Here is a 203,671-nt window from a genome sequence, read left to right as displayed (position 1 = left end):
AGTATGTCACCATTAACCCTTTGAGGGTCGACAGGCCCTCTCCGAAACTCGTTCTCAGGGTCGGCCAAATTTAAAAAAAAAAAAAAATTATTTTCTCTTATGAAAAGATAGAGAATCTTTTCCCGATCATAACGACACCAAAAGTTTGAAATTTGATAGAAAACTTACGGAATTATGCTCTCGCAAAGTTAGCGGTCTCGGCGATGTTTACGGATCGGCGATTTTGCCCACTTTGAGCCCCATTTTCGGCCAATTTCACTGTACTAGTCGACAAAAAACATGAATATTTCGCTAGAACTCCATTTTTTCTATCGAATGGGTGCAAGAAACCACCCATTTATAAATTCAACTATCCAGTACAGTGGTCAGAATTTAGCAATTTTGCCAATTTCACACAAATTTCAAAAGATGCCAATTTCGGAATAGGGTCCAGAATAAACAAGAAAGACATTCCTGGCACTAAAATGACATTTCCTCTAGTCATTAGTCACGTCTCAAGGCCCCTCTTATATTCTTTTGCTTTCCACTTTGAATTTTTATTCTCACAAAAAATATAAGATTTACTGTTATGCAGACTACTGCATTAGTGTAAAAAATGGTATAAATAATATTGGTGCACTTGTGAAAGAATATTAGACTCACCAGTTGACGTGTATTGCACGCTTGGCACGATTTGTTTACTTTTGAAGTTTGGTAAAAATCGAACATTTCTGCTACTTTGAGCTCAATTTCAAGGCACCTTTCATTGTAAAACCAGTCAAAATCATCTCAATTTCAGTAATATGTCTTCCATTCTATAAAATGAGACCAGGAAAACTAGAATACAACAATAAATACCATACGAAAATACACTGCAAAGTCGCTGATTTATTAAAAAAAAATGGAAAAAGTTTTTTTTTTCTCATTATGCACCGTGTGCTGCAGGATTTTTTTTAGACTGTGCACACTGACCACATAGACCCATTCTTTCATATGAAGGCCTACCAGCTTTCTCCCACTAGATTTGAGGTCGCTAGAATTTATGAGTACTAGTACGTCAAAAACCCCTACGCGTAAGACGTACTAGTACGACGAAAACCCTCAAAGGGTTAAAGACACAGCATCAACAACACGGCCACTTGATACTGGAGTTCCGCAGGGAAGCGTCCTTGGTCCCCTGCTCTTCCTCATATACATCAATGATCTACCAAAAGTATCTCAACACCTGAACCCCATTCTCTTTGCTGATGACACGACTTATGATATCTCTCACCCTAATCTTGCCACCCTCAACACCATTGTTAATGAGGAGCTGATCAAAATATCGACTTGGATGACAGCCAATAAACTTACGCTTAACTCTGACAAAACCTACTACATTATGTTTGGTAGCAGAGCAGAAGATGCGCAAATTAACATTAAGATCGACAACACTCTAATTGCCAGGCATAATGAGGGCAAATTCCTAGGCCTATACCTTGACAACAACCTGAACTTCAGCACCCATATCCAACACATAACCAAAAAAGTATCCAAAATGGTTGGGATCCTCTCCAAGATACGATACTACGTGCCGCAAACTGCCCTTCTCACACTATACCATTCACTTATATATCCATACCTCACCTATGCTATCTGTGCTTGGGGTTCAACTGCAGCAACACACCTAAAGCCAATAATAACCCAACAAAAAGCCGCAGTAAGAATAATCACTAAATCCCATCTCTGGCAACACACCCCCCCACTCTTCATAGATCTAAACTTACTCCCTGTTCGGTACACCCACACTTACTACTGTGCAATCTACATCTACAGGGCCTTAAATTCCAATATTAACGTTGACCTAAAACGCTTTCTTGATAGTTGTGACAGAACCCACAGGCACAACACCAGACACAAACATCTCTATGACATTCCTCGTGTCTGACTAAACCTTTACAAAAATTCAATGTATGTCAAAGGCCCTAAGATCTGGAACACCCTACCTGAAAATTCTAAAACTGCAGACACATTCATCACCTTCAAAACTACCATCAGAAAACATCTCATCTCCCTGATACACCCTGTCAACTAATTACACGAATACCACCTGGTGGTTCACACTTACACTCACTCACCCATTTGACCATAAACAGAAATATCAATCTCAATCTCAAAATAATGAATCTTAACTAGTCATAAGTTGGCCTGTGATACTCCAATACTGAAACTATGTATAGTGCCAAAACAAAAGCATTCACATTGCTAAACTCACAAACTAGTATTTAGTCACTTAGCCATAATACCCACTTACCTCATAATTTTGTAATATTTTAAACTTAAGATTTAATCTAAGTCTGCCTGAAATGCCTAGCCATGCTAGGTGTTCTAGTGGTACACTCTGTAATTATTATTTTACTACATGTAAACCACACAATAACCAAATTCTGTAAACTCAGCATTGTAATCCTTATAGAGAATAAACTTTGAATTTGAGATATAAGACCATGAAGTTGGCTCTGGATGCTTACCTGATGGCAACATCCAGTCCTGCCGCTTGCAGAAGTGTTGATGATTCACCTTTTTTCTCGTTTTTATTTTAATTTATACAATTTTTATGTTCTGATAATTAGAATTTATAATAGTTGTTGTGATTTCATAGCCAATCTTTGTTCTGACACTAATATTATGTACTGAAATAGTAGTCAAATTGTAAAAACCACACTGACAGGTGAACATTTTCACCAGCCCTGGTCATTTACTGTTGTCTAGAAATATATATAAAGTATTTATAGGTCCCAGGAATGTTTTAGACACGCTGGAGTATGAAACTCCTTGAATGGTGTTATGACAAGGGTCAGATAAGTGACATTTGATGAATGTGCCCTGCTGGAGGGAACCTTGTCTTTATGTTTTTACTTTTGCACACAAACATGTCTTTGTATGTCTGTCAGTCTATCTGTCTTCCTGACTGTCTGCCTGTCTATCTGTCTGTCTATCTGCACATCTATCTGTCTTTCTATCTGTACATCTACCAGTCTGTCTATCTGTACATCTATCTGTCTGTCTATCTGTCTGCCTAGCTCTGTTTATCTGTCTGTCTAGTTCAGCTTATCTGTCTTTCTGTCTTCTGTGTGTGCCTGGAGTATAATATGAACTCCTTGAATAATAGTGTTATGACAGGTGTCAGATAGCAAGTGGCATTTGATGAATGTGCACTGCTGGAGGGGGAACCTTGCCTATACATGTTTTTACTCTTGCACACAAACATGTCTCTGTATGTCTGTCTGTCTGTCTGTCTGTTGGTCTGTCTGTCTATCTGTACATCTATCTGTTTGTCTATCTGTATATCTATCTATCTGTACATCTTTCTGTCTATTTATCTATTTGTCTGCTTATCTGTCTAGTTCTGCTTATCTGTCTTTCTGTCTGCTTGTGTGTATCTGTCTTTCCATCTGCTTCACTCTCTCAGGGAGTGGCTAGTAAACCTGTTGGTTTGTGGTGTATGTGCTGCTCCCTGACTGCTGAGCAAGTGACACTGCTATTATTTGCGTCATGTTTATTTATGTCTTATATCTACAAACACTGTATAGCACTTGGCCTGGAATTTTTGGGTTATCCTAGGTAATTTACATTATGTATAATTGTATTTATGAATACATGTGAGAGACAGAGATATAGACAGAGATACAAATAGACAGTGATATAGACATAGACAGAGATATAGATAAAGACAGAAAGACAGAGATAAAGACAGACAGAGATGTAGACAGATAGAGATATAGACAGACAGATATAGAGAGATACAGGCAGAGGTGGCCAAAGCCAGCCAGCTAGCCAGCTGAATACATAAGAACATAAGAAAGAAGGAGCACTGCAGCAGGCTTACTGGCCCATGCAAAGCAGGTCCATGTCACCCCCCCAGCTTAGACCAATGACCCACCTAGTCAGGTCACATCCACTAAAAGAAGGAGCACAACATCTGACCCAGTAGCACAAGCTAGTCAGGTCCAACTCACACCCACCCACACCCACTCATGCATATATCTAACCTATTTTTACTTTCCTCTTAAAATGTGAGAGTTAATATGACATGACATCAGTGAATCACTGATGTTTGCCATGCTATTTGCTCTAGCTGGCGCTCAGTTGAACTGGTGCTCCCACAAGTACTAAGTGGTCCCTGATTTTTTTCATACTGCGCACACTGAGTGCACAGACCCATTCTTTCATGTCTAGGCGACTCAGGCCTATCGCACCAAATTTGAAGGAATGAAAAATAAAGCATTGATCTACGTTTGGAGCCCACCACATGTGAACATATATCTACGTGTGGACAGTTTAGCCCTCTGAGGGTCGGTCACGGACAAAAACGTCATTGCAGCCAGGGTCAGTCACGTACTTGTACGCCTAAATTCTAGTGCCTTCAAATCTTGTGTAAGAAAGCTGGCAGGCCTACATATGAAAGAATGGGTCTGTGTGGTCAGTGTGTGCAGTATAAAAAAATCCTGAAGCACGCTGTGCATAATGAGAAAAAAACTTTGATTGCGTTTTTGGTTTACAACAGTGACTTTCTAGTGAATTTTCATATGGCATTTATGGTTGTATTCTCGTTTCCTTGGTCTCATTTGATAGAGTGGAAGATATATTACAGAATTAGAGATGATTTTGATTGGTTTCACGATGACAAGTACCTTGAAATTGAGCTCAAAGTAGCAAAAATGATCGATTTTTGCCGATATTCAAGAGTAAACAAATCAAGTCACGCATCCAATACACATCAACTGGTGAGTCTAATATTCTTTCATAAGTGCGCTGATATCATTTATACCATTTTTACAATGATGCAGTAGTATACATAACAGAAAACTTTCTATTTTCTGTGAGAATAAAAATTCAAAATGGAAAGCAAAAGTAATGTAAGAGGGGCCTAGAGATGTGAATAATGAACAGATAAAATGTTATTTTAATGCCATGAATGTCTGTCTTGTTTATTCTGAACCCTATTTTGAAATTGGCATCTTTTGAAATTTGTGTGAAATTGCCCATATTTGCCAATTTCTGATCACTTTATTGGGTAGTTGAAATCGGTAGATGGGCGGATTCTTGTACTCAATCGATAGAACTAATGGAATTCTAGGGAAATAGCTAGATTTTAGTCAACTGCAACATTGGAATTGACCGAAAATAGGGCCCAAAGTGAGCGAAATCGCCAACTTTGAGACCGCTAACTTCGCAAGAGCATAATTCCATAAGTTTTTCATCAAATTTCATACTTCTGGTGTCATTTTGATCAGAAAAAGATTCTCTATCAATTCATAAGAAAAAATAATTTATTTCTTTTCAAAAAAATTTCGACCCTGAGAACGAGTTTGGGAGAGGGCCTCTCGACCCTCAAAAGGTTAAGGGTTAAATTTGTAAGCCGAGGTTCCACTGTAAGTATTAGGTTAAGTCTGCCCAAAATGCCTTGGCATGATAGTGGCTCTCTTTGCTCCAATCATACTATGATATGTAAACACACATTGTAACCTTAGCAAAGAAATATTTTATTTTATTTTATTTTTTTATTTTATTTATCATGTGATGAGTGGTGGTGGCCATTCCTGCTCCCTCTGTGACTATATCTTCCCATGCTCTTATTATAAGAGAAAGTGGAGTGTTTGTAAGGCTACCTGAACTAGATCACTAGCATAACGATGGCATCGCATAGCGATTTTTCCGCATAACGATTACTTTTATCGCAAAATTTTTGCCGCGCATACCGATTAAAAACCCGCATACCGATTTTCGTCCGAGACGCGTCCAATGTGCCCTCAGCCAGCCTCACATGTGCCGCTCCGTCCCATTGTTTACCAGCCAGCCTCCGCGGTAACATCCAAGCATACACTCGGAATATTTCGTATTATTACAGTATTTTCGGTGCTGTTTCTGGAAAATAAGTGACCATGGGCCCCAAGAAAGCTTCTAGTGCCAACCCTGTGGTAAAAAGGGTGAGAATTAGTATGGAAATTAAGAAAGATTTTGAAGGGTTTGGGGCTAACCCTGAGAAGCCTATGCCAGTTGTGGAATCCATTGTGCCTACTTCAAAGATTAAGGAAATGTGTGCAGAGTGGGTTGAACTGCAAACCTTTATAGATGAAAATCACCCTGACACAGCTGTTGCAAGCCGTGCTTGTGACTATTTTTTCATAAGGAAAACACTGAAACAATGTATTTATAAATAAGAAATACTATTATATAAAAACATAATAAAACATAATAGAGAATGTAAAGAAATAAACTGGTTTTATAAAGTGTACATACATATTTACCTTGGAGAAGAGATCCTGGCAGAGGTTGAGGGTGGAAAAGATAGGCAGAGCAGCGTATGCTGTCAGTGGCCCTATAAACAGCAACAACAACATTGGAGGAGTTTGTGTCATTTTGTCCTTTTTCTATCGTTTAATTGCTTAACTTACTTGCTATACTCTTAGCCCTTAAAGTGTGCAAACGTTCACTTGCGTAGCACTCTGAATATTTTGGAAAAACAAATTTTTTTTTTTTGTTTAAAATTAAGAGTGCATTTTCCCCGGCATCCCCGAATTTTGTCATACTGCTCACACTGAGTGCACAGACCCATTCTCTCATGTCTAGGCAACTCAGGCCCATCGTGCCAAGGTTGAAAGCATGTAAAATAAAATGTAAATCTACGTTCGGAGAGCTACGCACGTGAAAGTAGATCTACGTTTGGACAGTTTAAGGGTTAATGCTACACTTTATCACTGAACTTAATTGCTACAATTTGTTTTTATTTTTTTCACTTCACTTTTCACTGATTTTTGGCTTTTTCTCCAAGCTTTCCTCACTTTCATCTGCAGGGCCTCCTTTTCATCTGCAGGCTTGTTTCATCTTCCCTTTTAGAATGTTTCGGAAATGAGTTAGGCAAGGAGGAAATACCGTCACAGTATCTCCTGCAAAGTGTTTCCCTGTCAACCATCTTTTCATGGACAAAGGTCCGCAGCTTAGAAGTTATTGTAACACCCTTCACTGGCACTATAGCCTTTATCGACTCCTGCTTTAGTATCATACATATGGTAGTAGTACTACACTCATACTGCCCCACACACCTTACTTGTGTTTATCTATGATTGCATGCTTTAATTCCATGGACATCATCCTCTTTTTCTTCTCAGCACTTTCCTTACTTTCTTAGGACTCATGGTTAGAAAAAAGAAATTTGGCAAAATAACTGCACAAAATTCAAGCAAAACACAAGAGAAATGCTTCCACGGTGAGGTAAACACGTGCACTGATGAGAGATGTTGTGGCGTTCGCTGCACCAACTAGTGGCGGCATTCTGAAGCTCGCTCGTTATTATTATTATTATAATGGGGAAGCGCTAAACCCGTAGGATTATACAGTGCCTATGAGGGGGAGGGGATGAAAGGTATTCAGACTTAATTTAGGGAACTGGAACACAGATCCAATTCCCTAGATTGAGAGCCCCTCGCCAGCATCAAGGAACCTCCCTTGAGGGAAAAGCTCGCTCATCACTTGGATTTTGGCTCATAGCTCAGAGCAAAAAATCGACTGAGCGACGGCTTGTATCTTGAAAAGCTCGTATGTTGAGGCACTCTTAAGTCAAGGTTCCACTGTACGTATTAGTGTTTTGGCCATTTTTTTCATTTTTTCTTTTCAAAACATACATATATGATTAGTATATATATTTTAAGACCATATTTACTGGATAATGTTCAATAACAAATTATTTCTTACCTGAACCAAATTTTTACTGACAAATTATTCATTCTTGGTACTTTTTTTTTATTTTCTCGTATATTATATACATTGTACACACACTGTAACCTAACCCAACAATGAAGTAAACTGTTTTTACAATGCCTTGTGTGGTAGGGGAATTTTTGGTTGGTGTGCACACCTACAATGTAAGCTTACTTTATCCAGCATAGGCCTCACATTCCTATTCACAGCCACTTTGAGGGTGCTAGGATTTAAACTTTGATCTATGTGTGTGGCAGTATTCACATACCCAATGATAAGCATGTGTGTGGTAGTTTAAGGGTTAATTACTTTTTTATGGAAAATATCACTTCTGTGCAGATACATTCTCCTTTTATTCCTCTTGCTAGCTATTAAATAATAAATATTCAAGTCATACCACTGATAACTGCAAGCAAGCTACCTAATATACTGCATATGCAATGCCACATTTATGGCAATCATTCATTTTCAGTTTGGCAAGTTAAAGAAAACATTTGCTCTAGGAGCTTGACAGCTCCTGGAGCATAATGCTGTACAATAAAATGTCACATTAGTTGCACATGTCCTTTTACTTAATGCGGTCAGTAATTTTGCCTTCATTACTAAATTTTTTCTTCATTGCCAGCTGCCTTCCACTGGCTCCAGCAAATGATCTACAACAAGCTTTAGTTTTACACACTACATTAAATTAGCACCCCCCCCTACCCATTTTTTTAAGTGATTTCCCCAATGGACATTTGTAAACACAGTACTAAATATTCCTAATTGATATTAACAGAGACAATAATTATTATTAATTACCTGCTACCACAATACCCCCTCGATCACCACCTTCTGCATGTCTTATGAAACTAGTAACATGGATGGCAGACTTGGCTGAGGGTAAGACTGTTGTTAAAGCCAGAGATCGCAAGTGAAAGATTCCTGCTCGCGGTCCACCCCCACACACCTGTATGCACAACAAATGCTTAAAGTTAGAGAAACAAACAAATATAAATTATTCAGCATATGCATTCTTTATAGTATATGTCCAGACCATTATACACAGAAAATTATAATTACCACCAATAATTCATATACGTACAGCATATGACAAAAAAAAAAAATTTATATATTGATAAACAGTAATTTGATTTTTATTTCAACAAAAACTATAGTATATGACAACTATAATTCCTTAAAAAGATGAAATGCAAGCTAGTAAAGTAGCCAGCCTATAAAACAAGATATCTAGAATACTTTAATCAATAAGTTACTTGTAACACTTCTTAGACTAATAAAACTTAAAAATATGTATTAAAAAATTGCAAGCTTTAAATAACAAAAAAAGGCAAAATACCGTGACTGGAACGATACACAAATAACCCGCACATAGAAGAGAGGAGCTTACGACGACGTTTTGGTCCGACTTGGACCGGGTTATTTGTGTATTGCAAGCTTTTCAAGAATTTCACACAAACTTTTACACTATTCATGAGGAAGCACTAAACTCATAAGAGTTACACAGAGACAGAGAAAAGCATAACTAAATACTGTATGTATCTCCCACCATGCTAGGGTAATCCAAAAATGGGAATATATTCACCATCATTCATTCAACAGCTGTCTTGCCAGAAATGTGCAGACATCACAATTCAGATGACCCTCTGAACAACATCCCCACCACCCCTGTCTAGGGGCATAATTTTACAGGCAAACAGTCTCCTTCTCTTATTTACATACCTGAGCCTCACTTTCTGTATAAAAACTCCTTATTGATGTTAGGAACCCACTACTTATTCCATACAGATGCAACATCTGCCACACTGTCCCTACCTATCCACCATATCATATGTCTTTTCTAAATTCATATATGCAGCAAAGTACCTTTATCTAAGTACTGTTCATTCATGTGCTTCAAAGTAAACATATCCCATTCCCTTCCTTAATCCTAATTGTTCCCCTGCAATGCCACTTTCTGTATTATATCTAACTCCTTCAGTAACATTGTAAATTCTATTGCACACTTTACTTCGTAAAATCAACAGGCTTATTTCCCTATACAGTCGTAACCTGCCCTATATCATTAATTGGTTCCAAGAGCCATGCTGTAACCCGGTTTTTTGACGTAAACTGGACGTAATGACTTAAAAATGCCTTAAAATGATCACACTGTAAAACTAGCGTAAATAACTTGCGAAAGAATACAACTTTCTCTAAGCTTGAAAGAACACTAAAAGCATACTTTATTCATATTTTTTAAAGAATAAAGAAAACAATTAAAAAATTATGTTAACCTTTAAAAATGCCTTAAGTATGACGAAAAACACCTAAAGCAACCTTAGGGCACATGCTAATACAGACACTTTTCACCTTTTTCATACCTTTTAATCATATTTAACTCAACTCCCATCATAACCACATTACGTTTGGAATCACTACCGCTACCCTTCTTAGGACCCACGGCTAACACAGAGGAATAATCACAAAAGTACCACCGAAAGGCAAAACAGGCACACGATTGCAGGGGGCAAAAATGCATATGGCATCGCCCTTGTTTTGAATGAGAACCAGCAGTAACATTGCCATGCAACAAGATGGTGGCACTACATATCAACAGACACTTGCTTACAATTTTTTTATGTAAATATTTTATTGTATTATGCGAAAATCGCAGACAAGTGACACAGGATACAAAACAACTACAGGGGGAGTTGAATGATAGCTCTAGGCCTTTTGTATTGCAATCAACACATAAGGAGCTTGCAAAGTTACAGAAGAAATGAGTAAGTAATCTTAGCAAATTCGTTCCGAGGGACGCCTTGCTAAGACTGAGGAACACGAAAGGCCTAGAGCTATCATTCAACTCCCCCTGCGGTTATTTTGCATTTTATTGTATATGTATACATTTTTTATGTTTTTAATGTGTTTTATTATTAATTTTTATTGTTAATTTTTGTTTTATTTACTTTTAAATATACATGTATTTTTAAGGAAAATTTATGTATTTCACATCCTTTTATTATGACATAGGTGACGTTGCTGAGTGACGTAAAGTTGGACGTAATGATGTTCAATGAACTAAAATTTACTTCAGAAAAGTGGCGTAAAGGCAAATTTGACTTAAGCCGAAATGACATAAAGCAGGGTATGACTGTAACGTAATTCTTACTTACTTTCTTTTATCCCCTTCCCTTATACAGAAGAACGCCCATATCCATGGCAGATAGTAGCAAACCCTATATTTAAGTAATTTTTAATTTACATACAGACCTATGATAAAATTTAATTGATAAATTATGCACAATAAGTAGTTCTTAGTTTACATAAATATCTATGTTAAAGTTTAATTGATAAATTAATGCACAATAAGCCGAGAATTGACACTTTTTTATTGATGGGAAGCACTTCACAACTTTTCTTAGGCTTTGAAGAACTGTAAGTATCACTACTTTTGCACTTTGGTGTCATTATCAAGGAATATTAAGGATTATTTTTGGGCCAGAGTAAACAGTGGATAACTGAAATCAAAGAAACTGGACCTACAGATATATATATGGCGGCCCTACTGTACTAAGGAACTACGCATGCTCTCTGTCAACCCCTAGGTATTTTACCTTCTTTCCTGCATATTTTGAGTAGTATCCAAGGGTATGCACAAACCCAAAGCAAAAATATGGGAATACGTATGTAGTGTAAGCTACTAAATGCTGTAAAAAGTTTTTATGAGGATAGTGAAGTGAAGGTTAGGGTGTGTAGGAGAGAAGGAGATTTTTTTTTTTTTTCTCAACAAGTCGGCCGTCTCCCACCGAGGCAGGGTGACCCAAAAAAGAAAGAAAATCCCCAAAAAGAAAATACTTTCATCATCATTCAACACTTTCACCACACTCACACATTATCACTGTTTTTGCAGAGGTGCTCAGAATACAACAGTTTAGAAGCATACACATATAAAGATACACAACATATCCCTCCAAACTGCCAATATCTCAAGCCCCTCCTTTAAAGTGCAGGCATTGTACTTCCCATTTCCAGGACTCAAGTCCGACTATATGAAAATAACCGGTTTCCCTGAATCCCTTCACTAAATATTACCCTGCTCACACTCCAACAGATCGTCAGGTCCCAAGTACCATTCGTCTCCATTCACTCCTATCTAACACGCTCACGCACGCTTGCTGGAAGTCCAAGCCTCTTGCCCACAAAACCTCCTTTACCCCCTCTCTCCAACCCTTTCGAGGACGACCCCTACCCCGCCTTCCTTCCCCTATAGATTTATATGCTTTCCATGTCATTCTACTTTGATCCATTCTCTCTAAATGACCAAACCACCTCAACAACCCCTCTTCTGCCCTCTGACTAATACTTTTATTAACTCCACACCTTTTCCTAATTTCCACACTCTGAATTTTCTGCATAATATTTACACCACACATTTCCCTTAAACAGGACATCTCCACTGCCTCCAACCGTCTCCTCGCTGCTGCATTTACCACCCAAGCTTCACACCCATGTAAGAGTGTTCGTACTACTATACTTTCATACATTCCCTTCCTTGCCTCCATAGATAACGTTTTTTGACTCCACATATACCTCAACGCATCACTCACATTTTTTCCCTCATCAATTCTATGATTAACCTCATCCTTCATAAATCCATCCGCCGACACGTCAACTCCCAAGTATCTGAAAACATTCACTTCTTCCATACTCCTTCTCCCCAATTTGATATCCAATTTTTCTTTATCTAAATCATTTGACACCCTCATCACCTTACTCTTTTCTATGTTCACTTTCAACTTTCTATCTTTACACACATTCCCAAACTCATCCACTAACCTTTGCAATTTTTCTTTAGAATCTCCCATAAGCACAGTATCATCAGCAAAAAGTAACTGTGTCAATTCCCATTTTGAATTTGATTCTCCAAAATTTAATCCCACCCCTCTCCCGAACACCCTAGCATTTACTTCCTTTACAACCCCATCTATAAATATATTAAACAACCATGGTGACATTACACATCCCTGTCTAAGACCTACTTTTACCGGGAAGTAGTCTACCTCTCTTCTACACACCCTAACCTGAGCCTCACTATCCTCATAAAAACTCTTTACAGCATTTAATAACTTACCACCTATTCCATATACTTGCAACATCTGCCACATTGCTCCTCTATCCACTCTATCATATGCCTTTTCTAAATCCATAAATGCAATAAAAACTTCCCTACCTTTATCTAAATACTGTTCACATATATGCTTCAATGTAAACACTTGATCTACACATCCCCTACCCACTCTGAAGCCTCCCTGCTCATCCGCAATCCTACATTCTGTCTTACCTCTAATTCTTTCAATTATAACCCTACCATACACTTTTCCTGGTATACTCAGTAAACTTATTCCTCTATAATTTTTACAGTCTCTTTTGTCCCCTTTCCCTTTATATAAAGGGACTATACATGCTCTCCGCCAATCCCTAGGTACCTTCCCCTCTTTCATACATTTATTAAACAAAAGTACCAACCACTCCAACACTATATCCCCCCTGCTTTTAACATTTCTGTCATGATCCCATCAGTTCCAGCTGCTTTACCCCCTTTCATTTTATGTAATGCCTCACGTACCTCCCCCACACTTACATTCTGCTCTTCTTCACTCATAAAAGATGGTATACCTCCCTGACCAGTGCATGAAATTACTGCCTCTGTTTCTTCCTTAACATTTAAAAGTTCCTCAAAATATTCTCGCCATCTACCTAATACCTCCATCTCCCCATCTACTAACTCCCCTACTCTGTTTTTAACTGACAAATCCATACTTTCCCTAGGCTTTCTTAACTTGTTTAACTCACTCCAAAATTTTTTCTTATTTTCATTAAAATTTCTTGACAGTGCCTCTCCCACTCTATCATCTGCTCTCCTTTTGCACTCTCTCACCACTCTCTTTACCTTTCTTTTACTCTCCATATACTCTGCTCTTCTTATAACACTTCTGCTTTGTAAAAACCTCTCATAAGCTACCTTTTTCTCTTTTATCACACCCTTTACTTCATCATTCCACCAATCACTCCTCTTTCCTCCTGCCCCCACCCTCCTATAACCACAAACTTCTGCCCCACATTCTAATACTGCATTTTTAAAACTCATCCAACCCTCTTCAACCCCCCCACTACTCATCTTTGCACTAGCCCACCTTTCTGCCAATAGTCGCTTATATCTCACCCGATTACTTCCCAATAAAAGTAGGTCTTAGACAGGGATGTGTAATATCACCATGGTTGTTTAATATATTTATAGATGGGGTTGTAAAAGAAGTAAATGCTAGGGTGTTGGGGAGAGGGGTGGGATTAAATAATGGAGAATCAAATACAAAATGGGAGCTGTCACAGTTGCTCTTTGCTAATGATACTGTGCTTTATGGAGATTCTAAAGAAAAGTTACAAAGGTTAGTGGATGAGTTTGGGAGAGTGTGTAAAGGAAGAAAGTTGAAAGTGAATATAGATAAAGTTGAAAGTGAATATAGATAAGAGTAAGGTGATGAGGGTATCAAATGATTTAGATAAAGAAAAATTGGATAACACATTGGATGGAAAGAGTATGAAAGAGGTGAATGTACTCAGATATTTCGGGGTTGACTTGTCAGCAGATGGGTTTATGAAGGATGAGGTTAACCATAGAACTGCAGGAGAAAAGGCGAGTGGTGCTTTGAGGTATCTATGGAAACAAAAAACATTATACATGGAGGCAAAGAAGGGAATGTACAAGAGTATAGTGGTACCAACACTCTTATATAGGTGTGAAGCATGAGTTGTAAATGCTGCAGCAAGGAGGAGGAGGCTGGAGGCAGTGGTAAAGTCGTGTCTAAGGGCATTGTGTGGTGTAAATATTAAGCAGAGAATTCACAGTGTGGACATTAGGAGGTGTGGAGTTACTAAAAGTATTAATCAGAGGGCGCTGAAGGTGGGTTGTTGAGGTGGTTTGGTCATTTAGAGAGAATGGAACAAAGTAGAATGATTTGGAGAATGATAGATCTGTAGTGGAAGGAAGACAGGGTAGAGGTCATCCTAGGAAAGTTTGGAGGGAGGGGGTAAAGGAGGTTTTGTGGGCAAGGGGCTTGGACTTTCAGCAAGCGTGTGTGAGTGTGTTAGATAGGAGTGAATGGAGACAAATGGTTTTTGGGACCTGACAAGCTGTTGGAGTGTGAGCAGGGTAATATTTTGTGAAGGGATTCAGGAAAAGCGGTTAGCCAGACTTGAGTCCTGGAGGTGGGAAGTACAATGCCTGCACTTTAAAGGAAGGGTTTGGGATATTGGCTGTTTGGAGTGACCTCTAAACTGTCGTATCTGAGCACCTCTGCAAAGACAGTGATTATGTATGAGTGATGGTGAAAGTGTTGAACAATGATGAAAGTTTTTTCTTTCTTTTTGGGTTTTTCTTTCTTTTTGAGTCACTCTGCCTCAGTGGGAAACAGCCGATGTGTTAAAAAAATAATGTAGTGTATTTACAATTTGTTTTTAACCCTTTCAGTAGCCTTCACGTAGATCCATGTTATTGATGCCAGGGTCCCTCACACAGATCTACACTTGGAGCACAGCTCCCACAGATAAGCTGTGAGTCATAAATTTTGACCTGTGAGAGAATGGGTCTGTGTGGTGAGTGTGCACAGTAGAAAGAAAATCCTGCCCCAAGCTCCAGGCATTTTAGCCCACACCTATGATAAACGATGATTAAGGAGGAAAGTTTCTAACATGCTTTCCTACAAAGTATTAAAGGAAACACCACATACAAGAAAAAGAACTCTAAAGAATTTCAAAAGACTCAACTGAGTGTGCAATTAAAAATCTGCAAGATGAGAGCTATATTAACCCTTTCAGGGCCCAGAGGCAAAATTTCAATGGGTGCCCCAGTGTCCAAGAAATTTTGAAAAAAAAAAAAAACTTACAAAATTAACTATAATATTTTTGTGAAGGTAATAAAACAAAAAAAAATTCTGATCAGTACTTACCGAAATATAGAGGAGTGAAATTGACCCAAGATGACCGGGTGGAGGCAACATCAGCGACTTCCACAAAATCGCATTTCTTTATTTTACGTTTTTTATACTTTTTTCTTTTCTAATTTTTTTCTTTTTCTAGTAACATTTGTGGCCTGTGAGAACAATACTGTATATAATGTATATATATACACTCATTGTTTTGAACACAATAACTGCACTACAGTTATTATTATACTACAGTGGACCCCCGCATAGCGAACTTAATCCGTGCAAGAGGGCTGGTCGTTATGCGAAATGTTCGCTATGCGAATTAATTTTCCCCATAAGAAATAATGGAAATAAAATTAATCCGTGCAAGACACCCAAAAGTATGAAAAAAAAAATTTTTTACCACAAAAAAATGTTAATTTTAGTACACACAAACTGAAAAAGGCATGCACAATTACATGACACTTACTTTTATTGAAGATCTGGTGATGATTGATGGGATGGGAGGAGGGGAGAGCATTATCTTCTTACTGTTTAGAAGGGGAATCCCCTTCCATTAGGACTTGAGGTAGCAAGTCCTTTTCTGGGGTTACTTCCCTTCTTCTTTTAATGCCACTAGGACCAGCTTGAGAGTCACTGGACCTCTGTCGCACAACAAATCTGTCCATAGAGCTCTGTACCTCCCGTTCCTTCAAGACTTTCCTAAAATGGGCCATAACATTGTCATTGAAATAGTCACCAGCACGGCTTGCAACAGCTGTGTCAGGGTGATTTTCATCCATAAAGGTTTGCAGTTCAACCCACTGTGCACACATTTCCTTAATTTTTGAAGTAGGCACAATGGATTCCACAACTGGCATAGGCTTCTCAGGGTTAGCCCCAAACCCTTCAAAATCTTTCTTAATTTCCATACTAATTCTCACCCTTTTTACCACAGGGTTGGCACTAGAAGCTTTCTTGGGGCCCATGGTCACTTATTTTCCAGAAACAGCACCGAAAACACTGTAATAATACGAAATATTCCGAGTGTATGCTTGAATGTTACCGCGGAGGCTAGCTGGTAAACAATGGGACGGGCGGCACATGTGAGGCTGGCTGAGGGCCCACATTGGACGCGTCTCGGACGAAGTTCGCTGAGCGGGTTTTTGTCTACTATGCGGGGCAAAATTTCAGCGAACAAAGCGTTCGCTATGCGGATTGTTCGCTATGCAAGGCGTTCGCTATGCGGGGGTCCACTGTATTGTTTACCAGTATTGTTTACAACAATAAACATGCATAAATGTTGCATAATACTAATGTTCTATTATATATTTACATATATACAGTCACTGGACATGTTTCTAGAACTGCTGCAGCCTGTGGAAGGCCTTGAAACAAGGTATCATGCACAGAGGTACCTTACATTCCTCACACATAAACCGAGTGTCTTTGCGTCTTTGTTGCCATCGTTTTATTTATGCACAGACAACATATCTCTTCTGAGCCCATTTCTTCTTAGTTGCAGGAAGCTGTATTAGGAAGTGATCACCTTCCCTCCTCAAACACCTGGGTATTTCCTGAGGAGTTTGAGGATGGTTTTGTATAGCAGGTGTTGTTACCAGGTACATACTTCATTATGAGTTGTCTAACAACAGAGAAACAAAATTCACCATACGGTGATCTGTTGCCGGTCTTTATTTGGTACATATTATATGTATTAAGCATTGAAATGTTCATGAAATGGAAGAAAAGTTTCATGTACCACTTGTAACTCTTACGAACACAATCGACAAAGCCAATCTACATGCCACATTTGTCAACCAAATGCATGTTTTGTGTATAATCAAGCACTGTTACTGGTTTTTGAATATGTTCATTAGTCACTCTATCAACTTTGCCACTGTCTTTCATTTCGTTAGGGTGAATGGTTGCCAACAATGTGACATCTCGTTTGTCATGCCACCGTAATGCCATGATGTCATTGGCAGTAAAAACCTGCACCTCACCAGCACAAGTGCCTGTGTTGAACCTGGGTAAGTAAGTAAGTTTATTCAGGTATACACAAATACAGTTACATAGAATTATCATACATAGCAGCATATGTGTAGAGAACCTAGGATAACCCCAAAAAATCAGACAGAGTGACTTATTTCCATTGGGGTCCTTTTACCTTATTATAATATAAAGGTTATAATATTTTCTTATTATTCTACAATGAAGATAACATCTTATTATCATACTAAAAAGACTATCTACTACACGAAGGTCATTAAGACTATCTACAATACGAGGGTCATTACTAGGAATACGGTAAAATTTACACGTATGTTAGCTAAAAAATAGAAAATCATTCCCCTCCCTTTCTGTAGCTACATTCATCAGACACTTTTTGGCACTCTTCTTGAACTGGTTCATGCTATGACTGGCTTTGACATGTGCGGGTAGTCTGTTCCATTCCTTTATTGCTGTACAATAAAAGGTGTTTGAAGCCTGGCCACTGACTGTGGGTACTACAAAGTTGTGCTCTCTCCCCCTAGTACTATGATTGCTGCGGTTCCCAACCTTGACAAAATTGACAGCAAGATATTCTGGACATTGTCTGTGAGCAATTTTATAAACATGATTTAGCTTCAGTTGTTTTACTCTGTCTTCAACATTCAGCATATCCAACTGCTGTAATTCATCCTGGCCTACATGTTCTCTTGGTCCCAGCCCCAGGATGAATCTTACGATTTTGTTCTGGATGATTTGCAGTCTATCTTTCAGTTTTTTTGTCAAGGCAGAGTACCAAGAAGAGCAAGCGTAATCCATATGGCATTGTATAAGGGCTAGACATAGGGTCCTGCGAGCCTCAGTAGGTAGACACTGTGCTTGTCTATACAGGAACTTCAGTCTGGCATTCGCTTTCTTTACTACACTGTTCCCTATCAATTCTCCTGACATGCATGGGTCAAAGGGGATTCCCAAATATTTTGTTTACGATTAGAACACACTGTGCCACACACATCTGTCTTGTTCACTCGCAAGAAATCACTGAGTAAAGGTCTTGTGTACCAGTTATCAATATATATAATGTATGCCCCTTACCAAGATAAGGTGCCATCATGTTTCTCACTACATCACCTAAGATACTCAATAACATCCTGGTATCTTTCAATGTTTTACTTCCCGTGTATACAATAATATCCAATACCAGGCCACTGTCACAGTCACAGAGTACAAACAGTTTTATACCAAAGTGTTTCCTCTTGCTCAGTATATACTGCTTGAACGACAGTCTACCTTTGAACAAAATCAAAGACTGACCAATTACAAGAATCTTGAATGGATAAAAGTACATGTTGAACTTTTGTTTCAGATACATAAAAACATTTCTAATCTTGTATAACCTGTCACTTCTGTCAAGCCTGGTTTTGTCAGAGAAGTGCAACATACAGAACAGTAAGATAAACCTGTTCTCTGGGATGATTTCACTGAAGGCTGGGGTACAAATTAGCCGATCTGTGCAAAAAGCAAATACGTACATTTCAGCCACAGTTGTCTCTTTCCACCGGTGTAGTCTTTACTGTTGTGATATGATCGTATCTGCCATTGTGTACTCAAAATACTTGTTACTTTCCCTGACAATAATTTCCATCAAGGCTGGTCAAAGAATAGTTCAAAGATAAATAACAATACACAAATAACCCGCACATAAAAGAGAGAAGCTTATGACGACGTTTCGGTCTGACTTGGACCGAATAGTTCAAAGAATTCCAGTTCATTTGCACTGTTTCCAAGGGAACAAGCTGGTAGTATTCCACTTTGAGAGTCGTCAAACTGATGGGGAGTGGGAACAAAATTGGAATTTTGCTGCCAATCCCAAATGCGGTTTGCTGGTGGATACTGGACATCATAAGCTGGTTGTGGTTGTAGTTGTAGTTGTGGTGTGGTGGCAGATGACGCTCTGTTTTGTCCCTGATCTGACAAGTCAGCGGCGTGGGTCCCAGCCTGGGCTGGTGAGTCATGCATGGCCGTGTCACTACCACCACCACCACTATCACCACCTACTGATGCCAGTGGTCTATCCATGCCAAGTGTAGCCACATCATCCTCACTTTCACTGTCTATTCCTGGTGTAGGGTCACAGGATGCACTCCGGGATGCACTCCGGGATGCACTCCGGGATGTACTCCGGGATGTACTCCGTCCCCTGGACACTGCATAGGGAACACTACCCGAGCGCATGTGGCGGCGTATATACCGATGTTTCACTTGTGAATATGATTCATTGCTATCACTACTCAAATCATTATCAAGAGCAATAAAATCACAGTCCATATCACTATCATCATCATTATTGAAGTCTGAGGCCTGGCCACGCGAAAATATTAGTTTTCTCTTGCGACGAGGTACAACTGAACGTGACTGAGATGTGCCCACACCAGAGGTAGAAGGTTGAGGATCATCAGGATTTTCTGCATTATTTTTGATACCCTGGTCATTGCTTTAAGTCACTAATCAATGAAAGCCAAAGAATTCTTCTTCTTTTCCACTTCCATCAGAGTCAGAACTATCAGTTAGGAAGAGGAGAGTCCCATTTCGCCTCAGAGTGAGAGCTGCCTTGCTGCGAGGCATGGTGAACAAAGCTTACTGAGGCGGCGTTCCCACAATGCCATGCAGATGCCAAGAATTTTTGTTTATGGCGCACACACACCATGCAGACCCATTCTCTTAGATGTAGGCCTACCAGCCTTCTCGAGCTAAATTTGATGCCACTAGAATTTTGGCATAGTTCTACGGTTTGGACCCTCAACATAAAGCTGTAGATCTACTGCACAGACGCTGAAAGGGTTAAAGACATATGGAGAAGCTGCTGACACTGTACTACAACTGAGCAAAGACAAAAAAAATATATTTCACAGGAAGCACAATTTACATTATATTCTTACAAGCCAGTCATTGTAAAGATCAAGAGATGCAATAAATCTTCCAAGATGTGGTCTAGCCAACTGATCCTGGGTATAAGGTGCCAATTTGTGTCGTGGTTCTCTTCCTGCTCGAAGGTCCCACACAAACACCTGACCATCTTCACTGCTGCTAGCAACGAGGTTACCACTGGTAAGAGAAGATAAAAGAAAAATATACTTCTGCAATAATGCTAAGCTATCTGTATGTAATGGTTTGAGATACTGACAGTACTGCAAAAAGCAATAAATGCAGTTACAGTGGAACCTTGGCTTTCAAATTTAATTCATTCCAGGTGCTGATTCGACAACCAAAGCAATTTTTCCCATAAAGAATAGTGTAAATAGAATCCATTTCAGACCCCCAAATGATAATATAATAATATATTAATAATGTACCAACTACTATGTAAAACAATGTATAAAATTATACAGCACAGGGAAACTGTAACAATGAATACTAAATGAAAATTTAACGGAAATACTGTACAGAAAATGAAAATTTAACTGCCCCTTACCTATCAGAGGAGAGCTAATGTTGTTTCTCTTCTTTGTCTCTTTTTTACCTGGCTCACTGGTTCTGTCTCACTAAAAACACGTCCAGTGAGGTTTGTTTCAGGCTGAGACATTACACTGACACTTTAATTGTTAGACAGATGGATGGCCACTGCTGTGTCTAGATGGTACAGTGGAACCTCGGTTTTTCATGATTAATCCGTTCGAAAAAGTCTTACAAAAACCGAATAGTAAGAAAACTGAAGTAATATTTCCCATAAAAATTGAAATTCAATTAATCCGTTCCAGACACCCAAAAATATTAACAAAAATGCATTTCATAGAGAATAACTATAGTTTTACATACAGAAAACAATGAGGCATAGGGTTGTCAGGGTCAACCTCAAACCTTTACATACAGAAAACAACATGCATAAGGTTGTCAGGGTCAGCTTTAAACCCTTCAAAATCCTTCTCAAGGACACATTCTGGCCACAATTTTCTCCAAGCAGAGTTCACCGTCCTGGAAGTCACTCCCTGCCAAGCCTTATCTATAAGGCTTATGCAATTGAGGATACTGAAATGATTCCTCCAGAACTCTCTTGGGGTCAATTCAGTGTCCGAGGTCACTTCAAAGCACCTTTGAAACAGTGCTTTGGTGTAGATTTTTTTTAAGTTTGAAATGACGTGCTGGTCCATGGGCTGGATGAGAGGAGTGGTATTAGGTGGCAAGAACTTCACTGTGATGAAATTAAACTCCAACAATTGGTCTTCCAAACCTGGAGGATGAGCAGGAGCATTGTTCATTACCAGGAGGCACTTGAGTGGCAGCTGATTTTCCAGGAGGTATTTCTTCACAATTGGGCCAAACATATTTACCCTGTTCACATCAGCTTTCCTGATTTCTTTTTTCTACGCCAGGATGGAACTAATCATCGTTGCGGACTTCCCATACATCCTGGCAAGATCAGCCATGTGTATACCGCTTTCGTACTTTGCTACGAGTTCTTTCTTGAATTCTATCGTGTTTCTCGCCTTCTTTATCAAAGGGCTGGCACTTAGAACTTTCTTTGGACCCATGGTGGCTTGTTTAGCAGTCACACTTAATAAACAAGCACAAAAAACAATGGATTATTATGAAATGTTTCGGAAGAACGCGTAGGGTGAAGCTCACTCAACGAAAAAGAAAGGCAGACTGAGTCACGAACGCATGGGATGCTTTGAGTGGGTGCTCGTTTCTGGGAAATGAGTGGCAGGCAGACGAGTTTGGTACAGACTATTTTCAACTGTACAAAAACCGAGCGGATGTACGAAAACTGGAACAAAATTTTGAGGAAAAAAGTCTTCGAAAACCGAATCGTACAAAAACTAGGGCATACGAAAACTGAGGTTCCACTGTATATTAAATGTATTTGAATTTTTTTCTACTTAAACTGTGCTGTATATAGTGCAGTTAGGTACACAAAACTTGAATGACATGTTCACTTAACCCAGTTTTCTTGGTACAGTTCAGTTACCTTCATTGTTCAATATTTTGTTAAAATATTAGTCAAGAGCTGGGGAAGAAAATAAATTATTATTTGCATAAGCTAGCTATAGATTAAAACACCAAAATCAGCCACACCTGGTAACCACATCATGCACATAGTCATCATGGCCTTCCAGCGTGTGTGCACGTTTGCCGGTTTCCAGGTCATATACATGAGTGCGCCAGTCACCACACGCTGCATAAACAAGACCTCTCACTGAGTCATATGCTAAGCTGTTTACTTCTGGTGTCTGTAAGAAAGTCAAATTGTTAAGTAAATCCATGAAGCTGGCTTCTTTCACTTACTGTGCAGGTAGATTTTTTACAGTTATTAGCTCATTTACACCCTAAACAACTTCAAGTCTTTACCTGCTTGTTTTTCTTTAATATCCATCTAATAGCTCAACATACAATTCTGGCTTTAGTAAACATGGGGGGGGGGGGTGCATGCATGTGAGCATGACTGTGTGTATATTATATATGTATATACAGTAGGACCCCCATAGGGGATATGTTCCAAGGACCTGCCGTAGATACCGAAACCATGGATAGTAGCAAGCCCTATACAGTAGGGCCCCATTTATACGGCAGGTTACCGCCTTAAAGAGGAACGCCATTTTTTCCACTTAAAAATGCATATAAGTGCCAGACAACAAGTTTACACTAACTTATATTAAGTTAATGATAGAACTAGGCATTAAAAAAGTACAATAAAAAGTAAAATACATACATTCATTACTTATCTTAAAATATTTGTAGTCTTAATGCAAGACAACTAACTACATGATAACCACCTGGTGGTTCACAATTACACTCACTCACCCACTGACTATAAACCCAGAAATACTAATCTTAAAATAATAAATCCTAACTAGTCATAAGTTTGCCTATGATACTCCAATATAGACACCTTGTATTGTGCCAAAACAAAAGCATTCACATTGCTAAACTCACAAATTATGATGTAGTCACTTAGCCTTAATACCATAATCTGTAAGGATTTAATGTTAAGATTTAATCTAAGTCTGCTCGAAATGCCTAGCCATGCTAGGTGTCCTAGTGGCCCCCTCTGTAATTAGTATTTTATAACATGTAAACCACACAATACCCAAAACCTGTAAACCCCACATTGTAACCCTTATAGAGAATAAACTTGAATTGAATTGAATTGATGAGAGGTGAGTGGTATTTATTTGTAGGAAGTCAGGTGTAGGTAGCCAGTAGATGTAGCTATGTAGTCCAACGGCTACATAGCGGCACCTACCTACATAGCTATACAATATTTAACCCCTTGACTGTCGCAACCCCAAATCCTGAGGTGTCTCCTGGCGCCGCAAAATTTCCAAAAAAAAAATTGTTTTTTCTTATGAAATGATAGAGAATCTTTTCACGATTGTAATGACACCAAAAGAACAAAATTTGATGGAAAACTGATGGAATTACGCTCTCGCAAATTTAGAGACCGCACCGATATTTACAAATCGGCGATTTCGCCCACTTTGAGCCCTATTTTTGGCTAATTCCATTGTTCCAGCCGACCAAACTCATAGCTATTTCTTTAGAACTCCATTTTTTCTATCGATTGAGTACAAGAAACTGCCCATTTACCGATTTCAACCCCCCAATAACGTGGTCAGAAATTTGCAATTTGGCCAATTTCACGAAAATTAAAAAATGACAATTTCAAAATAAGGTCCAGAATGAACAATGCAGACATTCCTGGCTCTAAAATAAATAAGTCACATCTCCAGGCCCCTCTGACATTACTCTTGCTTTCTATTCTGAATTTTTATTCAAACAAAAAATAAAAGATTTACTGTTATGCAGACAACTGCAATATTGTAATAGTAATTGTATAAATAATGTCAACCCATTCATGACTGCATATTAGAATGGCCACTTGGACATTTATTGGAAAATGACATCATTTGTTTATTTTTGAACATCGGCAAAAATCAAACATTTCCCCTACTTTGAGCTCCATTTCAAGGTTCTTTTCATAGTAATACCAATCAAAATCACCTCTATTTCTATAATATGTTTTCCATTCTATCGAATGAGACCAAGAAAATGAGAATACAACCATAAATACTATACAAAAATAGACCACAAAATCGGCATTTTCATTAAAAAAATGGTCGTAGATTCCTTTTCTCATTATGCACTGCGTGCTGTAGGATTTTTTTTATATGGTGCACACTGATCACACAGACCCATTCTCTCACATGTGGGCCTACCAGCTTTCTCCTGCTTGATTTGAAGCCGCATGAATTTATGAGTATATATACGTCAAAAACGGTTGCTCATAAGACGTATATATACGACCAAAACAGTCAAAGGGTTAATGCAGCCCAGAGTTATATTATTACCGTCAACATACCTTGTTCACTGAGTTTAATCGTTTCTAACAACTACCTTTAGATGCCATCATAAACGAAGGGAGAAGTAACAAATAAAAATAAGACATTTAATGTGCCCAAGAGTGATTATTATTACATACTACAGTACATACTTCATCAGCCTTACATTAAAATAATTTGCAACTGAAAATTACAGGAAAAGTCTGTTGTACATTGTTTTCAATGTATTTAAAAGCGAATTTTTTATTTTTATTTTTTGTTGAAACGAGATAAACAATGATTAAAAATAGAAGTATGATGCGGTACGAGAGAATAGGGGCTGCTGGCACTACAAACTGCCATTGTACACCACATTTCACTTATTGCCAGAAACTTCAGAGCCCCACACATGCAACTATTCTCAACCATCCACTACACATCAACAACATTATACAACACTCACTACACATTAACACTACATGACAGGCTCTCTGCCCAGTATTCATACCTAAATAATATACACCTACCATCCGACTTACGACCGAGTTCGGTTCCGAGAAACCGGTCGTAAGTTGAAATGGTCGTAAGTCGAACTTTACTACTGAGTATCAATAAAACATTTTTGTAATGACTTTATTTTATTGTTTTATTTTGGTATTTCATGTTTTACTTTACTTTTTATGTTGTTAGTACTGTATTTTATACTGTAAGGTTTAGGATAAACACTGTGTACAACACAAATAGTTGTTTAATTCCCAGAAATTTGGCATAAAAAACACGGTCGTAAGTCGAGTGGTCGTAAGTCGAGCAGGTCGTAAGTCGGATGGTAGGTGTATATTAGAGCTGATTTTCTTCATTCTGCTTTAATGTCACCTTTGCACCATTTATAATATTTCTGGTATATATTTAAATGTTTATACAGTAGTGCACTGTATATCGTAATAATCAGAATAGAGGAAATGAGCTCTAATATATATTATTATGGTGTGAATACAGGGCAGAGAGTCCGTCATAAGTCCAAGGCATCGGTAAATGAGAACATCGCTAAATGAGGAGAGGCTGTATTATTTGTTTAAATAAGTCACAACGGGGCCTAACCAAAAAGATAATTGGTTACTCGGTACTCGGCTATTGAGAATATATCCCTGGGTGTTTTCTTAGGAAATTTTAATATTCAAGTGCATTCTTGACTATATAAAATAGTTGACTGACTACTGAGAATAAATCTCTGGGTGTTTTCTTAGTAAATTTTAATAATCAACAACTTTCACTTGATTATATAAAATAGTTCACTGGCTATTGAGAATACATCCCTGGGTGTTTTCTTAGTCAATTTTAATATTCAAGTGCTTTCTTGAGTATATAAAATAGTTGACTGACTACAGTGGAACCTCTACTTGCGAGTGTGTCCACGTGCGAGTTTTTCCAAATACGAGCAGTCGATGGGTCGATTTTTTGCTTCCATACACGAGCAAAATTTCCACAAGCGAGCAGACCTCAAGGCAGGTTCCTTGACACTGGTGAGGGGCTCTTGCTCTTGATCTCGGGAATTGTATCTCATTTGTTTGTTGGACTATCTTATTGAAACTTGGGCAATGTATGATGGAAAGATGCTTCTTAATGTACACCAAAAATGAAAGAAATCTAAGCATAAATAATGGAGTTCACTTCTCAGCAATTAGCCACCCCTTGGCGGTATTTTCGTATGGTTTTTATGGTCTCATTTGAACGAATGGAAGACATATTACAGAAATAGACATGATTTTGATTGCTTTCATGACGAAAAGTACCTTGAAATAGAGCTCAACCTAGGAGAAATGGTCCATTGCTTGGCTGTTTCAGAGTAAACAAATGACGTCACTGTCCATTCCAATATGCAGTCGTGAATGGGTTGACATTATTTATACAATTATTGCAATAAGGAATAACAGTAAAACTTATATTTTTTGTGTGAATAAAAATTACAAATTATTTATATAATAATAATAATAATATGTACAATAATAATACGTATAATAATAATAGTACAATAATATAATACAATAATAATCATCATAATAATATAATATGTATAATAATAATACATACATAATAATAATGTACTACATATAATAATTATAATAATAGACGGCTTCAAAAGGTTGTCACTAGATGGCAGTGTTTACCACAACAAAGGAGCGGTTGTGACCGCCTCCACCTGTTACATAATGACATATTTTATTCATTCTAGAGTATATATTATATTTCTTATTCATTCTAGAGTATATATTATATTTCTATGTTATTTATATTGTTTGTTATGTCATATTAGATGAACTGTGATAAATAAATAAGCCGTATAGATGATTTTAGCGAAATTATTCATGAAGTATTTTGCCCGGTCTCCAGACAAACTCTCGTCCACCGCCGGCACTGCCCGTACCACTACATGAATGACATATTTTATTTATTTTAGAGTATATACATGTATCAGGTTTCCATGTTATTTATATTGTTTATTATGTCATATTAGATGAAGTGAGATAGATAAATAAGCCATATAGATGATATTAGTGAAATTATTCATGAAGTATTTTGCCCGGTCTCCAGACACTCTCTCGTCCACCGCCAACACTGCCCGTACCACTACATGAATGACATATTTTTTTAATTTTAGAGTATATATCAGGTTTCTATGTTATTTATATTGTTTATTATGTCATATTAGATGAAGTGAGATAGATAAATAAGCCATAGAGTTGATATTAGCGAAATTATTGAAGTACAGAATTCCACTGGAACGGATTACAGTGGACCCCCGGTTCGCGGTCATCGGTATCCGATAAATCCGGTATCCGAAGCATTATATCGCAAAAAATTTGCCTCGGTTCCCGTTGCAAAACCCGGTATGTGATACGATTCGTACAAGACGTGTCCACGTGTGGCCTGAACTGCCCCGTGTGTGCCAGTGTTTAAAACTTAAAATTTCATGAGGTAAAAGCTTTAATTTTTTTTTTTTTATACTTTTGGGTGTCTTGCACGGATTAATTTGATTTCCATTATTTCTTATGGGGAAAATTGATTCGCTTTCTGATAATTTTTCTTTACAATGAGCTCTCAGGAACGGATTAATAACGTGAACTGGGGGTCCACTGTAATTGCATTTCAGTTAATTTAAATGAGGAAAATTGACTCTGCAAACAAGCAAATCCAGTTGCAAGCACGGTCATGGAATGGGTTAAACTCGCAAGTAGAGGTTCCACTGTACTGAGAATAAATCCCTAAATGAAGAGAAATTTTAATAATCAAAAACTTAATTATATAAAATAGTTGACTGACTATTGAGAATATATCAAAGGGTGTTTTCTCAGTAAATTTTAATATTCAAGAACTTTCCCTTGACTATATAAAATAGTTGACTGACTATTGAGAGTATATCCCTGGGTGTTTTCTCAGTAAATTTTAATAATCAAGAACTCTAACTTGACTATATAAAATAGTTGACTGACTACTGAGAATATATCTCTGGGTGTTTTCTCAGTAAATTTTAATATTCAAGAACTCTAAACTTGACTATATAAAATATGTAGTTGGCTGACTATTGAGAATATATCCCTGGGTGTTTTCTCAGTAAATTTTAATATTCAAGAACTTTCCCCTGACTATATAAAATAGTTGACTGACTATCGAGAGTATATCCCTGGGTGTTTTCTAAGCAAATCTATATATAAATCAGTCCACTGATTGGATAAGTTTGCGTGCTCTCTTTCATCGCGGCTGCTTCTTCCTCAAAGCCCGTCGCTTAAAGAATGGACTGGTTCAAGATACGCTCTCGCCGACTTCGGGAGAAATCTGTTGATTCCAAGTGGATTCTGGAAAATGAAAAGCACCTTAAAATTAAGGACCTCGGTTATGGAGGGTGTGGTAAGACCCAGCTCTGGAATCTTCCAGGACACGACACACCAGTGGTCCTCAAAAACACCTTCGATCCTAATACCCGAGAAACGGATTGTCTGCGCGAGGCCCAGATCTTGGAGAAGCTCAACGGTGCAGGTGGAGCTCCCAGACTTCTGGGTCTGTCTCCTGAGATAGGTTGTTACTTTATGTCTTTTTTGGGATTGGAGGACCTTGAAACACTCAGCCACAACCAGGAGATAGGTAGGGAAAAATTAGATGATCTGTTTTGGCTAAAAGCCATTGAAAGCATCATCAAGAATTTGATTAACATCCACAAAAAATGCATTGTTCATCTGGACCTTAAACAAAACAATGTAATGGTAGACAGAACCGACCCAAAATGCCCAAAAACCTCTATAATTGATTTTGGACTTTCAACCCGTCCAGGCCAACCTTGGGTCTATGGTGACTATGAAAAGAACCGCATCGACAAGTTTTTCGAGTTCAACCCCTGGACCTGTTATGAAGCTGCTATGGGCCAGCCTGTCACAACGAAAAGTGATGTGGTGGGAGTCGCCCTGCTCATCAAACAGGTTATTGGAATAATGGATCGTAAGCCCCACCAGCTGATGACCATGGCCCTGAAGGGCCTCAGCCGGGACCCAAAGGAGAGACCTGGCCTGAAGACGTACCTCCGAACAACACAAAAAATCATTAAATTCTTCACTGCCAAGTTTGGTTGAGCTCGGATTTTTTTTGTTTATTATTTGTTACATATTGCCAAATCTGGTTGACCTCGGATTTCTTTTGTTTATTATTTGCTACATATATTGTAAAAAAAAAAAAAAAAATGGCAAGTTCTGGGTACCTTGTGTAACTGAGAGTACTTGGACACTCATGTGTGACTGTTGCTACATGACCAGTCATGTGTGAGTGTGCAGTACACGATCAGTTACACAAAGTAGCTGAGAGCTGCTCACACTACAGTAGACCGTCATTTAGCACGAGTTTATTTGGCACGATTTGGGTATAGCACGACTGAAGAAATGCGGCACAATTTTATGTAACACATATTAAATTTAACACCGTTCAGTTTGCGGAAAGGAAAAAAAAATCGCTTTTCCTGAAGTGGCTGACTTGACTGAATGACTTATTGACTTGACTGAACAACTTGCTGACTTGACTGGATGACTTACTGACTTGACTGAATGAGTTACTGACTTGACTGAATGACTTACTGACTTGACTGAATGATTTACTGACTTGGCTGAATGACTTACTGACTTGACTGAATGACTTACTGACATGACTGAATGACTTACTGACTTGACTAAATGACTTACTGACTTGACTGAATGATTTACTGGCTTGACTGAATGATTTACTGACTTGACTGAATGACTTACTGACTTGACTGAATGACATACTGATCTGACTGAATGACTTACTGACTTGACTGAATGACTTGCTGACTTGACTGAATGACTTACTGACTTTACTGAATGTCTTACTGACTTGACTGAATGACTTACTGATTTGACTGAATGAGTTACTGACTTGACTGAATGACTTATTGACTTGACTGAATGACTTACTGACTTGACTAACTTACTGACTTGACTGAATGGCTTACTGAATTGACTGAATGACTTCCTGACCTGACTGAATGACTTACTGACTTGACTGAATGATTTACTGACTTGATTGAATGACTAACTGACTTGACTGAATGATTTACTGACTAGATTGAATGATTTACTGACTTCACTGAATTACTTATTGACTTGACTGAATGACTTACTGACTTGACTGAATGACTTACTGACTTCAATGAATGACTTACTGACTTGACTGAATGTCTTACTGACTTGACAGAATGACTTCCTGACTTGACTTAATGACTTACTTGACTGAATGACTTCCTGACTTGACTGAATGACTTACTGACTTGAATGAACGACTTACTGACTTGACTGAACGACTTCCTGACTTGACTGAATGACTTACTGACTTGAATGAATGACTTACTGGCTTGAATGACTTACTGACTTGACTGAATGCCTTACTAGCTTGACTGAAAGACTTATTGACTTGACTGAATGACTTATTGAGTTGACTGAATGACTGACTTGACTGAATGACTGGCTTGACAGAACAACTTACTGACTTGACTGATTTACTGACTTGGCAGAATGACTTAGTGACATGACTGACTTACTGACTTGACTGAATGACATACTGACTTGCCTGAACGACTTACTGATTTGACTGAATAACTTGACGGACTGAGTGATTTACTGACTTGACTGAGTGAATGACTTAAAAGTTAGACACTCCAGTACAACCATAAGTACCAGAACCTCTACCATCCACCTCAGCACAGTAGAGTTACAGCATAACTCTACACTCTCTTCACAATCATCCACAAACACCAGCACCCACAATTTAAGGTAAGAAATACTATTATTTCTGCTACATTTGCAGTCTTAACCAGTAAAAACAACATAATACAATGTACATCACAATAATGAACTAGTTCATTACACTATACATAAAATCATCTTGTTTTCTTTAAAATTAAATAATATTTGGGAAAGTTTTTCTTTTTCGGGCCACCCTGCCTTGGTGGGAATTGGCCAGTGTGTTAATAAAAAAATTAATAATAATAAATTAGTGTGTTTATATATAGCATACTGGAGTGTGCATAAATTCTGTAATGGATTTCTGGGCTATATTACCCTGCAATACATTATACAGCTGATGGTAAAGTATAAGCTGCTCTAGACACTGTTTCAGAGCACTGCTTCTAGTTTTGTCAGGGACCTCTTCAGTCAAAAAGTCTAACTTTAAGTCAGTAAGTCATTCAAATCAGTCAAGTCTGTAACTCCTTCAGTCAGTCACTAAGCCAGTCAATCAAGTCATTCAGTACATCAATCAAATCAGTATGTCACTCATGTCATTCAGTACATCAATCAAATCAGTATGTCAGTCAAGTCTATCAGTAAGTCATTTAAATAAGTCAGTCAGTTATTCATCACATAAACTCATATACAGACTCTCCTCACTTAACAACAGAGTTCTGTTCCTAAGACCACGTCGGTAAACGAATTCGTCGCTAAGTGAGGAGGATACTATAATGGTAGTGCAAGTGTGTCAACCATCTTTCATATTGTTTTAATGTCACCTTTGCACCATTTATAACAGTTCTGGTATATATTTAAATGTTTAAACAGAAGTGTACTGTGAAGTGTATTGTAATAAACAGAATAGAGGAAATCAGCTCTAATATACTACATTATTTAGTTATGAATACTGGGCAGAGAACCCATCATAAGTCCATGGCTTTGGTAAATGAGTACATTGCTAAGTGATGAGATGCTGCATTATTTGTTTAAATAAGTCACAATGGGGCCTAAGAGGGTTAGTGATAACAACCAACCAAAAAGATAATTGGTTGGGAAAAATCTGTTCGGTACTCGGACAGATCGGCACTTCAACAGTCTTCTGGGAAGAATTAAGTTCAAGTGCCGACGTTCCACTATACATCACCACTCTAAATCACGATACATAACTATACAATATTACACATCACTGCACAACATTACTACAAACATCACTACATATCAATGTCGCTACACACAAACATCACTACATATCAACATCACTATACACAAACATCACTACATAACGTCACTACAGACAAACATCACTACATATCAACAACACTACACACAAATATCACTACATATCAACATCACTACACACAAACATCACTACATATCAATGTCACTACACACAAAAATCACCACATATCAACATCACTACACACAAACATCACTACATCTCAACGTCACTACACACAAACATCACTACATATCAATGTCACTACACACAAACATCACTACATCAACATCACTACAAAGAAACATCACTATATCAACATCACTATATCAACATCACTATATCAACATCACTATATCAACCCCTATCTCACCTATGGAATTTGTGCATGGGGCTCAACAACAATTAACCATCTCAGACCACTAATTATCCAACAAAAGGCTGAAGTCAGAATGATAACAAATTCTCACTACAGACAGCACACTCCACCAATATTCAAAACACTCAACCTACTCACCATACAAAACATCCATACTTATTACTGCACCTATTACATGCATAGAACACTTAACTCTGACATTAACCCTCCCCTCAAACATCTGCTTGCCAACCTCAACAGAACACATGACCATAACACAAGGCACAGATCACTCTTTGATGTTCCTCGTGTCCATCTCACGCTATGCAAAAACTCAATGCACATAAAAGGCCCTAAAATCTGGAATTCATTACCTGTAAATATAAAAGAAACACTACCTGTTTATAAATTCAAGTCTCTTCTCAAAGATCACTTACTCACTCAAAACCAAATAAATACTGAATAACTGAACCTTATAAATTGTATATCCTATATGTTACTCACAATTATATCACACAAATGTTAAACCTAGGACCCAATCTAACCTTGTTATTTTTTTAAATACACTACCTAACAGAATACTCCATTCAACTGAATGTACGGCAATGCATGCAACCATATGACCTGTCTTTGTAATACTCATTCGTGCTTTATAGTTATCTGTTTACAATAATGTTTTATCACTGATTTCATCATTGCTTAGTTAATCTTAAGTTAATTTTAAGCCAGCCCGTAATGCTATGCATATAAGTGGCTTTGGCATACTGCTCTTACCTGTATTTTTTTGTACCTCTGTATGTATGCTAAAATTACTAAATAAATAAATAAATAAACTACACAAACATTACTACATATCAACATCACTACACACAAACACCACTACATATCAATGTCACTACATATCAACGTCACTACACACAAACGTCACTACATATCTATGTCACTACACACAAACAACACTACATATCAACATCACTACACACAAACATTACTACATATCAACGTCAATACAAACAAACATCACTACATATCAATGTCAATACACACAAACATCACTACATATCAATGTCATTACACACAAACATCACTACATATCAACGTCAATACACACAAACATCACTACATATCGTCACTACACACAAACATCACTACATATCAACGTCACTACAAACAAACATCACTACCTATGAACATCACTACACACAATCACTACATATCAACGTCACTACACACAAACATCACTACATATCATCAACACCAATACACATTTATATATCATTACACAACTATACACTTCAACACCATCACTAAACATCAACACCATTACTACACATCAACACCATCACTACACATCAACAACAATCACTACACACACAGTATACTACACATCAGGGCCAGGAGCTGTGACTCAACCCTTGCAACTACCCTTAGGTAAGTTCATCAGAAACTCTGTCACTATATATCAACAACACCATCACCATTACTCTTCTTCACAACAACTCATCCAAAAGAAATATTTGTCATTGCTTTTCACTATCGCAGATGTATGATTAATATTCAATAATTGTAACTTGACTATATAACTGTTTGACTGACTATTGAGAATATATCTCAGGGCATTTTCTCAGTAAATTTTAATATTCAAGTGCATTCCTGACTGTATAAATAGTTTACTGACTATTGAGAATATATCCCAGGGCATCTCTAATGAATCTCTAATGAATGAATGAATGAATGAAGTAAATTTTAATATTCAAGTGCATTCCTGACTATATAAATAGTTGAATGACTATTGAGAATATATATCTAGGCATTTTCTTAGTAAATTTTAACATTCAAGAACTTTCCCTTGACTATATAAAATAGTTGACTGACTAATGAGAACATATCACTGGGTGTTTTCTCAGTAAATTTTAATATTCAAGAACTTTCCCCTGACTATATAAAATAGTTGACTGACTATTGAGAGTATATCCCTGGGTGTTTTCTTAGCAAATCTATATATAAATCAGTCGACTGACTGGATAAGCTTGCGTGCTCTCTTTCACCGCGGATGCTTCTTCCTCAAAGTCCGTCACTTAAAGAATGGACTGGTTCAAGGTACGCTCTCGCCGACTTCGGGAGAAATCTGTTGATTCCAAGTGGATTCTGGAAAATGAAAAGCACCTTAAAATTAAGGACCTTGGTTATGGAGGGTGTGGCAAGACCCAGCTCTGGAATCTTCCAGGACATGACACACCAGTGGACCTCAAAAACATCTTCGATCCTAAAACCCGAGAAACGGATTGTCTGTGCGAGGCCCAGATCTTGGAGAAACTCAACGGTGCGGGTGGAGCTCCCAGACTTCTGGGTCTGTCTCCTGAGATAAGTTGTTACTTTATGTCTTTTTTGGGATTGGAGGACCTTGAAACACTCAGCCACAACCAGGAGATAGGTAGGGAAAAATTAGATGATTTGTTTTGGCTAAAAGCCATTGAAAGAATCATCAAGAATTTGATTAACATCCACAAAAAATTCATTGTGCATCTGGACCTTAAACAAAACAATGTAATGGTAGACAGAACCGACACAAAATGTCCAAAAACCTCTATAATTGATTTTGGACTTTCAACTCATCCAGGCCAACCTTGAGTTTATGGTGACTATGAAAAGAACTGCATCGACAAGTTTTTGGAGTTCAACCCCTGGACCTGTTAAGAAGCTGCTATGGGCCAGCCTGTCACAACGAAAAGTGATGTGGTGGGAGTCGCCCTGCTCATCAAACAGGTTATTGGAATAATGGATCGTAAGCCCCACCAGCTGATGACCATGGCCCTGAAGGGCCTAAGCCGGGACCCAAAGGAGAGACCTGGCCTGAAGACGTACCTCTGAACAACACTAAAAATCATTAAACTCTTCACTGCCAAATTTGGTTGAGTTTGGATTTCTTTTGTTTATTATTTGTTACATATTACCAAATTTGCTTGAGCTCGGATTTCTCTTGTTTATTATTTGTTACATATTGCCAAATTTGGTTGAGCTCGGATTTCTCTTGTTTATTATTTGTTCCATATATCGTAAACAGAAAAAAAAAAAGGAACTTGAAGAGCAGCCGCCTCCACGTGGCAAGTTCTGGGTACCTTGTGTAACTGAGAGTACTTGGACACTCATGTGTGACTGATGCTACATGACCAGTCATGTGGGAGTGCCGAGTACACGATCAGTTACACAAAGTAGCTGAGAGCTGCTCACACCATATAATGTCTGGATCTGGAGAATATGTTAAGATGGACAACATGTGTATTTCTGGACAATGTAGTGCCTATATACTAAGGTACCATCACCTGAGAACCATATATTGAGTTCGCTGGCAAGAGTTTCTCTGAGAGGCTTTACGAACAGGCAGAACAGACAAGGGGATGAGAGGGTGTCCCTTTTGCACCAGTTCATGAGTCAATTTCATGTTTCTCAAACATGAGTTTAGAAGTATCACTATAAGAGGGAGGGGGTAAAGGAGGTTTTGTGGGCAAGGGCTTGGACTTCCACCATATGTGCATGAGTGTTAGGAGTGAATGGAGATGAATGGTTTTTGGGACCTGACAAGCTGTTGGAGTGTGAACAGGGTAATATTTTGTGAAGGGATTCAGGCTCACCCGGTAAACTTTAGTTTACTTGTATTTGAAGGTTTGTTGTTTTTTTCACTATTTTATTTTTTCACATAACTTATGTGGCCTATGAGACCAAAGTAAGGTGCAATGTACATATATACACTCGTTGTATACAACACAATAAGCACACAAACATAATTATCAATATATTGTTTACAAAACTTGTTTACAAAAACAAACAATACAAAACATTGTTTATTATTATTGTTCTATAATATATATACCAATATACAGTCACTGAACATATTCCTATTAGTTCTGCAGCTTGTGGAACTCTGAAACATGGTGTCATACACAATGGTGTTTTATCTTTCTCCCTCATTCTATCTCTTTCAATCTGTCTCTCTCTTTCTATCTGTCTGTCTATCTCTGTCTCACAGGTACACATAAATACAAGTATACATAGTATAAATTACCTAGGATAACCCAAGAAATCCAGACAAAGTGCTATACTCTGCTTGAAGATGTGAGTAAAAGTGATGACACAGTCTTGTGGCTCTCTGAGACAGAGAGCTAGACGGATAGACAGATAGACAGGGAGCTTGACAGACAGACAAATAGACAGACAGAAATGTTAGTGTACCAGTACCAGTGTACTAGTGTTCCACCCTCCTCCTCCTCTTCTTCCTCTTCCTCCTCTTCCCCCTACTCTTCCTCATACTCTTCCTCTTCCTTTTCCTCCTACTCTTCCTCTTCCTCCTCCTCCTCTTCCTCCTCCTCCTCTTCTTCCTCCTCCTCCTACTCTTCCTCTTCCTCCTACTCTTCCTCCTCCTCCTCCTCCTCCTCCTCCTCCTCCTCCTCCTCTTCTTCCTCTTCCCCCTAATCTTCCTCCTACTATTCCTCTTCCTCCTCCTCTTCCTCTTATTCCTCTTCCTCCTACTCTTCCTCTTCCTCCTCCTCCTCTTCCTCCTCCTCCTCTTCTTCCTCTTCCCCCTACTCTTCCTCCTTCTCCTTCTCCTCCTCCTCCTCCATAGTGTAAATTACCAGGAGTCGGCAGCTGTCAAAATGACATATTGTCTCATTACTCACTCCCCCCTCCCGCCTGTCAAAACAATGGGGTCGGATGCTGCTTCCCTTCCTCCATTCTATCTAATTATCTTTCTCCCTCATTCTATCTGTCTTTTTATCTCTGTCTCACAGGTACACATAAATACAAGTATACATAGTATGAATTACCTAGGATAACCCAAGAAACCCAGACAAAGTGCTATACTCTGCTTGAAGATGTGAGTAAAAGTGATGACACAGTCTTGTGGCTCTCTGAGACAGAGAGCTAGACGGATAGACAGGGAGCTTGACAGACAGGCAAATAGACAGACAGAAATGTTAGTATACCAGCAAAAACAAAGGGAGGGAGATGTTTATCTCATCTTTTGGCATCAGCTCTACCCTCATTTACCCTCATCAAACGTCAGCACTTATCAGATGTTATCTCCCCTTATCTTGTTACTGTCATGGGTGAACATTTATTATTACCTATTATTATTATTATGTATTATTATTATGTATTATTATTATTATGTATTATTATTATTATGTATTATTGTTATCATTACGTATTCTTCTTCTTCCTCCTCCTCCTCTTCTTCTTCCTCCTCCTCTTCTTCTTCCTCCTCCTCCTCCTCCTCTTCTTCCTCCTCCTCCTCCTCCTCCTCTTCTTCTTCTTCTTCTTCCTCCTCCTCCTCCTCCTCTGCCTCCTCCTCCTCTTGCCTCCTCCTCCTCTTGCCTCCTCCTCCTCTGCCTCCTCCTCCTCTGCCTCCTCCTCCTCCTCCATTCTTGGAACAAGTTTGAAGAGCTTGTAGTTCATAATCACTATCACTATCATCACCAATGCTCACATCTGAGTCTGGGATTTTGGAAAATAGGAGTTTCCTCTTTGATTCTGGTACAACTGAACATGAACAAGATGGCCCAGCACCAGAGGTGGAAGGCTGTGGGTTGTCTGGGTTTTCCTCACTATTACCCATATTATGGTCATTAGTTTCGGTCAAAACCTCAACAGAACCTTGAAACTCATCTTCACTGTCACTTCCATCTGTATTAGAACTGTCACTGGGGAACAAAAGTGTCCCAATTCGCCGAGGAGTGAGGAACTTCTTACCACAGGGCATGGTGGAAATTGTGTACTATGATGGCATTCCCACAATGCACCACTGGGTCCCAGATTTTTTTCCTACTGCGCACACCCACCACACAGACCCATTCTCTCACATCTAGGCTTATCAGCCTTTTCCTGTGAGATTTGAGGCCGCTAGAATTTATGCGTACTAGTACGACAAAAACCCCTACGCATAAGACGTACTAGTACGACCAAAACCCTCAAAGGGTTAATTGAGCTATGTGTAGAAAGAAATTTGGTAATAAGTAATACATATTTTATGAAAAAGAGGATAAATAAATATACAAGGTATGATGTAGCACGTAATGAAAGTAGTTTATTAGATTATGTATTGGTGGATAAAAGATTGATGGGTAGGCTCCAGGATGTACATGTTTATAGAGAGGCAACTGATATATCGGATCATTATTTAGTTGTAGCTACAGTTAGAGTAAGAGGTAGATGGGAAAAGAGGAAGGTGGCAACAACAAGTAAGATGGAGGTGAAAGTGTATAAACTAAGGGAGGAGGAAGTTCGGGTGAGATATAAGCGACTATTGGCAGAAAGGTGGGCTAGTGCAAAGATGAGTAGTGGGGTGGTTGAAGAGGGTTGGAATAGTTTTAAAAATGCAGTATTAGAATGTGGGGCAGAAGTTTGTGGTTATAGGAGGGTGGGAGCAGGAGGAAAGAGGAGTGATTGGTGGAATGATGAAGTAAAGGGTGTGATAAAAGAGAAAAAGGTAGCTTATGCATAAGAGGTTTTTACAAAGCAGAAGTGTTATAAGAAGAGCAGAGTATATGGAGAGTAAAAGAAAGGTAAAGAGAGTGGTGAGAGAGTGCAAAAGGAGAGCAGATGATAGAGTGGGAGAGGCACTGTCAAGAAATTTTAATGAAAATAAGAAAAAATTTTGGAGTGAGTTAAACAAGTTAAGAAAGCCTAGGGAAAATATGGATTTGTCAGTTAAAAACAGAGTAGGGGAGTTAGTAGATGGGGAGATGGAGGTATTGGGTAGATGGCGAGAATATTTTGAGGAACTTTTAAATGTTAAGGAAGAAACAGAGGCAGTAATTTCATGCACTGGTCAGGGAGGTATACCATCTTTTAGGACTGAAGAAGAGCAGAATGTAAGTGTGGGGGAGGTACGTGAGGCATTACGTAAAATGAAAGGGGGTAAAGCAGCTGGAACTGATGGGATCATGACAGAAATGTTAAAAGCAGGGGGGGATATAGTGTTGGAGTGGTTGGTACTTTTGTTTAATAAATGTATGAAAGAGGGGAAGGTACCTAGGGATTGGCGGAGAGCATGTATAGTCCCTTTATATAAAGGGAAAGGGGACAAAAGAGACTGTAAAAATTATAGAGGAATAAGCTTACTGAGTATACCAGGAAAAGTGTACGGTAGGGTTATAATTGAAAGAATTAGAGGTAAGACAGAATGTAGGATTGCGGATGAGCAAGGAGGTTTCAGAGTGGGTAGGGGATGTGTAGATCAAGTGTTTACATTGAAGCATATATGTGAACAGTATTTAGATAAAGGTAGGGAAGTTTTTATTGCATTTATGGATTTAGAAAAGGCATATGATAGAGTGGATAGAGGAGCAATGTGGCAGATGTTGCAAGTATATGGAATAGGTGGTAAGTTATTAAATGCTGTAAAGAGTTTTTATGAGGATAGTGAGGCTCAGGTTAGGGTGTGTAGAAGAGAGGGAGACTACTTCCCGGTAAAAGTAGGTCTTAGACAGGGATGTGTAATGTCACCATGGTTGTTTAATATATTTATAGATGGGGTTGTAAAGGAAGTAAAAGCTTGGGTGTTCTGGAGAGGGGTGGGATTAAATTTTGGGGAATCAAATTCAAAATGGGAATTGACACAGTTACTTTTTGCTGACGATACTGTGCTTATGGGAGATTCTAAAGAAAAATTGCAAAGGTTAGTGGATGAGTTTGGGAATGTGTGTAAAGGTAGAAAGTTGAAAGTGAACATAGAAAAGAGTAAGGTGATGAGGGTGTCAAATGATTTAGATAAAGAAAAATTGGATATCAAATTGGGGAGGAGGAGTATGGAAGAAGTGAATGTTTTCAGATACTTGGGAGTTGATGTGTCAGCGGATGGATTTATGAAGGATGAGGTTAATCATAGAATTGATGAGGGAAAAAAGGTGAGTGGTGCGTTGAGGTATATGTGGAGTCAAAAAACGTTATCTATGGAGGCAAAGAAGGGAATGTATGAAAGTATAGTAGTACCAACACTCTTATATGGGTGTGAAGCTTGGGTGGTAAATGCAGCAGCGAGGAGACGGTTGGAGGCAGTGGAGATGTCCTGTTTAATGGCAATGTGTGGTGTAAATATTATGCAGAAAATTCGGAGTGTGGAAATTAGGAGAAGGTGTGGAGTTAATAAAAGTATTAGTCAGAGGGCAGAAGAGGGGTTGTTGAGGTGGTTTGGTCATTTAGAGAGAATGGATCAAAGTAGAATGACATGGAAAGCATATAAATCTATAGGGGAAGGAAGGCGGGGTAGGGGTCGTCCTCGAAAGGGTTGGAGAGAGGGGGTAAAGGAGGTTTTGTGGGTAAGGGGCTTGGACTTCCAGCAAGCGTGCGTGAGCGTGTTAGATAGGAGTGAATGGAGACGAATGGTACTTGGGACCTGACGATCTGTTGGAGTGTGAGCAGGGTAATATTTAGTGAAGGGATTCAGGGAAACCGGTTATTTTCATATAGTCGGACTTGAGTCCTGGAAATGGGAAGTACAATGCCTGCACTTTAAAGGAGGGGTTTGGGATATTGGCAGTTTGGAGGGATATGTTGTGTATCTTTATATGTTTATGCTTCTAGACTGTTGTATTCTGAGCACCTCTGCAAAAACAGTGATAATGTGCGAGTGTGGTGAAAGTGTTGAATGATGATGAAAGTATTTTCTTTTTGGGGATTTTCTTTCTTTTTTGGGTCACCCTGCCTCGGTGGGAGACGGCCGACTTGTTGAAAAAAAAAAAAAAAAAAAAAAAAAAAATTCAGGGAAACCGGTTATTTTCATATAGTCGGACTTGAGTCCTGGAAATGGGAAGTACAATGCCTGCACTTTAAAGGAGGGGTTTGGGATATTGGCAGTTTGGAGGGATATGTTGTGTATCTTTATATGTGTATGCTTCTAGACTGTTGTATTCTGAGCACCTCTGCAAAAACAGTGATAATGTGCGAGTGTGGTGAAAGTGTTGAATGATGATGAAAGTATTTTCTTTTTGGGGATTTTCTTTCTTTTTTTGGGTCACCCTGCCTCGGTGGGAGACGACCGACTTGTTGAAAAAAAAAAAAAAAAAAAAATTCAGGGAAACTGGTTAGTCAGACTTGAGTCCTGGAAGTGGGAAGTACAATGCCTGCACTTTAACAACAGAGTTCCGTTCCTAAGACCACGCCAGTAAACGAATTCGTTGTTAAGTGAGGAGCATACTATGATGGTAGTGGGTTTGTGTCAACCATCTTTGATATTGTTTTAATGTCACCTTTGCACCATTTATAATATTTCTGATGTATTTTTAAATGTTTATACAGTAGTGTACTGTGTATTCTAATAAACAGAATGGAGGAAGTCAACTCTATTATACATTATTTAGGTACTCATACTAGTCAGAGAGCCCATTGTAACTCTGAGGCCTTGGTAAACGAGTATGTCGCTAAGTGAGGAGACGGAGTATATATAGAAATATGTATATTTTTTAACACGGCTGTTTCCCACCAAGGCAGGGTGACCCAAAAAGAAAGAAAAAACTTTCATCATCATTCAACACTTTCACCATCACTCATACATAATCACTGTCTTTGCAGAGGTGCTCAGATATGACAATTTAAATGTCCCTCCAAACTGCCAATATCCCAAACTCCTCCTTTAACCCTTTGAGGGTTTTCGTCGTACTAGTACGTCTTACGCGTAGGGGTTTTTGACGTACTAGTACTCATAAATTCTAGCGACCTCAAATCTAGTGGGAGAAAGCTGGTAGGCCTTCATATGAAAGAATGGGTCTATGTGGTCAGTGTGCACAGTCTAAAAAAAATCCTGCAGCACACGGTGCATAATGAGAAAAAAAAAACTTTTTCCATTTTTTTTTAATAAATCAGCGACTTTGCAGTGTATTTTCGTATAGTATTTATTGTTGTATTCTAGTTTTCTTGGTCTCATTTTATAGAATGGAAGACATATTACTGAAATTGAGATGATTTTGACTGGTTTTACAATGAAAGGTGCCTTGAAATTGAGCTCAAAGTAGCAGAAATGTTCGATTTTTACCAAACTTCAAAAGTAAACAAATCGTGCCAAGCGTGCAATACACGTCAACTGGTGAGTCTAATATTCTTTCACAAGTGCACCAATAATATTTATACCATTTTTTACACTAATGCAGTAGTCTGCATAACAGTAAATCTTATATTTTTTGTGAGAATAAAAATTCAAAGTGGAAAGCAAAAGAATATAAGAGGGGCCTTGAGACGTGACTAATGACTAGAGGAAATGTCATTTTAGTGCCAGGAATGTCTTTCTTGTTTATTCTGGACCCTATTCCGAAATTGGCATCTTTTGAAATTTGTGTGAAATTGGCAAAATTGCTAAATTCTGACCACTGTACTGGATAGTTGAATTTATAAATGGGTGGTTTCTTGCACCCATTCGATAGAAAAAATGGAGTTCTAGCGAAATATTCATGTTTTTTGTCGACTAGTACAGTGAAATTGGCCGAAAATGGGGCTCAAAGTGGGCAAAATCGCCGATCCGTAAACATCGCCGAGACCGCTAACTTTGCGAGAGCATAATTCCGTAAGTTTTCTATCAAATTTCAAACTTTTGGTGTCGTTATGATCGGGAAAAGATTCTCTATCTTTTCATAAGAGAAAATAATTTTTTTTTTTTTTTAAATTTGGCCGACCCTGAGAACGAGTTTCGGAGAGGGCCTGTCGACCCTCAAAGGGTTAAGGAAAATAAGATGATTTTATTTAAAATGAAATATTAGTGTCTTTATGTATAGTGTATTACAATGTGTGTTATGAATGGTTTAAAAACCCGACAAGTTGAAGATTGAGACACTTATGCAACATATAGGAATCTTTATTCAGGAAGCAGAAAGGTGTAAGGAGAGGAGGATTTTGAGGTAATAAGTCCCTCAGCCTGGAGTCGATGTGCTCAGTCCATCAATCTTGTAGAATGTACAGCATAGGGCCGTAGACGTGGCTTATATACTGTAGTCAGGTGAGGCGAAGCAGGAATAGGTGAGGTCATAGTGGAACCATCCACCAGTCTAAGTAGGTCTTCGTCCAAAGGTTGGAAAAATGTTGAAGAATTCACTCGATGGACTGAACACATCGACTCCAGGCTGAGGGACTGATTACCTCAAACTCCTCCTTTCCTTACGCCTTTCTGCTTTGTATTGGACTGATGAAGCCACTGTGTGGCAAAACGTTTCCTGAATAAAGATTCCCATATGTTGCATAAGTGTCTCAACATTTTAATCTGTACAGCAATTAAAAACCTGTAAAATTTAGTTCAAGAAATTTGACTAGCTCTTGAGTGCTTTTTATTGAGGAGTCAGACATACAGTGCCACAAGACCCATCTTCACTTTATTTTTGTCACCATGGAACCACTTAAGCTCATGGATACGGCACATGTCCTCACTCTTAAAATTATACCACCAGAGGCGGCTCGTCCATAGGAGCTGCAGAGCAGTAATATCCCCAGATGCTCACTCCCATACGTACTACGTATTAGTATTACTATGGCATAAGACTAGAGAGACACTCTTAGTGATTTTGATGAGTACCTGCATGCCAACACAGTGTGTAAGTGTATTTAGGCACAGGTACACATAAGTACTGTTATCAGAGTACATATAAAATATGCAATAACTTTAACCCTTTCAGGGTCGGTGCCGTACTTGTACAGCTTCAGAGCCAGGGTCGGTGCCACACTTGAACGCGTAAATTCAAATCTAGCGAGAGAAAGCTGGTAGGCCTACATATGAAAGAATGGGTCTATGTGGTCAGTGTGAACAGTATAAAAAAAATCCTACAGTAAATAATGACAAAAAAAAAAAAACTCCAAACGTGTTTTTGGTTTAAAACAGTGAATTTGCAGTGTATTTTCATATGGTATTTATTGCTGTATTCTCGAGACATATTACAGAAATGGAGATGATTTTGATTGGTTTCATGATGAAAAAGTACCTTGAAAATGAGCTCAAAGCAGCGGAAATGTTCGATTTTTGTCGATGTTCAAGAGTAAACAAATTTCGCCAAGCGTCCAATACACGTCAACTGATAAGTCGAATATTCTTTCACAAGTGTGCTGATATTATTTATACCATTTTTTACAACAATGCAGTAGTCTGCATAACAGTAAATCTTCTATTTTTTGTGAGAATAAAAATTCAAAATGGAAAGCAAGAGAAATATAAGAGGGGCCTGGAGACATGACTAATGAACAGAGAAAATGTTATTTTAGTGCCAGGAATGTCTGTCTTGTTTATTCTCGACCCTATTTTGAAATTGACATCATTTGAAATTTGTGTGAAATTGGCCAAATTGCCAATTTCTGACCACTTTATTCAGTAGTTGAAATCAGTAAATGGGCAGTTTCTTTTACTCAAACAATAGACCAAATGGAGTTCTAACAAAATCATTATGATTTTAGTCAACTGGAACACTGGAATTGGCCCAAAATAGGGCTCAATTTGGGCAAAATTGCCTATGTGTATACATCGTCGAGACCGCTAACATTGCGAGAGCATAACTCCGTATGTTTTCCATCAAATTTCATACTTTTGGTGTCATCACCATCGGGAAAACATTCTCTATCATTTCATAAGAAAAAGTAATTTTTTTTTTTTTCGACCCTGAGAACAAGTTCAGGATCAGGGGTCTCGACCTTGACAGGGTTAAAACACTTGAAATTTTTGGAAAGTTGCCAAACATAATAGAGAGATGTGCTCACGGAGAATGCACACAAACTGGGTGGGGCGCGCCGTATTAGAAAGACAGCTGTATAGCGAGTTTTGGTCATAATTTGAAATCACCACATTAGTGGAACATCATAAGGTGAAATGCCATAAAGTGGGGCCCTAATGTATATGAGTCCTAGGCATACCTATTATAAGGTTTAATTGATAAATTATGCACAATAAGTGGAGAATTATCACTTTTTCACTGATGGGAAGCACTTCACACCTTCTCTTAGGGTTTGAAGAACCTGCCAGCTTTTCTACTTTTGTGCTTTAGGGCCACTATTTTGCAAAATTAAGAGGTATTTTTGGGCCACAGTAAACCATGGATAACTGAAACTGTAGATACCAAATTAATGGATAAAGGGGTTCTACTGTATTTCTTTAACACATTGGCCATCTCCCACCCAGGTAGGGTGACACAAAAAAAGAAACACTTTCACCATCATTCACACACAACTGCTGTCTTTCCAGAGGCACCCAGATACAACAGTTCAGATGTCACTCCAAACAGCCAATATCCCAAACTTCTCTTTAATGTGCAGGTATCGTACTTCCCACCTCCAGGACTCAAGTCTATTCTATCTAACCAGTTTCCCTGAATCCCTTCACAAAATATTACCCTGCTCACACTCCAACAGCTCATCAAATCCCAAAAATCATTCATCTCCATTCACTCAGATCTTACACACTCACGCATGCCTGCTGTATGTCCAACCCCCTTGCACACAAAACCTCCTTTACCCCCTCCATCCATCGTTTTTGAGGATGACCCCTTCCCCTCCTCCCCTCCACTACAGGTTTATACACTCTCCAAGTCATCCTATTATGCTCCATCTTCTCTAAATAACCAAACTACCTCAACAACCCCTCTTCAGCCCTCTGAATAATATTTTAGTTAACTTCACACCTCCTAATTTTTACAATATAAATTCTCTACATAGTATATATACACCACACATTGCCTACATACATACACATATGCTTGTAACCACTCCACAATGTCACTATTTCATTTTAACTAGAATACCTGCATAAAATTCAACTGAATACCTGCTAAATGTATTAGGCTCTGTTCTACCCTTTTTTCTGGCACACTGTTCTCAATCCTTTACTTTCAAATTTTATTTTTATACAGCAAAGAATGGGCATCTACTGTATTTATGACAAAATGTCAACAATCATCATCAAATAAAAGACTCACCTCATGAGTCTTTATTTTACATCTACAATATAAATACACAAGTTAACCTTTTGACTGTCACGGCCGTATATATATACGTCTTACGAGATACCGTGTTTGACGAATATATACTCATAAATTCTAGCGGCTTCAAATCAAGCAGGAGAAAGCTGGTAGGCCCACATGTGAGAGAATGGGTCTGTGTGGTCAGTGTGCACCATCTAAAAAAAATCCTGGAGCACACAGTGCATAATGAGAAAAAAAAACTGACCGTTTTTTTAATTAAAATGCCGACTTTGTGGTCTATTTTCGTATCGTATTTATGGTTGTATTCTCGTTTTCTTGGTCTCATTTGATAGAATGGAAAACATATTATAGAAATAGAGGTGATTTTGATTTATTTTACTATAAAAAGAACCTGGAAATGGAGCTCAAAGTAGGGGAAATGTTTGATTTTTGCCAATGTTCAAAAGTAAACAAATGATGTCATTGTCCAATAAATGTCCAACTAGCCATTCTAATATGCAGTCATGAATGGGTTGATGTTATTTATACAATTATTACAGTATTGCAGTAGTCTGCATAATAGTAAGTCTTCTATTTTTTGTTTGAATAAAAATTCAAAATAGAAAGCAAGAGTAATATCAGAGGGGCCTGGAGACATGACTGATGAACAAAGAAAATGTTATTTTAGAGCCAGGAATGTCTGCATTGTTCATTCTGGATCTTATTTTGAAATTGTCATATTTTTTAATTTTCATGAAATTGGCCAAATTGCAAATTTCTGACCACATTATTGGGTAGTTGAAATTGGTAAATGGGCAGTTTCTTGTACTCAATCGATAGAAAAAAATGGAGTTCTAAAGAAATAGCTATGAGTTTGGTCGACTGGAACAATGGAATTAGCCAAAAATAGGGCTCAAAGTGGGCAAAATCGCCGATTTGTAAATATCGCCGAGGTTGCTAACTTCGCGAGAGCATAATTCCGTCAGTTTTCCATCAAATTTCATTTTTTTGGTGTCATTACAATCAGGAAAAGATTCTCTATCATTTCATGAGAAAAAATTTTTTTTTCTTTTTTTTTTTTTAAATTTTGCGACACCAGGAGACACCTCAGGATTGGGGGTTGCGACAGTCAAGGGGTTAAGGTTTATATGTTGTAAAAACGACTTACCCCAAAATTGGCTTGATCACATTCCAGGGATATTGTCCATGCTGCCTGGGACTGTTGCTGTTTCAATTCACTCCAACGACGTCCCTATAGATAAAATGGGTATTGACTATGTTTTAGTGTAATACTGTATTGCACAGTATTTTACTTCAACTTACTGCCAGAGTTTTGGTACCAAACCCCAGCAACTTGTTGGTAATGACACTTAAATATCCCAAAGTACATTATTTTTATAGGGTATATACGTATTTATACAAATATGCATCAATATAGCATTTCTTAAAATATTTTAACAAGTAACTTTACAATATGCAGATAAAGTATCTGAAAACTGTTACTGATATAGTACTGAAGACAACTTTCTTCTTCCTTTCTAACCAAAATTACCTTACATCATAATTATTTCTTTGTAACAAACTATTACAGTACTGTAGCAAGGTAGCATATTACTGCAGGTAATATTTGAATTAAAAGCAAATTAAAAAGTGTTATGAGCATTATTATCAAGATTTTTTAACAGAACTATAATATTTTTTGTCGTAATGACTGAAAATAATCTATAGAGCAAATTTTAAAAACTGGCACTTTCATAGATCACCCTGAAGAGGTTAAGGTTTCAGAAGATGACACTCAGATCAATTATATCTAGCACTTTTTTTTCCCCCCACCAAGGTATATTACATTATTTGACAGCACACTGGAAGAAATAAGCATACTCAGAAACAAAGCCATGATTAGGATTCATGTTTAGGACATTCTTTAAGAGTCTACTTAGCAGGAAAAATTTAACTGAAAGATGATCAACAAGGCAGAGAGTTTCTTGTTGGTGTAGGATGAGCATTTCTTCTCTGTTCCATAAATCTGTCAAAAAAGTGGCCAGTTTAACCAGTACATATTAGAGAAGGCAATAAAACAAGAATCAGTGGAAGCAGTAGTAGTAGTACTTTTATATACAATATAACAGATTACTTGGACATGTAATATAGTTTATGGAAATAAAAGTACACCTTCTGACTTATCCAAGGTTGTCCCATTACACTGAAATTCATTTCATATTTACTAAAGCTTAGGTAGAGGATAAAAAAAATTCAGTGAAGGCATAGAATTTTTAGTTGTAAGCCAAATAATCCAGGTAAAGGGTTATCTAGAGAAAGTGTGCTATTAAGATTAAACACACAACAAATGCTAAAGGAATGGCAAAGATTTTACTAGAGATGTGAGATTAGGAGAGAAGAAAACATTTTAGCATAAGAGTAAGCTGAATTTATGAAAAGAGAACGATAGCCAAGATATGAGAATGATTTCCAAAGAAAAGAAACTTCAATCTCAAGAAACAAAATTACAAATGCAGAGGGAATGGAGGAAGAGAAACAATAGTTCAACTCTTAATAGTTTGTGTACTGTGGAAAAGTAATAAATACACATGCCACTGTATAAAGACTTGCAGTAAATAGAGAATGAAAATCTTATCAAAGAGAATGAATATGGACACAAGAAAAACAAGTAGGGAGTTCAATTCCATTTTGATTTGCAAGTTGTTAAGAGAAAGTGTTAAAAGAGACCAAAAGTCATTTAGCCGGAGTGTAAAGACACAGTGATAGATGTATTGTACACCAATAGTTGTTGAATTGGCTTTGATACACATCCTAAACATAAATCCCAGCCCTAGCTGTAATTCTGTAGATACTAGTTTCTTTCAACTTGATTGTAACTGTCTCCTCATCCAACACAGCCTCAAGCTTACTTGTTATTAAGGTAAACCATTTTCCTACTCAACTGAGTAGGAAACATCATTCAGTACAGTATTTACATATAATTTGAGGATTTATTGTGAACTGAACATGATTTTTCCTAAACAAAACTGAAGAGCTACTGGGCAAAAATGTCAGCATTAGATAAATACTGTAGCCTTACACTCAACCAAAAGAAAATATAATACAATAATACAGTATGAAGAAAATTTATCAAAAACAATTTACAATGTTATTAACTTACTGCAATCAAACCTGTAGTTCCAGATATACAAAAAGCATCTGTAGACACCATTGAATAGACTGCATCACTATGAGCACTGATCGTCTTGAAAGGTCCCCCAAGTCGTTCGCCAACACCCGTTTCTCGACTTGTGTTTACGCCTGATAAACTAAATACAGTATAGATAGTAATACAAATACTGTAGAAGGTAAATAAATACATAACTCATAACTAGAACAAGAAAATGCATCAGTGATGCCATTTTCCATTATTATAATTCTGCATTCATAATAACAATGTATTTTGACTGGTGTCTTGGGCCAGGATGATAATAACTTCGACATCCTTGAGTTTGTTTTCAGTTTATAAAGTAATCTTTCACTGTTTTTTATTTTCAAGAGTGAGCCTAACATCTGAAAAGTTTAACTTGTACCCTTGTGTTGCCATGCACTGGCCTACATGGCCCGTGGCCTGGTAGGCAAAACTCTCACCTCACACGCTGAGGGTCTGCGGTTCGATTTCTGGCAAGGGTGGAAACACTGGACATGCTTCCTTACACCTGTTGTCCCTGTTCACCCATCAGTAAAACAGGTACATGTGCCTGGGTGTTAGTCGACTGGTATGGGTCGCATCCAGGGACAAAAGACTTTCTATATACTAGTAGTACAGGTTGGCCATCACTAATCCGGCGATCAGTGATCTGGTTCCATCAGTAATCCGGCAATAATTATGGCTAGCATAATTTCAAATTTCCGGGGTCGCCACACCAACCTGCTGCTACTGTTTGGTGGCGCTAATTGCTGCATAAGTCATTCCAATTTCTTTTTTTCCATTTATTGCTATAACCTGCTCACTTTTAGCCCTAGCCATGGTTCCAACGAATAAAAGAAATGCTTCTCATTGTGTACAGCACATAAAACGTACATTTTCCATAAAAGATAAGTGGCTTTGAAGCCACTGTTGGTCACTATGAGCTCAGCTCACTAAGATAAGCTGTGACCAGTAAATTTGGGCCTACATATGACGTGCTGTTGGAGTGTGAGCAAAGTAACATTTATGAAGGGGTTCAGGGAAACCAGCAGGCCGGACTTGAGTCCTGGAGATGGGAAGTACAGTGCCTGCACTCTGAAGGATATGTTGCAGCTGTATTGTAAAGCACAAGACAGTGATGGAGTGAATGATGGTGAAAGTTTTTCTTTTTCGGGCCACCCTGCCTTGGTATCGGCCATATGAGAGAATAGGTCTGTGGTAATTGTGCACTATATAAAAAAAATCCTGCAGCACGCAGTGAATAATGAAAAAAAAACTGCAACCATGTTTATGGCTCAAACCTGACTTTGGGGTGTATTTTCATATGGTTTGTATGGTTGTATTCTCGTTTCTCTGGTCTCACTTCACAGAATGGAAGATATATTACAGAAATAGATATAATTTTGATTGGTTTCACACCAGACAGCACCTTAAAATTGAGCTCAAAGTAGTGGAAATGTTTGATTTTGCCAATGTTCAAGAGTAAAGAAATGACCCCAATGGAAATAAGTAAAGGAACCCTATGGAAATAAGACACTTTGATTTTTTGTGTTCTAGGTTCTCTACACATATGCTATGTATGATAATCTATGTAACTGTATATGTGTATACCTGAATAAGCTTGCTTACTTGCTGATGTCACCATCCAATACATGTCCAACTGGCCGGTCTAATATGCAGACATGAATGGGTTGACATTATTTATACAATTGCAGTGGAACTCTGGATTTTATAAGCAATGAATATCATACATTTCGGATTTAGACCACTTTTGGGTGAAATTTTGGTCTGGATTTCGTACCTCCATTCGGAAGTCATACGTATCAGATGCGTCCCGCCCGCCCAGGACGCCACCACTCTCATGTGTATGTGTCTCAGTCTGGCTCTGTCAATGATTGAGTGAGCATTCATCTGAAACATTTCGCAATTTTTGTGCTTGTTTATTGACTTTGACTGCAAAATAAGCCATCATGGGCCCAAAGAAAGTTTCTAATGCCAGCTCTTTGGTAAAGAAGGTGAGAAACATGACAGAATTCAAGAAAGAGATTGTAGAAAAATACGAAAGTGGAGTATGTTTAGCCGAGTTTGCCAGGATGTATGGAAAGTTGAAATTGGCAATCTGTTCCATCCTGGTAAAGAAAGTAGAAATCAAGAAAGCTAAAGTTGCAAAAGGGGTAAATATGCTAACAAAACAGAGATCACAAACAATCAAAGATGTGGAGTTGTTGTTGTTGGTGTGGATCAATGAAAAACAGTTGGCGGGAGATAGTGATGTGGAGTCAATCATTTGTGAAAAGGCAAGGCAGTTGCATGTGGACCTCATAAAGAAAATGCCTGGAATGAGTGCTGCTGTTAGTGAATTTAAGCCCAGCAGAAACTGGTAAAACAGATTCAAGAAGCGTAGTGGCATACACAGTGTTGTAAAGCATGGTGAGGCTGCAAGTTCGGACAAATGTGAGGCCAAAGAATTCGTTGATGAATTCAAGGAGTATGTAGAGGCTGCAGGATTCCTCCCCCAACAAGTGTTCAATTGTGACAAAACAGGCCTCTTTTGTTAGAAAATGCCAAGGAGGACCTACATCATGCAGGAGGAAAAGGCATTGCCAGGACACAAGCCTATGAAGAATAGGCTAACTCTTTTGTTCTGTGGTAACGCTAATGGGGATTTCAAAGTGACGCCTTTACTGGTGCATCACTCTGAAAATCCCAGAGTGTTCAAGAAAAACAATGTCATCAAGAGTAAATTGTGTGTGATGTGGAAAGCTAATAATAAGGCATGGGTCACAAGGCATATTTTCATTTTCATTGACTGGGTCCATGAAGTGTTTGGCCCGAGTGTGAAAAATACCTCCTGGAAAATAAATTGCCACTCAAGTGCCTCCTGGTAATGGACAATGCTCCTGCTCATCCTCCAGACTTGAAAGACCAATTGTTTAGGGACTTCAGTTTTATAACAGTGAAGTTCTTGCCTCCTAACACCACTCCTCTCATCCAGCCCATGGACCAACAGGTCATTTCTAACTTCAAAAAACTCTACACCAAAGCAATGTTTCTAAGGTGCTTTGAAGTAACCTCGGACACTGATTTGACCCTAAGAAAGCTCTGGAGGGATCACTTCAATATCCTCCATTTCGTAAGGGTTGGCAGGAAGTGACTTCCAGAACTTTGAACTCTGCTTGGAGAAAATTGTGGCCAGAATGTGTCCTCGACAAAGATTTTGAAAGGTTCATGGGGTTGGATGTGAGTGGCCAGGATGTGGAAGAGTTGGTGGAGGACCACAAGGAAGAGCTAACCACTGAAGAGCTGCAAGACTTTCATCTGGAACAGCAAGAGACCACAACTGAGAAAATTGCTTCAGAGGAGGAGGGAGAGAGAGGGGAGAAGGTGCCTTCTTCAGTGATTAAGGACATTTGTGCAAAGTGGAATGAGGTGCAAACTTTTGTTGAAAAATATCACCCTGAACAAGCTGATACAATTGAATACCTCGCCCCAATTTAGGCAATCTTAAAGAGACAGCAGAAACAGAGCTCTCTGGACAGATTTTCAGTGCAACAGAGGTCCAGTGCCAGTAAATAACAAAGAAGGAAAGTAACCCTAGAGAGGGTTTTGATACCTGAAGTCCTTATGGAAGGGGATTCCCCTTCCAAACACTAACCTCAACTCCCTCTCTCCTCCTCACTTTCTTCAATACACCAACAAGTCTTCAATAAAGGTATGTAATGTTCATTTATCATTAAAATTAGTCATTTATATTTAATTCTCATTGTTTTCTGTATGTAAAACTATAGTTATTCTTTAAAAAATGTATTTTCTGTTAATATTTTTGGGTGTCTGGAACGGATTAATTGTATTTACATTATTTCTTATGGGAAATATTACTTCGGTTTTTGCATGTTTCGGATTTAGACCAACCTTCTAGAACGAATTAAGTACGAAATCTGGGGTTCCAATGTGTTACAATAATGCACTAATCTGCATAACAGTAAATCTTCTATTTTTTTGTGAATAAAAATTAAAAATGGAAAGCAAGTGTAATATAAGAAGGGCCTGGATACATGACTAAATTTGGGCCTACATATGAGAGAATAGGTCTGTGTGGTAAGTGTGCACTATACAAAAAAAATCCTGCAGCACACAGTGCATGAGAAAAAAACTGCAACCATGTTTATGGAGCAAAATTGATTTTGCAGTGTATTTCTGTATGGTTTTTATGGTTGTATTCTCGTTCTTTTGGTCTCATATGATAGAATGGAAGATATACAGTATTACAGAAATAGATATGATTTGGATTGGTTTCATGACAGAAAGTATCTTGAAACTGAGCTCAAAGTGGAAATGTTCGATTTTCGACGATGTTCAAGAGTGAACAAATAATGTCACCGTTCAATACGTGTCCAACTGGCCAATCTAATACGCAGTCATGAATGGCTTGACATTACAGTGGACCCCCGCATAACGATGGCATCACATAGCGATTAATCCGCATACCGCTTACTTTAATCGCAAAAATTTTGCCGCGCATACCGATTAAAAACCCGCTCACCGATTTTCGTCCGAGACGCGTCCAATGTGCGCCCTCAGCCAGCCTCACATGTGCCGCCCGTGCCATTGTTTACCAGCCAGCCTCCGCGGTAACATCCAAGCATACACTCGGAATATTTCGTATTATTACAGTGTTTTCGGTGCTGTTTCTGGAAAATAAGTGACCATGGGCCCCAAGAAAGCTTCTGGTGCCAACCGTACACCAATAAGGGTGAGAATTCCCATTGAAATGAAGAAAGAGATCATTGATAAGTATGAAAGTGGAGTGCGTATCGCCGACCTAGTCAAGTTGTACAAGAAACCCCAATCAACCATCGCTACTATTGTGGGCACCAGAAAGACAATCAAGGAAGCTGTTCTTGCCAAAGGTTTAACTGTGTTTTCGAAACAAAGATCGCAAGTGATGGAAGATGTTGAGAGACTCTTATTGGTGTGGATAAATGAAAAACAGCTAGCAGGAGATAGCGTCTCTCAAGCGATCATATGTGAAAAGGCTAGGAAGTTGCATGAGGATTTAATTAAAAAAATGCCTGCAACTAGTGATGATGTGAGTGAATTTAAGGCCAGCAAAGGTTGGTTTGAGAGATTTAAGAAGCGTAGTGGCATCCACAGTGTGATAAGGCATGGTGAGGCTGCCAGTTCGAACCACAAAGCGGCTGAAAAATATGTGCAGGAATTCAAGGAGTACATAGACAGTGAAGGACTGAAACCTGAACAAGTGTTTAATTGTGATGAAACAGGCCTGTTCTGGAAGAAAATGCCAAGCAGAACCTACATTACTCAGGAGGAAAAGGCACTCCCAGGACATAAGCCTATGAAAGACAGGCTTACTTTGTTGATGTGTGCCAATGCTAGTGGTGATTGCAAAGTTAAGCCTTTATTAGTGTATCACTCTGAAACTCCCAGAGCGTTCAGGCAAAAGAATGTCCTCAAGGATAATTTGTGTGTGCTGTGGAGGGCAAACAGTAAGGCATGGGTCACTAGGGACTTTTTCTATAACTGGTTACACCATGCATTTGCCCCCAATGTGAAAGATTACCTAACTGAAAAGAAATTAGACCTTAAGTGCCTCCTGGTGTTAGACAATGCCCCTGGTCATCCTACAGACGTGGCAGAGCGACTTTATGGGGACATGAGCTTCATTAAGGTGAAGTTTTTGCCTCCTAATACCACTCCTCTCCTGCAGCCCATGGACCAGCAGGTTATTGCAAACTTCAAAAAACTGTACACAAAAGCTCTGTTTGAAAGGTGCTTTGTAGTGACCTCAGAAACTCAACTGACTCTAAGAGAGTTTTGGAGAGAGCACTTTAATATCCTCAATTGTGTAAACCTTATAGGTAAGGCTTGGGAGGGAGTGACTAAGAAGACCTTGAACTCTGCTTGGAAGAAACTGTGGCCAGAATGTGTAGACAAAAGGGATTTTGAAGGGTTTGAGGCTAACCCTGAGAATCCTGTGCCAGTTGAGGAATCCATTGTGGCATTGGGAAAGTCCTTGGGGTTGGAGGTTAGTGGGGAGGATGTGGAAGAGTTGGTGGAGGAGGACAATGAAGAACTAACCACTGATGAGCTGATAGATCAACTTCAAGAGCAAGAGGCCAGACCTGGGGAAACTGGTTCAGAGGAGGGGAGAGAGAAATTGAAGAAGTTGCCTACTACAAAGATAAAGGAAATCTGTGCAAAGTGGCTTGAAGTGCAAACCTTCATGGATGAAAATCACCCTCACACAGCTATTGCAAGCCGTGCTGGTGATTATTACACTGACAATGTTGTGAAACACTTTAGGCAAGTCATAAAGGAACGAGAGGTACAGGCCACTATGGACAGATATCTTGTGCGAAAGAAGTCCAGTGACTGAAGCTGGCCCTAGTGGCATTAAAAGAAGAAGGGAAGTAACCCCAGAAAAGGACTTGCTACCTCAAGTCCTAATGGAAGGGGATTCCCCTTCTAAACACTAACACTCTCTCTCCCCTCCTCCCATCCCATCAATCATCACCAGATCTTCAATAAAAGTAAGTGTCATGTAATTGTGCATGCCTTTTTCAGTTTGTGTGTATTAAAATTACATTTCATATATACTTTTGGGTGTCTTATTAAAATTAATGCACGATATTTCGTCTTGCACATAATACTGTACTTATATAATTATTAAAATAATGCAATAGTCTACATAATAGTAAATCTTCTATTTTTCCTGTGAATAAAAATTCAAAATGGAAAGCACGTGTAATATAAGAGGGACATAGAGAAGTGGGTAATGAACTGAGAAAAAGTTATTTTAGTGCCAACAATGTCTGCATTGCATATTCTGGACCCTGTTTTGAAACTGGCATCTCTTGAAATTTGTGTGAAATTGGCCAAATTACCGATTTCTGATCACTTCACTGGTTAGTTGAAATAGGTAAATGGGTGGTCCCTTGTACTCAGTCAAGAGAATAGAAGGAATACCAGTGAAATAGCTATGAGTTTGGCAGACTGGAACAATGGAATGGGTGAAAAATAGGATGTGAAGTGGGTGAAATCGTCTATGCGTAACTATTGCCATTGGGTTAAATGTACTCTAACCTAACCACTCTGTAATCTGGCAAAATCACTAATCCGGCACCCTACAGGTCCTGATGGTGCTGGATTAGTGATTGTCAACCTATACCACTATACTCTCGTATATTCCCTTCTTTGCCACCATGGGTAACGTTCTGTCTCCCCAGTTACCTCAACACACCACTCACCTTTTTTCCTTCATCAATTCTATGGTTTACCTCATCCTTCATAAACCCATCTGCTGACAAGTCAACTCCCAAATATCTATAAACATTCACTTCTTCCATACTCCCTCTCTCCAATGTGATATCCAATTTTTCTTTATCTAATCGTTTGATACCCTCATCACCTTACTCTTATCTATATTCACTTTCAACTTTCACACCCTCCTAAACTTGTCCACTAACCTTTGCAACTTTCCCTTAGAATCCCCAAAAAGCACAGTATCATCACCGAAAAGTAACTGTGTCAACTCCCATTTTGTATTTGATTCCCCATAATTTAATCCCACCCCTCTCCCCAACACCCTACCATTTACTTCTTTTACAACCCCATCTATAAATATGTTAAACAACCATGTTGACATCACACATCCCTGTCTAAGACCTACCCCTAACATGAGCCTCACTATCCTCATAAAAACTTTTAACAGCATTTAGTAACTTACTACCTATTCCATACAGCTGCAACATCTGCCACATTGCTCTCCTATCCACTCTATCATATGCCTTTTCTAAATCCATAAATGCAATGAAATCTTCCCTACCTTCATCTAAATACTGTTCACATATATGCTTCAATGTAAACACTTGACTACACATCCCCTACCCACTCTAAATTCTCCTTGTTTATCTGCAATTTTACTCTATGTCTAACTTCTAATTCTTTCAATAATAACCCTATCATACACTTTACCTGGTATACTCAGTGAACTTATTCACCTACAATTTTTACACTCCGTCTTGAGCTCAGCACACAGAGGATCAAGCCTCCACCACATCTTGCACTGAATGACCCACAGGGGTTTAGCGCTTAACATGATTTATTATTATATTATATTAATATTATACAGAATGAACCTAATGCAATGATGAAAAGAATTACAGCAATTCAAAGAGATGCATAGGTTAGTTTTTATTTAGTAAGTCATAAAGTACAGGGGTAATTAAAATGGAAGTGTAAATTTGTCCAATAGCTGGGTAATGAACAGTTCATGAAGGGCTACAGTATTTATAAGATAATTAGGTAGTGACCAGCTTATAATTTAGGTTTGGTTACTGTTAGTTTGCTAAACCTAAGAAAATGTACATTGAACCACAAATAAGCAGTCCATATAATAATAAATTGCATAAAACACTTATAGAAATAATAAAAGTGATATTTTATGATGACTTAGCCTAGGATAGCCCTGCAGTCAAAAGAATTTAAATCCTTTACTTTACCTATTTAAACTTCAGCCTAAATAAGAGTTATGGAAATTAGTCAACATTAAAGTAGCCTGTGTGATATACACATCTATAAGTTAAGCTTATAAAAAATCTTATTTTTGGCAACCTAGTCAAGATTTCGAGTTAAATTTAAGGTTAGATTAGGCTGATACATTGCTTTTTCCTCACAGGACGAAAATGCAACCATCTTCGTTGTACAGCCCACTTAATACAGTAAAGTTTACATAAAAAGCCGAGACTTTAAGTAAATAATGCTCATAATAGGGAATCCAATCAGGTATCGATTATTAGCAATTCCAAGGCTGAAGGACTGATTACCTCATGTTTTGTATATAGTCATACTGTCTTAAAATTATGTCCTAGAATCTGTACTGATAAAGCCACTGGATGGCAAAACGTCTACAATAAGGATACCCAGATGTTGCACATGTGACTCAGTTTTCATCTTGTCGGTATTGTATACCATTCTTGTACAACTTGGCAGACACTGCAACATCATGGAATCTTGGTTCAAAGGACATCTACATGACCTTCTTCAAGGCTACTACAACTACCCATCCCTTTGGTATGACCTACTTCCACTGGGCAGTCCCACCTACCAGTGACAATGCCCTCGTCTGCTACCCATCTCTTTCCACCTGACGTTAGTATATAAGTACCAGCATTCTTGCCTGTGCTCCAGAATTTTCACGACTACGGTGCTCTTCACACCAATTCCAAGGCTGAAGGACTGATTACCTCATGTTTTGTATATAGTCCTACTGTCTTAAAATAATGTCCTAGAATCTGTATTGATAAAGCCACTGGATGGCGAAACATCTACAATAAAGATACCCAGATGTTGCACAAGTGTCTGTTTCCATCGATTATTATACTCATGGAGAAGGACAGGAATGCATTCAGACTCATTTCCTTGGATCAAAAGCCCATCATCATCCTCCCTTGACCGGTTCCGGATTGTTACGCTGACCACAGCGGTCATCATTATAGAATTATTATTTTGGCTTTGGCATGCTGCACTTTAAAAATTGTATTCCTTGTACTTCTCTGTATCATGTTCAAATTAATAAATAAATAAATAAATAAATTATGCAATTCTGTAACAGCGGAAACGTTGATTAGATTTAGATTAGATTTTGCCACCGAAGTGGCTAGTTTATTGTGCACCCCATATCCATCCTGTGGACGGTAGCGCGAGAGCATATGGATACACAAAAGGCCTAGGAACTAGGCCCCAAAGGGTTAACAGGAATACATATGGATTTTTATCTACATATCTATAGTTCACTTATCTGTTACAAGCAAATTTAGGAAATTTGCTTAGTATATCTGGTATCTTATTTTCATTAATAAGATATCTTGACATGTCACATAGGTTATTATACTGTCTGTCTGTGTATTCCTCAATAAGTGGACAATTAAGCACATAGTGTTCAAGAGAGTGACCATATGCCTGATCACATAATTTACATTTAGTTTGATCATCATCTGTGTGTCTCCCAAACTGCCAGAAGTACTTGTAACCAAGCCTAAGTCTGGCCACTACAACATCAGTCAGTACTTGTAACCAAGCCTAAGCCTGGCCACTACAACATCAGTCAGTACTTGTAACCAAGCCTAAGTCTGGCCACTACAACATCAGTCAGTACTTGTAACCAAGCCTAAGTCTGGCCACTACAACATCAGTCAGTACTTGTAACCAAGCCTAAGTCTGGCCACTACAACATCAGTCAGTCTGTTCACATTGCAAGTTGCTCCATAAACATACTTATCTACGTTCATGTTATCATAGTGGGTTATAGATCTACTCAGGCTTCTAACTGCATTCCTATAATAATCATTTTCATTATTTGCTTCTCTCCTAATATTATTCCTAATGCTAGACACAGTTATACCAAAGCTATATTCTACATTCTACGTTGGACTCACTCGAAAAGGATAATTTTCCCTTCATTATTTCCAACAGCAAGTAAAGATCCATCTGGGGAGCTGGCCTGGCTGTATGTAGTGCTATAGAGGTTCTTGAGTGCGCTTACAACCATTATGCTCCTCCTGCAACTTCTCTTATATTTCTCCTTGTATTTATCTCTCTCAGTTGTTGCTGTTGGGGTTTATAGAGCCACTGACAGCATACGCCGTATTGAGCCCGGCCTTCCAGTGCTCGGAGAAGGAACCTCAACCAAGGTGGAAGACTTCTGCGCCAGCCTTCGTCGGGTGTGGACGTCTCTCTCTCGCCTGAGTATCAGTGACAAATTTTCCCCGTTCTCACTGGGACGCTTGTCCTCATCTATTTTGCCCGCCGGGCACTCTACAGGAGGGGCACATGTTCATCGGTTTACTTTATCCAGATCCATTTGTTCCGCTCTGCGGAAAATTCTTTAACGGTCTTTGGTGGGAAGGCGGTTACTGAACTCTGGTAGGAGTGTAGGCGTCCCTTCCTGCTGGGGCTTGGCAAGGGCGTCCACCGGATCTAATTGGAAACTTCAAGTTTCTATCTCTATTTACAAAGGAACTTTTGTTCCTTTTCTCTCATCGCCCAGCCTTGGGCAACAATTTTTCCTCGTACCATCGAGAAACCGGGCTCGATACGGCTTATGTTGTCAGTGGCCCTGATAAACCCAACAAAGAAAAAAAAAATATGTTTGACTAGTACGTAACTGAGTATTATATGTCCCTGATGCGCCCTGAAGCCAGCAAGGATGAGCAGGTACCAGCAAAGATCTCCTGACGGTCCGGAGGGTCAAACCCCTCTCCGTAGAGGAGAGGTAGAGTAAAAGATTGCACTCTCAAACGTGCGCAAGGTCGCGCAGTGGTAACATGGGCACCACAGCAGGAAGTGTTCCATCGTCTCAGGCTGTGAGGAACACCACGGGCAGTACGGAGAGTCCGTCATCCGAAGGGGATGCAGATAAGCCCACCAGTCGTGAGTGCCTAACCCGGAAGCGAGTCAGTGAAACATCCAATGAGCGATTGGGATGGCGAGCCCACTCGGCTCACACACACTGAGGTCCGGAGTTCGAATCTCCGGTACGGCTGGAAAAACATTAGGGACGTGTTTCCATAAGACACCTGCTGTCCATGTTCACCCATCAGTGTAAAATGGGTACCAGGGTGTTAGTCGACTGGTGTGGGTCGCATCCTGGGACAAAACTGGCCTAATTTGCCCGAAATGCTCTGCATAACAAGTGGCTTTCAATATAGTAGTATGTCATCGATATCAGCTAGGCCTGTATACCTTGTACATGTACTTGTAGAAATAGAGATATTATATTATATTATTATATTAAAGGCAGGGGCCATTGAAAGATCGGACAGAGCTCAATGCCGAAGAGAGGGAGCGTACCAGGTCCTTTGAATGAATTTGAATTGGCGGATTTTCTTCCAAACAGTCCTTGTGAAATTACTGCGGCCCAGTGCGGCCTATGCAAAAATGCTATGCACGTAAAAGGCCTGAAGCTCTGGAATTCATTGCCAGGATACACTACAGGAGCCCTGTTTGCAAATCAATTTAAGGCTCTAATAAGAAATCACCTCATCATCCAAAATTAACCAGACAAACCGTACCTAATCATTACCAGTTTCTCAAAAGCTACTAATATTGTGTTGATAAATGCTCAACCACTTACTACTTCGAAATTAGGATGTTTGTTGTTTCATTGTTTTAAACAGTAGTATTAAAATGGTATAAAATACCGACAGGTTGTTAGGTAAGACACATATGCAACAGTTAGATGTCTTTATTTCGAAACGTTTCGCTTACACAGTAGGCTTCTTCAGTCGAGTACAGAAAAGTTGAAGAAGCAGAAGAGACTTGAAGACGATATAATCAGTCCATCACCCTTGAAGTTTTGAGGTGGTCAGTCCCTCAGTCTGGAGAAGAGTATTGTTCCATAGTCTGAAACAATATGGAGTTGAAGTGATAGGATGGAGCCTTATATACCACCAGGAGGTGAGATGTGGGCTACTAGTAGAGGTAAGAATGTAGTCGTTGGGAGGATTTGAGAGGGACGTGACCTCCCAACGACTACATTCTTACCTCTACTAGTGGCCCACATCTCACCTCCTGGTGGTATATAAGGTTCCATCCTGTCACTTCAACTCCATATTGTTTCAGACTATGGAACAATACTCTTCTCCAGACTGAGTGACTGACCACCTCAAAACTTCAAGGGTGATGGACTGATTATATCGTCTTCAAGTCTCTTCTGCTTCTATCAACTTTTCTGTAATGAATGGTTTTGAAAACTGACAAGTTGAAGAATTGAGACACTTATGCAACACATGGGAATCTTTATTGAAGAAACGTTTCGCCACACAGTAGCTTCATCAGTCCAATACAAAGTAAAAATGGGTAAGGAGAGGAGAAGTTTGAGGTAATCAGTCCCTCAACCTGGAATCGATGTGTTTAGTCCATCACTCTTGTAGGAAGTGCAGCACAGGGCCAGAGAGGTGGCTTATATACTGCAGTCAGATGAGTCGAAGCAGGAGGCGGGATCACAGTGGGACCTGCCACTAGTGTAAGTAGGTCGTCGTCCAAAGGTTGGACAAGCGTTGAAGTCTTTGTACCAAACTTATCCAATCTCCCTTACAAGCTACCCAAGATTTTAGACTCTATAACCCCTCTCGGTACATCATCAGATGCAGCATTCTCCACCTGACCTCAACATTCTGAACCTGACTATAAATACTCGCGTACCTTCTACCCCAGGTAGATCTGTTTGACTTGAAAAAGCCCACTGTATGGGCGAAACGTTGTCAATAAAGGATCACATTATACTGCATATGTGTTTATATTTCCATCGTGTCGGTATTTTATACCATTTATTTCCATCGTACCAAGATCCCATGATTGGATTGATGAAGCCACTGTGTGGCGAAACGTTTCTTCAATAAAGATTCCCATGTGTTGCATAAGTGTCTCAATTCTTCAACTTTTCTGTACTCGGTAAGACACATATGCAACAGTTAGGTATCTTTATTTCGAAACGTTTCGCCTACACAGTAGGCTTCTTCAGTCGAGTACAAAAAAGTTGATAGAAGCAGAAGATACTTGAAGACGATGTAATCAGTCCATCACCCTTAAAGTTTTGAGGTGGTCAGTCCCTCAGTCTGGAGAAGAGCATTGTTCCATGTTATGAAACAATATTGTTTCATACCATGGAACAATGCTCTTCTCCAGACTGAGGGACTGACCACCTCAAAACTTTAAGGGTGATGGACTGATTACATCGTCTTCAAGTATCTTCTGCTTCTATCAACTTTTCTGTACTCGACTGAAGAAGCCTACTGTGTAGGCGAAACGTTTCGAAATAAAGATACCTAACTGTTGCATATGTGTCTTACCTAACAACCTGTCGGTATTTTATACCATTTTAATGTTTTTCTGTACTCGACTGAAGAAGCCTACTGTGTAGGCGAAACGTTTCGAAATAAAGATACCTAACTGTTGCATATGTGTCTTACCTAATAAACAGTAGTAGATTGTAATACAGTAAATCATATTGAATCTTATCTTATCCATTGTAATACCAAATTTCATTGTTTTAAATAGTGCTAAACTGTAATACATCATATTGTAAATTGATTTAAAATGTTACATTGTAATACTGTAATATTTATTAACTAATTAAAGAGTGTAATAAGTCTCTACTAGACTTATCAAAACCATGTAGCATTACCTGAGAGAATATTCAATTCTCCTGTACTCACTGTAACTCATCTAATGACCATATGAACTATGTATTATTGCCTTACTAATTTTAAGTAATCTCTGCATACAAAGGGGCTTTTGGCATGTACACCCAACTATTATATTCCTCTGTACACCCATATAATTTGTCAAAATAAACATCTTAATCTTAATCTTAACTGTGTGTACGAGGGAGGCCGCTCGATCCGCCACTTCATTCCAAGTACCCACTGAAAAGAGATACTCCAACCTTGACTCCGCAAGAAACGCAGAAGAGCTTGCGTCTGTCGGACGAGGACGCGTAGGGACCCTGGACGGGCAGAGCACAAAAATGCCAGGCAAGATTGGGAATCAGAGAAGAGAACCAAAGGCTGAGGGGAAAGGTGAGCAAGAATAAAAACCAGAGCCTGGTGAATGGCGAAGAGCTCTCCTGCCAGGACTGAGTGAGCAGGGTCTAACCCCCAGGTTTGACACAGAGAGATCAACAAAGAAGGCCGCAGATGTAGAAGGGGGGGGGAAGTCCGTGCTGAGCCGTCCGTGTAGGTGGAGAATGAAGAATCATACGTGACAGAACGAAACTCTTCAAAGAGAAATGCAGCTAACTGAGGGGGTTTCCTGTTCCTGGAGAGCCAATCCAGGTGAATGTACCGTGTCAGGTCCATCCAGGGAGGGACCGGAGAGAGGAGGGAGTCATCACTGGTGCAGGGAGTGTAAGGCAGGCCAGGGAACGTTGGGCCCTGGCCACAAAGGAAGGCTGAACCAAACGTGGGGGAACAGAGGCTGCCTCCCACATCCGTGGAGAGAGGCGACAGGGGTGAGTCCCAGGCAGAGGCCACATGATGGAATTGTAAACAAACCCTGGCCGTTCTCACTGACGAGAGGGGTGAGTGGTGGGTGGCCCGGTGGTCTGGTGGCTAAAACTCCCGCTTCACACACGGGCCTGGGTTCGATTCCCGTTAGTTAGTTTAATATCTTTATTATGCACCCCATACCCACCCTGTGGGCGGTAGTCAAAAGATTACAGAGGTACATAATGGGTCCAGGGACTGGACCCCAAAGTTATGATAGCTGAACTAGTTACAAAGGTAATGAACTCCAGGTAGATCTGGTCACAATCATGGCAAGTTACAAAGGTAATGAACTCCAGGTAGATCTGGTCACAATCATGGCAAGTTACAAAGGTAATGAACTCCAGATAGATCTGGTCACAATCATGGCAAGTTACAAAGGTAATGAACTCCAGGTAGATCTGGTCACAATCATGGCAAGTTACAAAGGTAATGAACTCCAGGTAGATCTGGTCACAATCATGGCAAGTTACAAAGGTAATGAACTCCAGGTAGATCTGGTCACAATCATGGCAAGTTACAAAGGTAATGAACTCCAGGTAGATCTGGTCACAATCATGGCAAGTTACAAAGGTAATGAACTCCAGGTAGATCTGGTCACAATCGTGGTAAGTTACAAAGGCAATGAATCAGCCTCACTCCTATACATGGTTACAGTTAGTTAAGTGTTAGTTTAGTTTAATATGTTTATTATGCACCCCATACCCATCCTGTGGGCGGTAGTCAAAAGACCGGCGGGTGGAAATTCCGACACGTTTCCTTACACCTATTGTCCTGTTCACCTAGCAGCAAATAGGTACCTGGGTGTTAGTCGACTGGTGTGGGTCGCATCCTGGGGGACAAGATTAAGGACCCCAATGGAAATAAGTTAGACAGTCCTCGATGACGCACTGACTTTCTTGGGTTATCCTGGGTGGCTAACCCTCCGGGGTTAAAAATCCTAACGAAATCTTATCTTATCTTATCCCAGACTCTGCTTCCAAGGCTGCAATGCGGGTGGAGGGGAACGCCCCCAGCATACTGCGGATGGCCGAATTCTGGAGAATGTCTAGGCGGCCAAGAGAGGAGAGGCATAGCCATACACCTCACTCGCATAGGCGAGTTTGCTGCGAACCACAGCTGTATAGAATCTAAAGAAGGGGGTCTCGATCCGCCGCCACTTAGTGCCAGAGATCCGACGCATAAGGGCAGTGCGGCGTGCACATGAGAGGTGGAGGGCCATTATGTGTTTCCTCCATGTCAGGAGTGTTGCATCCAAGGTAACACCCAACCATCGATGAGAAGAGACCAACGGGATTGCCGTATGACCCAATGAAACAGATGGAAGAGTAGAGAGACGTCGTTTAGTAAAGCATAAGAGCCGGGACTTAGCGACACTAACCTCCAAACCCATGTTATGCATTGTAGGGCATGCTGAGGTTTTTCCTGTGCAGCCAGCAAGTTAGTGGCACTGCACATAAGGGCCACGTCATCCGCGTACACCAGGGTATGTACTCCCTGTATGGAAGAGAGATCCGACATTAATACATAAAAAAAAGAATGGACTGGACCTGGAGTTTACCTGGAGAGAGTTCCGGGGGTCAACGCCCCCGCGGCCCGGTCTGTGACCAGGCCTCCTGGTGGATCAGAGCCTGATCAACCAGGCAGTTACTGCTGGCTGCACACAAACCAACGTACGAGCCACAGCCCGGCTGGTCAGCAACCGACTTTAGGTGCTTGTCCAGTGCCAGCTTGAAGACTGCCAGGGGTCTGTTGGTAATTCCCCTTATGTATGCTGGGAGGCAGTTGAACAGTCTCGGGCCCCTGACACTTATTGTATGGTCTCTTAACGTGCTAGTGACACCCCTGCTTTTCATTGGGGGGAAGTTGCATCGTCTGCCAAGTCTTTTGCTTTCGTAGTGAGTGATTTTCGTGTGCAAGTTCGATACTAGTCCCTCTAGGATTTTCCAGGTGTATATAATCATGTATCTCTCCCGCCTACGTTCCAGGGAATACAGGTTTAGGAACCTCAAGCGCTCCCAGTAATTGAGGTGTTTTATCTCCGTTATGCGTGCCGTGAAGGTTCTCTGTACATTTTCTAGGTCAGCAATTTCACCTGCCTTGAAAGGTGCTGTTAGTGTGCAGCAATATTCCAGCCTAGATAGAACAAGTGACCTGAAGAGTGTCATCATGGGCTTAGCATCCCTAGTTTTGAAGGTTCTCATTATCCATCCTGTCATTTTTCTAGCAGATGCGATTGATACAATGTTATGGTCCTTGAAGGTGAGATCCTCCGACATGATCACTCCCAGGTCTTTGACGTTGGTGTTAGAATAGATCCCTGGGGCACTCCCTGGTGAAGACATCCCGCTATCTACCGCAACCCAGAAAGTTGCGCATCCAATGGAAGGGAGTTCCTGCCAGTCCCATGCGGGCCAGCTTAAAAAGGATGGCCGTGTAAGACGCTGAATCAAATGCTCCACGCAGATCCAAAAAGGCAGCCAGAAGGAACTTCCGGCTTTGAAACGTTGGAATTGTAAGGGCCACAGACGGCTTCTGCAGTATCCAGTCCTGCTTCCCTGTGTACAGAGAAGGGGTATTACACAAAGCTGGACCACGAAAACAAGAGAACAGAAAGCCCTTTATAAGGGACTTCTGTTCTCTTGTTTCTAAATATAGATAACATCCCGTCTAAGTTCATAAAAGATGGTGCCTCTGAACTGCCAATCCCCACTGCTCACACAATAAATTTGTCCGTCACCACTAATACCTTACCAGAGGGGTTCAAGGAGGCCAGAGTTACTCCTGTCTTCAAGCAAAATAGTAGGTCTGATTTCAGCAACCATAGGCCTGTTAGTATACTCAGTGTGATATCCAAAATTCTAGCGAAGGCAGTGTACTGTCATGTAGGTAAGTTTCTTAATGACAACAGCATTTTCCATAGCTATCAATCAAGCTTTAGAAGATCCTACTCAACCGATACCTCCCTTATTAATCTGATGGATTACCTGAGAACTGAAATGTCAAAAGGGAACCTCATAGGTATGGTAACCTTAGACCTGCAAAAGGCCTTCGATACTGTCAACCACAATATATTATGTAAGAAACTTCAAGCTATCGGTATAGGTTCTGTAGACTGGTTTAAGTCCTACCTTAGCAACAGGAGACAAATAGTCAAAATAAACAAAACAGAATCAGAACCCCTGCCGATAACATGTGGAGTTCCCCAAGGTAGTATTCTGGGTCCCTTACTATTCTTATGTTATGTCAATGATATGCCTATCAGTGTCAAGTGCAAACTCCTACTGTATGCAGATGACAGTGCTCTGTTAGTGACAGGTAAAGACCCACAAGATATTGCTAATGTTTTAACACTGGAACTGGAGTCCTGAAGCAAATGGTTAGTAGACAACAAACTATCATTACACCTAGGGAAAACTGAAGCCATTCTCTTTGGAACGAAACATAAACTGAGAAGGGTAAATAATTTTAATGTTCAGTGTAATGGGGAGTCCATCACTTTGGTTTCATCAGTAAAATATCTGGGAATCCCCTTTGACCCATGCATGTCAGGAGAATTGATAGGGAACAGTGTAGTAAAGAAAGCAAATGCCAGACTGAAGTTCCTGTATAGACAAGCACAGTGTCTACCTACTGAGGCTCGCAGGACCCTATGTCTAGCCCTTATACAATGCCATATGGATTACGCTTGCTCTTCATGGTACTCTGCCTTGACAAAAAAACTGAAAGATAGACTGCAAATCACCCAGAACAAAATCGTAAGATTCATCCTGGGGCTGGGACCAAGAGAACATGTAGGCCAGGATGAATTACAGCAGTTGGATATGCTGAATGTTGAAGACAGAGTAAAACAATTGAAGCTAAATCATGTTTATAAAATTGCTCACAAACAATGTGTAGTGATACTGGTCCTGTGGGGAGCAGCAGCAGGATAATACTGCACCACCTCTAGGGGCCCTTAACAACAACAACAGTTTGGTGTGTGTCATGGGCACCAACACATGGTGTGTGATTCTCTCCTACTTTATCCATTTATCAGCGATGCAGATTACATGGTGAGTTTAAATATGTGGCCTGTAGTTATAACTTTTCTCTTGACATATGCAAGACATCACCATCCCTGTAGAAGCCATTATTAGATGTACTAGTCATTATATTTTGTTGTTGCAGAAATACTATGAAGATTCTATGTTCAATAAAGCCTAGAGATAAGGCCTGTGTTTCTATCACAACAATTTATTGAACATAGAATCCTGGGCTACCTGGTGGTGATCCTGCGCTAGACTACATCACAACATGGAGCGTTTACTGAAACCTGAGAGGCTAGACTGTGACCCCAGCTTATCAACGGCTGCTCAGGAATGGAAGCACTGGTTTAAGACTTTCGAAAACTTCTTGGGAGCCCTTCCTAAAGAAGATCTAGATAAACTAAGTCTGCTCATCAATTTTGTGTCACCTAAGATATATGAGGCTATTTCTGAGTGTAATACCTACGAAGATGCTATCAAAACCCTCAAGTCTCAGTATATTAAACCTACAAATGAAATCTTTGCACGCTATCGCCTTGCAACTCGCCGCCAGCAGATTGATGAGTCCTTAGAGGAATACTTTCAAGCACTGAAAATTTTAGGTAAGGACTGTCACTTCCAAGCAGTGACAGCTGCTCAGTATTGTGAAGAGTCCATCAGGGATGCTTTTATCAGTGGCCTGCAATCACCAATAATAAGGCAGCGTTTATTGGAGAATAAAACTCTCGACTTAGCCGCTGCCTTTGACCAGGCAAGAGCTCTAGATTCAGCCCAGAAGAATTCTGAAGTATACAGTACCACTCAGCCTTCTCGAGTGGTAAGTGCTGCAATTCCTGACCAAGACTCTTGCAATGAAGTTACTGGGGAACCTGCCTCAGTGACAGCAGCAGCAGGTACGGTGTGTTTCTTTTGTGGTTTTTCAAGACATCCACGTCCAAAGTGTCCTGCTCGTGAAGCAATGTGCCATAAATGCCACAAGAAAGGTCACTTTGCTAAAGTATGTCGTGCTAATGCATCAACAAGAGCTAGTGCCTCCACACATTCCAGTGATCATGCGACTCTAGCAACAGTGACTTCTGCGGCTACTCCAAATTCACTGTCAAAGGCAGTTGTGAAAGTATTCATCAAAGGAACAGAAGTAGATGGTCTTATTGATAGTGGCAGCTCAGAGAGTTTCATCAACCTTGACTTAGTTAAACGGCTCTCCTTGACTCTACATCACTCATCAGGTACCGTTTCCATGGCATCAACATCTCTCTCTATTCAGACCTTAGGGTTTTGTAAGGTAAATCTCAGAGTTAATGGAAAGGATTATCAAGATGTACATTTAGCTATTCTGCCACAACTATGCTCTGATGTTATCCTTGGTCAGGACTTTCAGAAGCTGCATGGTAGTGTCACCTTAACATATGGAGGTGAACTGCCTCCTCTTGTTGTCTGTGGACTTAGCACTTTAAGGGTAGACCCACCAAAGCTGTTTGCAAATCTTACCGCGGATTGCCATCCTATATCAGCTAAGTCACGCCGCTATTCTTATGAGGATCGGATGTTCATTGAGAAAGAAACTCAGAGGCTGCTGAAGGAGGGTATTATAGAACCGAGTGATTCCCCTTGGCGTGCACAGGTTGTTGTTGTTAAAGATGGTTATAGGAAACGGAGACTGGCTATCGATTACTCTGAGACAATCAACAAATTTACACTTCTTGATGGGTACCCTCTACCTCGAATTGACGATACAGTGAACAAAATTGCTCAGTACTACGTGTTTAGCACAATTGATCTGCAGAGTGCCTATCATCAAGTCCCTATAAGGAATGAAGATAAACCATACACAGCGTTTCAGGCTAGTGATGGCCTGTATCAGTTTACCAGAGTCCCTTTTGGAGTCACCAATGGGGTAGCCTGCTTCCAACGAATTATGGATTCACTCATTCAGGAAGAGCAACTCATGGGAACTTACGCGTATTTAGATAATGTTACCATTTGTGGCAAGACCCAGGAGGAACATGATGCAAACCTTGATAAGTTTTTGGAAGCCGCCAAGAAGAAAAATATCAGTTACAATGAGGAAAAGTGCACTTTTTCAACTAAAAGGCTTAGCATCCTTGGTTATGTAGTGGAAGGAGGTTCAATATTCCCAGACCCTGAACGACTACGACCTCTACGGGAACTTCCAATGCCTCAAGACAAAAAGTCACTCCGAAGAACTCTTGGTCTCTTTGCTTATTACTCACAATGGATCTACAACTATTCAAGTAAAGTCCGCCCATTGAGTGCTACCACATTTCCTGTGACAAAGGAAGCAGAAGCCGCTTTCCATACTCTCAAACAGGACATTGAAAACTCAGTAGTTCAAGCCATTGATGAGTCCCTACCATTCGAAGTGGAAACGGATGCATCTGACATTGCCATTGCTGCAGTCTTATCTCAGGCAGGACGACCAGTAGCCTTCTTTTCGAGAACTTTTCAAGGATCAGAGAAATGTTATGCTGCTGTAGAAAAGGAAGCCCAGGCCATCATAGAAGCAGTTCGCCACTGGAGGCATTATTTAACTGGTAGACATTTCACCATAAGGACTGACCAACGGTCCGTGATGTATATGTTCGACAAGAGGCACAAAAGTAGGATAAAGAATGACAAGATATTACGCTGGAGGATGGAACTATCGTGTTATGACTTTGATATTCTGTACCGACCGGGTCAAGAGAACATCTCACCTGATGCATTCTCTAGGTCCCACTGTGGAGCAGCATGTCATGATTTGCAATCACTCTCAGCTCTCCACAAGGCTTTGTGTCACCCAGGAGTTACACGCCTGTACCATTTTGTCAAATCAAAGAACATGCCCTACTCAGTGGAAGATGTGCGACAAGTGATCAGAGCATGCAGAGTATGTGCAGAGTGCAAGCCAAACTTTCATCAGCCAGAGAAGACTCATCTCATAAAATCCACCCAGCCTTTCGAAAGATTGAATATAGATTTCAAAGGACCTCTACCAAGCACAAATCAGAATAGGTATTTCCTTAACATAGTAGATGAATATTCAAGGTTTCCCTTTGTATTCCCCTGTGCAAATATGGCTGCTTCAACTGTTATTAGTTGTCTTTCACAGTTGTTCTCTATTTTTGGTATGCCAGCTTATATCCATTCAGACAGGGGATCCTCGTTCATGAGTAACGAACTTCAGGAGTTTTTGGCTAGCAAAGGTATTGCCTGCAGCAGAACAACAAGCTACAACCCTCAAGGCAATGGTCAAGTGGAGCGGTTCAATGGTACTATATGGAAGGCAGTTACAATGACATTAAAGTCACGCAATCTACCTGTTCAACACTGGCAAACTGTCCTACCTGATGCTCTTCACTCTATTAGATCACTGCTGTGCACAGCTACTAATGCAACCCCTCATGAAAGACTCCTCAACTATTCACGTCGTTCCTCTACGGGAGCCTCCGTGCCCACTTGGTTATGTCATCCTGGACCCGTTCTCCTGAAGAGTCACCGTAGGATGAACAAGACGGATCCTTTAGTGGAAGAGGTAGAGCTCCTGCAAGCTAATCCACATTACGCCCACATTCGCTACCAAAATGGTGAAGAGACTACAGTATCTACAAGACATTTAGCCCCAGTTGAAATCCCTATTAGTGTGGAATCTCAAGATACACCAATAGATGTGAAAGATGCTTCGTTTTCTCCTGGAAAGCCCCTTGAGACTACCCCTATGGAAATAGAGGATTCTGCTCCAGCAGTTAATCAAACCCCGCTGGAAAATATCGAACCTGGTGAAGAGGCTCAAGGGCTACGAAGGTCGGGACGTGTACGTCGCCCACCTAACAGTTTGGGAGATTACTGTCTCTGATATTTTAGAAGGGGGAGATTGTAGTGATACTGGTCCTGTGGGGAGCAGCAGCAGGATAATACTGCACCACCTCTAGGGGCCCTTAACAACAACAACAGTTTGGTGTGTGTCATGGGCACCAACACATGGTGTGTGATTCTCTCCTACTTTATCCATTTATCAGCGATGCAGATTACATGGTGAGTTTAAATATGTGGCCTGTAGTTATAACTTTTCTCTTGACATATGCAAGACATCACCATCCCTGTAGAAGCCATTATTAGATGTACTAGTCATTATATTTTGTTGTTGCAGAAATACTATGAAGATTCTATGTTCAATAAAGCCTAGAGATAAGGCCTGTGTTTCTATCACAACACACTCCTAATTAAAGTTAGGCAAAGGGTATACTCAAAAGAAAGCAATAATACTTTACATTAAAAAAAGTTATGCAGAGAATGAATTTGTTCTAAGGGAAAAATTGATAATAACATGGAAAAAAAATACAAGCACTGAAAGGTGAATCACTTACAGTTGTGCAGAAATACAGATAACACTTAGTCACTCAAAATACTGATAAACTTGCTTGTATAGTCTTGCTCGCACGCAAGTCTGGAAAATGAAAACAATGAAACACTGCAACGATACAAGGCTTTACACAGGGAAAAAAATATATATGAGTGCGGCTATTGTCAATCAACAGAATGTGTTTTAGCTATTATTGTATGACAACGTTATAATTCTAATTACTACCATGGGGAGTGTTGAATCCGTAGGGGTCACAGAGCAGTTAGTTAGTTAGTTAGTTTAATATGTTTATTATGCACCCCATACCCATCCTGTGGGCGGTAGTCAAAAGATTACAGAGGTACATAATTGGTCCAGGGACTGGACTCCAAAGTTTTGATAGCTGAGCAAGTTACAGAGGTAATGAACTCACAATTTACAAAGGTAATGAACTCACAATTTACAAAGGTAATGAATTCACAATTTACAAAGGTAATGAACTCACAATTTACAAAGGTAATGAACTCCAGGTAAGTCTGGTCACGGTCACAATCACAGAGCAGCCGGGGGAAATGTAAGGTAAAAGGTTGAATCAACTCAGGTTTATTTCCTTGGATCAAGAATCCTTCATCGCCATCAAGGAACCTCCCTTAATGGGGATTTTACTATATTCTATAATTCTGTCTAAAATACATATTTATCTACCTTTTCTCTGTCAGTGTATACAAAAAAGAATGGCATGACGAATTTTAAATTTGAATCGTGCGGTTCCTTCCATTGCTGCAGACGACGCCTGAGACAACTGCATGAGCGCCACACTAATGCTTCTCAACAAGAATTGGGCTTATTAGGCCACTCGTCCACATTTACGCTCAGGTGAGCTCATTTCTAGATGATAATGACTCACGAGACAAAAGCTGAGTGTCGTGTTAATGCCATAGTAGCGTCGTGTGGTGGTGATCTCGTTACCAAAGGTTGAAGGGTTGGGGTGGCGGCCGCCGCCATTTTGGTAACGAGACTTTCTGAAGGAGTGAGGACGGTGCTGCTCACACCCGCCACCTCCAGGAAGGTGCTCAGATGTTGGTGCCCTTAAGGGTTTACCGCTTCATCACAACTATAGTATGATGGATAGAGGCTCTAGATCCAAGGAACTGGTCTTGTCCTCACCTTCCTGAAATGGACCTTCAGGTCGCTAGTTTAGGTCCTGGTCATCTCACGGGAGGTTCCTTGATGCTGGCGCGAGGCTCTTGATCGAAGGAGTTGGACTCTTGTTCCAGATCCTTGAATCGATTATGAATGCCTTCCATACCTCCAAGCGCTATATGACCCTTCACTAATTTAGCGCTACCTCATGAATAATAAAATAGGTCATGATCAGAACTCCGGTACTCCCTGAAGAGGTTATTTGATGCTAGTGACAGGTTTTTGATTTGAGGACTCAGACCTGTGCTCCAGTTCCTTGAATCGGTCATGAATGCCATCCATTCTCCTCAGACGCTGTATGCCATACGGATTTAGTGCTCCCCTTGAATAATACCTTATCGATCTCCGGCTCGAGTGAAACATTGTTGGATATGCTTCCTTAAAACCCATCTATTTACCTAGTATTAAGTAGGTACCTGGATATTAATTAACCGAGGATTGTAGGTCGCATCCTGGGGAACATTCTTGGGTTATCCTTGGTAGTTAACCCTCCTGGTTAAAAACCCGAAGAAATCCAATCTTAGGTTATCTGAAATGCTCTGCACAACTTGGGGTTATAAATAAAGTATGTCATTTGTCAACTAGAACTTAACTCTGTATCAGTTGTAATATAGTGCATTTGTAGGAATAAAGTATAATTAATATTTTTATTATATATCATTATCATCATCCATATGCACTGGCAACAATTGTTTCTTGTGTAAATTTATATTTTGGGATATACAACATTAGAATCAATCCAGAGTTGTAACGTGTCAGGTCAGTCACAACAATGTAAACAAAGACAATGTAAACACGCGCGCCATTCACATGTTGACTGCTGGAGGGGTGAGGTAGGGGTCCCAGTCTACTGAGGCTTAGCTGCATAATCCTACGGGTTTAGCGCTTCCCCTTGATTATAATAATAATACTGATAAATTAGACACATGTGCAACTCTTGGGTATCTTTATTGAGGAAACGTTTCGCCACACAGTGGCTTCATCAGTCCATACAAAGGAGAATCTTGAAGAACAGGAGGAGAATGAGGTAATCAGTCCCTCAACCTTGAGTCGATGTGGTCAGTCCATCAATCTTGATGGACTGACCACATCGACTCAAGGTTGAGGGACTGATTACCTCATTCTCCTCCTGTTCTTTCCCCTCAAGGAAGGTTCCTTGATGTTGGTGAGGGGCTCTTGATTTAGGGAATTGGATCTGTGCTCCAGTTCCCCGAATTAAGCCTTCCACATCCCCCCCCAGGCGCTGTATAATCCTCCGGGTTTAGCGCTTCCCCCTTGATTATAATAATAATAATCCTCCTGTTCTTCAAGATTCTCCTTTGTATGGACTGATGAAGCCACTGTGTGGCGAAACGTTTCCTCAATAAAGATACCCAAGAGTTGCACATGTGTCTAATTTATCAACATGTCGGTTCTCTGAACCATTCATCTACAAATAATAATACTGAGGCTTAGCATGAGAGTGGGCTGTATGACCATTGTAGGTTTAGCGCTTCTTTTTTTATTATAATAATTAGCATGAGTGTGTATCTAACCTAATGGGGAACTATTTTGCTCTTGTTTCTTTTTGTACAAGGAACTCTTGTTCCCTTTCACTTGGTGGTTGTGGCTTGGTTGATAAGTGTCAACTTAATAATAATAATATTTTTATTTACTACAAGTACATATACAAGGTATACAGGCCTAGCTGACATCAGTGACATACTATATAGAAAGCCGCTTTTTATGCTGAACATTTCGGGCAAATGAGGACAGTTTTGTCCCAGGATGCGACCCACACCAGTCGACTAACACCCAGGTACCCATTTTACTGATGGGTGAACATAGACAGCCGGTGTAAGGAAACACATCTGATGTTTCCACTCCTTCGCGGGGAATTGAACCTGAACCCTTATCTTGTGAAGCGAGAGCTTTTGCCACCAGGCCACGGGGCACCGTGGAGGGGGCAAGGGATCACTTTGGGCATGGGTTTCCTTAATAATAAGAATCATTATTTCTGCAAGTAGATGTACAATGTATACTGGCCTAGCTGACATAAGAACATAATGGAGGAACACTGCAGAAGGCCTACTGGCCCATGCGAGGCAGATCCTTATCAAAATGACCTCTACCCAAAGCTACCCAAGGAATAACTCCCGTACCTAATGACACCAATCAAACCCAGCCCCTCCCACTCATATATTTGTCCAGTCTTTTCTTAAAGCTACCCAAGGTCCTAGCCTCTATCACCCAACTGGGAAGACTGTTCCACGCATCTACAACTTTGTTAGAAAACCAGTACTACTTACCTATGTCCTTTCTAAATCTAAACTTATCCAACTTAAATCCATTATTTCTGGTTCTTACCTGGTTTGACACCCTCAGTACTTTATTAATATCTCCCTTGTTTATGCCCATCATCCACTTATACACTTCAATGATATCTCCCCTCATTCTATGCCTCTCCAGAGAGTGGAGATTTAATGTGTAGAACTGCCTGAAAGTTTGGGAGTGATCACTATATAATTACCGTATTAGTGCTTACATAAATAACGTGATGGTGAATTACTGCATTAAACAAAAAATTACATATTCAAAGCTGTTACTCTTGATTTTCTAAAATCTGATTTTATTTTGCAGGTAATCATGTCAAATTCTCTTAGCTCCTTCCTCGTTCGAAGCTCAAGTCAAGCAGCAATACCATTTGAAGGGGAGACATCATGTTCACCATTGTCTGCAGGAGCTTTTTTGACTGGGTTAACAACTAGCCCACATGTATCTACTTCCTTCCTTACAGCAACATCACAAACTTCTGATTCAGCATTTCTGACTAGTCAAGCAGGAACCTCAAAAACATTTCTCAGCCTTTCTGAATCTTCAGAAACAGCTGAAACATTTCTTTCAAGTACAGAGGGAGATGTAAGCACTGCTGAAGAGGTGCTCTTGAGCAGAAATGTAGGTGAATATGAAGAGGTAGCACAGGGTCCAATGCTATACTTGGTTCCTGCTACTGGTCTTCATGTATTAGTTCACCATCTGCCTCACTCCACACAAGAGTCTACAGGGCCTCAGGTAATTTTTTTTAAGCAGAACAAATTATTATTATTTTAAGAATTTTGCTTCGCCGACAACTTTTTTTTATTATTCATTTATATGTACTGTAATCTGTATATCCCCCAATTTTTTAAATCTTTTACAGTAGTTACTAACTACCAAACAGGAGACAAAGAGAATTAACCCTTTCAGGGTTTCGGCCGTACTAGTACGGCTTATGCACCAGTGTCCATGACATACTGGTACTCATAAATTCTAGCACCTTCAAATCTAGTGAGAGAAAGCTGGTAGGCCTACATATGAAAGAATGGGTCTATGTGGTCAGTGTGTGCAGTATAAAAAAAATCCTGCAGCACACACTGCGTAATAAGAATAAAAAAACTTTGACCGTGTTTTTGGATTAAAACAGCGACTTTGCACTATATTTTCGTATGTTATTTATTGTTGTATTCTAGTTTTCCTGGTCTCATTGAATAGAATGGAAGACATTTTATGGAAATTGAGATGATTTTGACTGGTTTTACAATGAAAAGTACCTTGAAATTGAGCTCAAATTAGCAGAAATATTCAATTTTTACCAAAGTTCAAAAGTAAACAAATCATACTAAGCGTCCAATACACATCAACTGGTGAGTCTAATATTCGTTCACAAGTGCACCAATATTATTTATACCATTTCTACACTAATGCAGTAGTCTGCATAACAGTAAATGCCTTTAGTTCTATGACCACCACCACCACTAGTACTCTTACTGCCACTCCTGTCTTTTCCCAGCTCCTACTCTATTGTTTTCTTACCCCAATTGTGATATAAGAATGGTCCAGGATAGGCCAAAACATTGTTGTGAGGTTCCTCTCCTGTTTATGGGTTTTTGGTGACGTACAATTTTTTTTTTTTCCAACAAACCGGCCATATCCCACCAAGGCAGGGTGGCCCAAAAAGAAAAAACAAAAGTTTCTCTTTCTAAATTTAGTAATTTATACGGGAGAAGGGGTTACTAGTCCCTTGCTCCTGGCATTTTAGTCGCCTCTTACAACACGCATGGCTTACGGAGGAAGAATTCTGTTCCACTTCCCCATGGAGATAAGAGGAAATAAACAGGAACAAGAACTAGAAAGAAAATAGAAGGAAACCCAGATGGGTGTGTATATATATGCTTGTACATGTATGTGTAGTGTGACCTAAGTGTAAGTAGAAGTAGCAAGACATACCTGAAATCTTGCATGTTTATGAGACAGAAAAAAAGGACACCAGCAATCCTACCATCACGTAAAACAATTACAGACTTTCATTTTACACTCACTTGGCAGGACGGTAGTACCTCCCTGGGTGGTTGCTGTCTACTAACCTACTACCTAGAACTTGTACAATATGTGTGTATATGCTTGATTGTTCTTAAGCATTTAATGATACTGTAGTCATGATTGTGTGTATTCCTACATAAAATATGGTTATATTGCAGTTACCAGGAGATGACAGTTCTCAGGAACAGTTTGTGGTTGTGGGAGCACTGCAGTCTGAAGAAGAGCAAGTTATAATGGAAGGGTCCCTCACTGAACATCCCCCAGGAAACACTTCTCATATATCTGTTGGTAAGTTTCTTATAGCTGCCTTATAAATATATATATTTTCTATTTTGGAATTGAGAGTAAGTGGCCCACTTGAATGGCACACCTCAGTTGCACTTCTATTCTCTATAAACCCCAGCAAGGTTCCTATGTCTGTTGTATGCCCATTGATGACTGACTTATACCTTTAAGTGATCAACTTGATCCAGGACTCCCAGAATGCATCAAAATTTGGTTTACATCACTGCGTAAACACAGTGCCCTAACCTCTACAGGGATTTTTTATTTTGGGGGATCATAGAGCCCCTTTGCTCTTCAGAATTTTTTTTTTTATAATGGTTTGGCATTTACCATTGCCTGCAATAGGACTTGTGATATCTGTTCAGCCTGCCTGACTTGCCCACAGTCAGGCCAGACTATGTCACTTTTTAACAAGGATTATAAGTGTTTAGTGTGTAGTGGTCCCTTGATTGTGTCGAGCCATGCCCCTCCTCGTACTACAGGCTGCACTCAGTCGTCTCATTAATCAGTTGGCTCAACAACTGTCAAAACGGTTTTGGCCACAGCACCTTTTCCCCTGGGTCTCCAAGCTTACTTTGGCTGTTTTTGTGTTGCTTCAATTCTGGACAGTAGAAGAATGATGGTGAGTGGTGGGAAAGGAAGCTGAACTGGGCACAGTAGAGCATGTAAGACTGTATTAGGGCTAGGAGAGGTAATAGTGTGTGTATTAGATGCAACATATTCCAGCTGGGTCGCTTAGGGCCCCTGATTTAGAAAGGAATATTTCGGCATTTAAAGTGCAGTTACTGTTTATACCATATTTGATCTTTATTTTGAGTAGCAATTCACATTAATGAAAGTTTAGGAATTGTTCAGTTCATGATCAGGTTGTAAGAACAAATGTATTTCATCTTTGTAGTCTGGAAAACCCCTTCAGTGCAGTAACTGGTGAATGCCTCTTCTGACTGGCTTCAGACTTTACATGTTGGGGTGTCTTGCTTAGTGGAAAATTCAGATTGGTGTTGGAATGTAGATTTCATCTTGATAATTATAGGTAGTAGGTTGGTAGACAGCAACCACCCAGGGAAGTACTACCGTCCTGCCAGATGACTGTGAAACAAAAACCTGTAACTGTTTTGCATGATGGTAGGATTGCTGGTTTCTTTTTCTGTCTCATAAACACGCTAAGATAACAGGGATATCTTGCTACTCCTACTTACACTTTGGTCACACTTCACAGACACGCACATGCATATATATATATACATACATCTAGGTTTTTCTCCTTTTTCTAAATAGCTCTTGTTCTTTTTTATTTCTTCTATTGTCCATGGGGAAGTGGAAAAGAATCTTTCCTCCGTAAGCCATGCGTGTCGTATGAGGCGACTAAAATGCCGGGAGCAATGGGCTAGTAACCCCTTCTCCTGTATACAATTACTAAAAAAGAGAAGAAGAAAAACTTTATAAAACTGGGTTGCTTAAATGTGCGTGGATGTAGTGCGGATGACAAGAAACAATAGTGTGTGTATTAGATGCAACATATTCCAGCTGGGTCGCTTAGGGCCCCTGATTTAGAAAGGAATATTTCGGCATTTAAAGTGCAGTTACTGTTTATACCATATTTGATCTTTATTTTGAGTAGCAATTCACATTAATGAAAGTTTAGGAATTGTTCAGTTCATGATCAGGTTGTAAGAACAAATGTATTTCATCTTTGTAGTCTATAATTTTATTTTAAAGAATTTATATGATTTTTATTTTGTCTGCCTCACACTTTCAAAAATTTTAGATGGCTTTTCAGGCTTCAATTTTCAAATTGTATTTAGAAAATTTTGAGTATAATAACACAGAATCATAATAGCACAGAACAGGTGGGGTTTGAACCAATGGTAAGTGAGATGTAAAACTCCAGGCTAGTGCTTAAGCCAGCTGGTCCAATAGCTTATGCACTGACCTGGAATTTTATGACTCACTTGCTATGGGTTCAAACCCCACCTGTTCTGTGGTTTGAGTATAATAGTTAACCCTTTGGACCACTATGAAGCTGAGCTGTCGTGCAGAAAAACTAAACAAACCTCTGTATTACAGTAGACAACTGTAAGCCATGTGACCGTTACTTGTGGTTTAAATATTCTGCCATTTAAATTTAGTTTTTCATTTCTAATAGAAGTGTGTTACGTATTTAAATTTAGACATGCCACAGCAGAATTCATTTCCGTTGTTGGTATTCATTTCCATTAAGGAGTGCTGTGGCAGGCAGGCAGGAGACCCTCTACTTTGCATTGGGCAACACCGTTGTCTTAGGAAGGTAGGGGGATGTAAACAGTTTTGCTCAAGTACCATATGATTTTCACTCAGTGCTCACCAGTTGGTTCTTCCTATTTTCATCATCCCAATTTGTCTCTTAGATAATTATCATGACTTCCAAATGAAGTGCAGGTGGCACTGGTAATACAAGGAAGAAAATTAAGCTTGAAACTATTCCTCTTTTGAAAAAAACTGAAAGTAATTGAGATGCTGAAGAGTGGTGCATTTGTCATGGGGAGGGTACTAGTGTTTGTTGTTAGTGAATCGATAATTTTTTTAAGTTGAGTTAGTGAGGCAAAAAGAAAGGCTTGTGCATTGAGTAATCTTCACTGTGAAACAATGAAATGAATCAGGATTAGGTCATTACAGTTAAACAACAGGAAGTTTACTAAATGTGTGGATTGAAAAATAAAATTAGGTTTTCCACTTGATGGCTGCATTATTAGGGAAAAAACATTATCATATTACAAAAAAATGTGTGAGGAGGAAAATCAGCCTGAAAATGAATGCTTATTTATCATTCCAAGAATCCCCGTGCTGCCTCTTATTTGGAAGTCTAACACCACATCATGGGTTACTGAGGCCTTTTTTTCATGGAGTGGTTCAAGCATCACTTTATTCCTGAAGTGAGGATGTATCTGTCCCTGAAAAATCTTGCATTCTAGGCTCCCCTTGTCCTTGGTAATTGTCATAGTCATCTTCAACTCCAGGATGTGGAGCCAGGTGTCAAGATTGTCTTTTTACCACCAGATACAGCATCCTTGATGCAACCATTGGATCGAGGAGTCATCAAAACATTTTAAATGCCACTACACACACGGTGTCACGCAGCGTCACGCAGCAACTACAGGTCCACATCCCTTTATCCGAAATTCTGAAATTTGAAAAGTTCCAAAAACCTAAGTTTTTTCATGGAGTGTGGAGTGTCAGTCACAGTGGCAGACATCAGTTGTGTCTCAGCACATGTAGTGTTTACACGTGCATCTGCTTTTCACCAATATTTTCTTTTTGCTTTTTATTTTGTGGTTGTGTTTAATTTCACTGTGAAAATGTCAAAAAGAGCTGCAGATACCCCTATCGGTAACAGTAAGAAAAAGAAAAGGAAGCATCTGACATTATCAATAATACAGAAAGTAGTTACTGCAGAAGCTTGATCGTGATGTGTCAGTGTGGCATCTTACTGAAGAATATGGTGTTTGAACTGCCACTGTTTATGATTTAAAGGAACAGAAATACAAGTTACTGAAGTATTATAGTGACAGTGATGACCAAAAACTAATGAAAAATGTGAAAACACTGCATAGAGCAAAAAACAAAGATCTTGACTATGTGCTAACGGAGTGGGTTTGACAACGAAGAAGTAAACATATGCCACTGACTGGTCATGAAACAAGCTAGAATATGTCATGAAGAACTGAACATGGAACCTGAGTGTCAATATTCAGATGGTTGGCTGCAGAAATTTAAGAAGTGTAATGGTGTAAAATGTCTCGGCTTCTGCTGAGATTGCTTAAACAGAAAACATGTGTTACCAAGACAGATGACACTGAAAGAAGTCTTTAAAAATGCTGTCTGTCAGTCGTCTTGAGAATTATATCCCCAGTCTATAATTACCCTAGTATTTCATTTATCACTATATTACTCTATAAATAAACCGTAGTAGTATTTGTAGTCTTTATTTATCCCACTTAGTGTGGGTATTCATATGTTTTTGCTGCAGTGTTAATGTTTGATTATGGGGTGCTGCCCTAGACCCCACCTTCATTCTGAAATCTGAAATTCTACTGGCCCCAAGGGTTTTGGATCAAGGGATGTGGACCTGTAGCAGCAGCAAATGACATAACAGACCGTGGAGTGCCAGAGATTTTGGTGAAAATTTAACATTGCAGGTGCATTCTTCTATGTGAAAAAAGCATGGGATCATGTATCAAAATCAACAATAAATTCTGGTCAGAGAAAAATATGGCTTAATGTGGTAAGTGATTTTACAGGTTTTCTGTAGGTAGGAAGTCAGATTCAAGAAATTGTTGATCTGGCAAGGAAAGTGCCTGGTGAGGGATTTGATGATATGCAGCCAGATGACATCATTGAACTAGGCAATGATAATGAAGAACCAACTGCAGAGGAAGTGTTACAGGAATTAAATTCCCAAATGCAGAGTACAGTAGATGATAGGGATGAAGAATCTGAGCCCGAACAACTAATGTTGACACTGCTAAAGATATGCGAGTCACTTCATACTCTTGGTAAAGTTACAGAGTTTTTTACTAAAAAGGGCCGTAACTCATCAGGAAGCATTGCTGTAAGACATGTTTTCCATTCCATAAGTCACAGAAATCATTGGTAGCGCAGTTTTCAGGAAAGTAACCCATGCGAATTATGATTGTCCACTGCACTTTCAACCTACACTGTATATACAGTGGTCCCTTGATAATTGTAAGGCTCGATAGTCGTAATTTTCGAAAATCGTAACATCATTTTCGTCAAAAACATTGGCTCGCAAATCGTTGTTTGACTCACAAATAGTCGTTCGTCTGGGGCGCGTACACACAGCCTCGAGCTGCCTCACACTCCATTCCCAGCCAGTGTGCTATTGTTTATCAGTGAGTGAGGATGATCCTACGAGTTCATACGATACATTTCATAATATTCCATTCGTTTTGGTGCTTGCAACTGCTAAATAAGTCACCATGGCTCCAAAGAAAGCTTCTAGTGCCAGCCCTTTGGTAAAGAATGTAAGAAACACATATAATTTAAGAAAAAGTTTGTAGAAAAATACAAAGGTGGTGGTGGTGGTGGTAGAGTGGAAACAGTTGTGGTAGTGGTAGAGGGTATTAGCAGTTGTGATAGTGGTAGAAGGTGCTAGCAGTTGTAATAGTGGTAGAGGGTGCTAGCAGTTGTGATAGTGGTAGAGGGTGGTAGTGATGGTGGTAGCAGTTGTGTTAGTGGTAGAAGGTGGTAGTGATGGTGGTAGAGGGTGCTAGCAGTTGTGATAGTGGTAGACAGTGGTAGTGATGGTGGTAGCAGTTGCGATAGTGGTAGAAGGTGGTAGTGATGGTGGTAGAGGGTGCCTTCTTCAGTGATTCAGTGATTCTACCAACTCCTCCAATGTTGTTGGAGTTATATAGGGCTACAGAAAACACCACTGCCTCAGCTGCTGCTTCACCACCATTATGGATGGCTTACTCTCAGTGGCCCTTATATACCCAACAACAACACACAACACAACACCTCTTGTGACGTACATAATGACTTATTTTATTCATTCTAGAGTATATTCCATGTTTCTATGTGATTAATATTGTTTATTATGTCATATTAGTTGAATTGTGATAGATAAATAAGCCGTAGAGTTGATATTAGTGTCATATTCTCCAACAATAAACTCGCCTCCCCTCCTGCCCTGTCTGCCATACACCAACAAAAGTCTTCAGTAAAGGCAAGTGTGATGTTAAATGTTAATTTATACATTTTATTAGTGTTTTACATTTATTTGGCATTCTTTTCTGCATTATTTATTATTATTATCACACCGGCCGATTCCCACCAAGGCAGGGTGGCCCGAAAAAGAAAAACTTTCACCATCATTCACTCCATCACTGTCTTGCCAGAAGGGTGCTTTACACTACAGTTTTTAAACTGCAACATTAACACCCCTCCTTCAGAGTGCAGGCACTGTACTTCCCATCTCCAGGACTCAAGTCCGGCCTGCCGGTTTCCCTGAATCCCTTCATAAATGTTACTTTGCTCACACTCCAACAGCACGTCAAGTATTAAAAACCATTTGTCTCCATTCACTCCTATCAAACACGCTCACGCATGCCTGCTGGAAGTCCAAGCCCCTCGCACACAAAACCTCCTTTACCCCCTCCCTCCAACCCTTCCTAGGCCGACCCCTACCCCGCCTTCCTTCCACTACAGACTGATACACTCTTGAAGTCATTCTGTTTCGCTCCATTCTCTCTACATGTCCGAACCACCTCAACAACCCTTCCTCAGCCCTCTGGACAACAGTTTTGGTAATCCCGCACCTCCTCCTAACTTCCAAACTACGAATTCTCTGCATTATATTCACACCACACATTGCCCTCAGACATGACATCTCCACTGCCTCCAGCCTTCTCCTCGCTGCAACATTCATCACCCACGCTTCACACCCATATAAGAGCGTTGGTAAAACTATACTCTCATACATTCCCCTCTTTGCCTCCAAGGACAAAGTTCTTTGTCTCCACAGACTCCTAAGTGCACCACTCACTCTTTTTCCCTCATCAATTCTATGATTCACCTCATCTTTCATAGACCCATCCGCTGACACGTCCACTCCCAAATATCTGAATACGTTCACCTCCTCCATACTCTCTCCCTCCAATCTGATATTCAATCTTTCATCACCTAATCTTTTTGTTATCCTCATAACCTTACTCTTTCCTGTATTCACCTTTAATTTTCTTCTTTTGCACACCCTACCAAATTCATCCACCAATCTCTGCAACTTCTCTTCAGAATCTCCCAAGAGCACAGTGTCATCTGCATGTAAATCTATATTTAAACTAGGGAAGTGATCCCTGAAGTGACCTAGAGTCCTTATGGAGGGGGATTCCCCTTCCAAACAATGACCTCTCTTCCCTCTCTCTCCTTCCATTCATCAACAACAGCCTTCAGTAAAGGTAACTGTCATGTTGAATGTTCATTCTTTTGTGCATGATAAATCTATCTTTAAGGTAAAAAAAAAAAATTGTTGTTGATACTTCTGGGTGTCTGGAACGAATTAATTGGATTTACATTATTTCTTATGGGGAAAATGGATTCGAAAATCGTCAGTTTCGATAATAGTCACACTTCCAGGATCTGATTAATTACAAAAAATGAGGGACCACTGTATCTTACAATTTTATTTACCATTAGGAGATAATAATTGTTAACTAAAACCCACAGCAAATTTAAAAGATAAGCTTAATTTAAACATTAAATTTTTTAGTGCTTTGCTTTTATTTTTTATATGCCATACATAGGAGAATAACTTGGGTGAGTTTCATAAAGATCGGTTTATTGGTTTCCCCGATATAAAGGGGAGATAAAGCAGCTTTCCTGGCTCCCAAGCTTCATAAGTATATCACTTCATAAGTATATGAAGCTTTATGAACAATGGCTGGCAAGTTTTATATTATTCTAATGCAGGTTGTGAGAGTCAGGAACTTACTACTTAGGTAGATTGTAGGTGTCAGGTTTACTTTGTACTGTCTGAGTTCTTTTCTGTGTAGTAACTTGAGAATGCCTCTTCTGATCGACTTCAAACTTTGAGTTGTGGTGTATCTTACTTCAAGGAAGGTTTTGATGTGTAGGGCCCAATGTTACTTGTGCACATAGTGCAGCAATGTTATATGATATCCTTCAAATTTTCAACACTATCCTGCTTAGAAGAAGGTTGGAATGTGTAGGTACCAATTTTATTAAAAATATTGTAGGGTATTTTTTTATTGCTATAAATTTAAGACTGCCTCTTCTAGTTGCTTCACTTTAAGTGCTGGTATATTGTGCTTAGAGAAAAGTTTACATTGTTACTGAACTGTGCAAGTACCATTTTGCAAATTTTATTACACAAACTGTGTTATTGTCTGTATGGTGTCTCGAGAATGCCTTTTGATTGATTTTGAAAGTTTCATTCCTGGTTTATCATCCTTAAGAAAAGATTCTGATTAGTTTTGGGCTGTTTAGGTGCCTATTTGCCACTTTTATTGAAGAAATCTGGATATTGATTGCCATGCAATCACTTTTGAATGCCTAGTCTGATTAGAATAAAATCTTCAACTCTATTATGTGACTGCTTCAGGAACATATGTTTCATTTTGTACTATTCCTATTTTGCATGCATTAAGGTACAAGGGGCTGGGCTTATTGAATACAGGGGATATCTTTCTTGGAATACACAGTGACCAGAATACATCATAATTTTTTTTCTTTCAGAAAACATGTTAACATCTCACATAGTAGCAGCAGAGAGCACTTCTACAGCAGCACTTACTACAAACCAACTATTTGACTCTCAACTTGAGTCATCACTTGATCTTAATACTGAAGTAGTGGCATCAGACTCTTCCAATTCCAGCCATAAAGATAATGGAAATGGGAACACTCTTTTGAATCTCCATGGCACTGTTGGAACAGTGGAGGATCCAAAAGGAAGTCCCTTATTAATGGATTGTTCTGGTACCCCTATGCTTACTCTTCAAGTACCAGATGAGAATAGTGAAGTTAACTCAGGAGAAATAAGAAGAGATCTTTTGGATATTGAATCTGCTCCACATATAAATCTAGAGGAGATAATTGAGAAGTTTGCAGGTAGCAGTAATCACCATGAAGTCATTGATAATGCAAGTTCATCTACTATAAGTGACCATATTGAGACTACTATTCTCAGTACTTCAGAAAACAGTGCAGAGCTGACTAATATTACTGCTTTCAAAGAGGAATCACTGCTAAAAAAGAGGTCACCCTTAGAACCTCATATTCATATTGTATCTGAGCCTCCCATCCAGAGCAGCTGTTCAGTGAAGTCACTGACAAGCTTCACTTCCAGATCAAATCAAAGATCCAACATCCCTGGGAAATTTCAAAATGATCATGATGAATTGTCTTTTGATAAGAATAAATTTTCAAAATTTGATGCAAATGATCCCATGGCTATTGATGAAGAGAGCCTGTATGATATTGTAATGACATACAGGTGTAAAATATGTTCTGAAGTATTTTTTGAGAAGTCTGGACTCTTAGAGCACTACCAGGATATTCATAAACCTGTAAGTATATAACCCCTTGTACAATAATCTTAATGCATATTAAAATAGAATTGCTTCTAGTTGAAAACTCATGATACATTTCATGATCTGCTAGAGGACTCTGGTATAAAATGAAAAAAGGCATTTGAAACTGAGTGGGGAAGTGTGAAATAATCCTTACTGGGGTGTATAAAGAAGAATGTAGGTGTGTTTGTGTAAATATGTACAGTTGCTCGTCAGTCATCTGAGCCTAATGCAGAAGTAATATTTAATATGAGTTGTTTATTTTTGAGATACAGTATAATTGCACTCCATAGCCAGCCATTATTGTATATTTGCATTTTGTTCTCTGTTACTCTGTTTTCATTAAATTATTGTAACAAATATTCTGCAAATAACATGACCAATTTCATGTATTAAAGAAGGGTTTCAAACTTTTTAAACACATCTGAATGAACTTGTTCATCTCTCTTTCTCTGTCTCCCTTTCCAAATGTGCATGGACATCACAAATTAAATAACCCTGACTTCAAACATATGCTGAATAGTTCTATCTGCAGATTTGTTGCCATATAAGGTGCTGGACTTGAGCTCTGGAGATGGGAAGTACAGTGCCTACACTTGAAGGGGGGGTTTAGGATATTTGCTGTTTGGAGTGACATCTAAACTGTACATCTTAGTGCCTTTGCAATGACAGTGATGTGTGTAAATAATGGTGAAAGTGTTCTGTTTTTTGGGTCACCCCGTCTCGGTGGGAGATGGTCAGCGTGTTAAAAAAAAATAAGGTGCTGAGAAACTTTAATTACTCCTAAACAAGTAAGCTTATAAACAAATGGCAGAGTTGAATATGATTCAAAATACAGTGGCTGGAGAAATTCCCAACTAACCCATACTTTTGAGAGGAAATTTTAGATGACATTTTGGTCAGTCCTGGACCATTATCAAGTGTTTTGATGATAGTCCAGGATGGATGGAAACATACTCTAAAAATTTCCTCCTTAAATTGTGGTTAGTTTTAAAGTTGCAGAGTACAAGAAAAACAATATTGCCCATTCCATTGCCAAATTTATGTCAGTTATACATGGAAATCTTTCACTTGAATTTATTCCACGGAACTTTCAAGTGAAAACATTTATCCAACACAAGAACACTTATCTTTCTCACATTCTCTAGGATCGTGTCTTATAATATTCTCTCTTGCTATAATCTTAAATTTAATGTTTAACCATTCTTAATATCTAATTAGATACTGTACTGAAAGTTTAGCTAAATTTTATTAGAGCTGCTTAATTGTCATTGCTAACAAATATTTCCTAGATTAAACTGCATCTGAAAGTACTTTTTTTTATATCTAAATTGAATAATATGTATAGATACTGGCCTCATTAACAGTAAGGAAATTTTAGTAGTGACAACTTTTCACTACTACAGATCATTTTTCCATTTCATAAATGTATTCAAATATACTAATTCAAAACTGTATCAGTATTTTCAGTAGTCAAAAAATAAAATAGTTTTGCTGTTTTTAGGGTGGAGTGATTAAGATACGTGTAACAACTTCTAACAACAGCATTTCATCACTGCATTATGCTGCTAGCAAGTTACCTTATAAGAAAGCATGTTTTGAAACACCAGCGAGTAACATTATCCTCAAGGAAGCAAGTAACAACAGAAGGGAAGCTCCAAGTAAGTTTCCCACCCATGGGTTTAATGCTTTTCATTAATATAATAGTATAATATTTTCCCCAAGTAAGTCATCATGACTTTTTTCATTTTCGTTTTTATTTTTATCATTAGTTTTCATCACATTTTCTTTCATTTTCCTTCCTCTTCCTTCTCTTCACCATGCCCCTTTTCATTTCTCTTCCTTTTTATGTTTATAGTAACCCCCACTTAAGTGTACAGTGGTACCTCAAATTTCGAACAGCTCCCAACTCGAACAGTTATGTAAGTGTATTTTTGTAAGCACTTTTGTAAGTGTATTTTTGGGGGTCTGAAACGGACTAATCTAATTTACATTATTCCTTAAGGGAACAAATTCTTTCAGTAACGGAACTTGAATAGCCTTCTGGAACGAATTTTGGCCAATATTCGAAGTACCACTGTACCTGCTAATTATCCTGGCACAGATTGTATAATCATTATGTATAATCATTTTAATTTTTTTTTTATCTATATTAACCCTTTGAGGGTCGACAGGCCCTCTCCAAGACTTGTTCTCAGGGTTGGCCAAATTTAAAAAAAAAATTATTTTTTCTCATGAAAAGATAGAGAATCTTTTTCCGATCATAATGACACCAAAAGTATGAAATTTGATGGAAAACTTACGGAATTATGCTCTCGCGAAGTTAGCAGTCTCGACAATGTTTACGAATCGGTGATTTTACCCACTTTGAGCCCTATTTTTGGCCAATTCCGGTGTACTAGTCGACAAAAATCATAACTATTTCTCTAGAACTCCATTTTTTTCTATTGAATGAATACAAAAAACTACCCATTTACTGATTTCAACTATCCAATACAGTGGTCAGAATTTAGCAATTTTGCCAGTTTCACACAAATTTCAAAAGATGTCAATTTCCAAATAGGGTCCAGAATAAACAAGAAAGACATTCCTGGCACTAAAATAACAAATTCTCTGTTCGTTAGTCACATCCCCAAGCCCCTCTTATATTTCTTTGGGTTTCCACTTTCAATTTTTATTCTTACAAAAAATAGAAGATTTACTGTTATACAGACTGCTGCATTAGTGTAGAAATGGTATAAATAATATCAGCGCACTTGTGAAAGAATATTAGACTCACCAGTTGACGTGTATTGGACGCTTGGAATGATTAGTTTACTTTTGAGCTTTGGTAAAAATCGAATATTTCTGCTACTTTGAGCACAATTTCAAGGTACTTTTCATTGTAAAACCAGTCAAAATCATCTCAATTTCTGTAATGTGTCTTCCATTCTATAAAATGAGACCAAGAAAACTAGAATACAACAATAAATACCATACGAAAATACAGTGCAAAGTCGCTGTTTTATTCCAAAAACACGGTCAAAGTTTTTTTTTTTCTCATTATGCACTGTGTGCTGCAGGATTTTTTTTATACTGCGCACACTGACCACATAGACCCATTCTTTCATATGTATGCCTACCAGCTTTCTCCCACTAGATTTGAGGGCGCTAGAATTTAGGCGTACTAGTACGTCAAAAACCCTGGGTCGTAAGCCGTACTAGTACGGCCGAAACCCTCAAAGGGTTAATTTTAGGCTGTTGCTATCACTGCTGAAGCTGCCATGTTTCACAGCTATCCCTATATAATGCATGAAGGCTTTTGTTTTTGCTTCTATATTTATTTTTAAAAGCTTAATTACTTTTTGATCAATGAGTTGGGTAAAGGAATATAGTTAGATGTCAAAAACTGTGATAACATTGTGCAACCAGTTTTTGAACTGGCCAATGAGGAAAGAATTAGCCATCAGTAACAAAATTTTGCAATCTTTAGGAAGCCCATCAACACTGGAATACTCCCTGGTCTTCTTCACAAAATATTCAAGAAACCTTAAAAAAACTGACCTTATTTTTATTCCCTCAAATGCACTGAGAGTTGTTTTATTCCAATGAATGCTGATAGACTCCACAGGGAAGTGGAGCAGAATTCTTCCTCCGTAAGCCATTAATGTCATAGGAGGCGACTAAAATGCTGGGAGCAGGGAGCTAGTAACCCATTCTCCTGATTAAATTACTCATTGGATACAGCTACTGTGTTCGAAAAAAAAAAGGTTTTGTGGGTAAGGGGCTTGGACTTCCAGCAAGCGTGCGTGAGCGTGTTAGATAGGAGTGAATGGAGACGAATGGTACTTGGGACCTGACGATCTGTTGGAGTGTGAGCAGAGTAATATTTAGTGAAGGGATTCAGGGAAACCGGTTATTTTCATATAGTCGGACTTGAGTCCTGGAAATGGGAAGTACAATGCCTGCACTTTAAAGGAGGGGTTTGGGATATTGGCAGTTTGGAGGGATATGTTGTGTATCTTTATATGTTTATGCTTCTAGACTGTTGTATTCTGAGCACCTCTGCAAAAACAGTGATAATGTGCGAGTGTGGTGAAAGTGTTGAATGATGATGAAAGTATTTTCTTTTTGGGGATTTTCTTTCTTTTTTGGGTCACCCTGCCTCGGTGGGAGACGGCCGACTTGTTGAAAAAAAAAAAAAAAAAAAAAAAAAAAAAAAAAAAACTTACCATTGGTAAATAGTTCTTTCTTTCAATGCACTGGCCATATCCTACTGAAGCAGGGTGGCCCAAAAAGAAAAATGTAAGCTTCTCTTCTTAAATTTAGTATTGTATACAAGAGAAGGGGTTACTAGCCCCTTGCTCCTGGCATTTTAGTCACCTCTTATGACACGCATGGCTTAGGGAGGAAGAATTCTGTTCCACTTCCCGATGGAGATAAGAGGAAAAAACAGAACATGTGTGGTGTGATTTAAGTGTAAGTAGAAGTAGCAAGACATTCCTGAAATCTTTGCAGCAATCCTACCATCGTGTAAAACAATTACAGGCATCTGTTTTACACTTACTTGCCAAGACAGTAGTGCCTCCCTGGGCAGTTTCTGACTACCAGCCTACTACCTAGTTGGTAAATAGTTATGAGTGCCAAATACATTCCTTGGCATTCACCTTGACAGTTAAACTTTCCATGGATTATTTTATACTGGTTTCTTTAATCTATTAAAAACGTGTGTACTCCTTTAGTGAAAATGCTGTCATTTCCATCAGAATTTTAGCTTAAAGTGAAACTCTTTTATTGTGTGTCTGGCAAAAACCATTCACTTAAAATTTTATCTAAACGGGCATGTAGGGAGGATGAAGAGGAATAGGTTGACTAATTATTTTTTTTTTTATTATTAACACACTGGCCGATTCCCACCAAGGCAAGGTGGCCTGAAAAAGAAAAACTTTCACCATCATTCACTCCATCACTGTCTTGCCAGAAGGGTGCTTTACACTACAGTTTTTAAACTGCAACATTAACACCCCTCCTTCAGAGTGCAGGCACTCTACTTCCCATCTCCAGGACTCAAGTCCGGCCTGCCGGTTTCCCTGAATCCCTCATAAATGTTACTTTGCTCACACTCCAACAGCACGTCAAGTATTAAAAACCATTTGTCTCCATTCACTCCTATCAAACACGCTCACGCATGCCTGCTGGAAGTCCAAGCCCCTCGCACACAAAACCTCCTTTACCCCCTCCCTCCAACCTTTCCTAGGCCGACCCCTACCCCAAGGGGTAGGAGGGGTAGGGGTCATCCAAAGATTGGTTGGAGGGGAGGCAGTACAAGAGGCTTTGAGTTTTAGAGGCTTGAGCATCCAGTAGGCTTCTGTGGTCATTTTATATAGGAGTTTTTGGAGGCAAGTAGTTTTTAATGGATATTACCTGGAGTTTACCTGGAGAGAGTTCCGGGGGTCAACGCCCCCGCGGCCCGGTCTGTGACCAGGCCTCCTGGTGGATCAGAGCCTGATCAACCAGGCTGTTACTGCTGGCTGCACGCAAACCAATGTACGAGCCACAGCCCGGCTGGTCAGGTACCGACTTTAGGTGCTTGTCCAGTGCCAGCTTGAAGACTGCCAGGGGTCTATTGGTAATCCCCCTTATGTATACTGGGAGGCAGTTGAACAGTCTCGGGCCCCTGATATACTGTTGGAATGTGCAGGGTAACTTTTATGATGGGATTCATGGAATTTAGTTAACCAAACTTGAGTCCTAGAGTTGGGAAGGGTAGTGCCTGTGCTTTTAGGGAGCGTAGGCACTCTTACTGATGTCAACACACGTCTGGAAAGATCACAAGATCTGTTTGTGACTTGATAAAGCCCACTGCATGGGTGAAACGTTGTCAATAAAGGATCACATTATACTGCTTAAGTGTTCATATTATATTATATTATATTATATTATACTATACAGTAGACCATTATTTAACACAGTAGTTACATTGCTGAAAACACCGTGTTAGATAAACTGAAGAACTTACGGGAAAAATAAGGTTACATCTCTCTGGGGCAGGGGTGGTAGCACTTGCAGACTCGATTGAGAAGGGCATTGGTGAAATGCCTATGATTTTAAACTGATGGAAGATAGAGGTATGGGTGTGTGTGGGAAACGAGCAGGTTGCAACACTAGGGTTGGAAACAGTAAATGTATAAAAGGCATTCAGCATGAAGTTATAAATAAAGACAATAGATCAGGTCAGCAAACAAAGGGGGACAGCAGAGGGCAGCAAGGGACTAGCTCCCTTAAGGTTTACTATACTAATAGCAGGAGTGTAAGAAATAAGATAGATGAGCTAAGATTAATTGCAAGTGCAGGAAACATAGATATTATTGCTATAACAGAGACCTGGCTCAGTCTGAAAGATAGAGAGATGCCCTCTGAATGTCACATACAAGGCTATAAATTATTCCACACTGACAGGGTCAACAGGAAAGGTGGTGGAGTAGCGATGTATGTCAGAGACAATTTAAATTGTTGTGTTAGACAAGATATTAAATTAGAAGCGTCAGCCACTGAATCTGTTTGGTTACAGCTTTTCGAGGGCCGAGAAAAACTAATTTTGGGTGTGATTTACAGGGCCCCAAATCTTGATAGGGAGTGCAGTAAACTTCTATAGGACGAAATTCGTAAGGCATCTACATACGAAAATGTTGTGCTAATGGGAGATTTCAACTATAGACAGATTGACTGGAGCAATTTGACAGGAAATTTAGAGTCAGGTGACTTTCTTGATACGATCCAGGATTGTTTTTTAAAACAGTTTGTGACAGAGCCTACTAGGGGAAATAACCTCCTTGACTTGGTTCTTGCCAGTAGGGAAACACTAATTAATAATCTTGAGGTTAATGATGAGCTTGGGGAAAGTGATCACAAATCACTCAGTTTTAATATATCATGGAATTCCCCTAATAATGGCAATCAAGTCTCCGTCCCTGACTTTCGCTTGGCTGATTTCATAGGACTGAAAAATTACTTAGGTGGGCTGAACTGGAATGACCTGACTAAGGGTCAGGTAGGTGGTGATGGTTGCCGATATGATGCTTTCCAGGGCATAGTTCTAGCTGCTCAGTCAAATTATGTTCCAAATAGGGAAATCAGATCAAACAAAAATGATCCTAAATGGATGAACAATAGATTAAAATATCTGATTGGTCAAAAGAGAGGCATATATAGGCAAATCAAAAGAGGAGAGGGGCAATTAAGAAATCGATATATTCAGTTAAAGAGAGTAATAAAAAAGGGAATTAGAAAAGCAAAAAGAGATTATGAGGTTAAAGTTGCAAGAGAATCGAAGACTAACCCAAAAGGATTCTTTCAGGTATACAGAAGTAAGATCAGGGACAAGATAGGCCCACTCAAAAGTTCCTCGGGTCAGCTCACTGACAGTGATAAGGAAATGTGTAGAATTTTTAACACATACTTCCTCTCAGTTTTTACACAGGAGGATACCAGCAATATTCCAGTAATGATAAATTATGTAGAACAGGACGATAATAAACTGTGCACGATTAGGGTCACAAGTGACATGGTCCTTAGGCAAATAGATAAATTAAAACCTAACAAATCCCCAGGCCCTGATGAACTGTATGCAAGGGTTCTAAAGGAATGTAAAGAGGAGCTTAGCACACCTTTGGCTAATCTTTTCAACATATCACTACAAACTGGCATGGTGCCAGATAAGTGGAAAATGGCAAATGTGATACCTATTTTCAAAATAGGTGACAGGTCCTTAGCTTCGAACTATAGACCAATAAGCCTAACCTCCATAGTGGGAAAATTTATGGAATCAATAATTGCCGAGGCAGTTCGTAGCCACCTTGAAAAGCATAAATTAATCAACGAATCTCAGCATGGTTTTACAAAGGGGCGTTCCTGCCTTACAAATTTATTAACTTTTTTCACTAAGGTATTTGAGGAGGTAGATCATGGTAATGAATATGATATTGTGTATATGGACTTCGGTAAGGCTTTTGACAGGGTCCCACATCAGAGACTATTGAGGAAAATTAAAGCACATGGAATAGGAGGAGAAATTTTTTCCTGGATAGAGGCATGGTTGACAAATAGGCAGCAGAGAGTTTGCATAAATGGGGAGAAATCAGAGTGGGGAAGTGTTACGAGCGGTGTTCCACAGGGGTCAGTGTTGGGCCCCCTGCTGTTCACAATCTACATAAACGACATAGATGAGGGCATAAAGAGCGACATCGGCAAGTTTGCCGATGACACCAAAATAGGCCGTCGAATTCATTCTGACGAGGACATTCGAGCACTCCAGGAAGATTTGAATAGACTGATGCAGTGGTCGGAGAAGTGGCAGATGCAGTTTAATATAGACAAATGCAAAGTTCTAAATGTTGGACAGGACAATAACCATGCCACATATAAACTAAATAATGTAGATCTTAATATTACGGATTGCGAAAAAGATTTAGGAGTTCTGGTTAGCAGTAATCTGAAACCAAGACAACAGTGCATAAGTGTTCGCAATAAAGCTAATAGAATCCTTGGCGTCATATCAAGAAGCATAAATAATAGGAGTCCTCAGGTTGTTCTTCAACTCTATACATCCTTGGTTAGGCCTCATTTAGATTATGCTGCACAGTTTTGGTCACCGTATTACAGGATGGATATAAATTCTCTGGAAAATGTACAAAGGAGGATGACAAAGTTGATCCCATGTATCAGAAACCTTCCCTATGAAGATAGACTAAGGGCCATGAATCTGCACTCTCTAGAAAGACGAAGAATTAGGGGGGATATGATTGAGGTGTATAAATGGAAGACAGGAATAAATAAAGGGGATGTAAATAGTGTGCTGAAAATATCTAGCCTAGACAGGACTCACAGCAATGGTTTTAAGTTGGAAAAATTCAGATTCAGGAAGGATATAGGAAAGTACTGGTTTGGTAATAGAGTTGTGGATGAGTGGAACAAACTCCCGAGTACAGTTATAGAGGCCAGAACGTTGTGTAGCTTTAAAAATGGGTTGGATAAATACATGAGTGGATGTGGGTGGGTGTGAGTTGGACCTGATAGCTTGTGCTACCAGGTCGGTTGCTGTGTTCCTCCCTTAAGTCAATGTGACCTGACCTGACTAGGTTGGGTGCATTGGCTTAAGCCGGTAGGAGACTTGGACCTGCCTCGCATGGGCCAGTAGGCCTTCTGCAGTGTTCCTTCGTTCTTATGTTCTTATTCCTGAGTGCCCCAAAAAACCCAAGCAACTTTTTTTTAGGCCTCCACATTTTACAAAAATAAATGAATAAATAAAGTGGGTAAAAATGTTATGGACGGAGTAGTAGGTAAATTTGGGGTGCCAGGGGTAAATGTAAATGGGGAGCCTTTAATTGAGCTATGTGTAGAAAGAGATTTGGTAATAAGTAATACATATTTTATGAAAAAGAGGATAAATAAATATACAAGGTATGATGTAGCATGTAATGAAAGTAGTTTGTTAGATTATGTATTGGTGGATAAAAGGTTGATGGGTAGGCTCCAGGATGTACATGTTTATAGAGGGGCAACTGATATATCGTATCATTATTTAGTTGTAGCTACAGTTAAAGTAAGAGGAAGGTGGCAACAACAAGTAAGAGGGAGGTGAAAGTGTATAAACTAAGAGAGGAGGAAGTCCGGGTGAGATATAAGCGACTATTGGCAGAAAGGTGGGCTAGTGCAAAGATGAGTAGGGGGGGGGTTGAAGAGGGTTGGAATAGTTTTAAAAATGCAGTATTAGAATGTGGGGCAGAAGTTTGTGGTTATAGGAGGGTGGGGGCAGGAGGAAAGAGGAGTGACTGGTGGAATGATGAAGTAAAGGGTGTGATAAAAGAGAAAAAGGTAGCTTATGAGAGAAGAGCAGAGTATATGGAGAGTAAAAGAAAGGTGAAGAGAGTGGTGAGAGAGTGCAAAAGGAGAGCAGATGATAGAGTGAGAGAGGCACTGTCAAGAAATTTTAATGAAAATAAGAAAAAATTTTAGAGTGAGTTAAACAAGTTAAGAAAGCCTAGGGAAAGTATGTATTTGTCAGTTAAAAACAGAGTAGGGGGGTTACTAGATGGGGAGAGGGAGGTATTAGGTAGATGGCGAGAATATTTTGAGGAACTTTTAAATGTTGAGGAAGAAAGGAAGGCGGTAATTTCGTGCACTGGCCAGGGAGGTATACCATCTTTTAGGAGTGAAGAAGATCAGAATGTAAGTGTGGGGGAGGTACGCGAGGCATTACGTAGAATGAAAGGGGGTAAAGCAGCTGGAACTGATGGGATCATGACAGAAATGTTAAAAGCAGGGGGGGATATAGTGTTGGAGTGGTTGGTACTTTTGTTTAATAAATGTATGAAAGAGGGGAAGGTACCTAGGGATTGGCGGAGAGCATGTATAGTCCCTTTATATAAAGGGAAAGGGGACAAAAGAGATTGTAAAAATTATAGAGGAATAAGTTTACTGAGTATACCAGGAAAAGTGTACGGTAGGGTTATGATTGAAAGAATTAGAGGTAAGACAGAATGTAGGAATGCGGATGAGCAAGGAAGTTTCAGAGTGGGTAGGGGATGTGTAGATCAAGTATTTACATTGAAGCATATATGTGAACAGTATTTAGATAAAGGTAGGGAAGTTTTTATTGCATTTATGGATTTAAAAAAGGCATGTGATAGAGTGGATAGAGGAGCAATGTGGCAGATGTTGCAAGTATATAGAATAGGTGGTAAGTTACTAAATGCTGTTAAGAGTTTTTGTGAGGATAGCGAGGCTCAGGTTAGGGTGTGTAGAAGAGAGGGAGAATACTTTCCGGTAAAAGTAGGTCTTAGACAGGGATGTGTAATGTCACCATGGTTGTTTAATGTATTTATAGATGGGGTTGTAAAAGAAGTAAATGCTAGGGTGTTCGGGAGAGGGGTGGGATTAAATTATGGGGAATCAAATTCAAAATGGGAATTGACACAGTTACTTTTTGCTGATGATACTGTGCTTATGTGAGAATCTGAAGAAAAATTGCAAAGGTTAGTGGATGAGTTTGGGAATGTGTGTAAAGGTAGAAAGTTGAAAGTGAACATAGAAAAGAGTAAGGTGATGAGGGTATCAAATGATTTAGATAAAGAAAAATTGGATGTCAAATTGGGGAGGAGGAGTATGGAAGAAGTGAATGTTTTCAGATACTTGGGAGTTGACGTGTTGGCGGATGGATTTATGAAGGATGAGGTTAATCATAGAATTGATGAGGGAAAAAAGGTGAGTGGTGCGTTGAGGTATATGTGGAGTCAAAAAACGTTATCTATGGAGGCAAAGAAGGGAATGTATGAAAGTATAGTAGTACCAACACTCTTATATGGATGTGAAGCTTGGGTGGTAAATGCAGCAGCGAGGAGATGGTTGGAGGCAGTGGAGATGTCCTGTCTAAGGGCAATGTGTGGTGTAAATATTATGCAGAAAATTCGGAGTGTGGAAATTAGGAAAAGGTGTGGAGTTAATAAAAGCATTAGTGAGAGGGCAGAAGAGGGGTTGTTGAGGTGGTTTGGTAATTTAGAGAGAATGGATCAAAGTAGAATGACATGGAAAGCATATAAATCTATAGGGAAAGGAAGGCGGGGTAGGGGCCGTCCTCGAAAGGGTTGGAGAGAGGGGGTAAAGGAGGTTTTGTGGGCGATGGGCTTGGACTTCCAGCAAGCGTGCGTGAGCGTGTTAGATAGGAGTGAATGAAGACGAATGGTACTTGGGACCTGACGATCTGTTGGAGTGTGAGCAGGGTAATATTTAGTGAAGGGATTCAGGGAAACCAGTTATTTTCATATAGTCGGACTTGAGCCCTGGAAATGGGAAGTACAATGCCTGCACTTTAAAGGAGAGGTTTGGGATATTGGCAGTTTGGAGGGATATGTTGTGTATCTTTATACGTATATGCTTCTAAACTGTTGTATTTTGAGCACCTCTGCAAAAACAGTGATAATGTGCGAGTGTGGTGAAAGTGTTGAATGATGATGAAAGTATTTTCTTTTTGGGGATTTTCTTTCTTTTTTTTGGGTCACCCTGCCTTGGTGGGAGACGGCTGACTTGTTGAAAAAAAAAAAATGAATATGTGATTGTTGTTCATTGTTGTGATGTATTATGTTTTTACAGCTTAAGACTACAAATGTAACAGAAATAATAGTATTTCTTACCTTAAATTGTGGGTGCTGGTGTTTGTGGATGATTGTGAAGAGAGTGGAGAGTTATGTTGTGGTCCTACTGGGCTGAGGTGGATGGTAGAGGTTCTGGTACTAAAGTTGTTGGTTGTACTGGGGTGTCTAACTTTAAGTCATTCAATCAAGTCATTTAGTAAGTCAGTCAAGTCGTTCAGTAAGTCAGGTCATTCAGTAAGTCAGTCAAATCATTCAGTAAGTCAGTCAAGTCACTCAGTAAGTCAGATCATTCAGTAAGTCAGTCAAATCATTCAGTAAGTCAGCCAGTCACACAAACTTATGTTTCCTCTTTTGTATGTGTACAAAGTAACACCTCATTATGCCCACAAGATGTCTTGTCTAATATCTTTGTTTCCTTCGTTTATTCTAAGACTTAAACGCTTACACCTTTTCTTGCCACTTTGAACAACACTGGTATGCCTACTGGGTGTCATGATTGCTTGGCAGATACTAGATATAGCAATTAACCCTTAAACTGTCCAAACGTAGATCTACGTTTGCTCACGTAGCGCTCCGAACGTAGATCTACGTTTTTTTTACATTGTTTCTTATGGAGAAAATCAAGGTCGGAGCGCTACGCGCGCAAACGTAGATCTACGTTTAGACAGTTTAAGGGTTAAAAGATCAAAACACAATTCACAGTCACAAGCTTGTAGCAGAGAAGTTTGACTGGACACGTATGAAGTACAAATGCTGAGATGGTGGGGTGGTGTCGGGGGGTGCCTGGGGGCAGCGGGAGATCTCCCCCACTGATCCACAACAAAGCAGCCGCTTGAGGAAAAGGGAAGTTTTTTTTCTTTCCCGCAAACTGAGCCGTGTTAAATTCATCTTACAATGTGTTACATAAAATTGTGACACAATTCTTCAATCGTGTTGTACCCAAATCGTGCCAAATAAGCTCGTGCTAAATGAATGTCTACTGTATTATATTATATTATATTATAGACACATGGCGGCGTTTTTCAGGTTAGGGTGTGTAGAAGAGAGGGAGACTACTTCCCGGTAAAAGCAGGTCTTAGACAGGGATGTGTAATGTCACTATGGTTGTTTAATATATTTATAGATGGGGTTCTAAAATAGTAAATGCTAGGGTGTTCAGGAGAGGGGTGGGATTAAATTATGGGGAATCAAATACAAAATGGGAATTGACACAGTTACTTTTTGTCGATGATACTGTGCTTATGGGAGATTCTAAAGAAAAGTTGCCAAGATTAGTGGACGAGTTTGGGAGACTGTGTCAAGGTAGAGAGTTGAAAGTGAACATAGAAAAGAGTAAGGTGATGAGGGTATCAAATTATTTAGATAAAGAAAAATTGGATATCAAATTGAAGTGGAGGGGTATGGAAGAAGTGAATGTTTTCAGATACTATTTGGGAGTTGATGTGTCAGCGGATGGATTTATGAAGGATGAGGTTAATCATAGAATTGATGAAGGAAAAAAGGTTAATGGTGCATTGAGGTATATGTGGAAACAAGAAACGTTATCTATGGAGGCAAAGAAGGGAATGTATGAAACTATAGTGGTACCAACACACTTATATGGGTGTGAAGGTTGGGTTGTAAATGCTGCAGCAAGGAGACGGTTGGAGGCTGTAGAGATGTCCTGTCTAAGTGCAGTGTGTGGTGTAAATATTATGCAGAAAATTCGGAGTGTGGAAATTAGGAGAAGGTGTGGATTTAATAAAAGTATTAGTCAGAGGGCTGAAGAGGGGTTGTTGAGGTGGTTTGGTCATTTAGAGAGAATGGATCAAAGTAGAATGACATGGAGAGCGTATAAATCTGTAGGGGAAGGAAGGCGGGGTAGGGGTCGTCCTTGAAAAGGTTGGAGGGAGGGGGTAAAGGAAGTTTTGTGGGCGAGGGGCTTGGACTTCCAGCAAGCGTGCGTGAGCGTGTTAGATAGGAGTGAATGGAGACGAATGGTATTTGGGACCTGACAAGCTGTTAGAGTGTGAGCAGGGTAATACACCTACCATCCGACTTATGACCTGCTCGACATACGACCATTCGACTTACGACCATGTTTTCTATGCCAATTTTTGGGAAATAAACAACTGTTTGTGTTGTACAGTGTTTATCCTAAACCTTACAGTATAAAATGCAGTACTAACAGCATAAAAAGTAAAGTAAGAAATGAAATGCCAAAATAAAACAATAAAATAAAGTCATTACAAAAATATGATGTTGATATTCTGTAGGACACGACTGGTTTGTCGGAACTGAACTTGGTCGTAAGTCGGATGGTACCTGTATTTAGTGAAGGGATTTGGGATATTGGCAGTTTGGAGGGATATGTTGTATCTTTATATGTGTATGCTTCTAAACTGTTGTATTCTGAGCACCTCTGCAAAAACAGTGATAATGTGTGAGTGTGGTGAAAGTGTTGAATGATGATGAAAGTATTTTCTTTTTGGGGATTTTCTTTCTTTTTTGGGTCACTCTGCCTCGGGAGACGGCCGACTTGTTGAAAAAAAAAAGGGGGGGGGGGGGGAATTGGTTATTTTTAATATAGCCGGACTTGAGTCCTGGAAATGGGAAGTACAATGCCCGCACTTTAAAGAAGGGGTTTGGGATATTGGCAGTTTGGAGGGATATGTTGTGTATCTTTATACGTATATGTTTCTAAACTGTTGTATTCTGAGAATCTCTGCAAAAACAGTGATTATGTGTGAGTGAGGTGAAAGTGTTGAATGATGACGAGAGTATTTTCTTTTTGGGGGTTTTCTTTCTTTTTGGGTTACCCTGCCTTGGTGGGAGACAGCCGACTTGTTTAAAAAAATAATAACAATAATACAGTGGTTCCTCAATAATCGTCCGGCCTGAAACTCGTCCGTTTTGGAAATAGTCCCATTATTTCGTCTAAACATTGGCTTGCAAATGGTCCGTTAACTCGTTAATCGTCCTTCGCCCGGGACACGTACTCATGCTCTGAGCCGCCTGGGCCTGCCTTCCCAGCCAGTGTGCCATTGTTTACCAGTGAGTGACGGTCCCTTCACTTGCTCCTTCGAAATATTTCATAATATTCCATTGATTTTAGTGCTTGCAAGTGCTAAATAAGCTACCATGGCTCCATAGAAAGCTCCTAGTGCCAAGCCTTTGGTAAAGAAGGTGAGAAATACGATTGAATTTAAGAAAAACATCATTGAACAATATGAAAGTGGCGTACGTGTGGGCGAACTGGCCAGGATGTATAACAAATCCCGTACAACCATATCTTCCATCATAGCCAAGAAAAAGGAAATCAAGGATGCTGTTGTTGCAAAGGGGGTAAATATGCTGACAAAAATGAGATCACCAGTACTCGAAGATGTTGAGAAGTTATTATTGGTGTGGATAAACGAGAAACAATTAGCAGGAGATAGTCTTATGACGTTGCTTATTTGTGAAAAGGCTAGGCAGTTGCATGACAATTTGGTAAAGAAATTGCCTGCAACTAGTGGTGATGTGAGTGAATTTAAGGCCAACAAAGGCTGGTTTGAGAGATTTAAGAAGTATACTGGCATACACAGTGTGATAAGGCATGGTGAGGCTGCCAGCTCTGACAACAAAGCGGCTGAAAAATATGTGCAGGAATTCAAGGAGTACATAGAGGCTGAAGGACTGAAGCCTCAACAAGTGTTCAATTGTGATGAAACAGGCCTCTTTTGGAAGAAAATGCCAAAGAGGACCTACATTACTCTGGAAGAAAAGGCACTGCCAGGACACAAGCCTATGAAAGACAGGCTGATGCTCATGTTCTGTGCTAATGCTAGTGGGGATTTCAAAGTGAAGCTGTTACTAGTGTACCATTCTGAAAATCCCAGTGTGTTCAAGAAAAACATTGTTATGAAGAGTAAATTGTGTGTGTTTTGGAGATCTAATAATAAGGCATGGGTCACAAGGGACATTTTTGTCGAGTGGTTCAATGAAGTGTTTGGCCCTAGTGTGAAGAATTACCTCCTGGAAAAGAAATTGGATCTCAAGTGCCTCCTAGTAATGGACAATGCACCTGCTCATCCTCCAAACTTGGATGACCAAATTCTGAAGGAGTTTGGGTTCATCACAGTAAAGTTCTTGCCCCCAAATATCACTCCTCTCCTCCAGCCCATGGACCAGCAAGTCATTTCAAACTTTAAAAAACTCTACACCAAAGCAGTGTTTGAAAGGTGCTTTAATGTGACCTCAGACACTCACTTGACCCTAAGAGATTTTTGGAAAGAACACTTCAGTATTCTCCATTGCATAAGCCTTATAGGTAAGGCTTGGGAGGGAGTGACTACCAAGACTTTGAACTCTGCTTGGAGAAAATTGTGGCCAGATTGTGTCCACAAGAGGGATTTTGAAGGGTTTGAGGCAGCCCCTGATGAGCCTATGTCAGTTGTGAACTCTATTGTGGCACTGGGGAGTTCCATGGGGTTGGATGTGAGTTTGGAGGATGAGGAAGAGTTGGTGGAGGACCACAATGAAGAGCTAACCACTGAGGAGCTGCAAGAGCTTCAGCAGGAAGAGCAACAGATTGCAGCTCAGAATCTTGCTGCAGAGGAGGAGGAAGAGAGATGGAAGAAGGTGTTGCAAGCCATATCAGCAACTTGTACAGTGACAGAGTCTTGGCCCATTTTAGGGAAGTTTTAAAGAGACGCCAGAAACAGAGCTCTCTGGACAGTTTTTTTTGCAAGACAGGACTCCATTGACTCTCAAGGTGGTCCTAGTGGCATTAAGAAACAGAGAAGAGAAGTAACCCCAGAAAAGCAATTGGTACCTGAGGTGTTGATGGAAGGGGATTCCCCTTCCATACAATAAATAATCCAATCTCTCTCCTTCTCCAGTCTTCCATACACCAAGAAGAATCGCCAATAAAGGTAAGTGTTATTATGTTAATGTTTCATTCATCATGCTTCACCCAAAGAGACAGTATTCGTGTGCAATCAACAAGAAGCGATTATGTAAAGTAAAAGGACACAAATGAAACTAATGCGACTTTTTATTGTGGCAAAGCTTTGCTCTTCAGGAGCTTTGTCAAGCCGTTACAAACAGTACATGGACACAGAGGGTATATATATAGGCCTAGAGTGAGGTGTGTCCATGTACTGTTTATAATGGTTTGTACCCTCTGTGTCCATGTATTTTGTAACGGCTTGACAAAGCTCCTGGAGAGTGAAACATTGCCACAATAAAATGTCACATTAGTTGCACTTGTGTCCTTTTACTTTACACATTGTCGGTAATTCTACCAATACAGTAGGGGCCCGCTTTATGGCGTTCCGCTAATACGGCAACTTTATGGCGTTCCGCTAATACGGCAACTTCAAATTATGACCAAAATTTGCTATATGGCAAGCAGTCTTTCAAATATGGCGCGCCCCACCCGGTTTGTTTACATTCTCTGTGAGCACATCTATTATGTCTGGAAACTTTCCATAATTTCAAGTGTTTAACCCTTTCAGGGTCCAAGGCCCAAATCTGGAGTCACGCACCAGTGTCCAAGAATTTTAAAAAAAAAAATTTGTTATTTTTTCTTATGAAATCGTAGAGAATCTTTTTGTGAAGGTAATAAAACAAAAAGTACGAAATTTGGTGGAAAATTGACGAAATTATGCTCTCGCGAATTTTGATGTGTCAGCGATGTTTACGAATCGGCGATTTTGCCGACTTTGACTCCCATTTTAGGCCAATTACATTATTCTAATCAACCAAATTCTTAGCTATTTCACTAGTATTACTTCTATTCTATCGATTGAGCACAAGAAATCGCCAAGTCAACTGTTTCAACTACAAAATAAAGTGATCGGAAATTGTTAATTTGGCCAATTTAACACAAAGTTCAAAATATTCCAATTTCAAAATAGGGTCCAGAATGAACAATGTAGGCATTTCTGGCACTAAACTAACATTTCCTCTGTTCATTAGTTATGTTTTGAGGCTTTACAAATAAATTCCATTTTGATTTTTTATTCACATAATGAATTTTTATTCACACCAAAAAATAGAAGATTTACTGTTATGCAATACTGTAATAATTGTATAAATATCATCACCATATTTGTGAATGTATATTAGACCCACCAGCTGACGTGTATTAGACGTGTGAGGTCGTTTGTTTACTCTTGAATATCGGCAAAAATTTAACATTTCTGCTACTTTGAGCTCAGTTTCAAGCCATTTCCAGTACTAAAACCAATCAAAATCATCTCTATTTCTGTAATATGTCTTCCATTCTATCAAATGAGACCAAGAAATCGCAAATACAACTATAAAAAACATACGAAAAAACACTGCAAAGTTGCTGTTTTAATCGAAAAATCATGATTTCATTTTTTTCTCTCATTATACACAGTGTGTTGCAGGATCTGTTTTATGTGGTGCACACATACCACATAGATGTATTCTCTCATATCTAGGCCCAAATGTACCACTCACAGTTTATCAGAGTGAGCTGAGCTCATGGCGTAGATCTACGGTTTGGACCCTGAACGTAAAGCCGTAGATCTACGGGACGGACCCTGAAAGGGTTAAAAGTTATTGCGTATTTTATATGTACTCTGATAATTATGCTTATGTGTACCTCTACGTAAATATACTTACACATTGTGCTGGAGTGAGGGTACACATTAAAATCACTAAGAGTCTCTCTGCTCATGATGCCATAGTAATACTAGGTAATAATAATCTCTCTTGGGCACATTAAATGACTTATTTTACGTTAATGTAAACATTTTCATTAATCCATCTATGATATTTTCTTCAAAATTATATAAGAAACACGTTACATAACCTATGAACATTATACATACACCCACAGAATAAAAATTGACATAAATATAAGATTTGTTTACAAAGCGGCTTTGTAGGAGTGTCGGAAGAATTACGTTTTCTCTAGTCAAACACTGGGGGATAACTGTAGATAAATATTCCTTTCGTATGCCTTCACTCTGTGTATCATAATTCATGATCCTTGTGGGTTTAGTGCTTCTTTTTTATTATGATTATAATAATTTGTAATAATAACTTGTAATAATAATAATTTGTAATAATAATAAGGATGTGTGATGTCACCGTGGTTGTTTAATATATTTATAGATGGGGTTGTAAGAGAAGTAAGTGCAAGGGTCTTGGCAAGAGGCGTGGAGTTAAAAGATCAAGAATCACACACAAAGTGGGAGTTGTCACAGTTGCTCTTTGCTGATGACACTGTGCTCTTGGGAGATTCTGAAGGGAAGTTGCAGAGATTGGTGGATGAATTTGGTAGGGTGTGCAAAAGAAGAAAATTAAAAGTGAATACAGGAAAGAGTAAGGTTATGAGGATAACAAAAAGATTAGGTGATGAAAGATTGGATATCAGATTGGAGGGAGAGAGTATGGAGGAGGTGAATGTATTCAGATATTTGGGAGTGGACGTGTCAGCGGATGGGTCTATGAAAGATGAGGTGAATCATAGAATTGATGAGGGGAAAAGGGTGAGTGGTGCACTTAGGAGTCTGTGGAGACAAAGAACTTTGTCCTTGGAGGCAAAGAGGGGAATGCATGAGAGTATAGTTTTACCAACGCTCTTATATGGGTGTGAAGCATGGGTGATGAATGTTGCAGCGAGGAGAAGGCTGGAGGCAGTGGAGGTGTCATGTCTGAGGGCAATGTGTGGTGTGAATATAATGCAGAGAATTCGTAGTTTGGAAGTTAGGAGGAGGTGCGGGATTACCAAAACTGTTGTCCAGAGGGCTGAGGAAGGGTTGTTGAGGTGGTTCGGACATGTAGAGAGAATGGAGCGAAACAGAATGACTTCAAGAGTGTATCAGTCTGTAGTGGAAGGAAGGCGGGGTAGGGGTCGGCCTAGGAAAGGTTGGAAGGAGGGGGTAAAGGAGGTTTTGTGTGTGAGGGGCTTGGACTTCCAGCAGGCATGCGTGAGCGTGTTTGATACGAGTGAATGGAGACAAATGGTTTTTATTACTTGACGTGCTGTTGGAGTGTGAGCAAAGTAACATTTATGAAGGGGTTCAGGGAAACCGGCAGGCCGGACTTGAGTCCTGGAGATGGGAAGTACAGTGCCTGCACTCTGAAGGAGGGGTGTTAATGTTGCAGTTTAAAAACTGTAGTGTAAAGCACCCTTCTGGCAAGACAGTGATGGAGTGAATAATGGTGAAAGTTTTTCTTTTTTGGGCCACCCTGTCTTGGTGGGAATCGGCCAGTGTGATAATAAATAATAATAAGTTGTCAGAGCATCATTCCTTCTAAAAATTACATGAGAATGGAAGTGTTGGTCGTTATTTATTCTACTGTACCACTGTGGAAACAACTTGTACACAATGTAAGGTGTTTGTATGAGTGTTTATGAACCATAAACAGATGCATCGTCTGTTTGTTTACATAGTGGGTGGGGTGGCCAGGCTGGCTTCCCTACACTACCCTAAGATAAGATTTCGTTCGGATTTTTAACCCCGGAGGGTTAGCCACCCAGGATAACCCAAGAAAGTCAGTGTGTCATCGAGGACTGCCTAACTTATTTCCATTGGGGTCCTTAATCTTGTCCCCCAGGATGCGACCCACACCAGTCGACTAACACCCAGGTACCTATTTACTGCTAGATGAACAGGACAACAGGTGTAAGGAAACGTGTCGAAATGTTTCCACCCGCCAAGAATCAAACCTGGGCCCTCCGTGTGTGAAGCGGGAGCTTTAGCCACCATGCCACCGGGTCACACCTTCCTACCACACCACTTTCTACAAATAAATACTTTTCACCTTTCACCCTACATTAAGACTACAAATATTTTAAGGTAGGTAATGAGTGTACTGTATATGCATTTTATCACTTTATGGAGCTTTCAGCATCGTCGTAGTATATTATGTGTGGGTGGGGGTGGCCAGGAGGGCTACCACACCTAACTTCTTACAGTAAATACTACTCATCTTTTGCCCTACATTAATACTACGAATATTTTGAGGTAAATAATGAGTATACTGTGTGTGTATTTTACTTTTTATTGTTTTTAATGCCTAGTTCTATTGCTAACTTAATGTGTTAGTGTACACTTATCTGGCATTTATTCATTTATAAGTGGAAAAAATGGCGTTCTGCTTTCCGGCAGTAGCCTGGAACATAACCTGCCATATAAGTGGGGCTCTACTGTGTATATATGTATATATATATATATATATATATATATATATATATATATATATATATATATATATATATATATATATATAATATATAATATATATATATAATATATATATATATATATATATATATATATATATATATATATATATATATATATATATATATATATATATATATATATATATATATATATGCAATAAGATCACAGTAAACAGGTGATTTCAGAATATGCAAAACAACCACTCTGAAAGAATAGAGAAATTCCAAGCGCTTTCGTGACTACTCACATTATCAAGGAACTATGAAAGTAAAGCATCCAAGGAAGCTATATAAGGGGTCTGGTCGGCACCTCACTATCAGATCCCACAACGGTTTAAACACGTGACGTGCGGCGAGCCAACTTGGAAAGGTCCTTGGCACAACTCACCCCACAAACTTTCTACCCAAGAAATAAGAAATTTTAAAGATTATTTGTCCAGTGTATTATTAAATTCTTCCCAAATTCTATTAATTATAAATGGATCTAATTTATATAAACCAAAGGAAATATTCATATTATTGTCAAAACTGCTTTTTATGAAACAAGATTCAATTATATTCCTGTCGACCATGGACTTGCTTGATACTACTTTCTCAACTTTCTCCAATTGATTTTCAAAAAGTTGAGAAAGTAGTATCAAGCAAGTCCATGGTCGACAGGAATATAATTGAATCTTGTTTCATAAAAAGCAGTTTTGACAATAATATGAATATTTCCTTTGGTTTATATAAATTAGATCCATTTATAATTAATAGAATTTGGGAAGAATTTAATAATACACTGGACAAATAATCTTTAAAATTTCTTATTTCTTAGGTAGAATAGTTTGTGGGGTGAGTTGTGCCAAGGACCTTTCCAAGTTGGCTCGCCGCACGTCACGTGTTTAAACCGTTGTGGGATCTGATAGTGAGGTGCCGACCAGACCCCTTATATAGCTTCCTTGGATGCTTTACTTTCATAGTTCCTTGATAATGTGAGTAGTCACGAAAGCGCTTGGAATTTCTCTATTCTTTCAGAGTGGTTGTTTTGCATATATATATATATATATATATATATATATATATATATATATATATATATATATATATATATATATATATATATATATATATATATACACACACACACACACACACACACACACACACACACACACACACACACACACACACACACACACACACACACACACACACACACACACACACACACACACACACACACACACACACACACACACACACACACACACACACACACACACACACACACACACACACACACACACACACACACACACACACACACACACATACAAGAAGCGATCAGAAACTATGAAAAATGCTAGAGAAACAAAGAAGGCAGCAGGAGAGAGTGAGGCAACTGGCCACCACCATCACCACTGTGGCCGCCACCACCACCACCATTGTGATTGCCGCCACCACCACCCCTGTGGCCGCTACCACCACCCCTGTGGCCGCTGCTGCCGCCACCGCCACCACTGTGGCTGCCGCCACCACCACTGTGGCCACAGTGAACACGTCTTCACCTATATATACATCTGTCTTGACCACACCTGTGGTTACATATATGAGAACCTCACTAATCATAGATAAACACAAGTTAGGTGTGGGGTTATGGACTGGGAAGATACTAGAGTGGGAGAGTAAATGGCTGCAGGATGCTGCCGCCGGCTTTGCCATCACTCACCATATTATGGCCTATTTTATTCATTCTAGAGTATATATCATGTTTCTGTGTTATTAATATTGTTTATTATGTCATTAGATGAATTGTGATAGAGAACTAAGCCGTAGAGTTGATATTAGCATTATTTTGTCATGCCTCCTGAGAGGCTGGAACGGATTATTTGCATTTCAATTAATTTAAATGAGGAAAATTAACTCAGTATACGAACAAATAATGATACGGACAAGTTCACAGAACGGATTAAGTTCGCAAGCCGAGGTTCCACTGTACATACATTTTGTAATTTCACATGTAGCACCAGTGGTGGCCTTTTTTAAACTCTGTCAAAACACAAACTTGACAATATTCCAAAGACTCTGATTCTGAAGTTTAGGTGATTGGCTGCACAGGGCATTCATGTTTTTGTATAAGTTGCACTTGCTGCATGTGTTGATCTGTAATTTTTCTCTGGCATTTACTTCTCATTTCATGAACTATTGTGCATCATGAGTGGTGAGACTTTTTCCGAGTACAGTGTTGCTAAAGTAATAGTAATGAGAAGTTCTCAAAATGGTTTCACTGCTATGTGCATAATCATTTAAAATATGTAATTTTTCCCTGGCCTGTCGTTACATATATCTTTGAAATTCACTAAATTCACATCGTGACCAGATATATTGATAACATACTGTAAATATTTTATTGGCTATTTTTCAGAGGAACTTAACATACTATCATGTGGATTCTGTTCTGAAAATTTTGTAGGACATCAGCAATATCAAGAGCACATTAATAAGGTAAGTACTGGAATTTATATATAGGAACTAAATACATGCAGAGCTAAATAAAATTTCTGCATTACAGTACATTCATAGCTCGCCCATTTTATTGGCATAAATTATTTCAGTAAAGGAAAATACAGATTTTTTTTTTCAACACATCAGCCTGTCTCCTACCAAGGCAGGGTGACCCAAGAAAGAAACGCTTTCACCATCATTCACACAAATCACTGTCTTTGCAGAGGTGCCCAGATATGACAAATTAGATGTCATTTCAAACAACCAATATCCCAAACCCCTCCTTTAAAATGCAGGCATTGTACTTCCCACCTCCAGGACTCAAGTCCAGCTAACCGGTTTCCCTAAATCCCTTCACAAAATATTATCCTGCTTATTAGTATTAGTAGTAATTAGTATTAGTATTAGTCAGAGGGCAGAAGAGGGGTTGTTGAGGTGGTTTGGTCATTTAGAGAGAATGGATCAAAGTAGAATGACATGGAAAGCATATAAATCTATAGGGGAAGGAAAGCGAGGTAGGGGTCGTCCTCGAAAGGGTTGGAGAGAGGGGGTAATGGAGGTTTTGTGGGCAAGGGGCTTGGACTTCCATCAAGCGTGTGTGAGCGTGTTAGATAGGAGTGAATGGAGACGAATGGTACTTGGGACCTGACGATCTGTTGGAGTGTGAGCAGGGTAATATTTAGTGAAGGGATTCAGGGAAACCGGTTATTTTCATATAGTCGGACTTGAGTCCTGGAAATGGGAAGTACAATGCCTGCACTTTAAAGGAGGAGTTTGGGATATTGGCAGTTTGGAGGGATATGTTGTGTATCTTTATACGTATTTGCTTCTAAACTGTTGTATTCTGAGCACCTCTGCAAAAACAGTGATTATGTGTGAGTGTGGTGAAAGTGTTGAATGATGATGAAAGCATTTTCTTTTTGGGGATTTTCGTTCTTTTTTGGGTCACCCTGCCTCGGTGGGAGACGGCCGACTTGTTAAAAAAAAAAGAAAAATTTTAAACACAAATAGATGTTGAAGGCTCAGTAGATATTTTGAAGATAATTTTATTTGTAGTAAGAACACCTCATTAGTAACCAGAGAAATACAGTGGACCCCCAGTTAACGATATTTGTTCACTCCAGAAGTATGTTCAGGTGCCAGTACTGACCGAATTTGTTCCCGTAAGAAATGTTGTGAAGTAGATTATTCCATTTCAGACCCCCAAACATACACGTACAAACGCACTTACATAAATACACTTACATAATTGGTCGCATTGGGAGGTGATCGTTAAGCGGGGGTCCACTGTATGTTTCTTTCCCTTGTAGAAATGAATTTACATTGTTGCTTGTATGTATTAAAACAAATTAGATTAGTACAGTTAAATGCAAGGGGACTGCCACTATTTTTAGAACTTTCCTGAAATTATTATGAAAGCTTAGCCCAAGAAATTTCAAAAAAATATTTTTGTTATTTTTTCTTATGAAATGGTAGAAAATCTTTTTCTACGAAATTTGTTGGAAAATAGACAAAATTACACTCGTGAATTTTATTGCATCAGCGATATTTACTCATTGGCGATTTTGCCCACTTTGACTCTTATTTTAGGCCAATTACATTATTCCACTTGACCAAATTCTTAGCTATTTCACTAGTATTACTTCTGTTTTATTGATTGAGCAGAAGTAACTGCCCAATCAGCTATTTCAACTACCCACTAAAGTGATCAGAAATTGGTAATTTGGTCAATTTCACATAAAGTTCAAAGTATCCTAATTTCAAAATAGGGTTCAGAATAAACAATGCAGGCATTCCTGGCACTAAATTAACATTTCCTCTGTTTATTAGTTACATTTCCAGACCTTACAGATGAATTCCATTTTTATTTTTTATTTACATAAAGAATTTTTATTGACACCAAAAAATATAGTATTTACTGTTATGCAATATTGTAATAATTGTGTAAATAATATCAGTGTATTTGTAAATGTATATTAGACCCACCAGTTGATGTGTATTGGATGTGTGACGTCATTTGTTTACTCTTGAACATTGGCAAAAATCAAACATTTTCACTACTTTGAGCTCAATTTCAAGTTATTTTCAGTACTAAAACCAATCAAAATCAAATCTATTTCTGTAATATGTCATCCATTTCATCAAATGAGACAAAGAAACCGCAAATAGAACCATAAAAACCGCAAAGTTGGTGTTTTAATCCAAAAATGCGGTCGCATTTTTTCTCATTATGCACTGCGTGCTGCAGGATTTCCTTTGTGGTGCACACTTACCACATAGATGAATTCTCTATCTAGACCCAAATTTACCACTCACAGCATATCAGAGTAAGCTAAGCTCATGATGTAGATCTACAAAGGGTTAAAGAAACAGGAATAAGAACAAATACAAATAGATAAAATTTAAAGCAATTTTTAAGATGTTTATCTTATGCTAAATAATTTTTGTATGAAATCACATACAACTTTTACTGTTGAAATGGTATAGCATATTAACATTTTCACTGTTGAGACCCCTGCTCACAAACTTGCTCTCACTGTCGAAGAATTTAAAATAAAAATTATTTTTTCTTATAAAATGACAGAGAATCTTTTCCCGATGGTAATGACACCAAAAGTACAAAATTTGATGGAAAAGTCACAGAATTACACTCACAAAGTTAGTGGTCTCAGTGATATTTATGCATCAGCGATTTTGCTGACTTTGATCCTTATTTTTGGCGATTCCATTGTTCCAGTCGAATAGACTCAGCTGTTTTGCTAGAACTTCTTTTGTTCTATCAATTGAGTACAAGAAACTGTCCATTTACTGATTTCAACTACCAATAAAGTGATCAGAAATTGGTAATTTGGGCAGTGTCATACACAATTCAAGTACAGTGGAACCTCAAAAATCGAACTTAATCCGTTCCAGGAGCTAGTTCTAAATTCGAAAAGTCTGAAATTCGAAGCAATATTTCCCATAAGAAATAATGGAAATACAATTAATCCGTTCCAGAAACCCAAAAATATTCACACAAAAAATACATTTTCTAGAGATTAATTGCAGTTTTATGTACAACAAATACTATAGTTTTTAATTATGTATAGTAATACATATAAAATAACATTTTTACTTACCTTTATTGAAGATTGGTGATGGCATCTGGAAGATAGGGAGGAGGAGAGAGGGAGTTGGGGTTAGTGTTTGGAAGGAGAATCTCCCTCCATGAGGACTTCAGGTAAAGCTCTCTCTGGGGTTACTTCCTTTCTCTGTCTTTTAATGCCACTAGGACTAGCTTGAGAGTCACTGGACCCCTGTCTCACAAAATAACTGTCCACAGTCCTCTGTTTCTGGTGCCTCTTTAACATTTCCCTAAAATGGGACATGGTTCTGTCACTGAACTTGTTGCAAAGATGGCTTGTTTCAGCTTGCTCAGGGTGGTACTTCTGCACAAACATTTGGACATCATTCCACTTGGCACAAATCTCCTTAATTTTTGAAGAAGGCACCTCATCCACTCCCTATATTAACACCTTTCGCAACATCAGCTTCCTTGATTTGTTCTTTCTTTGACAGGATAGAACCGATGGTCAACTTGTTTTTCCCATACATCCTGGCAAGCTCAACAAGTCTCACACCACTCTTATACTTCTGTATTATTTCCTTCACATCTATGGTGTTTCTCACTTTCTTTACCACAGGGGTACCACTAGCAAGTTTCTTTGGGCCCATGGCAGCTTATTTCACAGTCCCACAAGCACTAAACACAACGAAATAATCATAAAATGCGTGAATGAGAGCGCAGGTTAGTGTTCACTCAAGCATAAACAAAGCTAGACTGCTCACGGCGCCTGCGCTGGGACGCGGACAGAGCGGGCCGGCAGACAGGTCCCGTACCTGGCGGTCCGAAAATAGGGGCGCGTTTGATAATAGGGACACAGTTTGTCCGAAAAAATGGTCCTATTTTTGATACGTTCGATTTTTCAAATTCCACTGTAAGTCCAATTTCAAAATAAGGTCCAAAATTAACAATGCAAACATTCCTAGCACTAAAATAAAATATTCTCTGTTCACTAGTCACGCCTCCAGGCCCCTCTTATATTATGCGTGCTTTCTATTTTAAATTTTTATTCACACAAAAAATATAAGTTTTATTGTTGTGCAGACTACTGCATTTTTGTAAAAGTGGTATAAATAATAATAGCACATTTGTGAAAGCATATTAGACCCACCAGTTGACATGTATTGGATGTATGACATGATTTGTTTACTTTCGAACATCGGCAAAATTCATACATTTCCGCTACTTTGAGCTCAATTTCAAGGTACTTTTAGTTCGTCAACCGTTCAATAATATATCTTCCATTCTATCATTAGAGACCAAGAAAATGAGAATACAACCATAAATACCATACGAAAATATGCCACAAAGTTGGTGTTTTAATCCTTTGACTGTTTCAGTCGTATATATACATACGTCTTACGAGCCACCGTGTTTGACGTATATATACAGTGGACCCCCGCCTTACGAATGCATCGCATTACATTAAATCCACCATACGAAGCATTTGAGTGCAAAAATTTTGCCTCGCCTCGCGATAAAAAACTCGCCTTACGTGATTCATCTGGGACACGTCCCATGTGTGGCCTCAACGTCAGTGTTTACAAGCCAGCCAGTGCAGTCGCATATACGCATACATTCGGTACATTTCACATTATCCCAGTGTTTTTAGTGCTTGTAACTGCAAAATAAGTCACCATGGACCCCAAGAAAGCTTCTAGTGCCATCCCTGTGGTAAAAAGGGCGAGAATTAGTATGGAATTGAAAAAGGAGATTAAGGAAATGTGTGCAAAGTGGGTTGAACTGCAAACCTTTACGGATGAAAATCACCCTGACACAGCTACTGCAAGCCATGTTGGCAACCTGTACAATGACAATGTTATGGCCCATTTTAGGAAAGTCTTAAAGGAACGATAGGTACAGAGCACTATGGACAGATTTGTTGTGCGACAGAGGTTCAGTGACTCTCAAGCTGGTCCTAGTGGCATTAACAGAAGAAAGGAAGTAACCCTGGAAAAAGACTTGCTACCTCAAGTCCTAATGGAAGGGGATTCCCCTTCTAAACAATAACTTCCACACTCTTCCCTCCTCCCATCCCATCAGTCATCACCAGATCTTCAATAAAGGTATGTGTCATGTATTTTATTCTTAGTAGAATAGTAATTGTGTATGTCTTCTTCAGTTTGTATATATTAAAATTAATATTTCATGTGGTAAAATTTTTTTTTCATACTTTGGGGTGTCAGGAACGGATTAATTTGATTTCCATTATTTCTTATGGGGAAAATTAATTCGGCTAATGATAATTTCGGCTTACGGTGAGCTCTCAGGAACGGATTAATATTGTAAGGCGGGGGGTCCACTGTACTCATAAATTCTAGCGGCTTCAAATCAAGCAGGAGAAAGCTGGTAGGCCCACATGTGAGAGAATGGGTCTGTGTGGTCAGTGTGCACCATATAAAAAAAATCCTGCAGCATGCAGTGCATAATGAGAAAAAAAACTCCGACCTTATTTTTTAATTAAAATGCTGACTTTGTGGTCTATTTTCGTATAGTATTTATGATTGTATTCTCGCTTTCTTGGTCTCATTTGATAGAATGGAAAACAAATTATAGAAACAGAGTAATTTTGATTGGTTTTTACTATGAAAAGAACCTTGAAATGGAGCTCAAAGTAGGGGAAATGTTTGATTTTTGCCAATGTTCAAATTTAAACAAATGATGTCATTTTCCAATAAATGTCCAAGTAGCCATTCTAATATGCAGTCATGAATGGGTTGACATTATTTATAGAATTATTACAATATTGCAGTAGTCTGCATAACATTAAATCTTATATTTTTTATTTGAATAGAAAGCAAGAGTAATATCAGAGGGGCCTGGAGACATGACTGATGAACAAAGAAAATGTTATTTTAGAGCCAGGAATGTCTGCATTGTTCATTCTAGACCCTATTTTGAAATTGTCACATTTTTTAATTTTCGTGAAATTGGTTAAATTGCAAATTTCTGACCACGTTATTGGGTAGTTGAAATCGGTAAGTGGGCAGTTTCTTGTACTCAATTGATACAAAAAATGGAGTTCTAAAGAAATAGCTATGACTTTGGTCAACTGGAACAATGGAATTAGCCGAAAATAAGGCTCAAAGTGGGCAAAATCGCCGATTCGTAAATATTGCCGAGGCCGCTAACTTCGTGAGAGAGTAATTCCGCAGTTTTCCACCAAATTTTGTTCTTTTGGTGTCATTACAATCGGGAAAAGATTCTCAGCATTTCATAAGAAAAAAAATAATTTTTTTTTTCGGAAATTTTGCGACACCAGGAGACATCAGGATTTGGGGTTGCGACAGTCAAGGGGTTAAGCCAAAACACGGTCAGAGTTTTTTTCCTTTCATTATGCATTGCATGCTGCAGGATTTTTTTTTTATATTTTGGCATAGTATTACGGGATTGACACTGGCTTGCAAGCCGTAATATTACGGGACCAAGAGTGAAAGGGCTAGAGGGAAAGAAACTTCATGCTGAGACCTTGGCCAGTAACACTTGCCTTACTTTTATTACAGTTTTCTGCATTACACTTGTCTACAGTACCAACAAGTTGATGAATAAGACATTTGCAAGGGCAGACACTGTAATTTTGAGATATTCAGTCACTCAGCCTTGATGAGTGTTAAGTCCCTTAGCCATAATGAGTCTCATTTATCATAGCATAGTGAATTTCACCAGGAAAGGTATCATGGCTAATGAGAATTAAGATTTGAAAGTAATGAATAAACTAAACTTGACCAAATAGTCATCTCTCTAATAAGCTTTAGTCTAGTTTCATAAATATTTTATTATGGTTTTAGGAGTATCCTAGAGAGACTGAGAGGAAACCAAAGAAGGGAAGCTATAGTCATCGCTATTCTCAAGGAGTGCAGACCGCATACCCTCTTCAACCAGGCATGCTTATTGGTCATCGAAAGTCTCGCACATACAATCAAGTGAGTACTTTTTTTTTTTTCATATACTGTACTGTAATACGTAAAAGGAATCTTAGAAATAAATTGTCTGTGTCATTAGTAATAAAGCAAAATGCAGTTACAGATAATTTTCTCTACTGAAAGCCAGTTGCTTGTTGAATTTTTGTCAGATAAAATTGTATTTTGCTATCAGTCTTTGATCATAAGTGTTTTTTGTTACACTGCAGTATAAGACATCATAAATGTTTAGAAACCCTTGGCCATTACTGATTACTTATTATACTGGTATATACTGCAATTTTGTTTTTGTTTGTGAGAATGTATTCAACATAATTTACAACTGAACCTTGTTATTTCAGTTTGCATTTTACAGCTGTTGTGTTAAACTTCTGACATTCACTAACATTAATTCACTTTATATTTTCCTGCCATAATAAGCGTTTCTTAAAGATTCCTGAAGTCTGTATTTCTTCTAATGTGTATTAATGATGGGACTCATAAATTTTATTTGTATGTTGTAAAAAAGTAATTTGAATTTTTATAAAAAGTGTATATCTTTTCTTGAAAGGAAGAGATAGAAGAAAATAAATCAGATAATACCGAAAATCGTAAGCGTCGTGTTCGAGCTCCAAAAAATCTCCAGGAGCAGTATTGGCTTCATAAGCAGAAACCCAAACCAGTATTCTCAAAGGAGGTTGAAAGAACTTTCAAGTAAGTTTTAATATTATCTTAAGTTGGAAGTGTTGAATATTAATTAGATCTGTAAAGTTTCATTTTGCACACTTATTGAAACCCTATCATTGGCTTCATTATTGTACCCAATTGTTTTAAAATTTTAGGGTAATTTTTTTAAAATTCATTTGCTATTTAAAACTAAGACAGAGTGGTCCAAAGAAGAAAACACTATATTCTTCATCACACATTTTTTCAGAGCATCACTACCCAACCATGAAGTAATCCCAACTTCTATAACCAAAGTTCAGTTGGCCAGTTTTTCTGGATCTTTTTATGCATATTATGTTGCTTGCACTACAATGCCATGCTAAATCCAATTGATTACTTTTTCCCATGCATTCCAGTTTAAAATGCTTAGTTGTGCCTGCTGTACAATCTAGATTTTATTCTCAATACCTCTTTCACACTATACTTCCAACCATTTTTCTGGGATCCTCTACACCTTCCATTTATCCCAGATTTATAGATCCTCAGTCATTTTATCTTCCATTTTTTCCACATGACCAAAGCATTTCAAAAACAATTCTTTCTGCTCTTGGAATTATTCTTTTCTTACCACCACACCATTTTTTTAATTACTACACCTATTTCCTTGACTCTCTTGCAACATTCAGAGACCAAACATAGCTTATACAAAAGCATTTGCACCACCATTTATTCACATTCAATCTTTGCTAATTCACTTTCACTCTGGATTAATTAAGATTGCATTTCGGTGTTTACAGGATAATTCTTAGGTTTTGCATGGTTTGCATATTCTTTGCCTCCATTCATTTGAAACAAATCAGAGCATGCTCACCACATCAGTTGTTTAACAATTAACCCTTTGACTGTTTGGCCGTATATATACGTTTTACGAGCCAGTATTAATCCGCACAAATTCTAGCGGCTTCAGAGCAAGCAGGAGAAAGCTGGTAGGCCCACATGTGAGAGAATGGGTCAGTGTGCACCACATAAAAAAAATCCTGTAGCACGCAGTGCGTAATGAGAAAAAACTGACCGTTTTATTTGGATTAAAACGCTGACTTTGAGGTGTATTTTCGTATGGTATTTATCGTTGTATTCTCATTTTCATGGTCTCAGGTGATAAAATGAAAAACACATTACAGAAATAGAGATGATTTTGAATAGTTTCACAATGAAAACGACCATGAAATTGAGTTCAAAGTAGTGGAAATGTTCGATTTTTACCAATGTTCAGGAGTAAGCAAATCACACCACACGTCCAATACACATCAACTGGGGAGTCTAATATTCTTTCACTAGTGCACTGATATTATTTATACCATTTTTACAATAATGCAGTAGTCTGCATAACAGTAATTTTTTTATTTTTTGTATGAATAAAAAATCAAAAGAAAGCAATAGTAATATAAGAGGGGCCTAGAGACATGACTAATGAACAGAGGATATGTTATTTTAGTGCCAAGAATGTCTACATTGTTTATTCTGGGCCCTATTTTGAAATTGGCATCTTTTTTAATTTGCGTGAAATTGGCCAAATTGCCAGTTTCTGACCACTTAATTGGGTAGTTCAAATCGGTAAATGAGCGGTTTCTTGTACTCCGTTGATAGAAAAAATGGAGTTCTAAAGAAATAGCTATGAGTTTGGTCAACTGGAACAACGAAATTGGCCAAAAACAGGGCTCAAAGTCGGTGAAATTGCCGATTCGTATTATGTCGCCAAGACCGCTAACTTCGTGGGAGCGTAATTCCGTGAGTTTTCAACCAAATTTCGTACTTTTGGTGTCATTACCATCAGGAAAAGATTATCATTTCATAAGAAAAAATAATTTTTTTTTTCCAAAAATTTTGCGACATAGAATGACAATTTCAGAAAGGGGCTTGCAACAGTCAAAGGGTTAAACCGTCCAAATGTAGATCTATGTTCACGTGCGTAGCGCTCCGACCTTGATTTTCCCCATTTGAAAGCATGTAAAAAAAAAAAAACGTAGATCTATGTTTGGAACCCCCCGCACGTGGACGTAGATCTATGTTTGGAAAGTTTAAGGGTTAAAGCAAAGAACATACTACATCTGGGAGGGATTTGAACCTGAGTCATCTTGGCAACCTACTGTGAATCAGCTAGCTAAGCTCTCAACACCCTAAATCACTGTCCTACCATGCCACAAAGATATTAGGTGTCCTTTGTAAACAGTAGACATGTTTTCCCTAGTGCTGGGTACATCTGAGGGAGAGGTAAGGTCAGGGACTAATTTCATTCTTCTGTTTGGATACCAGTTTCTTGATCAGTATGCAAATCAGTGTATCCACTGCTCATGAGACTGGTAACTAATTTTTTTTTTTTTAACAAGTCGGCCTTCTCCTATTGAGGTAGGGTGACCCAAAAAGAAAGAAAATCCCCAAAAAGAAAATACTTTCATCATTCAACACTTTTACCTCACTCACACATAATCACTGTTTTTGCAGAGGTGCTCAAAATATAACAGTTTAAAAGTATAAAATTAGTCCCTGAGCTTACCACTCCCTCGAATGTGCCCAGTATTAAGGAAAGCATATCTAATGTTCACACTGGACACCTAAAACATTCTAGTGGCATAATGGTCTAGGATGTCAAGAGTTTAGCTAGATTCCAGAAGGCTACCTAGACAACTCAGGTTCAAATCTCAGCCAGTCACATAAATAGCTTAAAGATATGGCTGAATAAAATATAAGTAAATGTGTTTCATGTTTAATATGGATGCAGGTGATTTATTTATATGGAGGTATAAATGGTCTTCATAATATATGTCATACTTTATTTAGTTTTTATGTATAATTTCTTGAAATCCCATTTACACAATGTGGTGTCAATTATAAAATGAGGAATAGATTGTATAATTGTGATTATTATTATTATTATTATTATTATTATTATTAATCTAGATAATGAATGGCATCCTTAACCTAAACAGGAGTCAACCATTTTTGTGACTTATGATGACCTTCATGTTTCTTTTTTTTTTTTTTTTTTTTAATTAACAAGTAATATAATAATGCACTACACTAAAAGTGAATGTTATTTCATGGGACCTGTGATGTATTTTGATGGAGAGGGAGGGCAGCTGAGTACAAGTCTGCCTTGCTGATGCTGGCCTCTCAGACTTCCTTCTATTTAGCATTTAAATTTTAGCTCCATAAACCATATCATTGGGTTGGCTTCTATGATTAGAAGGACGTGTGAGTTTTGTTATTGGGTTAAGTAATGCAAGTCACCTCTCTGGTGTCTCACTGTAAACCAATCAAAACCACAACTGCCCAGTTGGTTTTGTTGGGGAAATTTTTTTCACAGAAATATCCCAGTTTTACATTTACCACATGAAAACTTGGATTTGGGAAGGTCATCAGGTTCATCCTGTAACCACTGATATCTGTAATATTCTACTATTATACATTAGCACCAGAGAATGCTGCCTTCACACCATGACTTCCCCTTTGTCATTAAACATCTCTGGTGCAGCACGAAGCTCACACAGATTTTTTTTACTGGATTTCAATATTGTCACATGAAACTCTTTAGATGTTCTTATATATAAACTGTCATATACTATTTAATTTGGACCCCCTAAAATTTGTACAGTATATATATATTTTCCCCATAATGTTACCAGTTTCAAGGGTTTTTCTATCCTGTCAGCTGAGCCTGAGACCAGTCTTTCTTATTGCCTGTTTAGCAAGGGTCTTGCTGTTGGCTGTCCATTGCCTCGCATAACTTTCACGGACTGATTGGTCTGGTACTTTGCTGAGGTTGTAGTTCAGTTACCTCTTGAAGATTTTTTCATTTTTTTTACACAAATGTTTGAGATATATGCTAGTGGTAGGTTGGAGTCTTGAACCTCAGATGTTGACAAAGCCAGTTGGCAGTATATGTACTTTATGCCCAGTTTCATGGTTAATATAGATAAATTTTAGCTAGATTTTCTTTTCATAAACCTATGTACAGGTTTGCAAAGGCTTACCCTTTCTGTGCTGTATTAGAATTGAGGTTTTTCACTTATGTTTTTTTGCATCTAAGGCTTTGGGAGACAGTTCCACAGGTTACTCAGAGAGATGCACATACAGTTTAGAGGTCTGTAAAATGTTTCTTGAGAGAGATGATCATTTGCTTGAAAAGCATTGTAAATCTTGAAGAAACACACGTGGTAATTTTCATTTTTTTTATCATGTTCATCATCATTATACAAATTTGGAGGAAAGCTGTTTTTTTTGTGCCTTGGTTTGAATAATTATTAATCATGTTGCCTTCACTCTGCTTTGGTATTTATTGTGATTTAAATCTGGGCTGATTTTGGTCACCCATTGTTAATTTTTTTATTGTATTATGCAATATATTGCTAATTATGTGATGTTCAGTCTTCAGTACAGTAAATCTTTGTACTTATACTTTTATGACCATTTATTTACCTTATTTTATTTAGGTGTTCTCTCCGAACATGCAAATACAAATTTTCAAGTGAAGACAACTTGAATCAGCACCAGCAATGTCATGGACAACCAGGGAGTGGTGAGGAGAGAGTCTTCACTTGTCATCGGTGTTTCCTTAAATATGACAAGGTTAGAGAAAGACATAATAATAATAATAATAATTTATTATTTTTATTATTATTATTATTGTTATTATAAAACAGTATGGTATGTATACTGTATATGCATTGCATACACAGTACAAAATGTACATTGCTTATCATGCAAGTACACTGGGTGTCTCCAACTGGCTTACTTTAATGCCAAAAGAAATACCTGACCCTGTTAGGAGTTTTTGAGTGACAGAAATTTATGCCTGCCTGTCAGCACATAGTGTGACATCTCAGGATTCTGCCTGGATACCTGCTGCATGCTTGTGTTCTCTGGGCTTGTGTGGTGAACAGATGTGTGTCTTTAGTTTCCCTGCACCTTGTGATCCAGAGTACTGAATTTGTCTTAATATTTTCGTCTGTTCTTCTTCTTATTCTTTTTAGTAATCTTTACAGGAAAAGGGGTTACTAGCCCATTGTTCCTGGCATTTTAGTTGACTTTTACAACACGCATGGCTTACGGAGGAAAGATTCTTATTCCACTTCCCCATGGATATAAAAGAAAAAGTAATAAGACCAAGAACTATTAAGATAAAATCAAAAGAAAACTCAGATGAGTGTGTACAGTGGACCCTCGCATACCGTTGGCATCACATAACGTTAAATCCGCATACCGATACATTTTATCACTAAAATTTTGCCTCGCATACCGCTAAAAAACTCGCTCAACGCTATTCGTCTGAGACGCTTCTAATGTGCGGCCTGAGCCAGCTTCACATGTTCCGCCGGTGGCATTGTTTACAAGCCAGCCTCCGCGGTAACATCCAAGCATACAATCGGAACATTTCGTATTATTACAGCGTTTTTGGTGATTTCATCTGCAAAATAAGTGACCATGGGCCCCAAGAAAGCCTCTAGTGCTAACCCAGTGGTAAAAAGGGTAAGAAATACTATCATACCACAGTCAGCTGCTGCTGCACCACGGTCAGCTGTTGCTTGACCAGTCAGCTGTTGCTGGATCAGTCAGCTGCTGTTGCACCTCGATCAGCTGTTGCTGGACCAGTCAGCTGTTGCTGGATCAGTCAGCTGCTTCTGCACCACGATCAGCTGTTGTTGGACCAGTCAGCTGTTGCTGAATCAGTCAGCTGCTGCTGCACCACGATCAGCTGTTGCTGGACCAGTCAGCTGTTGCTGGATCAGTCAGCTGCTGCTGCACCACGATCAGCTGTTGCTGGACCAGTCAGCTGTTGCTGGATCAGTTAGCTGCTGCTGCACCACGATCAGCTGTTGCTGGATCAGTCAGCTGTTGCTGGATCAGTCAGCTGTTGCTGGATCAGTCAGCTGTTGCTGGATCAGTCAGCTGTTGCTGGATCAGTCAGCTGTTGCTGGACCAGTCAGCTGTTGCTGGATCAGTCAGCTGTTGCTGGATCAGTCAGCTGTTGCTGGATCAGTCAGCTGTTGCTGGACCAGTCAGCTGTTGCTGGATCAGTCAGCTGCTGCTGCACCACGGTCAGCTGCTGTTGCACCATCAGCTGTTTCTGAACATGACTCGTCCCGAACCTGTCCGTCCAGCCTGAGCGCCTGCCTTGCCATCATTGTTTACAAGCCAGGGTGGCCGGTTGCATGCATACATTCGATACATTTTGTATTATTCCATTATTTATAGTGCTTGTAACTGCTAAATAAGCCACCATGGGCCCAAAGAAAGCTTCTAGTGCCAACCCTGTGGTAAAAAGGGTGATAAATACTATCGTACCACAGTCAGCTGCTGCTGCACCACGGTCAGCTGATAAATTGGACCAGTCAGCTGTTGCTGCACCACAGCTGCACCATGGTCAGCTGTTGCTGCACCACAGCTACTGCTGCACCATGGTCAGCTGCACCACAGCTGTTGTTGTTGTTGCTGCACCACCATCAGCTGTATTACTCGAAAGATGTGGAGAGTGTTGTTGGTGTGGCTTAACGTTAAACAGTTACCGAGAAATGATTAACCCCGGAGGGTTAGCCACCCAGGATAACCCAAGAAAGTCAGTGCATCATCGAGGACTCTCTAACTTATTTCCATTGGGGTCCTTAATCTTGTCTCCCAGGATGCAACCCACACCAGTCGACTAACACCCAGGTGAACAGGGAAAAACGCCTGGAACTAGTGCTCATATTGGTGAATTTAAAGCCAGCAAAGGTTGGTTTGAGAGATTTAAGAATCGTAGTGGCATACACAGTGTGATAAGGCCTGTTCTGGAAGAAAATGCCAAACAGGACCCTCAGTACTCAGGAGGAAAAGGCACTCACAGGACACACTGTCTCATCAGTCATTGCTGCATCTTCAATAAAGGTAAGTGTCATTTATTCTTCATTTAGTAGAGTAGTACATGCACAATATATACTGTGCATGTACTACTCTACTATTGTGCATGTATACTTCTCTTTGTGTGTAGGAAAATGTATATTTCATGTAAAAAAAATTTTTTTCATACTTTTGGGTGTCTTGCACGGATTAATTTGATTTCCATTATTTCTTATGGGGAAAATTCATTCGCATAACGATAATTTCGCATAACAATGAGCTCTCATGAACGGATTAATATCGTTATGCGGGGGTCCACTGTATAAATAAACGTGTACATGTATGTGTAGTGTGACCTAGGTGTAAGTAGAAGTAGCAAGACATGCTTGTAATCTTGCTTATTTATGAGACAGACAAAAGACACCAGCAATCCTACCATCATGTAAAACAATTACAGGCTTTTGTTTTACACTCACTTGGCAGGACGGTAGTACCTCCCTGGGTGGTTGCAAGCGTGCATGAGCATGTTAGGAGTGAATGGAGACGAATGATACTTGGGACCTGACGATCTGTTGGAGTGTGAGCAGGGCAATATTTAGTGAAGGGATTCAGGGAAACCGGTTATTTTCACATAGTCGGACTTGAGTCCTGGAAATGGGAAGTACAATGCCTGCAGTTAAAAGGATGGGTTTGGGATATTGGCAGTTTGGAGGGATATGTTGTGTATCTTTATACGTATATGCTTCTAAACTGTTGTATTCTGAGCACCTCTGCAAAAACAGTGATAATGTGTGAGTGTGGTGAAAGTGTTGAATGATGATGAAAGCATTTTCTTTTTGGGGATTTTCTTTATTTTTTGGGTCACCCTGCCTCGGTGGGAGACGGCCAACTTGTTGAAAAAAAAAAAAAAAAATTTTCGTCTGTATACAAATTAATATGAGGAAGAATAAGTCTAACACAAGATAGTTACATAAATAGATAGTTACAAAAATCATTGGTTGGGGATTTTAATGCTAAAGTGGGTAAAAATGTTGTGGAGGGAGTAGTAGGTAAATTTGGGGTGCCAGGGGTAAATGAAAATGGGGAGCCTTTAATTGAGCTATGTGTAGAAGGAGGTTTGGTAATAAGTAATACCTATTTTATGAAAAAGTGGATAAATAAATATACAAGGTATGATGTAGAACGTAATGAAAGTAGTTTGTTAGAGTATGTATTGGTGGATAAAAGGTTGATGGGTAGGCTCCAGGATGTACACGTTTATAGAGGGGCAACTGATATATCGGATCATTATCTAGTTGTAGCTACAGTTAGAGTAAGAGGTAGATGGGATAAGAGGAAAATGACAACAACAAGTAAGAGGGAGGTGAAAGTGTATAAACTAAGGGAGAAGGCAGTTTGGGTGAAATATAAGCAACTATTTGCAGAAAGGTGAGCTGGTGCAAGTATGAGTAGTGGAGGGGCTCAAGAGCATTGGAATAGTTTTAAAAATGCAGTATTAGAATGTGGGGCAGAAGTTGGTGGTTATAGGAGGGTGGGTGCAGGAGGACAGAGGAGCGATTGGTGGAATGATGAAGTAAAGGGTGTGATGAAAGAGAAAAAGGTACCTTATGAGAGGTATTTACAAAGCAGAAGTGTTATAAGAAGAGTAGAGTATATGGAGAGTAAAAGAAAGATGAAGAGAGTGGTGAGAGAGTGCAAAAGGAGAGTGGATGATAGAGTGGGACAGGCACTGTCAAGAAATTTTAATGAAAATCAGAAAAAATTTTGGAGCAAGTTAAACAAATTAAGAAAGCCTAGAGAACGAATGGATTTGTCAGTTAAAAACAGAGTAGGGGAGTTAGTAGATGGGGAGATGGAGGTATAGGGTAGATGGTGAGAATATTTTGAGGAACTTTTAAATGTTGATGAAGGGAGGCGGTAATTTCATGCACTGGCCAGGGAGATATACCATCTTTTAGGAGTGAAGAAGAGCAGGATGTGAGTGTGGGGGAGGTGCGTGAGGCATTACATAGAATGAAAGGGAGTAAAGCAGCTGGAACTGACGGGATCATGACAGAAATGTTAACCCTTTGACTGTTTCAGTCGTGTATATACGTCTTACGAGGTACCGTGTTTGACGTATATATATACTCATAAGTTCTAACGGCTTCAGATCAAGCAGGAGAAAGCTGGTAGGCCCACATGTGAGAGAATGGGTCTGTGTGGTCAGTGTGCACCATATAAAAAAAAATCCTGCAGCATGCAATGCATAATGAGAGAAAAAACTCCGACCATTTTTTTTTAATTAAAATGCCGAATTTGTGGTGTATTTTCGTATGGTATTTATTGTTGTATTCTCATTTTCTTGGTCTCCTTTGATAGAATGGAAAACATATTATAAAAATAGAGGTGATTTTGATTGGTTTTACTATGAAATGGAGCTCAAAGTAGGGGAAATGTTTGATTTTTGCCGATGTTCAAAAGTAAACAAATGATGTCATTTTCCAATAAATGTCCAAGTAGCCATTTTAATATGCAGTCATGAATGGGTTGACATTATTTATACAATTATTACAATACTGGAGATGGGAAGTACAGTGCCTGCACTCTGAAGGAGGGGTGTTAATGTTGCAGTTTAAAAACTGTAGTGTAAAGCACCCTTCTGGCAAGGAGTGAATGATTGTGAAAGTTTTTCTTTTTCGGGCCACCCTGCCTTGGTGGGAATCGGCCAGTGTGTTAATAAATAAAAAAAAATATTACAATACTGCAGTAGTCTGCATAACAGTAAATCTTTTATTTTTTGTTTGAATAAAAATTAAAAATAGAAAGCAAGAGTAATATCAGAAGGGTCTGGAGACATGACTGATGAACAGAGAAAATGTTATTTTAGAGCCAGGAATGTCTGCATTGTTCATTCTGGACCCTGTTTTGAAATTGTCATATTTTTTAATTTTCATGAAATTTGTCACATTGCAAATTTCTGACCACGTTATTGGGTAGTTGAAATTGGTAAATGGGCAGTTTCCTGTACTCAATCGATGGAAAAAATGGAGTTCTAAAGAAATAGCTATGAGTTTGGTCGACTGGAACAATGGAATTAGCAGAAAATAGGGCTCAAAGTGGGCAAAATCGCCAATTCGTAAATATTGCCGAGGTTGCTAAATTCGCGAGAACATAATTCCGTCAGTTTTCCATCAAATTTCATTCTTTTGGTGTCATTACAATTGGAAAAAGATTCTCTATCATTTCATAAGAAAAAAAAAAATTTTTTTTTTTTTTTGGGGGGGGGGAATTTTGCGACACCAGGAGACACCTTAGGATTTGGTGTTGCGACAGTCAAGGGGTTAAAAATGCAGTGATAGAATGTGGACCAGGATGGGTTCAGGAGGAAAGAGGAGTGATTGGTGGAATGATGAGGTAAAAGGTGCAATAAAAGAGAAAAAGGTAGCTTATGAGAGTGATATAAGTGATATAAGAAGGGTAGAGTATATGGAGAGTAAAAGAAAGGTGAAGAGAGTGGTGATAGAGTGCAAAAGGAGAGCAAATAATTGAGTGAGAGAGGCACTGTCAACAAATTTTGCTGAGAATAAGAAAAAAAATTGGAGTGAGATAAACAGGTTAAGAAAGCCTAGGGAATGAATGGATTTCTCAGTTAAAAACAGAGTAGGGGAGTTAGTAGATGGGAAGCTGGTGGTATTGGGTAAATGGCAGGAATATTTTGAGGATCTTTTAAATGTTGATAATGAAAGGGAGGCAGTAATTTCATGCACAGGCCAGAGAGGTATAACATCTTTTAGGAGTGAAGAAGAGCAGGTTGTGAGTGTGGGGAAGGTGTGTGAGGCATTACGTAGAATGAAAGGGGGTAAAGCAGCTGGAACTAACGGGATCATGACAGAAATGTTAAAAGCAAGGGGGGATATTGTGTTGGAGCGGTTGGTTCTTTTTTTTTTTTTTTCAACAAGTCATCTGTCTCCCACCGAGGCAGGGTGACCCAAAAAAAAGAAAGAAAATCCCCAAAAAGAAAATACTTTCATCATCATTCAACACTTTCACCACACTCAAACATAATCACTGTTTTTGCAGAGGTGCTCAGAATACAACAGTTTAGAAGCATATACGTATAAAGATACACAACATATCCCTCCAAACTGCCAATATCCCAAACTCCTCCTTTAAAGTGCAGGCATTGTACTTCCCATTTCCAGGACTCAAGTCCGACTATATGAAAATAACCGGTTTCCCTGAATCCCTTCACTAAATATTACCCTTCTCACGCTCCAACAGATCGTCAGGTCCAAAGAACCATTCGTCTCCATTCACTCCTGTCTAACACGCTCATGCATGCTTGCTGGAAGTCCAAGCCCCTTGCCCACAAAACCTCCTTTACCCCCTCTCTCCAACCCTTTCGAGGACGACCCCTACCTCACCTTCCTTCCCCTATAGATTTATAAGCTTTCCATGTCATTCTACTTTGATCCATTCTCTCTAAATGACCAAACCACCTCAACAGCCCCTCTTCTGCCCTCTGACTAATACTTTTATTAACTCCACACCTTTTCCTAATTTCCACACTCCGAATTTTCTGCATAATATTTTCACCACACATTGCCCTAAGACAGGACATCTCCACTGCCTCCAACTGTCTCCTCGCTGCTGCATTTACCACCCAAGCTTCACATCCATATAAGAGTGTTGGTACTACTATACTTTGCCTCCAGAGATAACGTTTTTTGACTCCACATGTACCTCAATGCACCACTCACCTTTTTTCCCTCATCAATTCTATGATTAACCTCATCCTTCATAAATCCATCCGCCGACACGTCAACTCCCAGGTATCTGAAAACATTCACTTCTTCCATACTCTTCCTCCCCAATTTGACATCCAATTTTTCTTTATCTAAATCATTTGATACCCTCATCACCTTACTCTTTTCTATGTTCACTTTCAACTTTCTACCTTTACACACATTCCCAAACTCATCCACTAACCTTTGCAATTTTTCTTTAGAATCTCCCATAAGCACAGTATCATCAGCAAAAAGTAACTGTGTTAATTCCCATTTTGAATTTGATTCCCCATAATTTAATCCCACCCCTCTCCCGAACACCCTAGCATTTACTTCTTTTACAACCCCGTCTATAAATATATTAAACAACCATGGTGACATTATACATCCCTGTGTAAGACCTACTTTTACTGGGAAGTAGTCTCCCTCTCTTCTACACACCCTAACCTGAACCTCACTATCCTCATAAAAACTCTTTACAGCATTTAGTAACTTGCCACCTATTCCATATACTTGCAACATCTGCCACATTGCTCCCCTATCCACTCTATCATATGCCTTTTCTAAATCCATAAATGCAATAAAAACTTCCCTACCTTTATCTAAATACTGTTCACATATATGCTTCAATGTAAACACTTGATCTACACATCCCCTACCCACTCTGAAACCTCCTTGCTCATCTGCAATCCTACATTCTGTCTTACCTCTAATTCTTTCAATTATAACCCTACCGTGCACTTTTCCTGGTATACTCAATAAACTTATTCCTCTATAATTTTTACAATCTCTTTTGTCCCCTTTCCCTTTATATAAAGGGACTATACATGCTCTCTGCCAATCCCTAGGTACCTTCCCCTCTTTCATACATTTATTAAACAAAAGTACCAACCACTCCAACACTATATCCCCCCCTGCTTTTAACATTTCTGTCATGATCCCATCAGTTCCAGCTGCTTTACCCCCTCTCTTTCTACGTAATGCCTCGCGTACCTCCCCCACACTTACATTCTGCTCTTCTTCACTCCTAAAAGATGGTATACCTCCCTGACCAGTGCATGAAATTGCCGCCTCCCTTTCTTCCTCAACATTTAAAAGTTCCTCAAAATATTCTCGCCATCTACCTAATACCTCCCTCTCCCCATCTACTAACTCCCCTACTCTCTTTTTAACTGACAAATCCATACTTTCCCTAGGCTTTTTTAACTTGTTTATCTCACTCCAAAATTTTTTCTTATTTTCATTAAAATTTCTTGACAGTGCCTCTCCCACTCTATCATCTGCTCTCCTTTTGCACTCTCTTCATCTTTCTTTTACTCTCCATATACTCTGCTTTTCTTATAACACTTCTGCTTTGTAAAAACCTCTCATAAGCTAACTTTTTCTCTTTTATCACACCCTTTACTTCATCATTCCACCAATCACTCCTCTTTCCACCTGCCCCCACCCTCCTATAACCACAAACTTCTGCCCCACATTCTAATACTGCATTTTTAAAACTATTCCAACCCTCTTCAACCCCCCCCCCCCACTACTCATCTTTGCACTAGCCCACCTTTCTGCCAACAGTCGCTTATATCTCGCCCGAACTTCCTCCTCCCTTAGTTTATTCACTTTCACCTCCCTCTTACTTGTTGTTGCCACCTTCCTCTTTTCCCATCTACCTCTTACTCTAACTGTAGCTACAACTAAATAATGATCCGATATATCATAAGAACATAAGAAAGGAGGAACGCTGCAGGAGGCCTGCTGGCCCATACTAGGCAGGTCCTTTACAATTCATCCCACTAACAAAACATTTGCCCAACCCAATTTTCAATGCCACCCAAGAAATAAGCTCTGATGTGAAAGTCCCACTCAAATCCAACCCCTCCCACTCATGTACTTATCCAACCTAGATTTGAAACTACCCAAAGTCCCAGCCTCAATAACCCAACTAGGTAGACTGTTCCACTCATCAACTACCCTATTTCCAAACCAATACTTTCCTATGTCCTTTCTAAATCTAAACTTATCTAATTTAAATCCATTACTGCGGGTTCTCTCTTGGAAAGACATCCTCAAGACCTTATTAATATCCCCTTTATTAATACCTATCTTCCACTTATACACTTCGATCAGGTCTCCCCTCATTCTTCGTCTAACAAGTGAATGTAACTTAAGAGTCTTCAATCTTTCTTCATAAGGAAGATTTCTAATGCTATGTATTAATTTAGTCATCCTACGCTGAATGTTTTTTAACGAATTTATGTCCATTTTGTAATACGGAGACCAGAACTGAGCTGCTTAATCTAGGTGAGGCCTTACTAATGATGTATAAAGCTGCAGTATGACCTCTCGACTTCTGTTGCTTACACTTCTTGATATAAATCCCAGTAATCTATTTGCCATATTACGTACGCTTAGGCATTGCTGTCTAGGCATATCAGTTGCCCCTCTATAAACATGTACATCCTGGAGCCTACCCATCAACCTTTTATCCACCAATACATAATCTAACAAACTACTTTCATTATGTGCTACATCATACCTTGTATATTTATTTATCCTCTTTTTCATAAAATATGTATTACTTATTACCAAATATCTTTCTACATATAGCTCAATTAAAGGCTCCCCATTTACATTTTCCCCTGGCACCCCAAATTTACCTACTACTCCCTCCATAACATTTTTACCCACTTTAGCATTGAAATCCCCAACCACTATTACTCTCACACTTGATTCAAAGCTCCCCACACATTCACTCAACATTTCCCAAAATCTTTCTCTCTCCTCTACACTTCTTTCTTCTCCAGGTGCATACACGCTTACTATAACCCACTTTTCACATCCAATCTTTATTTTACTCCACATAATCCTTGAATTAATACATTTATAGTCCCTCTTTTCCTGCCATAGCTTATCCTTCAACATTATTGGTTCTCCTTCTTTAGCTCTAACTCTATTTGAAACCCCTGACCTAATCCCATTTATTCCTCTCCATTGAAACTCTCCCACCCCCTTCAGCTTCATTTCACTTAAAGCCAGGACATCCAGCTTCTTCTCATTATAACATCCACAATCATCTCTTTCTTATCATTTGCACAACATCCACGCACATTCAGACTTCCCACTTTGACAGTTTTCTTCTTCTTATTCTTTTTAGTAATCTTTACAGGAAAAGGGGTTACTAGCCCATTGTTCCCGGCATTTTAGTTGACTTTTACAACACACATGGCTTACGGAGGAAAGATTCTTATTCCACTTCCCCATGGATATAAAAGGAAAAGTAATAAGACCAAGAACTATTAAGATAAAATCAAAGAAAACTCAGATGAGTGTGTATAAATAAACGTGTACATGTATGTGTAGTGTGACCTAAGTGTAAGTAGAAGTAAGTAGAAGCGGTTGGTATTTTTGTTTAATAAATGTATGAAAGGGTTCCTTTATATAAAGGGAAGAGGGATGCAAGAGATTGTAAAAATTTTAGGGGAATGAGTTTACTGAGTATACCAGGTAAAGCATATGGTAAAGTTATTATTGAAAGAATTAGAGTTAAGACAGAGAGCAGGACTGCAGATGAACAAGGAGGCTTTTGAATGGGTTAGAGATGTGTAAATCAAGTGTTGACACTGAAGCATGTATGTGAACAGTATTGATATAAAGATAGGGAAGTTTTCATTGCATTTATGGATTTAGAAAAGGCAAATGATAGAGCAGATAGGGGAGCAATGTGGCAGATGTTGGAAGTGTATGGAATAGGTAATAAGTTACTAAATGTTGTAAAGAGTTTTTATGAGGATAATGAGGCTCAGGTTAGGGTGTGTAAAAGAAAGGGAGATTACTTCCCAGTAAAAGTAGGTCTTAGACAAGGATGTGTAATGTCATTATCACCATGATTATTTAACATACTTACAGATGGGCATGTAAAAGAACTAAATGCTAGGGTATTGAGGAGAGGGGTGGAATTAAATCATGGGGAATCAAATAAAAAAATGGGAGTTGACACAGTTACTTTTTGCTGATGATGCTGTGTTTTTGGAAAAGTCTAAAGAAAAGTTGCAAAGGTTAGTAGATGAGTTTGGGAGGATGTGTAAAGGTAGACAGTTGAAAGTGAACATAGATAAGAGTAAAGTGATGAGGGTGTCAAATGATTTAGATAAAGAAAATTTGGATATCACATTGGAGGGAGGGAGTATGGAAGAAGTGAATGTTTTCAGATATTTGGGAGTTGACTTATCAGCAGATTGGTTTATGAAGGATGAGGTTACCCATAGAATTGATGAAGGAAAAAAGGTGAGTGGTGCATTGAGGTATCTGTGGAGACAAAAAACTTTATCCATGGAGGCAAGGAAGGGAACGTACGAGAGAGTAGTGATACCAACACTCATATGGGTGGGAAACATGGGTTGTAAATGCTGCAGCGAGAAGGCAGCTGGAGGCAGTGGAGGTGTCGTGTCTAAGGGCAATGTGTGGTTTAAATATTATACAGAGAATTCGTAATGTGGAAATTAAGAGGAGGTGTGGAGTTAAGCAGTGGGCTGAAGATGGACTATTGAGCTGGTTTGATCATTTAGAGAGAATGGAACAAAGTGGAATGACTTGGAGAGCATATAAATCTGTTGGGGAAGGATGGCAGGGTAGGGGTCGTCCTCAAAAAAGTTGGAGGGAGGGGGTAAGGGAAGTTTTGTGGGTGAGGGGCTTCGACTTCCAGCAAGCATGCCTGAGTGTGTTAGATAGGAGTGAATGGAGACGAATGATTTTTGGGACCTGACGAGCTGTTGGAGTGTGAGCAGGGTAATATTTAGTGAAGGGATTCAGGGAAACCAGTTAGCCAGACTTTAGTCCTGGAAAAAGGAAGTACAATGCCTGCACTTTAATCCTTTCAGGGCCAAGAGGCCCTCTCCTAAACTCGTTCTCAGGGTCGAAATTTATTTTGGAAAGAAAAATTATTTTTTCTTATGAAATGATAGAGAATCTTTTCCCGATCACAATGACACCAAAAGTATGAAATTTGATGGAAAACTTACGGAATTATGCTCTCGCGAAGTTAGCGGTCTCGACGATGTTGACGCATTGGCTATTTCGCCCACTTTGAGCACTATTTTCGGCCAATTCCAGTGTACTAGTCGACAAAAATCATATCGATTTCGCTAGAACTCCATTTTTTCTATCGAATGAGTACAAGAAACCATCCATTTACTAATTTCAACTATCCAATAAAGTGGTCAGAAATTGGCAATTTTTGCCAATTTCACACAAATTTCAGAAGATGCCAATTTCCTAATAGGGTCCAGAATAAACAAGATAGACATTCCTGGCACTAAAATAACATTTTCTCCGTTCATTAGTCACGTCCCCAGGCCCCTCCTACATCTCTTTTGCTTTCCACTTTGAATTTTTGTCACAACAAATAGAAGATTTACTGTTCTGCAGACTACTGCATTAGTGTAGAAATGGTATAAATAATATCAGCGCTCTTGTGAAAGAATATTAGACTCACCAATTGACGTGTATTGGATGCTTGGCATGATTTGTTTACTTTTAAAAATCGAGCATTTCTGCTACTTTGAGCTCAATTTCAAGGTACTTTTCATTATGAAACCAATCAAAATCATCTCAATTTCTGTAATATGTCTTCCATTCTATAAAGTGAGATGAGGAAATCTACAATACGACCATAAATACCATACGAAAATACACTGCAAATTCACTGTTTTAAACCAAAAACACGGTTGGAGTTTTTTTCTCATTATGCACCGTGTGCTGCAGGATTTTTCTATACTGTGCACACTGGCCACATAGACCCATTCTTTCATATGTAGGCCTGCCAGCTTTCTCTCAGTAGATTTGAAGGTACTAGAATTTAGGCGTACTAGTACGTCAATAACCCTGGTGCGTAAGCCGTACTAGTACGTCAGAAACCCTGAAAGGGTTAAAGGAGGGGCTTGGGATATTGGCATTTTGGAGGGACATCTGAACTGTCGTATCTGAGTGCCTCTGCAAAGACAGTTATTGTGATGGTGAAAGTGTTGAATGATGATGAAAGTTTTTTCTCTCCTTTTGTGTTTTTCTTTCTTTTTGGGTCACCCTGCCTGGTGGGAAATGGCTGACGTGTTAAAAAAAAAAATGTAAAATGTTATTATCACTGACACATTAATGCTGCTGTTGTTGACAAGTGATCAATTTTTTCGCCAACTTCAGTGCACCATAAAAGCATAAATTTTCATCAGATTCCACTTACTTTAGTTCAGTTCTGTTCATAAAAAGGCACTCTTTCAATCTTTTTGAATTTTTTTTTTTTTAATTCTTTCCCCACACACAAGAAATTTATATTCCAAGTATGCCACACTTAAAAAATTACTCTCTCTCTCTCACACACTCCATTCCTTTCTCACACACACCATTCTCTCTCTCTCTCTCTCTCTCTCTCTCTCTCTCTCTCTCTCTCTCTCTTTCCTCCCTCTCTCCCTCCTTCCCTCCCTCCTTCCCTCCCTCCTTCCCTCCCTCCCTCCCTCCCCTCCCTCCCCTCCCCTCCCCTCCCTCCCTACCCCTCCCTCCCTTCCCCTCCCTCCCTTCTCTCCCTTCCCCTCCCTCCCTTCCCTTCCCCTCCCCTCCCTTCCCCTCCCTCCCTTCCTTCCTTCCCTTCCTTCTCTTCCTTCCCTTCCTTCCCTCCCTCCCTCTCCTCCCTCCCTCCCTTAGTAAGTAAGTAAGTTTATTCAGGTTAACACAAATACAGTAACATAGATTATCATACATAACAGCATATGTGTACAGAACCTAGGATAACCCAAAAAAGTCAGAGTGACTTATTTCTATTTGGGTCCTTTTACCTTATTGTTATGATATAAAGGAGATAATATCTTATTATTATTCTATAACGGAGATACAGTGGTACCTTGAGTTTCAAACAGCTCCCAACTCGAACAATTATTTAAGTGTATTTTTGTAAGTGTATTTTCATATAGTCGGACTTGAGTCCTGGAAATGGGAAGTACAATGCCTGCACTTTAAAGGAGGGGTTTGGGATATTGGCAGTTTGGAGGGATATGTTGTGTATCTTTATACGTATATGCTTCTAAACTGTTGTATTCTGAGCACCTCTGCAAAAGCAGTGATAATGTGTGAGTGTGGTGAAAGTGTTGAATGATGATGAAAGTATTTTCTTTTTGGGGATTTTCTTTCTTTTTTGGGTCACCCTACCTTGGTGGGAGACGGCCTACTTGTTGAAAAAAAAAAGGGGGGGGGGGTTCTGAAACGGACTAATCTAACTTACATTATTCCTTATGGGAACAAGTTCGTTCAGTATTGGCACTTGAACAGCCTTCTGGAACAAATTAAGTTTGTAACTCAAGGTACTGCTGTAATATCTTATTATTATACTATAAAGGAGAGCCTTTTAAGGTGCAAAATGTCCTGATAAGAAAGCACATTTTTATACTAATACAGACTGTCATACAATAAGTCACATATGCTAATGAGTAGATAGTTGGTTTTGCAATGTGGCCACACAAGTGTTTTCTGTGCCCAGTACTTATCGCATCAGTACGGTAATTTGTTATTTAAACATTTGGAACTGTGACCTATTTTCCAGTAGACACCTGTTATAATCATAGATGTGTTTTAGAACCATAATATTCTGTATCTAATTTAATTTATATTATTAACAGTGAAATTAAAAACAAATGTAAAGTGCTCAGATGAGTTTTCCACCTCTTTCTTCCCTCTTTTCTTGTTCTCTCCCTTTCTATAACCTCTCGTGCATTTCCTCCCTTCTCTCATTCACTTCCTCTGTCTCCTGTCATATCTGACACTCTAAGTGAGACATGGCATGGGCAGTAGCAGTAGAATATCCTCCCTCTTTCTTCCATCATATCGGACACAACATGGATTGCTAATGTTTACTCTCTTATGTTGTGGTGAAAAATAGATTCCTAGGGATATGACATAGGAAGGAATGGTGAGAATAATTGTGATCCTATCACCCATGGGTAGAAGTAACATGAGCATTCACAAAACGCTGTATCTATGCATTTTTTTTTTTTTAACACTGGTTGTATCCCACCGAGGCAGGGTATCTATGCATATGATGAAATAGTGATGAAGGAAACAGTAATGTAATTCATCTACCCAAGCTTACTTAACCAAAATCACAATTACTGAATCTTCAGTTTGTGACAAAACTCTACCAAGCAAATATGAGCATGCCACACATACATGAAATGGCTGTACACAAATATGAATTCATTTTGTGAAAAATTACAGGAGAAAACTAATCTTAAGAAAATTATGTTTCACTGTTTGCAGTGTTCATATCTGCAGATCAGCATTTATAAACAATTACAGTACAGTAATTTGTTCCAAAATATCCCAGTCATAAGTGTGGATTTTCATAATTTTTATGATCATGTGTCAGGGACTTGCTGCATAATACACATGAGAAACTAAGAATATGAATAAAGGAATAATGCATTAGGCTTATTAGCCCATGCTAAGCAGGTCTAACTCACCCATCCACACCTACTTAATAAACCCTTTCATTCTGTATTTAAATCAACTTAGTGTTTTCACCTCATTGATGCTGCCTGGTAGTTTTTCCACTCATCTACAATGCTATTACCAAATTATTTTTTTTATTAATACATTGGCCATCTCCCACCAAGGCAGGGTGGCCCAAAAAAAGAAAAACTTTCACCATCATTCACTCCATCACTGTCTTGCCAGAGGTGCACTCACGTTACAGTTACAGTGGACCCCCGCATAACGATCACCTCCGAATGCGACCAATTATTTAAGTGTATTTATGTAAGTGAGTTTGTACGTGTATGTTTGGGGGTCTGAAATGGACTAATCTACTTCACAATATTCCTTATGGGAACAAATTAGGTCAGTACTGGCACCTGAACATACTTTTGGAGTGAAAAAATATCGTTAACCGGGGGTCCACTGTATATTCATTAATTATATTCATTTATTAATCCTAACTTGAATTATAATAAGAAGTGGGACTTGTTGCCTCTATGTAACATTGTGTAAATACTGAGAAGTAGGTTCTAGACACAATTATAAAAACTAATGTTATACTCAGTGACAGGACAGTTATGTCTTGGACAATTGTGTCCCAGGCAAATGCATCACAGTTATTGGTGTCCTTGGACATTGGTGTCCCAATATATGTATATTTCATATAGATGTATTTTTTTTTATTTTTAGGTTAGGTTAGCATGATTAGAGGGTTGAATTTTATTGATTAAAAAATTTAATTTTTAAGTCCAAATTTAAAAAGTATGCATGTTGTAGGCAACCCCTCATGTGAAAATTTGTCCTCATTTTCCTATAATTACCCTAATTCATTAGATGGTTGCTTTTTGAGCTGAGTTAAGAGGCTTAGCTTATGTAACATGGGGTGTGTTACCCAGTAATAGTCACATGTAGTAAGATGCAAACAAAACGGACACAAGTGTCTAGGGACTCCAATGACCGGGACGCATTTGACTGGGACACAATCCTCTAGGATACAAATATCAATGCTTTTTTTTTTCCTTTAATCAGTTTTTTTTTTTAGGTGGACAGGTTATAATTTAAAATTTAATTTAAAAGTATTAAGTTGGGGTGTCATCAAAATCTTTATACAACAGCTTTTGGAGATATATGTACTTATTATAGAAAATTATTTTGTTAATTTCAGTGGTCGATGTGTCAGTTGCACCTGTGGAAGGCCCATGGAATAGATATAGACCTTTTCACATGTGGAATTTGTCAAACATATAAGACATGTACACAGCAGAGACTTGTAATTCACCAGAAAACTCATTCAGATACTCGAGACCATATTTGTAAGGTAACTAGAATTAAAAAGCTCTACAGTTCTGTATATATTTTTTATATCTTTCGAAATTGAAGATTTGTTGTATTATTAATAAAGCTGTATCAGAATATTAATTAATTTAACTGATAAATTTTCTTAGTGAACATAAAACTATATAAAAAATAATTAAATTTACTTACACTTTAGAAAATTACTTTCTGATGCTTTGAATTTGTTAAAAATAGGTCTGTGGAAAAGGCTTTAGACAACTGGCACAACTCCTAAACCATCAAGTTCTACATATAACCAATGCCAAGAATCTTCCTTCCTGGGCACAAAAGGGGTACTGTAATGAATGTAAAAGATGGTTTTGGGATAAGAAGTCTTTAAAAATTCATATTAGTGCAGTGAGTATTTGTATACATGTATTTAGTATAGAATATTCTTTCTTCTAGTTGGATTTCCTGAATTAATATTACTGTGGTTTAGAAGCTGTTAATTGTTAATATGTATTATAACTTTCTGATTTTAGTAAAAAAAAAAAATTATTCAGTTGAAAATATGCTTTTAGGGTCATTTGTATGACTTGAAATGACATTGTGAAAATTCTTGAGAGTTTGATGAAATCATGTGAATTAAACTTAAAATAAGCTGTGATAGAATAACTGCTCTTAAAAAAAAAATGGATTGAATATAATAGTCATGGCTTAGACAACACTGCCTAATTGTATTTTTTGTAATTTTACAGGTACATTTGAAATTGAAACCTCATGCCTGTCCTCACTGCTCATATAGATGTTCAAGAAAGTTTGACCTAAAAGTTCATCAAAGGTTAGTGCGGTACTTATGATATACAGTTTTTAAATTCATTAGCCATTTCCCATTACAGCAGTTATGCAGGAAGGAGGCACATTCATCATCATTTGTCCCTAGCTATTTGTTCCGAAGGGCAGACATATTGTTGCCATTATGGACCAAATTAATGGAAATCAGTATGCTCTCACTTCAACAGTATTTTATATGCTGTAGACCACTTGTCTGCATCCCACTTTAGCATTTCACTTATGTCTTCTAAATGTTAAGGCATTAATTACTTCTTAGTACCTTTGTACCTTTCTTCCAACCTCTCTCTCTTCTGTAGTCTATACCTCTTCATTTCTCATTCACTGAATAATATTCACACTACAGGCACTGGCTAGTAATTCTAATATCACTAGACTACATGGTCATTTGTTTAGTGCAAATTTTTTGTACACTGATAAGGGAAGGAGCTGGAATTAGCCAATTCATGTTGGTACAGTTGTAATTTCTCCACAAGAAACGTGTGATAGGATCCTAGGTAGTGGCTGCTCACAGACCTTGGTTGGTGAAACTGTAAGACCTGTATTGCAGTAGGCTAAGACATCTTAAATGTGCTAATAATTCTTGGACCACTAGACTGCAGGTTCGATCTCATCACTTTATTTGAACATACTATAAATATACTATTACCCCGTAAATGGTCCAAACGTATATATACGTTTTTACCACTAGTGCCCCAAACGTATATATACATTTTATTTTTCCCGCCTTCAAATTTGGCACGATTGGCCTGAGATGCCTTGTCAGCATAGAATGGGTCCTAACACTCAGTGTGTGCGGTATTAAAAAAATCTGGGACCACTTAGTACCTTGTGGGAGCACCAGTTCAAATGAGCGCCAGGTAGAGCAAACAGCGCAGCAAACACCTAGGATTCACTGATTTAATGTAGTACTAACTCTCCCATTTTAAGAGGAAAGTGATTTTGACCTCGAGTTTAGTGGCTTTGAGGTGGATGTGGCCATAAGTGGTTGATGCAATATCAAAATATCTCGATAATAACCCATGTGCAACATTTGTGCAATGCGCTTTGAGAATGTCTTATAACCTATACCCTAAGTAAAGAGAAACAATTCTGGCTGGCTGGCTGGCCAGCTGCGTGGCTGGTCGCTGCTGGCAGCCTGGCTCTATCTCCATTTATCTGTGTATCTATGTCTGTTTCTCTGTCTCTATCTCTGTCTCTGTTTCTGTCTGTCTCTGTCTATCTCTGTCTCTGTCTGTCTATCTCTGTCTCACAGGTACACATAAATACAAGTATACAGTGGACCCCCGCATAACGATGGCATCACATAGCGATTAATCCGCATACCGCTTGCTTTAATCGCAAAAATTTTGCCGCGCATACCGATTAAAAACCCGCTCACCGATTTTCGTCCGAGACGCGTCCAATGTGTGCCCTCAGCCAGCCTCACATGTGCCGCCCGTGCCATTGTTTACCAGCCAGCCTCCGCGGTAACATCCAAGCATACACTCGGAATATTTCGTATTATTACAGTGTTTTCGGTGCTGTTTCTGGAAAATAAGTGACCATGGGCCCCAAGAAAGCTTCTAGTGCCAACCGTACACCAATAAGGGTGAGAATTCCAATAGAAATGAAGAAAGAGATCATTGATAAGTATGAAAGTGGAGTGCGTATCGCCGACCTAGTCAAGTTGTACAAGAAACCCCAATCAACCATCGCTACTATTGTGGGCACCAGAAAGACAATCAAGGAAGCTGTTCTTGCCAAAGGTTTAACTGTGTTTTCGAAACAAAGATCGCAAGTGATGGAAGATGTTGAGAGACTCTTATTGGTGTGGATAAATGAAAAACAGCTAGCAGGAGATAGCGTCTCTCAAGCGATCATATGTGAAAAGGCTAGGAAGTTGCATGAGGATTTAATTAAAAAAATGCCTGGAACTAGTGATGATGTGAGTGAATTTAAGGCCAGCAAAGGTTGGTTTGAGAGATTTAAGAAGCGTAGTGGCATCCATAGTGTGATAAGGCATGGTGAGGCTGCCAGTTCGGACCACAAAGCGGCTGAAAAATATGTGCATGAATTCAAGGAGTACATAGACAGTGAAGGACTGAAACCTGAACAAGTGTTTAATTGTGATGAAACAGGCCTGTTCTGGAAGAAAATGCCAAGCAGGACCTACATTACTCAGGAGGAAAAGGCACTCCCAGGACATAAGCCTATGAAAGACAGGCTTACTTTGTTGATGTGTGCCAATGCTAGTGGTGATTGCAAAGTTAAGCCTTTATTAGTGTATCACTCTGAAACTCCCAGAGCGTTCAGGCAAAAGAATGTCCTCAAGGATAATTTGTGTGTGCTGTGGAGGGCAAACAGTAAGGCATGGGTCACTAGGGACTTTTTCTATAACTGGTTACACCATGCATTTGCCCCCAATGTGAAAGATTACCTAACTGAAAAGAAATTAGAACTTAAGTGCCTCCTGGTGTTAGACAATGCCCCTGGTCATCCTACAGACGTGGCAGAGCGACTTTATGGGGACATGAGCTTCATTAAGGTGAAGTTTTTGCCTCCTAATACCACTCCTCTCCTGCAGCCCATGGACCAGCAGGTTATTGCAAACTTCAAAAAACTGTACACAAAAGCTCTGTTTGAAAGGTGCTTTGTAGTGACCTCAGAAACTCAACTGACTCTAAGAGAGTTTTGGAGAGAGCACTTTAATATCCTCAATTGTGTAAACCTTATAGGTAAGGCTTGGGAGGGAGTGACTAAGAAGACCTTGAACTCTGCTTGGAAGAAACTGTGGCCAGAATGTGTAGACAAAAGGGATTTTGAAGGGTTTGAGGCTAACCCTGAGAGGATTATTCCAGTTGAGGAATCCATTGTGGCATTGGGAAAGTCCTTGGGGTTGGAGGTTAGTGGGGAGGATGTGGAAGAGTTGGTGGAGGAGGACAATGAAGAACTAACCACTGATGAGCTGATAGATCAACTTCAACAGCAAGAGGCCAGACCTGAGGAAACTGGTTCAGAGGAGGGGAGAGAGAAATTGAAGAAGTTGCCTACTACAAAGATAAAGGAAATCTGTGCAAAGTGGCTTGAAGTGCAAACCTTCATGGATGAAAATCACCCTCACACAGCTATTGCAAGCCGTGCTGGTGATTATTACACTGACAATGTTGTGAAACACTTTAGGGAAGTCATAAAGGAACGAGAGGTACAGGCCACTATGGACAGATATGTTGTGCGAAAGAAGTCCAGTGACTCTGAAGCTGGTCCTAGTGGCATTAAAAGAAGAAGGGAAGTAACCCCAGAAAAGGACTTGCCACCTCAAGTCTTAATGGAAGGGGATTCCCCTTCTAAACACTAACACTCTCTCTCCCCTCCTCCCATCTCATCAATCATCACCAGATCTTCAATAAAAGTAAGTGTCATGTAAGTGTGCATGCCTTTTTCAGTTTGTGTGTATTAAAATTAACATTTCATGTGGTAAAAAAAAATTTTTTTCATACTTTTGGGTGTCTTGCACGGATTAATTTTATTTCCATTATTTCTTATGGGGAAAATTCATTCACATACCGATTATTTCGCATAACAATTACCCCTCTTGCACGGATTAAAATTGTTATGCGGGGGTCCACTGTACAGTGTAAATTACCTAGGATAATCCAAAAAATTCAGACATAGTGCTATACTCTGCTTGAAGATATGAGTAAACGTGACGACCCAGTCTTGCGGCTCTCTCTGAGACAGAGAGCTAGATGGATAGACAGGGAGCTTGACAGACAGACATGTTTGTGTACCAGCGAAAACAAAGCACAAAGCAGGGCCATGCTCATCAAATGTCACCTCTAATCTTTTCGTATCAAGTGTTGTCACTGCACCCTGGAGTATGCTCATCAAAGTCAGCTCTTATCAGATGTTATCTCATCACGTCACTGTCAGGGGTGGACTTTGTTTCTCCTCCTCCTCTCTCCTCCTCCCACCTCCTCCTCCTCTCTCCTCCCTCCTCTAACCTCCCACCTCCTCCCTCCTCCTCCTCCTCCTCCTCCTCCTCCTCCTCCCTCCTCCTCCCTCCTCCTCCCTCCCTCCTCCTCCCTCCCTCCTCCTCCCTCCCTCCTCCTCCCTCCCTCCTCCTCCCTCCCTCCTCCTCCCTCCCTCCTCCTCCCTCTCTCCTCCTCCCTCCCTCCTCCTCCCTCCCTCCCTCCCTCCCTCCCTCCTCCTCCCTCCTATTTCCTCCCTCCTCTTTCTTCCTCCTCCTCCCTACTCCTCCCTCCTCCTCATCATCCCTCCTTCTCTTCCCTCCTTCCTCTCCTCCTCCACCTTCCTCCCTCCTCCACCTTCCTCCCTCCTCCACCTCCCTCCCTCTCCCCCTCCCTCCTCCCCTCCCTCCTCCCTCCCTCCCTCTTCCCTCCTCCCCCTCCCTCCCTCCTCTTCCCTCCTTCTCCCTCCTTCTCCCTCCTCCCCCCTCCTCCCCTACTCCTCCCTCATCCCTCCTCCCTCCTAGCTCCTCCTCCTCCTCCTCCCTCCTAGCTCCTCCTCCTCCCTCCTCATTCCTCCTCCTCCCTCCTCCTCCCTCCTCCTGCTCCCTCCTCCTACTCCCTCCTCCACCTCCCTCCTCCTCCTCCCTCCTCCTCCTCCCTCCTCCCTCCTCTTTTCTCCCTCCTCCTCCCTACTCCTCCTCATCCCTCCTCCCTTCTCCCTCCTTCCTCTCCTCCTCCTCCTTCTCCCTCCTCCATCTCCCTCATCCACCTCCCTCCTCCCCTTCCTCCCTCCTCCTCCCTCCCTCTTCTTCCCTCCCTCCTCTTCCCTCCCTCCTCTTCCCTCTCTCCTCTTCTCTCCTCCTCCTCCACCTCCCTCCTACTCCACCTCCCTCCTACTCCTCCCTCCTCCCACCTCCATCCTCCCTCCTCCACCTCCCTCCTCCACCTCCCTCCTCCTCCTCCTCCCTCCTCCTCCTCCTCCTCCTCCTCCCTCCTCCCTCCTCCTCCTCCCTCCTTCCTTCTCCCTCCTCCTCCTCCCTCCTCCTCCTCCTCCCTCCTCCTCTCCCTCCTCCTCCTTCCCTAATCCTTCCTCCTCCCTCCTCCCTCCTTCCTCCTCCCTCCTTCCTCCTCCCTCCTCCTCCTCTCTCCTCCTACCTCCTCCCTCCTCCCTCCACCTCCCTCCTCCTCATCCCTCCTACCTCATCCTCCCTCCTCCTCTCTCCTCCTCTCTCCTCCTCCTACCTCCTCCTCCTACCTCCTCCTCCTACCTCCTCCTCCTACCTCCTCCTCCTACCTCCTCCTCCTACCTCCTCCTCCTCCTCCCTCCTCCTACCTCCTCCTCCTCCCATCTCCTCCACCTCCCTCCTCCTCCTCCCTCCCTCCTCATCTCTCCTCCTTCCTCCTCATCCATCCTCCTCATCTGTCCTCCTCATCCCTCCTCCTCATCCCTCCTCCCTCCTCTCTCCTCCTACCTCCTCCCTTCTCCTCCTCCTCCCTTCTCCTCCTCCCTTCTTCTCCCTTCTTCTCCTCCCTCCTCCCTCTCCCTCCTCCTCCTCCCTCCTCCTCCCTCCTCCTCCCTCCTCCTCCTCCCTCCTCCACATCCCTCCTCCTTCCTTCTCCTCCCCCTCCTTCCTTCTCCTCCTCCCCCTCCTCCCTCCTCCTCCCTCCTTTTCCTTCCTCCTCCTCCTGCCTCCTCCTCCCTTCTCCTCCTCATTCTCCCTCCTCCTCCTCCCTCCTCCTCCCTCCTCCTCCCTCGTCCTCCTCCCTCGTCCTCCTCCCTCCTCCTCCTCCCCTCCTCCTCCTCCCTCCTCCTCCTCCTCCTCCTCCTCTCTCCTCCTCCTCCTCTCTCCTCCTCCTCCTTCTGTCAGGATAGTTGCTGAATCCCCTTACATGTGTTTTATAGATTAACTGAGCATTATAGTATCATCCATGTGTTTATATAGAAGATCCCTTAGGCCTGTGACTGTATGACATCACGGGATACAGCTTGAGTGTGAGGCGAGCTACCTCGGCCTCAGTCGGCGTATAACATCCTGCTAGGCAGTGACACGGCAGGCTGGGCTCCATCTCCCATTATCACAGTCTGACAATATATATCGTTACCATCCACCTAATGTGTTTACCTTCAACCCTCAAATCTCCTTTAAGAACCCCTACGACAATTGGTGGCAGCAGTGAGCCTGTAATCCTGATGATTACAGCGATTTCTGGAGATAAATTTCTACTTGGCCGGCCGACATCTTGTGATTAGGCCTGCCGAGCAGGGTAAGCTCGACCTACCCCAGCCAGCTACCTCATTCAAGCGTCTACCAGCCACTACATTATTCACTGGTCAGTCTCTTTGTATTAGTGTTTATCTGCTTATTTGCATCACTTCCGAGGGGTTGACCCGAGTTTGCAAAGCCAGCAACCAGTCTGCAGTGGGGGAGTCAGAACAACCCAGTCAGTCCAGCCTAGCCTACTCCATCCAGCTTTTGCCTGCCAAGCCAGCTTTCCACCCCTGCTGTGTTCTTCATGAGAAGTTATCAAGCTATTCTGTGTGAAGGGTTAAGATAAGCCAGCAAGCAACTAACCCAGGTGTCTTACCCCGGTACTCAAGCAAGCCATGTGGGTACAGTCTTCATCGCTTGTGATTCAAGTTCCAAGCCATTCTGAGTGTTTTTTCATCCCTGTGGTGTTGTGGTAATTCGTGGGTTTGTTTTTAAGCCAGCCGCCTTAGAATTATCTTCGCGCCAGTGTGGGTGTCCCCAGTGAGGCTTACGCCGTTCATCCCATGGGCCCACTCACTCACCACGCGGTCTCGGTCTTAGCCCTGTTCCAGCCCCAGCCGCCTCACTCAGCCATTAACCCACTCACCCAACCTCTACCATTGTTTTGGTAATCTTACTATGGGTACTAGCACCATATTTTAAGGACCACATAGGGGGTCAGGAGCTAGAGTGTGTTTGGCGCCACCATTGAAAGCCTCCTGTGTGAGTTCATCGTCGATTTAAGCGCAAATACTTCGAGTGTGGAGAGAAGTCAGTGATCGTAGCCAGCCACGAGAGGACATAAACATCCACGACCTTCTACCTAATTCTTCACCAAGTCGTTACAGCGATAATACTTTTCATAGAGACATTTGCGAGTGTTGAGACATTTCTTTTGTGTTCCAGTGATTTTTCTTAGTGACATTCAGTGACTCTTGATTAGACTCAGTGTTAATTATATACTGTTTGCAAAATTTTTTTTTCCCTTCTTAATTCAGTGTTAATTTCCGTGCATTAATACATGTCTGTTGTGTTGTGCTTCTATTTTTTATACACTTGAAGTAAGTACCTAGTGTTTTTCCTGTTGTGTGTGCAACATATGAGCAGTATAGAACTTGTGTTACACTTTACAATCATCTTGTGTTCAAAGTATTCTAGTGAAGTATTTCAGTAATTTATTACCTTGTATTCTGCATCACAACTCAGTGTTATCTGTTATATTTTTATCCCAGCATCTGTGTATTCTTGTTTTGTTCTCTGTGTTGAACATTCTTGTGTTCATATTCTTTTCATGTAGCCAGTGTCTAATTTGTCTTATTTCCACAGACAATAGTGCCATTATTTTGTTCAAGCAAGATAATTATCTTTTCAAACTTTTCACACATCAAGTTTCATAGCAAGAAAATTCTAGTATTGTGTTTATGTTGATGTGTTGTGTTCTGCATCACTGTAAGTGTTCAAGCCTTTCTTGTTCTGTGTTTTGTATCTATTATTTTTTTCATATTTCGTTGAACAAAATCACTCTTAGTGCAATTTTTAAGTTCTTCTTTTAATTGTTCTTTTGCTTGTTAAGTGTTGCTTAAGCTGCAGTTAAGAGTTAAAGTGTTCCCTCAGTTCATTCCTTGATAATAATATTTTCTTTTCTTGTAAACAGTGTTTTCTTATGTGTGTAATATTTTTTTTATTATTGCACATTGACTCATTTTGCAATAATTCTTGTGCAAACATTGTTGTCATTAAAATTTTTCTTGCAGAAATTTTAAGTATTGTTGTGCAATAATCTTGATAAGCAATTGTTATTTGCAGTATTGCTACAGTTTATTTCAGTGCAGTTTCATATGCTCTGTTCTGTGCATAATATTTTATTCTTTCTGTGCCATTTTATTTTATTTCAGTGAATTGTGTCCCAGTTTGTTTTAATTTTGCACAAGCTTTATTGAGTCCATTTTATCATTTTATTGTTGTATTTCCCTATTGCATTGAAAGTAAAGACAACTCACTGTGCCATTCATTCAATTTAAAGTAAAAGTTGAGGAAATTAGATTTGAGTAAAATTACAAATTCTCTTGATTTTCAAAGTGTTGTTTGTTCAGTTGAGCATTTTCTTTGTGACTGTGAGTTTCCTTGCTTACTGTGTGACCTGTCAATTTTTAATTGCTTATGCAGAATAGTTAAGCATTTTCTTCCCATTTAAGCTTATTGTGTCATTCTTTTTTTTTTTTTTTTTTTTTGCTTTATGTCCTTCAGTAAGTTCACTGAGAACATGTCCCAGTCACTTTTGAATGTTCACTTAGTGTATCATGCCAGTCAAGGTCAATATGAATCAGTCCACAGTACCAATATTCCCTTACTGACTGAAAGACAATGCCTAGCCCTTGAGCAATGTGTTTGTTCTCACAGCTTGTATCTGAGATCTGTTAAAGTGCTGCAAAATGTTAAGTTCAGATTAAGTTCCTATAGATCCGTGAATTACTTATTAACGTAGCCGAGCGGTCAGGCACTAGTAACTCTGTCACTCCCATCTGTGTTCCTCCTACACCTTCAGATTTGCAGGATAGTGTTCCGTTGCCTCAAGTGTCCGGGGACACTCAGACTGCTTTGAGTGCACAGCCTATCCCTGCAATGTCTGCTAGTTCAAGTAGTAGTTTCTCCACAGGGGATGCCTTGTCAGAAAATGATTACTTGCAACTAGTAATGCCATCTCTTGTTGATGTCACATGCCGTATGCAGAAAGATGTCTCTGTTGCGGCTAGTGCTCTCACTAGAGTGTCTGTTGTTGTTCCTTGTGTTCCAGATGGTGATCCCATCCTAGTTGAGAGTAATCAGTGTATTGTAAGAAGTTATTTCTCGAGTAACTTTCACATGTTGTTAATGTTTGTAAGTGAAGTTTCCTTATAGTTGATACCTCATGTCACTGTGTGCGACTCAGATTGAATATCTGTATTGTTGACCGTGTTCAATTCTTTCTCCTGTGCTTGTAGTTTGAGATAGTAGATTCGTTCTCCCTTGCTCATATTGCGTGTTATAGCGTTATTTTTTTTTTCAACCTTGGAGAGTCATCCACTCCACCGAGATTGTTCATTCCTCTAGTAAGAAAGAACCGATCCCTTGTGTTCTGGTGATTCGATTCCTGCTCCAGGAAGATCTTATTCTGACTGTGAAGCCACCAGCACCCATTAGTGACTTTGTAATGAGCCAAGAATTACTGTATCGAACACCCGAGTTGGGTACTCCAAGCAGAAGAGTTTACCAGTTAGTAATTCCACAGTCACTAGTAAACGTAGCTCTACAGCTAGTTCATGATGCAACAGGTGTTGCACACCCTGGTATGGATCGTTCTGTGAAACAAGCCAGAATGAAATACTTTTGGCCACGTATGGCAACTGACATTTCAGAGTATGTTAAGAAATGTAGTGTTTGTATGCAACATAAAGGAAATGTCAATGGTCCTAATCCAATCCAAGTGTGCCCAACCACTAGCGAACCGTGGGAAAGAGTTGCCCTTGATTTATTAACCAATTTTAAATGTTCCCTCCAAGGCAACAAACATCTGTGTGTTATGGTAGACCATTTCACCAGATATTGTGAGTTAGTTCCTATTGCAGATAAGACTGCTGAGACAGTAGCTAAAGCGTTTAAAGAACGCATTATCTGCAGGCATACCACCCCTAAGTCCTTAGTAACAGATAATGGAGGTGAATTCTGTAATGAGATTCTTGAAAATTTGTGTACTTTGTACAAGATCTCTAAATCCACCATTGTTCCTCATCATCCTGCCAGCAATGGGTTAGCCGAACGAACCAATAAGAAAGTGCTTGATGTCCTGAGAGCCACTATCAACCCCAATAGTGAAACTTGGGATGAAGTTATACCAGATGTCCAATGTGCCATAAATTCTGCTTACAATGCTTCCATAGGTGATACTCCACATTATGCATTGTATGGTGTAGACAAGCGTTTACCCTATGAGTTGTTATATTCCACTCCGAAACCCAATTACAACCCTGATGATTTCGTAGCAACTCGTACAAGCATGGCTCAGAGTGTTTTTAGAAGAATCCGTGAAACACTTCATAAATCAACAGCAGAATTTACTAGAGTAACTAATAGCCGTGCTAAGCCATCAAAAGTAAAAGTAGGTTCAAGAGTAATGCTGATAAATTTCAACAAAACATCCGAAATGCCTAAGCTCAATCAAAAGTTTGTTGACCCTTATCAAGTTGTAGAACATATCTCTGGCAATAAGTATAAGGTTAGAGAAATTAGTACTGGTAAGTACAAAGAATCGCATTTAGATCATATGAAATTAGTATGCGATGTTGATGATATTGCTACCCAGACTAATGTGACAGATACTGAAAATCCTCTTGACTCTGTACCCTCCACCTCAAATACTCAGTCAGATAATCAACCTGAATGTCATTACTCCTTGCGTACTCGACAAGTAATGAGAAACCCACAAGTATCTTTTGTAGATACTCGTTCAGATCTCCCTCAGTCAAGGCATGTGTTAGCCATTGCAGAGGAATTCGATCCTCCCAGAGATGATAACCATTCTGCATATGTAAACCTCACCCTAGCAGAATTGGGTTTAAATGTACATAGTCTGTATAACTAGTTGTCCGAGATGAAGGAAATTGTCAACTGTTTGTTATTAACTGATTAGTTTTTCAGAATTTTTTTTTTCGTATTCACGTTCCCTCCGTGTTCTGAGAATTTGACAGTAATGATCTGAGTGCACCAGATGCCTTTGCTGTTAATTTCACCTTGTATATATATATATTTATTCTTCCTCAGAATCTGTAGAGTGCATGAATACAGATAGATCGATCAATGCCATTCCATATTGTACAATGAATTGTTCTTATAAGTCATAATGCATTACGTTAAAAGTGATTACGTTAACACCCATTACGTAAAACTCATTTTGTTAACATCCATTATGATACCATCCATTAGTTCTAAGTTATATATGAATTTGTTATTGTATAGAATCAGCCCAGAACCACCTGCCTGTTCAGCCTATAGGATAGTAGTGTATGTCGGGACGACATACATAACATGACCGAGCTGTCAGCATAGTTGCTGAATCCCCTTACATGTGTTGTATAGATTAACTGAGCATTATAGTATCATCCATGTGTTTATATAGAAGATCCCTTAGGCCTGTGACTGTATGACGTCACGGGATACAGCTTGAGTGTGAGGCGAGCTACCTCGGCCTCAGTCGGCGTATAACATCCAGCTAGGCAGTGACACGGCAGGCTGGGCTCCATCTCCCATTATCACAGTCTGACAATATATATCGTTACCATCCAACTAGTGTGTCTACCTTCAACCCTCAAATCTCTTTTAAGAACCTCTATGACACCACCTCCTCCTCTCTCCTTCTCCCTCCTCCTCCTTCCTTCTCCTGCTCCTTTCTTCTCCTCCTCCTTCCTTCTCCTCCTCCTTCCTTCTCCTCCTCCTTCCTTCTCCTCCTCCTTCCTTCTCCTCCTCCTTCCTTCTCCTCTTCCTTCCTTCTCCTCCTTCCTTCTCCTCCTTCCTTCTCCTCCTCCCTCCTTCTCCCCCTCCTCCTCCCTCTTCCTCCTCCTCCTCCCTCCTCCTCCCTCCTCCTCCTCCCTCCTCCTCCTCCCTCCTTCTCCTCCCACCTCCTCCTCCCTCCTCCTCCTCCCTCCTCGTCCTCCCACCTCCTCCTCCCCTCCTCCCTCCTCCTCCCCCTCCCCCCCCCCCTCCTCCTCCCTCCTCCTCCTCCTCCTCCTCCGTCCTCCTCCCTCCTCCTCCTCCTCCCTCCTACCTCCTCCTCCCACCTCCTCCTCCTCCCTCCTTCTCCTCCCTCCTTCTCCTCCCTCCTTCTCCTCCCTCCTTCTCCTCCTTCTCCTCCTTCTTTCTCCTCCCTCTTTCTCCTCCCTCCTTCTCCCTCCTCCTCCCTCTCCTCCCTCCTCCTCCCTCCTCCTCCTCCCCCCCCTCCTCCTCCTCCCCCCTCCTCCTCCCTCCTCCTCCTCCCTCCTCCTCCTCCTCCCTCCTCCCTTCTCCTCCTCCTCCCTCCTCCTCCACCTCATCCCTCCTCCTCCCTCCTCCCTCCTCCTCCCTCCTCCTCCCTCCTCCCTCCTCCTCCTCCCTCCTCTTCCTCCTCTCTCCTCCTCCTCCCTCTGCCTCCTCCTCCTCCCTCCTCCTCCTCCTCCTCCTCTTCTTCTTCTTCTTCTTCTTCTTCCTCATTATTATTATTATTATATACAGTGGATCCCCGCATAACGATTACCTCCGAATGCGACCAATTATGTAAGTGTATTTATGTAAGTGCGTTTGTACGTGTATGTTTGGGGGTCTGAAATGGACTAATCTACTTCACAATATTCCTTATGGGAATAAATTCGGTCAGTACTGGCACCTGAACATACTTCTGGAGTGAAAAAATATCGTTAACCGGGGGTCCACTGTACTTCCACATATCCAAAACATTGCTGGGACTTTGTATATACTATATTCCAAGACAATAGTAAATGACCAAAGCAAGTGTAAATATCCACCTGTAAGTGTGTTTGTGACAATGTGAGTACAATTTCAGTACCTAATACTAGTGTCAGAACAAAGATTCATTATAAGATGACAAGAACTACTATAAATTGTAATTATCAGAACATAAAAATTATATAAAATAATATGAAAATAGAAAAAAAGTATATTGGCAGCACTTCTGCAAGTGGCAGGACTCAGTGTTGCTGTCATGTGAACATCCAGTGCCAACTTCTCGGCCTCATATCTTTCAAAATATTCGGGGCACTGGGGTAGTGAACGTATATATACGTTTGGACCGATTATGGGTTAAATAAGAAACTTTTGTTTATTTGAGAAACTTTCGTTTTTCTTTTTTAGGCCACCCTGCTTCAGTGGGATATGACCGGTTTGATAACAAAAAAATTTTTAATTACATTTTTCTTCTTGAATGTCCTCTCTGAAATTTTAAGTGTAATTTAATATTAACCCTTAAACTGTCCAAAGGTAGATCTACGTTCTTACCACTAGCACTCCAGACGTAGATCAATGTTTTATTTTTCCTGCCTCCAAATTTGGCATGATTGGCCTGAGATGCCTGGTCAGTATGGAATGGGTCTTAACACTCAGTGTGCGCTGTATTACAGAAATCTGGGACCACTTAGTACCTTGTAGGAGCACCAGTTCAATTAAGTGCCTGCTAGAGCAAACAGTGGCAAACACCAGGGATTCACTGATGCCATGTTGTATTAACAGTCCCCTTTTAAGAGGAAAGTGACATTGACCCAGAGTTTAGTGGCTTTGAGATGGATGTGGCCACAAGTGGTTGAAGAAACATGAAAAACCTTGATAATAACCCTTGTGCAACATCCTTTCATCTTACCAGAATGTCCTATAGTCCATGCCCTTAATAAAGAGAAACAATTTTGGAACATGTGTCATACATGTTCAGCTGGCTGGCTGGCTGGCTGGGTGGCTGGCTGGCTGGGTGGCTGGCTGGCTGGCTAGCTGATTGACTTTGGCTATCTCTCTGTCTATCTCTATCTCACAGGTACACATATGTACGGTTATTACACATGGTGTAAATTACCTAGGATAACCCAAAAAATCCAGACAAAGTGCTATACTGTGCTTGTAGATTTTTTTTTTTTCAATAAGTTGGCCATCTCCAACCGAGGCAGGGTGACCCAAAAAAGAAAGAAAATCCCCAAAAAAAGAAAATACTTTCATCATCATTCAACACTTGCCTCACTCATACATAATCACTGTCTTTGCAGAGGCACTCAGATATAACAGTTTAGAAGTCTGTCTAAACTGTCAATATCCCAGACCCCTCTTTTAACCCTTTCAGGGTTTTCAATGTACATACTAGTACGGCTTACGCACCAGGATTATTGACGTACTAGAACGCCTAAATTCTAGTGCCTTCAAATCTTGTGAGAGAAAGCTGGTAGGCCTACATATGAAAGAATGGGTCTATGTGGTCAGTGTACACAGTATAAAAAAAATCCTGCAGCACACAGTGCGTAATGAGAAAAAAAAACTTTGACCGTGTTTTTGGTTTAAAACAGCGACTTTGCACTGTATTTTCGTATGATATTTATGGTTGTATTCTAGTTTTCCTCATCTCGTATTATAGAATGGAAGACATATTACAGAAATTGAGATGATTTTGATTGGTTTCACAATGAAAAGTACCTTGAAATTGAGCTCAAAGTAGCAGAAATGGTCGATTTTTACCAAAGTTCAAAAGTAAACAAATCATGCCAAGCATCCAATACTAGTCAACTGGTGAGTCTAATATTCTTTCTTAAGTGCGCTGATATTATTTACACCATTTCTACACTAATGCAGTAGTCTGTATAACAGTAAATCTTCTATTTTTTGTGAGAATAAAAATTCAAAGTGTAAAGCAAAAGAAATATAAGAGGAGCCTGGGGACGTGACTAACGAACAAAGAACCTGTTATTTTAGTGCCGGGAATGTCTGTCTTGTTTATTCTGGACCCTATTTAGAAATTGGCATCTTTTGAAATTTGTGTGAAATTGGCAAAATTGCCAAATTCTAACCACTTTATTGGATAGTTGAAATTGGTAAATGGGTGGTTTCTTGTACTCATTCAATAGAAAAAAATGGAGTTCTAGTGAAATAAATATGTTTTTTGTCGACTAGTACACAGGAATTGGCCGAAAATAGGGCTCAAATTGGGCGAAGACCACTAACTTCATGAGAGCATAATTCCGTAAGTTTTTCATCAAATTTCATACTTTTGGTGTCATTATGATCGGGAAAAGATTCTCTATCATTGCATAAGAAAAAAAATAATTTTCTTTTTTTTTTTCCGAAAAATTTTCGACCCTGAGAACAAGTTTAGGAGAGGGCCTCTCGACCCTGAAAGGGTTAAAGTGCAGGCATTGTACTTCCCATTTCCAGGACTCAAGTCCCTCTAAATCTATAATAACCAGTTTCCCTGAATCCCTTCACCAAATATTACCCTGCTCACATTCCAACAGCTTGTCAAGTCCCAAAAAGCATTCGTCTCCATTTACTCCTATATAATATGCTCACACACGCTTGCTGGAAGTCCAAGCCCCTCACCCACTAAACCTCCTTTACCCCCTCACTCCAACTTTTCGAGGACAGCCCCTACCCCTCCTTTCTTCTACCACAGTTTTATACGCTCTCCAAGTTATTCTACTTTGATCCATTCTCTCTAAATGACCAAAAAACCTCAACAACCCCTCTTCAGCCCTCAGACTATTACTTGTAGTAACTCCACACCTAATTTCCACACTCCGAATTCTCTGCATAATATATACACCACACATTGCCCTTAGACAGGACATCTTCACTGTTGAGAAATGGCATTACCAGCTAAGTTTAAACAGTGAACACTTAACTTAAAGACAGCTCATCGCCTGCACAGCCGCCCCTGCAGACGAGGTCTAGAAGCTGTCGAAACCATCTCACAACGGGCTGTCAAGAAATATAATTTGTAAGATTATAAATTACCCCTAGGGGGTGTTATGTCAGCATTTCATTCACTGATGGCTGACAACTTACTTGTTTGGACTCAAAAGTCCACACCTTACTGCCGACTATAGGTTGATTACAAACTCCTTGCGACTCAAGAACTGCGCAGTCCCCCGTTCTACAAGAAATTCGTAACATACCTTGCTCTTGTAGCGTGAGCTATGGTGTTCTTCACACCTTCGACAGGTATCGGTGACTTGATAGAAGCTGAAGTGTCCTTGGATGTCCACGTCTTCCATTGTCTAGGAAACTCACACTGGTACACTATGTTCCACAAGATTTGTCTTTATTGTTCACAATGTTATCACTGAAGAAGCTGATCACACTTCTCTTAAGTGTTTATTGTGTTTTATGAGACACTTTGTTCACACTAACGCACAGATCGTTGTTCTTTGTTGGTTATCCTGGCGTCAGTGTCACTCTCAGTAGAGTCAAAAGTAATCTGAAGACGCCACAGCGCCCCATGCCATCACTGCCCCTTGCACAAAAAAAAAAGCTGACCTAGTACTTTTTGCTTCCTTGCCACTTCCTCGATGAAGCAAAGCAGAAGGTTTGATTCTTGCTGTCTTAAGCATAGACAACAATGTCCACTATCTTTACTATGGTAACGAAGTGGGAGCAGGATTTTCCTTAATTGTCCTGCTAAAGTAAGAGATGTACTGTCTCTTATTAAAATGCACTCTGCAACACTGGACTGCAAGGAGCAATGGTCGGTTGACCACAGGTCGCACACTCGTATGGCATCTGTGATCAATTACTCATTGTAGCAGTAAACAAGACGCTTGCCCCTTCTGAGAGGTCTGGGCCCCTCAGGGCTGAAAGGGGCTGAAGGGGGCTGATACCCCCCTCCTGGAGAAAATTTCTCCACACTGGGGGGCGGCGGAGGTTCGCTGCAGGTGAACTATTCATCACTTAACATTAATTTAATTTTCTCACTCGCCACCACTGCTGCTTGTCTTTTCTGAACAGCTTTAGTCTGTGTGGTGTCTGGAGAATCACTAATTTTGTTTTCAACATTGTGTAATTCTAACGGCACTAGTTTATTTATTGTCCGCTTATTCACTACACCTTTGCTCAAAACATCAACTGTCCTGATGATTCCATTTGCATCAGGATATATGGTCACAATTTTTCCAAGTGGCCATTGGGACCTCGGACCATCATTGTCAATAATCACTGTGTCACCTGGTCTTAAGGACTTATGATTTTCAGGAACACCAGCTCCATAGAAGTGTTCTCTCAATGAGGTGAGATAGTCTTCTCGCCAAATTTTCTCCCAACGTTCAATCACTTTATTAAGGTGTTTGAATTTACGTCTGAGTTGCTCAGGTTCGAAATAAGTAGGATCCTCTATGATTTCTTTATCATTCATGGGAGGAACAGGTTCGAGCCTTCTGCCATGGAGCAAATGAGATGGACTTAACACTTCTAAATTGTCCAGATCATCGGTAACATAAGTCAGAGGTCTGTTGTTGACTCTATTTTCTATTTCAGTCACAACTGTACGGAATTCTTCTAAGTCGATTCTTTGACGATGAAGAGTCTTCCTTAAACAACATTTTACAATGCCAATCATTCTTTCATAAAATCCGCCGTGCCATGGAGATTTAGGAGGAATGTATCTCCAACGACATCTGCGTTGATTCAGCATCTGTTGTACTTCTGGTTGATCAAAGATCTTGCTTATATAAGCAGCACCAGCAACAAAGTTCGTTGCATTATCTGAAATCATCAGTCTGGGACATGTCCTTCTGGCTGCAAACCTTCTGAATAATTTGATAAAGGTTTCAGCAGACATGTCAGTGGCTACTTCTAGATGTACTGCTCTAGTCGTAGCACAAGTGAACAAACAGATGTACACCTTGATGGGAACTTTGTCAACTGTTTTGGTTAAAATTATTGGTCCAGCGTAATCTACACCTGTCACCTCAAATGGAGTGATATGACAAACTCTTTCAGAGGGATATGGAGGTGGACCTGGATACTGACATACTCGCATATCGTAGTGACGACAAGTAATACAGTCCTTTATTTGCTTTTTCACACTTTGTCGACCTTGAGGTATCCAGTAGGATTGTCGTATATGACAAAGTGTGTCAGCTACCCCACCATGTAACACGTTACTGTGGGCGTTTTGAATAGTCAGTTTTGTTAGCCAATGATTCTTGGGGATCAATATTGGATGTATGGCTTCTTTAGGTAGTGAAGAATTATGAATTCTTCCTCGACATCTTATAATTTTTTCTGAGTCGAGATAAAGTCCTAAAGAATTAATCATGACAGGTTTCTTTGGGGATTTATCTTGTGTTTCCAGAAATTTATATTCTGTAGAGAAAACATCTTTCTGTATTAGTTTCACCCAGTATTTAATGGGTTGAAGACATTCATAATCAGGTTTTATTCCTTTAATGAATTTAAAGACAAGAGCTGTAACTCTTAAGAGTTTACCCAAAGATGAGTATTTAGATCCATCAATGACTATTTCTGTTGTGTCTGCAGTATTTACACAACTTATTTCTGCTGTGTTCAAGCAGACTGTTTCTTCTGGCATAATGTGAGCTTTTTGCTGAGGCCAGTTATTTTCATTAGAGAGCCAGTTCGGTCCGTGGAGCCATAATTTATTATCCACAAATTTCTTGAGTGGGACACCACGTGACAACATGTCAGCTGGATTCTCTTGGGTAGAGACGTGGAGAAAGAGATAATTTCTCTGCATCTCTTTTATTTCTGCTACTCTGTTCTGTACATAGACCAGCTTACTCTTATTATTTCTTAACCACTGGAGAACTGCCTCATTATCACTCCAGATCACGGTTTTCTCAATAGTGAGATGATCAAGTACTTTGTTGAGATAGACAGCTAATTTTGTACCTACATAGAGTGCTGTCAGTTCCAATTGTGGTACAGTTCTGACCTTCAAGGGTGCTACCCTGGCCTTTGAAGTAATTAGTGTACTTCCTTCAGCATTACTCATGTAAGCTACAGCGCCATAACCTTTGGTTGACGCATCACAGAACACATGTAATTTTTATTTTTTTTTTTTTTTTTTTTATTATCACACTGGCCGATTCCCACCAAGGCAGGGTGGCCCGAAAAAGAAAAACTTTCACCATCATTCACTCCATCACTGTCTTGCCAGAAGGGTGCTTTACACTACAGTTTTTAAACTGCAACATTAACACCCCTCCTTCAGAGTGCAGGCACTGTACTTCCCATCTCCAGGACTCAAGTCCGGCCTGCCGGTTTCCCTGAATCCCTTCATAAATGTTACTTTGCTCACACTCCAACAGCACGTCAAGTATTAAAAACCATTTGTCTCCATTCACTCCTATCAAACACGCTCATGCATGCCTCCTGGAAGTCCAAGCCCCTCGCACACAAAACCTCCTTTACCCCCTCCCTCCAACCTTTCCTAGGCCGACCCCTACCCCGCCTTCCTTCCACTACAGACTGATACACTCTTGAAGTCATTCTGTTTCACTCCATTCTCTCTACATGTCCGAACCACCTCAACAACCCTTCCTCAGCCCTCTGGACAACAGTTTTGGTAATCCCGCACCTCCTCCTAACTTCCAAACTACGAATTCTCTGCATTATATTCACACCACACATTGCCCTCAGACATGACATCTCCACTGCCTCCAGCCTTCTCCTCGCTGCAACATTCATCACCCAGGCTTCACACCCATATAAGAGCGTTGGTAAAACTATACTCTCATACATTCCCCTCTTTGCCTCCAAGGACAAAGTTCTTTGTCTCCACAGACTCCTAAGTGCACCACTCACTCTTTTTCCCTCATCAATTCTATGATTCACCTCATCTTTCATAGACCCATCCGCTGACACGTCCACTCCCAAATATCTGAATACGTTCACCTCCTCCATACTCTCTCCCTCCAATCTGATATTCAATCTTTCATCACCTAATCTTTTTGTTATCCTCATAACCTTACTCTTTCCTGTATTCACCTTTAATTTTCTTCTTTTGCACACCCTACCAAATTCATCCACCAATCTCTGCAACTTCTCTTCAGAATCTCCCAAGAGCACAGTGTCATCAGCTAAGAGCAGCTGTGACAACTCCCACTTTGTGTGTGATTCTTTATCTTTTAACTCCACGCCTCTTGCCAAAACCCTCGCATTTACTTCTCTTACAACCCCATCTATAAATATATTAAACAACCACGGTGACATCACACATCCTTGTCTAAGGCCTACTTTTACTGGGAAAAAATTTCCCTCTTTCCTACATACTCTAACTTGAGCCTCACTATCCTCGTAAAAACTCTTCACTGCTTTCAGTAACCTACCTCCTACACCATACACTTGCAACATCTGCCACATTGCCCCCCTATCCACCCTGTCATACGCCTTTTCCAAATCCATAAATGCCACAAAGACCTCTTTAGCCTTATCTAAATACTGTTCACTTATATGTTTCACTGTAAACACCTGGTCCACACACCCCCTACCTTTCCTAAAGCCTCCTTGTTCATCTGCTATCCTATTCTCTGTCTTACTCTTAATTCTTTCAATTATAACTCTACCATACACTTTACCAGGTACACTCAACAGACTTATTTTATTATTTTTTTTTTATTATCACACCGGCCGATTCCCACCAAGGCAGGGTGGCCCGAAAAAGAAAAACTTTCACCATCATTCACTCCATCACTGTCTTGCCAGAAGGGTGCTTTACACTACAGTTTTTAAACTGCAACATTAACACCCCTCCTTCAGAGTGCAGGCACTGTACTTCCCATCTCCAGGACTCAAGTCCGGCCTGCCGGTTTCCCTGAATCCCTTCATAAATGTTACTTTGCTCACACTCCAACAGCACGTCAAGTATTAAAAACCATTTGTCTCCATTCACTCCTATCAAACACGCTCACGCATGCCTGCTGGAAGTCCAAGCCCCTCGCACACAAAACCTCCTTTACCCCCTCCCTCCAACCTTTCCTAGGCCGACCCCTACCCCGCCTTCCTTCCACTACAGACTGATACACTCTTGAAGTCATTCTGTTTCGCTCCATTCTCTCTACATGTCCGAACCACCTCAACAACCCTTCCTCAGCCCTCTGGACAACAGTTTTGGTAATCCCGCACCTCCTCCTAACTTCCAAACTACGAATTCTCTGCATTATATTCACACCACACATTGCCCTCAGACATGACATCTCCACTGCCTCCAGCCTTCTCCTCGCTGCAACATTCATCACCCACGCTTCACACCCATATAAGAGCGTTGGTAAAACTATACTCTCATACATTCCCCTCTTTGCCTCCAAGGACAAAGTTCTTTGTCTCCACAGACTCCTAAGTGCACCACTCACTCTTTTTCCCTCATCAATTCTATGATTCACCTCATCTTTCATAGACCCATCCGCTGACACGTCCACTCCCAAATATCTGAATACGTTCACCTCCTCCATACTCTCTCCCTCCAATCTGATATTCAATCTTTCATCACCTAATCTTTTTGTTATCCTCATAACCTTACTCTTTCCTGTATTCACCTTTAATTTTCTTCTTTTGCACACCCTACCAAATTCATCCACCAATCTCTGCAACTTCTCTTCAGAATCTCCCAAGAGCACAGTGTCATCAGCAAAGAGCAGCTGTGACAACTCCCACTTTGTGTGTGATTCTTTATCTTTTAACTCCACGCCTCTTGCCAAGACCCTCGCATTTACTTCTCTTACAACCCCATCTATAAATATATTAAACAACCACGGTGACATCACACATCCTTGTCTAAGGCCTACTTTTACTGGGAAAAAATTTCCCTCTTTCCTACATACTCTAACTTGAGCCTCACTATCCTCGTAAAAACTCTTCACTGCTTTCAGTAACCTACCTCCTACACCATACACTTGCAACATCTGCCACATTGCCCCCCTATCCACCCTGTCATACGCCTTTTCCAAATCCATAAATGCCACAAAGACCTCTTTAGCCTTATCTAAATACTGTTCACTTATATGTTTCACTGTAAACACCTGGTCCACACACCCCCTACCTTTCCTAAAGCCTCCTTGTTCATCTGCTATCCTATTCTCTGTCTTACTCTTAATTCTTTCAATTATAACTCTACCATACACTTTACCAGGTACACTCAACAGACTTATCCCCCTATAATTTTTGCACTCTCTTTTATCCCCTTTGCCTTTATACAAAGGAACTATGCATGCTCTCTGCCAATCCCTAGGTACCTTACCCTCTTCCATACATTTATTAAATAATTGCACCAACCACTCCAAAACTATATCCCCACCTGCTTTTAACATTTCTATCTTTATCCCATCAATCCCGGCTGCCTTACCCCCTTTCATTTTACCTACTGCCTCACGAACTTCCCCCACACTCACAACTGGCTCTTCCTCACTCCTACAAGATGTTATTCCTCCTTGCCCTATACACGAAATCACAGCTTCCCTATCTTCATCAACATTTAACAATTCCTCAAAATATTCCTTCCATCTTCCCAATACCTCTAACTCTCCATTTAATAACTCTCCTCTCCTATTTTTAACTGACAAATCAATTTGTTCTCTAGGCTTTCTTAACTTGTTAATCTCACTCCAAAACTTTTTCTTATTTTCAATAAAATTTGTTGATAACATCTCACCCACTCTCTCATTTGCTCTCTTTTTACATTGCTTCACCACTCTCTTAACCTCTCTCTTTTTCTCCATATACTCTTCCCTCCTTGCATCACTTCTACTTTGTAAAAACTTCTCATATGCTAACTTTTTCTCCCTTACTACTCTCTTTACATCATCATTCCACCAATCGCTCCTCTTCCCTCCTGCACCCACTTTCCTGTAACCACAAACTTCTGCTGAACACTCTAACACTACATTTTTAAACCTACCCCATACCTCTTCGACCCCATTGCCTATGCTCTCATTAGCCCATCTATCCTCCAATAGCTGTTTATATCTTACCCTAACTGCCTCCTCTTTTAGTTTATAAACCTTCACCTCTCTCTTCCCTGATGCTTCTATTCTCCTTGTATCCCATCTACCTTTTACTCTCAGTGTAGCTACAACTAGAAAGTGATCTGATATATCTGTGGCCCCTCTATAAACATGTACATCCTGAAGTCTACTCAACAGTCTTTTATCTACCAATACATAATGCAACACACTACTGTCATTTCGCCCTACATCATATCGTGTATACTTATTTATCCTCTTTTTCTTAAAATATGTATTACCTATAACTAAACCCCTTTCTATACAAAGTTCAATCAAAGGGCTCCCATTATCATTTACACCTGGCACCCCAAACTTACCTACCACACCCTCTCTAAAAGTTTCTCCTACTTTAGCATTCAAGTCCCCTACCACAATTACTCTCTCACTTGGTTCAAAGGCTCCTATACATTCACTTAACATCTCCCAAAATCTCTCTCTCTCCTCTGCATTCCTCTCTTCTCCAGGTGCATACACGCTTATTATGACCCACTTCTCGCATCCAACCTTTACTTTAATCCACATAATTCTTGAATTTACACATTCATATTCTCTTTTCTCCTTCCATAACTGATCATTTAACATTACTGCTACCCCTTCCTTTGCTCTAACTCTCTCAGATACTCCAGATTTAATCCCATTTATTTCCCCCCACTGAAACTCTCCTACCCCCTTCAGCTTTGTTTCGCTTAGGGCCAGGACATCCAACTTCTTTTCATTCATAACATCAGCAATCATCTGTTTCTTGTCATCCGCACTACATCCACGCACATTTAAGCAACCCTATAATTTTTGCACTCTCTTTTATCCCCTTTGCCTTTATACAAAGGAACTATGCATGCTCTCTGCCAATCCCTAGGTACCTTACCCTCTTCCATACATTTATTAAATAATTGCACCAACCACTCCAAAACTATATCCCCACCTGCTTTTAACATTTCTATCTTCATCCCATCAATCCCGGCTGCCTTACTCCCTTTCATTTTGCCTACTGCCTCACGAACTTCCCCCACACTCACAACTGGCTCTTCCTCACTCCTACAAGATGTTATTCCTCCTTGCCCTATACACGAAATCACAGCTTCCCTATCTTCATCAACATTTAACAATTCTTCAAAATATTCCCTCCATCTTCCCAATACCTCTAACTCTCCATTTAATAACTCTCCTCTCCTATTTTTAACTGACAAATCCATTTGTTCTCTAGGCTTTCTTAACTTGTTAATCTCACTCCAAAACTTTTTCTTATTTTCAACAAAATTTGTTGATAACATCTCACCCACTCTCTCATTTGCTCTCTTTGTAATGTTTACTTGTTTCCCTCTTGACCTATTTGTCTGGGAAGTTTAATTTGATGAAGTTGTTTAAACTCCTTGGATATTTCATCCCATGCTTGACTCATTTCTAGAGGCAAGTTCTCATCCCATCCAATTTTGAGCTTCCATGCATCTTGCATAAGCATTTTACCCTTTATGGTAATTGGTGAGACGAGTCCTAGAGGATCAAAACATTGTGATACCTCTGACAGTAAACTACGTTTAGTGAGTGTACTGCATGATTTATTGTTTATCTTTTTGAGACTCAAAGTATCTTCCTGTGTGTTCCAATTAAGTCCCAGCATATTGTTGCAATCAGGAATTTCAGCTTCAGTGAAATTTTTATTTATTTTATTATCACACCGGCCGATTCCCACCAAGGCAGGGTGGCCCGAAAAAGAAAAACTTTCACCATCATTCACTCCATCACTGTCTTGCCAGAAGGGTGCTTTACACTACAGTTTTTAAACTGCAACATTAACACCCCTCCTTCAGAGTGCAGGCACTGTACTTCCCATCTCCAGGACTCAAGTCCGGCCTGCCGGTTTCCCTGAATCCCTTCATAAATGTTACTTTGCTCACACTCCAACAGCACGTCAAGTATTAAAAACCATTTGTCTCCATTCACTCCTATCAAACACGCTCACGCATGCCTGCTGGAAGTCCAAGCCCCTCGCACACAAAACCTCCTTTACCCCCTCCCTCCAACCCTTCCTAGGCCGACCCCTACCCCGCCTTCCTTCCACTACAGACTGAAATCTTCTTTGATAAGTTCCCTTAATTGCTTTGAATTTGTATTCCACATCCTTAGAGGCATATTTGCTTCTTTCATCTCCTTGTTAGCTTCTCTGTATAAGGATTTCAAATCCTCCTCTTTATTCACAGTACCTTGAAGATTGTCCACATAGAAACTTTTCTTTAAGATTCCTTTGAAGGGACTTTCAGATTTCTTCAAATGTGTATTTAGAGTAGCTTCTAGTAAGAATGGAGAGGATGTTGCACCAAATAATACTGATTTGAAACGATAAGTTTTCACAGGACTTTGAGGATCATGTGGATTTTCAGGCCACAAGAATCGAGTATAATCTCTATCTATTTCTTGTAGTCCTACTCTCAAGAAAGCTTTGGAAATATCAGCCGTGTAGGCATATGGGTTTGTGCGAAATTTCATAAGCACGTCTCCAAGCTTCTCAGTTAGTGAGGGTCCGGTCATCAGACAGTCATTAAGACTTGCTACATCTTTATTTGCACATGCGCTACAATTATATACAACACGTAGTGGAGTGGTTTCAGAATCTTTTCTGACTCCATGGTGCGGGAGATAATGAGCTTCTGTCTTCAATTTATCTTCGACTATTTCCTCAATGAATTTATTGTCCAACTGTTCTTGTATGATATTATCATAGACAGTCAGTAGCTCTGGATTCTTCCTGAGCTCATGTATTTGTGCTTTCATCTGTCCGAAAGCCATGCGATAATTGCTAGGCAGATGTGGTGGATTTAATTTCCATGGTAACCTAACCCAATACTGTCCATCTTTATATTTGACAGTGTCCAAATATTGGCTATGAGTCTGAGACTCTTGTGGGCTTGGTTTATTTACATTAATACCTATCACATCTAAATCCCACAACTTATCAACTGGTTCATTCATTTCTTCCAGTAATGATAATTTTTGCTGTGGTACATGATCAGCGGTTATTCTCGTAACTAGTACATTTTCCACTGAATCAATATCAGCTTCTTTCCCACTTTGAGAGGGAATGGGACCACATATTATGTGGCCTCCTGCTGTTTTCAGCAAGTGAACATCATGTTTACTTACTATATTTTGCACAAAACAGTGATAATAATCACTTCCAATGATTAAATCAATTGGACTAATTGTGTCCGTCTGTATGTCAGGACAGGCTAACTTGACCTAAGCTGCTTTCAGTGCTGCAACTGTTTCTTTTAATCCCTGGATCTGTACAGACTTAGGCAAATCATCTACTACCACAGCTTCTACTGTCTTTTTCCTGTTTCCTAGACCAACAGTGATTCTGGCTAGGTCATATGTCTGTTTACCAGAATTATGGAAAAAACCAGCTATATCTAACTGTATTTTGGCATAGGGTTGTTTATTCAGTTTCTGCAACACTGTTCTTCTTATGAAGGACCTTTGTGAGCCTTGATCAAATAGTGTTAGCACATTGGTTTTGTGTAATTTATTAGATAACTCAACTCGAGCTATCGGGAGAGCAGTTGCTTTAAACTTATCTCTCACATTTAATGCTGTTGCTTGTTGACTTCCTGATTCTGTGGAAGTCTTCTGCTGTTCAGCAAAAGTATTTGGGCATAATGCTGTATGATGCATACCCTTGCATTTAAAACACTTCTTCAGTGAGCATTTTCCTCCCTTGTGTTCACCTAAACACTTGATGCACCTTTTCAGCTGATGAACACGTTGTTTACGTGCTTCCATTGATGTGTATTGAATACAATACTGTGCCCAATGTGTTCCATCACAAAGTACACATTTTGGAGTACGCTTATGTATGACAGTCCGTTTACTGTCTGTTGTATTCACAGCTTGATAAATGCCTATATGGGATTTCCCATTCTGTGGTTTAGTGGGAGTAGGTATACTCTTTATACTGAGTTGAAGGTTTATTATCCACTGGATTTGTGGATTTTTCATCTTGTCTCGTTGCTTGCATGCATGAAACTATTGTTTGTAAACCATTGCTAATTTCCTCACAAGTGAAATAGCGTTTATTGAACATAATATTTAATCGTTCAATAGTTTGTGGTGACAACTTATCTTGTACAATACCACTGATAAACCAATCACATTGTCTTAGGTCATATTTAGCACCTAGAGATCTGAGACTATTGTCTAATGTGATTCTAAATGCCTGTAAGTCTGAAAAACAATGTTTGGGTGGCTTCAAGCTTGATATTAAGACTGCATGTCTAACTCTAGCCTTGTCAGCATCGAAGTAATTGTCTGCTAAGACACGTAAGGCTATTTGATAATTGCCTTTGACCACCGGAAATGACTTAATCAGTTCATAGGGTTCTCCCTTCACAAGACATTTAAGGTAATTGAACTTAGCAATCTCATGTATGTCAGTTCGTGAATTTACTATGGAATGAAAACCACTAATGAATTCTTCATAATTATGACCTTGGAAAATAGGTAATGACAATGTAGGTAAGCTTGGTAATGGGACACTTGTTGTTGTTACAGGTGTAACAGGTGTTTGACCACTAGTTACAGTAGGTCTCTGTGACAGAGTTTTGTGGCAGATAGCCTGTACTCCTGTCCACCTTAATTGTTGATTACTAAAAGTATCCAAAACATTTTTAATTTCATCCTCAGATGGATCCGATTCAAGAAATTTATTTTCATAATGTGTATAGTCTGAATTAATTATTTCCAGACGTTGTGTAAATAATCCAAATTTGACCTCAAGATCATCAAAATCTATGTTTGTATCTTGAGTTAATCCTATACAGACTGAAATTAGATTTTCTAATTGTGTAATCTTAGTCTGTAAAGACTGAAACTGAGTTTTCAAACAAGCCATTTTAATGGTATACTGAAAATTCTAGCACCACACTTAGAGTGTTTAAAAAACACTGTACTGCTATAAACAGCTGAGTTTTTGTTGTGCTTAAGTCAGCAATAATTGAGTCAGACACTACTGACCTACTAAGCTTAACCTCAGGGTCAGTGACCATGAAGGGTACACAGTACATGTGGCTGGTGTTTATGGCTTGAGTTTGCTGTGTCAGCCTGACCACGATGATTAATCGTAAATAACGATGTTATACACTTCATTCACTATACACTATAAATGTCACTGTATAACTGTAAATCACACGTGAATATTACTTACACATATATAAATGTCACTGTTAATATATATTCGAAAGCTTACACTTTATATAAGTTCCTTTAATATAACAGGTATATCTATAAGAAATAAACTTTAACACAATCTTGTCTCTTAATTTCTGTCTATAAACATTATAAACACTCTGTGTATATACACTCAGACAAACTGAACATCACTTGGGTTGTTGTTGTCGAAGTCAGCGATTTTCGAGATTGGAGCAGTGGTTGGAGGGTGCCATCCCCTGTTTTCTTGTTGGGTGAGTCACCCAGCTCCCATTTTCTTTGGGTGAATGCTGGGAGAGCACCCGTTTTCTTTTGGCTGCCCATTCTCTGTGATTGAGTCTTGAGGGACTCATTTATACTGGTTTATATTGTAAAACACTAGTTTTACAGCTTTTTTCGAAGGACCTTGGTTCGTAGGTTATTTGTACACTGTAGTACAACATATTTGGACCACAGTGTGGCCTTGATCCGGTTCGAGCACGACCAATTATGTTGAGAAATGGCATTACCAGCTAAGTTTAAACAGTGAACACTTAAAGATAACTCATCGCCTGCACTGCCGCCCCTGCTGTCGAAACCATCTCACAACGGGCTGTCAAGAAATATAATTTGTAAGATTATAAATTACCCCTAGGGGGTGTTATGTCAGCATTTCATTCACTGATGGCTGACAACTTACTTGTTTGGACTCAAAAGTCCACACCTTACTGCCGACTATAGGTTGATTACAAACTCCTTGCGACTCAAGAACTGCGCAGTCCCCCGTTCTACAAGAAATTCGTAACATACCTTGCTCTTGTAGCGTGAGCTATGGTGTTCTTCACACCTTCGACAGGTATCGGTGACTTGATAGAAGTTGAAGTGTCCTTGGATGTCCACGTCTTCCATTGTCTAGGAAACGCACACTGGTACACTATGTTCCACAAGATTTGTCTTCATTGTTCACAATGTTATCACTGAAGAAGCTGATCACACTTCTCTTAAGTGTTTATTGTGTTTTATGAGACACTTTGTTCACACTAACGCACAGATCGTTGTTCTTTGTTGGTTATCCTGGCGTCAGTGTCACTCTCAGTAGAGTCAAAAGTAATCTGAAGACGCCACGGCGCCCCATGCCGTCACTGCCCCTTGCACAAAAAAAAAGCTGACCTAGTACTTTTTGCTTCCTTGCCACTTCCTCGATGAAGCAAAGCAGAAGGTTTGATTCTTGCTGTCTTAAGCATAGACAACAATGTCCACTATCTTTACTATGGTAACGAAGTGGGAGCAGGATTTTCCTTAATTGTCCTGCTAAAGTAAGAGATGTACTGTCTCTTATTAAAATACACTCTGCAACACTGGACTGCAAGGAGCAATGGTCGGTTGACCACAGGTTGCACACTCGTACAGCATCTGTGATCAATTACTCATTGTAGCAGTAAACAAGACGCTTGCCCCTTCTGAGAGGTCTGGGCCCCTCAGGGCTGAAAGGGGCTGAAGGGGGCTGATACCCCCCTCCTGGAGAAAATTTCTCCACATTCACTGCCTCCAGCCGTCTTCTCACTGCAACATTTACATCCCAATCTTCAGACCCATATAAGAGTGTTAGTACCACTATACTTTCATACATTCCCTTTTTTGCCTCCATAGATAACGTTTTTTTGTCTCCACATATACCTCAACGCACCACTCACCTTTTTTCCTTCATCAGTTCTATGGTTAATCTCATCCTTCATTAACATGTCAACTCCCAAATATCTGAAAACATTCACTTCTTCCATACTCCCTCTCTCCAATGTGATATCCAATTTTTCTTTATCTAAATCATTTGATACCCTCATCACCTTACTCTTATCTATATTCACTTTCAACTTTCTACCTTTACACATCCTCCCAAACTTGTCTACTAACCTTTGCAACTTTTCTTTAGAATCTCCCATAAGCACAGTATCATCAGCAAAAAGTAGCTGTGTCAACTCCCATTTTGTACTTGATTCCCCATAATTTAATCCCACCCCTCACCCCAAAACCTAGTATTTACTTCTTTTACAACCCCATCTATAAATATATTAACCATGGTGACATCACACATCCCTGTCAAAGACCTACTTTTACTAGGAAGTAATCTCCCTCTCTCCTACACACCCTAACCTGAGCCTCACTATCCTCATAAAAACTCTTTACAGCATTTAGTAACTTACTACCTATTCCATACACTTGCAACATCTGCCACATTGTTCCCCTATTCACACTGTCATTTGCCTTTTCTAAATCCATAAATGCAGTGAAAACTTCCCTACCTTTATCTAAATACTGCTCACATATATGCTTCAATGTAAACACTTGATCTACACATCCCTTACCCACTGTAAAGCCTCCTTGCTCATCTGCAATCCTACTCTCTGTCTTACCTCTAATTTTCAATAATAACCCTAACATGCACTTTACCTGGGATTCTCAGTAATATTCCCGTATAATTTTTACAGTCTCTTTTGTCCCCCTTCCCATTATAAAAGGGAACTATACACGCTCTCTGCCAATCCCTAGGTACCTTTCCCTCTTTCATACATTTTTTTTTTTTAACAAGTCGGCTGTCTCCCACCAAGGCAGGGTGACCCAAAAAGAAAGAAAATCCCCAAAAAGAAAATACTTTCATCATCATTCAACACTTTCACCTCACTCTCACTTAACCACTTATTATTAAACTTATTTATTAACCCTTTCAGGGTTTCCAATGTACTAGTACGTGTAAATTCTAGTGCCTTCAAAGCTAGTGAGAGAAAACTGGTAGGCCTACATATGAAAGAATGGGTCTATGTGGTCAGTGTGCACAGTATAAAAAAATCCTGCAGCACACAGTGCGTAATGAGAAAAAAAATCTTTGACCGTGTTTTTGGTTTAAAACAACGACTTTGCAGTGTATTTTCGTATGGTATTTATGGTTGTATTGTAGTTTTTTGTTGAAAATAAGAAAAAGTTTTGGAGTGAGATTAACAAGTTAAGAAAGCCTAGAGAACAAATGGATTTGTCAGTTAAAAATAGGAGAGGAGAGTTATTAAATGGAGAGTTAGAGGTATTGGGAAGATGGAGGGAATATTTTGAGGAATTGTTAAATGTTGATGAAGATAGGGAAGCTGTGATTTCGTGTATAGGACAAGGAGGAATAACATCTTGTAGGAGTGAGGAAGAGCCAGTTGTGAGTGTGGGGGAAGTTCGTGAGGCAGTAGGTAAAATGAAAGGGGGTAAGGCAGCCGGGATTGATGGGATAAAGATAGAAATGTTAAAAGCAGGTGGGGATATAGTTTTGGAGTGGTTGGTGCAATTATTTAATAAATGTATGGAAGAGGGTAAGGTACCTAGGGATTGGCAGAGAGCATGCATAGTTCCTTTGTATAAAGGCAAAGGGGATAAAAGAGAGTGCAAAAATTATAGGGGGATAAGTCTGCTGAGTATACCTGGTAAAGTGTATGGTAGAGTTATTATTGAAAGAATTAAGAGTAAGACGGAGAATAGGATAGCAGATGAACAAGGAGGCTTTAGGAAAGGTAGGGGGTGTGTGGACCAGGTGTTTACAGTGAAACATATAAGTGAACAGTATTTAGATAAGGCTAAAGAGGTCTTTGTGGCATTTATGGATTTGGAAAAGGCGTATGACAGAGTGGATAGGGGGGCAATGTGGCAGATGTTGCAAGTGTATGGTGTAGGAGGTAGGTTACTGAAAGCAGTGAAGAGTTTTTATGAGGATAGTGAGGCTCAAGTTAGAGTATGTAGGAAAGAGGGAAATTATTTCCCAGTAAAAGTAGGCCTTAGACAAGGATGTGTGATGTCACCGTGGTTGTTTAATATATTTATAGATGGGGTTGTAAGAGAAGTAAATGCGAGGGTCTTGGCAAGAGGCATGGAGTTAAAAGATAAAGAATCACACACAAAGTGGGAGTTGTCACAGCTGCTCTTTGCTGATGACACTGTGCTCTTGGGAGATTCTGAAGAGAAGTTGCAGAGATTGGTGGATGAATTTGGTAGGGTGTGCAAAAGAAGAAAATTAAAGGTGAATACAGGAAAGAGTAAGGTTATGAGGATAACAAAAAGATTAGGTGATTAAAGATTGGATATCAGATTGGAGGGAGAGAGTATGGAGGAGGTGAATGTATTCAGATATTTGGGAGTGGACATGTCAGCGGATGGGTCTATGAAAGATGAGGTGAATCATAGAATTGATGAGGGGAAAAGAGTGAGTGGTGCACTTAGGAGTCTGTGGAGACAAAGAACTTTGTCCTTGGAGGCAAAGAGGGGAATGTATGAGAGTATAGTTTTACCAACGCTCTTATATGGGTGTGAAGCATGGGTGATGAATGTTGCAGCGAGGAGAAGGCTGGAGGCAGTGGAGATGTCATGTCTGAGAGCAATGTGTGGTGTGAATATAATGCAGAGAATTCGTAGTTTGGAAGTTAGGAGGAGGTGCGGGATTACCAAAACTGTTGTCCAGAGGGCTGAGGAAGGGTTGTTGAGGTGGTTCGGACATGTGGAGAGAATGGAGCGAAACAGAATGACATCAAGAGTGTATCAGTCTGTAGTGGAAGGAAGGCGGGGTAGGGGTCGGCCTAGGAAAGGTTGGAGAGAGGGGGTAAAGGAGGTTTTGTGTGCGAGGGGCTTGGACTTCCAGCAGGCATGCGTGAGCGTGTTTGATAGGAGTGAATGGAGACAAATGGTTTTTAATACTTGACGTGCTGTTGGAGTGTGAGCAAAGTAACATTTATGAAGGGGTTCAGGGAAACCGGCAGGCCGGACTTGAGTCCTGGAGATGGGAAGTACAGTGTCTGCACTCTGAAGGAGGGGTGTTAATGTTGCAGTTTAAAAACTGTAGTGTAAAGCACCCTTCTGGCAAGACAGTGATGGAGTGAATGATGGTGAAAGTTTTTCTTTTTCGGGCCACCCTGCCTTGGTGGGAATCGGCCAGTGTGATAATAAAAAAAAAAATTGTAGTTTTTCTGGTCTCATTTTATAGAATGGAAGACATATTACAGAAATTGAGATGATTTTAATTGGTTTCACAATGAAAAGTACTGTACCTTGAAACTGAGCTCAAAGTAGCAGAAATGTTCAACTTTTGCCAAAGTTCAAAAGTAAACAAATCATGCCACGTGTCCAATACACATCAACTGGTGAGTCTAATATTCTTTCACAAGTGTGCTGATATTATATATACCATTTCTACACTAATGCAGTAGTCTGTATAACAGTAAATCTTCTATTTTTTTTGGAGAATAAAAATTCAAAGTGGAAAACAAAAGAAACATAAGAGGGGTCTGGGGACATGACTAATGAACAGAGGAAATGTTATTTTAGTGCCAGGAATGTCTGTCTTGTGTATTCTGGACCCTATTTGGAAATTGGCATCTTTTGAAATTTGTGTGAAATTGGCAAAATTGCTAATTTCTGACCCCTTTATTGGATAGTTGAAATCGGTAAATAGGTGGTTTCTTGTACTCATTCAATAGAAAAAATGGAGTTCTAGCAAAACAGTTATGATTTTTGTCGACTTGTACACTGGACTTGGCTGAAAATAGGGCTCAAATTGGGCGAAATCGCCGATGCATAAACATCATCGAGTCCGCTAACTTCATGAGAGCGTAATTCCGTAAGTTTTCCATCAAATTTCATACTTTTGGTGTCATTATGATCGGGAAAAGGTTCTCTATCTTTTCATTAGATGAAAATAATAGGGCCTCTCGACCCTGAAAGGGTTAAACAAAAATACCAACCACTCCAACACAATATCCCTCCCTGCTTTTAACATTTCTGTCATGATCCTGTCAGTTCCTGCTGCTTTACCCCCTTTCATTCTACGTAATGCCTCATGCACCTCCCCCACACTCACATCCTGCTCTTCTTCACTCCTAAAAGATGTTACACCTGCCTGACCAGTGCATGAAACTACCGCCTCCCTTCATCATCAACATTTAAAAGTTCCTCAAAATATTCCCGCCATCTACCCAATACTTCCAGCTCCTAACCTACTAACTACCCTACTCTGTTTTTAACCCTTTCAGGGTCCAGAGGCTAAATTTCAAAGTGCGCACCAGGGTCCCAAGAATTTTCAAAAAGAAATTTTGTTATTTTTTCTTATGAAATGGTAGAGAATCTTTTTCTGAAGGTAATAAAACAAAAAGTACGAAATTTGATGGAAAATTGACGAAATTATGCTCGTGCGAATTTTAATGTGTCAGCAATATTTACGAATTGGCGATTTTGCCGACTTTGTCTCCCATTTTAGGCCAATTACATCATTCCAGTCGACCAAATTCTTAGCTATTTCACTAGTATTACTTCTATTCTATCAATTGAGCACAAGAAGTCGCCAAGTCACCTGTTTCAACTACAAAATAAAGTGATCGGAAATTGGTAATTTGGCCAATTTAACACAAAGTTCAAAATATTCCATTTTCAAAATAGGGTCCAGAATAAACAATGTAGGTATTCCTGGGACTAAACTAACATTTCCTCTGTTTATTAGTTATGTTTAGAGGCTTTACAAATGAATTCCATTTTGATTTTTTATTCACATAATGAATTTTTATTCAAACCAAAAAATAGAAGATTTACTGTTATGCAATATTGTAATAATTGTATAAATATCATCACCACATTTGTGAATGTATATTAGACCCACCTGCTGGCGTGTATTAGACGTGTGAGTTCGTTTGTTTACTCTTGAACATCGGCAAAAATTTAACATTTTTGCTACTTTGAGCTCAGTTTCAAGCCATTTCCACTGCTAAAACCAATCAAAATCATCTCTATTTCTGTAATATGTCTTCCATTCTATCAAATAAGACTAAGAAATCCCAAATACAACTATAAAAAACATACCAAAAAACACTGCAAAGTCGCTGTTTTAATCGAAAATCACAGTCTCAGTTTTTTTTCTCTCATTATACACTCTGTGTTGCAGGACTTGGTGCACACATACCACATAGATGTATTCTCTCATATCTAGGCCCAAATTTACCACTCACAGCTTAGAGTGAGCTGAGCTCATGGTGTAGATCTACGGTTTGGACCCTGAAAGGGGTAACTGACAAATCCATTCATCCTCTAGGGTTTCTTAACTTGTTTATCTCACTCCAGAATTTTTTCTTATTTTCAGCAAAATTTCTTGCCAGTGCCTCTCCCACTCTTTCATCAGCTCTCTTTTTGCACTCTCTCACCATTCTCTTCACCTTTCTTTTACTCTCCATATACTCTGCTCTTCTAACAACACTTCTGCTTTGTAAAAACCTCTCATGAGCTATCTTTTTCTCTTTTATCACACCCTTTACTTCATCATTCCAACCAATCACTTCTCTTTCCTCCTGCACCCACCCTCCTATAGCCACAAACTTCTGCATTTTACTTGATCAGGAATCAGACATGATGACTCTGCATCGTGTGTAATACCTGTTGTTCATGAGCAGCTCTCTGAGACAGAGAGACAGTCAGACAGAGACAAGCAGAAAGACACACACAGGCAGACAGATTGTCAGACAGAGCTAGACAGATAGACATGTTTATGTGTAACAATGAAAGCAAATAAAGCCACGGTTCCCGGAGCAGTGCTCGATCATCAAGTGTCACTCCACTGCTGCACTGTCAGCAGTGGAGTGACACTCATCTTACACCATGCTTCAAGAAGTTTCATATATACTTCAGCATGTGTAAAGCATTACTAAGACCTATAAATACGTACTTTGTATATATTTGTAGACAATAGTATGTGGAGATGTCATGTCTGAGGGCAATGTGTGGTGTGAATATAATGCAGAGAATTCGTAGTTTGGAAGTTAGGAGGAGGTGCGGGATTACCAAAACTGTTGTCCAGAGGGCTGAGGAAGGGTTGTTGAGGTGGTTCGGACATGTAGAGAGAATGGAGCAAAACAGAATGACTTCAAGAGTGTATCAGTCTGTAGTGGAAGGAAGGCGGGGTAGGGGTCGGCCTAGGAAGGGTTGGAGGGAGGGGGTAAAGGAGGTTTTGTGTGCGAGGGGCTTGGACTTCCAGCAGGCATGCGTGAGCGTGTTTGATAGGAGTGAATGGAGACAAATGGTTTTTAATACTTGACGTGCTGTTGGAGTGTGAGCAAAGTAACATTTATGAAGGGATTCAGGGAAACCGGCAGGCCGGACTTGAGTCCTGGAGATGGGAAGTACAGTGCCTGCACTCTGAAGGAGGGGTGTTAATGTTGCAGTTTAAAAACTGTAGTGTAAAGCACCCTTCTGGCAAGACAGTGATGGAGTGAATGATGGTGAAAGTTTTTCTTTTTCGGGCCACCCTGCCTTGGTGGGAATCGGCCAGTGTGATAATAAAAAAAAAAAATAGTATGTGACCAAGACCAGTGAAGATGTTCACCTGTCAGTGTGTTTGTCACTATTTGATTACTATTACAGTATCTAATGCTAGTGTCAGAATAAAGATTGGCTATGAAATCACAAGAACTACTATTAAATTGTAATCATCAGAACATAAAAATTATATAAATTAAAATAATAACTAGATAAAAAAGGTATATCGGCAACATTTCTGCAAGCTGCAGGACTCCATGTTGCCATCAGGTGAGCATCCAGCACCAACTTCGTGGCCTTATTTCTCAGCAAGTACTGACCCAAAAAAAATTTTTGGGTCTTTACACAGAAAATTGCCCTCTTTAATTATGAAAAGCTTTTTTTTTTTTAATATTCAGAACGCTGGCAGTGAAAACGTAATCTACCTGTGGACAGTTTAAGGGTTAATGGTGTAAATAACACCTGAAATGTTTATCATAGTATGTATTGTTTACCTGGAGAGAGTTCCGGGGGTCAACGCCCCCGCGGCCCGGTCTGAGACCAGGCCTCCTGTACATGAATTTTTTGTAACTTATGTCAGTGATTAAATGTACAGTTGAGACCCACTTATCTACTACATTAGGAGGCTTATTTAATACATTTGAAAAAATATTGCAGTTGTTTGGTTTACCTGACTATAATTTTAAATTGTCATACCTAAAAAAATATTGGAATTGTTTCTCTTTCAGGCAGCATACTGGTGAGCAGCCACACAAATGTGAGTTGTGTGGCTGGCAAGGTCGGGATCACAATGCATTAAGAAGACACAAACTCATTCATCTTCACTTAAAGCCATTGAAATGTCCACATGATTTCTGCTTATATGAGAGCTGTCATTCAGCATACTTCAGGAGGCATATTGCAAAAAAGCACCCTAAAGCAGAGGACATATATAAGTGTCAGGTAAGTTTGTCAGCAGAAATCTAATTTTGTTTTTCTTTCAGTTCTGCTAAAAATTCATGTGCATTACCGTATTTCATGGTATACTGTTTAGATCAAGTTTTTATGAAAATGATATTCTGGTCAAGAAAAAAAAGCAAATTTTGTCTTAGGTATTAATGGATATATGTTTTTTTTTTTTTTTTTTTTTCAATAAGACGGCCGTCTCCCACCGAGACAGGGTGACCCAAAAAAGAAAGAAAATCCCCAAAAAGAAAATGCTTTCATCATCATTCAACACTTTCACCACACTTACACATTATCACTGTTTTTGCAGAGGTGCTTAGAATACAACAGTTTAGAAGCATATACATATAAAGATACACAACATATCCCTCCTAACTGCCAATATCCCAAACCCCTCCTTTAAAGTGCAGGCATTGTACTTCCCGTTTCCAGGACTCAAGTCCGACTATATGAAAATAACTGGTTTCCCTGAATCCCTTCACTAAATATTACCCTGCTCACACTCCAACAGATCGTCAGGTCCTAAGTACCATGGAAATATAAACACATATGCAGTATAATGTGATCCTTTATTGACTACGTTTCGCCCACACACTGGGCTTTTTCAAGTCACAAACAGATCTACCTGGGGTGGAAGGGACGTGAGTATTTATAGTCAGGTTCAGAATGCTGAGGTCAGGTGGAGAATGCTGCATCTGATGATGTACCAAGTGGGGTTATAGAGTCTAAAATCTTGGGTAGCTTGGAAAGGAGATTGGATAAGTTTGTGAGCAGACCTTCTGCAGTGTTCTTCCATTCCTGTGTTCTTATGTGGGATAGCGATGAAGAATTTTCTTGGCAAGTGGTTCAGCTATGTTATAGAAGCCACTATTCTGGTTAAGTTGTCGGATATAGAAATAAGTGATGATTCCAGGATTCTTCGGTATTGAGTGTTGTCTTCTGTGGCGATAAGTCTTGAGTTTCTGTAGTTTACCAAGTGGTTGTGTGAATTACGGTGTTGTACACAGGCATTCCTTGTGTCATCAGACCTGCTTGCTTATTGGTGTTCTGAAATACGTGTTTGGAGGTCCCTTGATGTTTCGCCCACGTATAATTTGTTGCAGTCATTACAAGGGATTATATAACCCCTGCAGAGAGTGGAAGCTTGTCCTGTCTATCACTGGTAATGTCCTTGATGGTCGTGGTTGTGGAGGTAGATACTTGGAATGAGGTATTGGAAAAGATGTTGGAAACGTGTTTGGCAATGGAGTTGGTGGGGAGGACTATGTATCTCTTCTTGGCAGTGTCTTCTCTGGGTGTGTTGAAGATGTTTAATGCCCGTCGTCTGCAGTCTCTGATGAAGTGACGAGGATAGTGGAGTTTAGAAAATACTTGTTCAATTATCGTGCATTCTTCTTCAAGAAACTCATTGCTGCAGATTCTGAGTGCACGCAGGAAGAAGCCTATAATTACACCACGTTTAGTTTTGGTGTCGTGGTGAGAGTAGAAGTGGAGAAGATCGTTTTGGTTGGTGGGTTTTCGATAGACTTTAAAATGAAGTTCGTGGTCAGCTTTGCAGAGCAGAACATCAAGGAAAGGAAGAGTGTTGTCGACTTCTTCTTCAAGTGTGAACTGGATTGAAGGCTCGACCTGGTTGTGCTTGTCTTGGAGAGCTTGAATGTTGAAGCGTTTAGGAGTTATGAGGAGAATGTCGTCAACATAACGGAGCCAGGTGACAGATGAAGGAATAATGGTGGAGAAACGTTCGACTTCTAGATGTTCCATGTATAGGTTCGCCAGGACCGCACTGAGTGGCGAACCCATGGGTAGTCCAAAAGTCTGCTGATAGAGGTGATTTTCGAAAGAGAAACAAGTAAAGCCAACACATAGTCCAACAAGGTCGATGAAATCGCTGGCTGGAATGGGAAGATCAAGTGAATCGTCAATTTTCCTGCGCAAGAGGTCGATGGCTTGTGTAGTAGGTACTTTGGTGAATAGGGAAGTCACGTAAAGGCTGGAAAGTTTCTTGTTCCTGATGTTGATGTTGCGAATGCGATTGAGAAGATCACCCGAGTGTTTGAGATGTGCTGGACTGATAGTGCCCAAGAGTTTAGAGAGGTGTTTTGCGAGAATTCCTGAGAGCTGGTGGGGAGCACTGCCTATTCCCGAGGATATGGGCCTCAGTGGGATACCAGGCTTGTGAGTTTTTGGCAGGCCGTACATTCTGGCACATCTCAAACACTCGGGTGATCTTCTCAATCGCATTCACAACATCAACATCAGGAACAAGAAACTTTCCAGCCTTGACGTGACTTCCCTATTCACCAAAGTACCTACTACACAAGCCATCGATCTCTTGCGCAGAAAAATTGACGATTCACTTGATCTTCCCATTCCAGCCAGTGATTTCATCGACCTTGTTGAACTATGTGTTGGCTTTACTTGTTTCTCTTTCAAAAATCACCTCTATCAGCAGACTTTTGGACTACCCATGGGTTCGCCACTCAGTGCGGTCCTGGCGAACCTATACATGGAACATCTAGAAGCCGAACGTTTCTCCACCATTATTCCTTCGTCTGTCACCTGGCTCCGTTATGTTGACGACATTCTCCTCATAACTCCTAAACACTTCAACGTTCAAGCTCTCCAAGACAAGCTCAACCAGGTCGAGCCTTCAATCCTGTTCACACTTGAAGAAGAAGTCGACAACACTCTTCCTTTCCTTGATGTTCTGCTCTGCAAAGCTGACCACGAACTTCGTTTTAAAGTCTATCGAAAACCCACCAACCAAAACGATCTTCTCCACTTCTACTCTCACCACGACACCAAAACTAAACGTGGTGTAATTATAGGCTTCTTCCTGCGTGCACTCAGAATCTGCAGCAATGAGTTTCTTGAAGAAGAATGCACGATAATTGAACAAGTATTTTCTAAACTCCACTATCCTCGTCACTTCATCAGAGACTGCAGACGACGGGCATTAAACATCTTCAACACACCCAGAGAAGACACTGCCGAGAAGAGATACATAGTCCTCCCCACCAACTCCATTGCCAAACACGTTTCCAACATCTTTTCCAATACCTCATTCCAAGTATCTACCTCCACAACCACGACCATCAAGGACATTACCAGTGATAGACAGGACAAGCTTCCACCCTCTGCAGGGGTATACATAATCCCTTGTAATGACTGCAACAAATTATACATGGGCGAAACATCAAGGGACCTCCAAACACATATTTCAGAACACCAATACGCAAGCAGGTCTGACGACACAAGGAATGCCTGTGTACAACACCGTAATTCACACAACCACTTGATAAACTACAGAAACTCAAGACTTATCGCCACAGAAGACAACACTCAATACCGAAGAATCCTGGAATCATCACTTATTTCTATATCTGACAACTTCAACCAGAATAGTGGCTTCTATAACATAGCTGAACCACTTGCCAAGAAACTTCTTCATCGCTATCCCACATAAGAACACAGGAATGGAAGAACACTGCAGAAGGTCTGCTCACAAACTTATCCAATCTCCTTTCCAAGCTACCCAAGATTTTAGACTCTATAACCCCACTTGGTACATCATCAGATGAAGCATTCTCCACCTGACCTCAGCATTCTGAACCTGACTATAAATACTCGCGTCCCTTCCACCCCAGGTAGATCTGTTTGTGACTTGAAAAAGTCCACTGTGTGGGCGAAACGTAGTCAATAAAGGATCACATTATACTGCATATGTGTTTATATTTCCATTGAGTCGGTATTTTATACCATTTATTTCCATCACAAGTACCATTCGTCTCCATTCACTCTTATCTAACACACTCACGCACGCTTGCTGGAAGTCCAAGCCCCTCGCCCACAAAACCTCCTTTACCCCTTCTCTCCAACCCTTTCGAGGACAACCCCTGTGGAGACAAAAATCGTTATTCATGGTGGCAAAGAAGGGAATGTACAAGAGTAGTAGCACCAACACTCTTATATTGGTGTGAACATGGGTTGTAAATGCTGCAGCGAGGATGCGGCTGGAGGCACTGGAGATGCCGTGTCTAAGGGCAATGTGTGATGTAAATATTATGCAGAGAATTTGTAGTGCAGAAATTAAGAGGGGGTGTAGAGTTACTAAAAGTAATAGTCAGAGGGCTGAAGAGGGGCTGTTGAGATGATTTGGTCATTTAGAGAGAATGGAACAAAGTAGAATGACTTGGAGAGCGTATAAATCTGTAGGGGAAGGAAGGCAGGGTAGGGGTTGGCCCAGAAAAGGTTGGAAGGAGGGCGTAAAGGAGGTTTTATGGGCGAAGGGCTTGGACTTCCAGCAAGCATGCTTGAGCGTGTTAGATAGGAGTGAATGGAGTTGAATGGTTTTTGGGACCTTACAAGCTGTTGGAGTGTGAGCTGGGTAATATTTTGTGAAGGGATTCAGTGAAATCGGTTAACTGGACTTTAGTACTGGAAATGGAAAGTACAATGCCTGCACTTTAAAGGAGGGGTTTGGGATATTGAGAGTTTGGAGGGACATCTAACCTGTCATATCTGGGCACTTCTGCAGAGACAGTGATTATGTATGTTATGGTGAAAGTGTTGAATGTTGATAAAAAAATTTTCTTTCTTTTTGGGTCACCCTGCCTTGGTGGGAGACAGCTGACGTGTTAAAAAAAAATTAAAGATTGTCCTAAAAACTGTAAATTTTAATGTATTTTGTGTTTTAAAAGTCTAATTGTGTTTATTCCATATACGTACTGTACTGTATAATATACAGTGGAACCTCTACTTGCGAGTTTAATCCGTTCCATGACCTTGCTCGCAACTGGATTTGCTCATTTGCAGAGTCAATTTTCCTCATTTAAATTAATTGAAATGCAATTAATTCGTTCCAGTGGAATTCTGTACTTCAATAATTTCGATAATGTCAACTCTACGGCTTATTTATCTATCTCACTTCATCTAATATGACATAATAAACAATATAAATAACATAGAAACCTGATATATACTCTAAAATGAATAAAATATGTCATTCATGTAGTGGTATGGGCGGTGTCAGCTGTGGACGAGAGTTTGTCTGGAGACCGGGCAAAATACTTCATGAATAATTTCGCTAATATCATCTGTACGGCTTATTTATCTATCACAGTTAATCTAATATGACATAACAAACAATATAAATAACATAGAAACCTGATATATACTCTAGAATGAATAAAATATGTCATTCATGTTGTGGTATGGGCGGTGTTGGCGGCCGACGACAGTTTGGAGACAGGACAACATACTCCTTGAATATTTTGCTATCATCAACTCTACGGCTTATTTTGTCTATCGCAGTTAATCTAATATGACATAACAAACAATATAAATAACATCGAAACCTGATATATACTGTAGAATGAATAAAATGTGTCATTCATGTTGTGGTATGGGTGGTGTCGGTGGCCGACGAGAGTTTGTCTGGAGACAGGACAACATGCTCCTTGAATATTTCGCTATCATCAACTCTACGGCTTATTTATCTATCACAGTTCGTCTAATGTGAAATAATAAACAATATAAATCACATAGAAACCTGATATATACTCTAGAATGAATAAAATATGTCATTAAGTAACAGGTGGAGGTGGCCATAACCACTCCCTCTTTGTTGTGGTAAATATTGCCATCTAGTGATGGCCTTTTGAAGCCGTCTATTATTATATGTAGTATATTATTATTATATATGTATTATTATTATACATATTATATTATTACACTTACGCTTAGGTCACACTACACATACATGTACACGTTTATTTATACACACTCATCTGAGTTTTCTTTGATTTTATCTTAATAGTTCTTGGTCTTATTACTTTTCCTTTTATATCCATGGGGAAGTGGAATAAGAATCTTTCCTCCGTGAGCCATGTGTGTTGTAAAAGTCAACTAAAATGCTGGGAACAATGTGCTAGTAACCCCTTTTCCTGTAAAGATTACTAAAAAGAATAAGAAGAAGAAAATTGTCAAAGTGGGAAGTCTGAATGTGCGTGGATGTTGTGCAAATGATAAGAAAGAGATGATTGTGGATGTTATGAATGAGAAGAAACTGGATGTCCTGGCTTTAAGTGAAACAAAGCTGAAGGGGGTGGGAGAGTTTCAATGGAGAGGAATAAATGGGATTAGGTCAGGGGTTTCAAATAGAGTTAGAGCTAAAGAAGGAGTAGCAATAATGTTGAAGGATAAGCTATGGCAGGAAAAGAGGGACTACAAATGTATAAATTCAAGGATTATGTGGAGTAAAATCAAGATTGGATGTGAAAAGTGGGTTATAGTAAGTGTGCATGCACCTTGAGAAGAGAGAAGTGTAGAGGAGAGAGAGAGATTCTGGGAAATGTTGAGTGAATGCGTGGGGAGTTTTGAATCAAGTGTGAGAGTAATGGTGGTTGGGGATTTCAATGCTAAAGTGGGTAAAAATGTTATGGAGGGAGTAGTAGGTAAATTTGGGGTGCCAGGGGTAAATGTAAATGGGGAGCCTTTAATTGAGCTATGTGTAGAAAGAAATTTGGTAATAAGTAATACATATTTTATGAAAAAGAAGATAAATAAATATACAAGGTATGATGTAGCACGTAATGAAAGTAGTTTGTTAGATTATGTATTGGTGGATAAAAGGTTGATGGGTAGGCTCCAGGATGTACATGTTTATAGAGGGGCAACTGATATATCGAATTATTATTTAGTTGTAGCTACAGTTAGAGTAAGAGGTATTTGGGAAAAGAGGAAGGTGGCAACAGTAAGTAAGAGGGAGGTGAAAGTGTATAAACTAAGGGAGGAGGAAGTTCGGGTGAGATATAAGCGACTATTGGCAGAAAGGTGGGCTAGTGCAAAGATGAGTAGTGGGGGGGTTGAAGAGGTTTGGAATAGTTTTAAAAATGCAGTATTAGAATGTGGGGCAGAAGTTTGTGGTTATAGGAGGGTGGGGGCAGGAGGAAAGAGGAGTGACTGGTGGAATGATGAAGTAAAGGGTGTGATAAAAGAGAAAAAGGTAGCTTATGAGAGGTTTTTACAAAGCAGAAGTGTTATAAGAAGAGCAGAGTATATGGAGAGTAAAAGAAAGGTGAAGAGAGTGGTGAGAGAGTGCAAAAGGAGAGCAGATGATAGAGTGGGAGAGGCACTTGTCAAGAAATTTTAATGAAAATAAGAAAAATTTTTGGAGTGAGTTAAACAAGTTAAGAAAGTCTAGGGAAAGTATGGATTTGTCAGTTAAAAACAGAGTAGGAGAATTAGTAGATGGGGAAAGGGAGGTATTAGGTAGATGGCGAGAATATTTTGAGGAACTTTTAAATGTTGAGGAAGAAAGGGAGGCGGTAATTTCATGCACTGGCCAGGGAGGTATACCATCTTTTAGGAGTGAAGAAGAGCAGAATGTAAGTGTGGGGGAGGTACGTGAGGCATTACGTAGAATAAAAGGGTTATGGTAAAGCATCTGGAACTGATGGGATCATGACAGAAATGTTAAAAGCAGGGGGGATATAGTGTTGGAGTGGTTGGTACTTTTGTTTAATAAATGTATGAAAGAGGGGAAGGTACCTAGGGATTGGCGGAGAGCATGTATAGTCCCTTTATATAAAGGGAAAGGGGACAAAAGAGATTGTAAAAATTATAGAGGAATAAGTTTACTGAGTATACCAGGAAAAGTATACTGTAGGGTTATAATTGAAAGAATTAGAGGTAAGACAGAATGTAGGATTGCGGATGAGCAGGGAGGCTTCAGAGTGGGTAGGGGATGTGTAGATCAAGTGTTTACATTGAAGCATATATGTGAACAGTATTTAGATAAAGGTAGGGAAGTTTTTATTGCATTTATGGATTTAGAAAAGGCATATGATAGAGTGGATAGAGGAGCAATGTGGCAGATGTTGCAAGTACAGTGGACCCCCGGTTAACGATTTTAATCCGTGCAAGAGGGCTCATCGTTATGCGAAATAATCGTTATGCGAATGAATTTTCCCCATAAGAAATAATGGAAATAAAATTAATCTGTGCAAGACGCCCAAAAGTATGAAAAAAATTTTTTTTTACCACATGAAATGTTAATTTTAATACACACAAACTGAAAAAGGCATGCACAATTACATGACACTTACTTTTATTGAAGATCTGGTGATGATTGATGGGATGGGAGGAGGGGAGAGCATTATCTTCTTACTGTTTAGAAGGGGAATCCCCTTCCATTAGGACTTGAGGTAGCAAGTCCTTTTCTGGGGTTACTTCCCTTCTTCTTTTAATGCCACTAGGACCAGCTTGAGAGTCACTGGACCTCTGTCGCACAACAAATCTGTCCATAGAGCTCTGTACCTCCCGTTCCTTCAAGACTTTCCTAAAATGGGCCATAACATTGTCATTGAAATAGTCACAAGCACGGCTTGCAACAGCTGTGTCAGGGTGATTTTCATCTATAAAGGTTTGCAGTTCAACCCACTCTGCACACATTTCCTTAATCTTTGAAGTAGGCACAATGGATTCCACAACTGGCATAGGCTTCTCAGGGTTAGCCCCAAACCCTTCAAAATCTTTCTTAATTTCCATACTAATTCTCACCCTTTTTACCACAGGGTTGGCACTAGAAGCTTTCTTGGGGCCCATGGTCACTTATTTTCCAGAAACAGCACCGAAAATACTGTAATAATACGAAATATTCCGAGTGTATGCTTGGATGTTACTGCGGAGGCTGGCTGGTAAACAATGGGACGGAGCGGCACATGTGAGGCTGGCTGAGGGCACATTGGACGCGTCTCGGACGAAAATCGGTATGCGGGTTTTTAATCGGTATGCGCGGCAAAAATTTTGCGATAAAAGTAATCGTTATGCGGAAAAATCGCTATGCGATGCCATCGTTATGCGGGGGTCCACTGTACAGTGGACCCCTGCATAACGATCACCTCCGAATGCGACCAATTATGTAAGTGTATTTATGTAAGTGCGTTTGTACGTGTATGTTTGGGGGTCTGAAATGGACTAATCTACTTCACAATATTCCTTATGGGAATAAATTCGGTCAGTACTGGCACCTGAACATACTTCTGGAGTGAAAAAATATCGTTAACCGGGGGTCCACTGTATATGGAATAGGTGGTAAGTTACTAAATGCTGTTAAGAGTTTTTATGAGGATAGTGAGGCTAAGGTTAGGGTGTGTAGAAGAGAGGGAGAATACTTCCCAGTAAAAGTAGGTCTTAGACAGGGATGTGTAATGTCACCATGGTGGTTTAATATATTTATAGATGGGGTTGTAAAAGAAGTAAATGCTAGGGTGTTCGGGAGAGGGGTGGGGTTAAATTATGGGGAATAAAATTCAAAATGGGAATTGACACAGTTATTTTTTGCTGATCATACTGTGCTTATGGGAGATTCTAAAGAAAAATTGCAAAGGTTAGTGAATGAGTTTGAGAATGTGTGTAAAGGTAGAAAGTTGAAAGTGAACATAGAAAAGAGTAAGGTGATGAGGGTATCAAATGATTTAGATAAAGAAAAATTGGATATCAAATTGGGGAGGAGGAGTATGGAAGAAGTGAATGTTTTCAGATACTTGGGAGTTGACGTGTCGGAGGATGGATTTATGAAGGATGAGGTTAATCATAGAATTGATGAGGGAAAAAAGGTGAGTGGTGCGTTGAGGTATATGTGGAGTCAAAAAATGTTATCTATGGAGGCAAAGAAGGGAATGTATGAAAGTATAGTAGTACCAACACTCTTATATGGATGTGAAGCTTGGGTGGTAAATGCAGCAGCGAGGAGACGGTTGGAGGTAGTGGAGATGTCCTGTCTAAGGGCAATGTGTGGTGTAAATATTATGCAGAAAATTCGGAGTGTGGAAATTAGGAGAAGGTGTGGAGTTAATAAAAGCATTAGTCAGAGGGCAGAAGAGGGGTTGTTGAGGTGGTTTGGTCATTTAGAGAGAATGGATCAAAGTAGAATGACATGGAAAGCATATAAATCTATAGGGGAAGGAAGGAGGGGTAGGGGTCGTCCTCGAAGGGGTTGGAAAGAGGGGGTAAAGGAGGTTTTGTGGGCGAGGGGCTTGGACTTCCAGCAAGCGTGCGTGAGCGTGTTAGATAGGAGTGAATGGAGACGAATGATACTTGGGACCTGACGATCTGTTGGAGTGTGAGTAGGGTAATATTTAGTTAAGGGATTCAGGGAAACCGGTTATTTTCATATAGTCGGACTTGAGTCCTGGAAATGGGAAGTACAATGCCTGCACTTTAAAGGAGGGGTTTGGGATATTGGCAATTTGGAGGGATATGTTGTGTATCTTTATACGTATATGCTTCTAAACTTTTTTGGATCACCCTGCCTCGGTGGGAGACGGCCGACTTGTTGGAAAAAAAAAAATTATTATTATTATTATTATTATTATTATTATTATTATTATTATTATTATTATTATTATTATACAGTGGACCCCTGCATAACGATCACCTCCGAATGCGACCAATTATGTAAGTGTATTTATGTAAGTGCGTTTGTACGTGTATGTTTGGGGGTCTGAAATGGACTAATCTACTTCACAATATTCCTTGTGGGAACAAATTCGGTCAGTACTGGCACCTGAACATACTTCTGGAGTGAAAAAATATCGTTAACCAGGGGTCCACTGTACTATTATTATTATACGTATTATTATTATACATATTATTATTATTATTATTATTATTATTATTATTATTATTATTATATAAATAATTTGTAATTTTTATTCACACAAAAATTATAAGATTTACTGTTATTTCTTATTGTAATAATTGTATCAATAATGTCAACCCATTCACGACTGCATATTGGAATGGACAGTGACGTAATTTGTTTACTCTTAAACATAGCCAAGCAATGGACCATTTCTCCTACTTTGAGCTCAGTTTCAAGGTACTTTTCGTTGTGAAAGCAATCAAAATCATATCTATTTCTGTAATATATTTTCCATTCTATCAAATGAGACCAAAAAAACGAGAATACAACCATAAAAACCATACGAAAATACTGCTAAGGGGTGGCTAATTGCTGAGAAGTGAACTCCATTATTTATGCTTAGATTTCCTTCATTTTTGGTGTATGTTAAGAAGCATCTTTCCATCATACATTGCCAAGTTTCAATAAGATAGTCCAACAAACAAATGAGATACAATTCCCGAGATCAAGAGCAAGAGCCCCTCACCAGTGTCAAGGAACCTGTCTTGAGGTCTGCTCGCTCATGGAAATTTTGCTTGCGTATGGAAGCAAAAATCGACCCATCGACTGCTCGTACGTATGTGGAAAAACTCTTACGTGGACATGCTCGCAAGTAGAGGTTCCACTGTATATGTCATTGATGGCTGTTTGGTACATTCATTAAATTTTGAACTAAATAGGTGTAGCATACTAGAAAATTATTTTCCCCCAAATGCATCTCTGATTATAAAATGGGTGTCTGTGATTAAGGTTCACTTTATAAAAATTGTTTAGGAAACAGTTTTTTTTTGGCATGCATCTTAGAAGTTAAGTAAGGGATTGCTGCATGTGTATACATCTTCCTTGTTATTATTAAAGTCTTTCTTTGGTAGATGGGTTGAATTAAGCTTTGCTTTACTGTAGAATATCATCAAGAAAGATTCCTTGATGCTGGTGAGGGTTTCTTGATCCAAGGAATTTTACTGCTAAATTTAAAATTTGTGTATTGATAAGAACATAAGAATGTAGGAACACTGCAGAAGGCCTACTGGCCCATACGAGGCAGGTCCTTATCAAAACGACATCTACCTAAAGCTACTCAAGAAATAACTCCCGTACCCCTTGACACCAATCAAACCCAGCCCCTCCCACTCATATATTTGTCCAGTCTCTTCTTAAAGCTACCCAAGGTCCTAACCTCTATCACCCCACTGGGAAGACTGTTCCACGCATCTACATCTCTGTTAGAAAACCAGTACTTACCTATGTCCTTTCTAAATCTAAATTTATCCAACTTAAATCCATTATTCCTGGTTCTTACCTGGTTCGACACCCTCAGTACTTTATTAATGTCTCCCTTGTTTATGCCCGTCATCCACTTATACACTTCAATGATATCTCCCCTCATTCTACGCCTCTCCAGAGAGTGGAGATTTAAGGCTTTAAGTCTATCTTCATACGGGAGGTTCCTTACACAGTAAATCATTTTAGTCATTCTTCTCTGTATGTTCTCTAATGAGTCTATGTCCATCCTGTAGTAAGGGGACCAAAACTGAGCAGCATAATCTAAATGAGGCCTCACTAGTGATGTATAGAGCTGTAAAATAACTTTTGGACTTCTGTTACTTATACTTCTTGAGATAAATCCAAGTAATCTGTTGGCCTTGTTGCACACACTAAGGCACTGCTGTCTTGGCTTTAGATTTCTGCTTACCATGACTCCCAAGTCTTTTTCACATTCTGTATGACCAAGCTCTACTTCACCTAGATTATAGCTTCGAGGGTTATTTTCATTACCAAGGGCAAGTACCTTACACTTACTGTAGTAAATTTCATTAGTTTTAGCAATATTAGATCAAACATTTTAAGTTAATTTTACTCTTTAATTTAAAATTTGTGTGCCATGTTAATTCAGTTTTATCTTATTAATCTATAAGATAAATGAATTTATTATTATTTATAAGTTTGATTTATTTGACTGACACAGGCCATAAAGTATGGCATATATAATTCATATATTTTTTCTTACTTTAAGGTTTGTTCAATGGAAACCCCCATATTGCAAGACTATATAACTCATTCAACAAATCATATGAAGCAGTTGGTTAAAGATGCCTTTAAAAAAAGGAGTGACTCTTTGGATATTAAGAAAGATATTGAAAGTTCTGATGCAGAGAAAATCAAGTTAGAATCCAAAGACAAAGATAATTTTAAAATGGAAAAGCATAAACAAGGAGAAGACAGCAGCACAGTTCAAGATATTAATTCAGAATCAGTTGTGTTTGATTCTGTGAGTAATTCAGGTAACAACTCTCATACTCAAGTAATATCTATAAAGTTAGAAAATGTAGATGAGCCAAATACCACAAAATCAGATTCTGTCACTTGTGTTGGTGGAAAAAAAAAATTGCCCATTTTCAAACAGCTAGTGGAAACAAATGTGAATAAAACAGCTTCATTATTGGACAAGAGTAGTGATGACATAAGAGTTTTAGGTGCTGCTGAAGAGAAAACAAATATTAATGTAGATGGAGGTGAAACTTTAATGACATTACCACAAGTAATGGTGTCACAAGATGGTCAACAGTATTTAATTGGGGTCTCCTCAGATGAGATGAATAGCAATCATAGTAGCTTTACTATACTGTACAACCAATGGAAGATGAACAGTAGATATATAGGAAAGTCTCAGTAACTTGTAAAATATTGACAAATCTATGAGTCGTGTTTTATTTTTATGTACATTCTTGGACAAAAGTACTGATACTTGCCAAAACTTAACTGCAGAAGCCTGCTTAGGAGTTGGTACAGCTGTTTAGGGTGTGTAATTGTAATTTTGACTCTTGGTTAAGACTCCATGTGAAAGGAGCAAATTTTTTTAAATAAAATGCCATAAGATACTGGCAATTAAAGCAAAAAAACAAATCCTTTCACGTTCATAATTCCAATGATGTATATAAAAGTGATCTGAGAGTTTTTTATATTTTTCAGTGTGAAGTGAATTCATCTATTAATTATCCTCATTGGCTCCACTTTCCTGCACAATCCATCACCATTGGATGAGAGCTTTATTTTCTGGCTTAGTGCACAGTGTCACTACATTTTCCACAACTAATTTTTGTTATTTTTTTACAATGTCTGTCTCTCGCCAAAGCAGGGTTACCCAACAAAAAAGTGAACACCTTCACTGTCACTCATTCAGTTACTATCTTTCCAGAAGCATGCTGACATATCAATTCAGCTGACCCTCCAAACTGCAACGTCACCACCTCTCCTTCATAGTGCAAGTATTGTACTTCATACTCCAGGATTCAAGTCCAACTAACTGGTTTCCTCTGAATCCTTCATAAGTCTTACATTGCTCAAACTCCAACAGCATGTCAAATCATGAAAACCACTTACCTACTCTCATTCCTACCTAATATGTTCACACAAACCTTTTTAAGAGTTCTTAGACTAGGAATTCATGTGTATTTGCTTGATAGGATAAGAGGATATCAAATGATTTAGGTACAGAAAAACTGGATATCACATTGGTGGGAGGGGGTATGAAAGAAGTAAATGTGTTCTGATATTTGGGAGTAGACTTGTCAGCAGATGGGTTTATGAAGGCTGAGGTATACCATAAAATTGATGAAGGAAAAAAGGTGGGTGGTGTAATGAGGTATCTGTGGAGACAAAGAACATTATCAATGGAAGCAGAGAAGGGAATGTGTGAGAGTATAGTGGTACCAGCACTTATATGGGTGTGAAGTATTGGTTGTAAATGCTGCGGCAAGAAGGAGGTTGGGGGTAGTGGAGATGTTGTGTCTAAGGGCAATGTCTGGTGTAAGTATTATGCAGAGAATTTTAGTGTGGCAATTAGGAGGAGGTGTGGAGTTACTAAAAGTATTACTCATAGGGCTGAGAAGGGGTTGTTGAGGTGGTTTGGTCATTTAGAAAGGATGGAGCAAAATAGGATTACTTGAAAGGTGTGTAAATCTGTAGTGGAAGGGTAGGGGTTGTCCTAGAAAAGGATGGAGGGAAGGGGGTAAAAGAGATTTTGTATGCAAGGGGCTTGGACATACAGTAGGGATGTGTGAGTGTGTTAGATAGGAGTGAATGGAGATGAATGGTTTTTGAGACTTGACGAGCTGTTGGAGTGTGAGCAGGGTAATATCTTGTGAAGGGATTCAGGAAAACCGGTTAGCCAGATTTGAGTCCTAGAGGTGGAAAGTACAAAGGGGTTTGGGATATTGGCAGTTTGGAGAGACAACTGAACTGTCCTATCTGGGCACATCTGCAAAGACAATGATTATGTGTGAATGATGGTGAAAGTGCTTCTTTCTTTTTTAGGTCACCCTGCCTTGGTGGGAGATGGCTGACATGTTGAAAGAAAAGGATTTTTGCTTAATATTTTCATTTACTGGTTTGAACATATTAACCCTTTGACTGTCGCGGCCGTATATATACGTTTTACGAGGTGCCGTGTTTGACGTATATATACTCATAAATTCTAGCGGCTTCAAATCAAGCAGGAGAAAGCTGGTAGGCCCACATGTGAGAGAATGGGTCTGTGTGGTCAGTGTGCACCATATAAAAAAAATCCTGGAGCACGCAGTGCATAATGAGAAAAAAAAAACTCCGACCGTTTTTTTTTAATTAAAATGCCGACTTTGTGGTCTATTTTCGTATAGTATTTATGGTTGTATTCTCGTTTTCTTGGTCTCATTTGATAGAATGGAAAACATATTACAGAAATAGAGGTGATTTTGATTGATTTTACTATAAAAAGAACCTAGAAATGGAGCTCAAAGTAGGGGAAATGTTTGATTTTTGCCAATGTTCAAAAGTAAACAAATGATGCCATTGTCCAATAAATGTCCAACTAGCCATTCTAATATGCAGTCATGAATGGGTTGATGTTATTTATATAGTTATTACAGCATTGCAGTAGTCTGCATAATAGTAAGTCTAATATTTTTTGTTTGAATAAAAATTCAAAATAGAAAGCAAGAGTAATATCAGAAGGGCCTGGAGACGTGACTGATGAACAAAGAAAACGTTATTTTAGAGCCAGGAATGTCTGCATTGTTCATTCTGGACCTTATTTTGAAATTGTCATATTTTTTAGTTTTCGTGAAATTGGCCAAATTGCAAATTTCTGACCATATTATTAGGTAGTTGAAATCAGTAAATGGGCAGTTTCTTGTATTCAATCGATAGAAAAAATGAAGTTCTAAAGAAATAGCTATGAGTTTGGGCGACTGGAACAATGGAATTAGCCGAAAATAGGGCTCAAAGTGGGCGAAATCGCCGATTTGTAAACAGCGCCGAGGTCGCTAACTTCGCGAGAGCATAATTCCGTCAGTTTTCCATCAAATTTCGTTTTTTTGGTGTCATTACAATTGGGAAAAGATTCTCTATCATTTCATAAGAAAAAATAATTTTTTTTTTTTTAAATTTTGCGACACCAGGAGACACCTCAGGATTGGGGGTTGCGACAGTCAAAGGGTTAAATGAACTCAGTGTTGTCACACTGAATTTTTTTTTTTTTTTTTAGAAAGGTGAAGGATTACTTTAAGAAACTTACATGGAAAGATACAAGAGAACGAGAAAGCTCAAAGGAAATAAAGAACCTGTTGTCATCAAATTGAATGGATGCTGTGAAGGTTGAGAAAATAAAGCGAGCTATCATGCATTTCTTCAGGTGGGTACAACCAATAAAAATAACCATTGCTAATAAAAAGGAAATCCTTGATACTTTCAGATAGTTGATACTAACTGGTTTACAGTCCAGTTAAGCGTCCTTTACTGCGCTAATTTTTGTACCAGTAGGCACATATACTCCTCTCACTGTTATTTTTTACTATGTTATGAACATTTTTCATATCTGCCCTGTCACTTGTGAAGAGTCTATTGGTCTGTCCTGTCTGTCAAAGAGCACGCAGAATTTTTTTCTGACATCGTCACTGCTCTAACACCCTTACTTTATTTTCCCTCCTTGCTGTTGGACCCACCTTTGACACAGACTGCCTCTTCACCTTATTGACAGCAACTGATTTATTACACAAACTTTGATAATCCTTCCTTTCGCACTCCTCACAGCCCTTCCTAACTTTACCTTTGTTGTCCTCTCCACACTGCCCTGCCTGCGCTGCCCTGCAGCGCTGTATAGCCCTAGTAGGTTTAGCGCTTCTTTTTTATTATAATAATGATGCCCTGTCACTTAACACCTATGGTAGGAAATGTTATTAGTTTCTATTGCTGTACTCTTTATTTCTGATCCTTCTATATAACATCCCCACCTTTCCTGTAGACTGCAGGCACTGCAGTCTGCAATCTACTCACAAGCCAATAGCACATCCATTAAAAACCACTTGTCTCCATGCACTCCTGTCTAACACACTCTCACAAGCCTGCTGGATGCTCAATCCCCTAAAATTCAAAAAGCCTCTATTAAGCCTTTGCATTGATACAAGGAATTAAAACTTTGACACATAGGTCTGCATTTTTTTTTTTTTTAACAAACCGGCCGTATTCCACCAAGGCAGGGTGGCCCAAAAAGAAAAACGAAACTTTATCTTTTTAAATTTAGTAATTTATACAAGAGAATGGGTTACTAGTCCCTTGCCCCTGGCATTTTAGTCGCTTCTTACAACACGCAGGGCTTACGGAGGAAGAATTCTGTTCCACTTCCGCATGGAGATAAGAGGAAATAAACAAGACAAAGAACCAGAAAGAAAATAGCAGAAAACCCAGATGGGTGTGTATATATATGCCTGTACATGTATGTGTAGTGTGACCTAAGTGTAAGTAGAAATAGCAAGACGTACCTGTAATCTTGCATATTTATGAGACAGACAAAAGACACCAGCAATCCTACCATCACGTAAAACAATTACAGGCTTTTGTTTTATACTCACTTGGCAGGACGATAGTACCTCCCTGGGTGGTTGCTGTCTACCAACCTACTACCATAATAGGTATGCATATGCCTCATATAATTTTCCTGAATTTGTCAGATCTCTTTGTGAACATCGGTTGTTCCATTACTCACAGTGACTTGTGCACTAATTCAATTTAGTGAGTGAATACTTTTTTATACCATTGATTTTGTGAGAGAAGCAAATTGACTGCTGCCCATTCCTTTATTACTCTCTCCCTTGGTTATACTGACTGTCAGAGAAAATTAGTTCCCTGTTATGAATGGAAAGCACTTGACTTTGCATTCACAGTGACGATGGAACGTTGGCTCTCGATGGTAATGAATGCACTAGGGTTGGTTGCCCGAAGATAACAGCAGCACAGTTCCACAGTAAATTCTGAGTTCGCAGGAATGGATAAGTGAATGTGGCTGCTGTCTTCCACTTTCGAGACTTGAATTCTGTAATGAGTCAGCCCATCTCTAGTATGCTTCACAGTACAGTGTCTTCTTCAGCTGACTAAAGTGCAGCTAGATCTGGTCTGAAGAAGAAGAGCTGAGGATGACATGCCCTACCTCACTCCAGCCAAATACCAGATAAAGGTATTGCTACCAGGAAGAAATACCTTAACCCATACCAGAAAATTATGTAGACACCTGCAGCTACAAACATACCCAAATAATGACACTACTTATGATCACTCTAGGCCTGCCAATCATGGGTCCAGTTGCTGGGGGAATCTCATGAATTCTGGAAATAAACTTAACAAAAGAAATATTTACATCAAACTCCACATCATATAGAGAAGGCCCAGGCAAGGAGCTGTCATCCCCATATAATGAGAATGGAGATGTAGAGGTGGAAGGTCCAGTTGGCTCGCCTGCTTGTGAAGTTCATAATGCAGTCTTCTTAGAGAGACTTCAAGCACCATTCAAGGAAGAGAACTTTACTCTGTCCCCATGCAGCTTAAATGTTGTCGATTGTATTCCTGAGATTGTAGGCCTTCCACCACACAAATGTTGGCCCATGGGGTCTGTCAGTGCCCTCCAGCAGCTGGGAAAAGCTCCTCTGAAATTAACAGGCCCTTAAATGCTGAAAAAGCTTCCTGATAAAGAGGCTGATCCACCGACGTGTTAGAGGGAAGGAATATGATCATCACATGTGGGTTAACACATTCTAGGTGTTAAGGGTGAAAAGGGACATTGTTAAGAACAATCAGCACCTTCAGTGGTAAGTTAAACTCTTAGCACAGCTTGCCACCACAATGAAATGTACAGTGGACCCTTGGTTATTGGCCGTTCCTGTTATCAGCCAATTCGGTGATCGGCCAGTTTTTCGGCTCCCGGAGATCGGCTGTTTCGGACACGTCCATCTGCCAACTGGAGTCACATGTGTGTCAGTTTGGCTGTGTCTTTCGATGCGTGAGGAAGCTTCTGCTCATACATCCAAACATTTCACTTGTTTTCCTTTTTTTTTTTTTTTTGCAGTGCAACTGCGAAATAAGTAACCATGGCTCCAAAGAAAGTTCCTAGTAAAGTTCCTGTGGTAAAGAAAGTGAGAAACACCATGGAATTTAAGCATGAAGTGTAGCAGGCATGCAGAGAGTGTAGCAGGCATGCAGAGAGTGTAGTAGGCATGCAGAGAGTGTAGTAGGCATGCAGGGAGTGTAGCAGGTATGCAGAGAGTGTAGTAGGCATGCAGGGAGTGTAGCAGGCATGCAGTGAGTGTAGCAGGCATGCAGGGAGTGTAGCAGGTATGCAGGAAGTGTAGCAGGCATGCAGAGAGTGTAGTAGGCATGCAGGGAGTGTAGCAGGTATGCAGGGAGTGTAGCAGGCATGCAGAGAGTGTAGTAGGCATGCAGGGAGTGTAGCAGGCATGCAGTGAGTGTAGCAGGCATGCAGGGAGTGTAGCAGGTATGCAGGAAGTGTAGCAGGCATGCAGGGAGTGTAACAGGCATGCAGGGAGTGTAGCAGGCATGCAGAGAGTGTAGCAGGCATGCAGGGAGTGTAGCAGGCATGCAGGAGTGTAACAGGCATGCAGGCAGTGTAGCAGGCATGGAGGAAGTGTAGCAGGCATGCAAGGAGTGTAACAGGCATGCAGGGAGTGTAACAGGCAAACAGGTAGTGTAGCAGGCATGCAGGGAGTGTAGCAGGCATGCAGGGAGTGTAGCAGGCATGCAGGGAGTGTAGCAGGCATGCAGGAAGTGTAGCAGGCATGCAAGGAGTGTAGCAGACATGCAGGAAGTGTAACAGGCATGCAGGGAGTGTAGCAGGCATGCAAGGAGTGTAACAGGCATGCAGGGAGTGTAACAGGCATGCAGGGAGTGTAGCAGACATGCAGGAAGTGTAACAGGCATGCAGAGTGTGTAGCAGGCATGCAGAGAGTGTAGCAGGCATGCAGGGAGTGTAGCAGGCATGCAGGGAGTGTAGCAGGCATGCAAGGAGTGTAATAGGCATGCAGGGAGTGTAGGAGGCATGCTGGGAGTGTAGCAGACATGCAGGAAGTGTAGGAGCTTATGGAGCGGATTACGCCGATAACCAAGGGTCCACTGTATAAACCAGTCTTGAAAAATTTGGCCTGTCATCCATTCCTTCTTGTTTTGCAGTTCAGTATACAGGCATCATGTTCTTACTCTAGCCCTTTCAATGCACGTGGGTTGAAGGAATGGTACATAAGCAGTGGCTTGAACTTAGAATCTCCTGCAATGATGCTACTTTGTAGGACACTCAGCCTATCCTTTGCTTCCTTGAACTCACTTGGGCATTACTTTTGATTGTAGCAGAGCAAAGATTTATTTTCCTGTAGTTCTAATCTTCTGCATACACTGGCAGTATTGTCTCCAGCTTCAACAAGAGGTAGATACTTAACATTAAGGAATGTAGGATACATTACAGAGCTAATATTTTCAGCATTCTTTTTCAGTTGAACAAATGGTTGACTAACTCAAAAGCAGGTAGCCCTTTACCAGCATCAGAATGAATAAAAATCTGCTTTATCTTTCAGGGTTAATAAAGTCCTTTTGTGCTTCTTTGATGAGCTAGGGACCATGGTAGGGGATGATTTAGTAGAATGCTGAAAAGTCATAAACTGGAGACCGCAACTGCAGATATGTAAAGAAAGTCTTCCGAAGAAGTTGAAACATGAACTTTACCATGTCGTGGCTCCCACAATGCCCCACACAAAAGCGTACAGCACAGTGTCCACTGGCTCCCATTGCATAAGAGTGAATTTATAATGCATTTAGGAAATTACTGCTGCATATGAATGTATTCTCATAAACAGAAGCTGCATAAAGTGGGAGGAAACCTCTATCTTATAAAAACCTCATTGGCACTTTGTGAATATAAGAATAATTATAAAGACTGATAGACAACAGTATAAAGTATAGTACCTCTCAAGAGAGGCACCTGGATGTCAGTGAGTGGCTCTTGATCAAAGGAACTGGACTTGAAATCACCTCTCCAGGATTGAGCTTGATTGCCTCCCATTTCCCACGTGCTATATGACCCATATTAGTTTAGCACTTTCACCTCATTAAAAATAAAATGTATGTGTAGTTAAACTGCTCTTAGTCACTGATGCCAGTGAAACATTCTTGATTCAAGGCACTGAAGCTACCCTTCAGTTCCTTGGATCAGACCTGATTGCCTCTCATTCCTTATTCCCTAGACACTACGACCCCTATGGGTTTAGTGCTATCATGTAAATATAATAAAATCTTAATAATCACTGCCATTTTGTGATATGTATAGTAGGTTAATAATTTTCAGCCTACTTGAGATTTCTGTTTAATTAAGGAAAATTTTTGAATTGCCGTATTCATTGTATAAAATAACAGGGCAGTAAGTATGCTTGGTATCTGGGGTACCGATAGACTGTTGATGAAGAGGGAAAGTGGCTTAATAAGTAATAAGAATTTTGTGCTACCATTGTAGCATAAGGTTTATTTATTTATTTGGTTTATAAGGCATTGTGCTGTATTAATTTTATGTTGATAATTATTGAAAAAAAATATTGTTTGAATTATAAGCATATAAATGTCCAATACAGCTTCTTATTTACGGTTCAGATCATTCAATAAACAATGAAAAGATATTGTATATAAAATAACTTCATACAGTAAAGTTACTTTTTATGGCTTAAAACAGGATTGCTTCATTGTTAAAAGGTATAACATATTGAGAGTAAAGGTAGATTTTTAAATTTGAAGTTTTCCTGCCAAAAAATTAGGTTAGTAACAAGTGTAAATGAATGTTAGTAGTATGCTGGTATAAATGTTAGTTACATACATATTATGTACAGCAAGTAACATACCAGTATGAATATAATGCTGTTGTATGAATATTAGTAACATGCTTGTCTTTAGATAATTTAACTGGATATGTGAGTGGCAACTCACAGAATAGATGGGGGTTTGAACTACCAGTTTTATGACTAGCTTCCAATGAGTTCCAATCCTATCTGCTCTGAGAGTTGTTTACAGTTGTGGGTGGTGCATTTAGTTTTTTGACAGGGCTGGGACAATACTAAATTTTTTGCTGATTCTGATGCTTAGTTTAAGGCCATCACTACCAATACTAATACCATTAAAATTAGACAGTACCCTCCATTACAGGAGGGTGCCGTTTTACAGCGCTTTGCTTTACGGTGTTTCACGAACACTACGGTTTTCATTTATACCCATTCTTCACTTATTCAGACTTCCTACATTAAATATATTCACAACTCACTGTAAGCTAAGGACAAAAATATTTGAAAATAAGTAATGCGTGTACTGTATATACATTTTTTAGGCCTAGCTCTATTGCTCACTTAATATATGATAGTGTAAACATGTTATCAGGCTTTTATATGCATTTGAAATTAAAAAAAAAATGTTTCACTTTACAGCAATTTTTGCTTCACAGCATTAGCCTGAATCTATCCTGCTGTGTAAGCGGGGCCCTCCTGTGCTTAGTTTTAGACTGATATCAGTACCATCAAAATTACTTGACACTGATACTTTGGCACCCCAAGTTTTCATTTTTTTTTTTTTTGTATTAAAACAAGATCAATGTGTGAAATTCATAACTTTTTATATACATATATAGTTTTTAATAATGTCCAGATAGTACAGTTCTTACAGACCATTATATACATGTAGTATATCCTTTAAGAGTAATTGTTGAATTTTGAATGTATGGTTAGTTTATAGGTATTCATAATAAAAGAGTCTGTGATGAAACTGTGATATATTTTTAATAAATTATACATATTGTATAAACCTCAGTGTTTCAATGACCTTGGATTCTCAAAATTTACTTAACTACATTAGGCTTTTTCTGATAACTTTTTAACACACTACAGCTGTCCTCTTTTTATATATGGTGAAAAGCTATTTTCAGTAATACAATGCTGTACAACCCTAGTAGGTATAGCACTTCTTTTAGATTGTAATAATAATCAGTGACACAATTTTTTCTTTTACAATATATGGTCATTTTATCTCTTTTATGACTCAGAAGTGTGTAATGTTTACAGGTTTTGATGGTATCCCTTTTGTGGGATTTTTTGATGTATCAAGGTAAAGTCACTTGTGGAGCAACAGTTGTGCACAGATTAAGATGATGTTTCACCACAAGTGTCTTCAGTCCGAATACAGAGACAGCTAGAACAAGTAGTACAGTATATACTGTATACTGTAGTAGGAAAAGATGAGGTAATATAAAGAATAAATAAAAGGATGGAGTATACCTGGAAAGGGCTGTAGGGATCAACACCCCCGTGGCCCAGTCTGGGACCAGGCCTCGTGGTGGATCAGGGTCTGATCAACCACGCTTTTACTGCTGGCCGCATGTAAACTGACATACATACCACAGCCCAGTTGATCCAGCGCCTTCTTGAAGACAGCCAGGGGTCTATTGGTAATCTCCCTTATGTAAGATTTGGGACTATACTCTCTGGGATTTTCCAAGTGTATAATATCATGTATCTTTCTTGCCTGCATTCCAAGGAGTACAGGTCAAGGGCCTTCAACCGTTCCCAGTAATTTAGGTGCTTTATGGAACTTATGCTTGCAGGGAAAGTTCTCTGTATAATCTCCAAATTTCCCCTGCCTTAAAAGAGGTCATTAGTGTATACAGCAATATTTCAGCCTAGAGAGAACAAGTGATTTGAAGAGAAACATCATTGGCTTGGTATCCCTAGTTTTGAATATTCTTATCCATCCTATCATTTTCCTAGCAGATGTGGTAGATACATTATTGTGATCTTTGAAAGTGAGATTCTCTGATGTTACCATTCCCAGGTTCTTCACATTAGTTTATTGCTCTATTGTGTGACTGGAATTTATTATATACCCAATACAGTTTTTATTTCCTTGAGTTTTCCATAGCGGAGTAATTGAAATTTGTCTTCAATGAACTTCATATTATTTTCTGATGCCCATTTAAAGACTTGGTTAATGTCTGCTTGGAGATTTGCAGTGTCCTTGATGGATGACACTGTCATGAAATTCTGGTGTTGCCAGCAAAGGAGATGTAAGCAATGGTGCTGTGGCTTACATCTTTATGTCAGATATGAGGATGAGGAAAAGGTTGGGGGGCAAGTGCTATAACTTGTGGAACAGAGCTTTTCACTGTGGCCTCCTCTGACTTCACTCTGTTTACTATTATTCTTTGTGTTCTACAGCCTCACCTCGCTTACCGATGGAGTTCCGTTCCTAAGACCACGTCGGTAAACAAATTCGTCGCTAATCGAGGAATCGCCCCTTACTAACACTTCAAAAGTGTCACCACCCAAAATTAAAACATTCACTTTTATGTTTGCTGGGAAATTCCTTTCAATCTGTTTATCATTAATGGCAATACAACACGAAATAGGTCAATGACTTACTTCCGAGATATTCCAGGAAACACATGCATAGCTGATTACTTGGATTTTTTTTTTTTTTTTTTTTT

At 39.6% G+C, this 203,671-nt stretch overlaps 2 protein-coding genes across 7 annotated transcripts in view; one reads left to right on the top strand and one right to left on the bottom strand.

Annotated features, from left to right (window-relative positions):
• Positions 1-60,637, bottom strand: part of thoc6 (THO complex 6) — an 87,863-nt gene extending 27,226 nt beyond the window's left edge. Inside the window, exons 1-6 of the mRNA XM_053776761.2 lie at positions 60,371-60,637; positions 49,905-50,052; positions 47,913-47,996; positions 22,731-22,885; positions 20,597-20,762; positions 8,521-8,668 (exon numbers count right to left, since the gene is read on the bottom strand). Of these exons, the coding sequence (XP_053632736.2) occupies positions 8,521-8,668; positions 20,597-20,762; positions 22,731-22,885; positions 47,913-47,996; positions 49,905-50,052; positions 60,371-60,483 (814 nt within the window). The 5' untranslated portion in view covers positions 60,484-60,637. The remainder of the gene's footprint in view (positions 1-8,520; positions 8,669-20,596; positions 20,763-22,730; positions 22,886-47,912; positions 47,997-49,904; positions 50,053-60,370) is intronic.
• A 13,463-nt stretch (positions 60,638-74,100) lies between these two features.
• LOC128685741 (zinc finger protein 39) lies at positions 74,101-201,996 on the top strand. Of its 6 annotated transcripts, XR_011391790.1 has the most exons (16): positions 74,101-74,224; positions 77,171-77,602; positions 79,048-79,177; positions 87,428-88,260; positions 89,768-89,924; positions 111,992-112,071; positions 118,963-119,097; positions 119,645-119,787; positions 124,230-124,365; positions 141,052-141,204; positions 141,417-141,578; positions 141,920-142,002; positions 178,943-179,156; positions 191,864-192,131; positions 195,371-195,517; positions 199,737-201,996. XR_011391790.1 is itself a non-coding variant. In XM_070083397.1 (15 exons), exons 2-15 carry the CDS (start codon positions 77,177-77,179, stop codon positions 195,376-195,378), a joined length of 2,928 nt encoding a protein of 975 aa, XP_069939498.1. In that variant the 5' UTR covers positions 74,101-74,224; positions 77,171-77,176; the 3' UTR covers positions 195,379-201,996. The 6 variants fall into 6 exon arrangements, 5 of the variants coding, with proteins under 5 accessions (XP_069939498.1, XP_069939489.1, XP_069939476.1 ...); XM_070083397.1 differs by having other exon boundaries at positions 195,371-201,996; XM_070083388.1 differs by lacking the exons at positions 195,371-195,517; positions 199,737-201,996 and adding an exon at positions 193,046-195,340.
• The last annotated feature ends 1,675 nt before the right edge of the window (positions 201,997-203,671 follow it).

The sequence above is a fragment of the Cherax quadricarinatus genome, chromosome 1 (genome assembly GCF_038502225.1).
Source record: "Cherax quadricarinatus isolate ZL_2023a chromosome 1, ASM3850222v1, whole genome shotgun sequence".
In the NCBI taxonomy this organism is placed as follows: Eukaryota; Metazoa; Arthropoda; class Malacostraca; order Decapoda; family Parastacidae; genus Cherax; species Cherax quadricarinatus.
This window is presented reverse-complemented; position numbering and strand designations above follow the sequence as displayed.

Excerpts from the sequence above, each read along its gene's own strand:
- LOC128685741 (XM_070083376.1), top strand. The coding sequence starts at position 77,177 with ATGTCAAATTCTCTTAGCTCCTTCCTCGTTCGAAGCTCAAGTCAAGCA. Across the intron at positions 119,098-119,644 it reads AGTCTCGCACATACAATCAA|GAAGAGATAGAAGAAAATAA; the intron begins GTGAGTACTTTT and ends TTTTCTTGAAAG. Across the intron at positions 141,579-141,919 it reads TAAAAATTCATATTAGTGCA|GTACATTTGAAATTGAAACC; the intron begins GTGAGTATTTGT and ends GTAATTTTACAG.